The sequence below is a fragment of the Mesoplodon densirostris genome, chromosome 12, assembly GCF_025265405.1.
Source record: "Mesoplodon densirostris isolate mMesDen1 chromosome 12, mMesDen1 primary haplotype, whole genome shotgun sequence".
Classification (NCBI taxonomy): Eukaryota; Metazoa; Chordata; class Mammalia; order Artiodactyla; family Ziphiidae; genus Mesoplodon; species Mesoplodon densirostris.
In genome coordinates this window covers 67,473,254-67,727,084 of record NC_082672.1, presented here as the reverse complement: position 1 = coordinate 67,727,084, position 253,831 = coordinate 67,473,254, and the positions used below count along the sequence as shown (strand labels likewise).

At 43.0% G+C, this 253,831-nt stretch overlaps 1 protein-coding gene across 1 annotated transcript; it reads right to left on the bottom strand.

The window, feature by feature from the left end:
- Nucleotides 1–15,067: 15,067 nt before the first annotated feature.
- BACH2 (BTB domain and CNC homolog 2) lies at nt 15,068–173,067 on the bottom strand. The gene is made up of 5 exons (XM_060115393.1): nt 173,023–173,067; nt 97,870–98,124; nt 32,975–34,573; nt 20,747–20,953; nt 15,068–15,613 (listed from the first exon to the last, which is right to left on the bottom strand). Exons 2-5 carry the CDS (start codon nt 98,110–98,112, stop codon nt 15,131–15,133), a joined length of 2,532 nt encoding a protein of 843 aa, XP_059971376.1. The 5' UTR covers nt 98,113–98,124; nt 173,023–173,067; the 3' UTR covers nt 15,068–15,130.
- Nucleotides 173,068–253,831: the final 80,764 nt, after the last annotated feature.

Below are 253,831 nucleotides of genomic sequence, written 5' to 3'. Positions count from 1 at the left end.
ATTCTTTGTGTTAATAATGATTGAACCCTTCTACCCTAGATTCATATCTCCCATGAGATATTTTGTTACTGCGCTAATGCCATACCTTGAGGAGGAATCATCATACCTAGATTTTTCCTAAAATGCTTTTTTTCAAACTTATACTCATTTCTTGTCAGTGACCAGCTGTCTTCTCAGGAGATTACATGTAGGATTATTGTATGGCTGCTTGGAACCCTATGCCAAACTATAGCAGGGTTCTCAACTCTAGCTTGAGTTAGAGTCATCTGGAGCTTTAAAAAAATCTCCATGCCCAGGACCCATCCACTTCCAATCAAACTAGAATCTCTGGAGATAGGATGGAGGATTGGTATTTTTAAAATTCCCATGGTGATTGTAATGTACAGCCAGGGTTGAGATCCACTATTTTATTTAATTTTTTAATTTTTTAATTTTTTTACTTTTTGGACATGTCCTGCATCTTGCAGAATCATAGTTCCCTGACCAGAGATTGAACCTGGGCCACAGCAGTGAAAGTGCCAAGTCCTAACCACTGGACCACCAGGGAACTCCTGAGATCCACCATTTTAGAGTAACCTTGCCAGTGGCCTCTGCTTCTTATCTGCATTTGTGAAGTCAGCATGACCATTTTCATCATTTTCTCTCTCCTGTACCTCACTCCATGTGAGAGGAGCCTTTGTATTAACAGAAAATTGAGGAAGAAAAAGCAGTGTTTAGTTGAAGCAGATTTTCTTAATCTCAGATGATCTTTTGGGAGAGACCAGCCTCGCTGAGGGGAGAAAAGATGACGAAGGTGACAGGCCCTCTTTCTTTTTCCATCTTCCTCTTTCTTCCCTGTTTATGTTTCTAGGAATTATAAATAATGCCTTTGGCCACAGGGATTTCCTACTTATGGTCACTTTCCCCCAAGCCTCTTAGGGGGTTGACAGGCCACTTCACTCCCCAAATGGTGGAAGTCTTGGGGATTGAGGCCACAGCCGGCAGCTCCAGAGCACTGTAGCTGACACATCGTACTTACTGCAAACAGAGGGATCTTTCATTGGAAACTAGTGCAGCAGGCAAAGGATTGTTAGCATCCACTTTCAATATATGGACTGTAAACAGCTTCTTACACTGTATCAGGTCCCAGAGGGCCAAATTTTTAGGGCTCAATCAGATGTATTCTGATGGCAGCAGTTGGTGTTTCAGAATGAAACGACTTCTGGTAGGTACCACAGTTGCTTTGCCACTTGTTCCCCTTAGAGAGAACTGTCCTGCAAAAGAAATCCACGCGATTATAGGTCAGAAAAACCACCTGGAAGAGCCGTGATTTACACTCCAAGACATTTCCCTGGCCATCACCCAAACCCCGCAATTTTTTCAAGTCTAAGCTTGTTGATTACTAAATAAGTTTCTGTCAAGGTTGGTCCTTTGTGGAAAGGCTTAATTGGGCATGGAGAGCAGACTTTTAGTCTGGCCGAGTGAGCGTGGGGAAGAATGCTGGTTGAGTTTTAGGAACCCATGCTACCCTCTGTGATGAAGACTTTCCTCCTCGTTGAATGCCTTCACCTGTCAGAGGTGCTGTGGAGTAGTAATCCTCATGCCCAATTCTACTTTAATTTTTTTTTTTTTTTTTTTTTTTTTTTTTTTTGCGGTATGCGGGCCTCTCACTGTTGTGGCCTCCCCCGTTGCGGAGCACAGGCTCCGGACGCGCAGGCTCCGGACGCGCAGGCTCAGCGGCCATGGCTCACGGGCCCAGCCGCTCCGCGGCATATGGGATCCTCCCAGACCGGGGCACGAACCCGTATCCCCTGCATCGGCAGGCGGACTCTCAACCACTTGTGCCACCAGGGAGGCCCCCCAATTCTACTTTAAATCACCAGGGAAGCTTTGAAAAATGCCCTAATAAGAATCTCTGCAGATAGAGCCTGAGCACCAATACTATTTTTTAAATTTATTTATTATTTTTGGCTGCGTTGGGTCTTTGTTGCTGCGCGCAGGCTTTCTCTCTAGTTGCGGCAAGCGGGGGCTACTCTTCGTTGTGGTGCGAGGGCTTCTCATTGTGATGGCTTCTCTTGTTGCAGAGCACGGGCTCTAGAGCATGAGGGCTTCAGTAGATGCGGTGCGTGGGCTCAGTGGTCGTGGCTTGCGGGCTCTAGAGTGCAGGCTCAGTAGTTGTGGCACACGGGCTTCGTTGCTCTGCAGCCTGCAGGATCTTCCTGGACCAGGGCTCGAAGCCGTGTCCCCTGCACTGACAGGCAGATGCTTAACCACTGCACCACCAGGGAAGCCCGCAATACTCTTTTTTAAAACTCCCAGGTGATTCCAGTGTGCAACCAGAGCTCAGAACCACCACTGTAGAGGAGGAAGCTTTTGGCATTAGGAAGAAGGTTGCCCTGCGACTTCTTCCACTCTCTTGTGACAGTAAAGTGCTAACAAAGAGTGTTCTCCTCTAGCTCCACAGAGCGGAGGACCTTTGAACTTACTGGTCCCTCTGCCTGTGATGCCCCACCCACCCCAGGACCTTGGCACGGCTGATGGTGCCAGCTGTGCCAAGGTCCTGGGGAGCACTCTTGGGCCATGATCATGGAGGGGAGAGCTAGGAACAAGGTTGGAATGAATGGGCAAGGGCTGATCTGTCAGGCCTTATAGGCCATGGAAAGGAATTTGAGGTGGATGGTGCAGGAGTGGTGGTGGTCTGCTACGTATATTTTTAAAATCACTGTTTCTGATGAGTCTCTTGTAGAGATGCTATGGTCTGAATGTTTGTCCCCCCCCCCCCAGATTCATATGTGAAACCTTAATCCCCAGTGTGATGGTATTTGGAAGTGGGGCCTTTTGGAGGTGATTAGGTCATGAGGGTGGAGCCCTTATGAATGGGATTAGTGCCCTTATAAAAGGGGCATCAGAGAGCTCCTTTTCCCATCCACCATGTGAGGACACAGTGAAAAGATGAGTGTCTGTGAACCAGGAACTGAGCTCTCACCAGACACTGAATCTGCCAGTGCATTTGTCTTGGAATTCCCAGCCTCCAGAAATATGAGCAATAAATTTCTGTTCTTTATAATCCACCCAGTCTATGGTATTTTTTTATAATAGCCCGAATAGACCAAGACAATGGGTAAGAGTGCAGTCAGGGAGACCAGCTAGGAGGCTTGCACAGTGTCCAGGTGAGAGGGGAGTGTGGCTCAGACCAGGGGTACCACTATTAATCATTTGAAAGAAGGGTCTTTTTCTTATTTCTTGTTTTTCAAATTAAAGTTGTACATGCTCATTGAAAGACATTCAAGCAGTGTAAAAAAACATAAGAGTAAAATGTGAACCTGACCATGTGAGGGTTCATCTCTCACTCTCACCTGGACTCAATTCCCACTTCCCTCACCAAAGACAATCACTGTGAACAGAATGGGGTGTGTTCCCCTACCTTCCTCACTGCATTCACAATCTGTCTTTGAGGACAAATATATGTCCACACATATTTTTTATTTTTTTCAAAAATATAAATGTGATCCTGCTGTAGAGATGTCTCTGCAATTTGCTTTCACTTAATTAATGATATGTCTCAGGGACTCTCCATATCAGCACCCATGGAGATGCCTCGGTTTTATATGCCTCATGCTTTTCCATGAAATTGATGAACCATAAGATACTTGATGGCCATTTAGCCGTTCTAAGTTTTTTCTACTGCAGACAACGTTGCAGTGAATGTTTCATACATATATCTTTGATAGGTACCTAGAAGTGGAATTACTGGTTTTAATGGGCACGCAGATTGTACTTTTTGATAGCTGCTGCCACTTTTTGCTCAGGAAGGGCTATACCAATTGATCCTCTTTACCAGTGCATTAGCACTCTTTCCCCACGCTTGCCAATATCAGACGTTGTCTCCCCCCACCTCCAATTTGACAAACTAGAAATGTTTTGTAACATTTCCAAACATTTCTAAAATGTTTGTCTTAATTTACATTTCCATGATTACTAGTAAGGTTGTTCATATGTTTATTAGCCATCTGTATTTCTACCATGAATTATCCTTGTCTGTTTTTCTGTTATTTGTTTTTCTTCTGATTTCTAGGAGCTCTTTTATGATATTGTATTAACTCCTTGTCTATATATGTATTGAAAGATATTCTGTCAGTCTGCTTATTTCTTATCCCTGTGTATGGTGTCTTTAAAATTTTAATATTATATTAAATCTAAAATCTCTGTGACTTCTAGGTTCTTTGCCTCAGTTGGGAAGGTTTTTTTGACTCAACATTATTAACAGGGGCTATGAGATGGGTGTTTGAAGAGTTGTTATAATTTATTGAACTTTTTGGCAGAGGAGCTTTACATAATATATCAATTACCGAAGAGGAGGAAAGACTCCCACTTTACTGAGTCCCTGATTGTGGTCTGGACACTGCCATGGGCTTCTTCACTGTGACTCTGTGATTATTCCCATTTAAGGATAAGGAAATAGATGACTTGTCCAAAGTCATGCAGTTAGGATGTGGTAAAGCACAGTCTTTGGGACATAGCAGGGACATGAATTAATATTTACTGAGTGAGTGAATGGGCTGGAATTTTATCCCAAGCTTGTCTGACTCAACTCAAGTCCTTCTCCCATATCCCATTGCTGCTTCCTGCTCTCCCGGCACAAGGCAACCTAAGTGTAGCATATTTTTAAGAGAGATTATTACAAAATGGAACATCCACATCTGGATCAGTTTTCCCATTCTACATTACTGCAAAGTCAAAAATTCTGGTTAATTGTGGAGGGGACAAAGATGGAGCTTTGGAAAAGGTTGGCCTTTTAGTATTAGACCTGGATTTTGGACAAAACAACCACAATTGGATGAGGAGGAGGAGATGGCAGGTGGGATTCAGATCTTCTGCCGCAGTGCTGTTGGGGAACAGAACCTCTTACATGCACGTTCATCTCTGGGGCGATGTGGGGGGATTGTCTTCTGTAGGAGGTTTTTGTTTGGATTTGGGATATTTGTGACACACGAAGAGTCTCAAGTGGGTAGGCAGGACTGGCTTTTACAAGCCCTTTGAGTCTATTTTGTTTTGTTTCAGAACATGCTTCTAGAACTTTCATCCATTATGAAAAAATAATGCATCCTGGGACCAGAAAAAACAGACTCAGGAGCAGCTGGCATCTGCGAGATGAACGCTGTATGTTTGTCAGCTCAAACTGCAGGAGGAACTCTGAGAACCCTCCCCTCCAGAACCATGAATCAGGCAATGGCTGTGTATCGGGGGCTCCCAGCTGGGCTCCCTGACCGCTGGGGTCAGCCTCTCACTGCTCCGCTTGGCCGTGCTGCCTGAGGCCGGTCCAGTGCTCTCCATACACCAGGGAGGCACTCTACCCCATCAGAGAAAATCTAGGGGCAAGAGCCGCCATCCGAGGGAAGGAGGAGTGGGATGTGCTACCATCCCTGCCAGTAGCCGGCTCTGCAGCAGCAGCAGTTTGGACCCTTGAACGTGGTTCCAGAGCAGGCTGGGACCTCTGCCTGCAGCCTGGGCTCAACACGCTTCCTGTCTGTACACCAGAGGCTGGAGGGAAGCTTTTTGTTTTCTTCCTCTCATCAGCTCATTTCTTGGGGGCGAAGCAGCTGGATGTTCGTCCCTAGATGCCATTACATAAAATATTGATTACAGCCCCGGCAAACACTCGCATCGCATGACTTTATCCTTCTGCCGGGATCGTCGTCAGTAGTGATGCCATGACTGTGGGCCAGCAGGTGCTGGGGAATCTCATTCCCAACTTCCAGGGGAGTGACTGAAGCCGGCACCACTTCCTCACCCTCCCCACCCTCCCAGTGGTCCCGAGCCATCCAGGAGAGGTGCATCAAAAAAGCACTGAACACTTCTTATGAGCACAGAGGCAGGGATGGCTGTGTGATGTCCACTAACTATCCAATCGGTGAGGCTGGTTGGCTGGTCATTACGGTCTGAGTTCTGAGAATCACAAAGGTGGACTCAATTCCCATGGAAGGAGCCACTTAGCCCTGTCCTCTGTCCCGTGGCCAGACTCTCCTACCTTGTAACAAAGACTTCAAGTTATTGGGAGAATCACTTTGTTCCAAAGACACAAAGGTCTGCATTATCTATATCCTGCTGAGATAAAATCCATACTCCTTAGCCTGGCACATAAAGACTTCATGGGCTGACTCCTGCCTCATATTCATTCCCTACCTCCTGTGCCCTAACCTGGCTGCGCTATGAGTAAAGCAGATTGCCTTCCCATTGTGGGTGACCAGCAGCCAATCTGTTGAGGGCCTGCATAGAATAAAAAGGTAGAAAAAGAGTGAATTTGCTTTCTCTATTTCAGCTGGAACATCAGTCTCCCTTGGACTCGGACTTATATCATTGGCTCTATAGTTCTCAGAACTATGCCACCGGCTTTCCTGGGCCTCCAGCTTGCAAAAGGTAGATTGTGGAATTTCTTAGCCTCCATAATTGTGTGGGCCAATACGAACAAATCAACCAATCAACCTGTATCTATATCTGTATCTGTCTCTCTATAAAATCTCCTATTGGTTCCATCTCTCTGGAGAACCCTAATACCCTGGGTAACTGCCCAGGATTTTGCAGAACAGAGCCCAGTGCTGGCTGGGGCTGGTCTGTGCTTCTAGCCCGAATGAATGGCTCCTGAGTCTTCTCTGTTCCAATTTGCAGAGGAGGAAGTGAGGTGTGGAGATGTGAAGAGGAGTCTGATCTTTTCCACAATGAACTGGTAGAAGAGCCTGTGAAGACCAGGTGGGTGAAAACGATGCTGGGGCCAAGCCCAGATGGGTGCCATTTTAAGGGGCATGCCATATTCCAGGTGCTTAGGCCACATGATCTGTACCGCGTGCAACTGTGTAAAGTTGTTGTTTGTCCTCCTTTGATAGATCAGAGAAGGCTCAGAGAGATCAAGTGACTTGCCCCACAGCTAAATTCCAACTGAAGTGCCTGTTTTGCAGCTGGAACTCAAACCCAGCTCTAGTTGCTCTGAGGCCCATGCTCCTCCCAGGAAGCCCTGCCCTCTCTCTTGTCTGTGACCATCAGTAGCCCCCTGCACAGTGATTTGTTTGTACATCTGTCTACCCGACTAGCCTGTGAAAGCTTTCAGGATAAGGCTGTGCCTTTTAAATCTTGGATGCCCAGTATGTAGCCCAGTGTTGGTTGAGTGCATGCATGTTTATGTATAGATGCCAAAGGCCAGATGTTACCCATCACTTGCAACCCTCCAATCTGATCCTTATTCCCTGGTGTCTTGTCCTGCCTTGTCCGCAGGTTTATTACGAGAGACTCTTTCAAGAGCCTCTATGGCAGCGTTCCCCACCTCCCCCATAGCTTTTCTTGTAATTTAAATTTCCTTCACTCTCAAAAGCCTTTATAGGGTCATCAACTGTACAGCACAAATAGAGGTTAAAAAAAGAAGTTAAAAGGATGCAGTGTAAAATGTAATGCTTCTAGTAAATGTTGCTGTGTCTCTGAAGGTTTCCGTCCATTGCTTTAGGATGAGGGTCACTGCCTCGGGTACATTTGTCTTCAAGGAGAGGGAGTGAAAACTAGCCACGGAGAACCAGTCATGCCTCTTTCTGGTTGACAGAGTAGCCAGTAGCAAGTAGATGTTGGGATCTGTAGGAGCCAGGGGTGGGTATAGGCATAGAAGGGATCATGCTCTTGAGTCAAATGAAAGGAAATTTCATAAGGTGATGTGGGATGCGCGGCTTTCTCCACATCTCTGCACCTGGATTCTCTGATACCAGGAAGTATCGTATTCATTTATGCCAGGAAGGCAGGAGGTGCTCAGTGGGGAGAATTGGAAGCCCATCCCACTCTGGGCACCATCAGAAGCTGGCGTTAGACGTGGAGTATGGTCCTGCCGATGCCTCCTAACTGAGGAGGTGAGGGTGATGAGTTGGAGAAGAGTGGAAAGTTCTAGAACTATTTCAAAGAAGAGCTCAAATTTTTTTTCCATACAGCATACAACAGACCTGCTGGCAGGGAGTAGGCAGGCTGAGATTCCTCACTGTGCTCTGGAAGTAGATACAAGTCACACCTAAGGTGCACATCCAAAGTAGGAAAGAGAATGGCTGCCGCCCATTTGGGGCTGGGTGGTGTTTGAATGCTTCCCTTCTGCAGGACATAAGGGCCTTGTTCTCTATCAAACCGCAATTGTCATTCCTGCCACAGGCACTAAATGCTGGGGTCGAAGGTGCATATGACCATCAGTTCTAAGTGACCAGGTTTTCCTACAGAAAACTTTGGGACTATGACATACCGTTTTCCTAGAATGGATTGAAAAACTTCATGTCTTCAGGCAAAGGACTCTATTTTACCTCTGACACCTAAGATGTTTCACAACAGTGCACGTTTGCTAATCCCGTTACATGGTCCCTGAAGCCCTCGCCTCAGTGGGGAGCCCGTGGAGGGAGTGGAGTTCAGCAACTGGTAACTTCAGTTTTCCCACCTGGTAGGTGGGGTAAGGCCATGCACTTCTGGAGGCTCAGATCCCGGCAGCACTGCATTCTCCTGCCATCACGTGGATCCAGCCTCACCGCCAGCTTGGCCAGACCCCTTATGAGCCCCGCGTACTCAAGTTGTCTGGCCTGCCCACCATCCAATATCTTGTTTTCCCTTTACGTCAAAATCCAAGACTCAAATGATCAAATATTCTTTTCTGGCTTAGATGTATGTACACCCTAATCACAATTCTAAAATCCTTGCCCTGCAATTCACTGTATCTTGGCATTGGTTTTTCCTCTTCCCCATTTACTTTCATTACCTTTTTATTTTCAGTTAAGCCTATTATTTTCAGATAATTGTAGATTCACATGCCCTTAAGAAACAATATTCTTCCCCCAGCTTCCCCCAATGGTGACGTTTTGCATAGCTATAACACAATATCAAAACCAGGAAACCGGGCTTAATGCCTTTTGTTTACTCTCATAGGCACTAGGGATTTTTGTGGGGTGTTTTTGGCCGTGCCGTGTGGCATGTGGGGTCTTAGTTCCCCAACCAGGGATCGAACCCATGCCCCTTGCACTAGGAGCATGGAGTCTTAACCACTGGACCACCAGGGATGTCCCGGCACTAGGGATTTTTAAAATTGGGAGTTAAGGAATCGAATTCGTTATCACATTTTAAAGATTTCTAATCAGATTAATCAGGTAGCAGATAAGGATCCAAACAAGAGGAAGAGACGTGGCTTCTCTGGGAGGAGAGGGTTCCTAAGGCCTCCAGCTCTGTAATCTCTAACATAGGGATCAGAGAAAATCAGTTTACAATGTGTAATGATATGTCTTTATTTCATCAACAGAAATGGTGTCTAGACAAAATTCAGTTAACACTAGCAATTCAATTGAGTGAGTTTTTTTTTTTTTTTTGCACAATAGTATATTTACAATGAGTAAATGAAGTTTCAATTCATTAGTTCATAGCAATGCTTTTTTTTTCCCCCCAAAAGGTAAAAATTCTTAGTTACAGAGAATAAGCATCAACAGCCATTTCATTTTTTTACAATTAAAAACCACAAGAAAAACCACAATCACTTAGAAAATAAAGACAAGCCTAAGAACTAGTACAATAAAATGATGCATTGAATTAAGTTACATTAATCGCATAGAATCTGTGTAAAAAGTATGTAGAAAAACACCTGATGTAACCTGTTACAGTCGTTGACCAGTTATGAGAGGTACAGAGGGTTATACAGGTAGATATGTGTGAAAACTGTCCGTATTGTTTGACCTGGGGAGGAAGAGGAGAGGGGCTGCAGCCCCTTGCATACACTGAGAAGACCCTGTTTTGAATATGGCCTCTGGAGTTTGTAAGGCATAGATTAGAGGTGCACTTGCATCAGACTGGTTCTGGAACAAATTCTCACGGGCCCTTCGGGCCTCACAAGCAAAGGTGGTGTTTGCCTTGAATGGCTCACCGTGTCTAACCAGCGCCCGAAGCTCCTGCACGCCTGTGGAAGCTTCCCGATCACTCACTAGAAGTAGCAGGTCTTTTACCTCGGCGCATGAACGGGCATCCCAGCATTTACACGTGCGAAATGCATTGTTAGGACTCGTGTGGTCACCCCTGTGTCTCCAGACATGTTTTGGTAGAAGACTTAGCATCAAACTGTAGGAAAAACCCTTTTTGTCCAAGTCCCTTCACTCTTTCCTGTCCCCACGGGAACGTTTGGCACCGCAGGGGCGTCTACCTGAAATGAAGGCTCTGGGTGCACTTCTGTGGCTAAGGAGGCCACTGTGTTATCTGAGGTCAGTCCACTGGAATGGAAAGGAAAGTCAGAGCTGTTTGTCCATTGCTTGAGAGTGCAATGCACACACCACGTCACCACAGGCAATCAAAGCTATGAAAGTGGGCCTCTGCAACCAAGTGGGTTTTCTTCACAAAATGGCAGCATCCTTTTCATATTACAATGAAAATGCACTGATATCCATGTGATATAAATATTATCTCCCAGGGTGGAGTGTAGGAAAATACTATACACTTTTCTTTGCAAGAAATGTTTTTGCACCGTCGGTTGAATAATTTATCTTCCATCTGCCACAATAGGTCTTTTCTATGTACAAAGACTATTTGCACGCAGTTTTGTGTACAAATATATTCTATTCTACAGCATCCGTCTTTGATGCCGGGGTCAGGAGATGGCTCGGGCTGTATTCGGCCCACACAGCTTGAACACGATGCCCCCGTGCACACAGACTGCCCGCACGAATGCCAGCTCCACACAGGCGTTGATCTGAGGACTGACTCGCCAGGAACTGAACCTACAGCAAGATCCTCAATTTGGGGACGAAAGACCAACTCATGGTCCAGTGAGCAGCTTTATTCTTTTTTTTAAAAAATCTTTTGGCTGCGCTGTGTGGCATGTGGGATCTTAGTTCCCTGACCAGAGATTGAACCCGTGCCCCCTGCATTGACAGTGCAGAGTCTTAACCACTGGACTGCCAGGGAAGTCCCAGATTTAAAAAAAAAAAAAAAAAAAAAAAGAAGTATGTTTCTTTGCCTATTTACAGTGATTTGAGGACAAAACTTGATTCTGGCTGCCTTCTTGATCGGCAACTCCTCCAAACATTGCTAAGCACTAGTGGCACAGTTTGAAGTCATGTATTAAGCGGCTCCTAGTTGAAATGGGGTATAATGTATAGAACTAGGTAGCTAATAGCATTTCGAAAGAGCTTTGCAGGCTTTTACACATTTTGGGAGGATTATGCTCAACATAGCATGTGGATCAGCTTGAAGGGGCAGGATTCAGTGGTTTCTTAAAAGGCGGATCATTTTCACACCTTTGTTTGTTTCTTCTTTAATGGCAATCATAAAGCATTAAAAGAGAAAGTGTAGGTTTAGACCTCTTGATGGTAACACTGGACTTCACAGTGTGCCCACCTGGCTTTTAGCAGTCCCCTCATACAAGTCCTGTTGCTGGTTCCTGCCTTCCTTTTCAAGGAGAAGTGGCAGTTGACATACTAATCACCAGCCTTTTTTTTTTTTTTTTTTTTTTTTTTTTTACTTCCTTGGGAAAGCAACACAAGGATTAAATCCAAAATCATAGTGCATCTTAAAAGCAGCATACCTTTAGAAAGACAGTTAATAAATTACTTGTACACTATACAAAATAACATTTCCTAGTGCAGCATCACCTCTGACGCCTGAGTCATTGTTAGGGAACCCAGAAGAGAAGGAGCAGGTGGGCTAGTGACTTTGCCAGCTTTTTTGTTCGTTTTTGCAACAGTTTTGTTCCAGAATCAGTATGTCATGAAGTTCTTTTATTCAAGGCACCCCCAGGTAACGAAGAGAAACAGACACATACGGCAAAGCATGCACCTGCCCAAGCCTGACCAACCTGAACGAAGTGAGGTTGTCCGGAGACACAAGTAAAACAAAGGCAGATCCGAGGGGAGGACTAGTTTCAGGCGGATGGTAACTAGCCACAGGGCCACCTCCACTGTCCCCGTTCCAACAGCCCATGCCTGACCCAGCCACCTGGAGACACAACTCGCCTGTCGCAGGGACCCTCCTGAACATTCCGTAACTGGAAGAGTCCTTTATATCTGTAAGGATGGACCCTTAAAGATACCACTAAATGCCACCATGCCGTGCAGATGCTATTCCTTGCTGTTAACTTGCTTTTCTCTTTCAGAAAAGACACGAGTTGCACTAAGGGATCCCAGGTAAAGGAGACAGGCTGGTTTTTTAAATTCCACTTGAGGCAACTTGGACTCCGGTCCCCAGCTAGTCCTCCCTTTGAATCAACCTGGAAATAATCTTGACAAGCACATGGTTCAGAGCCGTAAGAGACACAGACGCATCACGTCAACAATTGCACAAAGCCAATTGCTTGTTCCTGGCGGACAGTGAACCAAATCCCAACAACTTGTTCGCATCTCTAAGAAATCGAAAGACAGTTTCTCCAGCAGTGTTTTTAACCAGTTCCCACGGCCAGGGTGGCAGGGGTGTGACCGGGGCAGAGGAAGAAACGCGAGGCAGGGGCTGGTAGGAGGAGGCCGTGGGCTGAGTTAGCAGAGAGGGGAATAGAGGCCACCCCTCCACCCCCCAGCGGGAGGCCTGCCGCGCAGGACAACAGAACGGGAACGGCACGAATGGGATCGAGATTACCAGATGCACACGTGTTGGTACCAGGGTCAGTCACGCCAACGAGCTGGTTTGGACCTTGTTACGATATGAGCAGAAAACATTCCTTTTTCCAAAGAGGAGGAGGTCACTTAAAAAAGGCAACAAGAGAGTTACAAAACCAAAAAAATACTGTTGGCCGACTCGTCTACCAGAACACACGCCTGTGATGGGTCACGTGATTCACACCGAGTTTAAATTCGAGCTGTCACCAGTTTTTCCCAAAGGCAAACCTCACGGTGAAGCACAGAACTCTTCTACTAGGCCAAGAAATCTCAACAGCCACAAGAAAAACGGTACCTCCAACTCAGAGCTGGATCATAGTCTGTCTCAGACAAGCACGCACCATACATACACACATGAGAAAAAACAAAAACCCAGAGGCAGGTTTTAAAAGTGGAACTATTTGCAAAGAAAAGCCTTTTTTTTTTTTTTAATCCTACCGCATGAACCAACAAATTTCTGGCATTCATACATATTTAAACATTTAGCACTAATATTTGTACAGAAAAAAGTTAATACTAAAACATATGTTACTATGATTTCACTTTTCGCCTACGTCATATACTAATTTCCCCTTTTACATGCAGCTTTAATATCGTCCAAACAATGGCACAAATAAAGAAACAAAATCAACCACCTAGTCCCCACTGCCCACCACCCCATCCCCACATCAGACTGTTCAGGACTTTTCCTGCAGCCGGCCCAGAGGAGGGAGGGAGCTGATCTCTCCCCTGCGCCAGCTGTGGTGTCCGGCACACCTTCCTGTAAACGTGGCCAGGGGCCAACATGCCCCCTGAGCCAAGGGAAGCTGCTCTCTGTGGGTTGCAAGCCAACTATTTTTGCAGCAAGAGAAGGAAACGATCATCAGGTGAGGGTAAGGTGTGTGCCTGGTGAGTGGGGGGCAGGGAGGGCTCCTGGCCATGTCGTGTCCAAAGCCTCAGAATGAAATCTGCCTTCGGACTAGAGAAGGGTGGAAGAACCTCAGAATTCAACTCAAAGCATTTGGAGAAAGAAGGGAGAAAGAAATGCTTTTGCCTGCGTCAGGGACAGACCTCAGGCTAACATCTGTCCTGCTCTCTCCTACTCTGGGCCAGCTGCGTTAACCCCAGGACGGCCACCTAAGGGTGGCACCCCCAGGGCTGTGATTCAGACCCCCTCAGGTGAGTCCCCGGGGGGAGGCAGGTCCTGGGCTGGGAAGCTGGCTTGCTGAGCAGCCAAGTCCTTCGACGGAGAAGTTCCTACTATCCTATGCTTCTAAGAGCAAGCAGAGGCCTGGGGAAGTGTTGAAATGAATGGGACTTACTCCCGGGCTGAGAAAACAGTTCTAACTTGCTATTTAGGAGCCAATGCCTGCTGAGTTCTGGTACAAAATCACGATTCCTGCTGTTTCGATGCGCTTTTGAGTGAGACGTCCAAACTCTTTCTCCACTCAGGAATCTGAACATCCAGCATCAACTCTGAACTCTCTGCGTTTAGACTTTGCTTAGGAAAAGGTGGGGAGGAGGTGAAATATAAAAATATTCAAGCAGATTATTGTCTACATCCTAGGATGAATTCATTATTTGGCAAGATTGTTTTTCCTACATAATTATCACCTGAGTGCTTTTTTAATTAGCTAACTTTTACTTTTTTAACTAAAAGCAAAGAATATACAGTTTACTTGAGTTATACTGAAGTGACAACTTCATTTAAGAAAATAGGTTTGACCCAAAACTCAGTGCAAGTGGCAAAGTTGACCTTGACTGTACAGTATCTGCAAGAAAAAAACCAAACCCACGATACTCAACTGGCACCATCTGACAGTGCCCAAACCAAACCAACCAAACAAAAAAAGGTCTGAAATAAAACCTCAAAGAAAGCTTCCAACATTGAATTCTGTCCATAAATAAGCACAACTTGAAAGTGAACTGTGAAGCAAGAAAAACGACCATCATCTTAACAGTTACAAACTAGTTCTAGCGTCAGAGACAAAAGAAGAGGAATGTTGGAACCTGTTTATAAACGAGAAACGAAGTTTCCAGTTTTAGGATGAGAAAACTGAGGCATGCAGGACTTTTGCATATGGAGAGATATATATTTTATATATATATTATATATAATATGTACAGTCTAGCTATAAAACTTTGATGTGTATAGAAGCTGTCTTCAATGAAAAAAATTGAACATTCAGAAGAAATTCCTGAGATAGGGTTTGTGACATGGGCCACTGAGAAAAAAAATCCGTGGTTGGGTCCTAGAGGTGTTATAGTCTATCCCTGTTAAGACTGAAATGAACCCACAGACAGACAGCATCATCACTGTCGTCTTTCCTTGCCTGAGCAAGGGGTAGCACCATCGTGAAGGTAACTATATATCGCTCCTGCTTGGAGGGAGGAGAGACTACTTGGAAACAGTATTGCTGCTAAGACTGCTGTAGTGTGCACCAAATTCCTTCTTGGTTCTTCCAGACGACAGACAAACGGCACCGCAGGCTGACCCATGGACACCTGGGTGGGAGAGGGCTGAGAACTAGGGAGGCAGGCCGTCACTAGGTGTAATCTTTCCTGGGCTGTTCATCGGTTGTACACTTATCAGTCATTTCCTGGCAGAAGTCCACGGTCACCGTTTGGCTCCTGGGTTCCAGAGGAGGTCCTCTGTCTGAGAAGGTTCCTGGGTCAGTGCCTTCCAGCCTCCGAGCAGAAGTACAGTTCTCTGAGGCGCTGCTGGGCGCCCAGGGGGGCCCGGGGGCCGCTGTGCCCTGCTCCAAGCAGCAGGGCACGCTTTCCTCCACTGCACACTGCGGGGCGGCAAGGTTCTGCTCCACGCCCAAGGGCACGGGGTTCATACCGGAGGCTGTGGGGAGACCCGTGGGTCTGAGGACAGGGCAGTACCGATGCAGGGCCTGGATCTGCTCGGGGCTCTGGATATCTCGGCAGACTTCCTGGGAGAGGCAGGAGAAGTTGTCCAGCAGTTCCCCCATGCACGCTTTCAGCTGATTCCTCTCTGACAACAGCTTCTCTTTCTCACACACCTGAACAACAGAAGAAAAAGAAAAGGCCTGATCCAGCCTGACTGGGAGGACCCAGCATCCTGTTTTCTGGGGCTTTTCTTTTCTTTTTAAAAAAATGTTAACAGGTTTATTGAGGTTTAATTTACATGCCATCAAATGCATTAATTTCAAGTGTGAAACAATCAATGATTTGTAGTAAATTTATAAAGTTGTGTAACCATCCCATGATACAATTTTAGAACAGTCCCATCACCCCAAGAACCTCTCTCACTGCGACTGCCGTCACTCCCCATGCCTACCCCCAGCCTCAGGCAACCACTCACCTGCATTCTATCTCTATAGATCTATGTTCTCTGGAATTTCATAGAAATGGAATCATACAAGCCCACATCATTATTTTTTTTTCTATTCTTTTTCAAATTCTTTTCCCATTTAGGTTATTACAGAATATTGAGCAGAGTTCCCTGTGCTGTACAGTAGGTTCCGGGGTTTTTCCAGCTTTGGTTTTCGCATCCTACATTATAGTGTAACTCATGAATGACTAGAAACTTAAAAGCTGAGAGCCTGGACACATACTTCTGCCAAGTCTCCCATCTGAGCAGCCCATCCAGATGTGCCACTGACCCTGACACCTCCCCTGTGCTAGCTTCTTTTCATGCCTCTCTGAGGCCCAGCCGAGTGACCAGCAAAATCACCACCAACCAGAAAACTGCAGAGAATCAAGGTTCCAGTTTCCTGGAATTTGGGGTTTGCAGAGAATCAACTGGAAAACTCTTAGTCCCAAACCTTGTAGTTGAAAATCTCCCCCGAATGCATTAGGTTGCGATTTCTGAAGGTCAAAAAACAGTCCATCAGTTCCAACTATATGACATTCTGTAAAAGGGCAAACCTATAGAGACAGTAAAAAGATCAGTGTTTGCTAAGGGGTGGGGTGGGGGAGGGAGGGATGAATAGCTGAAGCACAGAGGATTTTTAGATGAAGCTACTCTATGTCACTGTCATGGTGGATACATGCCATTCATTATACATTTGTCCAAACCCATAGAACATACACCACCAAGAGTGAACCCTAAGGTAAATTATGGACTTGGAGTGATTATGATGTGTCATTATAGCTTCATCAGTTGTAACAAACGTACCACTCTGGGGAGGCTGTGAGCGTGCTGAGGTAGAGGGCAGGTGGGAACTCCGTATTTTCCCTTCAATTTTGCTGTGAACCTAAAACTTCTCTGAAAAAAGCAAGTCTATTTAGAAAAAAAACAATGAAAATTGCAAAAAAAAAAATCAACCGCCAGCAGTTTCACATGATTCAATCCTATACTTCCCTGGTGGCGCAGTGGTTAAGAATCCATCCACCTGCCAATGCAGGAGACACGGGTTCGAGCCCTGGTCCAGGAAGATCCCACCTGCCGCGGAGCAACTAAGCCCGTGCACCACAACTACTGAGCCTGTTCTCTAGAGCCCATGCACCACAACCACTGAAGCCCGCGCGCCTAGAGCCCATGCTCCGCAACGAGAGAAGCCACCGCAACGAGAAGCCCACGCACCGCAACGAAGAGTAGCTCCCGCTCGCTGCAACTAGAGAAAGCCCGCGCGCAGCAACGAAGACCCAATGCAGCCAAAAATAAAAATAAATTTATTTAAAAAAATCCTATATCAGTAGGCTCTCTGGCCTCTGTAGCTGATGGACTGAACACAATGGCACAGATGGCTGGGGACTGTGCAGTGAGTCCCAGGACCAGTTCTCTCTGGACACAGGAAGCAGGGACAGAGGTGAGGAGGCTGAGCCCTAGAGTACCAGCCCAGGGTTCTGAGATATTCTCCTTCGAGAAAACCCCACATAAGCTCTTGTGTTACTAAAATTGATCACCCCATCAGAGAAGTGAATTTAGCCACCACAGGGGAGACTGATGAAGGTTTTCGCATAACTAGCTGTGTGAGGAGAGAAGAAGAGGACGCTCCGTGAGGCACACGCAGTGAAATGGATGGAGAAACGGGACATCTGAAGCGCTGTGAAGTGAGTCCTCACCCTTTGCAAGGGTGCGCAGGAGAGATGAGGAGAGGATTCAAGAGGATGGGAAAAAGGGGGGGGGGGGAGAGGGAGAGAGAGAGAGAAGCAAACATACCAGTGGGTCTCCTACATGGGAGGTGCACGTGCCGAAAGACGAATGCAATCTGGCAGGCGGTGTGGGCATGTGTGTCGGAGACAGAGATTTACACGGGGAAAGGGCACCTGCTAAAATATTTATAAATTTATCAAGAAAACATGTTTTAAAAATGAAAAATAAACAGATGTACAAGTGCAACTCGAGAGGAATACATTTCGCAAGTTTGCAAAAGCAGAGTAAGTGGCGTGCTGGAGACCGCATGGGTGCGGGCGGGGAGTGAGTGGGCGGGAGCCGGGCCTCGCGGGGCGGGACCAGATTGCCCCCGCCCACCGGGAAAGGGCGCCACTCCCCAGAGCGGGGGGCGGGTGTGGAGTAAAACACATCCGGAGGGCTCGCGAAGAGAAGAAATCTTACACTCGTGGCTGTGCAGCTTGGACCTCCTTACCTGGACCTGCAAGTCTGCAAAATGGGAGGCAACGGCAGCCCCAGGAGGGATCGCGGTCTCCATTCTGCCACATCATCCTGGCCAAGCCACCCACCCCTCCACGTCCACTGATCTACGAAAGGTCCTGGGCCACTTTCTAGGGGGAAGAAGATGAAATGCTGCACGTGACAGGGTTTTGGCTCTCTGCAGGAAAGGCAGTATAAATCAAGACCTCGGTTAAGAACAGGATGCTCTAAGTCACAGGTGTACATCGATGAGCACGCGACACTCTCGTTCTGCAGGGAAATGCAGCACATTACTCAAGGGGTTTCCGAAAAAGCAGGGGGAGAACTAGGAGATGCCTTCTTGGTTTCTCAACCGAACAGTATTAGCAAAGAGCTTTAGGTATCTGCCAGGGGTATGGCTTAGACTTTCCTGTTTGCTCAATATTACAAAATTACACAGAGAAGAGTGCTAATTACAAAAAATCAGGCGTTTCTCAAATATGGGTGATTAGAGTTATTCTCGTACCTGAAAAAGAGTGCAGGGCCGAATTACTATAGACGTGTGCTTAAAGCCCTGAAACCTTATACCCAGCAGGCTCAGCCTTGCTTGGGTCCCCACCTAAGCCCAGCAGGCTTTCCAAAGACCCACACTCATCAGCAGCAATAACTTGCTTCCTTATGTTGGCTTAAGTTAAACATTTTTGTGGTTGTTAAAACAACATTAAAGAAAAATTTCAAAGAAAGAAGGAATTTGTAATCTCATGACTCAGTCACAATTTCTAATACATTTTAGGGCAACAGACATTTCCTTATAGGCTTCTCAAGGCTTGTCTTGTTGTGAGGAACCTACAGTCTAGGGCCAGGGCTGAGGAGACAGACACATACGCAGATAATGCAAGACTCATGTATGAACTATGAAGCCAGAGGTCAGATCAGGGCCCTGAGGACAGGTGCTCAGCCTCAACAGGGACTCAGGAAAGGGCCTGATCGGAGAGGTGACAGTAACCTGACTCTTAATGAACAAAGGATGTAGTCAGAGAAAAAAACAGTCGAGGACTGTCCGAGGTAGAGGAGAAATAGCAGAGGCATGAGCACAGAGGTAGAAACAGCAGGAGATGGGGCTGAGGGGAAGTGCATCCACTTTGATTTTATTGGGGGTCCAGTTTCAAGGGAGAGGAAGGTGATGCTGGAGGGTAGACCGAATCACGGAGAACACAGTGCATCTCGCTAAGGAGCTTGGCCTTTATTTTGTAGGTGATGGCAGCCGCCGAACATGGGCACAGTTTCCCTGCTTGGTTGGTGTTAATTAAATTAAGAAAAAAAAAAAAGACCCCGAGGTCCAGGACTATCTTGATAACAGGTAACATTTACTTAGGCTTCTCAAATGTCTTATTTTGCTCTTAGGTTCTCGTTAGGACAACGGCTTACCAGGAGGCAAAGGACTGCCACGTATAGCCTGAGGACCCAAACTTAGATCATGACCGCAGTCCGTGGCCTCCCTCTTCTTCAGCCTGACACAGACAGGGCACCTGGGATGAGTTTCCAGGATTTGGCCGGCAGAAAGGCTGAGCTGAATGAAGTTGCGTTAATTGCCTTCAAGGGTACAGTCAGGAGCCAGAGGCCACCTGGATTTACTTCCTGTAGCTTAAGGTTGCTTATCAAGGAGACGGGAGTGCAGAGCTCTGAGTGAGGGGGAGGCGTGGGAGATGGGAGATTATTCCCTGAGACAAAATACTCTCAGGCACAGGGAGGAGGTGACAGCCACTTTGAGGCAGAATTCAGGACCCTGGGGCTGTGAAGGGCTTCAAGAGATCCCGTGGCTGAGCGACCCCTGGTGGTAGGCTGGTGTCCTGCCTCTAACCTACACTCCTCCATGGGAGGTGGGAGAAAGCAGTGCAAATAACAAGATTTGGAATCAGGCAGGTGGGTTTGCATTCAAGCTCTACCACATAGTGGGGAGTTACCTAACCTCTCTGCACTCTGGTTTCCTCCTTTGTAAATGGAGATAAAGTAGAACCTAAATCATAGGGTTGATGTGAGGATGACGTGATCACCTACAGAAAGAGATTAGAATAATATCTGGTCCACATATGCATGCAGTAAATGTTAGCTCTCAACACATGTTGAATGGAAAATAAAAGAGAAGCACCTCTAGGGGAGGGAAGGAATGGGAGTTTGGGATTAGCAGAGGCAAACTATTATATATAGAATGGATAAACAACAAGGTCCTACTGTAGAGCACAGGGAACTATATTCAATATGCTGTGACAAACCATAATGGAAAAGAATATGAAAAAGAATATATATATGTATAACTGAGTCACTTTGCTGTACAGAAGAAATTAACACAACATTGTAAATCAACTGTACGTCAATAAATTTAAAAAATATATACGAATGGCTAAAAGATATAAAATACTGACAAACAATCACACACCTGCACAGACACACGCATTACAGATATAAAGCTATTATTTTTGTTGAGAACGCGTTTAAAAATCCACTCGAACTTCCCTGAACGGTGGCTTTCTCTCTACCTCTCTGGCCTTAGCTACTGTAACTTTGCATCAGCCCCGGTCACTCCAGGTTGCTGACAGCAAAGGGCGGGCCAACTCACCAGTTTGCGGATTTCACATTCTAAGTTCTGAATACAGTCCAGCTTCCTCTTGCGGCAGCGCTGGGCCGCGATGCGGTTCTTGCTGCGCCGGCGGACGTCGTGAATGAACTCTAACTGCTCTGAGGTTAGCTTGTGCATCTTAATCATCATCTGGAAATCATTCCTTGGAAGATCTGTGATTTGATCTACAGGAAAGGGAAGTTTGACCTGGAACCAAGAATAACAACAGGATTATGGCAGCTGGATTTTTGTTTTCATTCTGGCAGGTGGAACATCAAAAATTGGAAAAACCTCCTTTTTACAATGACCAACTACTCTGAAAACTACTGAAGCAGGCAGGGTGATTGTTCTTTCCTGTATCAAAAATAAATACGATGTAATATTCAGATAATCAAACAGAATGTGAGTCCACACATTATAATGTGGTTATTATTCCTGAGATCTTTGAAGCAAACAGCATGGAAAATATTGGAAAATGTACACATTGTCATTGCTACAGCACTTGTGTAAGGGCGGCTCTGTAGTTAGTTGACACCTACTCCCATTGAGTCCTCAACTCAGTAAAATGATCATTTATAGACAGACATCAACTGAAGAATCATCTAAAACACTTGAATGAAGAGAGCACTGCACACCCTGAAGATGCTGGAAAGATGAAAGTCAGTGTAATTTGTAGTTACAACAGCATAAGGGAGACACAGGGGAAGAACCTGGAGAGGCTACACCAGTATGATCCAGGAGTCAGAACTGGGCTTCAGTCCTTCCTGCCAGACGTGAGACTGCAGGCTGGTTACTTGACTTCTCTGAGCCTCAATTTCCTCATCTGCAAAACGGGGGCACGCTTTTTGGTTGCACAGTGCTATATACACCCATTAGGGACTTGGTATTTTTGGAAAATACAATGGCCAACCCTTCTCACATTTTCTTTTACAACGTGATGTTGACCTTCCTCAGTCAAGAGGTGGGATGCGTGTTCCTGCCTCTTGATCACTACAAGGCAGTGGGATACAATGCAATGCAAACCGATACAATGCAATGGTGTGTAACTTCTGAGTCTGCATCATAAAAGCTGTGCAGCCTCCCCTTAGGCCTCTTAGATTGTGCTCTCTGGAGGACACCAGCTGCTGAGCCTCAAGGACACTCAAGCAGCCCTGTGGAGAGCCCCACGTGGAGAAGAACTGAGGCCTCCAGCCAACAACCAGCATCACCTCACCAGTCACATGAAGGAGCCACCTTGGACATGGATCCTCTGGGCCCAGGCAAACCTTCAGGGATTGGTCTCAGGCAACATCTGACTGACAACCCCATGAGATATTCTGAGCCAGGAGTGCTCAGATGGGCCACTCCTGAATTCCAGACCCATAGAAACAGCGAGAGATGTTAAATGATTATCACTGTTTGAAGCCACGAAGTTTTGGGGTGATCTGTTATGCAGCAACAGATAACCGATGCAGATACTATTATCAGGAAGAGTCCTACTTTCAAACTCTTGACAAATCAAGGCAGGTAAGCATCATCCAAAGAGAGGACACTAGTCTTTTAAGAGATGGATTTATGTCCTCCTTATATTCTGTTACATGCTTCTTTACAACCCTGTGGCAGTTTGAAATCTTTCTTAGGAAAAGAACCGCTGTTCTTGTGGGCTTCCTCAGCACCCACAAGGTAGAGAACACAGGCCTGCACCTTCCAGCAGTCTGACATCACCCTCTTCAAGACTACTGACGAGGACTTAGAGACTGAACTTATGGTTACCAGTGGAGAAGGGTGGAGGGGAGGGATAGTTAGGGAGTTTGGGATTGACATATACACTCTGCTATATTTATATATTTATTTATTTTTTAAAAAGAATTTTATTTACTTTGGCTGCGCCAGATCTCTTAGTTGCGGCATGCATGTGGGATCTAGTTCCCTGACCAGGGATCGAACCCAGGCCCTCTGCATTGGGAGCGCAGAGTCTTACTCACTGGACCACCAGGGAAATCCCTACATACCGCTATATTTAAAATGGATAACCAACAAGGACCTGCTGTATAGCACAGGGAACTCTGCTCAATATTCTGTAACAACCTAATTGAGAAAAGAATTTGAAAAAGAATAGATACATGTATAAGTGAATCACTTTGTTGTATACCTGAAACTAACACAACATTGTTAGTTAATCAACTATACTCCAGTATAAAATAAAAAGTTAAAAAAAAGACTCCTGACAAGGCAGAGACTTGAGGGGTCAGTTCTGGTCCTGCTCAGAAGCTCCTGGAAGAGGAAGATTGCATGTTGCTTGGCCAAGAGACAGTGTTTCCCTGCTCAGACAGCTGAACTCCCGCTTACACTAGCGTCTGCTTTAGGTGGACCAGCAGATGGCACTATAAACCTAAACTTCCTTCAGGAGCCGGGCCAGCGCTGTCCAATGCAAACAACGTGAGCTGCGTGTATGATTTTTACATCTTCTACTAGCCACGTTAAAGGAAGTGAAAAGAAACAGGTGAAATTAATTTTAATAATATATTTAATTGAACCCAATGGAGCTAAAATATTTTCAACATGTAATTAACATTAAAAATTATTGAGATATTTCACCTTTTGGGGGGTACTAAATTTTCAAAATCCAAGGTGTATTTTACACTTGGGGGTTCATTACAATTCAGATGAGCCTCGTTTCCAGGGCTCAGTAGCCACGTGTGACGTATGCCTCCTGTACTGGACAGCACAGCTCTAGAAGACGGAACAAGTGGACTCGAGTGAACTTCAGTAACCAGAGAATCAGACTGGCAGGTCTGGGCTTAACTGATCAAAATATTTTGGGGTGAAGAAACCAGGTCCTCACTACTATTCAGAAGCTGCAGCGTTATGCCTGGGTTGTTCAGGGGAGTGAGAGGGAGATATTTTATCCTAAGCTCAGGCTTTTGCTTTGGTTGCATCAGATGCAGGCAGACATGAGTCTGGATCCTGGCATTTGTGGCTCGTTAATCCCCAGGCACAAAGGCAATCCTACTAAAGATCTGCCTTCCTGTGGCTGGGTGCAATGGCTTAGTCAGGCTACTTCATAGCTCTGAGCCTGTTAGACGTGGCATTTGCTGAAGGCCCCCAGTGGGTGCTCTGACTGAACTTCCATAGAGCGAACTCTGTCCCATGACACCTGTCAAATTCTGGCCCAAGAGAGCAGAATCACAACAGTGCACATGGCACCATGCTCGGCTCAGTCCTGCTTTGGCCGCTAATGACGGGCAGTCAGGACAAACAGCTCCTTGTTTATGGACCCGGGAAAGGGCTTTGTCCATGGGCTGTGTTTGCACAGGGCTTATAATGATATGAAAGAATGTTTGATTTCCCTTTTATACCCTTTGGATAACAAACAGACACTCAGATCCTGGATGGTACCTAAATAACACAGAGATCTGTCTGTTGGGGACACGGATGTTTCCACACCAGGCAGGAGGCTTGTTTGCACAGCAGGGGTTACAGCACTTCGGGCTTCGTGGCGTCTCCCCCCTCTGCTGACAGCAAAGCAATTCTGCTTCTGCTCTACAGTGTGTTTACTTATTTTCAGACAGAATATATACCTATAGCTCAGGCCACAGGGAAAGTCAAAAGGCCTTCTATACCAAGAGCTACTGTATTTTAAATCCTCCAGACAGCAAACATAAAACACTATGGAAACAGGACCGAGGTTGACAGGAAAGAGGAAAAATCAACAATGCTGGTTTCAAAGTCCTTGAAGCAAAAGGCCATATAACATTTCAGCAGAGCTGTTGCAACTCAAGCTGCTTTGCAAAGAGGTCAAAGGAAAATCGTCAGCTATAGACTTTCTTCCACATGAAAAAAAAAAAAAAAAAGCCCAAACCCCAGCTACTCTTGTTTCTTTCGAAAAGGTGCTGATACCCTTCTAGCTAGGGAGGACTTACCCCAACTACCAAAGGGAAGCCCCTGACTGTTCTTGGAAAGGCACAGTGGAAACCTCACCACCAACCTATTTGTTGATTTCAGGGTAGTAAGTTCCAAGCTGAGGGGCATCTTCCCTGGAGATGAACGGCAGCCGCAGACCCACTATGGAGCTGGGAGAACATTCCTTTCCCAGGCTGGCAGGCACCCACCTAGTCCCCAGATGGGCTCAAAAGTCAGCTAATGTGACTTGGCCTTGAACCTTGAGAAGGCTGAGGCCCTCCTGCCTTTCTTCTGGCAAATTCTTAGAATCCAATGATTCCTCCAGGATTTTACTTCTCGGAGGTAGCTTAGTTTTCATTCCCCGGACCCTTGTAAACAATGAGGTGACAAGATGGAGAGTCCAGCCAATCACCATCACCACCATTCGGCAATCCCACGCGAGTGAGGCTCAGCGTAGAGGCACAGAAGGCTGGTCAGGCTGCTTAGAAGGGCAAGGGCCCGAGGGGTCCGGGGCGCCGATGTCTCTCTAGACGGGTGCTTGCCGCCGCTTGGGTTTTCAGTGGAGACTCACTCCCAGAGTCGGGCAGCCTCAGCTTGTCTGATCTGCTCTGTTGCTGTCATCCTGGCCCCAGCACGGTGCTCACTCTCCTCTCCCTGGGGCACAGCAGGAAGAACAGGGCAGAAGCTGTTTTCAGCCGGTACCCGTCCTGGCTGGCTCAGTAGTGACCAGAGGAGGGGCTTAGACCTCCTGGGAGCTCCCTGAAATGAGTGGTCCCTGCAGTGCCGAGGGATCTCTGGCCCTAGGGGCTGACAAAAGGTGGGAAGATGCTGTGACATCTGGACAGTGAAAGAAACCTAACTATTCCTCCTTGGGGGCCTGACCAGGGGATGCTGCTGGCTGGACCCCAGGTGCTGGTGCTTCTTTCTCACCAGATAGAAATAAGCTGCTCCCTTTCTCTCTCCTGCCAACAACTACCCTGTTTCTGCTGCCAAAACCACATCCCCTCTCTCCCAGTTAAACAAAAATACCATTTAAAAGTTGTACGAGGGCTTCCCTGGTGGCGCAGTGGTTGAGAGTCCGCCTGCCGATGCAGGGGACACGGGTTCGTGCCCCGATCCCGGAAGATCCCACATGCCGCGGAGCGGCTGGGCCCGCGAGCCATGGCCGCGGAGCCTGTGTGTCCGGAGCCTGTGCTCCGCAACGGGGGAGGCCACGGCAGTGAGAGGCCCGCGTACAGAAAAAAAAAAAAAAAAAAAAAAAGTTGTACGAGAAATAGAACTTCTAGCAGAAAATTCAATTATGAGACAAAGGAGGAGAATAAAATTTCCACACCCAAACAGTGACTCTCCTGCTCGGGTGGACGTCCCCGTGATCTCTGTTTCCTCTGTTACTTTTTACAGGCTTGTAATCAGACAGTACAATGGCTACCCCACCTCACCATGCCTCTCAACACACATCTCACTTGCCCGGTGTCTTTGGTGTGCTGGATGGGGGCTACTGGAGAAGCAGGACAGAGATGCAGGTGTTGTAGAAAAAGGCGAAAAAGAGCACCTCTTTCCTCTAGAAATCCCAGCGGAAGCTGGTTGGTCAATCTTCTTTCCTATCTCCTTTCTTGGTTTCACTATTAGATGTTGAGTAGAAGCTGCAGAAGTTGGATCCCCTGGCAGTACCCTGAGGACCTGATGGTGCTGTCACCTCTCCAAAGCCTTTAACATTTATGCTCTTACAAGCCCCTCAGATCCCTGTGAGTTGTCTTGGGGACAAAGCAAGATGCCCACTGGGCTGACAATTCTAGTGCTGTTGGAATGGCGACAGCCAGCTCTGTGCCGGGCAGATGCCAGTGACCAAATCTCCCCTGCCAAAGACACACTTCCTGCACAACTGTCTGTCTAACCTCTGTTCTTATGATCCAGTTTCTGAAACAAACACAGGACACCTGGAATTTAGTTGTGATGCTGCAATTACCTAGCTATGTGATCTCAGGCAACTCTTTCCTTCTCTGTCCTGAAGTTCTCTGAGGATCTGGGAGTCAGAGGGAGATAATATCTGCCCTACTTAGCTGACAGGATTGCTATGAAGAATAAAACTGGATAATAGATGGAGAAAGTGCTTTGAAAAGTTTGAACTGCCTTATGACTATGAAGTATTATTATTTTTTAAGCGAGAACTCTTTTTATTTATTTATTTTTAATATTTATTTATTTATTTGGTTGCGCTGGTTCCTTAGTTGTGGCATGCGAACTCTTAGTTGTGGCATGCAAGTGGGATCTAGTTCCCTGACCAGGGATTGAACCCAGGCCCCCTGCACTGGGAGTGCGGAGTCCTATCCACTGCACCACCAGGGAAGTCCCATTATTATTAGTAGTAGTACTAGTAGTCGTTGTGGAGTATTAGTATTTCTGTTTATCAGCCCTATCTTTCTTTGTCACATAGTTTCTTCTTTCAGTCCTACGATATGCTTTGCAGTTGCAGATGCTAAGAGTCTTTCTAGACAACGTAAAAACATTGTTTTAATTAGAAATATGGCTGACTTCTATGCTGCCCAGCAAGGTTTTCTTTCTAAATATTAAGCAGACCAACTACAGTTACTTGTAAAAAGATCCCTGATTCAACAAACCACAAAAACGACTGTAAACATTTTACATCCAACATATGTCTGGAAGCCAACATTTGGGTGGAAGACTTAGAGTTCAGACACGGCTCTTCTGTAACATTTCTGTGTTTGCTCTGGACATTATTTCTCCCTGCCCCAACACATACACCAACATACACGTACGCACATCACCCTCACATACTTTCCTCCCTCTTGACATGAAGCATGTTAATAAAGCAAGTCCAGGACTTCCCTGGTGGCACAGTGGTTAAGAATCCACCTGCCAATGCAGGGGACACGGGTTCAAGCCCTGGCCTGGGAAGATACCACGTGCCGCGGAGCAACTAAGCCCATGTGCCACAACTACTGAGCCTGCGCTCTAGAGCCCGCATGCCGCGACTACTGAGCCCACGAGCCGCAACTACTGAGCCCGTGCACTGCAACAAAAGAGTAGCCCCCGCTCACCGCAACCAGAGAAAGCGCACGCGCGGCAACCAAGACCCAACACAGCCAAAAAAATAAAATAAATAAAGCAAGTCCAACTAATCAATGCTTTTGACTATGCAAATAAACTGTCTTCCTAGTGCTTCTTTATTAAAATCTACAGTTAAGGCTTGTGGTACAAAACTGTGTCACTAAGATGCTTACTACTTGGCAAATGCTCATGACTCTTCTATGATTTTCAAAATTTAAAAACGAACCTGTAAACCACACAATGAGATATCACTTTACACCACTAGAATGGCTATAATAAAAAAGATGGACAGTAACAAATGCTGATGAGGATGCAGAGAAACTGGATCCCTCATACCTTGCTGGTAGGAATGTAAAATGGCTCAGTTACCTTGGAAAACAGTCTAGTAGTTCCTCAGAATGCTAATCACAGAGTTATCATATGATTTAGCAATTCCATTCCTTGGTATATAACGAAGAGAACTGAAACACGTGTCTACAAGAAACTTGTACACAAATGCTCATAGCAGATAATTGATAATGGCCTCAAAGTGGAAATAACCTAAATGTCCCTCAACTGATGAATGGATCAACAAAACTGGTATATCTACACAGTGGAATATTATTCAGCAATAAAAAGGAGTGAAGAACTGATACATGATAATGTACCTGGTGGGTACATCAATGGCAAGGAGGAACCTTGAAAACATGCTAAATGAAAGAAGCCAGACACCAATGGCCACATATTGTAAGATTCCTTTGAAATGAAATGTCTAGACTAGGCAATCTATAGAGACAGAAGATAGTTTAGTAATTTCATGGGGTAAGGGAAGAGGGCAATGAGAAGTGATTGCTGCTGGATATTATGGTTTTTTGGGGGGGTTATGAAAATATTCTGGGATTAGACACTGGTGATGGTCATACAACTTTGTGAATCATTGAAAACCACTGAACTGTTCATTTTAACAGAGTGAATTTTATGGTATATGAATTATATCTCAATTAAGAAAAGAATCTGTGTGAGAATACAGACTAAAGAATACAGACTAAAGAATCTGTTTGAATACAGAATTCAAACACTACAGAACTACATAGAAATTAACCTTTCCCTGTATTCCCTCTTGCCAACTTTGCCTCCCATTTTATCTTATTCTCTATACTGCTTTTAATATTTATGTTTCTTTATAAAGTAAACTGGGACCTTGTTATATATACTGTTTATGTTACCTTTTTCACTTAATATGACCTGTCCATTTTTTCATCATTGGAAGAAAAAAATTCCCAAGTTGGGGACTTCCCTGGTGGTTCAGTGGCTAGGACTTCATGCTTCCACTGCAGAGGGCATGGGTTTGATCCCTGGTTGGGCAACTAAGATCCCGCATGCCACGCTGTGCAGCCAAAAATAAATAAATAAATAAAAACTCCCAAGTTGACTTTTTAAGTAAAATAGCAAACCCAGAAGTCATAAAGAAAAAGATTGATAATTTGATTACATAAAACTTAAATTTTTTTTTAAATGGAAAAAGACACTATAAAAAGTAGACAAGGAGAAGATACAGGATTAATATAAGAAGGGATTAATAGTCCTATATTAAGGATTAAGGATCCTGTAAATTGACTAAAGTCAAACAACATACCCAAAAAGTGGACAAATGGCAAGTCCAGGAAAGGAAATACAAAATGGCGAATACACACAAGAAAGTTATCAACTTCACTAGAAGTCATCATATTTTGCCCATCAGATTGGCAAAGAACAAAAGGACTGGTGACCACTACTACTGGCAAGAACAGGGGGCAAAGGACACTCATAAGTTGCTGAAGGATATGTGAATTGCTACAACCTTTTGGGAAAGTAGGTAGGTAGTATTCAACAAATGAGTATAACCTTTAACCCATTTATGGGACTCTAACCCACAAAAATAAAAGCACCACCACTAAACATGTTCACAAGAATGTTTATTGCACCAATGTTTGTAAGAGGGAAAAAACTGGAAACCGGAATGTCTGTTGATAGGTGATTTATGAGTCAATTGTGATCTATGGGAACCATGGATGTTAAAGAACCATGTGTCAACCCTACACGATTGGCCTAGAGGCAGGTACACAGTAGACAGCTATGTGCAAAAAGCAAGTTGCTTAGTAATTACATGGCAAATGGTATTAAAATAAAACCCAAACCCCTAGAGATGCAAATGTGTGTTTGTATGTTGTTGTAGGCACAGAGAAAGCCTGCTAAATTTGGTATGTTAGGGGCTGGGTATGCTGTGATTGATTATTTTAAAAAAGGAACTTAAAAAAGCTGATTGTTGATAAAGAGACAATATTGTGCTTATTTAAACTTTCCTCAAAGCTGGGGAATAGTTAGGATGAGAAGTCAATGCTGGCGAGATAGGAGAGTTAGAGGGTGTAACTAGAAATCAGAATATAAGGTAGGTTAACACTTTTCTTTTGATCTAACATTTTGGCTCTTTACAGAGGAAGAGAGACTGGGAGGAAGCCAGGACCCGTCAGTCTGAAGTACTAAACAGGTGGCTGGCTGGCTGGAGGTGGAAACTCTTCTTTTTTGAATTTTATTTATTTTTTGGCCATGTCACACGGCATGCGGGATCTTAGTTCCCTGACCAGGGATCGAACCTGAGCCCCCTGCAGTGGAAGCGCAGAATCTTAACCACTGGACCGCCAGGGAAGTCCCCTGGAAACTCCTTTTTTTTTGGTTTCTGGCTCTGGCGTCTCTTTGGGGTTCACTTGGAAGAGAAGTCACCTGGAACCTTACACAAGAACAGATTGGGAAAGAATCAGCCCAGGAGATGTTGGCTTCTGGATCAGTTATGATTCACTTTGTGAAGGGTTTGCCTTCAGTGTTATTACACACTTCCACTGGGTCAGAGAAACTCCCCAAAGCAAAGTATTAACTCAAAGAGGAGCAGTCATGCTAAGTCCATTAGACAGTTCTTGCAAAAGCTAATCTCTACTTTAGGAAAACTAAAAGGTCAAATTGGGAAAAAACCTTAGCTCCACTATAACAATCCTACCCAACACGTACTCCCGAGAGGGGCTAAATGTGATTCCCGAAATGACACAGAAATTTGGAAAATGTCTCTTCTTTCGAGACTGTTTATAAATGCAAAGAACAGATCTATTTTTTAAAAGTGAAAATAAAAATATTTTTGAAAACAGCGGTATTTTTTGAGGGGAGACTAGTCCTGTTCATGACTATTTTATAGGTTGAATGGTTCTTCCTGTTCTTTTTTTTCCCTCCCCACCCACCCGAACCAGGGATCGAACCTGCGCCCCCTGCAGTGGACGCGCAGAGCCCTAAACACTGGACTGCCCAGGAAGCCCCGACTTTTCCTTTTCATCGATTCATTTAAAACTGAAAAGGTCTAAGGTAGACAAGTGATAAGGCCCGAACACAGGAAAGACACATGTGCTCTTGTTGGCAGCATTTAGTTCCAAGAAGTGACTTTAAGTTCTCTTTGGGGACATTAGAGAGACAAAAGGAGATTTATCTGAAACCGACAGGTCCTTACACATATGCAAATGTCATAAACGCACACTCCCTTCAGTTAACGGTGAGGCTCCTCTTAAGGGAGAGATATAAAGAAAACAAAGACTCAAAGGCATTTGTCCTTTTCTGGAGACATCCTTGGCAAGGGAAATCATTACCCCGATGGACCCAGCGACTGGGCTTCTGCATCAGGGGTGCCTATGAATAATTTCAGGGAAAAAAAGAAAACCTCCTAAACGTTGTGATCAGACGGAAAGAAATGAGTGAGGAAAGAGAACGCACAGCCTTTCACTGTTCTCACGAAACCTCAGTCCTCTCAGGTCAGGGACACAGATGTGAGTCTGGCTCGGGGCACGGAGCCCAACCCTCCATCCCAAACCTGAGGGGATATAGTGTATTCAAACAGCAATCGTTTCCCATTCAAATTTCCTTTTTAATGACTTTTAGCTAAATTAAATCCTTTTAGTAGGTTTCTTTTTCCATCTTTGCCAGGCAGTAACAGAAGAGCGGGGACCGGGCTAGCCAGAAAACGAGGAAGTGACCACAGGGCACTTCTGTAGTTGGCACAGGAAGTTTTGGAATCTATTTTCAAAACATGCCCGATCTACAATCTTCATGTGCTTCTCGCCAACCTCGCAGAGGCTGACTAAACCGCACGTGGCTCTGTGAAAACCCACCTCACCCTGGGTGGCATTTCTGCTGTCTGGTTGGGTTAACATCCCTGCTCCACTAGAGGCTAATAACCAGGGAGTGCAGACGCGGGCGGAGGGCACTGGCATAATAAGGACCACGCTTCACTTCCTCCTGTGTTTTTCGGAGAAGCAGCTCTGGGGAGGGACTTCTCACCGGAGGAAGGTCTGAGACACAGGTAGCGGTCTCAGGTTGGTTCCTTGTCGATCAGCAAGGCCGTGCCAGATCATGACATAGACACCCTCAGATCTCTCCGGGGGCCTCTCATGGTACAGGGGAAGGGGGAGCATCTGAGGGCGTCTATTCTTTCTCTCCTTGGCCACGTGAGTCTTGCTCACGATGTGGCTGGCGTAGCTCCTGCCTCCTCTCCCAGCATTGGGAAGACGCAGACAGAGCCTTTGGGAATTTTTATCTAGAAAGCACTTTGCTTTCAGGGTGGACAGAAACCGCTACTGAACCCCGCTGTTCCTTAAAATGACTCTCACCTTTTGTGGGGAGCTTGGGAAATGACATATGAGTGACTGACAAGGGTGCTTCTTCAGTGACACTGGGACTGGGACAGACGATGAGCTGTCCATCACCCGCATCGAAATGAATGGACAAGGGATGGCTCCAGAGTCCCATCTGACAAGGAAACTTAAAGGTGCTGGGAAAGCACCTGTTTAGTGTGGATCTCTCTAGTTTCAACCATCAGTTTTGAAAGCGATTCTATATTTTGCTTCACCCTGAAGAGGCGAGGGGCGAGGATGAGGGTGAGGGGTATGGCATCCTTTCAAAGCAGCCAGAGGAGAAGGAGAGGGGGGTGGGAATCGGAAGCACCTGCTTACGCTCTCAGGCATTAGACTTACTGTCTTCACTAAGCACTTTGCCTCTGCTTGTTGAGTACTGAAATCTCGATCAATTTCAAGTGCTTTCTAGGACAAAGTGGTCAATTTGGAATCGCCTGGAAGCCTCCTGCCTCTACGGATGAGGGAGACGGTCCCTTTACTGTAACCTTTAATCTTGACAAACAAGAACGATCTGGCAGTGGTGGGGGGCAGGGCGAGTCCAGATAAAGGACTGAGGGTGGATCACATGCTTGAATTTAGTCGGGTTCCCTACCTCCTGGCCCCTGTCCTGCACAGGACACGACTCACTGTCTGCTTCCGAGAACGATCCGGATTCGTCGCTGGAGTTGGTGCCGTAAGACTGCTCACATTTAATCTGGGGTCGGCCTTGGTTGTACATTCCATCTCCCATCAGGCCTGGTTCCTGATGTTCTGTGGCCAGGAATCTGGCTCCCTGGGAACAGGGCGAGGAAGAGAACTCGCAGAGAGGCAGGCTGCAGGGTGAGCCCCCGCTCCCGTCCTCGGCGTACGAGTAGGAGGAACACGAGCTCGAAGTCCTAGTCCTGGTCTCCAACGGGGGCGAGCGGGGACAGACTTTGATTGGCACCGGGCAGCTGGTGTTGGGCCGCATCCTTCCTGGCAAGTGTTCAGCCATCAGCCCACCGTGAGGGTAGGCCTGTGAGCTGGGGAGGGACTGGCCAGTCCCCACCCACAGGCCCTTTGGCACCGGCTCGGAGAGGTCTCTGTCCAAACCGCTGACCCCAGAGTACGAGGACACGGCGGTGCTCACTTGGTCACAAGCGCTGGAGGCGAAGATGACACTTCTCCGGTCCAGCTCTCCTTCCTGTTTACAGAGCGCCTCCAACCCAGGCCCCTTGAGGGGCGACCCCACTGTGAAGCTGGACGCGTCCTTCTGGCCCATGTGGGGCTGTCCGTAATTCCCCGGGAAAGGCGGGTAGTCACTTTTAAGGTCACCCTGAGTGATCCCCTTGTCAAAAGGGCACGCGGAACTCCTGGCAAAGTGCTGCTGAGAGGTACCGGGCAGGCCGGACAACTCCACACTTTTTGTTAGGCTGAACAGAGACCTTAAGCAGGAGGGGGAGGACGCGCCCCTGGACCTCTCCAGGCAGGCGGCCCCGGCAGGGGGGGCGGGGGCGGGCGCGGGGGCGGGGCGGGGCTGTTTCCGGTCCATTTCCACGTCCCCGGCTCTGTCTCTGACGTCAGGCTCATCTCCAGACAGGCAGAGCGTGATGCTCTCTTCCTCGTTCTCTTCGCTGGGCGGCTCGCTTTTGATCTGCCCCATGGCAAGCCCCGGCTTGAGGCTGTTGCCCGAGTTCTCTTCACTGAATGTGCTTGCAAAACCTGAGGTACTGTGTGATGATGCGTTATAGACATTCTTGGTACATGCAAGCTGGTATTTCTTGTATCTGGGGTACTGCGTTAACGCGTCCTTTGCCGCGCTCTCCTTGGTGTCCGCGGGCACGTCGGACTCCGGCAGCAAAACTTCTTCCTTCTCCGCTACTGGGATGGCAGTGGCCTCAAAGCTGATGGGGTCTGGAAGCATCTGGTCCCTGGGGCAAGCCATCTTGGCCGTCTCCGAATCCATCGTCTCCTCCTCTTCCTCCTCTTCCTCTCCGGCGCTGTTCTCACGGTCCTCGTGCGGGCGCTGGCACGCACCGTCCTTCCGGCACACAAACAGGCCATCCTCGCTGTTCAGGAGCTGGGTCTGCAGGAAGCTGAAGCAGGAGTCCTCCAGGTTGTGCATGCGCAGGAACTCGGCACAGCGGATGACCTCGCGGATGTTTTCTCTGCTGAGTAACAGCTTGGCGGTGTAGGCGAACTGCAACAGCGGCCCAAACCCCCTGGCCGTGACCTGCAAAACAAACAGGGGAATTGCCGACCGTTACCATCAGCACTGCTATTGTCCCGGATCCCTCAACTGAAGCAAGATAACCAGACAGCGCTAATGTCCCAGGATAAAGACTGCAAAGGAGCAATTAATCTCGTCCTGGGTCAGCAGTGATTCTGCTTCCAGTAATTAGGGCCTGCCTCGGGCATGCCAGTGCTGTACTCATCACGACACACAGAACTGAAAATCATCAGGGTCAAGTGGCTAAACAAGATGACAGTGGCTTCAGTGTTTACACTAATGAAATATCCTGGCAAAAATGCACGGTAACAATGGGAAGCCTATTAATTTCCCTCCCCATCCGTCCTGTTGAGAGCCACTGTACGTCAGGAGTGCTGTGATACTTCTTACAGCTCACTCGAGCCAAAGAAAGCATTATAGTTTTCTTGTCAACTTCAGAACTAGCAATATGGCCCTGTTAGAAACCGGAAAGTCCACGGGGTTTTGAAAATAGTTTTTCCCTCACAAAGTTAAAAAGAGACGTTGAGGGGGCTTCCCTGGTGGCGCAGTGGTTGAGAGTCCGCCTGCCGATGCAGGGGACACGGGTTCGTGCCCCGGTCCGGGAAGATCCCACATGCCGCGGAGCGGCTGGGCCCGTGAGCCATGGCCGCTGAGCCTGTGCGTCCGGAGCCTGTGCTCCGCAACGGGAGAGGCCACAACAGTGAGAGGCCCGTGTACAGCAAAAAAAAAAAAAAAAAAAAAAAAAAAAAGAGACGTTGAAAGCAACTCCTGTTGTTTGCTCATTCATCATGGTTGCTAGTTGAGATGCTCCAGTCATCACGTCATATCCCATCTTACAAGGATACGAGTGATGACAGTCCAAAGCAGCGTTCTCAAAAAGAAATTAACTCCTGGCCCCTAAAGAGGGTGGAGGGTGGTTAGAGCTAAACAAGCCGGCTGTCATTTAAATGGCTGAAGTTGCTGAATGGCACAGGACATGGGCAATTCCTTCCCTAATTATAAGCAGCAGCTTTGCCATGCAGCTGTCTTCTTTCCTGGTAAATCTTCAGGGGCTGAGCCTACTGTCATGTGCCGCTTGTCCATTACACATTTTCCGCAGATTGGAAACGTGCTATTTATGCACAGCTTGTGTACACGCGCATGCCTGCACGCGCACACACGCTGAATGACTTAGACCATTAGAAATATGTTGCCTAAGGCCAGTTGTTCTTTCGAATGAAAATGGATTAAACTCGCTGGTGTTCAGGGCAGGCTTCCTTACCCTATACACAAACCCACGCATCCTCTACGTTCTTGCAAGCACTGCTGACCCTATAAGAGAGGGAGGGGAGGCAGGTCCATGAATCATGTGGACAAAACACATGAAAGCAGAGGTCATGGGGTCCTTGCTGGGAGCTACAGTAGCAGTGACTAAAAAACATCTGCTAGGGGAATAAGTGCAGAGCAAGATGAACCCACAGGCTTTGGAGCTGACTGCCACGTGGACTGAATTCAGAACAGCACACAGAACCCGAACTCCTGTGAGGACCTATATCTGCTGTTCAAGATTCAACACAGACATCAACTCTTCTGGGAGCCCTCTGCAAAGTTCTTAGACAGCGAATGACACCATCCTCTCAGCCCCCATAGCCGAAGAAAGGAAACGCCCTGCCTTCCCCAAGGGAAGTGCTGATTTTATATCACTTCATTCTAAGGGAATGCCTAGTAAGGGAAATTTCTTAGATACATAGCTGAATGGAATTTTAATTGTTAATATTTTTGAAGTACTTTAAATACAATTCAAAAAAATTTCTCCATCAGATACTGAGTCCTGAGATGTTTGGTTTAAAAAAAAAAAAAAACCACAACAAAAACCCATGACTGCAAGACCCACATTATAGTTCTACAAGGGCAATCATTGCCATCTCCCATTTATTGTACTTAATTGTGTCAATTTCTACCAGTAGACAGCAAAGCTTCTTCAGATCAAGGATTGTTTCATTTCTCTTTGTAACCCTGCACCTAAGGAGGGTCTCTAAACATCTGATAAAAGCTTGTATATTACTGAATATGTCTGAAGTCTAACTGTGCCCCTAACATACAACCACAGTGTCCAGAAAGTGACAACACACTCTGCCTGGTGAGTGCTATCTCAAATTACTTTTGGAGCAAGGCATTGTGTAAACCAACAAACTACACCAATTAATCAGTGGCAGGCAGGGGTGCTTATTTGTCACGTCCCCTAGCACCTATACTGATAGGGAGTTCACCTGACCTACACTTTTGTTCTACTAAGCTGACATGGCAATAGATTCAGCAAATGTCTGTTTTATGTACTTTTCTCCCAGGAACCTATAAAAGGGAGTGTAAGGTAAGGAAGTGCATATTGATACGTAACCAAAGAAGGTTGATGAGAATGTCACAGGACCCATTTCTTCATTGTAACACGGCTCCACCACAAAGAGAAAATGACAGAATCAAGGCAGAGTTGACCCCTCCATCAGTAAGCATCTTCTCCGCTCCTAGGCAACCTGCCAATTGTAGAGTGGATAATACACATCTTGAGTTTTGGCAGATGCGCTCGTTATACGGGAAATCGGGGAAACTCATCTTGATGCTATTTATGTTTTTTTGATACAGTCCTCCTCACACTCTCATCCCCATTTCTTTTTTATTTTGATGTGGTCTCAGTAAGCGGTACCACTATCCCCCGCTATGGCTGCTTTTAAAGAAAATTGCTAAAGAAGCTAAGGGACACTCTTGAGGATCACTAGAGCAGTCCTGGGCATCACCACTTGCCTCATGGCAGCAAGGAGCTGCAGAAAGCTTCTCCACTCAGGGCCAAGCTAATACTTAAATGTATGAGTGGGTCCAAGGATGCCAATAATCACAGTCTCCACATCCCAAATCAGTTCATTGATCCTCTGGGGGCTCAGGAGACATGATGAGCTTGAAATGATCATCACATGGTCATGAACGAGTCATGAATAAAAACAGGGTTGTAAAATGTCATTCAATCCCAGGTCAGAGAAAACGGTGTCCCCACCATGAAATTTCAGGAGTCCATAATTACCTCTTCCCTCCTGCGAGCTTATTTATTTACTTATTTATTTTTTGCGGTACGCAGGCCTCTCGCTGTTGTGGCCTCTCCGGTTGCGGAGCACAGGCTCCGGACGCGCAGGCTCAGCGGCCATGGCTTACGGGCCCAGCTGCTCCGCGGCATGTGGGATCTTTCCGGACTGGGGCACGAACGCGTGTCCCCTGCATCGGCAGGTGGACTCTCAACCACTGCGCCACCAGGGAAGCCCCCTCCTGCGAGTTTAAACCATGCTTCGTCATATTTGATTCTGCTAAATTTTGCTCAGCTTCTGCACGCAGGGCTTTGTCTAGAGAGTCAGTTACTATTCACCAAGCTCCTGCTAGCGCCCAGCACCGTGCTAGCTGGTTCTCCTAACACACTGGAAGGCAGGCATGATTGCCACTATTTTGTAGACAAGGAAACTGAGAAGCAAGGAGGTGAAGGAGTGCGTCCAAGGTCCTAGAGCTAGTAAGTAGAGAGTTGGGATTCCAACCTAAGTGCTATGGAAAATGGTTAAGTACAAGACTCAGCCCTGTGCTCAAGAAACCTACAATTGAGCTTTGAAGAGGAGATAAGAACAATAAGTTAATTTTCAGGAACCACGTAAATCAACAATGGTAAAGCAAGATGACAGGTCACAAGATGACATGATTAGTTGTCAACTAAGAAATCCTGACCAGTTCAGAAGAGGAGACTGCTGAGGTCTGTGGGATCCCTTGATGCAGGGACTTGTAAGCAGGACACCTGGAGTGCACTGAATTGCCCCCGACTGGGTCCGATCGGGGTCAAGGGTTGCTTTGATACAACGGGTACCTTCTGAACTGCCACTGCTATCCCTTCCAGGAACCGATCTCTGGTGCATTTCAGCCCAGTTGCAATAGCTCCAAATACACAAAACAGAAAGTGGGTGCCCATAACACATGCAGGCCGGTGTTAAAATAGGCAGCGGCTTTCTAAATATTGGTTTAGCCTCCATCTTGAGGAGCTGTCTTTCCATTTTGAGGAATCATTTAGGCTCACGTACTCGGAAAGCAAAAATCCAGGTATCGGCGTGAACCTGCATGTTTATGAAACTGGGGCCACAAGCCTGCATTGTTACTGACTTTCTGTTTGTAACAAGTAAGGCTCTGATAATGGGAAAAATAAGAGGGGGTAGGAGGTGGAGAATCACCCACAAAACTAATGACCCATAACAATGTTATTTAAAAACGTAATGATCATCAAGTTACAGTGTAATGAAGTGATGAGAAATAGCAAGCCAGTCCCAGCTCACTGGTATTAATGGAGCTGTGTTCCACCGCTCTCAGGGAAGCAGACATACCTAGGCTAAAAAATTACCGGTCAGGAATGGCCTAAAGGAATGATAAACAAATGCAAAATACAGTATTAGGGGCACCTGGGATAACAGTCTTGCATTTTGAATGGCATCTTTTGGTTGGATCATTCTGAAGAGTGTTTTTTTCATCACATGATGGTTCCATAATATGCAATATACATTGTGCTACAGATGAGACTGGCTCACATACTGGGCAGAATGGAGGGTGCCCTGGGGGACTAAGACCCGTGAGAGGTCAGGAAGTAATCCCGCCTTGCTATCTGGTTGCTCCCAAGGAGGCGGTGACCTCATCCAGCAGTTGGCACACGCAAGGCGAGTGGCTCTGACCTTTGGGTTTAGGGCCTGAAGGAAACAAGGTCAGACTACCAGACTCGTGCACTGTGGTGTGAGTCCACATGCCTCTCATGGGTTGAAAATCTGACCCACTGAAACTATGACCCTCCACCCTTTTTTCCCTTGGGTTCTGATGTATCATCTCTCTGCTGTGGGAGAAAGGAAGATGAAGTGATGAGAACGCAGCTGGCAGAGGGCATGCTTGGGTGCTGTTTGCAGAGCTGGGGAGCTCATTCCCTCAGGACGTGGTCCGTGTGCTGCTGGACAAAGTTCGTGAGAGGAAACTTCTAACAGTTTTGTCACTCTGGATTATTACAGGGATCAGGCATCTGGGCTTCAGGCATAAATGGAAAATAGGGTTTGGGAATTTTTATAAGACTTGGAACAGCATTTTCTTCTCAAGCCATGGGATGAAGGTCTTCTCTGCTGGTTCTGGCAGTGTATATTCATGGCTGCAGCACTGAGGTCATCTACCCGAGCCTGATCTGACGGGTCAGGAGATCTGGGGACTGCGCCCCAGGAGAGGGGTGGCACGCTGCTCAAGGTCCCATAATCACAGCCTTACAAAACACAGAATCTTTTACTTTTAGCAACATCATGTCCCAATGGAGCTGGATCTCTCCTACACGTCTGGAGCAGGTGAGAGGAGGTAACAAAGCTATGCCGATGGGCTTCTGAAAACACTGACTTGGGTTGTATTTGCACAGCAAGGCACTTGTCAAATAAAGAAAACAGGGCCTCCCTGGTGGCGCAGTGGTTAAGAGTCCGCCTGCCGATGCAGGGGATACGGGTTTGTGCCCCGGTCTGGGAGGATCCCATATGCCGCGGAGCGGCTGGGCCCGTGAGCCATGGCCGCTGAGCCTGCGTGTCCGGAGCCTGCGCGTCCGGAGCCTGTGCTCCGCAACGGGGGAGGCCACAACAGTGAGAGGCCCGCATACCGCAAAAAGAAAAAAAAAAAAAAAAAAAAAAAAAAAGAAAACAGCACCAGTGACAACTCACTCCTCTCTTCCACCTCCACAGTGCCCTGCATCCCATTCTGCAGGCGGAAGACTGACTTGGCGATGAGGCATCGCTTCCAATCTTAATTTTCTATAATTAATGTCCATATTATCACTTGTTTCTCCCCAAAGCAGCATGCTCTATACGCATACTACATTCAGGATGTATTTGTTAAATTAACCTCACTATTTCAACAAAGCTTCTGGTTATTTTGGTACTAGTTTTAGTCAATGATAGAGCCAGACCAAACAACCTGTTTCCATTCCTAAAGGAACAATACAAAAACTAAAGCAAGTTGATTATATGTACAAGTATGTAATTTCATGCAGTGGATTTTAAAAAAATTTGTGTTAGTGAATGTGGCTTAAAAGCATGAACTTAAGTGTCTTTTCTCCACTGTGCAGGCTTGAATTTGGGTTTGCAGCCACAATACAAAGTTCCTCTCCTTTTTGTAAATCTGTCCCTGAGATTCTCTACGTGATCATTCAGTCATTACTATTTTTTGTTTACTCATTCATTCACTCATTCATTCACCAACCATGTTCTGGGCACTGACCGTGCACTGTGTGATATCTGAGGGCACCAGCTTTCTTGGATTCCAATTCCAGCTCTATGATGTACCAGCTGGGTAACTTGGGCTTCTTACTTAATCTTTCTGTGCTTCAGTTTCTCCAACTGTAAGGCCAACAGTGCCTGCCTTGTAGTAAAACCTATGGAATAGCTTCTAGCATTGAGGAACAGCTATTATTATTGCTGTTATTACAAAAATGAATAATATATAGTCTCCTTCTCCAAGGAACTAAGAGGGTGACCAGAGAGACAGATGTTCGACACAAATGTCTACAATGTAATCTAAGTATGTAACAGGTATTTGCAGGGTGCTAAGGCAGGACCAAGCTGGGGGTAGTAACTCCTAAGGGCGTCAGCAGCGTAGCCTTCCTAGAAATGGTAACCTTTGCCCCAAGTGTTGAAGGCTGAGTTGAAGTTCATCAGAATAAGTCAAAGAAGGGCCTGGCTCACTCCCTCATCTCCTTCAGGCTCTTCCTCAAATGCTACTTTCTCAGTGAGGCCTTTCCTGGGCCTCTAATCGCAACTGTCCTTCCAGCACCGGGACTGGCTACATGATTTGCAGGATCCAGTGCAAAGTGGAAAGGTGGTCCTCTTGCTCGGAGATGCAGAACTTGAAGATGATGACAGGGTCCTTCTGAGCAGGGGACCCTAGGCAATTGCATAGGTCATAAGCCCTTGAATCTGGCCCTGTCAACACACATTTGCTACCTATGCCCTGCAGTTGAAATGGGCTCTTCTCCCTGAGCTCAGTGGGGTGATGGCATCCTAGGGTAGAGCCAGTGAACTCCAACTGAGTGAAACTCCACAGGCTAGCTGGCACAGCTACTGGGACCAGCAGTGTAGGTCAGCGGTGACGGGCAGGATCATGAGTATCTTGGGCTGAAATACAGAGTCAGCCCACGAAGGTACTTTTTGGTTGGTGAAAAAAAAAGAAAATCATGTAGGTTAAGTGGACAAAGCCCTGCTTGAGTCTCTGTGATAGAGTCATCATCCCACACTTGAGTCAGTTCACAGATCCAGGAACTCTTGAGGAAGGGTCCTATAATAATCCAGGTTGCCGCTATGATTTCTTCTGTCACAAGGGTTTGCAGAAACATACATCTGGTAGTTTTCCTAAATCATGAACTAACACAAACTTTTTTTTTTTTCGTTACGCGGGCCTCTCACTGTTGTGGCCTCTCCCGTTGCGGGACACAGGCTCCGGACACGCAGGCTCAGTGGCCATGGCTCACGGGCCCAGCCGCTCCGCGGCATGTGGGATCTTCCCGGACCGGGGCACGAACCCGTGTCCCCTGCATCGGCAGGAGGACTCTCAACCACTGCGCAACCAGGGAAGCCCAATACAAACTTTTTTAACTAAAAAACTTTAACAAAAAAGTATTCAAAAACTGTTTAGATCAGAACCAAATCCATCTATATATCCTTCTCTACCTATCTATGAACTAAAGTAGCACTAGTTTAATACAAACGTAACAGGACAGTTTTGTCTCTTAGCCTCATGCCCCACTCTTCTTTTGTTTTTTCCCCACTTGTATTGAGAAATAATTGACATACATCCCTGTATACGTTTAAGGTGTACAGCATGATGGTTTGATTTACATATGATTACCACAACAGGTTCAGCTAACATCCATCTTCTCATATAGATACAATAAAAAGAAAAAAATTCCCCTTGGGATAAGCACCCCTAGGATTTACTTTCTCAGCAACTCTCCTGTATGTCATAGGTCATACCCACTCTCCTTATGTTCCCCTTTCTAATGATGAAACTGGGAGTTTTTATTTTTTTACTTATTAAATTTTTAAAAAAATATTTAATATTTATTTATTTATTTAGGCTATGCCAGGCCTTAGTTGTAGCATGTGGGATCTTCATTGTGGCATGCAGGATCTTTTAGTTGTAGCACGCAGACTTTTTAGTTGTGGCATGCATGCAGGATCTAGTTCCCTGACCAGGGATCGAACCCAGGTCCCCTGAACTGGGAGCTCAGAGTCTTACCCACTGGACCACCAGGGAAGCCCCTGAGGCTGGGAGTGTTTTTTTTTGTTTTTTTTTTTGCGGTACGCAGGCCTCTCACTGTTGTGGCCTCTCCCGTTGCGGGACACAGGCTCCGGACACACAGGCTCAGTGGCCATGACTCACGGGCCCAGCCACTCCACGGCATGTGGGATCTTCCCGGACCGGGGCACGAACCCGTGTCCCCTGCATCGGCAGGCGGACTCTCAACCACTGCGCCACCAGGGAAGCCCCGAGGCTGGGAATTTTTAAACTTTGTTACCCAGGTTCCTTTGTCAGGTGATTTACTCTGCCAACAGGGGGCACTGGTGGGAGATCAGAGGTAGGAGGAAAGAAGCTGTGGTTCCCATTTCTTGTTCTCTTTCTCTGTCCTTACCTGGTAGGGTGTCTGGAAGTGGTGGTCTTCTCCCCAGGTGCAGCCCCTCCTGCAGGCTCAGAGGTCCCTTTTATCCCTCCAGCCCCGGGAGTGAGAGCTGCTTCTGTCCATCATTAATCACTGGGTTAAGTCTCCTTCCACTTCCTATTCTTTCAGTTTTCCAGCACCTGTGTAACCAATTCGCTGTCTTACACCCCCTCTATTTGAAACACCTGTCATGGTTTCTGTTTCCCTGACTCAATCCTCATCCATTTTACAGACAAGGAAGCCAAATGAGGTGAAGCCCAGAAAGCTCGGAAAGGTGAAGGGAGCTTCCCAAAGTCACATGTCTGGTCAGCCAGGGCTTCAGCTCAAGCCTTCTGACTGCAGAGTTCAACTCTCCTGCTCCTTTCATACCAGTTGCTGTCTCTCTGAAGTAAACCAGAAAAGGAATGATATTTCATACTTCAAGTTTTACTGCACTCTCTAAAACATTCACTTTTATACAGCTCTATCCAAAGAAGTCTGGCCAACTGAATGTGGTACTTCCCGGGTAGGAAGAAGGGTGGATCTCACATTTGGTTCTATCGTTATTTACATTATTCAGATTCAGCGTCTAGATTTCTCCCAAAGAGTGAAGCTAAGTGCTAAGTCCCTTTCCTGCCTGGTGAAAGCTCGTAAATCTAGGGAGCTCTTCTATCGCCTAGGAATTTGATAAATCAGCAGGCTAAGCTCAGCTTCATTTCTTGGAATCTGGAAGGCATCAAAGCAGAGACGCCTTTCTGGCGGGGAGCCATGTGGGACCAAAGCTTTGTTCCAAATGAGAAAGGCAGCCTGATAAAGCTGATGTTTAGGGGGCAAGTCACGTGGCCCCTGCCTGTGTCAGCTGGCTCAGGATTATCATGAGGCTACGTAACAGCCGAAACTGCCCCTGAGGTATTTGGTTGTCTCAGGTTGAAGCATTCATTATCATCTTTCCTGGGAACAGGCAACACCTTGGCCCTGTGGGACCTTCATTTCACCGGGGTGATTTTACCCCTCATCTCACTGCTTCATGTGTGGCCTTAATTACTTTCTCATTCAGCTACAGACGGTTATATTTCCAGGTAAGCGATGTGGGCAAAAGTCATATGTGATTCAAATATAAGGTACTGTATTCATATTTACTCTAAAAGCATACAAGGAAAACAGAAAAATCTCTCTTCTGAAAGATTATATAATGAAGCTCATGGAGTAATTTTTAAAAACTCAATTTCAGTATAACTGTAGATCTTAAAATAGGTATACAATAGTAGTAACTTTTTACGTTTTTCAGTGTAAAATGAAAGTGAAAAGCATCCCACTCACTGGTAATGAAGTAGCAAAACCTGCATCTAGATTTACAGTTTCATTTGAAAAACCACCTCCAACAGAAAATTATTTTTTAAAAGATTTTTAAAATTACCTGTTTTCCACCTGAATGACCCTCTCCCCTCTTTCAGGAAATGAATGATCTTCGTAGACAAGAATTTTCTTGAGTCAAGGTTCGGTTTTACCTCCTAGACCCCTCTAGTCCTTTCAAACCAACCAGCAGCCGTTTGATGTTCAACCAGAAAACACAAACCATTTTTTAAAGCTTCTAGTCTTGAGGAGTTCAGTTCCTCATCAGAGCCTGCTAATGCTTCTTCCTATTAAGCCAAAATTCCCATCCCTGAAACCTAACCAGTTACAAGCCCCTCTCCCCTCTGAAACATCTTGAGTTTGACTACGTCCCCAGCAGATACCTAGACTGAGTAAATGCTCCAGTCACTAGAACAGAGGACAGAACCGTCACCTCCCTCCGTCTAGAGCCTATTTTCTATGAAGGCAATGATTTATTTCATTGCCACTTGTTACCTATGGTGCTACCAATGACCATCTCTGTGCTTTTTGTTTCTAGCATGTGCTACTGATAAGCCACGTGTCCATTTTAATCTTGCAAAATTGATTTCTTGACCCAAGAGTGTATACTTGTCTAGATAGTCAGAAACTGTTTTTTTATTATATAAACTGTTCTCCTTTTCATTTTTTTGGCTGTGCCACGCGGCATGCGGGATCTTAGTTCCCCTACCAGGGATCGAACCCGTACCCCCTGCAGTGGAAGTGTGGAGTCTTAACCACTGGACCGCCAGGGAAGTCCCTCTAGGCAAACTTTTTAAGATCCACTTTCTTCCTTTTTTTGAAAACTATAATGCCATTTCTTCATCTCCAGACTTCTGATGCTTTGCTGGGCTCCACAGTTTCTCAAAGATTTTGACCTTAACAAGTTGTACCATCATTATGTCTATTTTTTTTTTCTGTACTTTGGGAGCTTTACTTCCTCCAGACTGGGGGCTTAGGCGTTTTCTTCTACCTGGGGTTTCCATTTCTTTCTCCAAGTTTTTCTCAGTTTTCCATCTAATGAACATTCTCCATGACATACAATACAGAAGTAACTCAGGGCTCTTTGTCATCCTCAATACTAAATGCTCAGCCCCAAGGAGCAGCTGTTGGGTTTCCTCGTCTTCTTGCTCTACAGAGAACAATATACTTGTTTTCCTTATTTGTCCCTCTTTGAAAGGTCTCCACTCATTTTGGGTTTGGGTTTTCTTGATACTGTTTTTGTGGGTCCATATACCTTTTCATAGTCATTCATGTTTTTCTACCATTAAAAAAAAAAAAAAAGAAAATTGAGCTAAACAGAGAACTGCTGGCACCATTACCCTCCTTTGTTGAAACAAAAAAAGTCCTCATCTGAACTTTGTTTTGGGCATTCATAGACCTCCTGAGTCATCTTTCCCTGCATATGCGTAATTTCTACATTTCTCTCATTTAAAAAAATCTCTCAAAAGGTCATGAACCCCCAAACTAGAAAACTCCTAAAAGAAAACATAGGGGAAAAATTTCATAACACTGGATTTGGCAATGATTTCCTGGATATGACACCAAAAGCACAGGCAACAGAAGCAAATATAGACAAATGGGACTACATCAAGTTTAAAAACTTTTGTGCATCAAAGGACACAACAGAGTGAAAATGCAACTTACGGAATGGGAGAAAATATTTGTGCATCCTATATTTAATAAGGGGTTAATATCCAGAATATATAAAGAACTCCTATAACTCAACAACAACAAAATAATCAAATAATCTGATTTTTTAAAAAGGCAAAAGACTTGAATAGGTATTTTTCCAAAGGCGATATATAAATTGCCAACAAGCTTATGAAAGATGCTCAACATCACTAATCATCAGAGAAATACAAATCAAAACCACAATAAGATGTCACCTCATACCCACTAGGATGGCTACTATCAAAAAAGGAGAAAATAAGTATTGGCAAAGATGTGGAGAAATCTGGAAGCCTTGTGTGGAGTTGGTGGGATTGTAAAATGGTGCAATTGCTTTGGAAGAAGAGTACGAACATTCCTCAAAAGATTAAAAATAGAACTACCATTTGATCCAGCCATCCCACTTCTGGGTATATATCCAAAAGAATGAAAAGCAGGAGGTATTGTACACACCCATGTTCATAGCAGCACTGTTTACAGTAGCCAAGAAATGGAAGCAACCCACATGTCCATTAGTGGATGAATGGATAAACAAAACGTGGTATATACATACAATGGAATACTGTGCAGCCTTAAAAAGGAAGGAAATCCTATCACATGCTACAATATGGATAAACCTTGAGGTCATTATACTAAGTGAAGTAAGCCAGTCACAAAAAGACAAATACTGCATGATCCCACTTATATGAGGTACCTAAAGTAGTCAAATTCATAGATACAGAAAGTAGAATGGTGGTGACCAGGGGCTGGGGTCAGAGGGAAAGGGAGGTGGTCCTTTAATGGGTATAGAGTTTCAGATTTGCAGGGTTATGAGTTCTGGAGATCTGTTTCATAACAATGTGACTATGTTTAAAGTAAGATGAATGTTTGATGGACAATAGTATAGGACACTTAAAAACGGTTAAGATGGTAAATTCATGTTGTGCTTTTTTTTTTTTTTTTTTCTGCAGTACGCGGGCCTCTCACTGCTGTGGCCTCTCCCGTTGCGGAGCACAGGCTCCGGACGCGCAGGCTCAGTGGCCATGGCTCACGGGCCCAGCCACTCTGCGGCATGTGGGATCTTCCCGGACTGGGGCACCAACCCGCGTCCCCTGCATCGGCAGGCGGACTCTCAACCACTGCGCCACCAGAGAAGCCCCCATGTTGTGCTTTTTAAAATCACAATAAAAAGGTCTTGAAATATTTTGGACTGTGCAAAATCTCCTCTTTGATGGTCATGTTCTCTAAAATGATATGGTCTCTTCTAAGGTTTCTCTCATGTATACTCGTCAGTTCCTTTTAGTCAGTATTAGGACCAGAATAGCAATTCTAGTCTCAAACTCTCTACCCTCTTAAAGGTGAAACTGCCAATAAGGCACATCAATGATCACTCAGGTATTCTTTCTATTAGTTGAAGAGAATTCTGATAGCTATTTATATAGTTGAAGTTCTGTATCATGCCTCTCCTTTGCCCTAATCTTGTAAATGGGAATTGGAACATGGAGCTGGTAATTGCTCTGACTGTATAACCCATAAAGAACTCCTACTACACTATCAGTTTTGTTTCTCTCTTTTCTAATCTCTTCCTAGTACTCTTTTGAAGGCTCCTGCCCTCATGTTTCTTGACTTGCTTACAGAACTTCTGGATAGATCGTGCTGCTCTGCTTTTCTTCCCAGTTGGTGACATTTTTAATTTGAATATGGCATTCCTTCTCAGCCATATCTCGATGTGACGCCCTTTTGCTTGCCAGGTTACCTGGGTTACCTAAGAAATTCTATTTATCACCCTGGCAACAATCCCCAATTCAATTTAATTACTCCTGTTTCACCCACTGATAGATAGACATTGGAAACTGTAAATATTGCTTCTGTCTTCCCCTTCTCCTTGGTTTATCCAATGATTCACCAAATACTTCTCACTTTCACATCAATGTCAAACCTGCTTGCTTCTGTGAAAATTGGTGTCATGTCGTTTCCCTCCCCCTCCCCCCTTTCAGTTTAAAGCACGAGACTTCTGTGCTGTGGGTTCTCCATAACTATTGATTGAACTGAATTGAGCTAACCCTAGTCATGGCTGCCGGGGCAAGCAGAGGATTTGAGTCCTTCTTTCACATGACAATCCATCACATATTTGAAGATGTCTGTCGTGCCTGGTTAGGGAATCTTTTTTTCCTTCAAGAACTAAAGTCATATTTTCCATCTGAAATGAAAACTGAAGAACTGACAGATCACACATCTCTTATGGAAAATGTTATTTTCTTCTTGACCTCTGGAAGCAAGTGGGTTTATTTTTTATTTATTTATTTAAAATTTATTTTTGGCTGCATTGGGTCTTCGTTGCTGCGTGCGGGCTTTCTCTAGTTGCAGAGACCGGGGGCTACTCTTCTTGAGGTGCGGTGGCTTCTCACTCTGGTGGCTTCTCTTGTTGCGGAGCACGGGCTCTAGGCGCGCGGGCTTCACTAGTTGTGGCTTGCAGGCTCTAGAGCGCAGGCTCAGTAGTTGTGGCGCACGGGCTTAGCTGCTCTGCAGCGTGTGGGATCTTCCCAGACCAGGGCTCGAACTCGTGTTCCCTGCATTGGCAGGCAGATTCTCAACCACTGCGCCACCAGGGAAGTCCAGCAAGTGGGTTTACATTCCACTAATACCCCAATCGCCAAGAGGACTCTGTGCCACCAAGGGAGGATCACTGGTCTTTAGCGGGGAAAGTAATCTGGCCCTGACAACTTGGGCAACTCTGCTGCCATTTCCCCTTTCATTTGCAAAACAGGAATAAATAAATAGGAACATGCTGAAGAAATTCAGATAATACATTTGAAAGGCTTTAGAGACACAAACACTAAAAATTCTAAAAAGATGTGTATCATCCTTTCGAGCAGAGCTTTTCCATTTGCAGTGGAAGTGGGTGTTACCGTGGCTCACAGAAGGAACAAAGCTACAGATTTTGCCTTATGGGTATGGTATCCAACAGCAATAAAAGTATTTCTACCGTCTTTAGTTTCCTTCATCTCAGTCTTTTACTAACCACCCTAAAACAGAAGTCAAGGCGTGCTGACTGGGTTATCCAAGGCTGTACAGTAAGCCGGGGTAAATGCATATATGGAAACCAGACGTTTTGCCAAAGGGACTGTATACTTCTGATTTCCACTCCCCTCTCCTGTTTCCACAGTGGGCTCTGCCAATGGGGAAGAGTCAATGCTGATGCAATGCAGGCACCATCTGTGCTCTGTGAGGACTTAAACAACGGCCATCAACACAAAGCTTCCCTACATGAGCTGGACAATGGCTGCCCTGGAGCCGAAGGACTCACAGACGGAACACACAGCTCTGTAGAAATCAGGGCTGCAGGAATCGTTAGGACACAATACCCACGCTCCTGGATGGGAGCATGAAGTCAAGTTTGTCACTCAGCCACTTCCTCTCCTTTCCCCCTATTTCTCATCTTTTCTATGTGTGATTCCCGACGTCAAGGGAGGGAATGAAGAGCAAGCCGAGTCCATCCATCAGCGTGGCCAGGGCGGCCGTTTTTGCCTGGATCTGCTGGGCTCTGGCCCTGTAGCCTTCCACAGCCTTCCCTGGGACATTAGGGCGCCAGACTTGCAAATGACATCAAGGGGACAGGGAGCAAGCTTTGCTGAGAAGGGCGGCGTGCCGGGACTTGAGACTTCTGGGGCATGAAGGCAGGGGCCTGTTTTGGACAGTGGTGTAATCTCTGGTAGCACTGCTGATGCAGGTGAGACAGAATTTCCACCAATGACTGGGTGGCTGTGTCCAGTTTCTGTGGGGCTGAAACACACTTTTTATGGTAATTCAGGGGATGGTGAGAAAAGGAAATAAGTCACAGGTGCATCCAAAATGCACCTTGGAGGCTGTTCTGCGCCACCTATTTTGAATGTGGCTTGGAACTGTTACGAAAGATCTCTTTACTTACAGCTCCTAACGAGGGAAACACCTTTTCTGCTATAAATAAAGATAACCAAGCATCCTGAAAACAAACTTTTGATTTTTGACAAACACCAACTCTCAAGAACAAAACAAGGTGTTTTGTTTTGGGTGAATCAAAGTATTTCTGAATATACTTTTAAGGATGCGAGTTGGGGCTTCCCTGGTGGTGCAGTTGTTGAGAGTCCGCCTGCTGATGCAGGGGACACGGGTTCGTGCCCCGGTCCGGGAAGATCCCACATGCCGCGGAGTGGCTGGGCCCGTGCGCCATGGCTGCTGAGCCTGCGTGTCCGGAGCCTGTGCTCCACAACGGGAGAGGCCACAGCAGTGAGAGGCCCGCATACCACACACACAAAAAAAAAGGATGCGAGTTAAGGCACCAACAATACTTGGGGGTGTTCTAGTATTTTGATGGAATTTTAGTCATTGAAGTTGCAAATCAGAAACCTAACAAACCATAATGCAAAACAAGCCCTCCAGTTTCCTCGCACTATTATAGTAGGAAATACTTGGCTCCTGGCAGGGAGGACCCTCCACAGCAGATTAGCAGCAGCCTTCCAGAGCAGCGGAGCTTTGAAAACCTCACCCAAGCTAGCAGGTGTCTGGACAGCACTGTCATTTCTTTCTTTCTTTCTTTTTTATTTTTTTTTATTTATTTATTTGTTTTTTTGGTATGCGGGCCTCTCACTGTTGTGGCCTCCCCCGTTGCGGAGCACAGGCTCCGGACGCGCAGGCTCCGGACGCGCAGGCTCAGCGGCCATGGCTCACGGGCCCAGCCGCTCCGCGGCATATGGGATCCTCCCAGACCGGGGCACGAACCCGCATCCCCTGCATCGGCAGGCGGACTCTCAACCACTTGCGCCACCAGGGAGGCCCCTTTCTTTCTTTTTTAAAAAAAATTTATTTATTTTATTTATTTTTGGCTGCGTTGGGTCTTCGTTGCCGCGCGTGGGCTTTTTCTAGTTGCGACGAGCGGGGGCTACTCTTTGTTGCGGTGCGCGGGCTTCTCAAACTGGTGGCTTCTCTTTTTGCGGAGCATGGGCTCTAGGTGCACGGGCTTCAGTAGCTGTGGAACGCGGGCTCAGCAGTTGTGGCTCGCAGGCTCTAGAGCGCAGGCTCAGTAGTTGTGGCCACGGGCTTAGTTGCTCTATGGCATGTGGGGTCTTCCGGACCAGGGCTCGAACCCGTGTCCCCTGCATTGGCAAGTAGATTCTTAACCACTAGCACTGTCATTTCTTTAACAAGCATAGGATCCCAGGGCTTAAGAATCTCTAGGTAGAGTCATCATTGTGGTAAAAATAGTGATACTCAAAGCAAAAGGGAAAACTAACACCACTTCTCCGCTCATGACCTCTCTCCTCTCTGTTGATACCATCTTTCCTCTCTCTTGCACCTTGATGACCTTTCTGGATCCTCAATCCCAGGGAGGCTGGAGGGTCTTTGGGTAAATGTTCCCGACATGGACTTTGTTTCCAGCAGCAACACCCTGCTTTAGAAAGCAAACTATTTTTTTTTTTTTTGCCACGTGGCTTGTGGTATCTTAGTTCCCCAACCAGGGATCGAATCTGTACCCCCTGCATTGGAAGCATGGAGTTTTAACCACTGGACCACCAGTGAAGTCCCTACAGAGCAAACTTAATTCTCTTCCATCTGATCTTCCAGATTGACCCCCAACTGACCCCCCTTTCAGTCTCATCTCCAGTTATCCTCTTGAGCCAGGCCGCCAGCCTTTCTCTGGCCTTCTAGCATTCGCTCAAGCTGTGCTCACTGCCTGGATACATTCTTCACTTTGCTTTACCGATTCCAACTGTACCTGTGACATCTGTGGAGGACAGGGGAGGGGGGTGTCCATCAGCATGGAATGCAAGGCCAGGGGAAACCCTTGCAAAGGAGGTGGCAATTAAACTGGACACCTCCCACCCACCCACCTGGACAACAGCTACTGCCTATAGACCCCCAGACCTGGCATTCAATCTCATGAGTGCTGTTTTGCATTGTTATCTGAATGTGGTGCCTTTTTAAAAAAATTTATTTTATTTACAATGTTGTGTTAATTTCTCCTGTACAGAAAAGTGATTCAGTTATACATACATATATTCTTTTTCATATTCTTTCCCATTATGGTTTATCGTAAGATATTGAATATTGTTCCCTGTGCTATAGAGTAGGATAGTAGTCGTAATAGTTTGCATCTGCTAATCCCAAACCCCCACTCCTTCCTCAGCCCCACTTCCTCCCTCTTGGCACCCACAAGTCTGTTCTTTATGTCTGTGAGTCTGTTTCTGTTTTGTAGATAAGGTCATTTATATGTCATATTTTAGATTCCATATATAAGTGATATCATATGGTATTTGTCTTTCTCTTTCTGACTTTCTCTGCTTAGTATGATAATCTCTAGGTCCATCTATGTTGCTGCTAATGTGTTGTGCCTGTCCTGATGAGAAATTCCTGGAGGTCTACTTTTCATGTGCCACCTGCATGTATTCTAATAAAGTCTCGCAAATATCTGCATTGTCAGGAAGAGTTTGTTACTTCTTCTCAGAAGGCATTAGCATTACACATTTCAAAAGAATTAACAAAAGGTCACATTTTCATGTCAATTAGATGATACAGTATTCACAAAAGGTTAAATGATAGGAAATCATTAGATCACAGAGCAGTGCTGGGGCCATGAGGATTTCTGTGTACATCCTAGGTGTCCCGCATAAACAAGATGTGAGTCAATAATCAATCCAAAAATATTTACTCAGGCATTTGCTGTGTTGGGTGCTGAGGTGAATCTGAAAGAAGCAAAAAATAGTCTTACCCTGGAGGAACTCAGGATGTATTGCAGAGAATACAACTATCCCATAGTTGCAGAGAATAATTAAGTGTTAAACGATACACTGTTGAGACTCCTGGTACAACAGAAAGTGCGAGAAGAGGCATAGGTATGGGCTGTCTGATAGCACTAAGCTTGAATGCGAGCTGGCGGAGGACAGGAGAGCACACAACCCATACCCTCAAATACTGCGACCCTGACCTTGGCCAATGTCAAAAACGGCCTCATGGCTGTCTAGGAAAGAATCTCGGATTTAACACCCTTGTCTGTTTGAGAGAAACCAGTGTCCTCCGATCCATGTGAATGAAACTTCAACTGGACCTCGTAAAAGGGACGCCAAGGTAGAAACAGAAACTATCTGTTGGGAGAGGCTAATGGTGCTTAGAAAGCCACAGAGCACAACATTTGGGGTTTCAGAAGGGCACCCGTATACCATCGCTGTAGAAGCTGCAGGAGCTGGAAGCTGGTTTGAAAGTGAAGGCTGGGAGAGTTAAGTGGACGAGCAAAACTGTTTCTTCCTTAGCATACTAAGTGAGACTCACAGGATTTTACGGCTGCGGCACGGGGGCCCTTCTAGATCAGCTTGAGAAAAAGCACAATCAAAATCCACTTTTATCCTAAAGCAGGAAAAACGACATAGCAGGGAAGATATTTCAGAAAGTTAAACAGGAAAAAAAAGAATATAAGGTAACGAAGTAAAATGGTGAAATGTCTAAGAAGCAACTGCAATAAGAAAAAGGCGCTGGGCGGGGTCAGCGTTCACAGGTAGTTCCAGGGGACACTGAGAGCCACGGAGGCCATGTGTGAAGTCCAGTGTCCCCCTTGAGGGTGTGCTGTCCTGCCAGCTCTGGGATGGGGTCTTGCGTTGCCCTATTCCCAGCTGTGCTCCTGAAGCAAAGCACTGCCCCCAGCCAGCTCCAAAGACTGTTCTAAATCCTTACTCTTGGTGGAAAGAGAATCCAGTTTGCCCCTCACCACAGTCACAGAGCGGACACCAGAACACTTTATCTGGCATTTGGAAGGAAAAGAATGTTAAAGGGGCTTTTATTGCACCTGACCAGATAATTAGGTAATTAGCACTGATGACTGATAGGGTACATCTACATGCATCTGTATATCTCTAGGGAGGCATATTTTCAAAAATGTACTATCAAGTGCTTTTCATTATAAATTTTTTTTTTTTTTTCCTGGAGAGCATTTCATTTCTCAAAAAGGATGCCAGCCACGTTTCCTTTCACACCAGTATGGCCCTTTTTCGCTTTGTCAAGCTGGACCGCAAACAGAGAAGAAGCGAAGCTGTTTCTAATCCCCCATGGATCTTACAAAGGAGCCACGGGCTGGCTCCTTTCTCCCCGCCAGGCGCCCACCTTCGGGTCGGGGCGTTGGTGTCCGGGGAAGCACTGTTTAGGAACGTGGTCTTGCTGAAAAACAGAAAAGACCAGGAGAGGGAGCACAAGGACACAAGAGATGTACGGATTTGGGTCGCAGGGCAAGTCAGAGAAAGAGAACGCGGCAAGGGGAAGCCAGTTGCCTCAAAAAATGTACGTGGCATCTGAATGTTGTACTTTTTGGGCGGGAAAAGGGAATTTGGAACCTGTCACTTGTTCATCACACAGAAAACATTCTTAGCCGATCCTAATGAAAGAAAACTAAAAGGCCATTTAATTTGTTCTTCGTTCATCCTGGATGATAACATGACTTTATGCCACTGCTCCATCTGTAGTTGCTAGCCCATCACTAAGTCCGTGCGCAGGGCGGATTCATTCTGATTAGGCTTTTCCTCCTGCATGCTGAATTTCCTTCAGCTTTAAGAGGAAGAGTGGAGTAAATAGTCTAAGTGATTTGGTGCACTTTTACTTGTACAGTGTTCATAACACTTTAGAGCTGGCACCTCCCCGGTTGTTTTAATTCACCTTCGCCACTCAGTGATACGGGAGCATCTGCATCAATCTGGCCAGCGTGCAGCCTCACGTGGAGACCAGTGGGTCCCAGTTCCACCACAGTCTTAGGTGGAATAGGTGTGTGAGCTGAGGATTGTGTCACAAGACAAGGCAGTGAGACAAGGCAGTTCTCCCTACAGGGGTTCACAATATGGGAAGCTTCTGGTGACCACCTTGGCAACGTAGGGCACAGACCCCCTTATTCCTTTACCAAATGAATACTGACCACCTCCCATAGTTCCATAGAGTCTCAGGTGCTGCGGGGATCAAACAGTGAATAAGGAAGAAAGGGTGCCTGGTCTGAGAGGTCTAGGCTGATGAGACAGAGACAAGTCAGCAGCTGATAAGAGCTGGAATGGGTGGGGTACAGGTGCTGGCAGAAGGGGTTCTGGCTCTGAGGAAGTGGCACACAGGCTGAAGCCTGGGTGAGGGAGGGAACTGGTGGATCCTGCGGAAGAAAAGGAATGTGCAAAGACACAGGAGAGAACCCGGCCCACAGCGAGGGACTGCAGAAGTACAGCTGTGGTGGGTGCGAGGATGGTGGGATGGGGGGACGGGGTGTGTGGAAGAGAGATGTGAATAGATTAGAGAGACACCATAAGGAGGAAGAGCGGGCGGTGTGTGAGGACCCGATTCAAGACTGAGAAGGATTAAAAGAGGCTCACAGTGCTTCTAACTCACTAACCAAAGCCATAACCTGGATACCACATCAGTGACAGTAAGGTTCCAGTTGGAAGCCATTTGGGACATGCCTCATATTTCCCTGGGTGACGGTTTCAGCAGGAATTAACGTTCACAGGAGAAACCAAGGTACTTTAGGATTCAGAGTCATAAATTATTGAGGAGGATGTGGCTCAGAATTCTGTAGCCTAGAGCTTTCTTTAAGGGAAGACAACCATTGATGCCAGTTATTTTAGCTACTGCATGATGTAGGATTTTTTTTTTTTTTTTTTGCGGTACGCAGGCCTCTCACTGTTGTGGCCTCTCCCGCTGCGGAGCACAGGCTCCGGACGCGCAGGCTCAGCGGCCATGGCTCACGGGCCCAGCCGCTCCATGGCATGTGGGATCTTCCCGGACCAGGGCACGAACCCGTGTCCCCTGCATCGGCAGGCGGAGTCTCAACCGCTGTGCCACCAGGGAAGCCCATGATGTAGGATTTTTAAAACCAGCCAACTTGCCCAATAAATCATTCTGGTCTGGCAATGAGAAAGAGCTGAACGTTCTTATAGAATGTGAGGAGTCCATTTTTAAAAAAATTTAAATAAAGATGAATGGAAGAGAGACGAACTAGCATAACCTGAGATGGCTTGTTGAAAACGGCAAAGGTCACAGATAGAGGAAGGCAACCTTCCTCCTGTCCACTGAGTCTGGTGTTAACTGGGGAGCAGCTGACCAGTTCCGTGGCCATGGTCCATACAGTTTCTTCCATCATCACTTGAGTGGACTTCAAACTGAAAAGTGGACTTTCTGACTCTGACCCTCCTGCTTCCCTCTTGTAAGAACTCTTGTGATTACACTGAACCCAACTGGATAATCCAGGATCATCTCCCCATCTCAGGATCCTTAACTTAATCCCAGGCTTTGGGGATTAAGATGTAGACATCTTTTGTAGAGAACAACCTTATGGACACCAAGGGGGGAAAGCAGCGGGAGGGTGGGGTGGTGGTGGGATGAACTGGGAGATTGGGATTGACATGTATACACTGATGTGTATAAAATGGATAACGAATAAGAACCTGCTGTATAAAAAAATAAAATAAAATTCAAAAAATCCCCCCCCAAACCCAACAAACAACAACAACAACAACAAAAAGATGTAGACATCTTTGAGGGACCATTACTCTACCTACCACACTGTTTTTTTTTTTTGGCCGCGCCACGCATCTTGCGGGATGTCTTAGTTCCCCAACCAGGGATTGAACCCTGGACCATGGCAGCGAAAGTGCCGAATCCTAACCACTGGATCGCCAGGGAATTCCCCACACTGGGTTATTATAAAATCTACAGAGCTCGTTTCTCAGATGTGTCTTTTTTTTTAAATTTATGTATTTAATTAATTTATTTTTGGCTGTGTTGGGTCTTTGTTGCTGCGCGAGGGCTTTCTCTAGTTGCGGTGAGCGGGAGCTACTCCTCGTTGTGGTGGCTTCTCTTGTTGCAGAGCACGGGCACTAGGGCACGCGGGCTTCAGTAGTTGTGGCACGTGGGCTCTAGAGTTCAGGCTCAGTAGTTGTGGCACATGGGCTTAGTTGCTCCGCGGCATGTGGGATCTTCCCGGACCAGGGCTTGAACCCATGTCCCCTGCATTGGCAGGCAGATTCTTAACCACTGCACCACCAGGGAAGTCCTCAGATGTGTCTTATGCTTTCAGTGCTTCAAAATTGAGACTGCAGACAAAGGCAAGTCCTTATGTAAGCCAAGGTGACCTAGATATTCAGGTCTTTATGTGATCAAGTGGCGTGAATTGAGGAGTCATCAATGGGTAAAGTGAAGAAAAAGCACGAAAATTTCAGATCTCAGGTATTTTCTCTTTGCTTTCATTTTACATTTAGATTTTTTTCAGCATCTTTTTCATCATTAATTGTGTAAAGGCAAATTTCTAGTGCTGGGTTCACAGGGACTTCTGTGTGGCACAGGGAAACCTTGAACAAAGGCTGGAGAGACTTGTTGTCTCCACTCTTACAGCTGATACGTTTGTGACCCCAGGCCTTATTTTCCACCTGTTAAAAACCCAGCACTTACATCTTTAATGAGCATTCCTATTGTCATCACTGAGGCCAAGGGTTAAGAACATGGGCTCTGGAGTCAGGTTGCCTAGGCTCATATTTTGACTCCTTAATTTAGGAGCTGAACTTTGGGCAAGTTAATTAATCTCTCTTGCCTCAGTTTCCTCACCTGGCCTATGGGAGTAATAACAGTAGCAATCCTATAGCGACAATGAGTTAAACATGTAAAGTGCATGGAGCAGTGCCTGGCACATAGTGAATGCTCAATAAAGGTTTTTTTTGTTTGTTTGTTTGTTTTTTGCGGTACGCGGGCCTCTCACTGTTGTGGCCTCTCCCGTTGAGGAGCACAGGCTCCGGATGCGCAGGCTCAGTGGCCATGGCTCACGGGCCCAGCCGCTCCGCGGCATGTGGGATTTTCTCGGACCGGGGCACGAACCCGTGTCCCCTGCGTCGGCAGGCAGACTCTCAACCACTGCGCCACCAGGGAAGCCCTCAATAAAGGTTATTTTTAATCATCATCATCACTAGATTAGACCCAAGGGATGTACCAAAGAGAAAATATAGCCCTTTTCCTTAGAGCTGGGTCAGATGACTTTTAAGACCAAGGTTTTATGATTCCCAGTATATCATGGAAGAAAAGCACCCCCTTGACTTTCTCACTTCCCATGCATCATGCTGCACTCGCAAGATCTTTTAATATTTCTCCTTGTTGAGAAGTAAGGGCACCAAGTCAAAATTGATATGTAAAAATTACAGTCCCATTATCACCTGCTGGCCTTGCTAATAAATCTTAGCCTAATGAAGCATATGTATCCTTTCAGAAGAACAGGACATAACCAAAACTAGAGGGATATGGGCTCTAGCTTGCTTAAAACAGTACCTTAAAAAACCACACTGCATAACTGCATGCCCATAAATACAAATGCTATAATTTTCTTGGGTCAAAGATCATTTTCAAAAAGTAAGCACATATAGTGGAATCTTAAAAAAAAAAAAAAAAGATACAAATGAACTTATTTCCAAAACAGAAAGAGACTCACAAACATAGAAAACAAACTTATGGTACCAAAGGGGAAAATGGTGGGGGAGGGATAAGTCAGGAGTTTGGGATTAACAGACACATACTGCTTTATATAAAACAGATAACTAACAAGGACCTACTGTATAGTACAGGGAACTATACTCAATATTTTATAATAACCTATGAAGGAAAAGAATCTGAAAAAGAATATATATATATATATCTGAATCACTGTGCTGGACACCTGAAACTAACACAATATTGTAAATCAAGTATACTTCAATTAAAAAATCTAGAGTTAAAAGCTAAAAAAAAAACCCCAACATAAGCACATACACATCTATACTCGTGGCAACTTTTAAAGCAGGTTCTACAAGGTTCAACAAGTCATTTTTGAGAGTAGGCCTTCAAATAGCTCTCCTCCACTTGAAATCTGAAGTGTGGAAAGTGGAGTGGATGTATGTTCTACGGAAAGAGTCGGCAATAAAAAATAGAGGACACTTACAGCTGTAGTAAGCTAGGAGGAATTTATACAGTGAGTTTTAAATCAGACTCAGAATTGGCTGGTGTTATCCACTGAAAAAAATCCCATTGAGTTTGGCCTCCTGAGGATGTTTTCTGGGTGAGGCAGACCCTCAACCAGGCAAAGCTTCAGATGCAGACTTCTCTATTTTCAAAAGGATCTGAAGAGCCAGAAATTTTGCTAATGGAATACAGGAATGAAAATGAGTATTACATTTCTACTTGGCTAGCAGCTACCTTGGTATTAAAATCGGCTGATTTAGCTCTGTCCTAGTGGCTGAAATTCTTCCATCTTATTATTACCTCTTTAAAGAGACTTGAACAACTTCATTTATTCCTTCTCTGTCTCTCCCCCTTTTCTTTCTTCTATTCAAACACTTCTACAAAACATAGTGTTCCATTAAAAGAAAGCCAACCCTGTAAGTCCACTGAACTTCTTCTTTTGTTCCTCTGATACTAAAATCTTTGTTATTTTGCTCAAGTTATCGTCATATTCACTAGGCACACAACAGGTGCTCAAGAAAGTTGGTTTTTTCCTTCTTCTTTCTCTCCTTGGCTCCTATTTGGTAATGCATTTCTTCCTTTAGTCTTCACTTTACAAACCACTTGCTATATCATTGGCTCCAAGAGCCTCCTTCAGACTCTCCATCATTTATTGGGAAGCTTAGCCCAAACTGAGATAACTCTCATAAGACATCTTGGAAGTAAAAAGGTTCAGAAAAAAACAACGTCCCCCTTATCAAAAATGAAGTGCTTTTGCTCTCATTTCAGATCTGGTGGCAGAAGGGAAATATCAGCCTTCTGAGGTCCCCATGAAATATTCGACATGATATGTGAAATGTTTCTCTTCATTTGGGCTGCTTGTTTCATAATACAGTCGATGTGTTTCACGAGAAAAACAAGGTCAATTCAATTGATCCAACAACTGAATTGTCGGTTTTGGCGACAGACACACATACATATAAATGCTCACGCTCTCCCAGTTTTAACAACACTTTATCTAATTTAGAACCACAAGAGCTAGGAAACTAAGAGTTAATACTTAAACCCCATCCTTAATTCATTCTGTCATGTCTGAGTATCACTCTTCCCAGAGCAAGCAAGATCACCCCCTGTTCTGAGGCCACTAGACAGAGAATGAAATCAGCTGTAACATTACTGTATCACGATGGAGGGAATTAGGGATGAGCCTGGAGAACAAGCTTGGGTGCTCTTTGTATGAGAGTGGGAAGCAGGATGGGAGGGAAAGAAAGGAAGACAAGATAAAAAGAGTAAAAAAAGGCACCGTAGCCACAGGCAAGCTCCTGCTTGCCTTCCACCTATTCCGACAGAGGGCATCTTTAAGGCAGGGTGCGGACGGCTGCCCTAGTTACAGCAACGCAGCCTATTAGCAGTCTAAGCTCCCAAAGAAACTTGAAAGAACAGATGAAACAACAGACATCACAGCTGATGGAATGCTGTGGTCTTATGCTTTCTCCTGCAATTGTGCATGTGAGCAGGATAAAGGAGGCTTCTCTTACCCAGCTGAAATGCCCCTTGGTTTGCTTATTTCCAAGGGATAAGGAAACCCATTCCAAGGAATGGTTTGAATTACTGCTCTTTCAACAACATTATGGGTCATGTATCCACTAAAATGAATCTATTGCGTTGTACTTCTTTAGCATGAATCATTGTTTTAATTTTTAACCCAACCCAGCAGGAAATCATGTGTTTACCCCATGTAACTTTCATTCGATCATGGAATTAATAAAATCTGTTAGCTAACAGAAGAACCCACGGGACTGTTTCAGGGCAATGACAAATTAAAAGAGGGAATTGCCTTCTCTAATGGCTGCTTGGTCCTGCAGCAGGTAAAATCACACACAAAATAGCAAAAAGCAAATTTACTAATTTGCCTCCTACATTTACTATTTCATCAGGAGGAGGTCCGCTCTCTATCTATAAATTCATTTTTCCTAAGGCTTCCTCATCAGATGACTAGGTCCTGTCAATAAGTAATACTCTCAAATTGTCATCGGCCTATAAACTATTAAATGTTATTTTTTATTTTTGCAATTTGGAAAAGTGTATCATGCAGTGAGGAATGCCTAGCTTGATGCTATCTGTTAGTATGTACAACGAACTTCCTCCTCATCCTGTCTAAGGTACATCTTTCAATGAGAAGAATGACATTACAAAATAGTTCTTCTTGGGTGTTTTCAGAAAATCCATACATATATTCATTATTAGGACTCTTCCGATTTACTGAAAAATACCTACTTGAACCTAAAACATGCGCAGAAGGTTAGCTATTATCTCAATCCTAAACTCCGCTATTATATTTCTATCACAGATGTTCTGTGCTGATGGAAAGTCTAAGCTATTTGGATTTGCCAGCTTGGATTAATAACTATCCATCTCTAATCATTAATGATGCTGGTTCCAGTTCAGTGATTGAAATGGGTAAAAAAAATTTCATTTTATTCTTTCCTTATGAAAGAGCTGTTGGCTTGGCCATGCATTTCTTTCTGGAAAAAAGTCCTTTTGAAAAGGAGAATACTAAAAACGGTGTAGGAAGCACTAGAGAAGAATAGAAATTCATTTTAAAGCAGTGTACCATGTACAAATGCTGTCTTACAAATAGGATTATTTAATTTAAACCTTAGATCTGTCAAGCTCCATTACTTCAAATGGAGCCTGTCGTTTCTTGAGTTCATTATATACCGAGATTATATTACAATTTATGTTAGGTTCAGTCATTGCTGAGATACAAGGCAGTTAAAAAAAAAATTACACAGCAGTGTCAGTAAATAGAGCAAAGTCACTGCAGTGTTGGGAAAGGCAAAAAGTCATTTTGCTAAATGAGGATCCAAGCTGTCCTGTACTGAGACTGCTACTAATAAATAAAAGGCCTCTGGGAAAAGTGCTGAGCGTACGCTGGATCTATTTTCAGCTTGCATCAGCAGCTGCTGCCCCTGGGATCACATCTTTACGCATACTCTACACCATATGTAATCACTCCAGTGCTGCAACCAGTAAGATAATGAAAGAGCATGGCATAAATCTATACTTGAGTGGAATGCTAAATGAGAAAAATAATACAAAAAGGGGAAATAAACCGCATTTTCAAGTCATTAGGAAGAAAGACTTTGACATATGAAGTGCTGCAACCATTAATAGCACTTATCATATAGAGTGGAGACAAAGAGACAAATTAATCAAACTGACAGAACTGGGACATTTTATGCTAATGCAGGCTCCTGGGTTTTAGTCTGTATTCCTCTGTGTCTGGAAAACTGATACCATTACAGAGCAGGAAATTGCATGAATAACACGCAACAGATCATAAAAATTCACACACCGACTGCAGAAACACTGCCAAAAGCTCTGTAAAAACAAGGATGGAGACCTCAGCAGAGGAACTACCAGCAAGTAATTAATGCAAATAAGTCCAGGAATATCTCCCATTCATGCATTGTAATTAACTCTAGGCTTCTCGTTCATAATTATAGTGATGAAACCGAAGCCTAGAGAGTGAACTCTGCAGTTAGCCAGAGGAGGCTGCCCAGGCCCTGATTCCAGGCTGTTTGCCAGCAGCCGGGGTGACTGCTGCTCCAGCCTAAATTTACTGCCTGGGTTGGGTTAGCCTTAAAAAATATGAAATAAACATACAAACATTAACCTATAACTTTAAAAGGGAGGAGGGAGAGACATAAATTGCTACTGCAAAGAAAAGCCAAAATTTTCACATATGTTTGTGCGAGTGGTAGAGAGAGAGAGAATCTGACACTGAAAGCATTTTTATAAAACACATGCTGTCCCTGACTTATAAACAGCCCTCACTTTATGAATAAGCTGGACTTAAAAGTGAATGGCAGGCAAGACCTCAGGGAGGCTCAGCGAAGCGACTGCCCTTTGTTTTCCAATTGTGAATTCCCAGCGTGGCTGGTGTGGGTAGGTCCACTGGTTCATTTACACCCATCCATAGGGGTAAGTAACTGCTGTGCTAAGATCTCCATCCCTCCCCAGAGGAAGCTCCTGCATCCTTGGCACTGGGCCCCTTAGCTGGAACTCCAAAGAACTGTCCCATTAAAAAAAATGACAGTATGAATAGAAGTTAGGTGTGGCTTAAAAAAAAATGCATCAGACCTAGAATCCAATGAGATCGTCTTTGCTGGCATTCAGGCCTCTGGCTCTCAATGATTCTGTTCCAGTCTTTCCTCTCATTCTCACCTAATATACACTACACATTTCCCCACCTCTAGAACTTTCCTAAAGGAGACCCTTCATTTATTTGACGGACGTTAACCAAATGGCTACCATGTTGGCATTGTCCTAGATGGTGGATGTGCAGATCAAAATTAACATCACCACTCCCACCACTCAGCAATCTTGCATACGGACCTTACTGTCCAAATGAGGAGATGGACAAGCAATACTTCAATTACAATGCAGTGTACAAGCTGCAATGAAAGAGATATAGAAAGCTGTGACAGGCATATGATGGAGGGACACTAAACTCGAGAGGGCCTTTCCCCACTTATTGAAATCCCACTCTCACCTCCTCTCCTCCACGAGAACTTCTCTTATTCTCTCATTAGAATTATCTATTCCTCCTTTGTAATGTCATAGCCCTTCGCTTATTCCTAGACTACAGAATTAAATTCCTTCTCCCTTTGCATGATGATAAACATGTGTTCCCTGAATAAATTTCAGAAAATGAAAGGCGATACAGATAGGAGATTTGGGAGCTGATTTAAGAAAGTAGCTACTATTCATAACCTGTTTCCAGGATAAAAGACACTCTCAGCAGTTCAGACAACTAATTTCTCAACAAACTTTTGGAATGTAATGTATCTAAAATGCCTATCCTAGCCTTTGTTCCCTAGCCACTGGGCCACCAAAAATGTCACCTGGGGGGTTTCCCTGGTGGCGCAGTGGTTGAGAGTCCGCCTGCCGATGCAGGGGACACGGGTTCGTGCCCCGGTCTGGGAGGATCCCACATGCTGTGGAGCGGCTGGGCCCGTGAGCCATGGCCGCTAAGCCTGTGCGTCCGGAGCCTGTGCTCCGCAACGGGAGAGGCCACAACAGTGAGAGGCCCGCATACCGCAAAAAAAAAAAAAAAAAAAAAAGTCACCTGGGGAATTCCCTGGCGGTCCAGTGGTTAGGACTCCGTGCTTCCACTACAGGGGGCACGGGTTCAATCCCTGGTTGGGGAACTAAGACCCCGCATACCGTGCGGCGTGGCCCAAAAAATATAAATAAATAAATAAATAAAAAGATAATTATTGAGAATTTAAAAAAATGTAACCTGCTTTTGCATGGACCAATGCATGAAACAATGGAAATGTTTCAAGTAGTGCAACTGTGAACTGAAGATTCTTCTCACAGTTATGTAACTTGCATATTAGGAAAAAAACATCGTTTCAAGGGAGGACTCCTGCCTCGTATCAGCCTTGGTAAAATGAAAAGTGAAAAACACACCTGGCTTTCCATATGAAGATGGGACTAAGTTTGGCTGTATGCAGTACCGTATAGAAAAATGCTTTATAAGTCCTCTTATACTAGGTTGATTTATGACTATGATTAGAATCCAGGTTAGACTGTTTACAGTGGCAGATCTGGGAACAGAGGTAGACCACTGGGACTAACCCTCACTATCAGGTACGACGCCTGAGCGGCCACCCTTCAGAGGGAGCAGAAGTGCCAGGTGCGGGTTTTCTTTAATGCCTTTCAGCCCTGAGGACACTTGCTGAGAACCCAGACCTTAGGGAGGTAAATCACCTAACAGCGCATCTGCAGAACCCCACTGGCCTCCGCTGCAAGGTGTTGAACCTTTTGCTGCTTTCTCTTTTTTGTAAAGACTGTATAACTTTTATTTCTTTATATCATAGGATTTTAAAAGACTGGCTGTAAGCCCACTGATTTTCAGTATTTTTACCAATGACAGGGGTTAGAGGGGCCTTATTCTTTATGTGTTAAGCCTAAGGAGATGCCTGGATTCGAATTAAAGTTTAAAGATGACAAATGGTATAAATTCTGATTAGGCTCAATTAGATGGTAATATTTTGGGGAGAAAAAAGATACAACCCAAATGCAAGACAGAAAATAATTATTCAAGCTTATATATGATGAAAGCCAGTAAGATTTATAGTGATTCCTGTCTTTAAATACAATTAGAAAGAGAACATGTTCTCAATGAGGAAGAATATTGGGGAACATGATGGTGAAAACTGAAAACTGATGTTCAGGTTCCCTGAATTGATGAGCATTTTATTTAAATTGTTTATTGTTACGGCCCCTTATTATTATTTAATATAAGTATATTAAACTGAGAAAATGACAAAGAGACCAGAGAGAGGTCATATTTAAGAAAGCCTTTGAAGAAATGGGATGACGTACTATGAGACTTTCCTCTAAGTAGCTGTTACCTACAGGAAGCATGTGATTTGATTTGACAGGGTTAGACAGAGCTCCATGTCTGTGGTTGGTGAGTACAAGTGGAATGATAACAACTTTTGCTATAATCACGGAGAGTGAAGAAAGGCAGATGGGGGCGGGGCAGGAGGGAAAGCAGTGGATCTGTGGGACTCAGGTGGCTGGAGATATTTCTCAATAGAAGGCTACAGGTGCTGCCGAAGTTGTGAGTTTGGGGAGATCAGTTCATGGAGAAAAGAGCCTAAATTCACTGCTAGGACAGGGGGCCAAAGGCAGGGGATAAAAGTACAGAGCAGGGAAGATGAGGGAAGGAGGGTATGAAGGGCTACAGAGGGAAATGCGAGGTGGTCCTGGGCAAGTGGGGAGGGGGAGGTAGCCACTGGATCAGGAACTTCCTGGCAACAAGCACTATTGAATCATAAGCTACTAGAAGGAAGTTGTGGTATCAACTGGAGTTTTTAAAAATATTTTTAATATTTTAATTAATATTTTATTAATAAATATTTATTTATAGATTATAAATATTATATATAATGTATATAAATATATTTATAATAAATAAATATTTATTAATATTTTATTAAACTTTAATATTTTAATATTTAAAAAATATTTTCCTGGAGTTTTAAAAAATATTAATATTAAGAGAGATAAAAGTCTTTTTTTTTGGGATTGTTCAGTTCCTTTTTTGAATACAGTCGTCTAGAATTTGATGACTTCTTATTTCTCTTTTTCCGAAAGGCACGTATCAGGATTGTATTTTAATACAACTGTGCCTTTCAGACATACATTCAGCTATGAGTCCAGTGCGTGTGAATTATAATAAACATCTGAATGGAAATGTATGGATTATTTTGTCATTATATATTTTTATGTCACTTCTTCCTCCCAACAGCTTGGGAAGTGAAGTGTGATGATTCTTACTCTCATTTTCTATAAAACTGTGGTGCAGAGAGTTTAAGCAACCTGCCCACAGTCGTGGGGCTCGAGTCCTGAGCGCCTCACTCCAGATCATATGTGATCTCCCCCATCTCTACAGCCATTCTAACAAAGCAGCTCTAACACATTTTCTTTTTCTCATTCCTCCAAAAATTTGTTTTTCCATTTTGATTACTGCCCTTACATAATTTCAGGAAAACACTTGGGTGTTGTGCACCGTAAGAACTAGAAATGAAGACCAAGAAGGCAGGGACCGAATAGACCCTGACCTTAGATGTTCCCACCACTGTCTGACATTCACCTATGATTTGGCTCCACCTGCACATGCTGGGAGCTTCAGTTTAAACCTTTGGGAAATATCCTCAATGTCTATGGAAAATCTCCATCTTCCTCCTTCTTCTTTAAGTGGGAGCCAAAATTCCCCATAAAGAAGTCTACTGGTTTGAATAGGACATAATCCTTACTTCTGTTTTATAGGGTTTCTTTTCATTCATTCATCAAATATTTATTGAGTGCCTACTATGTGCTGGACACTGTGCTAGGCTCCAGGGACATAATGGCAAACAAGGCAGGCATGATGCTTGGAACTTGTACTCTTGTCCTGCACTGTCCAAATGGTGGCCACTAAGCCATGTGTCACTCTTTACGTTAAAATTAATTAAAATTAAAAATTCAGTTCCTTAGTTCCTCTAGCTACGTTTCAAGTGCTTGATCGTCACATGCAACTAGTGGCTACCATACTGGTCAGTGCAGAAGAACATTTCCATCATCATAGAAAATGCTATTGGACAACACTGATCTAGAGAAAGAAACAGATAATAAACAAGTAAGTCGACGAATGTATCATTGAAAACTATGATACAATTTTGGGTCTTTTCTGTTTCCCTTTGGTCTTTATAAATTTATTTATTTATTGGCTGCACGGGGTCTTGGTTGCTGCGCGCAGGCTTTCTCTAGTTGCGGCGAGTAGGGGCTACTCCTCATTGCGGTGTGTGGGCTTCTCATTGCGGTGGCTTTTCTTGTTGTGGAGCACGGGCTCTAGGTGGGCAGGTTTCACTAGTTGTGGCATGAGGGCTCAGTAGTTGTGCTCACAGGCTCTAGATCACAGGCTCAGTTGTTGTGGCACATGGGCTTAGTTGCTCCATGACGTGGGATCTTCCTGGACCAGGGCTTGAACCCGTGTCCCCTGCATTGGCAAGCAGATTCTTAACCACTGTGCCACCAGAGAAGCCCCTCCCTTTGCTCTTTAAAAGTCATCTATCTCTTTCTTTTCCAACAACCATGTCTAATTTCACGGCCTCATTACTTCTTGCTTAGGCCACTGCAACAACCTGGCCATTGTCTCTTTCTCCCTGAATCCTTCTGTTGTACTGCTGCCTGATTCATCTTCCTAATGATAATCGTTCTGTCAACCTGCTTCCTGTAGAATAAAACCCAAGCCCCTCAAGCACGGCATTCAAGGCTCTTTATAACTGGGCTCCAATGACCTGTCCTACCTCATATCTTGCCATGTCTTCTCCCTACCCTACACTTTGGCAATAAAAAATGGGGTTATTGATATCAAATCCACCACCCTCTGTATCCATTCTTGGGAAGTTATATTTAAGTTATGAGGATGTCCACAATAGCCAAACAAATAGACCTTCTTTAGAACTTCACTGAGTTGAAACATGAGAAGAGAAGGAGGGAGAGAGGCAGAGGTGGGTTCCAAAGAACTGAGTTAGGGTAAGTGTAAATCATCTAAGCGAGAGAGAGGAGAGCATCAAGGAGAGCATCATTCTCTACCCTCACCATGAGGAAGGGTATAGAAGCAGGTGAGGAGGTGGTATAGACGCTTAGGGACCCAAGCAGGAGAGCTAGACAATTTTGGAAGAAAAAACCAAATCAGATAACCAAGAAACACACATAAAAAGTATTTTCATCTAAATATACTTAATGTGGGACTTCCTTGGTGGTCCAGTGGCTAAGACTCTGTGCTCCCAATGTAGGGGGTCCAGGTTCGATCCCTCGTCGGGGAACTAGATCCCACATGCCACAACTAAAGATCCCTCACGACGCAACGAAGATCCCATGTGCCGCAACTAAGACCCAGTGCAGCCAAATAAATGAATAAACAAATAAATAAATAATTTTTTAAAATGTACTTAATGCAAAAAGCCTTATATTTCCTTATGCTTTATTACAAAACTTATGAAAATAGGCATGACCTGTATTCTCAATAAGCTGCCATTGTGGCTTTCTTTGGGGAGGAATCGCACAAAACAGACAGGACTAGTGGACAGAAAAATTACTGAATTATGGAGTGTCTCCCAAACTACAGACACTTATGACCTAATGTCACAATTTTTAATATATTCTCTAATGCAACTCACTTTGTTTACAAATTAAATTTAGCTTAGAACCTCCTCCTAAGCAACACTATCTGTGAAATCTCAGGTTTAACATGTGAGTTACACCTTTTCGAATACATATTAAGATAAACACAGTGATTCTGAAAACAAGTTCTTCATGTATCACTCAAAATCATTTCACTTCCAAGTTGTGCTACAAATATTCATATGATGGGAAATACTGGGATTAGGAGGCTGAATAATTATTCTGGCTAAGTGCTGAGGTGGGAGACATCTGGACATGGTCTCTCGTATTTTCCTGTCTGGAACAGGGGCAGAGGATGTGTCACTCCCCTGCGGTCGGGGGTGACTGCCCTAAAAAGTGAAGGGGTAAAAAGAGGCAAAGTATAGGTAGCCATGAAGCATTAATCCCTGATCAGCAACATCATCGGTATCCTTTCTGGAGCTAGTGTGAATTAATGGATTAACATCGACAAGGAGCACGGAACTTTCCAAACATCTACTGTAGTTCTCAATCCTTTGTAGGGAAGGAGCCACATGGGAGTCTCACTGGCAGCCATGGGTTCCTGGGTTTGGGTTTTGGGGTGGCCTCAGGGGGCCCTGGAGGCAGCTTCCAGCTTCCGTGGTGACAGGCCACCTCCCCCGTGTCTAGTCCAGAACTCCAGATGCTGCAGTGGGGTGGCTACAGCTCCGTGAGGGCAGGATGCTGAAATTCTCATACCAAGGATGCACAGACTTGATCATGGCCCTGAGAATGACCCAGGGCCGCCGCTGGGGCCGTCACATGACATCATCTGGATTCATCAGCCTGCACAAGACTCAGCTGGGCGGTGCCTTCACAGCTTCTGTCAGAGGCTTAGTTTTCCTGCACAAAAGAGAGAAAAACCAGACTCCCCAAACGAAGGGCATTTTATGTAACTCTTCTGGCATGTTTCTTTCACCTCTCCAGTGCGGCTGAGCTCATAGAAAACTGGTGTTAAAGCACTTCAGCAAGAAGCCAGGGATTTGAAAGCCCCTTCTAACAGCTGTTAATGGTTGTCGATGAGCAGCAGACTCCGGGGCTGGAGGGAAGGGAGCCAAAAATAACTCCGCGGCAGCGTTTTTCAGGATTCAGTCATTTCTGATGCTGGAACGGAGGGGCGTGAGGAGCTGAAGCACAGCTCTAGGAAAACAGGGCAGGGATTGGAAGACTGAGGGCCCTGGGCTGCTGCTTGCACGCCCCAGTTCTCTTACAGCAGGACTTGTAAGACCTTTCTCACAAACCCGGTATCCGAGGAAGACTCAAACAGGAAAACGGAAAGACAGGAAGGGAAACTGATGTTGGAGGTGAACTGAACTCAGGCTCCTGCATGGTGCGGGTGGGCTTCTAGTGCCTGGGGGAGCTTTGTGATGATGGTTCTTTTTGGTGTGTCTGTCTTTTTAATTTTATTTTTTAAAATTTATTTTATTGAAGTATAGTTGATTTATAATGTTGCATTAATTTCTGCTGTAGGGCAAAGTGAATCAGTTATCCGTATATATACATATATATACACATTCTTTTTCCTATTCTTTTCCATTATGGTTGATCACAGGATATTGAATATAGTTCCCTGTGCTATACTGTACGTCCTTGTTTATCCATTCTATACATAATAGTTTGCATCTGGCAAACTCCTGATTCATCCCTCTCGGCAACCACAAGTCTGTTTTCTAAGTCTGTGAGTCTGTTTCTATTTCATAGATAAGTTCATTTATGTCATATTTTAGATTCCACATATAAGTGATATCATGTGGTATTAGTCTTTCTCTGACTTACTACCCTTAGTGAGATAATCTCTAGGCGCATCCATGTTACTGCAAACAGCATTATTTCATTCTTTTTAGTGGCTGAGTAATACTCCATTGTATATATGTACCACATCTTCTTTCTCCATTCATCTGTCGATGGACATTTAAGTTGTTTCCATGTCTTGGCTATTGTGAACAGAGCTGCTAGGAGCACTGGGGTGCATTTATCTTTTTGAATTATAGTTTTGTCAGGATATATGCCCAGGAGTGGGATTGCTGGATCATATGGCAACTCTATTTTTAGTATTTTAAGGAACCTCCATACTGTTCTCCATAGTAGCTGCACCAATTTGTGTCCCCACCAACAGTGTAGGAGGGTTCCCTTTTCTCCACTTTGGTGTGTGTTTTTAATCTGCGTTCCATTCTGTGGGATTTACAAGCCCATTCCATGGTCAAGGAACCAGCTTAGGCATCTTTCTCCTAAGGAACCCCTCCCATTGACTCCTAGCCTTGCCTGATGGGGTTGCCTTCTACCATATTTCTGTTCATCTCACTTTCTCTCTAATAGAGATGTGTAACACCATGGGCTTCAGCGACTCAAAGTTTTTGTTCTGTCTGCTTTTTAAATAATATCCAGCCTCCATTTCTGTTTTTACATCATATCCCAGTTTTATCAGCCATTGCTCCAAGAATGACAGTGACTTACGTTTTTGTTTTCTTTTCATTTTTATAATGTATACACATAAGGGAGGATTTTTTTTCCTGACATTTTCCCTGTCACTCAATTCAGATGTGCATGAGGCACTTTTTTTTCCATGAGGCACTTTTAAATCTTCCCACCCACCCTCTGAAAGTTTTGATGCTCTTAGGGAGTAAAACTAAGTCTTGGAATTCCACATGAATTGTATACTTGTTCTTTCCTGGTCTGGCAAACAAACCATCACCCACTCAGAATGTAGACAGGAAAGTGGCAGATGATTCAAGCTTCATTAGGACCAAGTCATGCCAACAAAACTTCATTTCTGGTTTTGATGGGATCACTGCTCAGAGAATGCAGTAGAAATAGCATCCCAGGATTTCAGCAAGGCATCTGACATCTCTTAGCTCACTCTTTAAGTCATATGAAAAAATGGGGTCTAGAAGATGGTAAAATTAAGCAATCTGTGGCTGGGCGATGGATTACTGTCAGCTTCAACCTGAGGAAAATTGTCTGGTGATAAGACCCAGCTTTCTGCTTACTCTGTCCTGCTTAACTTCCATCTCTGACTTGGAAAAGATTTGGGCGGCACGCTGGTAAGATACTCTAGGAGACAGAAGCAAGACCCTAAATGATGACCATGGGCTGATATTATGGTGTAAATGTGTAAGGATGCAATTTAGCAAAGAGGTGTCAATTCCTGACCTGGAATTTAAAAAGTCAACTTTCCACAAAATTGTAAATCAACTATACTTTTCAAAAAAGGTCAATTTTGTAAAAACAGGATGGGAGAGTTCTGGCTTAATGAGGTGTGTCAGGACCGTGACACAGTTGCCAGGAAACTTAACACAACCTGGGCTATATCAAGAGATGTATAATGCAGAGATGGGGTTATAGCTTCTCTAGATTCCTTACTGTTTCGATCACACTGAGACTCTTGTATTTAGCCCTGGTGCTGTATGTTAAGAACAGGCCAGGCAAAAAGCACCATGATGAACACTGAACCCATGTCCCAGGTGGTGATGGAACCCGGGATGTTCAACCCAGAGAAAGGGAGACATATGGGGCCCATACAAGTGTTGTCTTTGGAGAGTTAATGTGCTATCATGGAAAGATGAGATGAGCTTTGTTCTCTTCCATTCCAGAGGGCATAAACAGGACCACAGATGAAAATTTCAGGGAGGTAGATTTCGATGAAAAATGAAGAATTTTTTAGTAATCACAGTTGTACAAAATGAAAGGGGCTCTTAAGCGGTGGTGTGCCCCCCACTGCTGGAGGTGTTCAGCAGAGGCTGGAGAGCTACCCATGTCATTATCACAAAAGGATTCCAAATTTGATGGGAGATCAGACTAAATGACTCCTAACATGCCTTATCTTTTTTTTTTTTTTTTTGTGGTACACGGGCCTTTCAGTGTTGTGGCCTCTTCTGTTGCGGAGCACAGGCTCCGGACGTGCAGGCTCAGCGGCCATGGCTCATGGGCCCAGCCGCTCCGCGGCACGTGGGATCCTCCCGGACCGGGGCACGAACCCGTGTCCCCTGCATCGGCAGGCGGACTCTCAACCACTGCGCCACCAGGGAAGCCCCATGCCTTATCTTTTAACTTTCAATCCTTTATATTCCTCACTTTCTACCACAATAATTGAGAGGAGTTATGCTTCTTAGTATTCCTTAAACACTTTATACAAAAATCGACAAGGAAGAAAGACAAGGTGGATAGTACTTTCATTTACTCTGGATACTGCTTGCAAAATATATGGACGCGTGAGTTGGCAAAACAAACAGAGCTTTCTTAAATTTCCCCAAGTCTCCTATAAGCCTGTGAACGACACATGCTTCAAGCTACTTTAGCTTGGAATTCTGACCTAGTCCAACCAGTCTGCTGAGATCACGAACACAGGAAGCCTTGACAGAATGTAATGAAAGGCAGCATTAAAAAAATAAAGAAGTCAGTGATTTCCTAAGTATGTACATTTTCAAAGGCCATCGTATCTACTCAACAAAAATTCAACTGTGTAGTTGCAGAACCTAGAAATTAAACAAATGCAAACTCAGCAGTCTGAGTTTCAAGACATTTACACAGGCATTATTTCCAGGCATGATTTCCCCTGCTGAACAAGTAAGCCCTTTCTATTTAGACCTGTCAGGAGAGCAAGTATAGCCTGTCACATGGAACCACAGTTTTGTTTGAATGGACAGCAGCATGCCCCATCTCGTATTATTCCTGGGCTTGACACAGTAACAGCCATTAAAAAATATCATGAAAGTTGTACACACCCTGCCATTCTGCACACTCTAAAATGGCAGGAGAAAATAGCCCAAAGCCTTTCCTCCTTAATAATCTCTTGGACAGGTTTTAGGACTGAACCAGGTAATCTCAACATGAGTAGAAAAGAAACAAGAAGAAATGACTCTAAGTAGAAGAGGTGAAAGACAAAAGGTAATGAAACAAGTGAGATGAGGTGGAGGATACCTCTAAAACATGGCAACATGTACTGTGATTTACTCATGGTTGATATTCAAGACATATCTATAATTTATCAAGAATGGTCACAACTTAGGAGAGAATATAGTTCTGTACCAGCAACCTGAGGCGAAGGCAAAAGAGATGTTCCTGCAATGATGATACCACATAGATTCCTGGAGGTCACCGTTCTAGCTCCTGTTTAGACATCCGTTTCCTGTTCTCATGGTTAGGACCTGACTCTGGGTTGGAATTTCTTGGATGGTTCTCCCAGGCCTGTGACCATCTAATTAGTGATCATCTAATTGGTGGTTCTAACTCAAATTCTAGACACAACGTCGAGGTGAACGATTGAACTGGGTCTCATGTTGTGAAGGTGGCATTGGAGGGACCTTCTCTTGACACTGGCCTCTGATCACAGATGGTCATGTTGGTGCAGAGGCGGCCTCTCCAGTTCTACAAGATGGAGCAAGGAAGAATTCCTTGGATGGTAAGACCATCATGCTCCTTCAGAATTCTTCTTCTGAAACATTTGTAACTTCAAAGCAAGTTACAATTACAAATAATGTCATGTATTTTATTTCCAAAAAAGGATTGAAGTGAATCCTAAGATTCAGAAATAACCTTCTAATACAGACAGAGCAGCCAATGGAGGCCAGACTCCATAGGACCCAGGGAATTATCCAATTCAACAACTGATTAGAAAAGGGGCTCACGTGCATAGGAAGCACAAAAGAAACCGAATTTCAGGAACTTTTGAACCAAAAGTAATAACAATATAAACTAGAGTAGCAATTTGCCCCCAAGTGGAGCCGAACTAGACTACTAACTACTTTGATATGAAACCTAGCAGAGGACTAACCAGTGGATGCTCTGGGTGACCTGGGGGGTGATTCTGAAACCTTTTTCTTATGCTGTAAGGATGATAATAACCACGTCTGGAAGACCCATACAAGTGTACAAATGCTGGAGTGCTTACACACAAACACACACACAATACATATGTGTATCCAGAAAAATCATGGGGAGATGGATGAAACATCTACAGTTATAACATAAAAACCTCACCCCATGGCCTCTGCTTGTTCTCTCTGTCTGAAAGCATTCCACTTTTTAGAACTTGTATATTTTTCCTTTCACGGAAGTAATGCCGTTAATGTGGCTTTTAAAAAGTTGTAGTAAAAAACATGTAACATAAAATCTACCATCTCAACCATTTTCAAGGGTATAGTTCAGCAGTGTTAAGTATATTCACATTGCTGTGAAACAGAGCTCTAGAACTTTTTCATCTTAAAAATCTGAAATTCTAGGACTTCCCTGGTGGTGCAGCGGTTAAGACTCCACGCTTCCAATGCAGGGGGCCTGAGTTCGAGCCCTGGTCAGGGAACTAGATACTCTAAGACCCGGCGCAGTCAAATAAATAAATAAAATAAACATTAAAAAAAATCTGAAATTCTGTAACCATTAAACCATTCCCTTTTACCACCTAGCACCCAGCCCCTGGTACCCATCATTCTATTTCCATTTCTATGAATTTGACTACTTTAGATACCTCATTTAAGTGGAATCATATAGTATTTGGCTTTTTGTGACTAGCTTTTTGTGACTGATATGGCTTTTAACTAAACACAGGGAGGTAAGAAGAGAAGGTATAAAGAAGGAGAGGGAGAGGGCAAGTCCACCCTGCTTCTTTTTCTGGTGTTGGCTAGAAAGGGAGGTCCCTGGAGTGTTGTCTTGGGCTGGACTGCAGTTGGCAGGATGTTGTTACAGCTGCAGAGAGAGGGTCCTCGCGACAGAGTGGGTTCAAGGTCCATTCTCTCCATCAATAAGCCTTACTGGGGGGCCTCACTGTCAGAGTCCCCATTTCAAGCACACTTTCTGAAGTCCATGGAACCTCAGCAACTCTTCAAGAATTTCCATGAAAAGCTCTCAGCATCTTTCTGGGGGGAGAAAGAATCTGCATAAATAAAGCCTCATTATTTTAAGCGCAGCCTCTGATGGAATCTTGGAGGGCGCACAGAAGAGGCAATGGAATGTGAATGAATAGTCTCTGAGCTGCCAGAGCCTGCTCCTGAGGAACGAAATATGCTCAGAATGTGCATCCCTCGCGGACGCAGGCGAGGGGCACAGAGGGAAGGGAAATTTGGGTTCAAAACTGAAAGGCTGCCTGTGAAATTCAGTCGCATGTCAAAGGGATCATTGGCAAAAAATGTCTGGGAATCACTATAACACTCGGCTGAACCTTACAGGGTCACTCCCACCAACGCCACCTCATAAGTCACTGTGAATAGAGCCACATCTTCAGCACAAATCCCCCTTTCTCACCAAAACTTCCACCCAGCGCCCAGAACAAGGGAGACCTCCTATAGCATCTCCACGTGGGAGCCAGACTCCTAGAGGCAGTTGACAGTGCAAACTGGGAGTTAACTTTTGCATCTGAGTGGATGGAGCTCAAATTACCAAAAGGTTAATTTGCAAACGAAAAAAATTCTATGAGAAGATTTATCCCAAGGCATTCCTAATTATCCTTGCACAAGCCTGCGGTGAAACTCTCAGTAGATCTTCAGGCTTTTGCCTTCCCTCTGGCTGCTGACTGCCCCCAGATCCTGCCGTCCACCCACCCCATCCCTCGCGTCCTTTCTCAAACCTGCTCCTTGGGCAGTTTTTCTTTCCCACCTCAGTTCAGGGTAACTCCCAGCCTTCCAGTTTTTAGGGCCAAAACCTCAGTCATCTTGGATTCTTTTCTTTTTCTCATATCCTACTTCTAATCAGCTAGTGGGAAGTCCTGGCAGTTCTGCATTCAAAATAGAGTCAGGTTCCAAGCCTTTGCATTTCTCCCCTGCCACCACCCTCCTACAAACTACCTCTTGCTTGAATTACTGCAGGAGATGCTTAGCTGGTATCCCTACTCCTGCCCTCGTCCCTTTGTAGCCTATTCTCAACCCAGCATCCAGAGCCATCTTGTAGAAAGATAGGTTGGATGATGTCACTGCTCTACCCAGAACCATCCAAAAGATCCCTTTTCACTGAGTAAAAGCCAACATCATTAATATGGCCCATCAGGCCCTTCACTATCTGTCTTCTCCCAACACCCCAGCTCTAGACCCGGTCTCTGTACGTTGTCTGCTCCACGAGCCCTTTCCGAACTGCCCTGTCTAAAATTTCAACTTAGAACTGAAATGTCCATCGACAGATGAATGGATAAAGAAGATAGATAAAGAAGATGAATGGAATATTACTCAGCCATTCAAAAGAATGAAATAATGCCATTTGTAGCAACATGGGTGGACCTAGAGATTATCATACTAAGTGAAGTAAGTCAGAGAAAGACAAACATCATATGATATCACTTATAGGTGGAATCTAAAAAATGATACAAATGAACTTATTTACAAAACAGAAATAGACTCACAGACATAGAAAACAAACTTATGGTTACCAAAGGGGAAAGGGGTTGGGAAGGTTAAACTGGGAATTTGAGATTAACAGACACATACTACTATATATAAAATAGATAAACAACAAGAACCTATTGTATAGCACAGGGAACTATATTCAATATCTTGTAATAATCTATAATGGAAAAGCATCTGTAAAAGAATGTGTATATGTATACACATACACACACGTATAACTGAATCACTTTGCTGTATACCTGAAGCACTGTAAATCAAGCATACTTCAAAAAAATTTTAAAAAACCTACAATGCCAAAACGAAACAAAACAAAATTTCAACTCCAGTCCTCACTAACTATTCCCCTCCCTGTTTTATTTTCCCCTGTAACATTGATCACCAGCTTACGTATTCTTGTTTACTGTATGTTGCCCCTAATGGGAATGTAAGCTCTGGGAAGGCAGAGGGTGTACCCATTTTGTTCCCCGCTACATCCGGTACCTAGCAGAGCACACACAGTTGGTGCTCAATGCAAATCTGGTCAATGAATGAATGGCTCCTTCTGGTCATTCAGGTCTCAGCCCCAAAGTCTCCTCCTTGGAGAACCCTTCCCTGGCCACCCTATCTAACGTTGCTTCTCCCTTGATGACTGTATCACATCACCTCGTTTTATTTTACTTTTAGCACTCATCACAATCTAAAGTTATCTATTTTCTTATTTGTCTTTCGCACTAAAATATAGGCCCATGAGAGCTCCAACTTTCTTTGCCTTTGTTCACGGCTACATCCCCAGCACTTAGAACAGGGCTTGGCACAGAGTAGGTACTTAGTAAATGCTTCTTGTGAATGGAGCACCTTCATGACAAAATCAATCCATATCTATTATTTTTTCCCCAATTTTTTATCTTGAAAATTCCAGCCTACAGAAAAGATGAAAGAAATGTACATCCATATACCTTTAATCTCAATACATCAACTGTTAAATTTTGCTAAATTTGTATGCTCCCCTTGATCAAACTGTGCCTGAAGCTGTCCCAATAAATACCTTCTAGTGGTTTAAGCAAAAAAGTGTGCTGTCTTCTCTATATCTTTATCTATCTATAGATAAACACACCCCCACCCCCTCCACATATACATTTCTTCCCAAAACCACTCGAAATTAAATCATGACATTTCATTCCTAAATACTTCAGCATATATATCTTGAGAACAAGAACATTCTATATAACCAAAATAATAATTTCCTACCCAAGAAAACTCATGTTGGCATAATGTTGTAAACTAATATACAGTCTATATTGAGTCTCTAAATTCCTCCAAGGATGTCCTTCATAGAATTTTTTTTTTTTAAATCTGGGAGCCAATCAAGATCACTTACTGCATTTGGTCCCACTTAATTTCCTTTGACCTAGGAGAGTCCCCCATCATTTTGTTTTTCATGGCAACGACACTTTTGAAACGTTCAGGCCAGCTGTATTGAAGAATATCCCACAGAGGATGTCTAGCCATAGAACCATGTTCAAAAGTTAATCTAATTTATCCTTTTATTCTGTGTGGTTAATTAACCAAGTTAATATACGGTGAGTTCATTTTTTTCTATTTGTTTTAAATTTTAGGGCTTGCTGCTTCTCATCTTTTTTGATTAAATTTTAATTTCCTGACTATGTAAAACATTTAAATGGTTCAAAAGTCAATACCAATTAAAATGATAGCAAGTCACTCCCATCTCAAATCATTTCATTCCGTTTTCACCCACTTCCCATAGGTCACCTTTTCATAATATTTTGTCTTTTCTGTGTTTCTTTTAATAAAATATGCAAATGTGTGTGTATACTTATAAATTATACATATGCATTACAAATACATACTCATATTTTCTCTTGTTTCTTTTTTTTTTTTTTTTTGCGGTATGCGGGCCTCTCACTGTTGTGGCCTCCCCCGTTGCGGAGCACAGGCTCCGGACGCGCAGGCTCCGGATGCGCAGGCTCAGCGGCCATGGCTCACGGGCCCAGCCGCTCCGCGGCATATGGGATCCTCCCAGACCGGGGCACGAACCCGTATCCCCTGCATCGGCAGGCGGACTCTCAACCACTTGCGCCACCAGGGAGGCCCTCTCTTGTTTCTTAAACAAAAGGAAGCATACCATACCTAGTGTATGTACTCTTCTGCATCTTGTTTTTGCCTTCTAAAATATATCTTGGAAATTACTCCATATCAGTCCATGGAGATCTTTTTTCTTCCATACGGTTACATAGTGAGTGGTTGTGTAGTTGTACATATGTGGATAATCTTGCACCTATGTTGTTTAGTTATTTGTATAAACCCATTATTTTTTAGTGGGTCATTATGGACTGAATTGTGTCTCCCCAAATTCGTATGTTGAAATCCTCACCCCATCTCCCCATATTTGGAGACAGGGCCTTTAAGGAGGTAATTAAGGTTAAATGTGGTCATAAGGGTGAGGCCTTGAGCTGATGGAACTAGTGTCCTTATAAGAAGAGGAAGAGACACCAGTGTTCTCTTTCTCTGTGCACAGAGGAAAGGCCATGTGAAGACACAGCGAGAAGGAGGCCATCAGCAAACCAAGGAGAGGGGCCTTAGGAGAAACCAGACCTGCAGACACCATCGTCTTGGACTTCTAGCCTCTAGAACTGTGAGAAAATAAATTTCTGTTGCTTATTCCACCCATTTTGTGGTATTTTGTTATGGCAGCCTGAGCATACTAATACATGGGTATTAGAAGAGTTAAATACTATAGATTTCCCATGAAAACAAGCTAAAGATCGATTTAAGAGAAAATCACTTATAAAAAAACTTTAAAAAAAAGATATTTCTGGAGGCTCCTGAGGAGGAAGTACGGAAGAACCAGCATTCTGCTGACCACAGAGTAGGAAGCAGTCTGCATTAAGTGGTTTTAAACACCAGTGTGAGACTTACAGGTGCAGGCCCACTAGAGCATCGCTTTCTATTTTGACTCACTCTTCTGAAATCTTAACCACACACGTGTCAGTTGTCTTCTTCCAGACTTTGGGCATGATGGAGGGAAACTACCTCATTACTGCAGGTCCCCCAGTGGTCCAGGCTTTCCAGGATCCAGGGACGACTTTATGGTTGTCCTTTTTTAACAAAGTCCAGTTGAGGATGGAAGCAGCATCTTTTACTCTTGGTTTTTGAAAATGTCATCATCCAACTGATTAATACAAAAACATGTCCTTCCTATTGAACATTCTGACACATCCTTGAAAGAGCAACTATCTGGAGATATTCAGTATATAACCTAAGCCTGAAGTAAGCTGATTGAGTAACTTCCAAAGCATGCATTTGTAGATATTTACATAGGTTTGAAAATATTCATGAAAGGACTCTCCTTGTCTTCAATTTCAGTACCTGTAGACCAGGGTAACATGAAAGGAGTGACACTCCCCACATCTGCTACTTCCTTCATAGTTGTACAAGATTTGACTAGATGGTGAGAATTTCCTTCTCTATCTGGGGGCACAGAGGGTCAGTCTTGGGAAACATCTGAGCTATTTTCACTGAAAATAACACTAGTAATTTCCAGAGATGCAACACTAGAGAACATATAGGAAGGAAGAGCATCTGTAGGTTTCAATGATCAAGGTAAATTTAAATATGAAAAAAGGTCTCACACTTTTAATAAGAAGGAACTAGAAGACAGCTATTCTCTTTATTGCTTTTTGGGTTAATTTTCGTTTAACCAATGAGACTGTGAGTGCAAGTTTGGTCCTAGTTAAGGACTCTAGTCTCTTAGTTAGGAGAATGGAGGGCCCGGAGCTGGAAGGAAGGGACCAGGGAGCACTGGTGCAGCATTGGTGCTTCTAGGAAGAAAATTGATGGGGCCACAGAAGTTTTGAAATCACATGTAATACCACACTGCAGAGTTGTACTTTTTCCAGTATTATGCTCCACACTCCACTCAGTCTTCATTCCCTCCTTCCCTTCTATCCACTGAACTGTTCAAATAACCTTTTTATTACAGAAATGTAATAATGTACACGGTAGGAAATTGGAAAATGCAGACAAGCAAAACAAATTGCATCACATTCCCACCATTCACAGGTCACCTCTCTTAACACTTCAGCACAGGTCCTTTGGCTCCTTTACACACACACACACACACACACACACACACACACACTCCAATTTGTATTTTTTAACCAAACCGAGATCATACAGGACCTACTGTTTCTCAGTCTTCCAATTATTACCACCTTTCCATTTCAGGAAAATTTCTCCTAATACCCAGACCACATTTGGATTTTTCCAATTCCCCCCCCCACCAAGTCCTTTATAACTGGTTTATCCAAATGAGTAACCACTCCAGGACCGCATAGTGCATCTAGTTTTTAAATCCCTTAACTCTTGTTTAATTTAGCATAGTCCATTTTTTATGACACTGACTTATTGAAGAAATCAGGCCATTTGTCCTGCAGAACAGCCCACCTTCTGGATTTGCCCTGTTGCTACCTCAAGGTGTTGTTAGGCTTGTTTTTGTAATCATTGGTTTTCCTCTAACTGGAAGTTACATCTAAAGGCTTTATGAGGTCAAGTTACTCACGGAACACATCACTGGGGAGAGTGTCTATTTCATGAATATCATCAGAAGATATCTAACACCTAGGTGACTCACCAGGAGTGATGCTCAGACTGACCCCTGCCTGGGTTTGTGGGTAGAGCGTGTGTGTGTTGTTACTTTGTGTCCGTGTGTGTTGCTTAGCTACTATAGTAATGTCCAGCAAACATTCATCATAATGGTTTTAACTGTAAGTGATCACCTTTGCCTGAATCTGCTCCTGGCACTTTAAAGTATGTGGCACTGGATTACCAATACCCTTGAGGTATTCTTTTTTTTTTTTTTTTTTTTTTGCGGTACGCGGGCCTCTCACTGTTGTGGCCTCTCCCGTTGCGGAGCACAGGCTCCGGACGTGCAGGCTCAGCGGCCATGGCTCACGGTCCCAGCCGCGCCGCGGCATGTGGGATCCTCCCGGACCAGGCCACGAACCCGCATCCCCTGCATTGGCAGGCGGACTCTCAACCACTGCGCCACCAGGGAAGCCCCCCTTGAGGTATTTTTAGAGGCTCTGTCCTCCAGAAATTTAGTATCTCCTTGAAGGTCCTTGTATCCATGTGTGCTAAGTAAGGCATGATGCTCACAGTATCACCTGGAAGGTATACTCCTTAAAAGGTAATTTAGGGAGCACCTCTATAGGTATCCTCAGTCTAATAAACTGTTGGGGCTTTAATATTTCCCAAATAAATGAAAGTGACCTTAAAACCAGCCATCCAGAGTAGACTTCATTCTTAGAGGAAACAGCAATGGGAGTTCAAGTATAGGAGCTCAATCTCAGCCCCCGACCATTTTTCTCTTCGCTTTTCTGAAAGGGATCGGCAATTCCTGGTGGTCTCAGCCACCACCTACGGGCCTGTGTTCCTCACATCTGTATCTCCAGCTTTGCACTCACGGTGCCTTGGGAACTTATAAAGCACTATAGATATATATCAAGGCTGGAAGGCCTCTTTTCCCACTGATGAGTCCCACACTCGGTCTTTGGCATCTCCCAGCTCTTCACCAGGCACATACCTTCATCAGCTCATGCTGGGAGCAGGGTGAGCTTCCTGGCTGTGCCCTCCGTCTGGAGCACTGTGTTGTCCCATCCGTCCAACATTCCATTGCCAGACAGTTATTCCTTAAATTCTTTTTCATTCTGTCACTTTTTGGCTCACAACGTTTCAGTGAATTCCTATTGCTTACTCCATCAAGATTAAATTCTTTGGTCTAAACCTTATTTTTTCCTAGGAAGGCTCCATGTAATCTGACCATATTTTGAATTATTTCTCCAAATCTACTCTTCGTGCAAATCAGAGCTGGCTCCTCAAGGCCCTGTGACTGCTTCTTTGTCGTGCCAGTGTCTTTTCCTGGAGGCTCTCTCCCCACTTGTTCCCTAAGGAAGTCTGATCGATCCTGTGAGTGTTCGTTTTAGGTGGTTTTAGGAGATGGAAGGAAAATCCTGTCCTCGCCCAGATCAGAACCTCTGTGGCACAAGCAACGGCTAACACACACATGGCACCTACAGCAAATGCTCTTGAATTGTTTACACCTTTGATTTCTATGGTTTGTCTTGATTTCTTTTTTTTTTTTTAAATATTAAGGGTGAGTAGTGCTTTTTTAAAATTTATTTATTTATTTAGGGCTGTGTTGGGTCTTCATTTCTGTGTGAGGGCTTTCTCTAGTTGTGGTAAGTGGGGGCCACTCTTCATCGCGGTGCATGGGCCTCTCACTATCGCGGCCTCTCTTGTTGCGGAGCACAGGCTCCAGACGCGCAGGCTCAGTAGTTGTGGCTCACGGGCTTAGTTGCTCCGCGGCATGTGGGATCCTCCCAGACCAGGGCTCGAACCCCTGTCCCCTGCATTGGCAGGCAGATTCTCAACCACTGCGCCACCAGGGAAGCCCCTGTCTTGATTCTTCAACTATATTGTAAGTTCCTTGGAGGAGATGGTTTTGTCTTATATTTCTAAGTTAACCCCCCAAAAGAAATGATCTAGAAAAGGGTCATGTGTTCCATTCCTCTGCTTCTATGAAGTGCTGTACTTAAGCCATCTTGTCCTTTTGACCCCTTTGTCTTTTTTTTTTTTTTTTAAGATTTTTTTGATGTGGACCATTTTTAAAGTCATTATTGAATTTGTTACAATATTGCTTCTGTTTTACAATATTGCTTCTGCTTGGTTTTTTTGGCTGTGAGGCATGTGGGATCTTAGCTCCCTGACCAGGGATTGATCCCGCACCCCCTGCATTGGAAGGCGAAGTCTTAACCACTGGACCGCCAGGGAAGTCCCTTGACCCCTTTGTCCTTTAAACACACACACACACCCCTCCTCTGAAGGTAATTCTGTGTTTGTTTCTACCCTACCGCAGTGTCTAGCATCTTGTACTGTTATCAAATTCTCCTTTAATAGACCTGAAATCCCCCCCCACGTAGCCAGGATACTATTTCTTCTGTTAGCAAGTGAGAATATCTGGTTGACATCTACTGTAACAGCCTCAAACAGGAGGCATGGAGAGACTTCGTTAAACAGAACTTTGAAAGGTCATCGCATTTCCGTGAATACCTTGCAAATCTGATGGATTTAAGTCACCCCCCCAAAATCCCCAGAGTTACAAAAGGTGTGCTTCAAACATCTTCTCTTTAGCATCCTGCATATTTCTTACCCCCAAATTTTGGTGGTCCACATTTTTAATCTTTCCACCTTCCTATTTGTAGGGTACAGTTTAATTCCTGGGCTACAACAGCTCTACCTGGCAGAAAGAATATTCGCACATAGTCTAAGGTGTTCGTTGGAAGGAAGAATGACATCAAATATGAAAATGTCTCCCGTGGTACGAGCGTGCTCATCTTTACATGGCAAGACCTTTGAGGATCCTATCTTTCAGCAGACATTTTCCTGGCCTTTTAGGAACTTTACCGTTTTTCCCACCCTTCTCTTTTAGTAACTAATAAAACAAGAATAATCGATAAGCTGTGAGGTGTCAGAGGGTCTCTCTGGACAGATCCTTGAGGTGATCTTCACACATAACGCGGTTGGGTTCCACTCCAACCCACATCACTCAACATGGCTTGGAACACATGCGTGTGGCTACTGCTCTCTGAGACCTGCCCCGTTCTATTCAATTCTGGTTGCTGATACTGCCTCTGCAAATAACATCGCCCATACACTACTTTTAGGAAGAATAATCTGTCATTTCATTTTGTATCTAGAGAATTAAAAAAATAAAGAAATCAAGAGAACAGAAATGAAGACTTAGAAATAAAGAATTGGGAAAAAATGAGTGGCAATGACAAGTAATACTATCCTTTATACAGCAGAGACAAAATGAAATAGTTGTGACTTCAACCAGCTGGAGGTCTGTCATGGTGACCTTCTGTAGCCTTCCTTTGATTTTCTTCTAGACGCAGGAATCTTCCGTTGGCTAAATCCCAGCATTTTTTTTTTCCATCCCCGGGCCAACTTTTTGGCTTGCTTGGGAACAGCTGCCAGTATTTCTCTCTGCTGCCAATCAGTCCAAAAATGTGCTCACATTGGAGGCCTGGCTCCATCCCACCCAGGGTGCTGAATGCACTCACTTTTTCACACACAGCCTTTGCCAGGCTGCACACAGAAGTCCAGCTCAGACAGTACAGCTCACTGCATCACCGACGAGCCTGGAAGAGGTGCCACTGTCAGTGAGAGCGACTGTCAACATATTTGAGGGGTCTAGGGCAAAGTGAAACATCTTACTATGTGCACCAAGTTAATGGGGAAAAGAACACTTCTGAAATATCAGGAAACCAAAAGTGCGGCTCTTTAATTGCCCCACTCCTGAAAGCAAAAGCAACCCAACCCTTTGTCTAGCCTGTGATTTGGTTAAGAAAACAAACAAACAAGAAAATAAACAGAGAGGTATTAACTGATGAGTGCCAACAACTATTTTACTTTCTTTGTGCTTCTCAGAACAGCCTTTCCTACAGACAACCACACACCACCCCGACGCCTGGATATGATCCCTTTTATTAAGGAATTCCTGAATCAGTTTCCTGGTTTACAGCTTGTTCAACCAAGATTCCAGGTGTTCTCACCAGAAGAAGGGTCCCTTTCAAAAGCTGTCTGCTTGTGTAGAACTGCACACCCACCAGAAATGTCACAGACACCTCAACAATAGAGCTGAAGCCTGAAGCAGTTTGGGGACATTCCAAGTTTTTGAATGGAATGCGAATCCATTAAGATGATTAGGTAACTCTACTGATATCCTCCCCCATTTGTGCTCAGTGTGAGAGCTGCCAAAGAAAAGACAGAATCAAAACTGACTCTTGGATTCCAACTCTTGAGTATTTTGGGGTGGAAACTGTATTTCTTGTAACTCATTAAAAAAAAACACCCCATGCTTTCACTGTGTAATTGCAATCTCAGTTTTCAGGAAGCAAAGAGAAATGAGATCTATAATCAATGTTTCTCTTCTGTTCGGCTTTCAGCCTAAATGGTCCTGCTCTTTTATTGGCAAGGTAGGGCAGGTAGTAGTGAACAACAAGAAACCTACTCTAAGAAGCACTGGCTCAAGGGAAGTACCACTCCATCACTAGTGACTCAACCATGAACTCAAGAGTGACTACTCTGCATCGATAAAGTCATGCTATTTGGACAATGGCTTGCTGCCAGCTCATGTCGGCATGACCTACAATACCCTTGGCTGACAGCCATTATGTCCATCATACCTTTTTTTTTTTTGTGGTACGTGGGCCTCTCACTGCTGTGGCCTCTCCCGTTGCGGAGCACAGGCTCCGGACGCACAGGCTCAGTGGCCATGGCTCACGGGCCCAGCCGTTCCACGGCATGTGGGATCCTCCCGGACCGGGGCACGAACCCGTGTCCCCTGCATTGGCGGGTGGACTCTCAACCACTGCGCCACCAGGGAAGCCCCATCATACCTTTTTTAAAAAAATTGTTTTGGTAATCTGGATGGGACGTGGAAATAATTTTTAAAAAACCTTCCCAATTGCTATTTAACTTCTTATCATGAATTAAAAGTTTAATTAAGTACCCTGTTAAAGGCCTGGATTCTATGATTAAATATGACAAAAATAATATGTATGATTCCTGATCAAGTGAGGAACTTTACAGCTCTGAACTCTGTCTTTAAATCTATTACTGATTTCAACTGAAATAGCTAAGTGCTTCCATAACAGAGCAAAGCAAGAAATGTAAGGGACATTTAATTCATATATAGAGAAGAGTCTTGAAATGAATAGATACACTGGTACCTACTTTTATAAAATTTAATGCAAACAACTTTACTGTCAAAGGCTTTGTTATGAATGCATTTAAAAATGTTGATGACGGTGGTCATCCTACATTATACAGGGTGAAACAGGTAAAGTGAAAGAAAGCCTTAAAACTACCTTTGAAATCAGGTCACTTAAAAATAATTCTTCGAAAGGTCTTAGTTTTTGTCCACTCAACTCCTACTATTCCAAAAGAGGAATGCACCTCTGCATAAAGCTCTTTAAATAGGACTTACTGGCCTCAGGATTTACAAATGTAAGAGGTTTGGAAATAGCTTATATATTTCAGTTTTAAAATCAGCTATTGCTGGGGCTATTTTCACACCAGATTCCCCTCCCTCTGTAGCAGCACCACTGAGCAGCCTTCAGAGATGGAATCACAATAGTATTAGCTCCCCTTTTCATGGCTTTGCTTTATTGCACCCCCATCTGAGGCGGAGGCCCAGATTTCAGGGCTGGAAGTCACCTTTGTGTTACTATAAATAAGTTCTGCCTTTAGGCAGTTCAGACTTATCAGCACGATTCTAGAACTTGAAAACTTCTTACTTGCTGGCAAGTAGTTACCTGGGATATTTTGACTTCTTTTGCTTTTTTTTTTTTTCATCTGCTACCAAGTCTCACCAGTGCAACTTGGAAACTTGCACCACAGCTTTTAATGAAGAGTCTGAGGTAAGAGCCATTTCATCAGAGAAGACTGTGCTTTCCTTTTATGGGAATAATAACACCTACTGTTTATATGGCACCATCCTTCCAAGAAGTTTAACTTATCACATTTCATTAATCTGAAGAGCAGCCCTGAAAGGCAAACTGGTGCCCTGTATCCCTGCACACTCATGTGGAAATTGAGGTCATTAAATAATAATAATTTTTTTCAAGATCCTTCTGAAATCGCAATGCAATGATCTGCATTTTCTACAATCTATGTTCTAGGTTATCAAATAGCCCAGTGGTTCTACAGGTCTTGAACTGTCATCTCCGATGAACTCTAAGACCGTATGGGAAAAGTCAGGGAGGATTTACAAACAAAGATAAGACAAGTGAGCTCACACCTCTTCTGAAGTCAGATGATTCTCTCCTTTCCAGACCAATCTGCCTCCCATCTCCCTGGTCTTTCCCTACCTCTCAATCCAAATATCTCTCCTCTCGTTCTGACCTGCGGGATTTTTTTTTCTCTCCCTCCAGCAGGAACCTAGAAAAATTCCAAGACCATCAACCTGTAGCACAGGCTAGGTCTCCAGAGATCATCCAGTTCAACTCCATCAACATCCAGAAGGATGAGCCTTGCTGAGTTGAGTTGGCCCACTTGCTCAGGAGATCCTATCCTCTCTCAAGTCCTCAAGACATTCTTTTAGCGATTGGCCTTCTGTCTGCCATGTCAGCAAGTTTTCTGTCACTTTTGGAACTTTCCCATCTGCCCAACTATGAGTCAGGATGGGCTCTGCTGTGCAAACAAATAAACACCAAGTCCTAATGGCCTAACATAAAGGTTAAGTCCTCATTCATGTCATAGTCTGATGCGAGTCAGATGGCTCTCTTCCAACAGTGGCTCAAGAATCTGGGCTGTACGATAAACTGACTCCTCCTTTTTTACTCATGTAGGCACTGTAAGTTCCTACAAACCCTTTTGATATTAATACAGAAGTATATAAGAGCAATAATGATATTCACACTTGAACTCAATGATCTTAAACTAGTTCCCACATTATTTCTTAAATAAATGATAAAACAGAAGCTAAAAACACTAAATAACTCTAAATGCTACAATACGTTCACTAGCTATGTTTAAAAGATAAATGTTTGACAAAGGGAATAAGGTAAATTATGGTATGGTTATGCAATTGAATAGTCTGATTATTAAAACTGCAATTGCAAAGATTATGCATGGAATGGAATATGAGTTGACACGGGAAGATTATATGATATTCTGATGTTAACTAATAAAAAGCAATATATAATCTTGCAATTCTATGACTGCAGCCATTTAAAGTGTGTATACATAAAGAGAATATTGGAAGGAAAGAGGCAAAAATGGAATTAATTGTGTTTCAGCTGGATTAGTGTTTAAGTTTTTTTTTAATTGATTGGTTTTTTTTAAATTTATTTTCGGAAAGTAAGGTGTAAAATAAAATAAAACATAAATCTCTAAAAAAAAAAAAAAAAAGAATCTGGGTTTTGGTTCCACCACCTAGGAGTTCTCTGATACCGGTTCAATGGATGTGAAAGAACACCAAGAACTCACACTTACTTTTAACTGCCTCGGGCTAGAAGTGACACATGACTCCCACTCACGTTTTATTGGTTAGATCTAGTTACCCAGCAAACCTGATTGTAAATATGGTCTTCCTGTGTGTGCAGGAAAGAGAGGAAAATTGGATATGAGTGAATATTGATCATCTTTACCATCGAGGGCAAGTGTGCTGGAATTTCTTCCTACTTAGAAAAGAAGCCCGAAGGAAAACTCTTTTGACTCTATTTCCCTCCAGTTACTGGCTCACCTCTTTGCTCCCTTTAACCCAAAAGGCCTCAAAAATGTAGCCTACATGAGCTTCTTCAAATCCTTCCCTTTCCCTTCTCTCTAGAACACAGCCCAATTGGTTTTTGCTCCTATTGCTTTCCCAAAGTGCTCAATGAAATCACGAATGGCTTCCAAATTGCTGGATGGTCAATTTTCAGCCTTCACCTTAGCTGCCTATCAGCATCATTTGACATTGTTGATTACTCTCTCCACCTTTCTTTACCTGGCTTCCAACATACTAAACTTTTTTTTGCTTTTCCTTCTACTTCAATAGTTACTCTTTCTTGGTTTACCATGCTGCCTCATCTTTTTCTCCCTGACCCCTTAGTTCTGAAAAGACCCAAGGATGAATCCTAAGACCTCTCTCTCTTTTTGTTTTTTCTGTCTACACTTATTCACTTGGTATTTGTATCTGGTCTTGGGGCTTTCAATATCCCCAATACTCTGGTATTAAAACTTCTATCTCCAGGCTAGATTTCTCCCATGAATTTTAGCCATGTATATCCTACTGTGTAGTAGACATCTCTACTTAGATGCTAACACGCTTCTCAAACTTAGTATGTACAAAATAGAACTCCTAATCCTGCCCCACTCCCACCACCTGAAACCTATTTCCCTCACTCTTCACCAATCCCAGGTAACGGCAACTCCATCCTTCCAACAGCTTAGGCCCTAAACCTTGGAGTTACCCTTAACTCTTCTCTTTCTCTTCCATCCTACATCCAATCTATAAGATAATCCTATAAGCTCTACCTTCAAAATATTACCAGAGGGACTTCCCTGGCGGTCCAGTGGTTAGGACCCAACGCTTCCACTGCAGGGGGCCCGGGTTTGATCCCTGGTCGGGGAATTAAGATCCCGCAAGCCTCACAGCCAAACAAACAAACAGAAGTTTGTAAACTTAAAAAAAAATATTACCAGAATCTGACACTGATCACCACTGCACTGCTATCACCCTGGTCCAGGCCATCAGATCATACATGGTTTGTTGCCTCAGCATCTTTTTTTTTTTTTTTGCAGTACGCGGGCCTCTCACTGTTGTGGCCTCTCCCGTTGTGGAGCACAGGCTCCGGACGCGCAGGCTCAGTGGCCATGGCTCACGGGCCCAGCCGCTCCGCGGCATGTGGGATCTTCCCGGACCGGGGCACGAACCCGTGTCCCCTGCATTGGCAGGCGGACTCTCAACCATTGCGCCACCAGGGAAGCCCTCAGCATCTTAACTGGTTTCCCTGCTTCTGCCCCTGCCCTCTTTCAATCTATTTTCACACAGTCAAAATCATCTTCTCCTGGGAAAACCTCCAGTGGCCTCCTAGCTCATTCCAAGGAAAGGTAATGTATCCAAAAGGTGCACAGCCGTGCCCCGATACTTCTCTGACGTGCTTCCTTCTATCGACCTTTTGCTCATGTTGCTACCGTGTGTCCAACAGGCCAGGTCCACTCCATCCCCAGGGCCTTTTCCTTGCTATTCCTTCCACTTAGATCACTCTTCCCCCGCATGTCAACATGGCTGTCTCCCTCACCTCCTTCAGGTCTTTCTACAAAAGTCATCCCCCAAACAGGCCTTTCTTGACCACCCTAGGTAAAACTGCCATACCTGAACCCTGACACTCCTTAACCCCCTTCCCTGTTCTATTTTCCTCAATGGCATCTAACAAAGTCCATGTTACATTTATTTATTTTCTGTCTCTCCTCCTCCTCTGGAATGTAAGGTCTGTTTTGCTCATTAGGTTCACCCAGCACCTAGAACAGCGCCTCCTGGTACAGCCTTTGATAAATATTTGCAGAATGAATGAATAAGTGAATGAATGAAGAAACAGAATCTCAAAGAGGTCGACCGGCTTGCTCAAGATCAGTTAGTGCCAAGGTCCTGATTATGGTTTACCCAGCCTCTCATGGCTGATGTTCCTCAGTTCCTAAAATTGACTTGTTCTTCTGAGTTTTGTCTAGGTGATAAATGAGGGGATGTTAAAGCGTTGGCTCTGTGCTTTGGGGTGGGGGAGTGCTTTGCACTTCTTATCCTTGGTCATGCCACTTCCCAGAGACCTCACCCCCTGCTTCCCACCAAACCTTCCCTCCCCCGAGAGTCACACGCAGGCTCAGAACACTCGGGGCACCCTGTGCTGTAGCATTGAGTACTTTCTGTAGTATGACATCCTGAAAAGACTGTCCAAAGACAGTCACGACTGTCTTATTGCTTCTTTAAAAAACTGGGCCTAAGCCATTCCAGAGACATTAACAGCTTTCATAGCCTCTAAAAACTTTCAGACAAGAAGATTCCATAATTTCCTTGCTGGCCTCTGTGCTCCACAGTACTACAGCAGTAACATTCTTTACTATACCCTGTGGTGGAGACTTCACAACAAATGCTGTGTTTCCAAAGTCCCTCTGGGTCAGTTTTCCCTTTTGTTTAGTACTGCAAAAACAAGATTTGTCACAAAATGTTGGGAGAGAGAGAGAAAGAGAAAGATAGAGGGGAAACAAAAGATAGAGATAGTGAGTGAGCAGAAGTCTGAAATATATTTTTACCTCCATAAGCATAAGTTCCGCCTAAGGGGCCATGCATACCTCTACCCTACAGCCATTCCCTGCGTGAACCCTTCCCCTTCTCTACAGAGTGAGAGGACCCGGGAAACAAGCGCAAAGAAAGGTGCCAGAGGCTTGGCAATAAGCTCTCCCTCTCGTTTCTTTACTTATTTATGACAAATAAAAATTGTATGTATTTAAGGTATACAATGCGATGTTTTGACATATGTGTACACTGTGAAATTATTACCATTATAAACAAAATAGCATATCCGTCACATCCCATAGTTATCCTTTGTGTGTATGGTGAGAACTCTTGAGATCTACTCTCTTAGCGAATTTCGAGTATATATTACATTATTATTATTTTTTAAAATATAAATTTATTTATTTTTGGCTGCGTTGCGTCTTCATTGTTGTGCGGGACTTTCTCTAGTTGTGGTGAGCGGGGGCTGCTCTTTGTTGCGGTGCGCGGGCTTCTCATTGCGGTGGCTTCTCTTGTTGCAGAGCACGGGCTCTAGGCACGCGGGCTTCAGTAGTTGTGGAGCGTGGGCTCAGTAGCTGTGGCTTGTGGGCTCTAGAGCGCAGGCTTAGTAGTTGTGGCACACGGGCTTAGTTGCTCCACGGCATGTGGAATCTTCCCGGACCAGGGCTCGAACCCGTGTCCCCTGCATTGGCAGGTGGATTCTTAACCACTGCACCACCAGGGAAGTCCCCATAATACGTTACTATTAACTACACTCACCATGCTGTACATTAGGTCTCCAGAACTTATTCATCTTATAACCGAAAGTTTGTACCCTTTGATCAATATTTCTCCTTTTGCACTACCCTCCAGCTTCTGGTAACCACCATTCTATTCTGTTACTATGAGTTTGACTTTTCTTCCTTAGATGCCACAAATAAGTGAGAAGATGCAATATTTGTCTTTCTCTGTCTGGTTTATTTGACTTAGCATAATTTCCTCCAGGTTTATCCGTGTTGCTGCAAATAGCAGGATTTCCTTCTTTTTTTAAAGGCTGAATAATTTACTTGTGTGTATGTATGTGTGTGTTTATATACAGACCACGTCTTCTTTATCCATTCATCTGCTGACAGACACTTAGGTTGTTTCCATGTCTTGGCGATTGTGAATAATGCTGCAATGAACATGGGAGTGCAGGTATCTCTTTGAGATAGTGATTTTATTTCCTTTGGATATAGACTCAGAAGTGGGATTGCTGGATCGTATGGCAGCTCTATTTTTAATTTTTTGAGGAACCTCCATATTGTTTTCCACAGTGGCTCTCCTGATTTACATTCCTACCACAGTGCACAAGGGTTCCCTTTTCTCCACATCCTGGCCAACACTTGTTATCTTTTGACTTTCTGATAATAGACCTTGGCAATAACCTCCTTTCAGCCGCTCTTCCCTAGCATTCTGGGTGGGAGTCGAGCCCATCAGAATGGGGTTGATGGGCAAAGCTGCACCCCTTTCCTGCCCTCTGTACTTGACACACCATAACCTTAACATCATGCTCGTGATGCCACTTCCAGCATGGCCGGCATCCAGCCTAAGTGGTCTCTATGACCATAGCTGAGGAGGTGTTCGTTGAGGCAGCTTGAATCCGAAGGAGCACTGCAAGAAGGGCCTTGCCACTCTTGGTACACGATCCACTTTCTCTTCATCTCTTAACATGATATACACTTGCTATTACAAACCAAATGACCTGTTTCATCACTGAACAGAAGTACTAAGGACAATGCTTATCTCCTGCTTTTTGCTGACACACATTCCTGGATGTGCTTTTCCACGAGGAAGCAACACTCAAGTCACAGGAATCCTAGGGGCAATCTGTCATGCCAGTTTAGGAAAAGGAAAAAAAAGCAAGACAGTTCCATGACTCCTTGCCTTCCAGGAGGAGGCCTCTACTTCTGTCTCTCCCGTGTTCAGCTGAGAGGCTACACCGGGACTCTGGTCGGCTCTACTTTGTGGGTAACGGCGCTGCCCACCGGGAGTCAGGGCATGGGGCTAGAACTGCACAAGTGGACAGCGGCTGCAGGCTGGAGCCGGGTTTGGCCTAAACTGACAGAGCAGCGGGGTGAGAGGGCAGTGGTTTGTATCTGGAAGTTTCCTAGTCCAAAGACAGAGCTTTCAGGGACTTTCCTGATGGTCCAGTGGCTAAGGCTCCATGCTCCCAATGCAGGGGGCCCGGGTTCGATCCCTAGTCAGGGAACTAGATCCCACATGCATGCTGCAACTATGAGTTTGTATGCCGCAACTGAGGAGCCCGTGTGCTGCAACAAAGATCCCGCACGCGCAACTAAGACTCAGCACAGCCAAATTAATAAATAAATATTAAAAAAAGAAACGTAACCCACAGACGGAGCTTTCAGACTCAGCCATGTCGGCCCCTGTGAAGCTCAGCAGTTGGCCGGGCAGGGAGCGCAGGGGTAAGCCAAGAGTGAGCAAGGCTGGGACCCGGACGGAAGGTGATTTGAATTCGTGATGGATTATGATGATGAAGTTTAAAGATTTCCAAGGAGCTAATCAAATGCTTTTTCTTACATCATATGAACCAAATGCCAGTGAGTTCTAAGCAGCTACTTTCCAAGGTAGTGTTTGGGATGTTTGTTTATTCACCACTTAATTCAAATTCTATGAAGTCATTCACTGAGCTAAGTGGGACAGCATCTGAGAGGCTGCAAGGACCTTTCAGTGTGCACATGGCAAGGAGAGAAAACAATGCCCAGCGCCTGGGGCCCCAGGAGGGGCCTCTGAGCAGAGGCAGAGGCTCCTGGAAGGAGGCCTCAGACACAATTACAGACTCACAAAGGAGAATGCCACATGGGGCTTGGCCTGCACGCCCATCAGCAGGATGACTGGAGCTGGGTTACTGACAATACAAATTCACGTTTCATAGGGAAAAAAAAAAAAGTGTCTCGTTATATCTGAAGGTTTCAGGTACATGAAGAACCAGAATGTTGTAATTATTTGGAAATGCAGATGATGTAGGAACAGAAATCATTTTACACAACTAGAAAGAAAATCAACACTTAGCCAATTCTCACTTAAACTGGAACACAAACAATCAAAAGGTCAAACAGCAGATTTTTGTGTGGCATCTACACACACTTACTTCAAAGAGTGCCCAGTGCCAAGGAAATAAGTGATTATCAGGGATTTGATCTAAAAAGAAATTTTTAGGTTAGGTTTTACTGCCTTGGTATCGTATTATGATAAATAATTTAAGGGCTTCAGCATTTTAGGGGTTTTTACAGGTAAGAACTGGGGCTCAGAGAGGTTAAGTGACTAGATCAGGATCACAGAGCTAACTGGGGGGCAGGCCAGGGTTTATGGCACAAGGTCCAGGGAGTCTCCAGATGGGGCCCGCAGTCACGGAAGAGAGTCTAAATTACATAAATTATGGTTTTCATTTGTAAATATATTTTAATGCAATCTATTTTTTTTGGAAATTAGTAAAAAACATATATGAGGTGACTCTCAAACAGACACAGATAATAAATTAACTGTAAACTCCACCCCCTTCCTAAAACCATTCTGGATAATTGGAAGTTTGTCAGATATTTTCAGAGAATTCTAGAGTTCAAGTAAGTTCAAAGGCACGCTTGCTGCCCCTCAAGAGAAGAAGAAAGAGTCTTATATTTGACAAACGCCAACCAGTTTAAACATAGTCTTTTAGATTTATCCTCTCACCTAATGACGGGTTAAGTATTTGCCCGTTAATGCAGCTCAGGATCACCAGTCACACCTCAGCTGCCATTTCTTGGCCTTCCCACATCACTTGGTACATAAGCATCCCTCCTCCTCCAGCCCCAATTACATTATCTTCAACTGATTTGTCCTTTTGTTTCTAGTATTAGAATCTTTCTAGTTATCTACTTGCCAGTGGTGTGAGGAGTAGTAATGGAGCCCTTCACTTGGGTACATAACAAAGAATATTCATGTGAAACTGCCTAGGTAGCCCTCACTTTGCCACTTTTCTGCTCTGCAGGGGTAACAGCAGACATTTCTTAACAAGGGACTGGATCTAGTGACCCCTCTGACCCCCCTGTCTATTTTTGTTTTTGTTTTTTTTTGGGGGGGTATAGATGGGATTTTTTAAAATTGAAGAATAGTTGATTTACAATGTTGCAGGTGAACAGCAAAGTGATTCAGTTATATTTATGAATATATATTGATATATATATATATTCTTTTTCAGATTTTTTTCCATTATAGGTTCAATACAAGATATTGAATCTAGTTCCCTCTGCAAATCTTAAAGTCTATTTTGACTGGTATCAATAAAGCTACCCTAGCTTCCTTGTTGTTTATTTTATATACAGTAGTGTGTATGTCTATTTGTTTTTTATGTTGAACTTGAATGTCTTTCTGTGGAGCAGCTGCTTGCCCCACCACGTCCTATTTCTTTTTTCTTTTTTTTTGTGGTACGCGGGCCTCTCACTGTTGTGGCCTCTCCCATTGCGGAGCACAGGCTCCAGACGCGCAGGCTCAGCGGCCATGGCTCACGGGCCCAGCCGCTCCGTGGCATGTGGGATCTTCCTGGATCGGGGCACGAACCCGTGTCCCCTGCATCAGCAGGCGGACTCTCAACCACTGCGCCACCAGAGAAGCCCCAACGTCCTACTTCTTATACACAACCTGCTTTACTCATTTATACGATTTGCCAGGCCTCTGGAGACACTGGATCTGTGACCCCTGAGACTTAATGCTAGTTGTGCCCGTTAGCACCTCCCTCAGGGTGACCGGGTCTTTGGTTTCTCCTAGGGGTGCTGTGAAGAGCTGCTCTGTGGATCACGGCACAACTCTGGGTCTCTCTTCACATAGACTATGAACATGAGTTGTACCCCTGAGAGTTGTGCAGTGCACAGCCTGCACAACTGTCAGCGGCAGCCCTGGTGTTGTAGACCATGCTGGTGCACAGCGAATGATTCTGGCCTTGAACACAAAGCCTAAGGCTGCTCAGTGTTACCCTTAGTCCCACAAAAATGAAGGGGAATCAGGACGATGGAAAAAGAGTAACTGTATAGACAATTCAAAGGGGTGGCCAATTTAATGGTTTGTCGGCATGAAGCCCATCCTTTGAGTTCTGGCAGCTCAAACCATCCAACTGTATGTCATCTCTGGACAGAACAAGTCCAGCTACTAGTGTCCCCAAAGTACAGAAGTGACTGGACTCCCTGAAGTAATTAAGAAACCCGAGTAGGGTATTTTCAACGATGGTGAGAAAAGCAAGTTTACACTTCTTAGAATCTTACTGTATTAACTGTGAAAACGACTGCCTGCTTTTACTCTTCCCCCTGGGCAAGGAAGGTGCTGTGAATACTTTCATTCTTTTACTCTCAAGGGAAATCAAGTGTTCCTTCAACCATTTGAAAGAGAAAAATCATAGCAACAGTCCCAGTGATTGAGATCCCACACGCAGGACTGTACTAAACTTTGGGCAAACTACTCAAAACCCGACGAGTAAGTGAACTAGAAACCAGGAGGGACTGTGAGGCACAGGTGAGGTTCAGATTCTTGCCTCTGAGACGTGAAATGCATCCAATAGAAACTGGCTCTGCCGCAAACCTAACGTGTGGGTGACTTGGTCATCAGCCCCCGAGCAGGGATGTGGCACAGGTCCTACCTTCCAGGTCCTCCTCAGCCAACTGTCTCCAAGTCAACAAACCTCTGTTAGCAACTGCACAAACAAACCAAACTACTGTACCTCCTCAGGCAAGCTGACCACCAAGTCATTTCTCGTCTGTCCAACCAGCGCCTGCCAGAAGTATTCACTGCATGCGGCCAGCACAGCTCGGTGGGCCCGGAACTCCTTCCTCTCCACGATCAGAGTCACGTCACAGAGAATATCCTTTTTGCGCTGGTCATTGAGGCCCAGGAGGATGTTGGTGCAGTGGACTGTGGACTCATACACATACATGGGGGAGTCAGGCTTCTCATCCACAGACATGCCGTTCACACCCTGAAAGAAAGCAAGCAAGCCTGGGTCATCACGGCTCCCTGAGTCAGAGAGACACGGTGAGAAAGGATGCTGAGCGCCTGGGAGTCACCGCCCTGAGCCAGGGCGAAAGAAGCAGAACCGCCCGTTAGCATCTTAGGCGCAGTTAGCATTGTGTGCTCAGAAAACATCTGGAAGGTTGTGTTCTGTGGCTGACTTCTCTCCTTTCCTTTTACTGAGTCCTTTAACCACGCAGAAACAAAGCCAGGTCTTTTTTTTTTTTTTTTTTTTTTTTTCCTTTTTGCGTTATGTGGGCCTCTCACTGTTGTGGCCTCTCCCGTTGCGGAGCACAGGCTCCGGATGCGCAGGCCCAGCGGCCATGGCTCACGGGCCCAGCCGCTCCGCGGCATATGGGATCCTCCCAGACCGGGGCACGAACCCGTATCCCCTGCATCGGCAGGCGGACTCTCAACCACTGCGCCACCAGGGAGGCCCCAAAGCCAGGTCTTTTAATGGAACACCCAAAACATTCAAAACGCATACCTACTTTAAAACTTGGTAGTTTTAATTTTGTTAGTGGACTGAAAGGGAACGTTCACACATACAGAGCCGCAGTTCAAGTATTAACTGAGCTTTGTGTTAAGAGGAAATGACTCATTCTGAAGTATTGGCAGTGCTGCTTGGATGAAGCACGTGTAAGTTCCTAGGCTGAAATTTGGCTAAGACGCCAAGCAGAGTAAATATCTAATCACAATACGTAATTTAACACGAGAACTAAACGGAATGTGTACGAAGGAGTGGATGCAGCCAGCTATCTATCGCAATTGCCCTCCGCCACTGCAAGATGAAGCATGGCCACCATGATGCCACTGCCGTCATGAAAGCCTCTTGAAACGAAGTGGAAATGTGCTTCTGTTATCCCAGCAGACTGGATGTACATCCTCTTTAAGGAAACACAATATATTGCATCAGGAGTCAAACAAACAGATGTATTCAACAGTGAAGATTACTTTTACGAAAGGGTTCTTTGCTTTAAAAAGTGTCCACTGATGTACTGATATTTAAAGAAAAAAATCTAATTAACTTACACAACAGTTTTCCAGTAGTATTTACACTAGTATGAATTCCAATAGTGAGTCTTACTTTCTTTTTGCTTTATTATTATTTATTTTTTTAAAGAGTCTTAACACACAATAAACTGCATATACTTACACTGTGCACCTTGATATGTTCTGGCATATATATGCAACCATCATCACAATCAAGACAATGAACATATCCTTCACCACCAAAAGTCTCTTTATGTCCCTTAACAATCTCTCTCGTGCACCTCTCCATTCATCTACTGATGGATATTTGGGTATTTCCCAGTTTTTGGTTATTACAAATAAAGCTGCTATGGATTAGTGTATAAACCTATGTATGAAGATATGCTTTCACTTGTCTTGTGTAAACACCTAGATATAGAATGGATGGATCATTTGGTATGTGTAAGTCTAACTTTTAAAGAAATGGCCCTGTTTTCTAAAGCAGTTGTGCCATTTCACATTTTCAGTGGCAGTGTATGAGAGTCCAGTTCCTGCCCATCCTTGTCACCATGTGGTATGGTCAATCTCTCTAATTTTGGCCATTCTAATGGGTATACTGTGGAATCTCTTTGTGTTTTCAACTTGCTTTTCCCTAGTGACTGAAGATATTGAGAATCTTTCATGTGCTTATTTGCCATCTATTTATCTTCTCTGGAGAGGTAGATTCTTTGCCCATTTTATACTGGTTTTTTCCCTTACTATTGAGTTTTGAAAGTTCCTTAATACACTTAATAGAAGTCCTTTATCAGATATGTGATTTGCAACTGTTTTCTCCAAGTCTGTAGCTTGTCATTTTATTCTCTTAGCAGTGTTTTTCAAAAAGCAGAAAGTCTTCATTTGATGAAGTCCAGTTGAGCAATTTTTTCTTTAATGGATCATGCTTTTGGTGTCATATCTAAAAAATCTTTGTACAAACCAAGGTCACATCTTTTGTCAGATTTATAACTAGATATAACTATTTTTAATGCAATTATAAATGGTTTTGTTTTTAACTTAAATTTCTGATTTTTCATTGCTAGCATATAGAAATATAACTGATTTTTGTATTGATCTTGTATCCTGCAACTTTGCCTAACTTGCTTATTCGTTCCCATAGCCTTTTTTTTTTTTTTTTTTGAGTGGGGTGGGAGGTAGATTCCACAGATTTTCTATATAGAAGATAATATTGTCTGTAAATGAAGACATTTTACTTCTTTTCCAATCTGGATGATTTCAATGTCTTTTTCTTGCCTTACTGCATTGTCTAGAACCTCCAGTACAATGTTGAGTATAAATGGTAAGAGCAAACATCCCCCCCTTGTTCCCAGAGTTATGGGGAACATATTGAGCTTTTCACTGTTATTTATGATGGTAACTATTGGTGTTTCATAGAAGCTCCTATCTAGTTGAGGAAGTTTCTTTGTATTCCTATTTTTCTGGGAGGTTTTTTTTATTTGTTTTTCAAATCAGGAATGGATGCTGAATTTTGCCAAGTGCTTTTTCTGCATCTATTGAGATAGTCACATAGTTTTTCTTTTTTAGTATGTTAATAATGTAAATAACATTGATTGATTTTTTAATGTTAAACCAACCTTGCATTTCTAGGATAAACTCCACTTGCTCATGATATATTTGCCCTGTTATACATTGCTGGACTCAGTTTGCTAGCATTTTGCTAAGAATTTTTATGTCTATGCTCATGAGGGAGATTAGTCTGTAGTTTTCTTTTTTAAATATATTTTAAACCTGGTTTTAGTATTAGGGTAATGCTGGTCTCACAAAATGAGTTTGGAAGGATTTCTTCCTTTTCCATTTTCTAGAAGAGTTTGGGTAGAAGGGGCTTCCTCATGATCTCATCTAAACCTAATTGCCTCCCAAAGGCCCCTCCTTCAAATAGCATCACATTAGGGGTTAGGGCTTCATATGACTTTTGGGCAGACATAAACATTCAGTCCATAACAGCTGGTAATGAATTCTTTCAGTGTTTGTTTCTCTTAAGAAGTCTATTGACTTCATTTTTGAAGTTATTTTTGTGGGCTATAGATTTTACATTGACAGTTTTTTTTTCCTTTCAGCACTTTAAAAGATGTCATTGCACTGTTTTTTCATGTGCATGGTTTCCAATGAAAAATCTGCCTCATCCTTCCTTACTTTGTTTCTCTCTGCATAATACATCTTCCCCGCTCTAGCTACTTTTCAGATTTTATCTTTATCACTTGTTTTGAGCAATTTGATTATGATGTGGCTTGGTATAGTTTTTTCATGATTCTTGAGCTTCTTAATGGGTGGTTTTATAGTTTTCATCAAATTTGGAAATATTTTAGCCATTATTTCTTCAAATATTTTTTGCCAAATGTTTTTCCTGTCTCCCCTCCTCTTCTCTTTTCGGGAGCTCAGTTACATATATATTAGACCACCTGAAATTGTCACACAGCTCACGAATGCTCTGTACATTTTCTATTTTTGCTAGTCTTTTTTTTTTTTTCTCTCTCTGTGATTCATTTTGGACAGTTTCTATTGCTAGGACTTTAAGTTCACTAATCTTTTCTTATGCAATATCTAATCTGCCATTAATTCCTCTCAATTAATTAATTTTCAACACACAAATTGTGGCTCTCACCTCTAAAAGTTCAATTTGGGTCTTTTTTGTATCTTTCATGACTCTACTTAAGATATTCAATCATTCATATAACTTCTTAAACATTTGGAATACAGTTATAATAACTATTTCTGTCTGTTAATTCTAACATCTGTATCAGTTCTGGTTCAGTTTCAATGGACTGATATTTCTCTTTATTCCAGCTTCTGTGTATGCCTGGAAATTTATGATTGGATGCCAGATATTGTGAATTTTACCTTGTTGGATGCTTGATATTTTTGTGTTCCTATAAATATTATTAAGCTTTGTACCAGGACTCAGTTGAGTTATATGGAAACAGTTCAATCCTTCAGGTTTCACCTTTGAGATCTTTTAAGTGGGAACAGCAGCATTTAATCTAGGGCTCCTTATTTCCCACGACTTCTAAGTATTTTACCCTACGCCCTTGAATTATGGGTTTTCTAGTCTGGCTGGTAGGAACAGGTGTTATTCCTGGCCCTCTGTGAGCTCTGAGTCCTGCTCCTTCTAATTGTTTTGGATAGTTCTTTCCCCATGTTTTTTTGTAGTCTCCTAACACACATGTGCTCATGTCTTGCTCTGCATGACACTGAAAGGAAATCTTCTTCAGGTATCTGGAGTTTTCTCTCTGTTCAGCTCTCCCTTCTCCGCTACCCTGCATCCTGAACTCCAGCCACCACAGTCTCTCCAGACTATCAGCTCTGTCTCCACAACTCAAGAGTCAGCCAGGCCCTCTTTGGTTCCTCCTTCCTGTGCCATGGCCTGGAAACATTCTCAAAACAGTAAGCTGGGCTCAGTTTGTTTTCCTTCTCTTGAGGATCAATGTCTTTTGTTGCTTGGTATCCAAAGTCCTGAAAACCACTGTTTCACATGTTTTATCTATGTTAATAGTTGTTTCAGGTGAGAGGATAAATCTAGTACCTGTTACGCCATCTTGGCTGGAAGCAAAAATCTTGGATTTATTCTTTATATTATAGTTACTGTATACACTTTACAAACAATAATTTATCACATTGCTAACCATATAGTATAAATTTTGCTCTACCATAAATGATGGTTTTTAATACCTAATTACAAAAATGTATCTGCAAAGAAGAATTTTCAGTTCTTTGGTATTCTAATAAAAGATAAAATATCTGTGAGCCTTATTAACTGGAGTCTTTTTTTTTTTGCAGTACATGGGCCTCTCACTGTTGTAGCTTCTCCCATTGCAGAGCAAGGCTCTGGACACGCAGGCTCAGTGGCCATGGCTCACGGGCCCAGCTGCTCCGCAGCATGTGGGATCCTCCCAGACCGGGGCACGAACCCGTGTCCCCTGCATCAGCAGGCGGACTCTCAACCACTGTGCCACCAGGGAAGTCCCCAACTGGAATCATTTTTAATGCAATAAGAATAGAGTTATAAATGACACAATTCAGTTGTAATGACCATAAGCCATGGGGTAAGATTGAGTTTACATGACGACTATCTATGACTAGTTAATTGTTAAATTCTTTACTATCTAGTAAGAAGACAAATCTTTTTCTATCCTGGTTTCTTTTCCATGGGATGTTTTCAGGATTTTCTTATCTCCCATACAGGTCTCCTGTCTGATTTATTTTCTCCATTCTTAGTTCTCAAATTATTACTCTTTCTCTTAACACATTTAATTTTCTCAGTCTGTGAAAATTTTTTTTTTTTTTTTTTTTTTTTTTTTTTTTTTTTTTGTGGTATGCGGGCCTCTCACTGTTGTGGCCTCCCCCGTTGCGGAGCACAGGCTCCGGACGCGCAGGCTCCGGACGCGCAGGCTCAGCGGCCATGGCTCACGGGCCCAGCCGCTCCGCGGCATATGGGATCCTCCCAGACCGGGGCACGAACCCGTATCCCCTGCATCGGCAGGCGGACTCTCAACCACTTGCGCCACCAGGGAGGCCCTGTTTTGTTTTTGAATCATGATAGCTTGCATATAGCTGACAGCACTCAAAACTGGGTGGGACAATTAAGGTTCCAGAATGTAAAAAAAAATCATAAAAAGCAGGAGATTTATAAGAGACATCTCATTTTTCCAATCCATTTATGAGTAATTCATATTAATGTACCTACATCAAGACGAGAGGAGCTTGCTATAATGGATACAAAGCCATAAACTCTTTAGTGAAACATGAAATGAAAGAAAATCAAAAGAGAAATGAAGTGAGGTGCAGTGGAAAGAAGAATGAACCAGGGCTCTAGGGCTTTCAGTCCAGCTCTGGCACTGACTGGCTTTGTGGAGTTTGGATAAATTGCCTAACTTTCTCTGGATCTGCTTCCATGTTGGTAAAATGAGAAGCCTGGACTAGAAGACTAGCAAAGTTCTTAACACATCTACAATTCTATGAGTCTAAGTCTATAAAAGAAATACCAACTTGATCACAGAGAATGGGGTACTGTCATTTTAGCTGACAGAAGCTAGCTTTCTTTGACCTTATAAAGACCATCTATGTACCCTCTTTTCATTGTTTTTTATGGCTTAAAAACTGCCTCTGTAGAGCTGGTTACAGGGAATGGGGTGGACAATATACAGGAAGAAACCAAAGCCTTCTGGAAGAGAAGGAACCAGGACCCCAGCCCCTGATCCCACAGGTTTCATGTTAGGAAGATCTCTCAGGATAGACCATGGTGTCCCTAAGTAAATAGAGGGGCACAAGTCCCTTGAAGTCAAGTTATCTGTAGTAAATGGGGAATCCAAATCTAGGAGGACATTTTGGCACAATACGTGGAACTGATGCCATTAGCTCCTTCAGTCCTGGATATCTTAGCCCAGAGGTTTGTTCCGGGAACCATGGCTAAGCAAGGGAGTATAAAGTAAAAGAATATGTCACCTGGGAAACCAGTGTGGAGTTCCAGTGAGGTCCGAGCGGGGCCTGACTGCTATATAGCAGCACTGGACAACAGTCCAGGCACTAATAGTGGTGAAGCCAAGGCAGTGGGTGGATTCTCAGATTCCAGTTCACAAGTAAGATGGTCTCTTTCTGGCTCTAGGACAGCTGGGAGGCTCAAGGAAAGACTCCATATCCCACTAATGGGGCAGGTTTGGGAAAACAAAGGACATGTGGCAATATATGCACCCTGAGTTGATGAAGCAGGCTATGACAGTCACATGAACATGGACACTTGCTTTTTGGGCTATACCTTCCAGAGAGTTTGAGAAGACATTTGAAACATATTACATCTGTTCATCAAATGGTATAATCTAAAATGTATCATTCCCTCAGTATCCATTTATGATAAAAACTCTCCAGAAAGTGGGCATAGAGGGAACATGCCTACATAATAAAGGCCATATATGATGAACCCACAGCTTACATCACACTCAACGGTAAAAAGCTGAAAGCATTTCCTTTTAGATCAGGAATAAGACAAGGATGCCCACTCTCACCACTTTTATTATTCAACATAGTTTTGGAAGTCCTAGTCACAGCAATCAGAGAAGAAAAAGAAATAAAAGGAATCCAAATTGGAAAGGAAGAAGTAAAACTGTCACTGTTTGCAGATGGCATGATACTATACATAGATAATCCTAAACACGCCATCAGAAAACTATTAGGGGTCATCAATGAATATGGTAAAGTTACAACATATAGAAATCTGTTGCATTTCTATACACTAACAATGAAATATCAGAAAGAGAAATTAAGGAAACAATCCCATTTACCATTGCATCAAAAGAATAAAATACCTAGGAATAAACCTACCTAAGGAGGTAAAAGACCTATACTGGGAAAACTATAAGACACTGATGAAAGAAATTGAAGATGGCACAAACAGCTAGAAACATATACAGTGTTCTAGGATTGGAAGAATTAATATTGTTAAAGTGACAATACTACCCAAGGCAATCCACAGATTCAATGCAATCCCTATCAAAATACAAAGGGCATTTTTCACAGAACTAGAACAAATAAATTTAAAACTTGTATGGAAACACAAGAGACCCTGAATGGCCAAAACAATCTTGAGATGAAAAACAGAGCTGGAGGAATCAGGCTCCCTAGCTTCAGACTATACTACGAAGCTACAGTAATCAAAACAGTATGATGCTGGCACAAAAACAGACACATAGATCAATGGAACAGAATAGAAAGCCCAGAAACAAACCCACACACTTATGGTCAATTAATTTATGACAAAGGAGGCAAGAATATACAATAGAGAAAAGACAGTCTCTTCAATAAGTGGTTCTGGGAAAACTGGACAGTTACATGTAAAAGAATTAAATTAGAACATTTTCTCACATCATATATAAAAATAAACTCAAAATGGATTAGGGATATAAATGTAAGACTGGAAACCATAAAATTCCTAGAAGAAAACATAGGCAGAACCCTCTCTGACATAAACCGTAGCAATAGTTTTTTTGGATCTGTCTCCTAAAGCAAAGGAAATAAAAGCAAAAATAAACAAATGGGACCTAATTAGACTTAAAAGCTTTTGCACAGCAAAGGATACCATTGACAAAAATGAAAAGACAACCTACAGAATGGAAGAAAATATTTCCAAGTGATGTGACTGACAAGGGGTTAATATCTAAAATATATAAACAGCTCATACGGCTCAATATCAGAAAAACAAACAACCCAATCATGAAGTGGGCAGAAGATCTACATAGACGTTTCTCCAAAGAAGACATACTGATACCCATCAGGCACATGAAAAGATGCTCAACATCACTAATTATTAGAGAAATGCAAAATAAAACTACAATGAGGTATCAACTCACACTGGTTGGAATGGCCATCGTCAAAAAGTCTACAAATAATACATGCTGGAGAGGGTGTAGAGAAAAGGGAACCCTCCTACACTGTTGGTGGGAACGTAAATTGGTGCAGCCACTATGGTGAACAGTATGGAGGTTCCTTAAAAACTAAAAATAGACTTACCGTATGATCCAGTAATCCCATTTCGCGGAGGAAACTCTAATTTGAAAAGATACATGCAATCCAATGTTCATAGCAGCACTATTTACAACAGCCAAGACATGGAAGCAACCTAAATGTCCATCAACAGATGAATGGATAAAGAAGATACGGTGTGTATACACACACACACACACACACACACACAAACACACACACACACACTGGAATACTACTCAGCTGTAAAAAGAATGAAATTTTGTTATTTGCAGTACCATGGATGGACTTGCAAGGTATTAGGCTAAGTGAGATAAGTCAGAGAAAGTCAAATACTGTATGATATCACTTACATGTGGAATCTAAAACAATACAACAAACTAGTGAATATAACAGTAAGGAAAAAATAATCTATCAATCCCATGAAGCAGTTGTTAGACTTTAATCTGTCTGAGGATTTTCTTGGTTTTTTTACATTATTCCTGGATAATCCTTCCTATGCCATGCCAACCCCACTCTGTGCCTTGGCTTTTACATTCTTACTGGAGCTTATCACACCCCTCCCTGTTGGCTGCTCTTCAAGCATAATGGAACTTACTGTTTTCCTTCTTTGAGAAATCAGTCAGCCCTTCCCATGCTCCAGTTATCATTAGTGCTCCTCTAGGAACTCTAATTTGTCTGTTTTTGACTAACCAATGCCAACCTGAATTCTGGTTCTCCTATCATTGCATTATGTCCTATTAAGTTTTCCTTTTTTCATTGGTTTTACTAATATCAAAAAAATTTCCCCCCCTCCCAATGCAGCAAATCCTGAAATCTGTAGCAGGACCCATGGGATCTAAGAATGAAATACCTTGTAGTGAGTAACAGCCCAGAATAGCATGGAGGAGTCTGACAGCCAGTCTTTACGCTAAGCATTAGACAATGTGTTAAAGTGTGCAGACATTAGCTGAAATCAGATTGTAAGGAAGCTTTCCAAAGGTTCTGATTTGGGTTTTGGCTGGATCTCATTCTTCTTTTTGTAGGCCAAAAAACCCCCAGCTGCACATGTACACACACATATACCCCAATCATCTTATCATATGGTTTGGCAGTAAAAGTTAATTACTATCATTTTATCATAGTATGCTCATCCCCTCAAAAAGCTACATGGACCACAACTCTTATCAGTCAAAGATGTAGTATTAATGAATACAGACTCACTTATTAACTCACTCATTCACTCTTTGTTCATTACTGGGTCATATTCAGAAATTAAAATGTCTAACACTTAGTTCTGAAGGCAAAAGAATAAATCAAAAAGCCAAAAAAAAAGAAAAAAAATCTACACTGGGAAATCTGAAAAGCTGCAATTCACAAAAAAGTAGAATGTTAAGTTTTCCAGACAACCTGTCATGTCTAGAATGTTTCAGAAGAGAAGAAATGAATACGCCTTGGAGGTAATGAAAAAGACCAAATTATAAACCATTTCACTTGAAATTCCAACCACACTTCTCCTAGAAACAGTGCATTAAGTAAACACTTCTGTGACTCAAACACTAAATTATTTAGTAATTGCTGAGTATATTTCTGCTCTTATCAAGCATGCTCTTTTTAAAAAATAGTTATTTACTATGAAACCATAAGGGTTAGTTTTTTATAAAAGAAAGTTATCGAGACTATAGAAATTTGGGGACTTCCCCGGTGGCACAGTGGTTAAGAATCCGCCTCCCAATGCAAGGAACACGGGTTCGAGCCCTGATCGGGGAGGATCCCACATGTCGCGGAGCAACTAAGCCTGTGCGCCACAGCTACTGAGCCCGCGTGCCACAACTACTGGAGCCCGCACACCTATAGCCCGTGCTCTGCAACAAGAGAAGCCACCGCAATGAGAAGCCTGGGCACCACAACGAAGAGCAGCCCCTGCTCACAGCGACCAGAGAAAGCCCGTGCATGCAGCAACAAAGACCCAGTGCAGCCAAAAATAAATAAATAAGTAAATAAATTTTTTAAAAAGAAAGACTATAGAAATTTTAGCGTGCACAGTGTCATTAACATTACGAAGTTACTACTTTTGGCTTGGAAACACTTTTCAATCGCATCAGGACTCAAACTTCTTAAAGTGGAAAGCAATCCAATTTTGGTATTTTCTAATAGAAAACTGCAGTGCCTGTCACTTAATGCCTCTAATGCCTTTAGGTAGCTAAAGTGACGGCCTGACGTGGGGCGCTAAAACGTTCCATGTTCTTTATTCACTCAAACACTCCATCTGTGTGTGTACTAGTTAGTGGCTGGGGAACTGAAATTTAAGGCTGTTGTTAGGAGGAAGCACTTAAAATTGTATCATCAAATCCTTAATAGCTCTGAGTGGTTCTTGTACTTCAATATAAACTTCCATTTTCCTTGACCTTTCAGGAGGAAGTTCAATTTACCGATACAGTTTGTGACAATGGTTTTTACTGCACAGTTGAAAAAAAAAATTAGGAACTGTCATAATAGACCCCAGTTTTTTGGGTAATTTTTCATGTTGATGTTGTTGTTTGACTTACAAACAGACCCAAATTAAAAAGAATCCAAACTTCCAAAATATCCAGTGATAAAATATTAGTGACAACGACTAGCATTTCCATATGTAAAAGTAAACTGTTTGGAGAGGCAGAGTATGATACAGAGGCTGCGCTAGAGGAACTATTAGAATGTTGGTAACAGGTGATACGTAATCATCTAAAGGTAATGAAGAATTAAAGATTTATTGGACTTCCCTGGTGCCGCAGTGGTTAAGAATCCGTCCGCCGATGCAGGGGACACGGGTTCGAGCCCTGGTCCGGGAAGATCCCACGTGCTGCGGAGCAACTAAGCCCGTGCGCCACAACTACTGAGCCTGCGAGCCACAACTACTGAGCCCACATGCTGCAACCACTGAAGACTGCGTGCCTAGAGCCCGTGCTTCACAACAAGAGAAGTCACCTCAATGAGAAGCCCGTGCACCGCAACGAAGAGTAGCCCCTGCTCACCGCAACCAGAGAAAGCCCGCGCGCAACAACGAAGATCCAACACAGCCAAAAAAAAAAAAAAAAAAAGATTTACTACTTATCCACCAAATTGGAAAGTTAAACAATATCAAGTGTTTGTGGAGATGTAAAGCATCAGGGACTCTCATACACTGATGGTTGGTTCAAATTCTTTGGGAACCAGTTTAACATTATCTAATGAAGTTGAAGATTACCACCCATCAATTCCATTCCGAGGTCTCACACAAGTGATGCTCCTGCATATCTGTAGCAGAACTTTGGACAACAGTGTTCACAGCAGCATTGTTCAACTCCCAGCTGGAAACAACGCAATGTCGGCCGGTAGCACAATGAATAAATACACTGAGGTATATTCATATATTCATTTAATGGAAGAATATAAAGCAAATTAGAACCACAGGCAACATGGACGAATCTCACAAACCTAAAAGTAACGTCGAGTGCTGAGCCAGAGAAGCAAGGCACAAAAGTGCAGCACAATCGGATTCCATGTACATCAAGTTCAAAAATGGGCAAAACTTCAGTATCTATAGATACATACATAGATGGTGAAACTATAAAGAAAAGACACAGAGTAGAGGTTCTGGCTGTGAGGAGGGAGTTATTGGTAAGTGGCACTGGGTAGGTCTCAGGCATGCTGTCACCAAGTTCTATCTCTTGACCTTGGTGATAGGGAGATGTGTGTTTGCTTTTCATTGAATTATACATTTGCTTATGCACTTTTCTTTTTCTGCATTGTATTTTATCAGTAAAAAATCCCATCTCACTCCAAATTGAAGATTTTAGGAAAGGATTTACAACTCTAGTTACCTGGCTCCAGTTCAATGACCTAATTACAAAGGTCCTGGTGTGGACTTCGGGTTTTAAAGGAAAACACACACCCACATCTTGCAACCTACAATTTAAGGTCTGAAGGGTCCTTAAATCTAGTTGGACCTTTTAAATAAGAATCTGCAAGAATGGGCAGAGTATAGGGACGAGGCCCCTCGGGAGGTGGTGAGACATCTGGGCCCAGGCTTCTGTTTCTGAACAAAACTCTTTTCAGAGATCTCATGTTTCATCTTCTCTCCTGTGAAAACCAAATCACTTCAGTGCACTTCCACTTCCTTATCTATAAAATGAGGAAATGGACTAGGTGACCAGCAAGGTATTTCTAGTTCTAATTTCGATGGTTCTGTGAAAGTACAGAAACTTTAGGAAAAACTTGAAACATGAGCTTTTCTAATTACAGTCTTGAGAAGGCTTTTTTTTTTTGGAAGTTAGAGATGCTCAAAATAACATAGCTGGCTGGAAGGGAGAAATGCCATCACATAACTTTTGGTAAAGATGAAGAAGAGAGGAAGACTTGCCCAAAAACAATCTGAACTTTTCCCCCTTAAAAACAAGTCAATCCAAAGGAAGGATGAATCAAGGGCCAATTTGCTCATATCAGTGGAACACAGTGTCCGTTGGGACTGAACAATAGTTCAACACCTTGCTCTTTTCCCACCCCGCTCCTCCCAAAGAGGGCTCTGGTGTGCAGGATGGGTTCTCAGAAGCCATCTTGGATATGTGGCTCTGGAATCAAGCAGGGTGTCCATCACCCCCTCCTGTCCGAGTCTCCACCCAGTGATGTCAGGTGATCCAACACTGTTCAGGGGCCCCAGGGATGCTATGGCTTGGATTTAACAATCACATAGTACATACACTGTCATCTCAAAAAGCAGATGAAAGAATTACATGCTTTGAAATCAATGGGGGAAAGGGACTCCACATCAGGCTGTCCAAGATACACGATTATTGTCAGTGGAGCTTGGATGATGGTGGGGAAGGCGTGTGGGGGAGGGAGGAGGGTGCACAAGGAGGAAGTGTGGCATTAGGGATGGGTAGATTTGGATATGCAGCCTTGCCATGATCTCCCCTGCTTGTCTTGGTTCTTTTGCGGTAACCCCTCAGCTAAGGGTGTAGCCGAAGCCCCCATTTATTCTGCTGGGGTAGTTCCTTTCCTACCCTTGGCAAGTTTTCTGTCTTGTCACTTCCAGTTTGTCTCCGGTACTGCTTCTTTGTATCTGTGTTCTCTGTTTATATTCATTTCTCATACACCAATCTCTGCTTCCTATTAGCATTTGCTTCTTGCACATTAGGAGTGAGAGGATAGAGAGCAGTCACTTCTTTTCTCCATTTTTCTTTATCAGGGCATCTGTGTGAAATGTTCCCTCCTGGTGTTTGTTCCCTTTCAGCCAGAGAAATATGACCCTAGAGCTTCACGATGCTAATGTGAGAAGAAATTATGAACAGTGATTAAGAGGCGAAATGAGGGTGGTGGAACCTATTTACTTCATTAAGGTTCCTTCAGGGAAAATGCAAGAACGGGAAACTGAGAGTTAAGGGTTCATACTAAAAGAATAAAAGATCCATTTGACTCAGAGCAATCTTCAGTCTGCCTGGATTCTATCAGACACCCTTCTCCATGGGGAAATCGTTACAGAGAAATGACATGCAAAGTGCACCATAAAGCATCTGAGTCAAACCAGAGGGAGGATGACTCAACGGATCATTTTACGTTTTAATAGAAGGCACTGCAGATCTGTACCCAGTGCACAGTTCAGCGTGAGGCGTGCATCCCCTCCCTAAAACTTCTCCGTCAGGTGGGAGGGGAGTTCCCAGAACCTGACAGAAATTATTCTGTCTTAGTGAAGAACCAAGTCAAAACTCACAGCAGAGAATCAAAGACTAAGAAAAGACAACTGATAGTCAAATGCGGAAAAAAAGGGGAGCCTGCAAGTCTGATTCCAACTTTAGCATTACTGTCAAACCTAAGACTGTCAAAAGCTGAACACAGTTAATTAGTGGACTTCAAATCTGATTAAGGGGGTGGGGGAAAGAGAGGGAAGGAGGAGAGGGAGGAGAGAGAGGGGGGAGAAAAAGAAAGAGAATATTTAAGTGCTATAATTTAAAAGCATTGCTCCTTGAATTCGTTTCAAAAGATACCGTGTCATTCATTTCAGGAGTTTACTCACCAGGTCAGTGACGATGCTGGGCTTGGGTGGCAATGTGAAGAAACCATATTAGCAAAAAGCCATCGTTTTCTGGGCTAGTTACTGCTTGTAGGTGCTAATATGTGTAACTTGCCAAAGGTAGATTCATCTGATCAGGAAGTATGATGCTAGCTAGAGACTGGATTATCAAACCTAACGCCTTCTCGGGGAGCGGGGGCAGGGGGTCACCTCCAGACGCACTTTTGACAGAAAGGTCTGTCTGTACATAAAGAATAGCTACAGTTACGTGGCTGTTCATCCCTGTGATCTCTAGCAATGGCTGTTCTACCTCCTTTGAGGGCGCGCTGCTTACAGGTGGGAAAGAAAACAGAAGTGAGTTTCTGTGGCTTGGCAGAAATACAGCTTTCACAGAAAAGGTTCTGAATAAAAGGAAACTTGCTTCTTTCATGCACTGGGGTCTTTTGGACAACACGATTCTGTTCTGAAATATTATCTTCTCTGCGGGGTTGCAAGCTGGGATGGATGAAGTTTAGACTGCAATATGGTTCAGCTGGTAACTAAAACAAGACTCAGCACCCATGTAGGCAGCGTCCAATCAGGGCGTCAAGGCAGAGGAGTCATCTGGCTCAAGGGTCACTTCGGGAAATGCTCTGGGAAAGGTGTGTGGATTTTCCACTGAAGCCTGGGCACCCTCACTCCTGTTTTTCCCTTTCAAGATAATTAAAACCGTGAAGCTAAGACCATTGCTTGGCAGTCTGTTAAATTGCACATCAGGTAACAAAAGCACTTGGACCATCTGTCACCAAGGAGGAGATCAAATGGAGCTGGCATATTAACACACAGGTGAAGTGTTCTCTTGGGAGGATGGGGAAAAGGCAGGAGGTCAATGAAGAGAGATGGGGGGAAAAGGATGTGCTAGGAGCCTTCCAAGTCCCTGTCCTGTCCTTGGTAGCTTCTCAGGGTGATGAGAAGGATATGCTTCAGATAAAACAAAGTATATTAAGAAGAGATTATTTTCTAACTCACTGATTGTAAAAAGTCAAATATGCACTGCCATGGAGGAGAAAATACCCTCTTTCCCAACGGTCAGGAAGGGGTATGACCAGGTGGTACCAGGGAATCACCCAAAAGCACCCAGAAGTACCAGGCAGGAAGAGACCACTCAATACTTTCTTTTCTTTCTTTCTTTTTTGTTTTGGGTTCTGGGTAAGTTCTTTTTTTAAATTTTTGTTTAAATTTTATTATTAGTTTTTATTTTTATTTTTATTTTTGGCTGTGCTGCGCAGCATGCGGGATCTTAGTTCCCTGACCAGGGATCGAACCCATGCCCCCTGCATTGGGAGTGCGGAGTCTTAACCACTGGATTGCCAGGGAAGTCCCAAGTTCTTTTTTTTTTAAAATTAAAGCATAGTTGATGTATGGTATTATATAAATTACGGGTGTACAATACAGTGATTCATAATTTTTAAAGGTTACACTCCATTCATAGTATTATAAAAGATTGGCTATATTCCCTGTGCTGTATAATATATCCTTGTAGCTTATTTTATACCTAATAGTTTGTACCTACCCTTATATTGCCCCTTCCCTCTCCCCACTGTTAACCACTAGTATGTCCTCTGTATCTGTGAGTCTGCTTTTTTGTTATAGTCACTAGGTTGTTGTATTTTGTAGATTCCACATATAAGTGATAGCAGACAGTATCTGTCTTTCTCTGTTTCAGTACTTTCTTGATTCTACAATGTACCTGATTCCTATTTCGCCTTCCATCCCCAGACAGAGGGCCCTCCACCTGAGTCCCTGCTCTCCCACCTCCTAGCTGGGTACATTAATTAGACTCTGTAATCCTTTGTTTTTCCATCTGCAAAATGGCTATGTGAAGACTAAATGAGACGAAGCAATAAAGTATTTAGGATGGTGTTTGTTTTACAGTAAACACCCCACAAATGGAGGCTATGATTATGAAAAGAAAATTAATTTCTTTGTATACTATATAAAATGTGTAATTCTATACATATTGAGAGTTTCTTATATTGAGGCAAACCTGAACTGCATGAAGCGTGAGGTGTGTCTTTGTTTGCCAGATTCTCCAGCTTAAACCTGGGGAAAGCCCAATTTGCTTGATCTCCATCCACGGCCTGTGAGAAAATGATGGGACAATGTGTGGGATCTGGTGCTTTCTGGTAACTTCAACCACGACACCACTGCAGGCTTCCCTCTCTAACACTGCATGATGACCAAGAAGGTCAAATCAGGCAGTAGATCTGAGAGCTGTCTGAGAAGTATAAAGTACTCTGTTTGCATCAGGAACTATCCTCACCTCTGTCTAATTCTACACACGATTATATCAAGAATGTCTGCTCTGATGGGCACTTAACCCTAATATATTTCTCTTTCATGCCAAGAGGAAGAGCCTGGCGGATGGGGGGCTTGTACTGATTCTCATCTAACAACGTTTCTGGAAGATTCTATCCCCTTATATTTGCTAGAAGGATGTGCCTTGAATAGTCTGCCTTCTATGACAGGCTTTCCCTGTTTTCTCTCTCTGCTATCTTTTGCGTGTTTCATACAAATCAGAACCTTCCTTCCTCTTGAGAGACAGTGGGTGTAGCGGTGGCCAGCCAGGCTCTGGAGCCAGCCTGCCGGCATCTGCATACTGACCTCAAGCTCTCTGTGAGGATCCCTCATCTGCAATCCAGTTGTCATGAGGAGTACGTAACCTAAAGCACAAACACGTGAAGCGCCTGGAACACTTCCCGGAGCGCAGTAAGCAGGCACTAAGTACTGTATCAGCAGGGTTAATAGAGGCAGGACTGTGTAATGGTTGAGGACACGGCCTCTACAGCCAGGCTGCCTGGCTTGGCATCGACTCTGCACTCATTTCTGGCCAAACCTTCAGCAAGACACAACTTTTCTGTGCCTCAGTCTTCTGATTTGTACAAAAAGGGTAAGATAAAGAGCACCTACCCTGTAGGGTCATAAGGATGAAAACATTTCACATGTTTATTTGTTCATTAATTCACTCATTCAATATGTACTACGTGATCAATAAAATTAGCTCTTCTCTGTCAACAAGCCAACGGTTTCCATTCACTTTTCATTCCCAGACTGATGATGGCGTGTCCTTTTTTTAAAAAAAATTATTGATTTACGCTGTTTCAGATGTACAGCAAAGTGATTCAGTTATACCTATACATATATATGTATATATATATACCTATTCTTTTCCTGACTCTTTTCCACCTTAGGTTATTACAAGGTACTGAATATAGTTCCCTGTGCTCTACAGTAGGTCCTTGTTGTTTACCTCTCATATATACTGTAGTGCGTATCTCGCTTGTCCTTCTTTCACACTGGCATCTCCTACCTTCAGTCCTGCCACCGTAACGCAGACTTGCCCAGCTGCTACCCTATCGCCTGGAATTACAACAGTTCTTTCACTGTATGGATTTAGGGTAACTGGAGTAAGGCTGGGTATCTGCATTTTACCCCCCAGGGAAGCTGATCCAAGGCAGCCCTACAAACCAAGGAGGTCCACCTGCTACTTCCTAGAGCTGGAAGGGGTAGGCACGTCTCCTTGTATGTAAAAGGAGGATAACATCTGCCTCCTAGGAGACTGTTTTGAGATCTGAATGTGTTGCCTCACTCCCTGGTGTCCTTCAAGTCTTTGCTCAGATGGCACCTTCTCAGGAAGGCCTTCCTGACCACCCTACTTAAAGCCAACCCCCCACCTCCTGCCTGCGCCTCCCATCCTCCTTCCCCACTTGGTGTTGCTTGTGTTTCTGGCAAGGCCACCTTCAAACCTGCTTCTTCTCAGATCCTCCTATGCTCTCTGGAGCTGTTTGTCTTCTCTGGGCCACCAGGCCGCCTTGCGGATCTCTATTTATCCACAGGAAACCCCGTCCCTTCTGAGCAATGAGAATGTTAGAGGAAACTAATGGTATAGCCTCCAAGATAGACACCAAGAGAATGGGAAGGTACAGAAGCTATAGGAAAAGGCTAGGCTGACACAGTAAAGGAAACGCTAACATTTGTAGAGTTTCTCAGCAGAAGGGTCTGAAGTGTGTTTTATTTCCAAGCTTTCTGGGCCCAGCTATTCACTAACAGTGAAACACATTCTTTGTCTGCTGGTTGTGCACAACATGGGTCCCCACAGAGTATAATTTAGCTCTTCTATCCTGGTAAAAGCATGATGGCTCTGATTCTTTCTCCCTAAGTTCATAGCCTTTAATCTTAAACTGCCAAACAGAGGACCAATTACGCCCTCCCTTTCAGTAGCACATGGGCCTCCAAACCCTCAAGAGATGATGGGCACACAGGACCCTCAACTGCATCCCCAGGACTATGTTTTCAGAGTGTGACTGAGCTAAGAAGGCCATTGCCTGGGCATCAGCTGCTCTGGGATCATACACGGCTCTGGGGGGCCTGGAACTGAGAGAAGATCATGAGAGGAAGGTTTCTGATATTCACTCCAACATCAGACAAAGGCCACTGAGCAACTTTCTCCCAGATGCTACAGGAATGCGCCTTAGTACCACTCATAGCAGTCTGATGACAAACTCTTCTTTAATAATTTATAATTTGGAATTAATTGTAAGACACTGGAGCCAACACAGCCGACGTTGATAATAAACCATTCATGATCTTTCTGGGAAGGTGGAAATGTATTTGCCCAGCAATCCCCAGGAACAAGCCCCAGTGGATACTTTTCTGATCAGTTTAGAAAGGATTGATTAAATAATAGCATACGCATTGCGGACATCCCTGGTGGCGCGGTGGTTAAGAATCCGCCTGCCAATACAGAGGACATGTGTTCGAGCCCTGGTCCGGGAAGATCCCACATGCCACGAGCAGCTAAGCCCGTGCACCACAACTACCGAAGCCCGCGTGCCTAGAGCCCATGATCCACAACAAGAGAAGCCACCGCAATGAGAAGCCCGCGCCCCACAACGAAGAGTAGCCGCCGTTCGCCGCAACTAGAGAAAAGCCCGCACGCAGCAACGAAGACCCAATGCAGCCAAAGATAAATAAATAAATTAATTAATTTTAAAAAGATTGGGCTTAATTCCTTTAAAAAAAATAGCATACACACTGTAAAGTTCCCTACCACAATGCCTTCAAAATTCTTTGAAAAGGAAAAAGATGTTCACCCGCTTTAAAAATAAAACTTGCATGTTTCTAAAGGAGACACTTGAAAACCAGGAAAAAGCATCACCTTCTTTTTTAAAAAAATCAAATAAAATGGCACAGCAGAGTTCACATAAAATGCCCAAAGATGTTTCTTTTCAATAGAACTCAGGCTGAGTGAAAGACATTCTTGGATTCTGAGCTTTGGCTGGTTATCTAGGTTGCAAAGTATACCGAAAGAGACTCACACCGGGAATTCTCACTTAGAACGCCAGTCAAGGAAAAGTTCATAATCCTTTCAGATTTTAAATTCTCTGTGTCTGTGCGGAGGAAAACCATTTAGTAGTTTGGACAACTGGAAAAGATTAGACCAGACTTTGTCTATAAAGATGTGGGTTATACTCTTCAAAGACAGAGGGAAATGGCTTTTTAGGCCACAGCGCTATTCTTTTTGAAAGTGTGGTTATACGAAGTCTGCTGGTTGTTTAATTAGAATGGAAATTGATACATAGAAAAGCACACCAACTGAATCTAGAGTATTAGCCTGATATTCATAATCAACATCTTTTTTTTTTTTAATTAATTAATTTATTTTTTTATTTTACAAATTTAATCAGTTATACATATACATATGTTCCCATATCCCCTCCCTTTTGCGTCTCCCTCCCACCCTCCCTATCCCACCCCTCCAGGCGGTCACAAAGAACCGAGCTGATCTCCCTGTGCTATGCGGCTGCTTCCCACTAGCTATCTACCTTACGTTTGGTAGTGTATATATGTCCATGCCGCTCTTTCACTTTGTCACAGCTTACCCTTCCCCCTCCCCATATCCTCAAGTCCATGCTCTAGTAGGTCTGTGTCTTTATTCCTGTCTTACCCCTATGTTCTTGATGACATTTTTTTCTTAAATTCCATATATATGTGTCAGCATACAGTATTTGTCTTTCTCTTTCTGACTTACTTCACTCTGTATGACAGACTCTAGGTCCATCCACCTCATTACAAATAGCTCAATTTCATTTCTTTTTATGGCTGAGTAATACTCCATTGTATATATGTGCCACATCTTCTTTATCCATTCATCCGATGATGGACACTTAGGTTGTTTCCATCTCCGGGCTATTGTAAATAGGGCTGCTATGAACATTTTGGTACATGTCTCTTTTTGAATTATGGTTTTCTCAGGGTATATGCCCAGTAGTGGGATTGCTGGGTCATATGGTAGTTCTATTTGTAGTTTTTTAAGGAACCTCCATACCGTTCTCCATAGTGGCTGTACCAATTCACATTCCCACCAGCAGTGCAAGAGTGTTCCCTTTTTTCCACACCCTCTCCAGCATTTATTGTTTCTAGATTTTTTGATGATGGCCATTCTGACTGGTGTGAGATGATATCTCATTGTAGTTTTGATTTGCATTTCTCTAATGAGTAAAGATGTTGAGCATCCTTTCATGTGTTTGTTGGCTGTCTGTATATCTTCTGTGGAGAAATGTCTATTTAGGTCTTCTGCCCATTTTTGGATTGGGTTGTTTGTTTTTTTGCTATTGAGCTGCATGAGCTGCTTATAAATTTTGGAGATTAATCCTTTGTCACTTGCTTCATTTGCAAATATTTTCTCCCATTCTGAGGGTTGTCTTTTCGTCTTGTTTATGGTTTCCTTTGCTGTGCAAAAGCTTTGAAGTTTCATTAGGTCCCATGTGTTTATTTTTGTCTTTATTTCCATTTCTCTAGGAGGTGGGTCAAAAAGGATCTTGCTGTGATTTATGTCATAGAGTGTTCTGCCTATGTTTTCCTCTAGGAGTTTGATAGTGTCTGGCCTTACATTTAGGTCTTTAATCCATTTTGAGCTAATTTTTGTGTATGGTGTTAGGGAGTGATCTAATCTCATACTTTTACATGTCCCTGTCCAGTTTTCCCAGCACCACTTATTGAAGAGACTGTCCTTTCTCCACTGTACATTCCTGCCTCCTTTATCAAAGATAAGGTGACCATATGTCCGTGGGTTTATCTCTGGGCTTTCTATCCTGTTCCATTGATCTATCTTTCTGTTTTTGTGCCAGTACCATACTGTCTTGATTACTGTAGCTTTGTAGTATAGTCTGAAGTCAGGGAGCCTGATTCCTCCAGCTCCGTTTTTCGTTCTCAAGATTGCTTTGGCTATTCGGGGTCTTTTGTGTTTCCATACAAATTGTGAAATTTTTTGTTCTAGTTCTGTGAAAAATGCCATTGGTAGTTTGATAGGTATTGCATTGAATCTGTAGATTGCTTTGGGTAGTAGAGTCATTTTCACAATGTTGATTCTTCCAATCCAAGAACATGGTACATCTCTCCATCTATTTGTATCATCTTTAATTTCTTTCATCAGTGTCTTATAATTTTCTGCATACAGGTCTTTTGTCTCCTTAGGTAGGTTTATTCCTAGATATTTTATTCTTTTTGTTGCAATGGTAAATGGGAGTGTTTCCTTGATTTCACTTTCAGATTTTTCATCATTAGTATATAGGAATGCCAGAGATTTCTGTGCATTAATTTTGTATCCTGCAACTTTACCAAATTCATTGATTAGCTCTAGCAGTTTTCTGGTAGCATCTTTAGGATTCTCTATGTATAGTATCATGTCATCTGCAAACAGTGACAGCTTTACTTCTTCTTTTCCCATTTGGATTCCTTTTATTTCCTTTTCTTCTCTGATTGCTGTGGCTAAAACTTCCAAAACTATGTTGAATAAGAGTGGTGAGAGTGGGCAACCTTGTCTTGTTCCTGATCTTAGTGGAAATGGTTTCAGTTTTTCACCATTGAGGACGATGCTGGCTGTGGGTTTGTCATATATGGCCTTTATTATGTTGAGGAAAGTTCCCTCTATGCCTACTTTCTGCAGGGTTTTTATCATAAATGGGTGTTGAATTTTGTCAAAAGCTTTCTCTGCATCTATTGAGATGATCATATGATTTTTCTCCTTCAGTTTGTTAATATGGTGTATCACATTGATTGATTTGCGTATATTGAAGAATCCTTGCATTCCTGGAATAAACCCCCCTTGATCATGGTGTATGATCCTTTTAATGTGCTGTTGGATTCTGTTTGCTAGTATTTTGTTGAGGATTTTTGCATCTATGTTCATCAGTGATATTGGCCTGTAGTTTTCTTTCTTTGTGACATCCTTGTCTGGTTTTGGTATCAAGGTGATGGTGGCCTCGTAGAATGAGTTTGGGAGTGTTCCTCCCTCTGCTATATTTTGGAAGAGTTTGAGAAGGATAGGTGTTAGCTCTTCTCTAAATGCTTGATAGAATTCGCCTGTGAAGCCATCTGGTCCTGGGCTTTTGTTTGTTGGAAGATTTTTAATCACAGTTTCAATTTCAGTGCTTGTGATTGGTCTGTTCATATTTTCTATTTCTTCCTGATTCAGTCTTGGCAGGTTGTGCATTTCTAAGAATTTGTCCATTTCTTCCAGGTTGTCCATTTTATTGGCATAGAGTTGCTTATAGTAATCTCTCATGATCTTTTGTATTTCTGCAGTGTCAGTTGTTACTTCTCCTTTTTCATTTCTAATTCTATTGATTTGAGTCTTCTCCCTTTTTTTCTTGATGAGTCTGGCTAATGGTTTATCAATTTTGTTTATCTTCTCAAAGAACCAGCTTTTAGTTTTATTGATCTTTGCTATCGTTTCCTTCATTTCTTTTTCATTTATTTCTGATCTGATTTTTATGATTTCTTTCCTTCTGCTAACTTTGGGATGTTTTTGTTCTTCTTTCTCTAATTGCTTTAGGTGCAAGGTTAGGTTGTTTATTCGAGATATTTCCTGTTTCTTAAGGTGGGATTGTATTGCCATAAACTTCCCTCTTAGAACTGCTTTTGCTGCATCCCATAGGTTTTGGGTCGTCGTGTCTCCATTGTCATTTGTTTCTAGGTATTTTTTAATTTCCTCTTTGATTTCTTCAGTGATCATTTCGTTATTAAGTAGTGTATTGTTTAGCCTCCATGTGTTTGTATGTTTTACAGCTCTTTTCCTGTAATTGATATCTAGTCTCATAGCATTGTGGTCGGAAAAGATACTTGATACAATTTCAATTTTCTTAAATTTACCAAGGCTTGATTTGTGACCCAAGATATGATCTATCCTGGAGAATGTTCCATGAGCACTTGAGAAAAATGTGTATTCTGTTGTTTTTGGATGGAATGTCCTATAAATATCAATTAAGTCCATCTTGTTTAATGTATCATTTAAAGCTTGTGTTTCCTTATTTATTTTCATTTTGGATGACCTGTCCATTGGTGAAAGTGGGGTGTTAAAGTCCCCTACTATGATTGTGTTACTGTCGATTTCTCCTTTTATGGCTGTTAATATTTCCCTTATGTATTGAGGTGCTCCTATGTTTGGTGCATAAATATTTACAATTGTTATATCTTCTTCTTGGATTGATCCCTTGATCATTATGTAGTGTCCTTCTTTGTCTCTTCTAGTAGTCTTTATTTTAAAGTCTATTTTGTCTGATATGAGAATTGCTACTCCAGCTTTCTTTTGGTTTCCATTTGCATGGAATATCTTTTTCCATCCCCTTACTTTCAGTCTGTATGTGTCTCTAGGTCTGAAGTGGGTCTCTTGTAGACAGCATACATATGGGTCTTGTTTTTGTATCCATTCAGCCAGTCTGTGTCTTTTGGTGGGAGCATTTAGTCCATTTACATTTAAGGTAATTATTGATATGTATGTTCCTATTCCCATTTTCTTAATTGTTTTGGGTTCGTTATTGTAGTTTTTTTCCTTCTGTTGTGTTTCTTGCCTAGAGAAGTTCCTTTAGCATTTGTTGTAAAGCTGGTTTGGTGGTGCTGAACTCTCTCAGCTTTTGCTTGTCTGTAAAGGTTTTAATTTCTCCATCAAATCTGAATGAGATCCTTGCTGGGTAGAGTAATCTTGGTTGCAGGTTTTTCTCCTTCATCACTTTAAGTATGTCCTGCCACTCCCTTCTGGCTTGTAGAGTTTCTGCTGAGAGATCAGCTGTTATCCTGATGGGGATTCCCTTGTGTGTTATTTGTTGTTTTTGCCTTGCTGCTTTTAATATGATTTCTTTGTGTTTAATTTTTGACAGTTTGATTAATATGTGTCTTGGTGTATTTCTCCTTGGATTTATTCTGTATGGGACTCTCTGTGCCTCCTGGACTTGATTAACTATTTCCTTTCCCATATTAGGGAAGTTTTCAACTATAATCTCTTCAAATATTTTCTCAGTCCCTTTCTTTTTCTCTTCTTCTTCTGGAACCCCTATAATTCGAATGTTGGTGCGTTTAATGTTGTCCCAGAGGTCTCTGAGACTGTCCTCTGTTCTTTTCATTCTTTTTTCTTTATTTTGCTGTGCAGCAGTTATTTCCACTATTTTATCTTCCACCTCACTTATCCGTTCTTCTGCCTCAGTTATTCTGCTATTGATCCCATCTAGAGTATTTTTTATTTCATTTATTGTGTTTTTAATCGAAGCTTGATTCGTCTTTAGTTCTTCTAGGTCCTTGTTAACTGTTTCTTGCATTTTGTCTATTCTATTTCCAAGATTTTGGATCATCTTTACCATCATTATTCTGAATTCTTTTTCAGATAGACTGCCTATTACCTCTTCATTTGTTAGGTCTGGTGGGTTTTTATCTTGCTCCTTCTCCTGCTGTGTGTTTTTCTGTCTTCTCATTTTGTTTATGTTACTGTGTTTGGGGTCTCTTTTTTGCAGGCTGCAGGTTCGTAGTTCCCGTTGTTTTTGGTGTCTGTCCCCAGTGGCTAAGGTTGGTTTAGTGGGTTGTGTAGGCTTCTTGGTGGAGGGGACTACTGCCTGTGTTCTGGTGGATGAGGCTGGATCTTGTCTTTCTGGTGGGCAGGTCCACGTCTGGTGGTGTGTTTTGGGGTGTCTGCGGACTTTTTATGATTTGAGGCAGCCTCTCTGCTAATGGGTTGCGTTGTGTTCCTGTCTTGCTAGTTGTTTGGCATAGGGTGTCCAGCACTGTAGCTTGCTGGTCGTTGAGTGAAGCTGGGTGCTGGTGTTGAGATGGAGATCTCTGGAAGATTTTCGCCGTTTGATATTATGTGGAGCTGGGAGGTCTCTTGTGGACCAGTGTCCTGAAGTTCGCTCTCCCACCTCAGAGGCACAGCACTGACTCCTGGCTCCTCAATTTGGGATGATTTGTTGTCTATTCATGTATTCCACAGATGCAGGGTACATGAAGTTGATTGTGGAGCTTTAATCCGCTGCTTCTGAGGCTGCTGGGAGAGGTTTCCCTTTCTCTTCTTTGTTCTCACAGCTCCTGGGTCTCAGCTTTGGATTTGGCCCCGCCTCTGCGTGTAGGTCGCCGGAGGGCGTCTGTTCTTCGCTCAGACAGGACAGGGTTAAAGGAGCAGCCTCTTCGGGGACTCCGGCTCACTCAGGCCGGGCGGGAGGGAGGGGCGCGGGAGGGAGGGGCACGGAGTGCGGGGCGAGCCTGCAGCGGCAGAGGTCGGCGTGACGTTGCACCAGCCCGAGGCGCGCCGTGCGTTCTCCCAGGGAAGCCGCCCCTGGATCCCGGGACCCCGGCAGTGGCAGGCTGCACAGGCTCCCGGAAGGGCGATGTGGACAGTGACCTGCACTCGCACACAGGCTTCTTGGCGGCGGCAGCAGCAGCCCCAAGCGTCCCACGCCCGTCTCTGGGCTCCGCGCTTTCAGCCACGACTCGCGCCCGTCTCTGGAGCTCCTTTACGCGGCGCTCTTAATCCCCTCTCCTCGCGCACCAGGAAACCAAGAGGGAAGAAAAAGTCTCCTGCCTCTTCGGCAGCTCCAGAGTTTTCCCGGACTCCCTCCCGGCTAGCTGTGGCACATTAGCCCCCTTCAGGCTGAGTTCTCGCCGCCAGCCCCAGTCCTCTCCCTGAGCTCTGACCGAAGCCCGAGCCTCAGCTCCAGCGCCGCCCGCCCCGGCGGGGGAGCAGACAAGCCTCTCGGGCTGGTGAGTGCCGCTCGGCACCGCTCCTCTGTGCGGGAATCTCTCTGCTTTGCCCTACCCAGGTATGTGGGGAGTTTCTTGCCTTTTGGGAGGTCTGGGGTCTTCTGCCAGCGTTCAGTAGGTGTTCTGTAGGAGTTGTTCCACGTGTAGCTGTATTTCTGGTGTATCTGTGGGGAGGAAGGTGATCTCCGCGTCTTACTCTTCCCCATAATCAACATCTGATTACTCAAAATTGACCAGATTTGAAATCTCTTAAGATTTCTTATTTATTAGTATGTGCTCACAGTTATTGCTTTATTTTAAGGAAACATGAAACGCTTAATGATGAATATAACAATTTCAAAAGATTTTTCATACAGATTGGACTAGACTCTGTGGTCTTTACAGAACGATCATTACTTAGTTAATGAAGTCGGCCCACTGAACATTTTCCAGCCACCTGAAACTCCCAAGTATTGGGTGAATTTTTTGCCAATTAATTATCAATTACAACATCAGAAAACATTAGCACAAAAATAGGAATAATGAAATTTAATTATACATTATTCTTCAAAGTTGCTGCAAATACTATACAAGACAGATTCTGATTAATAATTCATTCAGCAATAAAGTATCAGGAAAGATAATTATGCAGTGCCACAATCCTCACACTGATTTCTATAATTACAGATTATAACAGTGTTAGCAATTTAAAAGGTTAGAGAGCTGTGGTAATTTGCTATGTCATCCTCAGCTATATTAATGTCTCTCTTTGAGCACCAAAGATAATTGAAAATATAATAATGGACCAAATCAGATGGCTTGCCCATGCTCTCCTCACCAAAACATCTCCAACCTGAGTACATTGGTAAAGTCAAGTCCTTGATAATTAGCCTCTTTCATTATTTAAGTAGTCCCACTACTCATTCGGTTTACAGTTAACTGAAGAGAGAAAATACATACATAGATGTGCCAAAATATGCAAACACAGAAACATAAGCTATAGAAAAGCTACAACATGGAGACAACTACATTTGGTATATAATTTACATCTGGCATGACTATGAAAAAAATGTCTGTATAATTACCGCTCAGGTAGTTAGACCTACCAAGGAACCCACATAATGAAAGCTGAGTCTCTGTCTTTGGTAATATAGTTGAGTAAGCAGCACATGAAGACATACAAAGTTTATCAAATTATCCTCTCTGGGTTGTTTATATATCGTGACACACCAAACTGCTCTTGCCTTGTAGTTCTATTATACCCTGAGAATGAAAATAGACACATCCCACTAGGAATACTTACTGTGTCCTGCTTTCAGTCCTTGAGGAAAATACCTGGCTAGTAATTGATAGCCTCTTCCCATACACAATATTTAAATGAAATTTTCACCTGGGGAGAAGCCCAAGTAAACAAAACATACAGATCTACACATAGAAAAATCACTTTCTTCTCCGCTTTCCTTGATATTTTTGGAAGAGATGTACCGTAAGACATTGTGGCTTTCCTCTCCTGAATGCCTTAAATATTCGACTCATTTCAAGTCTGGCTCATACAGAGGAAGAGATGGAAAATTCGCTGGGACTAATATCTTCAGCATCATTTACATGAGCTCCCAGCAGAGTCTTCTGTGTGTCTTGTTGGGAAAGGGAGTTCCTCCTTCTAGAGAATGCCAGGGTCTGCATTCAAGATTTCGTTACAGCCAACCCCCCCCGCCCAAAAGATGCTACAAGGAGACACGGTAAAAAAAAAAAAAAAGCAAAGTTTCATTCTAGTGCTAGAAGGGACTTGTAGATCCTCTGATTGAATTTGCTCCTTTTACAATTGTGGAAATCTAGTAAGTCTTGAGTAAATCAAAGCGATTTACTCCAGGCCACAGAACCATTCAGGAACAGACACAGGAGAACCCACGTGTTTCTGCCTCCCAGGTTTCTACTGTATTGTATTAAAGAAAATTCAGGAGTTTTGATTTGCATTTCTCTAATGATTAATGATGTTGAGCATTCTTTCATGTGTTTGTTGGCAGCCTGTGTATCTTCTTTGGAGAAATGTCTATTTAGGTCTTCTGCCCATTTTTGGATTGGGTTGTTTGTTTTTTTGCTATTGAGCTGCATGAGCTGCTTATAAATTTTGGAGATTAATCCTTTGTCAGTTGCTTCATTTGCAAATATTTTCTCCCATTCTGAGGGTTGTCTTTTGGTCTTGTTTATGGTTTCCTTTGCTGTGCAAAAGCTTTGAAGGAGGAGGAGGGCCATGGGGAAGAATACGGAGACAATTTTTTTTTGTTCCAAAACTCAGCCCTTTTCTTTACAGTTAATTTCCACAAGGGTGAGAAGTATAAGATTGGGGGTGGGTAGAGGAAAGTGTTAAGAGTATAAAGAATTTTACACTGAACACCTATATACCCACATCTAGATGTGACAGTTAACATTTGATTATGCGCATTGCATTATATATCTACCCATCTATACCCATTCCTCTATCCGTCTATCAGTCCATCTGAGTGCATATCGAAGTAAATTGCAAACATCAGCACACCTTCCCCTAAATACTTTAACAGGCATATCACTTGCTGGAGTTCAAGATTTGTTTATAGTTTTTCTCTTCTGAGGTATAATTTACATACAACAAAATGTACAAATCATTTCACACTCCCTGAGTTTTGATGAATGTAGATAACTGTGTAATCTGAACCTTATCAAAGCTCCAGGACATACTCATAACCCCAGAAAGAGTCCGCATCCCAGTTAATCCCCCGCCACGTCTGCCAAAGGCAACCCGAGCTCTAATGTTTTTCTAACATAGACTAATTTTGCCTGTCCTAGAAGAGTTGAATTTTGAAACTATTAAAGGCCTCCTTTGACAGTTAAGTGGCTAAATGTTGTTCTGTTTTCCTTCTTTCGGTCAACAAACACTTCCTGAGCACTTACAACAAGCCACACGCACTGGAAGCCAGTAACAACAAAATAATCATTTCGTTAAATCTGGAAAATAACTTCAGTGGTGGTGAGAACTGTGGGATTAATTATATCTGAAGGGCAATTTGGACTTACAGCCCAAAGGGAAGCCACACACCACACCCTGGGTCTGTTACTCATTTGGAAACTTGCTGACTCTTCAACAGAAAAATAAAAGCCATACCCATGCCCAGCGAAAAAGGAGGGCTCTGTAGGATCCTTGGAGTAAATCTGAAAAATGAGGAGACTTTTTTAAAATGCCCATCTCCATCAGCTCGGTGCTTTGTGTCCACCTAGAGGGGTGGGATAGGGAGGGTGGGAGGGAGATGCAAGAGGGAGGAGATATGGGGACATATGTATATGTATAGCCGATTCACTTTGTTATACGGCAGAAACTAACACACCATTGTAAAGCAATTATACTCCAATAAAGATGTTAAAAAATATAAATAAATAAATAAATAAAATGCCCATCTCCAGACCGATGTTCCTGCTCTATGATGAAGATGGATGGTCACCGTGTGCCAAGCCCTAACCTATAAGGATATAGCCCCTCATTTTATAGAGCTGTAAAACCAGGAAGGAGGCTGCCAAAGGAGCCCCAAACCTCCTTGTTTATTTTCTTTTCATGTGACTGTGGGTAGTGAGTGGATTAGGCCTTTTTTCTTTTTTCCCTTCAGCAGCTGAGTGATTGCCAAGGAGAGACATCCTTAGCAGACAAAGCATTCGGTCACTTCTTTCTGCAAGAGCTCAACCATGGCACACTTCACAAATCAGTCACTAAGATGGAATTATAATATTTTATAGAAACTCCAATGCTCTTTAAAAATTCTTCATTAACTCTTGTTACGGATTGATTGTGTCCCCTCAAAAAAAAAAAAAGTTGATGCCCTAACCTCCAATACCTGAAAATGTAACCTTACTTGAAAATAGGGTCATTGCAGATGTAAATAGTTAAGATGAGGTCACACTGGGGTAGGGTGGGCCCATAAGTTAATATGACTGGTGTTTTTATAAAAGGAACTCCATGGGAAGGTAGAAGAGAACACCACGTGAAAACGGAGGCAGAGATTACAGTGGTGCTTCCACAAGCCAAGGAATGTCAAGGATTGCTGGCCACCAACAGAAACTAGGAAGAGGCAAGGGGGGATCCTTCTCTACAGGTTTCAGAGGGAACATGGCCCTGCAGACACCTTGATTTTGAACTTCTAGCAACTGGAACTGTAAGACAATAAATTTCTGTTGTTTTAAGCTAATCAATTTGTGGTATTTTGTTACAGCAGCCTTCAGAAACTAATACAATCCTAAAGATTTTTTTTCCTTTTCTGTAATTTTTAAAAAACGGAAGCATAATTCACAGGGAGAGAAGTGTATCAACCATAAGAGGACACGCCAATGAATTTTTTTCAAGTGAACAGACCTGGGTAAACACCACCCAGATCAAGAACATGACCACACCCAGAAGTCTCCTTCATGCCCCGTCCCATTCACTATCTCCACCAAGATGACTGCCATTTTAACTTCCTCCACCATAGATTAGTTTTGTCTCCTTCTTAACTTTAAATACTTGGGAAAATATACTACATTTTTTGGGGTGTGTGTGTCTGGCTTCTTTTCCTTCTTATGTTTGTGGGATTCATCTATGTTGTATGTAACACTGGTTTCTTCTGAAGACGATTTAAAAAATAGCATTAAATTAATTTTTTGGTTCGTTTTGGTTGGTTCAAATTTCAAAAGGTACAAATGATATACAGTTCAAGTTTTCAAAATCTCCCCTTCCCTGCTTCCCAATCACACAGTTCCATTTCTTAGAGGCAACTCATGTTAACTGTAGATCCTTCTAGAAGAATTTTATGCCTATTTAAGCAAAGATAAATACATTTATAGATACCCTCTTTCTCCTTTTTTACACAAAACCTAACGTATTATACCACTATTAGGTACCTTGCTCTTTCACTTAAAAAATATATCTTGGGCTTCATCCCATACGAACACATAAAAGCTTCCTCATCCTCGCTTTTTGCTTACATAGAATTCAACTATAAGAATATAGTATAATGTATATAACCAATTCTCTATTCATAGCCATTTGGCTTGTTGTCAGTCTTGTGTTATTACAAACAAGGCTGCAATGTGTAACCTTGTAATTTTGCACATCCATATATTTTCCCTATGGCTGATGGGAATATAAGCATTAAAAGGATATAAGCTTTCGGGCTTCCCTGGTGGCGCAGTGGTTGAGAGTCCGCCTGCCGATGCAGGGGACACGGGTTCGTGCCCCGATCCCGGAAGATCCCACATGCCGCGGAGCGGCTGGGCCCGCGAGCCATGGCCGCGGAGCCTGTGTGTCCGGAGCCTGTGCTCCGCAACGGGAGAGGCCACAGCAGTGAGAGGCCCGCGTACAGCAAAAAAAAAAAAAAAAAAAAAAGGATATAAGCTTTTGTAGTTTTTTTTTTAAGATTTACTTATTATTTATTTATTTATTTTATTTATTTTTGGCTGCATGGGGTCTTAGTTGCAGCATGCAGGATCTTTTTGTTGTTGTTGTTGTTGAGGCATGCGGGATCTTTCATTGTGGCACGTGGGCTCTTCATTGAGGCGTGCAGACTTCTCTCTAGTTGTGGCGTGTGGGTTATTCTCTTCTCTAGTTGTGATGTGCGGGCTCCAGGGTGCGTGGGCTCTGTAGTTTGCGGCACGTGAGCTCTAGTTGAAGCACGTGAGTTCAGTAGTTGTAGCTGGCAGGCTTAGGTGTCCCATGGCATGTGGGATCTTAGTTCCCTGACCAGGGATCAAACCCGTGTCCCCTGCATTGCAAGGCGGATTCTTTACCAGTGGACCATCAGAGAAGTCCCAGATTTTGTAGTTTTGATATTGCCAAATTGTTCTCCATTTAGATTGTACCAATTTAAACTCCTGCCAGCAATGTGCAAGAGTACCTCTTTCTCCATAGTCTTGCTAATAGACTGTGTTATCAAACTGTAAAAAAACAAAATCTGCCTGTTTGGTAGGTAAAATAGTATCTCATTATAGTTTTAATTTGCATTCATTTTTTATAAACAAAGCTGGATATATTTAATATGTTTATAAGCAGCTACTTATATGCCCTCTTCCGTAAATTCTCTGTTAATAACCTATTTTTTTCCTATTGCATTGCTGGTCTTTTTTTCTTAGTGTCTTGTAGAGGCTCTTTACAAGAGAAATCTGCCCTTTCTCTTATATGAGTTGCAAAGTATTTTTCCTAGTTTGTCACTGTCGTTCACCTTTGTATACAGTGGTGTTCACCCCTCAGAAATTTTTCATTTTAATGTAATTGGATTAATTTTATGGTTTTCTTTTTATGGCTTTTAGCTTTTATATCATATATCAAAAGGCTTTTTCCAGTTATGAATATAAATGATTTCCCCCTAAATTCTTTTAGTATTTTTAGGTTTGTTTTTTAAAAATAAATTTATTTATTTATTTATTTTTGGCTGCGTTGGGTCTTCGTTGCTGTGCGTGGGCTTTCTCTAGTTGCAGCTTGCAGGGGCTACTCTTTGTTGTTGTGTGTGGGCTTCTCATTGTGGTGGCTTCTCTTGTCGCGGAGTACAGGCTCTAGGTGTGTGGGCTTCAGTCACGCAGGCTCAGTAGTTGTGGCTCGCAGGCTCTAGAGCACAGGCTCAGTAGTTGTGGTGCATGGGCTTAGTTGCTCCGTGGCATGTGGGATCTTCCCAGACCAGGGATCAAACCCGTGTCCCCCACATTAGCAGGTGGATTCTTAACCACTGCACCACCAGGGAAGTCCTCTAGGTTTTTTTCTTAATGTAAGTCTTTGATTCATTTAGAATTCATCTTGGTATAAAATATTAGCTATCAATAAACTTCATTTTTTCCAGACAGCTATTATTGTCATCCCAGCACCATTTATTGGACGGTACAGTTTAACTGAACTGATCTGAGACGGTTTCTTTAATGTAAACTAAATTTTCATATATATTTGAGATTATTTCTGAACTCCATACACCACCATGGACCTATCTAATTAATGCCCTAACTCAAATATATAAATATATTTGTAATATATTTTAATATCGAAAAAGCAATTTTCTCTCATTGTTTTCTTTTTTTTAATTCTAGACTATTCCTAATTAAAAACATTTTTTCCCCACATGAACTTCAGCAACAGCTTGTTTGGTTACAAACAGTTTTGTTGTTATTTTTACTTGGATTGTGTTAAATCTGTGATGTTTAGATTTCCTATACAAGAACATGGATTGCCTTTCCACTTATTTACATCTTTTCTTTTATTCCTCTGCATCTTGGGGGAATTAAAAAAGTTTCACTTATTAATATGAATAAAGATTTATATCTTACAGATCCTTTGTGAAGCTCAATACCTGTGTTTATGTGCATAATGTATTTATGTGTATATTTACATTTATATTTGGATTTTTCTTTTTTTTTCTACCATTATATCTTCTAACTAGCTGTTGATCTTGTATATGAAGAATGTCATTTTTACATAATAAATTGGTACTCAGCCACCTTTACTGAGTTCTGTTATTGTTTATAACAATTTTCCAGTTGACTCATAGAAACAAGCATACAATCCAAGTATACAGGCATATCACCTGCAAATTACAAATACAGTTCGACCTCTTCCTTTTGACTTTCTATGTTTTTAATTTCTTTCTCTAGTACTGCATTGGCTGGTACATGCAGGACAGTGTATGATGTTGAGCACCCTTGTCTTCATTCTTTCTGACATGACATGGCTTCTAGTGTTTCCTTCTCAAGCACGATGCTCAACTTTTGATGTGATACATATATTTTATCATGTTAAGGAGATACCATCATTTCTTATTTTATAAAGTGGTTTTTAAAAACTTTTATTTATTTTTGGCTGCGTTGGGTCTTTGTTGCGGCATGCGGGCTTTCCCTAGCGGTGGTGAGCGGGAGCTACTCTTCATTGTGGTGCGTGTGCTTCTCATTGTGGTGGCTTCTCTTGTTGCAGAGCACAGGCTCTAGGCGCACGGGTTTCAGTAGTTGTGGAGCGTGGGCTCAGTAGTTGTGGTGCACGGGCTTAGTTGCTCCGTGGCATATGGGATCTTCCCAGACCAGGGATCAAACCCGTGTCCCCGGCATTGGCAGGTGGATTCTTAACCACTGTGCCACCAGAGAAGTCCCTATAAAGTGTTTTTTAAATGAAAAATGGATGTTGAATTACATCAATATCTTTGCAGCATCTATGAAGATGATCAAATGAGTTTTTATAAAGTTCTATTAATATGATAAATTGGGGGCTGGGATTGAAATAAATTATTGTTCCCTGGAAGCTCATGATCCAAACTCATCTCATACAACTCTCCCATCAGTTGGTCATATTCAAGATCTTTGTCCTATCGTAGCTCTACGCTGTTGTATGTGCAGTATCCACACAACACGTGCCCTTCCCGCTCTTCTCTGGCAAACACCTGCTCATCCTTCAAGAATAATCTCAAATGTCAGTTCCTCCGGTTACTTCCCGACTCCTGCAGGCACAGTTGAGAGACTCTTGGTCAAGCTTCCCCAGCTCCCCAGTCGTATCACTAACACAGAATCGCTCATGTGTCTGTCTGCCACGCAGAGCAAGTCCCTCAAGGGCAGAAACCATACTTTTTTTTTTTCCCGTAGCATAATGCCTGAAACAGAGTTGGCTACTCAGTATATGTTTTCACTCACTCAATCAATACTGAGCGTATAACCCCCCCCGACCCATGTACAGTACATGATGTCATGCATTGTTCTAGGTGCCTGAGGAGACAGCCAGGAGCCCAGCAAAGTCGTGCTGTCAAGGAGCTTATGTTCTATTGGGGGAGACAGCAATATACAGACAGATAAAGAGATTCCTGATCAAATGTGCTAAAGAGAAAAAAATAAGGCAAGGCAAGAGAACCGAAGGCTGACAACAGAGGTCCTGCGTTAGACAGTGTGGTCACGGAAGGTCTCACTGAAGCATATTCTAAATGAAGTGAGAGAGTAAACTATGCAGGTATCTGGGAGAAGAGCCTGCCTGACAGAGTAAACAGCTACCCAGAGCCTGGAAGATGTGGCCAGAAGGCTGCTGAGGGAGTCAGGGCACTGAAAGGTGTGCATTCAGGGCGGGAGTCTGGGTTTTGTTCTAAGTGCTATGGGAAGCCAAAGCAGGCAAGTGAGAGAATCTGATTTTTATTTTTAAAAGATGCCTTGGGCTTTTCTGTGGGAAGTGGGTTGTTGTGCGTCAGACTGGAAGCATGCTGGGGGGTCTTGCAGCAGCCGAGGTGAGCAAGGATGATGGATCAGTCTAGAGAGGGAGCAAGAGAAGCGGTGACAAGTGGCTGGACCTGGCGTATATTTGGAAGGTAGAGATGATGGGACTTACTAGTGGACTGATGTGGGATGTGAGAGAATGAGTTAAGGATGCTTTCAAGGATTTCAGCTTAAGTGACCAGATGAATGGGGGGGTGTCCTTTACTGAAATGGGAAACCTCAGGGGAGGATCAGGTGTGGCGGGTGAGTGGAGAACAAGGGTTGCTTTTGGATGTGCTAAGTATGAGGACGGCACTATTAGACAGCCCTTCGGAGATAGTATATAAGCAGCTGAACACAGAGGTTGAGATTCAGGGCAGGGTTGATTTTAGAGATATAAATTTGAGAGCCGTTAGGGTGGAGATGGTATTTAAAAGCCGCAGTACTGGGTGAGATCACCCAGGGAGTAAGCTCATATGGGTTGAATGAATGAATAAGTAAGTTTGTGTGCAGGAAGGCACCTGTTAATAGGGTCATCTAATCTGACTCTACAGAAATTGGACGAAGAAATAATACAGAGGGATGAGAGTGCACAGGTGAAATTTCCTCCCTGTCTAGGTGGCCAATTCGGATTTTTTTCCTTGCACTCTCAAGGAAATACAGCCTGTATCCCAAATTACTTGGGGACAAAGTGGATCACAGAACTCTCTGGAACAAGTTTCCATTGCTCAGCAGGTGGGTAAGGTGTGTCAACCTTCTACAGGCTGCTTGGGAACTAGGCACCTCTGTGGGTGAGCACCCTGTCATAGCATGAGGTACAGGCTAGAATTAATAAGAGTGAGTCCTTCTGGAAAGAAAATAGATTTAACAGATGTACAAAATGTATTACAAATTAGAAAGGGGAGAAAAGATCACAAATGCAACATCTGTAGACACCCTTTATGTGCAACGTGTCTCTACTGAAGAAACAGGCAGGCAACCTTCCACAACTAAGATACAGTAATCTTTGCCATAAACCCAGGATAAGTTTTGTAGAATTTGAGATAGTGAAGCTGTATTTCTCAGAAGTCAAAAGCAGGTCAGTGGGTCCACCAAACTCTTTCGGTTACCTCAAATATATTACCCCAAACCAATAGCTTCTCAGCTCATAGGAGTATAATCACATTTAAAAATATGAAAAAGGATGGTGATATAAGAGATATCCACTGTGAAAATTTCTTTTGCATACTTTCTAATATTTCTTTTTAAGTACGCAGAGTTTTGTCTATCTCTTGTTATTTTGCTTTTTAATCATGAGGCATTAAAAACTGGCATTTAGGGCTTCCCTGGTGGCGCACTGGTTGAGAATCCGCCTGCCGATGCAGGGGACACGGGTTCGTGACCCGGTCTGGGAAGATCCCACATGCCGCGGAGTGGCTGGGCCTATGAGCCATGGCCGCTGAGCCTGCGCTTCCGGAGCCTGTGCTCCACAACGGGAGAGGCCACAGCAGTGAGAGGCCCACGTACCACACAAAAAACAAACAAACGAACAAAAAAACAAAACTAAAAACTGGCATTTAAAGTCTGCAGCTTCTTTTGACTTTCTTGATCTCCATTCATTCCATCCTGTTCCAGGCTTTTTGCACTTAAAAATCATCAACACCTTGTTTATATCTGCTCCCCTGTCCCACTGTGATCATAAATATTCTTCCTATCTCTGTGTAATCCTTAAAATAGGAAATAAAGACCCAAAATAAAATCTCATTATCTTGTGCTTTCTCAAGTGTCCTATCTAGGTCCCAAAGAGATAAAGCTTTGTTCTAGAATTATTGTTAACTGCTGGCGAGAGCCAGTCTCCTCCACTCTTAGCTGCTCACACTACATAAATCACTGTGTTGATTTCTGGGTGCCTTGAAATAGACTCAAAGAAGAGCCAAGTTACTTTGAACTTTGGAAAGATGGGCAGATTCAGTCATCCATGCATCCAGGCAATGTTTAGTGAGTCTAACCAACGCCAGCCACTCAGCTAGGTGCTGGGTCACAGCACAAATAAGCCTTTGAACGTATAATATTGTGGATGACCAGGCAGATAGATACCATGCCAAAAGGCTGTTGCAGGGGGTACTTCAGCATGCCATCAAGCACAGATGGGACCCTTCCCAGCAATGACAATGCCAGAACTGAATTCTAAATGACAAAGTAGGAGTTATTTAAGAGAATGGGGAGAGGAAGATCAACTAAAATTTGCAAGGAAGAGTCAACTAATATTTGTAGATCCCTAACTATGTTTTCTTTCTTAAGCCTGATGCTAGGTATACAAAGATGAATCTGGTGTACCTCCTTCCAATAAGAAGACATAGGAGCTATTTTCAAATTTCTAAGGAGCAAAGTAGAAAAACACCAGACTTTACTGGGTGGCCCTGTGAATGATATCAACAGAGAAGGTACTGTAGAGGAGGCTGGAAAGTAGATTCAATAGGCTCTTTCAAATATTTTCTCCACTGACCTAGAGAGATGCCCTTGTGAAAAAGATCTACTTTATGGACATTCAGAAATGGACTGATCAGAAATACTAGAATCTTCCCAATTAGGACTACAAGTGAGCTTAGGCATGATTTTTAATGGCAGTCAAGAGAATGTGGGTATCAGGTAACTGAGCCTTTTAATATTAACATGAAAATATGACCCTGACCATTAGCATCTCCAAGCAAAGATGGTCTGTGCCATCACTTATATTCTGCCAGCCTGGAGGCAGCCCTACATTAAAATTTTTTTTTTAAGTTTTAGAATTATTTTTTACATTTAAACAATTGGAGTCTAGTTGATTTATTGATACAATATTATGTTAGTTGCAGGTGAATCACAGCAAAGTTATCCAGTTATATATATATGCTGCTCAAACTACAAAAATCACTGTGTTGATTTCTGGGTGCCTTGAAACAGACTCAAAGAAGAGCCAAGTTACGTGGAACTTTGGAAAGATGGGAAGATTCAGTCATTCACGAATCCAGGAAATGTTTTTATATATATATAAAACATTATTTTCCAGTATAGGTTATTACAAGATATTGAACATTGTTCCCTGTGCTATATAGTAGATTCTTGTTGCTTATCTATTTTATATATAGTACTGTGTATCTGTTAATCCCATACTCCTAATTTATCCACCTCCCCCCTCTCTTTCCCTTTTGGTAAGCATAAATTTGTTTTCTACGTCCGTGAGTCTGTTTCTGTTTTGTAAATAGATTCATCTGTATTATTTTTTAGATCCCACATATAAGTGATATCATGTAATATTTGTCTTTCTCTGTCTGACATACTTCATTTAGTATGATCATCTCTAGGTCCACCCAGCAGCCCTACATTTTTATGGCTTGGTGCTTCTGCTTCAGAAGCTAGAGACTCCTTAAACCCTGTCAGGAACTCAACAGATACTGAAGACCAAAAAAAAAAAAAGGTTAATAAGAACCCTATAATGGATCACAAACAGTCCCAAGGGCTTCCCTGGTGGCACAGTGGTTGGGAATCCGCCTGTCGATGCAGGGTACGTGGGTTCGTGTCCTGGTCTGGGAAGATCCCACGTGCCACAGAGCGGCTGGGCCCATGGGCCACGGCTGCTGAGCTTGCGCGTCTGGAGGCTGTGCTCCACAGAGGGAGAGGCCCGCGCAAAGAAACCCAAAAAAACAAAAAAATAAAACAGTCCCAAGATAAGTAGACAGTATGGAAAGGAGAAATTTATGTTAAACACACTAGAGTAGTGACTCTCCATGGCAGGCATGCACTGGGAGAGGGAGACACATGTCTGAAAGAGGCTTCCTGACCTACGTTAATCTTATATCACAAACTACAGCCATTGTGCTGCTGCTGGGGATGTACACAAGAAGAGTGAGTCATCCCTCTAGGGATTTGGATTAAAAAACTCAAGAAAACAACATATTAGAACATCCCTTTGTACACTTTGCAAATATTTCACCTATTGTGCTTTACCGGTGACAAGGTGATTGGTTTTTACACAATGATTATAAGAATGCAGGGAAGGGTAACCTCAAGACCAAGCAAGTCATTAGCATGAGGCCAAGCCCAGGCCTTGACAAACTAGTCTTGTTGTTTTTACAAATCTTTATTCTTTGGGTGCTTTGAGGGAGTTACTGGGGCTGGGGTAGTGGGAAGGGCCTGCAGTATAGACAGACAGGTTCCTCTCCCACTGCTGGTGAGAATCCAGCGTCAGCTAGAACTATACTGGCACATGTATATGGTCTACCCTAGGAATGCCTGAAGCAAGCAAAGGCTCTTCCAGAGAAGTCTCCCTTCCCTCCTTCTGTCTTCTGGATATCAGTGCTCTTCTGCTGGACAGAATCTCTTACTTTGCACCCCATTTTCACAAATCATTTCTCCCTTCCCTTCTAGTCTTCTCACCCTCCAGTTTCCTTGGTAAAGCTGAGCACCTTTGTGTGTTTAGAGCTCACATTAGTTTTCAGAAAGTTGTAACTGACTTATAACCTCTCCTGAGGTTCCTAGGAGTATTTATATTCTAATTGAGGGTGAATTAAGTTAATAGATAATTGTTGACTTTCACATGGGTGGAAAAGAAAGGCCCTGCCAGTGCCTACTATATTCACACCACTAACCCCTGCAGGTGAGCGGCCCTGAGTTCTCACAAGCAGCCTTTAAAACAGAACTTGGATAGAATGTTCGTACTCCACTTTATTTTAAAAAAGTTATAGCTCTCTGGGCTAGCAGACACAATCTTAGGGAATTGATTGTCATATCTCTTGGTATCTAATGGGCTAGTCTAGGAGCTCCCTTGAAAGATTCTTGGTAAGTCTCTCCTTGGTATTAAAGATTACACATAAAACCTGAAGCAAACAGAGCATCTCTCTAGACAACAGGAGGCTTGACTCATATTCCATTATCATTGCTGACTTCTGTGCGGCCCCTAAATATTCAGTCATAGCTTCTCTGTGGCATAATCTAGGAAGTAAAGATATAATAGCTGAGATTAGGTCCAGGCTTAAGTCTTCATGCTGACATGCATGTTATCACGTGTTATTGTACATTGGCTCCAGCCAGAAAGCAGGGCAAAGGAAAGACCTTTGGTACGAACGTAACACAAGAACTCCATGGTCATCTGCCATTGCTACGGTTCCTATGAAAGATCACGAACCTGGGGGTCCAAGACTGAAGAAACAATGGTTTCTTGGGAATTAAAGGTTGAGGTAAACATTTCTAAAATGTGCAAAGAAGTTAATTTTGAAAATTTGCTGCTCATCTGTTATAACTTCAGAGTTTCAATTTTAATTATTTTAAAAATTCCCTCTAACAAACACACTTTCTGAATGACTATTGCCTCATCATTAGCAGCCAGTTCTTGAAACCTTGGCCCTCTGAGCGATTCTTCTGAGTATGTCTTAATGGGCATCCATTGAGCTACTGTTTCACCTGGGAGGAAGCTGAAGGATACGAGTTCAATTTTTGGCTCTAATACTTATCAGACCTTTATATTTAAAACAGTTCTTGTTGACCTTCAAATGCTTTTTCTATAAAAAGTCATAAATAATACCTAGCTTTCAGGGTTCTTGTGAGGACTGAGTTAATACATGTAAAACTGCAGAACTCAGAAGTTCCTTCTGTTATTATCCACAGACTCCAGAGTGAGTGCAAAAGAGTTATTTACAGCTATGAGGCCATCTGAGTGAGAAATGATGAGAATCCCAATTCCCTGTGCCCCATCGCAATGGGATCCAATCACTCCTCAAACATCTATCGACTCCGTCCGTGCCAAATACTATTTTAGGTTTTGGAGGCACCGTTATTATATTGAACATGACAGACAAGGTCTCTACATTCTCAGGTCTTATATTCCAGTCAGGGGAGACAGATACTAAACACATAAATAAATAAACAGTACACTATCAAATAGTGATAAGTGCTACGATAAAAGCAAAATAGGGTGATATGTTAGGGAGCCACTGGGGGCTACATAGAACAGGGCTCTCTGAGGTCATGACATTTAAACTGAGGTCTGAGTGGTATGAAGGAGACAGCCACATGAAGGTCTATGGCAACTGATTCCACGGTGGTCTGCGGGAACCCCTGGGGAGCCTGAGACCGTTTCAGAAAGTCAATGAAGTCACTACTGTTTTCATAATCCTAAGATGCTATTTGTTTTTTTCACACGTTGACATTTGCATTGATGGTGCAAATGTAACAGCGGTAAAACTGCTGGTTCCTCAGCATGACACAGGCAGTGGCCCTGACTGTATTAGTTCTTCACCACCAGACATGCACAGTAAGACAAAATGCTAGTTTCACTTAAGAATGTACTTGATCAAGCAGTAAGAATTATTATTTGTATTAAATTTACATTAAATCTCAACATGTGAGTACACGTCATGATAACATTCTGTGTGACAAATATGCATAAAGAAGTTTTGTTGCACACTGAGGTACGATTGTCCTCTCAAGGAAAAATATCTGTGGTGTTGTCTGAGTTGCAAGTTGAATGACAACTTTCGGGGAACAACATTTTTACTCGAAAGAATGCCTGATGAACAATGGTTATTCAGATTTAGGCATCTGGCTGATATTTTCTTGAAAATGAAAAAGGTAAGCTGTGACTTCAAGGAAAACAACTGGCAGAATTTGTTGCCAATGATAAAATTCAAGCTTCTACAAAGCAGATTTTTTGAAAATGTGTATCTACTACTATGAGCTTCACAGCTTCCCCAAACTTAAAAACTTTTCTGATGCGATTGGTGGTAATTTTAACATGTGAACTTTTTGGACATTGTAAAATGAAATCTGTCACCATTCTGAAGATCTGTATAACTCAGTAAATCAATATTTTCCAAATAACTAGTCATGGACTTAAAAAATCATGCTTTGGTAACGGATCCATTCAATGTGCAAAGCAGACCAATGCATTTTAATGTAACAGAGTATGAAAAGTTCATTGATATGGTTTTAGATTCTGCATGGCAACTAACCTTTAGGAAATTACCATTTGTCAACTTTTGATGCAGTAAAAGAAGAGTATCCACAGTTGTTTGAAAAGACTACTAAAATGCTCCATCCTTTCCCAACTATGCGTCTGTGTGAGGTGTAACTTCATCTAATTTAACCAAAACATCATATAACAGCAGATTGGATACTGAAACATATATTAGAATCCAACTATCATATAGAAGTGTCTTCTATTATGCCAGACATTTAAGAGATTTGGAAAAATATAAAGCAACACCATTCTTCTCACTATTGTTTTTGTCTTGAAAGATTTAGTTTTTTCATAAAGATATGTTATTTATGTTAACATGTAAGTGGGCTAATTATTTTTATTTTTGTTAGATTTATTCTTAGGTACTTAAAATTTTTGTTGTTATTATAAACTATAACTTTTTAAAAGTTACTTTTCTGTGTTACTAGTGTATAAAAATGCAACTAACTTTTGTATATTGATCGCACATCCAGCCACTTTGCCAAACTTTGTCATTATTTTTAATAGTAAACTTTGTCATACCATTACATTAGTCCAGTGGTTGGTAAATTATGATCCGCAGGCCAAAACTGTGCCACCAGCTTTTGTAAATAAAATTTCATTGAGGGTTTCCCTGGTGGCGCAGTGGTTGAGAGTCCGCCTGCCAATGCAGGGGACACGGGTTCGTGCCCCAGTCCGGGAAGATCCCACATGCCGCGGAGCGGCTGGGCTTGTGAGCCATGAGACCACAGCAGTGAGAGGCCCGCGTACCACAAAAAAAAAAAAAAAAAAAATTCATTGAAACAGAACCACAATACTCATTTACATATCTGTAACTGCTTTCACACTACAATGACAGAGTTGAGTGATAGAGACTGTATTGCCAACAGAGTCAAAAATACTTACTATCTGCGTTCTTATAAAACTCTGTATTATGAACCTCATTCAAAGAAGCAACTTCGGCTCTGTTGATCCTTTATGTGGTATTTTTATTTTCAATTTAATTAACTTTTGTTCCCATCTTTATTCATCTTCCCTTGTTTTCTCTTTTTTCTACCTTCTCAAAGTTACCTTATTAATTTTTACTTTTTCTTTTCTGCTAAAAGCACTTGAGGCTATAAATTTTCCTCTAAGTACAAGTCTCACTGCATCCCACAAGTTTTGATATGTAATATTTTCATTATCATTCAATTCTAAGTATTCAAAAATTTCCATTATGATACTTTTGAGCAATGAGTTATTTAGAAATGTTTTTAAATTTCCAAATATAGGGGGGATTTTGTGTGTGGGGGGTGTCTTTTAGTTACTGACTTCTAATTTAATTGTATTATGATCAGAGAATATGGTCATTATTATAGTGATCCTTGGAAATTTGGTGAGACTTGTTTTGTGGCTTAGTATGAGGTCAATTTTATAACTCTTCCTTGTGAAGAATACATGTATTCTAGTTGTTTGGTACAAAGTCCTTATGTCCATGAGTCAAGCTATTTAATTGTGCTGCCTAAATTTTATATCTTTACTCATTATTTGCTGTCTGCTTCAAAGAACAATAACTTAGAGAAACATGAGAAATTTCTCTACAGTTTTATCAATTTTTGTTTTTTATATTTTGAGGCTATTTTAGAAATGTTATATCTTTTCCAATGAATTAAAACTCTCTATCCTTAATAATGTTGCCTTTTCTTACTTTCTTTTACTTTTTAAAAATTGAAGTGTAGTTGATTTACCATGTTGTGTTAGTTTCTGGTATAGAGCAAAGTGATTCAGTTACACATATATATTCTTTTTCATTATATGCCATTACAAGATACTGAATATAGTTCCCTGTGCAAATAATGTTGTCTTAAAGTCTATTTTTTTTAAAGTCTATTTTGACTGGTATCAATAAAGCTACCCTAGCTTCCTTTTGAGTAGCATTTGCTGGAATATATTTTTTCATCCATTTATTTTGTCCTTCCATGTTAGGTGTGTATTTTCTAAAACTGTAGAGCTGAATTATTATTATTTTAAAGAATCTTAATTTTACTATATCTGTCTTTTAGCCAGAAAGTTTACATACACTGTTATAGCTGATATACTTTTGCTTTCTATTTGTCCTACTTTTTCTATGCTTCATTTTTGTCTTTATCCTTGCTTGACTTTTGAAAAAACTGCCTTGGAAGCTATATACCATTTCTATTCTTTTAACAGTTACCCTTGAAATCTAAAATTAATATCGTAATCTCCTTCAGAACAATAAAAGGACCATATAATGCTAACTCTGATAGCTCTTTCTTGTATATGTGGAGTTTTACCCAGTATTTTAGTATATCTTTTCCCCTATATTAGACATTATTATTTCAAACCAACAATATTTGTTTAGGTTTACCTACATGTTAACCAATTTCTTTGCTTATCATTTCTTCCTGTATCTCAGACTTCTTTTGCTATCCCTGTCCTTCTTTCTGAGGTATATCTTTGAAATTTCTTCGATATACGTCTGCTACTGTTAAACTCTTGTAGGTTTTCCTCTTATGAAAACAGTATTTCAACTCTCGTTTCTGAAAGTTACTTTTGCTGAGTACACAATTTTAGGTTGAAAGTTATTTTCTCTCAGAACCTTGAAAATATTATTTCACCATCTCTGAGCTTCAATTATTGCTGTTGAGAAGTCTGCGGTCAGTATAAGTATTGTTCTTTGGTGGGTGTGATCTGTGTTTTCTCCTTTTAAGAGTAAAACTTTGTCTTCACTGATCCTCAGTCTTACTACATTGTAAAAGTTATGTATGGATCCACAGATCCTATATCTGTGGATCCATATTTCTCACCTTATTTGGAAAATTCTCAGCCATAAATTCTCCACTCTCATCTCCATCCTGCATATTCTTTCCTTTTGTGACTCTGAATTGTCTTATGTTAGTCCTTCTTATTCTGCCCTCCATGCTATTAGCCTCTCTTCCTTATATTTCCATCTCCTCATCTATTTGTGATCTATTGTATGAAACTACTTTAGTTCTATTTTCCAGTTCATGAATTCATCGATTACAAATGAGCATGTCCACTTATGTTTTTGCTAGTGAATTACTTTTTTCATTTCTAAAAGTTCTCTTTGTTTCTTTTTAAGAACCGCTTGGTGATTTTGATAGCCCATTGCTGCTTGCTAATTTTTGTATTCTATCTTTAACTTAAAAATTAAAAATTTTTGAATAGGGACTTCCCTGGTGGTCCAGTGGTTAAGAATCCACCTTCCAATGCAAGGGACGCAGGTTCGATCCCCAGTCGGGGAACTAGGATCACACATGCCGCAGGGCAACTAAGTCTGTGTGATGCAACTACTGAGCCCATGTGCTCTGGAGCCTGCATGCCACAACTAGAGAGAAGCCCGTGTGTTGCAACAAAAGATCCCAAATGCCGCAATGAAGATCCCGCGTGCTGCAACTAAGACCTGATGCAGCCAAATAAATAAATAAATAAATAAATAAATAAATAAATAAATAAAATATATAGAGGTAGTCCTTTTGTTTTTTTAATTTGATAATTTAAACATCCAAAGTCCTTGGTGGGGAAGGGGTAATCAAAGTATTATTTGTTGCTGGTGCTGATTTTCACTCGTGGTGGTTTATTTCCTTCTTTGACAATCTTTGTTTGAGAATTCATAAGATCTTAATACGTGAAAAAACTGGAAGCCTACGTTCTATTTTGGATATGTAAGTTTGAAATGATTATCAAGCATCCAAGTGGATATGCCAAGTACATCATTGGATATGTGAGCCTGATATTCAGGGGAGAGATCAGGGCTGGAGATATAAATTGGGGATTTAGTACCATGAAGTTTGGGGATCAGATGAGATATCAGTGACACTTTCACTTATCAGTGAAAGTGCAGAAAGAAAAGATGAGGCTTAGGACTGTGCCCCAGGACACACCAATTCAGATACGGGGTAGAGGAGAGGACAGCAGCAGTGACTGGGAAGAACGAAATCCAGAAAAAGGTGCTGTCATGCAGGCCCAGAGAAGAGTGGATTTTAGGAAGAAGGGAATGGTTGACTGTGTTGGATGCTGTTGAGAGGGTGAAGAAGGTGAGGCAACTAGGAGGTCATGGATAGGAACGGTGTTGGTGGAGTAGTAGAGTCAGATGAGGGAGTAGAAATAACACCTATAGACAAAAAGTTCAAGACATTTTGTGTGAAAGGGAGCAGTAAAGTCAGGTAGAAGCTAGAAGAGGGTGGGGCATAAGCAATTTTTTTTCCTCCCATTGGGCAATATTAAAGATTTTATATGTCCATGGGAAAGACTGAGCACAAAGGGAGAAACTAATCATACAGAAAAGAAAGGGGATATTTTCAGGAGCAACATTCTTGAAAAGGCCAAGTGCCCAAACGTCTTTTAAGATGTGACATGGAACATGTGTGTGACATGGAACATGAGTCACACACATGACCTACAGGACAGAAAGTCTAGTCCTCATATATATTATATAAGGACCTGGGGACTCTGTAATCTTAACTTCTCATGAGGGTGTGCTGCATCCTACATATCTGATAATCATCACCCAAAAGTTGTTTGGCACAGTCAAGAAAATAGGAGATTAACTCAATCACAGTGCTGAAGGGGCCTTAAGAGATTTTCTAATTTGGTCTCCTATCCACTTAGGCAAGTGAATCCTAAAGGTCTTAGAATAGACACCTCCTTCACTGTGGTATTCCTTGGGAACCACTTTTAGAACTTTGTCACCATGTAACGTGTCCAACACAAATTGAAGTCCATTTCCTCTTATTTTGTGCTTAGTGGTCATACGGTATAGCTAAACTGTTATTTTCTTCACCAAAAAAAACCCAAAACAACAAAATACCTTATATATTTGAAGGTAGCAATTAACTTCACTATTTCTTCTCCAAGCTAAACAACCTCTTTTAATTTTCTTGCACAGATCTTATTTTTTATCATTTGGCTAGTCTTCTGGACTTTTTTCCCTCTCTCCAACTGCTTTTTTAAAAAAATGCAGTGACAAGAAATCGACAAGCTACTCAAAGTCTGAGTAATCCTGAGAACAGTGCGGGGATTTCAACACATCTCCCTTGGACGGATGAAAGGCTGAATTGACTCTGCCAAGACCTGAACACTCTCCAGTTCCTGCTGATCTGGGGAGACGCTTCCTCTTGCATTTTCCTTATTTCGCCTAGCAATCTGAGTAAAATGAAAATACAACCAGACATACGTAGGAAACAGTTTTTAACGTCCCTATTCGGAAAATCAGTTTGATGTCTACATAAGTCAAAATCTGCACATACCAACTCCTTCTAAAGTGCCGCAACTACTTAAACTTACTAATAAAAAATGCTGTCTCTTAGATGTAAATTCGGGAGAGTGCTTCTAAAATCCAAAAGGAGGTAGTCAGATGAAGTAATTAATTAAGTGAAGTGTTGGGTTTCGAAAGCCTTCTACTATTTTGAGGCTAATGGATGGTTGAGAAACTCCTATGGGTGGGTGTGAGAGAGATTCTGCCTGCTAATTACTACTGAAGAAAATCTAAGCATCCAACAATCATTCTAATTTTTGCTAAGCAGCATGAAATATCACATACCATTACATTATGCTATGTCAAGTAACAGGATGTTCCTGGGGTAACATGACAAAACAATACAGCTGGGGAAAACAAACTGAAAGGCCAACTGATGTACATATAATTTGAAAAGAAAGAAAATGGCACATGTTGATCATGAGACCTAGAGCTGACTTAAGGGTTTTGATATCTGCAGGTGATTTTAGGAAGGTAGCTGTATCTCGGCCATAAGACTTGGCTCCCTTATTTACAGTATTTGTTTTACTCTGAATATGTATTGCAGTCTCTTTGAACTTTAACTTTTTCCTCTGTAAAATGGGAATAATACTACCCACCCTACCTTTCTTACATGGCTGTGTGAGATTCCAATGCCCAACACATTTAGGTGTTTTATAAATATCTAATTGGATACTTGTATCTATCTGAATTGGATTTACTATTACGTATTTTACTGATTCTAGGATGTACATTTTCCCACATAATAATATTGATATTTCAAAAATTAGGATATACCTTAAAATTGATAGCTTATTATACTTTGGTCTTTCTTCCTTTTTAAAAAATTGAAGTATAGTTGACACACAATATTATGTTAGTTTCAGGTGTACCACATAGTGATCCAACACTCAAAGACATTATTAAATGATCACCACAAGTCTGTCACTATATAGCATTATTACAGTATTACTGACTATATTCCTTATGCTATATATTACATCCTCTTGACTTATTTATTTTATAATTGGACGTTTGTATCTCTTAATCCCCTTCACCTCTTTTGCCTACACCACTGCCCCCCCCCCCCCAAAACTACCTATTTGCTCTCTGTATCTGTAAGTCCATCTCTGTTTTATTTTGCTCCTTTGGTGTTTTATACTCCACATATAAGTGAGATCATATGGACTTGTCTTTCTCTGACTTATTTCCTTTAGCATAATACTCCCTAGGTCCATCCATGTTGTCACAAATGGCACTATTTCATTCTTTTTTATGGTCCAGTAATATTCAGTGTGTGTGTGTGTGTGTGTGTGTGTGTGTGTGTGTGTGTGTGTGTGTGTATCTTCTTTATCCATTCATCTATTGATGAACATTCAGGCTGCTTCCGCACCTTGACTATTGTGACTAATGCTGCAGTGAAGGTAGGGATGCATATATTTTTTTGAATTAGTGTTTTGTTTTCTTCAGGTAAATGCCCAGAAGTAGAATTGCTGGATTGTATGGTAGCTTTATTTTTAATTCTTTGAGGAATCTCCATAGTGTTTTCCACAGTGACTGCATCAATGTACATTCCCACCAGCAGTGCACAGGGTTCCCTTTTCTCCATATCTTTGCCAATACTTGTTATCTGTCTTTTTGATGATAGCCATTCTGACAGGTGTAAGGTGATATCTCATTGTGGTTTTGATTTGCATTTCTCTAGTATGTTTTTTCTTCCTTGGTGGTACACAAAATATTATATTTAAATCAATGGCCTCTTAGAAATATGGCAGATAAAGTGTTTGGAAGTGGTAAAATGTCAGTTACTCATTTATTCATAAAACAAGCTTTCACTAAAAGTCTCCCTTGTGCAAGGCATTCAGAAAGAAATGAAAATCCATAAGACCTGATCCCTAATCTCGAGGAGGATACAATGCATGAGATGGATGAGGCAGGATCAAACGTCAAGCATTATGTGACATATGCCATTTGAGTTCCATTCCAAACTTGGCACCCTGTGAGTGCAGAAGAGGAAATAACTTTCAATAGGAGCAATCAGGAAGACAGCATGGAGGAGATGACACCTAGGCCTGGCCTTGGCAGATGGGTAGCGTCTCAAAAGGCACATTTGGGAATGGACATACAGATACACATATTCACAGAAGGGCAAGGAATCTAGACAAGGAGGAGTTTGGGACTCTGTTGAGGTGCTTGCTAAGGATATTAAAGAGTCTGAGCTCTAGTTGGTGGATAGATAAGGCTTTTGAGCAAGGAGTAGACTCATAAAAATGAGGCCTTAGGAGGAGCTGATGCTCAGAGGGAAGGGGGAGGAAGAGGCTAGAAGCAGGGCATCCTAAAGCAAGCCGTGTGTAGGCTGGAGAAGTCTAGATAATGCGGAGGTAGAGGGGGCAGAAAGGAGATAACAAATGGATGGAAGAGTCATAGTTAAATACCAAAGATCCTTAGCAGGAATCTTAAGAGTGAAGTCCACCTCACAGCTCGACAGGAAGGACACACAGAACTGAATTTGGCTACCTGCTCCCTGAGCACAGGAACTGTATGTTTTGTTCGTCACTAAATCCCAGGGCCTATGGGAGGGTTACAATAACTATTTGTCCTACTCTCTTCCACCAAAAAGTCAATTTGTGCTTTTAATTCGATTCTGCAAGCACGTATTGAGGACCCACCATATGCTCAGTGCTGAGCACTGGGGGCGGAGGCAAGGGGAATGGTGGTTGGGAGGGGATGGGCTGTTGGGTGGATTGCTTTCCCAACTGGCTGCAGTCATTCCCTTCTTGAACACAGGCTCCTGGGTAGTCCCCCCAGTACACTCTGGGTGTGGCCTTGGGACTTACTTTTACCAAAGGGACAACAGAAAAATGTGATGCTACCAGAGACTTGAAAAACGCTTACATATTGGGGCTTGCCCTCTCTTGCCACTTTTTGGAATCCTGACACCACCATATAAAGGATTCCAGGATAGCCTCCTGGAAAACAAGAGACCACAGAGAATAGAGCTGAGTCATCCCAGGTGAGGTCTCCCTGGACCAACCAGCCCGCCAACTGCTGGACATACAAATAAGTGAGGCTGTCTTAGAGCAGGGCTCAGCAAACTTTTTCTCAAAGAACCAAAGAGTAAATATTTAAAGCTGTGGGTCATATGATCTCCGTCACAACTACTCAACTCTTCTGTTGTGGAGTGAAAGCAGCTACAGATGACATGAGCAGGGCTGTGTTCCTATAAAACCTTATTTTAAAAAACAGGTGGCAGGCCTGTGGGTTGCAGTTTGCCTACTGCTATACTGGGTCATTTGGCCCCTATCAAGCCAGTCCAAACCAGAAGAACTGCCCAACCAACTGAAAAAATTGTGAGAAATAATGTTTGTTAAGCCACTATGTTTGGGGTATTTTGTTACACAGCAAGTTCAAACTGATAAAGCTGGTATAAAACATAGACAACATAGGCCTTGTTTCAAGACACTTAAAATACACCTGTGGAAGTAGGACACATGTGCAGGAGACGCTTATACAACAATATGAGTCCGTATGTGATTAAATGTCAAAATAAAGGTGTATAAAAGAGAAATATTAATTTGGACAAAAAATCGACTCCGATAGATCTTAATGGATGGGTAGAATGTGACAGCTACCCAAACAATTCTGTCTCTCCTTCATTGAATTTTTATGCCGTTGGCTTTTGTGACTATATACTTCCATAGACTGAGAGCCCCCGGAGGGCAGAGGATGCTTTATTTTCTATTTTCTGTGTTCCCAGAGCCCAGCAGAATGCTCAGCTCATAGCCAGGCTCAATGTACACTTACTGAACAAAGCAATAAACCCAGAGTGGAGAGAAGGAAGGGCATGTCTGTGGAAAAACCAAACCTCACAACTAAAGGGATTTAGACTCAGGGGAGGTAGAGACACAGCTGGGCACATGATTCTGGATCTGGGAGGACGGGTGAGAAGGCAGCATGAAGGACCCGAAAAGTCAGGCCTGAGTGTTTAAACCAAATGTTATTGGAGCAAAGGGCTAAGTTGATATATATGATTAGTTTGGTGGCAGAGATAGGGTAGATTCCAGGCACAGTCAGGACAACTTAGTAACCCAGGAGTGAGAAAACAGACTAGCCCAGGAGTCAGTGAGAAGAGAGTCTAAGGAATGAAGGGACCTACCAAAACTAGGATAAGTATAAGGGTGGTAGTTAAACCGCTGCACTTTCAGTCTTGAAAGACTATCTGGAGGGAGGTTAACTTAGAGGCCACTTCACAGAGAAGGTGGCCTGCCAGGTGTGACAGGTGGGTGATGGGGAGAGGGTCCAAGAGAACGGCAAGGGTGTGAAGCTGTGAAACCACAGGGTAATAGAGAAACCACAAATGGTTAAGTGTGGCCAGAGGGCAAGAGTGGCTTGTGTGTGTGTGTGTGTGTGTGTGTGTCCAGCTATATCTCCTACTCCCCAGCTCTGAGCTACTGGTCTCCTCTCTTGGACACATCACACAGATTCCTGCCTCTGCGTTTACTTGTTAGGTTTCCTATGTAAGTGCTCAGCTCTGGGTTTATTGGTTCCTTCAGTAAATACACATTGAACCCAGGCAATGTGGTAAAAGCCTGGGAATTTAGAAATAAAGATGGAGTGGCAGGAGATGAAACTAGAGAAATGTCCAAGGGTCAGACATGCAGGAGGTTGTAAGAGGTTACAGGCTGCCTCGAAGGGTTTTGAATGCATGGGTTCACAGCTGTGTTTTAGAAAGATCACTGGGTTGTGGACATCAGAGGAGAGGAGCGGGGAAAGGCTGCAGATGGGATGGTCAGCGGGTGAGGACTGAAGAGATGCCTGGATCAGAGAGGTTGCAAGTTGTGTTAACAGATCTGGAGACTCCTTGGATGGAGAGCACAAAGGGGAAGCATGACTCCTGGGCTTGTCTGATGGGTGGAAGTGAAGGGATTATTCTTGTCAGAGGGAATGGGAGGGTGACATAACGAGTTCCAGTCTGGACAGAGGGCATCTGAAATCCAGTAGGCAGTTTGCTATAAAGCACTGGAGAGAAGTTGGGCCTGCAGATAAGCTATAGTCAAGTTCTCAGTACTTAGGTGGTAGGTGAAATTCTTCAGGTAGCTATGGAACACCAACCTGTAAGAGGGAAGAGAGAGGAAGAGGGATTGCAAAGGGAAGTGGACTGGCAAGGATTCTGGAAAAAACAATGGCAAACCAGCCATGTCTGTGCTTACGAGGCCACTGGATTTGACCTTGGAAGTCTTGATGTTCACTTTGACTCCGTATGCAACCTTTAGCACGGATTGCAACTGGAGCTTATCATGACCCTCTATCACCCAGGAAACTTGACAATTTAGGATGAAGGTTAGTAAAACAAACGGACAGAACAGGTGATAAAAACTGACTGTTCTTTGATACTTCTTGTTTCAAGGCAATAACAACAACAATGATACAAATCACAGAGAATAACTGTTTGCCTAGCTTTGTCATTGCTTTTCCACGCTCTACAATAATTGTTGTCTTCATATGTTTGTCTTCCTTGTTAGATGATGGGGTTCCTGGGGCAAAGACTATACCTTACTCATCATTCTAGCCCCAGAGTTTACCACAGGACTTGACACATTCATTCATTCATTTGGCCAATACTTATTAAGCACCTACTACATGCCAAGGAGAATTATAGTCCCTGGAGATACATCAAAGGATTTGACAAATATTTCTGCACTAACAGAGCTTATGAGTTTTAGTAAAGAGTGGGGACATCTAGCAATAAGTATAATGTTAGTGGTGAAATCACCGTACTGTATAGATTGCTGGGTAAAAGGAGCTTCTGTTATCTAATTAAACCTGACAAAAGGGAAACCCGATTATACCTGGAAACAGGTCCTCTAGCAGCCAGTTTTCCTGTTGCAGGGACTTTCTGGAAATCTCTCTGCACTTGGTTTATACTTCAAGTGTAAACAAAATCACTTTCCTTATTCTGACTATGTTCTAGAATTCCTCCTGAAGTCAGCATTTGTTTGTTTTTTTCCCCAGTAGTTAAAAAATACTTATTCTGGAAAGGCCCCAAATGCCATACATATGTACAGAATTAAGTTACTGAGTTTTTTTTTAAACGGGGGTATTGATTTTGAGCTTGAAATTTTGTATGAGATGATACAGAAAATATTTGCTCAAGTGACCATTCCCTAAGACCTACTATTTGTAAGCTCACAGCAGGCATCACCAAATATAGTAGCGATGAATCACAGAGTCCCTGTCCTCAGGATCCTGTGATATATAATAAGAGGAATAAGACAAACGTAAGATATTATATGGTAAGACAATACTAAGGACACTCGAATTTGTCTTGCTTTTTCTTTTTCTCTTTATCCTGCTTAAAAGGCTAGTTTACCTCTCTCAGAGATGCCCTTATTCCCGACTCTACCTATCAGATAGATTGGCACCCGTCATCTGCTACCTATGTCACAGCTATTTGTGTATGTTGTACATCCTCTGCCTGACGGTGAACTCTGAGGGTGGGGACTGAGTTTTTACACAACGCTGCATAGCATGGTGGGCACTGAAAACAGAAACCAAGTGGTGTGGAAAACCAGGGGAGTGGAAGGTTAAAGCTCCAATATCTTTGCATTGGCTTATGAAAAAATATCATGTGCATATTTGCGAATAATACAAAGGTCCAGAGAATTTTCTGGAAAAAGGAAAAAAATGACTTCTCTTTTAGGGCACTGCAAGTTTCTTTGAAATGGAATTTGGCAGTTGACAAAATTGCAGACAGCAAATGACCTCAGGTGCTGTGCTAAGATTTTAGAAAGACATCAATGTCCTGTGAAAAATCAAGCTGACATCCGTTTCGCAATAAAATTCTTTACATATTTAACACCTGCATTTTCAAGGTGCTTTTGTATAAATCTCTTTTCGCGGGACTGTCGTGGGACAACCTGGGGTGCACACAGGCAGGCTCCTCCCGTCCCTCCCATGGCGGCGCTGAGATGCGGGGAAATGGGCACGTCCTTTGGCAGCTGTTGAGTCATAGGCTGACCCAGGACTAAGAGCCACACTCTTCCCACCAGGTCAATGGCCCCAAAGAAACACTACAGGGAAAATGTGGCTGGGCGCGGTGGGGGAGAAATAGATTGTTCTTTACTTTCCTTGGAAGGGAAAGAATTCAGTTTTCTGACTGTAAAACCAGAAATGACTGGAGGGGTAAAGTTGCAGTCTTCTGCTAAATAAAAAGCTACATCGCTTAGTGGGAGAAAAATCAGGAGAAATCCGTGTTCTAGGAGATGTACTCGGAGAATGCATGGCTTCCATTTTGACTTCTATGTAGCTGAGGATAATTAGCATCACTTCCCTGGAAATTTTATTCAAATCTCCATATGCAGCAATGCTTCCCTGGATTCTCGTTGCAATCATTAAACTGCACTTAGAGCGTGCACCCATTTACATGCCTGGCACCACACATAATACAAAGAGACTTCCTTTCTTCCTTTGATGATTTTCCTTCCTTCCTTCTTGCCCTCCCTCCATCGCACAGCTTTTACCATCACCCCTGCATTTACTGAACTAGACCTGTGAGGACTGCAGGAATACAGAAATACAGATGAAACGAGCCACTGTTCCACCTGCTCAAATAGCAGAGGAGACGGGAGGAAGGCTGAGGGCAGGGATCCTAGCACTCGCCTCATGTTTGCCCAGGGCCTTATGCTGGGTCTTAGATAAGGACCTGTTTCCTGAACATTTAGTGGGTGGAGGGAGGGAGGGAGGGATGGATGGATGGATGGATGGATGGATGGATGGATGGATGGATGGATAGATGGATGAGATGCCTGAATCTGGATGGCAGGGTTCCAATTTCTGAGTCAGTAAAATGGCTGAAACTACCCCCTCACCCCGACCCCTGCCTTCTCTTTTTCTGTTTCAGCAACCCCCTTTCCATGGGAAAGGATGGGACCAAGAAGATCAAGGTGGCACACTGGGGCTCTTTATTCAGCAGTTTGCTCTGTCTGAGTTAATAGATGGGTGAGGTTCCCCGTGAAGGACACTTTCCCAACTCCAGCCACGTCACAGAGACACTCAGCTGCTGTGTGTCTGGCAAGTTAACGACTATAAGCCCAAGGGAGGGGAGAACGGGAAAATGATAACATTAAAAAAAATAAATTTAAGCAAATTCAGAAGAAAATGAGAGAGGCCTCCCCCCCGTCCCCTGCAAAGCTACCTAACACCTCTTGCTTTCAGAAACAAAAAAATTACTGAAAATAGTACTTTAGAGTTTGTGCTCATCCAAATAATCCTACCCAGAATGCACAGAGCGAAGTTAGCTGGAGAAAAAGAAGATAAGAGGATTAGGAGAGAAGGAAATAGAGGAGGAAGAAAAAAGAAGAAGCAGAGAAGGTGGCTCGATGGTGAGATGGCAAGGTGACAGGAGACCGGTGAGTATCAGGCCAGGTCTCTGGGGAAGGTCAGAGAGCACCTGCCAAGGACCTGACCAGCAGAGGTGCGTGAGAGAGGACACCTTCTCCCAGTCTCCCCAGGTCTAGAGGGTGAAATTAAGCTGACAATGCCAGCATCTGCTCTGTAGCAGGCACTGTGCTGGGGACTTTTATATGCAGCATTTTATCTTTGTATGTGACATTTTATTCAGTCGTCCAGCTCACAACTACCCTGCAAGGAAGGCAGTTCTGTCCCTTGTACCGGTGACAACCCTGAGCTCAGAGGTCATCAGTGGTGGAGCAGGGGCTCTGGGCAAGCACCCACCTATGGACAGCACATTGCTTAAGCCTCACGGCAATTCCGTGAAGTGAACACTATTATTTCCATTTTGCATGGCAAGAAATGGAGGCTTCCAAGCTTTGAGGGAGCCAGTCACACAGTCACACAGCTAGCAAGAGGCCAGGATGCGTGGGAACTGGGATGCGATCCAGGGCTCCTTCTGTTTCACTGTATGGACTCCTGGGGGAAGTAGCCAGCTCTCTTCCCCCGACCCCATCTCCACTTTCCACCTGTAACTTGTGGGCAGATGAAGGCTGAGTATCAGACCAACCAGGAACCGCACAGAGATTGGGGCTAATGTCCCATGGTCATCCTGACTGTGACTCTTCAAAATAACACTAGGGTTATCTGGTTTGTGCTGCCAAGGAGTGCTGCAGTCTTGTCTATAACAGCTCCCAAACATGGCCCTAAAAGATAACGATTCTCATTCTAGTGATGGGGGGGTGGAAGGGGGTTCATTGTTCCAAATGAGACCACTGGTTCTATTGTGGGCTAGTGTTAGCTGCAAGAAAATTCTTGTTCTGAGCCCAAATTGCTTTCTCTTATACCTCCTGGTTCTGCTTTTTCTGGAATAACCAAGTCTTTCATGCATCGAAATACAGCTATTGTGTGTCTCCTTCTTTTTATCTTCTCCAGGCTCACCTTCCTTGGTTCCTTCAACCACTGCTTTTAAGACATACTCTCTGATGGCCTCTTCAATCCCGATCCCTGTTCATGGAGTCTATGTACCTCATCAAATTTACTGTCAAAAATTTGGTTCCTCCAGTATCAGAAGGCAGCCAAGGGTCCTTCAGAGCCATGAGCTGGACCATAGAACATCACAGAGGTGGAGGTCTTCACCCCTTTTTCAGCTGACCTAGTTTTCTCTTCAATGTCTCTAGCCAGTAGTGTTTGGAATAAGGCATTTCAGGATCTCCACATTCTTGTTTCTAAGGTTATTATTCACAAGCTCTTACAGAGGCAATTTTCTCAGTTTGGAGAGCAGTCAGGCTAGGAGCCTCACCTTTGCTGGGGAGACTGAGAAACTCACCACGTGATCACTCACACATCTGCTGTTTCCTTCCCTGTATCGCTTCTCTGCCTTCAGCCCCTTGGTCAATCCAACCTCCTCCTGTGTAAAAAGCGCACAATATCTCAAGGCTTCCCTGTAACCTCTGACAGGGGAACAGAAACACCTTTCACAAAGCCATGCTATCAAAGGATAGAAGAGAGAACAGAACCTTCAGTAAAGAACACCAAACATCCCACCAGAAAGTCCCAAACAACCCTGAAAAGTGAGAATAAAACTACCAAAAGCTGACAGAGGGTAACAAGCATTATTTCCAACCCACATTTGTCCTTCTAAAAAAGCCAACCAACTACAGAAAAAAAAAAAAAAAAAAACAACCCTGGAATGTACGAAATCTAACATCATTAACATATTTCCTGTCCTCACACAGCTTATAAAAAATGTTTCTGAGCTCTTCCCTGGCTCATTTACAATGATGAGAGGGAGCGAAAAGGAAATGCAACAGATGGGACCACCATCCTCTCTCGCAGCAATTTATCGCCACTTGAGGTAGCTTGGGCGAGATTTCAAACCTCTTTCAGTTGTACCAAGAGTTTATTCCTGCCCAAGAACAATGAAGACGAGGCTCCTTAAAAAAGCTGCAGGTTATAAGCCATGTTTACTACTCTGTATTTTTGTTGTTTCTAAAAGAGATCACCCCAGCCTGCCTCCAACCCTCCCCAAACTGACTCCACGAGGATTTAATCTGGTACTGATTTAGAGCTGACAGGTGGCACATGCATAATTAAAGATGACCTAACACAGAATGCTCTCATTCCTGGCATATTATCAGACACTTAAGCAAAGCAATTATCAGTAGGCAATCTTTTCTGTCAACAGAGATAGAGATGAAACATTTCTTCAATTAAGAGGATTCTGAAAGGATGCTGTATATATATCCATCTGCAAGTACTTGAAAATCTTTAGGGTTTAATCCTAAATCAGCTCAACAAGCACCTCTGGCCAGTTAAATTGTGTTTTTTTCTCCCCCCTACTTTTCCTGGAAGGTAACATTTTTTTTTTTTTTTTGCTTGATCGAAGTAGGAGGGTCACATTTTAAGCATCAGAATCTTCAAAACAAACAATCTAGGGGCATCATCAGAGACCTGATCCAAGCTGACAAGGAAATCTCTGCATTTTCCTGCCATTGCCTTGCTGGGGTTTACAAATATACCAAGCCTTCCTTACAGGTGTGAGGCAAAAAAGGGATAGGGTTTAAATAAAAGTAAATTTAATAAAAAATTTCCTTTAAAGCAGGATTATTCCCTCCCCGCGTTCCACCAGTGTCAGAGGATTTACAGAAGTACTGTCAAGCCTTAAAATTTCATCTTGAATCTAAGTGATTTAAAGGATTTTTTTTTTCATTTGAAGAAATAAATATCATTCAAGGGAAGAAGGGTCTTGACCAAATGATGGATTTCCCATTTCAGGCAGAGGAGGGAAGAGGCACTATATTCACTAATAGAGTACTGTACTTTTTATAAATTACAGTGCATGTACTTTATCTAAATGAATGCATTTTAGCTTTCTTTAGAACAGAAATTGCTTTAATGTTATAGCGAGACAAGTGATTTTCTTTTCTTTTTTAAAAGGTGCTTTATACGTTAATGGGTTTTTTGAAGCCCATGTAAAAACTGGCTTCCCTGAGACAGAGAACTTCACAACGTTTGTGGTGCATATTTTGCCACATTTCACAAGAGGTCTTATTGTTTAAATTCTTATATCCTTATGTCATCTGTGAACAAATGGCTTTATTGTTCATTTGAACGTGTCTTTATAGGATCTCTGGTGGTAGGGCTGATGTTGTTGTTTGCACTTTTTCCCTCATCAAGTCAGAACAAAAGTCCCTTTTTCTGTAGCACTGGGAACTCGGGAACACGGAGCGTGTGGCAGCTGTTTTCAGTTGGAAACACCATAATGATCATGTAAGTGAAGTGCTAACATTAATGGGCTGACTTCTGACAAGTAAATCAAGATCTATGGAAAAGTTTCTTCTACACCACAGACTTCAAGGTAATGCAACATAGAAGCATTTCATAGGACAATTAAGAATCATCCAGTAAATTTAGATGCTTGCCCTGCTGGGCAACAGGACTCAATTCCTTCCAAGATGAGTTTTCCTTGGAAGATACTCCATTCAGAATATTAGAGGAAAGATACCAGTAGTCTTTGGGGAAAGCATATTCAAGAGGAGACGTGGTGGTGATGGTGGAATCATTAATGGGAGATTCAGCAGGACTCAAAGCTCAAGTTCATTATATTTCTCAGAACTAAGAATAGCTTCTGAATGAATACTCACAATTCTCTATAGACCTATTTCTCCTAAGGAGCTCCCCCTTTCTCCCTTTCCAATTTTAATGTTAAAAAAAAAAAAGAGAGAGAGAGAATGTAGTCAAACATGGGTAGGTAGGCAGGAACAAAGGAGCCTCTACAGACTGGAGGAGCATCTAACCCAGCTCCATTTTCATTTTTTTTTTGTGTGGTACACGGGCCTCTCACTGTTGTGGCCTCTCCCATTGCGGAGCACAGGCTCCGGACGTGCAGGCTCAGCGGCCATGGCTCACGGGCCCAGCCGCTCCGCGGCATGTGGGATCTTCCCGGACCAGGGTACGAACCTGTGTCCCCTGCATCGGCAGGCGGACTCTCAACCACTGCGCCACCAGGGAAGCCCCCCAGCTCCATTTTAGATGCTGTTAAACACCTCCCATCAGGATTCAACTCAGAAAAACTCAAAAGATGTAGCTTGATAGTATGCGGCATCAAGAAGCCGGGACAAAGAAATATGTCCCATGTGTATTATTAGGGCCAATGGCAAAACACATGGGATCTCCCAATCGATGTCATGCATGAAATGAAATTATAAGATATAAGGTACATACTACCATCAAAATAACATAATACAAAGGCCAAAAATTCTAGTAAGTTTATTTAGGGAGAGACTCTCATTTCACATACAAACTAAGGGCCCCAGACTTTTTGTGTCACTTTAGTAAATAAGGCAATGACCAGAAGCACAGTCCTTGTATGCTGAGGATGGCACGTGATACTAAGACATTTTGCATCATGCCTCTTACACTTAGTTATCACTTTAGAATCATCAACTGACAGAATTTTTAAAAATGTCATTCAGGTGATGGTACCTAACATAATACAGAAATATCAACCACCTTATTGTGAGCCAAGGTTTCTCCTATCCACCCTCGACGCTAGTTTTCCAAGTATCTTGGTTTCACTAAGTTTTATGTTTGGATGAATAAAATAAGATTGTAACTATGGCTACAAAATAAAGACTAAATTACAATACCCTGATATGGATCAAGTATTATTTTGGAAAGAATAAAAAGTCAAATCCAAGATATTATTGTCACTGCTATCTGTGTCCCCTGTTTCAGAAAAGTTGCTCAAAATCTGCAGTTTGGAAGCCTTACAGAGACATTCTGCAGAATACCATGTATTCTCCTTGTTAACAGATGATCAGAGATGCTTATCAGGTTTGTTTCACTAAGGACAAAGTGTAACACGTATTTTAAAAAGTCCAAATGATGCAGTTTCAACTCTCTATCCATTCAGAGAGGACATCTGCTTTCTGGTTAAGGAGTGGCTGTGACTAATCCCAGAGCAGTTGGTATGGCTTTTTCAAGAACTGGAGGTCAAAGTGGACAAAGTGCCCAGAACACTTCCAGTGGCCAAGAAGGCAGGGGTCCAACTGATGCTCTTATTTTCTTCTCCTAATATTTCCCCCCAAAAGGTGGCCTCACTTCACTGCGGGGGGATAAAAGAAAATAGAAGAAGCGAAAAAACAGTTTTTCTCCACAAACGGCACTCTAGGAATCAACTGTTCTTAACTTGGAATTCTTTCAGGAAATGAAATGTTAGGCGCGGGTCAATTCGTTGCCCTTTGGGATGGAAGGTGATGAGAGGGAAAAAATGTTAGGACAGGATTAAAGAAACGTATGTTCTTATGAAGGCAGGGTGTTGGAAAAGAAACAATGTTACAGAGAGAAGGATGATTACATCCTCACAATGTCTGTAGGATTGTCACCAAAAGAAAATAAGACAAGGGCTAGGTTAGAAATGAACATCTAGTATCACCAGCTACAAATGACAAGAAAGGGAATCCAGCACTAACCAGTTTATACAAATCAACTTATATTTATTCCCTTGGGGTCAACTGAAACCTATACCCCAGGAGACATGAGGTGCTTTCACATGGACACATTTGTAACCTCTGAAAACTAATCAACAAAGGAGAATATAAAACCGCCAGGTATAATGGAAACAGGTGACGTCCACCCCTGCAGCCAGCTGTGATGTCGTATCTTCCGCTTGGTGCTGACAGCCTTCTCTTCTCTCCTCTCATTCCGACACAATGCCTTCAGGTCTGTCTAAGTAATGTAATCTACTGGAGTGGAACTCCCTGGATACCCTGGTGCAGCACTTGATGACAGTATCATTTATACTGCACAGTGTCGTGGCCTGACCCTGATCCACTGGTCTTCACGCCTCATTCAGAGCCGAGCGTGTAATTCCACCTTCCACGGTACCCTTCTGGGGTGTGCGTGGACAAATTTACTCCATCCAGCACTGATTACAAACCTCGGCTGAAATGCTCTCATTAGATTTCTATTTCTCACTCCAGATGTCAATCTTACTGAAAATGCCAATTTTCCCGAGGATTCATCCATTAGCAATAAACTCTAAAGCATTCCGTGACTGAATGCATTAAACCAGCAATGAGCACATGCACTTAAAATACATCATTAGAGTAAATCTCCATTGCAAATGCTTTACGTCATTCAACCAAAGGAATAATGAGCCCGGCCAGTACCCTCAAACTGCACATGAAGGATAGGTTAAAACTGGCGGTTACGCAGGAAGAAGTAGGCGGTACATCAACGAGATGAATTTCAGAATCTGTGTCATTCCTTAGGAGGGTGTGGTAGGAAATCACAGCCAGAGCTTAATGTATCACCTTCTTTTGCCTATGATTTTTTTTTTTTTTCTGTACGCGGGCCTCTCACTGTTGTGGCCTCTCCCGTTGCGGAGCACAGACTCCGGACGCGCAGGCTCAGCGGCCATGGCTCACGGGCCCAGCAGCTCCGCGGCATGTGGGATCCTCCCAGACCAGGACACGAACCCATGTCCCCTGCATCGGCAGGCGGACTCTCAACCACTGTGCCACCAGGGAAGCCCTTGCCTATGATTTTTACAGAAACTTCAGTCTGTGGCAAAGTGCAATAAGACAGGCAAAGATAACAGGGAGTAGGTGTGTTCATGGAAGGGACTGAGGCTGTATCTGCAATGCTAGGAACTTGTTAGTCACCTAGAATGATCTGCTCTGCCTGAAAAGCATTCTTCCATTTCTTTCAACAGGAAAAAAAAAAAAAAAGGAAAAAACAACACTCTCTGGATGCACTGAAAGAACCTGGGTACCATTCCAATGAAAGAAAGGCTTTACTGGTGTAGTTAACCTGAGAAATATCTGCACCCCACCGGACTAATGGGTCCTAACGTGAAAGATCCAGAAAATCCAATGATGATGTTAACATATACATTACAAATCAGAGATTGTATCTGTGACTGGGGTGGTAGGACAGACCATGAAAAGAAAAATTTGGAGAGAAAAAATTTAAAACTAGCAAAATACATCAACTGATAAAAGCAAGCCATCACTGCTTTATACCTGCACCATGTTTTAATTCCTTAGCTTATTGGTCTCATTTATCACTTCTGGCCAGGTCCCAAGTGAGGCCAAGTCAGGGTACAGTCATAATTTCTTTATTAATTTGATAAATGAAGAAACTGCATCCCAGAAAGGTCACGGAGGAGGCTGAAGAATCTGATGTGAGCTCCTTAGCATCTAATACTAAAGATTAACTGAAAAAGTTAAGTGATACCTACAATGATGACCTTCTTATGAAATATACAATGTATTTATTTAATGGAAAACTTTGGTGGGCAGAAAAAGACTCCTAGAAGGGCAGGTATACGTTACACTAAACAAAATGATTTGCAAAAAATAATAAAAAGGAGAAGAAACAGTAATTGTTTTCTTCTTGTGGCATCTGGTTATCTATAGGATTGATCAGATGTGATAACAGATGTGATACTGTCTATAGGGAATTAGACCACCATGGAAGCTAATTGCTCCTCAAGTTTTGCCCATTCCCACCTGAAATATTTAAAACCTTCCTTGATTATAACATTAGCGCTCTCTCTTTCATGATGTACATCAGCAGGTATTACAATTAACATGCACAGATGTCAGAACTGAAATATCCACGTTTAAATAAAAAACAAAGAGGGCTTCCCTGGTGGCGCAGTGGTTGAGAGTCCGCCTGCCGATGCAGGGGACACGGGTTCATGCCCCGGTCCGGGAAGATCCCACATGCCGCGGAGCGGCTGGGCCCGTGAGCCATGGCCACCGAGCCTGTGCGCCTGGAGCCTGTGCTCCACAATGGGAGAGGTCACAACAGTGAGAGGCCCGCGTAACGCAAAAAAAAAAAAAAAAAAAAAAAACAACAGTGAGAAGGTAAAAATAACTGAGCATGCTCAGCACAGTGCTCACCTTCAGAGGAAAGGGAGGCTTCCATGGTGCTAATTTAATGGCAAAATAAAAAACTGAGCCCCTGGAGAGCATCAGCAGCTGATGAAGAGCCAAACTACTTGCAAAATAACCTGTAGCCTTCTGATTGAGAAACGATGAGTAAGAGGCTGATCTTGTGTCCATTTAATTCCAAAATTTGTACTCTGAGCAGTGCGGGGAACCCCACAAATGCCTTGAAATTCTCCACCACATTTGTATGATGCAACAGCACGAAGAAGCATCACCATCACCCTTTTACTGAAGGCTGGCTTTGTGCTTCACGTACGTGATCTTATTGACTCCCCACCAGCACCCTATGAGGTAGGCACTACCCCGTTCCAGTTTTTAATGAAAGACATCCAGGCCTAGGAGAGGTTCAATAACTAGATCAAGGTCAACAGGTAGCTAAGCCAAGATTTGAGGCTGGGTCCTCTTTCTCCCAAAGCTCTTGTCTCACTTTAACTATCCTGCCTCACCATCTGCTGAGGTTGGAGACACCAGTGGGGAATGTGATCTGCAGTCATCAGTTTCCAGAAGCTTCTGGAATGACTGCTCTCTTGACTCATCTTATTTCCCAAATGACATCAAACTGCAAGGCTTCAGCACACTTGTAGACATTCTCGTTCTTTGGAAATGTCACAGCCACTCAGCCAGTAGAACAGGGACAGCACCATCGTTGGGATCACGGAGGTGCAAATTTCCCTGTGAACACCAACACCACCTCTCTTGGGTGTTTCTTGTAGCCACAAACCGACACGTTACCACTTACTGTGGTTGCAGGGGACTCGGCCGTCAGATGAAGGGAGTTTTTACTTGGTTAACTGCCCCTCTGACGTCTGTGTCCACAGCAGGCCTGTGCCCGCCGCTGTCCACCCCCCACCCCGTCCCTACGCGAACCAAAGGGTTCCAATCTCTCCGCAACACTGCTAAGAAATCCCTCCCTTGCTGTTCTATGAGTTGACAAGACACAACTTTCTAACAATGAGCCGAGAAGATGGATGCTGTAAAACAGCATTTCAAACAAGGCAATTACTCTTCAACAAAAGATTCAAGGATCCCATCACTACTTCTTGCGACACACCTTGTTTACGTATGAGTTGTGCCTTTCTTCCTTCAGAAAGGGAGAATGCTGATAAACTATCGCAGGTAGACACACAGCGCCCAAACCTGGCCGCCTTGCTGCTGCTGAAACAGAGACACATTTATTTCCCCAATGCACCACTTACCAGACAGATGCAAAGATGTGGGCAAGCCAGTCATCAGAATTAACAGAGTGATTGTGCTTGCACTACACATTCTGATTTGTATGAATCTTATTTTTAGCCACGCATAAAGGGCAATAAATGGAAAATCTTATTCTAACCACTACTCTTTCTGGGCCACCCACACTGCTCCACCTACCATACAAGTCCACAAATGTGAAAAAAAAAAAAAACACACACACACACACACAAAAAACACAAAAAAAACCCCAAGCCAGGGTTCGTCCTAACAAGGGATGCAAAGTGGCTAAAATGTGTGACATTTTTTCCAGTTTGTGTTTGTACTTGCAGCCTTTTTCTGTATCAGGACTTTCAGGGAAAAAAACGTTGACTTATCTCTGGGCATTTTCAAAGACTCCACGGTGGTGACCAGGCAGCGCAGTGGCACGCGCGATCCGCCAGGCACCGCCACCACCCCGTTGTGAGCTGCCTGTCAACCGGCTTCTAGCAAAGAAACGCACCCCAAACACATCTCTGTAACTTCGGGCAGATGATACTGACAACGTTTCCTTTTGCAACAAGCTCGGGGTTTTAAAAGTTCCTCTAATGAACAAAAGTGACATCAGAAACGTCAACATCTCTAGAACAGAGCAGGCTGTCAAGAATGATTTTGCCAAAGTTAGGGCAATGGCGCTTGTCCTAAATCTGCTCTCAGCGTGCCGTGGGCCAATGCTCACCAAGGCACAACACCCCCTTGCTGTCTCCCTTCCCTTCTCTGCATTTTCGTCTCTGTCTGTTCCATCCAGTCACTCCCCAGGCCTGCAGCTCACCAAGCACGAACGCATACACGCTGTCCCTGCCAAGCGGAGCCGCTGATGTGGAGAAACACCCGCCTTGAGAGCAAATAAAAAAAAAAAAATTGAGGAAGAGGATGTTTTCTGGGGGCATAGAGAGGAGAGAGATGAGAGTCTATTTTTTATTATCATCTCTTTAGACTTTTCATGAGAAGTTAAGTCATTAAGGTCCCTGGGTACCAATCTGAATGCATGTTCCTCTGAGCCCTCTGCAAAGCACGGCAGCAAACACACGCAGGTAAGGATTAATATTTAAAAGACACGAAACGAGTCAACGCTGAGAAAGTCATCTTTACCTGTGTGCTCGCTCATTATCCAGAAACTAGAGGAAATGCTGTCATCCCGGTAGCTGCACGCCCTGCAGAGCTCACACCTGCTTCTGAAGAGTAGCGCTGACGAGATGGATCAGAAAATCTTTCGGGGGTTAGAGTCCACTAGCATCAGAAGCTCTGACTAGTGTTGTAAAAACACGGGTAATTAAGTGTTACCAAAAAGTGGGTCACCCACGACTGAGGTAGAACCACACCTCCTCACGCTAGACTCCAAATGACTGTGCTGTGACAGGGTGGGAGGGGTCTGAACACAGCGAAAGCAAAACTTTTATGTGGTGAGAAGCGTTTTAGTTTTCACTGGTTTAGGTTAGAGAAAGTTAATCTCAATGTCAACTGCAAACCAGCTCAACTTCTTAGTGAGTTTTTGAAGTTTTACAACAAATGCTGGCTGTTCGTGTCACGGGAAATTCAGAGTCAGTGTCACAAACAGTCCAAGGGACAGTCTGAGGTTTCTGTGACAGGCCCGTCGCGACGAGCGAACGCCGTGACTCAGGGAAGCAAGGAGGTCAAACCAAAACTGAAGGCAAGGAACCGAGTTCTCACTATCCACATGAGCATCTCCTTCTCCAAGGGAGGCTCAAAGCACTGCAGACCGCTTCCCACACCAGTACCCAATCCGGGCATTCGATACAATGGCGGGCAGTTACCAAAGCATCTTTCGATGACTGTCTGAACCAGGCAGGATATATACCTGGACTGAGCACATTCGTTCATCGGTCCCTTAAGAGCTACAGAAATTTTAGTTCAGATCAGTACCCGCTGTGTCCCTATTATATACAAGGACACAAAGGATCAGAAGGGATGCAGAGGGAAGAATTTAGAAGGACCTGCTTTTAAAGAACCCAAGTCTTGTACAGAGGATGCTAAGACCACACCACACCCAATGCCTAATATGGATCATTCTTAAAACACAAAAGCTCTTCTAGCAGCTGTTTACTAAACACTTTCTATTCTACTGACGGAAGGTTTGTGGGTGGCATTCCTTCAACCTTTCTCAGATGACTCCTTTAACAATCCCCTTAATTTGAATCTGGGTTTGCTTTCAGCGTTCAAAGCCCTTCCTCACTTTGGCTAAGAGTCAGGCTTCATCCTGATCCAAAGTCGAGCTCTCTCCAAAGGGAAGCACAGAGATAATGCAGCACAACCCACGCCATAGCCCGAACACCGTACCAGAGGAATCTGAAGAGAAGCTTCTTTGAAGGGGGATAAAGCATGAAGAGTCGAAGGAAAACTCTCTGGTTCAGAGCACAAGGAGGGCTATATCTGAACGTAAAATTGGAATTTTACTGGAGTCCACGTTGTTTGGAGTATGGTTGGGGGATGGGGGGAATTTGGGTAATCAACCTCTCCCACTTCTGCCAAATTGTCTTAGAGTGTATCAACTGTGAATTTTTAAATACCTAGAACACAATCAGTTGATCTAACACTAAAACCATCTTGGTCCTCATTAAATCTTTCTTTTATGATTCCAGAGGCCCACTAGGATCTTGCAGGGCCATTCAAAAATCATTTTTATTGACAGAATACAGAAATGAAAAAAAACCCAGTTAATAGTGATTTTCACTCCATAAAGGCACTGGTGAGTCTACAGAGGTATCTGTCCTTGCAAGAGTTGATGACTGTAATTTGAAGGGAGAAAAATAAACGACTAGGCGATCACTGTCCTAGAAAATGATATCAAACACATCATTCCTGAACTCCACCAATTTGTGGGATGTCAGAAGGCCAGAGTACTGCTTGTAAATTGGGAATTAGTTAATAAAATGAAAAAAAGTCTGGAAAAACACACAAAAGTAGGAGTTAACAGGTAGGTTGTATCTGGGTAGCTGGATGAAAGGGAACTTATTTTCTTTATTCTCTTCTGTTATTTTATAAATTTTGTACAATAAACATGTATTACTTTTATAATCAGGAAAATAAAGCTACTTCTGTTTTGATAAAAGGAAACAATTCTCTGATTCTGATCTTTCTAGTCACTAAGGACACTTAATACATTGGATCTAGTATAGTAATCTGGGCTGGTGACAAAGCAGACATGAAATACAGGGAAAATCTGCTAGAAACAATAGATGATAGCTTCTAGTTAAGCATGACAAGGACGCTTAAGAATCCTGCTACACTACAGAGCTTTGCAGATACTTTTCTTCCTCACCATGACCATGGTCTGGGCACTCTCCAGTTGTACCAGAGCTCCACCCGCCAGGGGCCTCACAGTGATCAGTTTAACGGGGGTGTCCTTGGAAGAGGGTAGTTACCCCTTGGGTTAAATTACAGCTCAGAGAGAGAGTTGTCACTTCCTTAGTACAGGCACATCCAAAAAAGAGCACACAAATAATTTCGAAAAAGCAACAGATTGGAAATTAATTAGAATAAGGTGACAAACTATTCGTACTACAACTGACATCACTTGGTGACCAGCTCTGTCATATGCATGGCTGAGTTTATTTGGAGATTCACAGGGAATAATACCTTTTGAAATTTGGACCTGTATAATACTATGCTGGTCACATCACCCCTCTCTGTACCATGAGTGTATATGCAGAGAATGAAAATTAATTTTGATGATGCCTTCAGCAGAACATAATTGTGAAACAATATGTTATAAATAATCACACACATTCTTTAAAAAAAAACAGAATGGCTTCAAAAGTATGCCAATGGTTCCCCAATGACAATAAGAACTAAATATATATGTTCATGAAATTATTATCTTACCAATCTTATCATTAACATCACAACTTTTAGAGCGCTTCCAAACATAATAAACAGAGTAAATGTAAAGAGAGTATCTGAGATTTAAACTCTGGCACTGCAAAGGTGGTAAAAGCCAAAACTTGCACAGTTTCTCAAGAATAAAAATGAATTGTATATTTTTTCTATTCTAAGTCAACATTTTTAGATTTTTTTTTTTTTTTTGCGGTACACGGGCCTCTCACTACTGTGGCCTCTCCCGTTGCGGAGCACAGGCTCCAGATGCGCAGGCTTAGCGGCCATGGCTCACAGGCCCAGCCGCTCCGCGGCATGTGGGATCTTCCTGGACCGGGGCACGAACTCGTGTCCCCTGCATCGGCAGGTGGACTCTCAACCACTGCGCCACCAGGGAAGCCCTAGATTATTATTAAGACACAAAAATAGGTACAATAAAACCTCAGCTGATTAGACTATTTGAAGACAAGATGAGTTTTTGGTTTGTTTCAGTTTTCCCGTGACTTGACAGACAGTTAGAAAATGCTTTTTGTTGAAAACGTTTCCAAAGCAGTTTCTTCTCCTAATTTTAAAGGATTTAACCATTCTCAGTGATTCAGCAGGTCAGTGTCACCAACTACAAATATCCTCCAGGGTATATTCTCTACCTTTACTAAACCAAAGCTATCTTGTTTTCTGAATCTTTATCACTGAAAAAGGGAAGTGGGATGTGAGCGGTAGGGTGGGGTATGGGAGGGGGTGGGTAGGAAGTATGAAGGCTAGTTAATTCAGGGTTCTGGTAACTTGGGTCCCAGGTAGCTGAGCCATCGCTAAATACGAATTCAGTGCCTGTAACCAGGCACATCTGATCCTTGGGGCCATGAAAGCTGACCAGGAGAGCCCCCGAGGGTCGGTCTTTGTTCCTTTTCTCTACCTCATGTCTTTTCCTCTGGGTGACTGTTGTGGGGAATCTGTGTCAGGGTGTCCATCCAAAAATCATGGTCTCCAAACTCCTGGGGCTGAATTTGTTTTGATTAGAGTCTATATCCATGTCGTTTCCACTCACGCTTAGGGTGCCAGTAGCTACGTGTGATGTCAAAGCTGAATAAGCACCTACTTCTCCTCTCTCTTAGACCTTGCTCACCTGGATTTTCTTTTCTATAAAAACCTTTAATTCCAGTTTTTTGATATTTTAGCAGCTCCCTATGGCAACTGACTCCAAAACCTTTGTTGCTACGCCCTGTTGTCCATCACCTAAGTGAAAAGCATGGAGAGTGTATTTCTCAGCAGGTCTGGGAAGTCGGGGGTGGGAATGAGCGACTGATTTATATGTATTGTACTTCAGCTTTGATGACTTTATTTCACCTCTTTTTTGGTTGTACCTTTTCCTTGAGCCAAACGCATACATAGTCATGTATGTATGTACGTATATGTATACAATATGTATGTATGTATATGTATATAATGCACACACATGCACGCTCACATATCTAAGTGAAGGAGAAAGTGGAATAATTTAGGACAGAGGTTTTTGAGATCTTTGAAACTATGGATCCTTATGCACCACTCTTCAGGAATTACAATCCCTGGTCAGACCTAAGGGCAGGGCCTGAAAGGAGTAAAGTAAAATAGTAAAGTAGTAAAGTAAAGGAGACCTGAGGGAAACATGGCTACTAGCCCCGTGAGAATTCACTGATCATTCTGCAAGGCCAGCTTTCTAGAAACCTAGAATAAGAAGCAACCCCCCCCCCCCACAAAGTAGGACCCAAATGGACTCAGTGGGTTCAATCCTGCACGTTTCTCACAGGCCTGCAGGTCACTCATACAATTGTTTTATGATTTATGGGTACCATAATGCCCAACATTACAGAGATTTGGTGATGGGGGATGAACGGTCCTTCATCGGGAGAATGTCCAACAGGCATTATAATTAGAAGCCCTGTTGCAGGAGGACTATTTGCTACTAATTTTCTTTCCAAGTTTCCATTTTCTACTAGGCTTCAGTCTGTGGCAAGTCTATATCCCCTGGTTCCTGCTTCCACATCCGCCTCCACTGCTAAGACCTGTCACCTGCCGCCACTAGGCACGCATCCTGGGGTGCGGTACCTGGACTCATTTATGATGATACAACTCACATGAACTGCAGCAGCCCCATGACAGGAGCACAGGAGGCTACACGTCCCCTCCATCACAGTGAAGCAGCTTCCCTGCGTGTGTAAATGGCATTTTGAAAGAGATGATGGTCATCGATGGCAAATTTCCCTAGTGGTTTCTGACAAATATGTCCTTGTCCCGGTAGGAAACCTATTCCTAAGACTGAAGTCTAACATTCTGCAGGTCCCTTACATTTGCCGAAAGGGGGCCAGGGTAGTGTCAGGGCTGATGGAGGTGTGAGGGACACAGCCATCTGTGCTTCTCCCGCCCTCCCAAACTATAGCATCCCTGTCAAGCACTACTTAGTATTCTGCCCAGTATTCTTAGAAGGAAAGTAAGCTCTGGTGTTCAGGGTTTTTTGTGTGTGTGTGGTAAAATACACATAACATTTACCACGTAAATCATTTTTAAGAGTACAGGTCAGTTGCATTAAGTACATTCACATTATTGTGTAACTATCACCACCATCCATCTCCAGAACTTTTCCATCTTCCCAGAGTGAAACTCTGTACCCATTAAACACTGACTCCCCTTTCCCCTTTATTCTCAGCACCTGGCAACCACCCTTCTAAATACTTTCTGACTATGACTTTGATTAGTCTAGGTACCTCATATAAGTGGGAGCATATAATATTTGTCATTTTGTGTCTGGCTTATTTCACTTGGTATCTCCATGTTTCATCCACGTTGGAGCATGTGTCAGAATTTCATATTTTTAAGACTGAATAATATTCCATTGTATGTATATACCACATTTTCTTTATTCATTCATTGCTGATAGAAACTTGAGTTGCTTCCACCTTTGTGCAATTGTGAATAATGCCGTATGAACATGAGTGTACCAACACCCGTTCAAGACCCTGCTTTCACTTCTTTTATACCCAGAAGTGGAACTGCTGGATCATACGGTCGTTCTGTGTTTACATTTTCGAGGAATCATCATACCGTTTGGTATTCCGTTTTTAAAAATCAATAAACGTAATGTTTTAGTGCAGTTTCAGGTTGACTGCAAAACTGCAGGGAAAGCACCGTGGGGTCCCACATACCCCTCACCTCCACTTGCATGATATTTTTCTAGAGATGCGCTAGGCACTTGGTGCCTTGAGTGTTTCACCCAAGGCTGCAGGGAGAGCTTCAGGCAGGTGGCACCAGGGCCGGCAGGAGTCTGCAGCTCCAACTTGCCTGAGGTGTTACAGCAGCCTTCTACCCGTACTGGCTCGTAGTTATTCAACTGACTGACATCAAAGGTGATCTATCAGGAAAACCTGCAGTGTAAACGCGGACACTCCCAGATGCCAAAGCAGGAAAGCAGGGGGGAGATTAAGGAGCCTTCGATCCAACCCATTTCTTTTACTTCTTCATGAAGATGCTTCATGAACTGAAACTTCCCAGAATGCTGTACGGAATAGCCCATTAGTGCTTGAAGGAGACGTTACAGTTGGTAAAGGTAGTGATAATAGGTAATTACATCGCTCACAACTCTGTCAGCCCTAATTCCAACCCTGTTACCAGTCCTTTGGGCGGCTCCCAGAAGACAGCTCCAGATTCATTCCTTTTAGAACTCTTTCATCACCTCTTGCTTTTTTGGTCTTATTTGTCTGATGAACACACACACTTAAATCTATCTCCGGGATTTTTGGCTCTGTTAACGTTTAGTCAATAGATAATGCTCCTTCATTACATATCTGCTTGGGAGTTGCTTTATGAAAGGTGATTATTCTCAATTTCAGAGAGTTATCATAAAAGAACTGTAAGCCCTAAGTGCAACTTTGAATGATAACATTTACCACATTGAAGTAAAATGTTATAAATCACAATGCTTATCCACAGATTCAAAATGCCCAGAAATTTCTCAAACATTTCCTGGACAGCATCACTCAGACTATTTTTACACTCAACATTGACTCAATGAAACCAAAGAAAACATGTTGTGTAAAACTCCTACATTGAAAGCTTAGAAATATACAAACTGCATATAGGTTCACAGGCACATCTGTACATTTGCGTGTACACTCCCATATACCCTAGTGTGCATTTGTTGAGCCAAACTCTTCTACTTTATTCTTTTTTTTTTTTTTTTTTTAATTTCCAGTAGTCTTTTATTTATTTATTTATTTATTTATTTTTTGCGGTATGCGGGCCTCTCACTGTTGTGGCCTCTCCCGTTGCGGAGCACAGGCTCCGGATGCGCAGGCCCAGCGGCCATGGCTCACGGGCCCAGCCGCTCCGCGGCATATGGGATCCTCCCAGACCGGGGCACGAACCCGTATCCCCTGCATCGGCAGGCGGACTCTCAACCACTGCGCCACCAGGGAGGCCCTACTTTATTCTTTTAACATGGAATAAAGTGTTCTTGTCCTCGGCAGAGAGGTGACCGGCTTGTTCCAAAGCTAACACGGTAACATGCTGACCTTCCAAAGATGTCAGTCCTAAGAATTTAAAACCCCACAAAACCCTGGACTTGCTGGCTTGGACTGTTTATTAGAGGTGCACCTTCCTTCCCATATGTGATTTGTAAATCAAATCACATTTAAGTGTATGAGAGGAAGGATCATACTGGGATGATTCACTTTGAAAGGGAACAATATATTTCCCAGTCTAGGAGGAATAAGATTTTCTCTTTTGAGTGTATCTAAAAGCATGATGAGGACACCTGCAAAAGGACTGTAGCTGTCATTTTAGCCTGTTAACAGCACTGTTAGTCAACCCTGTTGAAAGCCAAGGGCAAAGAGTGGCTGGTACTCGCGCCTCTGGAGTCGAGTCTGGCACTCTGGAGTCGCCTCTGGCACAGAATAATGACATCTACTTGGCTGGACTTTCAAAGGTGACCGTGCTGAGAAGACCTTAACATTCTCTCTTCCGAGAGATGAGTCCATGTATTAAATAAAGCACCACTACCTTCATTTAGTGAAGTTTCATACACTTTTCTACCTTTATCATTCCTCTTTCAGTCACACTTGAGTTAAAGCAGTGATTCTCAAAGTGGGGTCCCTGGAGCAGCTGCATCAGCATTGCCTGGAAACTTGTTAGGAAAGCCAATTTCCAGACCTACCCCCCAACCCCACGTCTCCTGAGTCCGGTAGTCTGGGCACAAGGCCCAGCAAGCTGGACTTTAACAGGCCCTCCAGGTGATTCTGAAGCAAGCTTATGTGTAAGATCCACTGAGTTAGGGAACCACCAACATGCAGATTCTAACCCCGTTCCCTTCCTCAATTATAATTCTCAAGACACCTTGTTATTATCAACTCAGAAAATTCTTAGCCTTCTTTGGTTGGAGGAAAGAAACCTTAGTCAAAACTTACATGTAATTTTTCCAGGTCCCGTGCTGGCTTCAAGTCTTAGGATGCAGGGAACTGGGTGAAGGGAGAGAAGAGAAGGCTACGGCAATCCATTCAGACATGGACCCCAAAGCTCTGTGGGGCAACCTTGTGACAGGTCAGCGAGTGTCCACCTGATTGGGGAAGAAGACTGTCCATTAGCAGAGGAAACCTTGCATGTTAACGTCATCCCCTTTCCCCTGTTATCCCGCTATACCCCATCCCTTCCCCTGCTTTCATGACCTCTAACTTACTGTGCGCCTCTGGACTGGTCCACCTAAACAGAATACTATAAAATAATCCAGGTATCAATGCTGGGGCTCACCCCAGGGGGAAGCACAGCCCTCACCGGGTGCTCTCCTGAACCCCAAGGCAGCTTGGACATAGGTCAACGTCCAATCAGTTATCTCTCTATTGCATCTCATGAATGTTTTGTTTCAACAAATCACAACACCTTGATTTAAAAGACATACGTGCGGGACTTCCCTGGTGGCGCAGTGGTTAACAGTCTGCCTGCCAATGCAGGAGACACGGGTTCGAGCCCTGGTCCGGGAAGATCCCACATGCCGTGGACAACTAAGCCCGTGCACCACAACTACTGAAGCCCACGTACCCTAGAGCCTGAGTGCTGCAACTACTGAGCCCACGCACTGCAACTACTGAAGCCCACGCACCTAGAGCTCGTGCTCCACAACAATAGAAGCCACCACAATGAGAAGCCCGTGCACCACAACGAAGAGTAGCCCCCTCTCGCCACAACTAGAGAAAGTCCCCGTGCATCAACGAAGACCCAGTGCTGCCAAAAATAAAAAAAAAAAAAGTATATAAATAAATTTATATATTTAAAAAAAACACATGGTTGTATTAACAAGAAGATACAGGAAGCAAATGATAAATTCGAGAATTCTGATTGAAATGAGATGATTCTCTGATGCCTTGAATATGTTTTTTTAAAAAATTAATAGTACTTATTTTTTCCTGAGGATAAATTAATCCATGCTAATTACAGAACATCTGAAAAATTTACGGAAAAGAATAAAGAAAAAATAAACATCAACTGTAACCTTGACACTGATAAATCGTTCATGATATTTTGTTGTATAGGTCCACAACCCCTTAAATGAAACTCCTGGGCCAGATACACTTCAGAGTTCAGAACTGCTTGGATATTAAAGAGTATTACAATGCTAAACTACCATTTATTACATGATGCCCCATCGGAATCTGGAGCAGCACCCCATAATCAAACCCATTAAAAATCTCTGCAGCAAAATAGATGCATATTCTTATTTAGTCAGATAAAATAGAGCCTCACATGAGTTCAGATCAGGTTTTTCTACCAAAGAAGTCACCAAGAGACCTTTGTGATTTTTGAACCAAAAGGATTCAGAATTGGGGATAAGGGATAGTGCATCAGTATTCTTTTCAGATACACAAAAACAGTCCGAGTTTTGTTTCTACTTTTTAATTCAATATTTTATGAATGTGAGCATTTTCCCAAGTTATTAAAAATTCTTCAGAAACATGCTTTTCAATGCCTATGTAATATTACACCCTGTAGAAAAGGGTTTTGTTTATTTCATTATTTCTCTCATTTTTGGAATTACATATTGTTTTCTTTTTTTTGTTATTGCAAATAACACTTTGAAAGACATATCTGAATATCAGATTGTTTGAATTTCTGAGTATTTTCCTAGGTAGATTCCTAGAAAAAGAATTACGGGGTCAAATGAGCTTTAAGGGTCTTGATGACTTTTCAGAAAAGCTGCACCAACTTACACTCCTGCCTCAGCATGCGTGTTTGGTTAATTGATTTAACTACCCACTTTATCGTAGACACAGAAAAAATACACTTGCCCATCACACATCTTAACAGAGTTCTAATCAGGGACAACCAAACTTAGATTGTATTTTTGTTCTCCTTACGCAGAAGACAGTGAAGACCTCACTGTTTTCACATAAGAGAGAAATGGGAATAAGGTAAGTTTACCATCAAGTTGCCCTCATTAGACTAGACGGAGTCAGATCTGGGCAAGGGAGGAGTTGCCCCTTGTCCGTAGGGTCCTCACTTGGAAAAGGGTGAGCGGGAGTGTCGAAGTAATCCGCACATCATCGTGAGAAGAGAAACAATCATTTTTATTTGTGCGCTGATAAATTCTGTTTCTGGAAGACTGAGGCCTTGTGTTTCCCTTCCATTTGGTGTTTTCCTATTTTTTGGACATTTGGCTGCTCCTCAGCATGGCCATCAGAGACCAGAAAGAGATGTGAAGACCAAATCAGACGAATCCATAATAATGGCTAACCCTCCCGAGTGCTTCTTACGATGTGTCAACTCTGGTGCCGGGTGCCTTGCATGCATCATCTCATGTAATGCTGAGCGCATGGGTACAGAAACGGGTGGCGGTGAAGTTCGAAAGTATGTGCTTGCTCATCAATCCTCTTTCTACCCTAGTAAGTCTGGAGGAATTAAAGGTTTGCAATCTCAAAGATCTCTTCAAGCCTAGTGTCTTGAGCGACTCCAAGATAATCCTAAGACTCAGTGACTCTAAGTTTGGCTATATATCACAAATGTTACCCTTACGCTTTTTTTTTTTTTTTTTGTCAGCACCTCCAACAGTATCTTCAAGAAGCAGGGAAAATGGCATAAATAAAATCCAAGAAAATTCTAGATAATCGTAAACACTTCGAAGGTCCTATATGGACAGGAGGGAGGTTGTATCTCAGAATACAATGGAGAGTTGAGAGTCTGCTATATCTAACACAAAACAGGGTATACACGGAGAAGAATGAGGACACATACATAATATATATTTTAAAAACAACCAAACGTACGAACACATTCTTCCCAAATGTGACCACAAATTAGTAATGCTAAATCAGGGTTCACAAGCCCAAGTTCCTTTCCCTCTATAGCTTTTTCTAATAAATGTTCTTTCTCTCTTCCCTTTACATATTTAACCTTACAGGATAGTTGATGTAGAGAAGGCCACAATTTTCATACACTAATAAAAGAACATCGAAGAGAGATTTTTTGTTATATGGGATGAAATAACCCCACTCTTTCCCTTATGTAGAAACTCCCTTTCTGCATAGTTTGGTATATACTACACAATGGCAGAAGTTCACAGAGAGAAAAAGAGAGGGGAAACTTATTTTTATTTTGGGAGTGAGTTAAATTTATCTTCTCAACAATCTTCTCTAAAACTAAGGGGTGTTTCTATCAAATCTATCAAAAGACCAAGGGTGTATCAAGAAGTGGACCATTTCCTCCACTGTGGCTTCTCTTTATACTTAAAATAGCATTCTCCTGATAATTAGGTGTCAAGTGGGTGGAATGGCTTCTAGGTGATTTTTCTTTGCCACAATTGGATATATGGTTAATTTGTTCAGTACACCAGGCCTATAGGGTGTGAAAAATAAGGTGGTGATAGAGGAAATGACCACTCACCCTCAAAGAAAGAACATACTTTGTATTTTCCAAAGGGCCTAATTACTTGGGGAGGGGGGGAATAAAAAAACAAAATAAACCACCACTAATGACAGAAATGATTACCAGAAGCTCTTTAGCTACTCAAACTGCAAAACTAGCATTTTTAAAGCTAATTACAAATTTGGATTCTCTCATTTAAAAAAATATACTTTGAAGCAGCCCACTTCTGTTTTAATGCTGAACCAAAGTCTGTGCAATTGGCACATTATCAAAGTAAAAAAAAAAAAAAAAGCGTTGCTTGAACAAAATTACACTTTCAATGTCACTAAATCTTGAACTGCAAAATACCACAAGCTAAAAACTAGTAATGCCATGTGGTTATGTTATCTTACATTTACAAGAGAGTTTATAGTTTCCTAAGCCCTAAGAGACTCAGACCGCGGCCGCTCACAGGAGCTTTGCTATCAAGGTCAGGTCATTCACTGCCTCTGAGCTCGACACCTTTCACAGGTTCCTGTGAGGATCAAATGAGAATGCAATCAAGAGAGATTTTGCAAACTCTTAAGACATACATAACATGATGGGTATCATTATATTCTTTTTACTAACAGCTTTGTGGGGCATAGAGATACAAATCCCCATTTCACAGTTAAGGAAACTGACAACAGGAAGACAGAGCAAAAAAACAAAAAATACTGAGTTAGGAGAGTTTTATATCTGAAATGGCCACAAACTAGCTGAGTGACTCTCTGGACTTGATTTCTTCAGTAAAATGAGGGAGTTGGGTGAGATGCTTTTAAAAGGCTTCTTGAGACTAATGGTTCTGTGATCTGTGCCTTGGCCATGGTAGTGATGGGGCAGCTTTAACAACGACTCTTAGGAAGCAGTCTCTCCTGGAGGCCAAGGTCAGCACTTAACCAATCTGCAGTGCTGGGGCAGGGTCCTTGAGCAGCCACCCATCCCATGCATGGGCCATGCCTTAACTAACTCATTTTGCTGGATTAAGGGGAGGTTGGGGGCATCCTAGGCCAATAGCCAGGGCCTCTGGGGCATAGGAAGGAGGTCCCAGAAGAGCTTGAAACAGCAGTTCTTTAGTAACTGGTACAAATATTTCACAATTCTAACAACTAGTGTAGCCAAATAAGTGTAGACCACTGGAATGTCAGTCTGGCTCACAGTCCCACTGTTGTCAGGCTACCAGTTTCAAAGAGATGGCCACCTCTGTGGGCCACCCACCTTTCCTGACTGAGCTCCTACAGTGTTGGAGGAGAGATCTAAAAGGGTTACTTTTTGTCGTATGAGTGTACATCATGTCGCGTGGGAATCTCACTTCAAAAGGACTGGGGCCACTAACTTCTGCTTCTACTAATGATATTCTACCAGGCTGTCTAATACAACTTCCTGTAATGTGGAAAACGTTCAATATCTGTGCTGTCCAAAATGGTAGCCATCAGCCACATGTGGCTATGGAGAACTTAAAATCTTCCTAGTGAGACTGAAGAACTGAATTTTTAATTTTAATCAATTTAAATTAATGTACATTTAAATAGGCACACATGGTTAGTGGGTACCTTATTGAATGGTGCGGCTGTAGGCTGCTTCACATACTAGTTTTCGTGGCTGTATTTTGGACCCCAGAAGCTCAGAGGACAATACATAATCATCCCTTCAACAAGCACTTACTGACCTCCTGGGTGCTGGGCACCATTCAGGTATCTCAAAACAATGGTGCATACGACTGCCATGGGGCTTCCCTGGTGGCACAGTGGTTGAGAATCTGCCTGCTAATGCAGGGGACACGGGTTCGAGCCCTGGTCTGGGAAGATCCCACATGCCGCGGAGCGACTGGGCCCGTGAGCCAAAACTGCTGAGCTTTTGCGTCTGGAGCCTGTGCTCCGCAACAAGAGAGGCCACGATAGTGAGAGGCCCGCGCACCGCGATGAAGAGTGGCCCCCGCTTGCCACAATTAGAGAAAGCCCTCGCACAGAAACAAAGACCCAACACAGCCATACATACATACATACATACATACATACATACATACATAAATAGCCAAGCATTTGAAGCCCTTTAAAAAAAAAAAAAAAGATTCTCATGGACACTTCTGCTTTCATGGTGTTTCTCAGCTACACTGATTTCCGAAGACCTCACAAAATCTTGAAGTGGTTCACCAGACTGCGCTTAGGAAAAAGGTGGGTGAGGAGATATGGTAATGCTACACTAAGCATGAAAGCACTGCTTTTTCATTTCTTCATATTTACTGTTAGGAAAACTGGGGGAAAGTTTAAAAAAGAGATATCTGAATGGTTACTATTCATTCACTTACAAGTAAAGTAACATATCCCAGATAAGGGAAATCATTTGTAAGTAATTACCTCTTGCACAAACTTAAATTTATTTAAAAGAAAAAGTCAGTGGGGCCTGCATTCTTAAGCTAAGAAAAAGTAAATGGTATTTAATTACAGCAACAGTCATAAAAAATACAGGTGGGTCTCCATCTGCAAGCAGTGGGCAAGGGACGTTTATACCAATTAGCTGTGAAATGATCAGGTTTTCCATATCATCATCAGCCTTACTTACACTTCGTGTATAAGTAAGGCTGATTGCATTCTTTATCCCTACAACTCAACTCTTAGCTAAGATTTTCACAGTGGCTTGAATGGGATTTGATGAGCAAAGCCCCCTTTGCTTTTCCCCAGGAAACTACAGGTGGAGCTATTTTTATCTACATCACAAATCGAATACCAGCAACATTATTTCTAAGAAACAGAAAAGTGGTTTGGTTTATTGGTTTTCCGATTTCCAGTATTGCTTCCTGTATCCTGTTGTCAGTTCTCTCCTGTCCTGATCACCTTTTCCTACCTTACTTGGATTTAGACTGATAATAAGAAAAGACAAAATATTCAGAATTGTTTTATGCTTTTGTTTGAACCTGAATCCAGGTTTGCCAAAATTTAAGAGAACAGGGATATCACGTGCCGGGAAACAGTGTTTTTAAGCTAATTCTCTCCATTGTATTTATATTATTTCTCTTGAGGTGAAAGTATCACCAAGCAAAATAACCTGATTTTCTCAGCATCCCAATGGGGTTGTACTTGGATGACACCATTGGGCCAATCTGACTTTTGAGCTTTAAAATGCCACTCTGGTCCCTCTGTGCAAAGCCACACTATTGGTTTTTAGGGCTAACAAATAACTCTTGTACATATACACAGACATACACACATTCCATCAATTTTTCCCTCTGGGTTGAGTAGAAAGAGAAAGTACAGTGGTCAGAAAACAAGAGTTCAAAACTTGGTTCTAAAATTACAAATTGCATTTCGAGACTACCATCTGCTGGAAAAGGTCAAATCTCAAATGTTCTGCTGGTCTCATGCTGTATAAAAATATTACTAAAAACTTGGTGACAGCTTTCGCAATAAACATGCTAACTTGTAAGTGGCCTTGGAGTCCTTATTCATATTCAGAAGCACTAAATTGAGTAGCCACACACCATTTTATGACCAGAAGGGCTTTAAAAAGAAAAGGGTCCATTGACGTTAATTTTTTGGAAACTACAGAGATGAGGGTTTTTTTTTTTAATCTACATTTCAAACAGAATTTCAACAGTCAGTTGTATGAGGCAGAAGACCTTTGAATCATAGATCTTGTGGCTTTTGTGTTTTGTTCTGCTAGCATGGGAAGGTGATGTGAGGAAATGTGCTTTTTTTTGCTGCAACAGAGAAAGAACTGGGGAGCAGCCATTTCAGAAAGGATGGAGAAAATTAATTAAGATAAAACATTTCTGAAAGTTTCCACTTACACATTTCAGATGCTGGGACCAAGTTACTCTAGTTGGAGAACCCCAGCTAGAAAATTCACTTCTTTGATACTCAAGGTATTTACGTTCCCAAAATATAGTGGAGAGCTCGTTCAGATTCCTACCCCTCCCTAAGAGGATGGTGCAATCAGAACAACTTGCCATTGACAATTCTGAAAAGAAGCTAAAAAGAAACAAGTGTTGAAAACACACAACCCGATACCAAAGGGGAAAGGGAGGGAGGGATAAATTAGGAGTTTGGGATTAACATATACACACTACTGTATATAAAATAGATAACCAACCAGGACCCACTATAGCACAGGGAACTACACTCCATATTCTGTAATAACCTATAAGGGAAAAGAATCTGAAAAGAATATCGCTGAATCACTTTGCTGTACACTTGAAACTAACACAACATTATAAATCAACTATACTTCAATAAAAAAGAAAATACACAACCTGAAATAATTTGGGGGTTTCTGTAGGTTTTATAAGGTAAAAAATGGAATACTGGCTTGTATTTATGCATACTAATAATAATACCTTCCATTGACTCAAAACTTCCACGTGCCAGGAACTGTGCTAGGAATTTTTCGGGTATTATTAGCACACCTGGTGTATGAGAGAACCATGGCTCAGAGAGGCAACGTGCCTTGCCCAAGGTCACAGCGGAGGAGATGAGAGGGGATGATATCTAATCTTTATCCACGGCCATCTGACCCCAAAGGCCACCCCTATCCTATGCAACACTGCCATCCACTACACTTTGGGGAGACTACATCCCTCTCCCCAAAGGAAACATGATCGCTTTTCCACGTGCTACCACTAAAATGTCAAAGTAAAGTGACAAAGCTGCAGGTCCTTTAGCAATTTAATTATTTGTGTGTAAAGTTGACTAGCTTGTTAGCACTAAAATGGTTATATTTCATGAAGCATATTAGAATTAAAAATTTTTTTCTATTGCAGTTTCTTAAAAATACTATCAGGTATCTATTTAAAAATGACCCAGATCATTCTCTCCAGGTGAATTATAAGCATAGGATACCTGTCCTCTGTCATGAGACACAGCAGTGAAAACACTGTATCTGGTATCTCGCTCTGGGTTCCAGGGTGGTTCCAGCACCACCCTGGCAATGCCCAAATAGAAAATACCCAAAGCAGATTCTGATGTGGCATTTAGGGCTCATGTACCATATTTTCCATTCTTAGGTCAAAGACCATCTATGAAATCAGGCAGTCAGTGACTAAGTTCATCTGCAGGAGTGGAGATGGGCGTGTGTGTAGGGGCTGCCCGTCAATTAGTAAAGGGCAGTTTCTTGAGAACTCAGATGGGCATCAAGGAAACCACAAACAAAATGAAAAGACAACTCACAGAATGGGAGAAAATATTTGCAAATGATGTGACTGACAAGGGGTTAATCTCCAAAATATACAAACAGCTCATGCAGCTCAATATCAAAAAAACTAACAACCCAATCAAAAAATGGGCAGAAGACCTAAACAGACATTTTTCCAAAGAAGATATACAGATGGCCAAGAGGCACACGAAAAGATGCTCAACATTGTTAATTATCAGAGAAATGCAAATCAAAACTACAATGAGATATCACCTCACACCAGTCAGAACGGCCATCAATAAAAAGTCTACAAACAAAAAATGCTGGAGAGGGTGTAGAGAAAAGGGAACCCTTCTACACTGTTGATGGGAATGTAAATTGTGCAGCCACTATGGAGAACAGTATGGAGGTTCCTTAAAAAACTAAAAATAGAGCTACCATATGATCCAGCAATCCCACTCCTGGGCATGTATCCAGAGAAAACCATGGTTCGAAAGGATACATGCACCCCAATGTTCACTGCAGAGCTGTTTACAATAGCCAAGACATGGAAGCAACCTAAATGTCCATCGACAAAGAAATGGATAAAGAAGATGTGGTACATATATACAATGGAATATTACTCAGCCATTAAAAAGACTGAAATAATGCCATTTCCAGCGACATGGATGAACCTGGAGATTATGATAATCTCCTAAGTGAAGTAAGTCAGACAAAGACAAATGTCATATGCTATCACTTATATGCGGAATCTAAAAAAAAATTATACAAATGAACTTTTTACAGAACAGGAGCAGATATTGAAAACAAACTTACGGTTACCAAAGGGGAAAGGTGGGGCGGGGGGGATAAATTGGGAGTCTAGGATGGACACGTACACACTACTATATTTAAAGCAGATAACCAACAAGGACCTACTGTAGAGCACAGGAAACTCTGCTCAATATTCAGTAATAACCTAAATGGGAAAATAATTTGAAAAAGAATAGATACATGTATATGTATAACTGAAGCATTTTGCTGTACAGCTGAAACTAACACAACATTGTTAATCCACTATATTCCAATATAAAATAAAAATTTTTTTAAAAAGAAAAAAAAATAATGCCTTGACTCTTCCCAGATTCAACATTTGGTCTGGGCTTTTGAGGGATCTCTGCCTCTTTCACCCCATCTGAGAGTTTTGCTTCTGCCTGTGCTTCATCTATCAGCTAGCAAAACCTGCAAATTCCTCCCCGTGTGGGGAGCTGTGCACGCCTGCCATCCTCATCTGCAGGAGCAGGTGGCCCTTGACTTACAGGTCGCACAGGTATGGGTGCCAGGCGGGTCTCACGCAAGGCAAGGTGCTGCTGGGTCATCCCCATGCAAGGCTGGCGGGGTCCACACAGAGCTGATTGCCGCCTCAGGGGAGAGGGCTGCAAGTCTGGCCAAGTACCCTGAAGACAGGACATGCACGTGGTGTCTAAGAAGAGTGATGCACCCTTTCAGGAAAAGCCATTACCCTTGACCCACCTGTTCCAGCCAAAAACCTTTGATTTTCCTCTCTCCCCTCATTTCTAGCAACTATTCCATCGGCAAGCGCTTTGACTCTAACTTCAAACTATATCTCAAATCTGTCAACTCCTCTCCGTCTCTGCCGCCATCAGCATCACTTCTCACCTGGCCCACTGCTACTACCATGGTAACTGGTCTCTCTGTGTTCCATCCACCCCCACCCCCCCAACTCCCGGGCATCGAGGGTCCCCAGGATGATCCCAGGTCGTGTGATTCGCTAGGAGACTCACAGGACTCAGCATAGAGTCATTCCCATGGCAACGGTTTATGACAGCCGTCTGCTCCCAGCTCGAACCCTGACTGGGCTCTGGCCACACAGCCGCCCTCTCCCCACAAGACTCTCCTTCTCCCCCAGGCTCGGCTTCCTGCCCTTGTTCCTTACACGACAAACTCAGCTTCTCCCTCTGGATTTACAGGCTCCTATTCCTGCCACCATCTGCCTTGTATAAAAATCAATTGGGCTTAATCCTGCTGTGGTCACATACCCTTCGGAGGCTCCTGGGCCGTGGCCCTGAATCCCACTGTGCCGACAACCACGTGGCACCGTCCGGGCCGACTCCAGCCTTGCTCAGTCCCCAGCCCAGCCTGACATCCACCGCCCAGCTCTCCGTCCCAGCCCTCTGACTCGGGCCACCTCAGTCCTTCCCCCTTCTCTGCCCACTTCCCAGCTCAGGGCAGATTCTTGGCAGGATGAGGAAGAGAAAGAATGGGGAGTGGAGGAGAGTGAAAGTCAGAAGCAGCGGAAGCTGCTGTGTGTACAACAAGGGGACTACATTTGTCCATAGGGATTTTATACTCTTCTGCAGACCTTAAAAAAATTTTTTTTTCAGAAACCACAGATCAGCAAAACGGCAAGGGACCTTGGAGATCACCGAATCCAACCTCTTCATTTTACTGATTAGGAAACCGAAGTGTGAGGAGAGGAAGGAAAGAACGAGAAGGCAGCAGTTACTGAGGTCTCATCGTCGGCTCTGGATACACGGTCGCGGGTCGCACAGCCGGCGAGCGGCAGAGCTGGGACCACACAGCACTTGACTGAGCATTTTCATCCCACACAAGTTTTGCCTGTTACTTACATATTCATATCATATGCAGGAAAGGGCTTGACATTTAACATATAAAGATACTTGGAATTCCCATCTCAAAAGGCAAATGGTTTTTCCCTCTGTATTATCCAATACAGTTTTTTATTGTGGTAAAATATGCAAAACACAAAATGGACCATTTTAACCATCTTTAAGTGTACAGTTCAGTGGAATTAAGCACATTCATCTTGTGCAACCATCATCACTACCCATCCAATACATTTTTTGTTAATAAAATTTTATTTTTTTAAATATTCTTTAAAAAAAATTTTTTTATTGTAGTATAGTGGCTTTTCCAATACATTCTTTTTTTTTTTTTTTTTCTTTTTTTTGCGGTATGCGGGCCTCTCACTGTTGTGGCCTCTCCCGTTGCGGAGCACAGGCTCCGGACGCGCAGGCCCAGCGGCCATGGCTCACGGGCCCAGCCGCTCCGCGGCATATGGGATCCTCCCAGACCGGGGTACGAACCCGTATCCCCTGCATCGGCAGGCGGACTCTCAACCACTGCGCCACCAGGGAGGCCCTCCAATACATTCTTAAAGTGAGTATTTCCTGAATAGTAAATTCAAAGTAACATTGAAGGACACCAAAAAAAAAAAAAGTCTGAAGGAAGAGACAAGTGGAAAATAAACTTTTGGGGGTTACACTTCATCCAACAAAACCTTTCGTACACGAGGTCTCCCGTGACATATTTTTCATTATTCTCCTAGTCTTGAAATCAGAACTGTGAGAATGCTGGTCACCAGGTGAAAAGGCAGCTTCTGTCGCTTCTCTAGGATCTACACTAGTTATATGTGGTTACAAAAATGTTACACAACCCACGACATCAAGGCCTTCCACGCCTCCTCCCTAAAAAGACAAATAAAACAGTATTTCTTGGAAAGATAGGCATTTACCGATGCACTGTATCTAGATGGAGCTGTCTCTGCCACGGGAGTCTGCTTCTAAGGGTTCAAAAGTGTTGGCACAAAGCACAAAGAATGTCCCTTAGCTATTCAGCATTTAGTTTAACTCCACAATGTATTTACCAAGATTTCTTTTTTTTTTTCCGCCGTCCCTTCTTGGTTTAATGACTTCAAATATACCAACATCCTGTCTTACCTAATCCCCTAACAAGTTCCATCAAATGCCAGGACAGAATCACACAGCACTGCAGGCACTAAGATCATTCGCTAAGAATTCATTTTTATTCCAAAAACTAGGAGCGCCAGACCATTCAACACAATCTATCACACAGCCAGAAAATGAGCCTGGCCCTTTAAGAGAAACATCTAATTTTTTTAAACCTTTCTCCCATCACAGGCTCTTTAACGACCTAATAACTCTCTCCTCAGAAAAAGAGGCACAAATAAACACAAAGCCTTTCCACATAACGGGAAGGGTTCAAGGGCCCTTTGAAGCCTAAGACTCCATGGGGGGGACCCCAGGTTAAAATCCTTTGCTGTAAATGAACTCCAACAAGAGCTCCCTCTGCGCATAGGTTTCTGTACTGGATCCTGGTCCCTGGAGCACCCCAGGGTGACTTCCTCTGGTGACACTTTAGTCTCTGGATGAGGAATGACCTTTCTTGTTTTAGCTTCAGGAACATCCCCACCTGACTTCTGGTCGGAGCTGCTGCGAATGTGGCTGTGCTTCTCCCAAGCCAGCGGCCGCGCTGGGAACCCTCGAACTCTCCCCAGCCTCTCTCGTACTTGTCTTACCCAGAGGGTCCTGGGTTCTGCTCTTTGACTTGCTGTCATGGACCCTGCTGCCCCCTCTCTATCCCTGTCACTTTCCTTCTTGGCCCTTTGTGCACTCGTATAATTTAAAAAATTAAACTTGATTTTCTTTCTTTACCATCAAAGTAACAACCTCTATTTTGTATTTAATTTCTTTGCTTTCCCTCCAAAAGCACCCTTCTACCTTTCGTCCCTTTGCCCCTTGGGATTTATCTGCCCAACACTGTAAATCAACTAGACTTCAATTTAAAAAATTAGCCTGTCTGGGGCTTCCCTGGTGGCGCAGTAGTTGAGAGTCCGCCTGCCGATGCAGGGGACACGGGTTCGTGCCCCGGTCTGGGAAGATCCCACATGCCGCGGAGCGGCTGGGCCCGTGAGCCATGGCCGCTAAGCCTGCGCGTCCGGAGCCTGTGCTCCGCAAGGGGAGAGGCCACAACAGTGAGAGGCCCGCGTAACAAAAACAACAACAACAACCAAAAAAATTAGCCTGTCTATTGTAAATAGTGCTGCAGTGAACACTGGGGTGCATGTATCTTTTTGAATTATGGTTTCTCCGGGTATATGCCCAGGAGTGGATTGTTAGCATGGAAGCAACCTAAATGTCCATCAACAGAGGAATGGATCAAGAAGATGTGGTACATATACACAATGCAATATTACTCAGCCATAAAAAAGAACAAAATAATGCCAATGGGAGCAACATGGATGGACCTAGAGATTGCTAAACTGAGTGAAGTAAATCAGACAGAGAAAGACAAATATCATATGATATCAGTTATATGTGGAATCTAAAAAAAAGGGGGTACAAACGAACTTATTTACAAAACAGAAGTATAGTTACAGATGTAAAAAACAAACTTATGGTTACCAGGGGATAAGGAGGGGGGAGGGATAAATTGGGAGACTGGGACTGACATATACACACACACTACTATATATAAAAGAGATAACTAGTAAGAACCTGCTGTATAGCACAGGAAACTATACTCAATACTCGGTAATGGCCTATATGGGAAAAGAATCTAAAAAAAAGGAAGAGTGGATATATGTATATGTATAACTGATTCACTTTGCCGTACACCTGAAACTAATACAACATTGTAAATCAACTATACTCCAATAAAAATTTTAAAAAATGAGCCTGTCAACTTTTACAAAAAACTAGCTGGGATTTTGACAGGGCTTGTGCTGAATATGTATGTGTATCAGTTTGGTGGTATTCCCATCCTAACAATAGCAAGCCTTCTGATCTATGAACATTGGCTGTCTTTCCATTTCATTTAAGGTCTTCTTAATTTCTTTCTATAGTGTTCTGTAGTTTTCAGTGTATACGTCTTGCACTTCTTTTGTTAAATTTGAGTATTTCGTTCTCTTTGATGCTGTCGTGAATAGAGTTGTTTTCCTAATTTTATTTTCAGAGTGTTTCATGGCTAGTGTGTAGAAATAAAATTGATTTTTGTACATTGATCTTTTATCCTATAACCTTTTATCCTACAATCCTAAACTTGTTTGTTAGTTCTAATAATTGTTTGTGCGTTTTGGGGTGTGTGTGTGTGGATGCCAGTCTTAAGTATTTTTAAGCATTCTAAAGCACAGGTAGACCACAGCACATAAACCCAGCCCTGAAATTGCACTGCAAATACCAAGAGCCCACACTACTTGTCCCTCTCCCTAGGCACTGGGTGATGCTCCTGCTTTGGGGCCATAGTCTTAGTGGCATTCCTACTCTTGCTGACAGCCATATAATGATTTGGAGAGATATGTTTCTGGGACTCCAGGATGCACGGTGAAACATAAACCTATCTCCCACAGAAGTGGTGTTATAAAGACAAGTCAAGTCCTCAGCCTAACCTCTGGGGTCTATTTAAGTGGGCATCACCAGGTAAGGATGCCACCAGGTCTGGCTTCACCATTCCCAGAGCAACAGAATTTAAAGTTTCGTTTCTATAGGAAGCCACATCCTAAAGGAGTTCTGAATGAACCTTTACAAAAGAACCTTTCTATCAGCAGAGACTTCTTATGGGTTTTCACACAGACACATCTTATCTACACCTTTCCACTTCAGGACAGATTCCCAACGTACATTACTTTGAGGGACAGTGGTGGTTATATTCACAAAAAACTGCTAAACTTGACACAAATTATAATTTTATTCTTTACTAGACTATATTTTGCTTCAGGTTTAAAAACTGATTTCCAGCCAGCCAGCAGTCAGAGAACTACTTTGCATCTTGATCCGTGAGTCACTGATTTAAGCATGCATTTGCCCAGAATACCCAGGCATGTGAAAGGATCAAAATATCACACTTTGATTGATTCAGAAAGTTATTTCCTACCATCACACAGTCTGAGAGTTTCTATGCTGTGTCTGACTAATTGGGGAGGTTTAGGAGCTGAGAGCCAGGAGTCACTGTGCAGAAGACCTTGTTTCTTTTCTGGGCACCAAGATCCCAGGGAGTGAACCAGTTCTCCGTGGCAAAGCGTATCCGCACGATGCTCATCTGAGCATGATACGGGTATCATCTTTTGAAGGTATCCTGGTTATTTCGGTTTGACAAAAATCGAGAAACATTTTAGAAAGAAAATCGGATTTGCGTGTAAATGAAGAATATTCCTGAAAAGAAACTCTGTTATGAAACTGAAATCTGGAGACCGCGGTGGTGCTAAGTTGAGTCATCAGTTCCCTTTACACCCTAATAATTGACGGCACTTTGATCACAATGACTGCTCTGGGTGATGCTTTTGTGTTTGCTTTTTTAAGTACTTCCTTGTGTAAACAGGTTGTCTTACAATCATCTTGCAAACATGTTTACATTTGGGGGATCATGGAGAACATCTGTTAGAAACAGATTTCACGCTTTTCTGTCAACTCAGGGAAATCCGAATCATGTTTCTTGGTAATATAAAAAAGCTCTTGGAGAGTTAAATGAAGTTCTACGGGAGGGGGTGTTATGGAATATTTTGATTGCTCTTCGTATATGTACTTAGAAATTTGCCCTGAAAACAACCATTTGAAATAGTTCGAAACAGGTATTAATTATTATTCTGTGGTTGTAGAGGGGGACAAGGAGGTATGGAGAGGTTAAGTGGCTTAATCAGTGACTGAGAAAGTGGCCAAAGTGGAAACCACACACCTCGCAGGGCTTCTGATTTACAATCTTCAGGTATCAACGGGCCTGTGATTTTATTGCCATGAAGTGTTCCGACTCCTTGCAATTTTATTTAAGTCACTTATTCTGGAGAGGGTAAGAGGAGGGGCTGAGTGATGGGCTCTAAACAAGGGCAGTTTTTTTAAAAATTTATTTTATTGAAGTATAGTTGATTTACAATGTTGTGTTAATTTCTGCTGCACAGCAAAGTGATTCAGTTATACATATATATCCATTCTTTTGCATATTCTTTTCCATTCTGGTTTATCACAGGATATTGAATATAGTTCTCTGTGCTCTACAGTAGGACATTGTTGTTTATCCATCATTTATATAATAGTTTGCATCTGCTAATCCCAAACTCCCAATCCGTCCCTCCCCCTGCCCCTCCCCCTGGCAACCACAAGTCTGTTCTCTATGTCTGTGGGTCTGTTAACAAGAGCAGTTTTCAAATCCGGGTCCCGAGTTAGAGATCTAGGTGTGTGTGAAGAGGAGGGGCGTGCAGAAGGGAACAGGAACAAAGCTCAGAGGAGAAGCTGGACACACAAGACTTCAGGCAGAATCTTTACTGAAACCTCAGTCATGAGCCTGTGCCTGCCACGGCCGGAAGCGCGGTGCCCCTCTCGGCGGTACACCAACTTGCTCTGGCCCTAGGCAGGAGCCGCCTCCATGGGGAGGGAAATTACTGCCATCACGAGGGAACAGAGACGCAGCAGGTTCCACAGCGCTGCCCCATGGGCAGCACAACCCCAAAAGCCAGGCCAAGGAACCCCTGCCCTTGCCCCTGCCTCGAACTCATGACCCCCTCCGCCCGTTCAGTGCCTCAGAGGTTCCCACCCAAGTGAGCTCCCAGCGTCACTGCAGGACTTCTACCTCAGTCCATCCTCTTTAGAGTGGGCTACGCCACCTGCATGGTGACTAAACAGCCAAGTGGCAGCTGTTTATGGAGATGCGGCTGTACCTTGGCTGCATGGCCTGGGCGGGGAGGGGCCCTGTGCATGCATCCAGGTCCCTGCAGAGAGGGAGGAGCTGGGGGATGGGAGGACAAGGAGCAGCAGAGAAGGGCAGGGTGTCCACTGGCTCTCCCTGAGCCACCACGCTCCAGCCGGGCGCTCCAAGGAGCCTGTGAATTCTAAACTCAAAGCCAGCCTTCTGAAAGGTCACGGAGTCATGGCAGAGGATAGAACATGTTTCATACAACCAGTCTGTTAGCTTGATTGACAACGTTTTAATATTTAAACATATGGCACGTGAGCTTCAGTTGTGCCCTTGTCCCACGCCGTACAAAGGTTAGGGCCAGGCCTCCCGGGGGGTCATCAAGATCAGGGCTGTGTAGCCTGTAGACGGCCACTTGGGGATTAGGCACTCTGATGCTGCAGACCCTGACCCTCTGGGTGAGGAAGCGGAGGTGGATGTAAGGGGCTTTCAGAATATCAACGTGCTTACACAACAAAGGTTTTCCTTCACTGTTGTTTTGGGGAGACTATGTGCAAAGTGGGTAGCTAAATCTTTGCCCATCTAGCTGCTCTGCAGCCAAACACATCAGTGTCTTCCTACAGGCTAACTGAGAAAATTTTCATTTTTTTAAAAAAAATCACCCTATTCTTTCATCTCTTGTGGTTTCTTTTTTCCATACTTTGCAATACATTTACCAGCAGCTAGTTTATCAACTTGATGGTACCAGTGGGAACCAACCCAACAGCAGTTAGACACACCAAGGAAGGACCAAGTGTAGCCAGGCAAAGCAAAACACCAATGAATGTTAGGCTGAACTGTGAGAAATAATTCAGTAGCTGTACATCAAATGCATAAATATGATTCATTTTTAAAGGCCCATACATGTTACACCCACTTTCAGGAGTTTCCCAAAGTAATTTAAAACTATTTGATGTTGCTTCCTGTTTTTCAGTCCTTTCATCTGTCGATGGGGGTGGCAATTCTACTGTTACCAACTGAACGAGAAGAAAAGTGAAGGATGGAGCAAGTTTCCTAGTTTTAATCATCAAAATCTGCTTTAAAAGACCTCAGTTTTAGATTTTAAATTTCCAAATTTGGGGCTGTAAGCTTCGAAGTCTAAGACTTATCCTGTATTATAACCATAGATTGCACCAACATTTTCGCTTCATGAACTTCCATCAACTTTGGGCTTCCTGCTCTCTCCAGAGCTTCCTCCTAAAGCACCCAATCTTCAGAACAGGGAGAAGAAAACAGGGCTCATTGGCCTCTGTCTATAGTCAATACATTTCTCCCCTCTTCCCTGAGGTAAGGACTGACCAGAAAAAGACCTTTTTCATGTTTTGAAGCCAAAGTTTCAGAAACGTGAGAATATTTCATAGATATTTATTCCATCAAATTATCCTCAGGTACCTCTCTGGAGAAGTGGTCACCTCTTCTTATTTGGCCTGAATAGCTCATTATTTTAATCCAGTAGATGGTTAATGAAAAGCAAACCTACACGTGCCATGAAATAACCACCCATCAACACTATAGCAGGGTGAGAGGCGTTTTCAGGGTTGGGTGGCACAACTCACCTGCAAAGGCTTGACCACCAAGTGGTTGATTCTGATTAAACACCTCCAATGAGAAGAAAGGTACTGTCTCCTAAAAAGCCAAGTCCGTTTTGGGCAATTACATGCACAATATCACTGCATATATATTTAGAGAGTTCTCTCTCTGACGAATCTGCCTCCCTGTAACCTAAAGACACTGGTCTGCCCTCCAGGGTAACCAGAGCAAGGATAACACCTACACACGTGTTAGGGGAACAGTCACGGCTCCATCTTTTTTTACCCCATTTTTTTTTCTCCAGGTAATTGTTTCCGGTTCCTTCAAATGTCACTTAGGACATGGTTTCAAATGTTCTCACTACCATTGTCCTGGGCCATTGTCTTTTGAAATAAAAAAAGCTCTAAGTTAAAAACAATAACCATTTAAATTTAATACCATGCAATAGCCAACGATACATTTGTCAATATGTCCATCAAAATGAAATCTCAAATTCAGCCTCATTTTAACAGTGAGGAACAGACTATCTGTTCCCTGAACAGACTATCTATCCCCTTCCTAGTCCTACAATGCAATCACAATTTCGTTAATGTTTTGGGCAAAGCCTTCACCTCACTGACTGGGATTGAGCTTGTGGAAGTTAATTAATGAGGATTTTTCATATATTGCTACTGCATTTTATTTCCCACATTCTCTATTTGTGATTTCTTTTTTTGGATACAACTGTAGGTCTTGACACTGATTTGTATTATTAAATGTCAGCTCTCTCAGGTTGAGTTCCTCGTTTTTTTCTTCTTTCTTCTGTTTATCTGCTCAGTGGCAAAGGAACACATGAAAGAAAACTCTGCGCTCAAGAGATTTTTTTTTTTTTTTTTTGTAATCCTGAAATTGCAGTAGGCTTCCAAAGCAGTGGGAAGTCAGGGTGAAAACTAACTCAATACACAAAACCCTTTAGGAGCTGGCTCTGTGTGTATGCTGCGTTGACTTCTGCTTGGTCAATTCCGAGAGGAAGCTCGGAATAAATATTTACCATATTTCTTTAGTTCTCCTACTGAGAACTATCTAAGACAAGAGGGTGTTTAATGATGAAAGAGATTTCAAGATTTCTGCTCTGCGCTGTGTCCTGCCCATGGGCATGAGGACAGATACAGGTCCCAGCTTCATAATGAAACCAGACACAGTTCACTTCCTTTTTTTCTGAAACCACCCCCTCACCTGGGGGATGTCTTGAGATGACACAGAGTTAGTCAAGTGTCACTAACCTGAGATAATGAAGGGAATGATTGGTACTCATTATCAGTGACAATAATAATATTTAAAATATCCTCCTGGGAAGACAGACAGCACTTGCTTGGGATAGAATATAGCCCTGACTAAGCTGACCTGCGCCAGCGGCTGACCCCTACCACCCCAGAAGAAGAGAGGAGACATTTCAACTCCAGAGCTGTTTTCTCTTATAATTGGCATAAAAAGGAGAGGTCAACAAGTGTCCAATCAGATGAGTGGACAGGGGGCTACACCTCCATGGTTTATTTACTGAACATGAACTACCAAGAAATCACAAACACTCTTTGTCCAATCCTTCCTCTGCCCCTGGCTTTCGGGAGGCGGTCTGACTACCAGAGATCAGAGAGAGGAGGCCAGTGCAACACACAACCTGGTCATCAGGTGGGCTCTTCCCTTCCCGTAGCCTGGAGGGAGAGAACCAAAGGCTGGGGCAGTTGAGAACGTCCGCCACCTCTCCAGACAAGTGGAAAAAACCCCAAAACAAATGTAGAACCTAGACCCTTCTTGTCTCAGTGACCCCCAAGAAATGTCTTCAGTCTTGGCTGTTTTCTACTGTCCACCTTTTTATTGAGGACACAGAGGTGATGTGTCCCATCCTTGGGCTTCCTGTAGGCTCTTCCTCCTCCTACAAGGATTCAATGACCATTCTTGAGTGCTGGATCCTATGCCCGTGCTCTCACTTAAGGAATTTGTCCCTGCATTTATCCTTACTCTTCCTGTGACATCAATGTCTCTCTCTCCAGGACCACTGGCATCTAAGCACGTTTACTATCTCCCATCTTAAAATCCCTTCTTGATTCCGTAACTTCTCCAGGTACCACTCCCTTTCTCCGCCCTGGTTTCGAAGGCAGACCCTCAAAAGAGTTTTCTAGACTTGCTTGTTTTCAGATTTCTCATTCTCTCCTTAGCCTGTTGTAAGTAGGTTTTGTGTTCTTTCAGAGCAACTGCTTTGATCAAGGTCCCCAAGGATTCTACCTTCCCCATTCCATGCTTCACTTTCTCTTTTCCTCTTCCATGACGTTTTAGCATCACTTGACTCAGTGGTCCACTTCCTCCATGAAACGACTTCTTCCCGTGGCTTTAATGGCATCACATTGCCCTGGCTTCTCACCTGGCCTTCTCACCTCACCTGTGACCCATCCCCCCACAGCTCCTTGGCTGGCTCCCCTTCTAAATGTTAGCATGTTCCAGAGCTCCAACCTTGAAATTTTTCTCTTCTCTAACTACACTCACTCCCGGGTCTATGGCTTCTATTACCCATAGGCTGAGGGCTCCCAAATCTGTTATATGTTGCCCTGACCTCCTCCCCGATTTCCACATCCAATTACCCACTCAGCATCTGAACTGTATATCCAAAACATGCATCTCAAATATTACATGGCTGAAATGGAATTCTTGTTACCACTCTCCCTACGATTACTCTCCTGCTTGACACCTTTCCTTTAGACTTTGCGCTGCTCTTGGAATAGAATCCAAGGCCTGCAAAGCCCTGCTTGGCCCTCTCTTCTCAGTCATACCCGTCTTCCTCTTCTTCCCCCCCCTCCAGTTACTTCCGCCTGAGGGCCATTCCACCACCCCTGTCCTGTCTGCTCCAGTGCTTTTTGCATCTTCTTCTGCCTTGGCCTGGAAGGCCCTTCCCTTAGCATGGTAAGGGCCTTCTCTCCCATGTCAGGCATTACCTGACCTTCCTATACACACATCCCTTAGCATGGTAAGGGCCTTCTCTCCCATGTCAGGCATTACCTGACCTTCCTATACACACATCCCTACAACTGCCCTCCTCCTGATCACACTGCTCCATTTTATGACCTTTCTAGCACACATCACTCTCTGAAATTACCTTGTTGACGAACAGGATTGCTGGTTTATAGTTTGTATTCCTGAAACAGAATGTCAATCTCCACGAGAGCAGGAATCTTGTTTCTTACGAAATTGAGTTATTTGTAGTGAGGTGGATGGACCTAGAGTCTGTCATACAGAGTGAAGTAAGTCAGAAAGAGAAAAACAAATACCGTGTGCTAACATATATATATATGGAATCTAAAGAAAAAAAAATGGTCATGAAGAACCTAGGGGCAAGACGGGAATAAAGACGCAGACCTACTAGAGAATGGACTTGAGGATATGGGGAGGGGGAAGGGGAAGCTGGGACAAAGTGAGAGAGTGGCATGGACATATACACACTACCAAACGTAAAATATATAGCTAGTGGGAAGTAGCCGCATAGCACAGGGAGATCGGCTCGGTGCTTTGTGACCACCTAGAGGGGTGGGATAGGGAGGGTGGGTGGGAGGGAGATGCAAGAGGGAAGAGATATGGGAACATATGTATATGTATAACTGATTCACTTTGTTATAAAGCAGAAACTAACACACCATTGTAAAGCAATTATACTCCAATAAAAATGTTTAAAAAAAAAAGGAATCTTGTTTCTTGTGCTATGCTGTATTCCTACCATCTAGAACAGTACTTGGAATACAGCAGGTGACTAATATTTGCCGACTGGATGCAAGTATGTGAGTAACAATGGGTGGTATGATACCTCTCAGGAAAGACCTCTGCATATTGCAAAATAATCACATACAAGTAAGGTAAGAGAAGTAACGTGTTACAACTGGTCCAGACTCTGCCTTCTCAGACATCATCACTCTATGAACGTCTGCCATCTTGATTCCATTTCAGCAGGTTAAACAAGACAAAGAGTCCAAGCTCTCACTGCCTCTTGCCAGTCCCCAAACTGGTCTCCTCGCTGCCCATCGTTTTCTTCTCCAGGTCATCTTCTACAATGTAGGGAGTCATCTTTCAACACGGAAACCTCGTCATACCACTTCCCTGCATCCCACTGATTTTAGAATGAAGCCCGAATATGGCTTCCAACGTTGTTCAGGATGCTGCTCATTCTTAAGCCTCTTCTTTAGGCCACTGCTCCTGCCCTGCTCTACGTCCCAGCTGTCCTGAAATTCAGTTCTTTGAAAGCACCAGGTGTTGTCACCTCAGGATTCCCATAGTCATTCATTCGCCTCCCCCTGACCTGGCTAACTCATCCTTCAGGTGTCAGATTGGACAGCATTTCCTCTGGGAACTTTTCTGGACCCTCCCTGTCCGGGTTAGGTTTGCTTCTTTTGCAATTGACAGCATCCCGCACTTCAGCAGTAACAGCCGTTGTCATTCTCATGATGATCACTCACTTAAATGTCTCCCCCACTCCTTTGTAAGTTCCTTGAGGGCAAGGACTATGCTCTCCTGTCCATCTCTGAGCCCTAGCAAGAGGTGCTCAAGAATACTTACAGAATTAATGAACAAATGGACTAATGTGTGAATCCCACCAAAGACTAAAGAGATAATTCTAGAGGGTGTGTATGTGGTTAGCTTTGATTTTTCTATTTTCTTTAATCTCTTTGATTCTTCCTAATTCTTGCACTTCATTTTCAACATTCTTGATTTTAGCGTTCTAGTCTTTACTTGTATTTTGAATCAACATACACTTCTCCCTTATTTTGTTTTTCATACCAAGCAGAAATAAACAATTGTTTTTTGTTTTTTTTTTACAGATTTTTTTTTTGATGTGGACCTTTTTGTCTTTATTGAATTTGGTACAATATTGCTTCTGTTTTATGTTCTGGTTTTTTGGCCACAAGGCATGTGGGATCCTACCTCCACCACCAGGGATTGAACCCGCACCACCCATACTGGAAGGCGACGTCTCAACCACTGGACGGCCAGGGAAGTCCCAAACAATTGTTCTTTTTTTTTTTTGTATTTTATTTATTTTTTTATACAGCAAGTTCTTATTGGTTATCTATTTTATACATGTTGGTGTATACATGTCAATCCCAATCTCCCAGTTCATTCCACCCCCCCATCCCCGCCACCCCGCTTTCCCCACTTGGTGTCCATATGCTTGTTCTCTACATCTGTGTCTCTATTTCTGCCCTGCAAACCGGTTCATCTGTGCCATTTTTCTAGATTCCACATATATGTGTTAACATATGATATTTGTTTTTCTCTTTCTGACTTACTTCACTCTGTATGACAGTCTCTAGGTCCATCCACGTCTCTACAAATGACCCAGTTTCATTCCTTTTTATGGCTGAGTAATATTCCATTGTATATATGTACTACATCTTCTTTATCCATTCGTCTGTCGATGGGCATTTAGGTTGCTTCCATGACCTGGCTGTTGTAAATAGTGCTGCAATGAACATTGGGGTGCATGTGTCTTTTTGAATTACGGTTTTCTCTGGGTATATGCCCAGTAGTGGGATTGCTGGGTCATATGCTAATTCTATTTTTAGTTTTTTAAGGAACCTCCATACTGTTCTCCATAGTGGCTGTATCCATTTACATTCCCACCAACAGTGCAAGAGGGTTCCCTTTTCTCCACACCCTCTCCAGCATTTGTTGTTTGTAGATTTTCTGATGATGCCCATTCTAACTGGTGAGAGGTGATACCTCATTGTCGTTTTGATTTGCATTTCTCTAATAATTAGATTTTGAGCAGCTTTTCATGTGTCTCTTGGCCATCTGTATGTCTTCTTTGGAGAAATGTCTATTTAGGTCTTCTGCCCATTTTTTGATTGGGTTGTTTGTTTTTTTAGTATTGAGCTGCTTGAGCTGTTTATATATTTTGGAGGTTAACCCTTTGTCCGTTGATTTGTTTGCAAATATTTTCTCCTATTCTGAGGGTTGTCTTTTCATCTTGTTCATAGTTTCCTTTGCTGTGCAAAAGCTTTTAAGTTTCATTAGGTCCCATTTGTTTATTTTTCGTTTTATTTCCGTTACTCTAGGAGGTGGGTCAAAAAAGATCTTGCTGTGATTTATGTGATTTCTGTCAAAGAGTGTTCTTCCTATGTTTTCCTCTGAGACTTTTATAGTGTCTGCTCTTATATTTAGTGTTTATTTTTGTGTATGGTCTTAGGGAGTGTTCTAATTTCATTCTTTTACATGTAGCTGTCCAGTTTTCCCAGCACCACTTATTGAAGAGACTGTCTTTTCTCCATTGTATATCCTTGCCTCCTCTGTCATAGATTAGTTGACCATAGGTGCGTGGGTTTATCTCTGGGTTTTCAATCCTGTTTCATTGATCTGTATTTCTGTTTTTGTGCCAGTACCATATTGTCTTGATTACTTTAACTTTGTAGTATAGTCTGAAGTCAAGGAGTCTGATTCCTCCAGCTCCATTTTTTTCCCTCAGGATTGCTTTGGCTATTCGGGGTCTTTTGTGTCTCCATACAAATTTTAAGATTTCTTGTTCTAGTTCTATAAAAAACGCCACTGGTAATTTGATAGGGATCTCAATGACTCTGTAGATTGCTTTTGGTAGTGTAGTCATTTTCACAATATTGATTCTTCCAGTCCAAGAACATGGTATATCTCTCCATCTGTTTGTGTTATCTTTGATTTCTTTCATCAGTGTCTTTTACTTCTCTGAGTACAGGTCTTTTACCTCCTTAGGTAGGTTTATTCCTAGGTATTTTATTCTTTTGGTTGCAATGGTGAATGGGATTGTTTCCTTAATTTCTCTTTCTGAACTTTCGTTGTTAGTGTCTAGGAATGCAAGAGATTTCTGTGCATTTATTTTGTATCCTGCAACTTTACCAAATTCATTGATTAGCCTTGGCAGTTTTCTGGGGGCATCTTTAGGATTATCTGTGTATAGTGTCATGTCATCTTCAAACAGTGACAGTTTTACTTCTTTTCCAATTTATATTCCTTTTATTTCTTTTTCTTCTCTGACTGCCATGGCTAGGACTTCCAAAAGTATGTTGAATAATAGTGGCACGAGTGGACATCCTTGTCTTGTTCCTGATCTTAGAGGAAATGCTTTCAGTTTTTCACCATTGAGAACGATGTTGGCTGTGGGTCTGTCATATATGGCCTTTATTACGTTGAGGTAGGTTCCCTCTATGCCCACTTTCTGGAGAGTTTTTTTCATAAATGGGTGTTGAATTTTGTCAAAAGCTGTTCCTGCATCTATTGAGATGATCATATGGTTTTTCTTCTTCAATTTGTTAATATGGTGTATCACACTGATTAATTTGCATATATTGAAGAATCCTTGCATTCCTAGGATAAATCCCACTTGATCATGGCGTATGATCCTTTTAATGTGTTGTTGGATTCTGTTTGCTAGTATTTTGTTGAGGATTCTTGCATCTATACCCATCAGTGATATTGGTCTGTAATTTTCTTTTATTGTAGTATCTTTGTCTGGTTTTGGTATCAGGGTGATGGTGGCCTCATAGAATGAGTTTGGGAGTGTTCCTTCCTCTGCAATTTTTTGGAAGAGTTTGAGAAGGATGGGTGTTAGCTCTTCTCTAAATGTTTGATAGAATTCACCTGTGAAGCCATCTGGACCTGGACTTTTGTTTGTTGGAAGATTTTTTTTTAACATCTTTATTGGAGTATAATTGCTTTACAGTGTTGTGTTAGCTTCTGCTATATAACAAAGTGAATCCGTATATGTATACATATATCTCCATATCTCCTCCCTCTTGCGTCTCCCTCCCACCCTCCCTATCCCACCCTTCTAGGTGGTCACAAAGCACCGAGCTGATCTCCCTTTGCTATGCGGCTGCTTGTTGGAAGATTTTTAATCACAGTTTCAATTTCATTATTTGTGATTGGTCTGCCAAACAATTGTTCTTTATCTTACCTACGTTTAGGCTCTTTCTTCTAAAGTCTTTTCCACCTTCACTTTCTCCTAGTCCATCCCATGTTTACAAGCGTCTACATTTATACATTAAAGTACTCTGCAGTGTTTATTATTGACTATAATAGTTTTCTTTTATGATTCTTACAGTTTCATTTATTATATGGCTATGTTTAAGGATAGTTAAGTCTAATAGACAAAGTTCCTTAGAGCAATTAAAATTCAGGCTAATAGCTTTTCAAGTATTTTTGAAGACATTCTATGGACATTTTCCAGGAGTGTAATGCTAACCAAGAAACCTGAAGGAGAAGGAGAAGCATCTATCATTTAAAGGGAAGAGGGGCAGTGCCTTCACACAGCTGACTTTTCTTTGTTACTGACTGGCTTTTTCTGCTCTGTGAAGAATACAGACAAGACGAAAGGGCCATGAATAAATAACTCTTTTAAGTACTTGAATAGCAAGTTAGGAAAAAATTACTCTCCAGTGATTAAAACAGCTTTCTAGGAGCCTGTGTTATTGCATCCAAGTACATCCCTAATCCTAGTGGGGGAGTTTATTCCTTTCAAGGATTGAGCCACACAGCTGATAAGAGTTTTGATAAATAATTTCATTGTATCTGTATTTGACTTCTGTTAATACTGGCATTATCAATGATCAGTACCCAAGAGCTATAATGAACCCATTAATGTTAATACATTCTCATTAATTCAAAGATATGCATTTCATTGATTTGTCATGGAAAGACCAATATGTACTCTTAAGAAAAGCTGACAATGTTAAGCCAAGAGGGTCACTGTAAGTATCTAAAATAAAAGTGGAACAAACAACGGATCATTTGTTCTTCTTTGCAGGTATCCAAACAGGTAGCAGCACAGTACAGTGACTGAGAGTGTGGGCTCCGGGGCCTAAGCAGGCCTGGGTTTGGTTCCAAGCTTTGCCATTTACTGCCTATAAGGTATCCAGAAAAAGTTACTTAACTCCTCTAAATCCAATACTATAAACTGGGGGTGACAGTACTTACCAAATAGGGTTTTTGTGAAGATTAAAGGAGATAATACATATAAAGCAAAATTCGAGCCCAGTCCCAGGTACATAGCAAATGTCCAGAACATTTTACCTAAATTAACTATTTTCTTTTATCTTACATTAATTACCCTTTGTACAAACATGTGACATGTAAAAACATTATTTACATGTAAGGCTTTATGTGATACTTATAAGCCTCTATGTGCATATGACATTTAGGATATTTTACCTATTTATGCTGTAGGCACTGTTTGAATTTTTACCTGTCATGTACACGTAGCTACGTCTAGTGATGGTGATTAAGTCATGATCCTTCCAGGGTCTCCTGTGGGCCCAGTCCTTACTGCCCTTACTTAATTAGGTTTGTTTCAATCAACAACTAAAATGTGATGACTTAATGAAGAGCATACATATGATTAATTCACACATACCAAAAATAAACTTAAATACATTAATATAATGTCCAAAATTCATTATTTAAAATATTGTACACATTACAGAGAAATGCTTAATGATAGGTCAACCTATCACTTGATTTGTGATATAAGTTTACTGAGCTATCAATTTAAACTAAAAAAGCCTCCAATTTGGATATACAGAATAGACAAACAGCTGCAGAAACAACCTTCTGAAACTATATAACATTATCCAGCAGCTGGAAACCCAATTATTTATTGAAAATATTCAGAATTTGATATTACCCAATAACTGCAAAAGTTGCTAGAAAGATATCATTAACATTTACTGAAGATTCTTTGTGGGTTAAAATGTTTTAAATAACAAACGTTTAGTACTTTTAGCTACTGGCAAAAACAATCTCTTAAAATATGATGCCCATTCACCTTGAAAAGAAAACTACTAACTTGGACATTTCTAGATAATCATGAAGCCGCAGTTTAACACTCCCAGACATGTGTGTGAAAACATACATGATTTGCCTGTTATTGAAACACTGCGTCGGTCAAAACTGGGAGTTGCTTATCTTGCTTTATATTTTTTGTTACAGCCTGTCTGTGTCCAGGTAAATGGGTCTTGCTCAGGTCTCGGGAACATTAAAAACCCAGAAAAGCCAGCACAGCACTAGGAAATCCTGATGTAACAGAATAGGGTGAAGAGTCAGAAGACGCTGCTGTCAGCATAATTCGACCTTTTGCTAACTGTGTGACCTGTGTCATTCATTCATTCACCTACTCCAGATATCGCTGATATCAATGGACAAGACAGATATGCCCCTTGGAGAGCTCACTCAATAAGGCTTATTTACTAGCACCCTAAAAATGGGGAGGACCACAGAGATGGCAAGGAATTTAAACCAGGCATCATAATAGAAAGTTCATGATGAGGAACAGACAGCCTCTGGGTCTGTTTCTTTGTCCACAGAACACAATAGAAGCACCTGCTTTCTCTACCCCAGTAAGGATCAAACTCTGTGAGCACTTGTTATGGTGTACACATTTGAAATCAAAAGAAAAAAATACTACCTTATCAGAATAAACCATTAGGCAAACCAATTCTCTTAAGTTCAAGGTTCTCAGAACAAAGCTTGCCTACTTCACAATATCTGCATTGATACATTTATTGGCCCTTCAGAAGAAGCCAAATATTTGCATAACTATGAGCCTTCTTCAAATATCTTAAGTCCTGGTACTGAGCTTAATATCCCTAAGTGGGTCCCTATATTTGGCAGAGAACTCTTCAAACCATTTTAAGACTACTTGCTTTTTGAATAGGTTTTTACCTATGAGTTTCTTGGAGTGAGTCAGAATATATCCAGTAGAAAGTCTCTTAACGGATGGCCCTTAACTGACTGGATGGATTAATCGGACTTCATCTCCTCTATAAAATATACTGACTGACACTGCATGGTCAAATGAAGGCTGAAAGCTGCCCTCTGGCACCCTGGAGCACTCAGCTCCCTCCTTGGAACTTCAGGCTTAAACTGTTAATGCCACTATACTTGTTATTGTAATTATGGAATATATATGTATAGATATATTATGTATACGTAATATATATGTTAAAGTATCATGTTGGCTAATGAAATATGAGTGTGAAAATAAAGTTATTCTTCTGGAAGTTTAGTGAAATCAAATGAAAGAAGCAAGTTGCTGAAGGAAATCTGCTACTGAATTAGATATGAGTAAGATAACTTGAAGACTGGAGAAACAGTAAAAATTTACAATGATTTTGCACTCAGATTGCATGACGAGTGTCTTTAAAAATTCTTCCACTTTAAAGAGACTGAACATGAAAATCTTGCAATAACATGCATGGAAGATGACACAGAATTCCAATCAGTAGAGCCACTCTTCAAGAAAAGGCCTTGGGCTCACATCAGATTGGCAAATAACTGTTCACGTGTAGCTTTAAGTTAAATACATTCCTTAGGCTATGTAGTATCTTTTTTTTTTTTTTTAAATGATTCACCCTTTAACCTATTTTTCAACTAACTAGAAAACTTGTGGTCCCAATCAGGTTAGCTAACAGGGCTATGACTGTACAACCATCCCCAGGAATCTCTAGGAATATGGAGTTTCTTCTTTTTGCTCTTTCTCATTTTTTTTATTGTCTGACATTTATCAATGGTCATTCATCACTTATTTAATTAAAAATATTATTTTTTAATGGAAAATTATATATATAAATTTCAGGTATCCTGGAGCAAACAGAAAAGAAGGTCAAATATATTCACTCATGTGTTGTTTATTTAGTTAGTAATTTTAATTTTGCCTTTTGCATCTCTATTTCTGGTGTGAGGACACCAACTTATTTGTAAAATTGGTTTAATTGGGGTTCAATGAACATGAACCTCCCAGTAACAGAAGCTGGACCTTTCCAGTGTAAAGGTTGATTCTGGGGCAGCGGAACTCTCACATGTGTGAACAAGGTTTCCTTTTACTAATCTGGTTCTCCTCCTGTATATTTTGGGAAATGACACAAGTCCAGGAGTAGCACATCATGGGCAAAATGCACATCTCTGTCTGGGCCTTAAAGGGACTGTGACTCAAAGCACTTGGCTGGGAATGCCCAGGGGTCGTGCATGACCAGACACTGGCAAAGCATTTTTGAGAAACCTCCTCCTCAACTGAGAAATCCACTATGAGAAAGCTGTAGCTTGTACTGAACAAAGAAATCAAGTTAGTGAAACACCAAAAAAGACAGGTTTGTCTCAGTCTCAGTATCAAACACAGGTCACCCTCCTTTACCAGAATGATAACAACCAAAAAAAAGGTTTATAGGAAACGACCACTTGAAAGCAGTAAGATGGGATGTCTGGCTAAGACTCGTTTTAGCCTTTACTTTTATCTTTCTCCCTGTGGGTGGGGGTGGGGAAAACTGGCCCTGAACCTGTTCCAAGTCCAGTTCAACAGCCAAGAGACTTATGGTTATTCCTCAGTAAACATATCTTTAACTTCCACATGCCAGGATGAATGCTGGATCATGTCTCCACCACAGAGCAGGCAAGCAGTGTGGATGTGCTTAGAGAGACTGTGGATGTGCCTGGCTCTCCTAGGCCCTTTGATGGCTGGGGGACTGCTGGACAAGAAAGGGAACCACCCGGACACAACCCTGAGCTCTATAGGCAGCTGCATCGCTAGTGTAGACACTGCCCATGGCAACTGTTCAATTGTTTTCATGGAAGAACTTCCTATAGCTATACCTGAAAAAGGGAAATAAAACCAAAAACTCAACCTCAGAAAAAAATAAAGTGGTAAACCTTGAATGTTTTGCTTAATTTCAAAACTGCTGTTGATCCGCATAGAAGATGTAGTGGGTGGAACTGTGGCCCCCCCAAGAAGACACATCCATGTCCTAACTCCTGGAACTATGAATGTGACCTTATTTGGAAAAAGGGTCTTTGCAGATAGAATGAAGTTGAGGGTCTTGAGATGAAATCATTCCAGATTAACTGGGTGAGCCCTAAATCCAAGACAAGTGTCCTTATAAGAGACAAGAGAAGACACGGAGGAGAAGGCCATGTGAAGATGGAGGCCAGGGTTGGAGGTATGCAGTCACTTGCCTTGCAGCCTCCAGAGGTTCCCCGGAAGCTGGATGAGGAAAGGAAGGATTCTCCCCAAGGCCTTGGGAGAAAAGTGGGACACCTTGATTTCGGACTTCTGGCATTCAGAACCATGAGAGAATACAGTTCTGTTGTTTGAAGCCACCCAGTTTGTGACAGTTTGTTACAGTAGCCCTAGGAAAGTAATACAGAAGGCTAGTAAGATAGCCTATCAGGAGACTGGTGGGAAAACTTCAAGAAACAGCTCCTGAAATAGAAGTCTATGTGTCAATATCATCCCCCTACGCCCAAAGCACAACGATTCTGAAGGGAGAAGTAAGCAGGACAGAAGGTGGAAACCTCCTCTTAATGCATGCTTGAGCCCCAGATCTGATGTTTAAGAATCTGAAGGCCGGGGCTTCCCTGGTGGTACAGTGGTTAAGAATCTGCCTGCCAGTGCGGGGGACACGGGTTCGATCCCCAGCCCAGTTAGATCCCACATGCTGCAGAGCAACTAAGCCCGTGTGCCACAACTACTGAGCCTGTGCTCTAGAGTCCGTGAGCCACAACTACTGAAGCCCACATGTCACAACTACTGAGCCTGCACGCCTAGAGCCCGTGCTCTGCAACAAGAGAAGCCACCACAATGAGAAGCCCGCGCACCGCAACCAAGAGTAGCCCCCGCTCGCCGCAACTAGAGAAAGCCCATGCGCAGCAACGAAGACCCAACACAGACAAAAATAAAAACAAATAAATTAATTAATTAAAAGGGAAAAAATCATTAAAAAAAAAAAAGAATCTGAAGGCTGGATCAGTGGCCAAACCTGGTCTGTGTCAGAATCACCTGGAGAACTTTAAAAAATGTTGATTTCTCCACTTAAGGATGGTTGAATCAGAATTTCTGGGGGTCAGGTTTGAGAAACTGTGTTTCTGAAAAGTCTCCCATGTGATTCTGATAATCCAGCCTTCTTAAGAATGACTGGCCTATATGGTCTGCCCCTCCCTTAAATGTTTGAGAGGTAAATCTGAAGTCAACTTCTTTTAAATAGACATGTCTTTAACAGGCTAGTTTTTTTTTTTAATTGGAGTATAATTGCTTTACAATGTTGGCTTAGTTTCTGCTGTACAACGAAGTGAATCAGCTCTAAGTATACATATGTCCCCTCCCTCTTGGACCTCCCTCCCATCCCCCCCCGATCCCGCCCATCTAGGTCATCACAGAGCACCGAGCTGATCTCCCTGTGCCATACAGCAAGTTCCCACTAGCTAGCTATTTTACACATGGTAGTGTTTTCATGTCAAACCTAATCTCCCAATTCATCCCACACTCCCCTTCTCCCACTGTGTCCACACGTCCATTCTCTACATCTGCATCTCCATTCCTGCCCTGCAAATAGGTTTACCTGTACACATGTACCTCAGTGTTCACTGCAGCACTATTTACAACAGCCGGCACATGGAAGCAACAGACTAGTTCTTATTTTAAAAATCACTTCTATTGTTTATGTAAAGCCAATAGAGATGCATTATAAAGTATTAAGCAATACAGGGAAGCACAAAGATGAAAGTAAAAATCACCCAGATTCACCACCTTGTGGAATCTTCCACGCATTTATTCCCAGCATTTACTGGCACACAGATGGATCTGTACAGTTGAACCTTGTGACTCCAAGTGTGGTCCACAGGCCAGCAGCACTGGCGACAGTGGGGAATTGTTAATAGGCTCAGAAACTCAGATTCCAGAATTCAGAATCCAGTCCTTCTGAATCGGAATCTGCATTTGCATATACGTATTTGAGAAGCACTGGTTTCAGATAACTGAAAACATACTATGTTTCTTGTTCTGTAACTTGTTTTTTTCCACACATCAAGGTATTAACCTCTGTCCTCAGCAATAAATACAGACCTATATGATCTTTCTTAATGGATACATGGTATTCCTTTACGTACCAGAATTTATTTCATCTGTCTCCTTTTGATGAGTTCTATTTTCACATTTTTTTTCATACAACTGCAAACAGCACTGATATAAGAATCCTTGAGAATACATCTTTCCTGTCTTGCCAATATTATTTTTGGGCAAATCCCTAGAAGTGTGTTCGATAAGTCAAATGATAGGCACACTTCTCATTTGGACACGTCATGCCAGATGCCTTCCCCCTAAATACTACACCAGCCCACAGGCTGCATACACCAGCAACACAGGAGTTTTCATAATAATTTTAACCTCTGCCTATCTGATACTTAAACGTGACAGTTCATTGATATTTTTTCCTGCATTTTTCTAAAAACTATCAAAAAGCTGAATATCTTTTCATACATTTATTGGCCATCTGTACTACTCCCTTTGTGAACCGTCCAGAGTAATTTTGGTTATTTAAAATAGCAGTTACAGAAGAATCTGTGGAATTATAGAGTTGCGAAATACGGTTTAATCACAATGAAAAGACACGACGGAGAGAAAAAAGAAGGAAGGGAGCAGAAAACGTGCCATAAAAAAGGATAATCAAAAGATTAGTTTGTGTGTTTATTTATAGACACTGGTTACAGCATCCAGTGATTAGGCAAATTAATGCAGCTGTGCATGATGGCAGTTCTGGGATCAGCTCCCACATCCTTTTCAAATGATGCCACCTGTCACTTAAGTATTTTGCATTTGCCTTTTATGTTACATACATTTCATGATGATTCCCATTTTAAAAACATCATTAGTTAACCCTTTGGAGGCTGGCGTGATATAGACTTCTCCCTAATATCTCTCTGACAGTCCGGAACAGAGAGCAAACCTTCCCCCCTCCCCCTGGAGAGACAGTCAGGAGAAACAGGGTGTTTGCCTCTGAAAAAAGAACACTCCTCTCCAAATGGTCACTTTTTAAGAAAGAGAACAGTTGTATCCACATCACTGGGTGCCAGTTCCTAGCTCAGCACCAAGTGAAAAAAAAATGGGGGTCAGAGGTGGTGGACTGGCTGGGTGTGAGCAGGATGCGCAGACCAGGCTTCACCTGCGGGACCCATGGAGACCTCACGCTCCCCTGGTGACCTCAGGCCTGCGCTGTCACAGAGGTGTCCACCGAGGGATCTGCGCCTTATACGTAGACCCTCTTGCCCTAACAAACGGCAGGATCTTCTCACAGGGCCCCCGGAAATCTCTTTCGACCTGATGATGCCAAACGGGTGAAAACCCATCTCATTCGCCCCTACCACCCTCTGCTGGCCACAGCTTCACTTGTGGAATGAAAGGAGACAAATCAGCCACCTTCGATTACTGAGCATTTTCCACAAATAGCAAGAGCAGCGGGGGGGCCGGGCTCTGGGGAGGCAGGAACGCAGGGAAGCGGAGGGGAGAGAGAGCGTCCAGACCCCACTCTGCCATCTGAGGAATGTGAACAGGGGCTGATCGAGGTCTTAGTCAACACAGTTGAGGATGTGAGAGCAAGCGGGTCCCACTCTAAAGCCTGAAGAAAGGAATTTTCAGATAAAAAACGAAGCCTGACCTTCTACAGCAGGTCCTATGTAAACATATGAAGCACACAAACCTCCGGGGCTGTGCAACCTAAAATAGACTTCAGTAGCTGCTAGAATGGGAGTGTTATGCACAACAGAGTCTTCCAGGTTTTAAAGGGATGGGGAACTCTGGAACCCATCTCAGAAATGTGGGTCAGAGCAAGCCCAGCGCCCCTGTCAGAGAGACAGGGCAGCAGGAGGGCAGGCCTGGGGGCTCCCCGATGCAGACTTGACTATTTGGATAGGGGATGCGAAGAGCAGAAAGAATGAAGATCTTTTTTTTTTTTTTTTTTTCTTTTTTTTTTTTTTTTTGCGGTACACGGGCATCTCACTGTTGTGGCCTCTCCCGCTGCAGAGCACAGGCTCCGGACGCACAGGCTCAACGGCCATGGCTCACGGGCCCAGCCGCTCCGCGGTATGTGGGATCTTCCCGGACCGGGGCACGAACCCGTGTCCCCTGCATCGGCACGCGGAGTCTCAACCACTGCGCCACCAGGGAAGCCCAAGAATGAAGATCTTTAAACAAAGAGAAACAAAAGAGTAAAAATGAACATTTCATAAATATAAATATATATATATACGTGTGTGTGTGTGTGTTTGTGTGTGTATTGACCTGAGTGAAGTGAGTGGCTGTTCTACCTGTGTGAATAAGGTTCCATAGAATACGTTAAGTTCACAGTAATACAATGTAGAAGCTGAGAAGTATCTCTCAGTGTTTGGCACATGTGCTGCGTGCTTTATGTCCTGCTCTTAAACGGTGGTATCTTCTTTTGAACAATTTAGGGGCAAAAGTGATGCGGCCCATACATTCTAGAACCAATTCTAAAATAGTAACAGGTGGCCAGATGCCTGGTTTAGGAGAAATTGCAAGTTTGTGTCTGAAAAGGAATGCCGCTCTACTGCTGCTCACTTTTGAGGAAAGAGAAGAGTTGCATCCACCTCACTGAGGGTAAAACTGGTTCCCTGCTAAGAACCAAATGAAAAAAAAGCGGGGGGGGGGGGGGCGGTCAGACGACGTGCACTGCCTGGAACAGAACGTGCGGACCAGGCTTCATTCTGCAGATTCTCAACTCATACGTCAAGGCTGTCCTCCAGTCTGAAGATCTAACAGCCCACTGGTCAAAAGAGAGAAAAGTCACAAGGTGGGCGTGGATCCCATTTCTGCTCCTCCAGCCGCAGCCAACCTGACTGGCCAGGGGGGAGGCATCTTCTGTTCCCTTCCCCGCTGACGGTGGGGACAGCGAGCTGCTGGCACCTCCTCCCACACAAAGAGTTGTGCACGCTGCAAAAGTGTTTACTGCTCACAAGTGCCGCTCAAAATTAATTCACAGAGGCAACACCAAGCAGAAAGCTTTGACAGACTGTCTTACGTGTTGACACAGCTATAAGTTGTTAGATAAAAAAAGTAACACACTTTCCCTCTTTTTCAGCCCATACAACAACCAAAGCTGCTTCCAAGAGAAAACATGAACTGTGTCTGAGACGCTGAATTGCCATTCTGCAGGTGAGGATGGCCGGTTCTAGGGGTGATGGCCTCAGGCGTGAGAAGAAGGTGGACCCTGCTTTTGAGGGGAAGTGGGGTGGTGAGCCTCTCACCCAGCCTCAGTTACAACTGGTCATGGTGGCTGTCTTCCCTTCAAGAGCACGTCCCTTTAGGGCCAGCCTCAGGTGCCAGGGTGGGAAGCGGGCCAGGGCTGTTCCTGTACCTACTCAGGTTTCACAAGACACAAATAATTGATTTACCATGTTGTGTTAGATTCAGGTATACAGCAAAGTGATTCAGTTATACACACACATATATATCTTTTCTTTTTCAGATTCTTTTCCACTATAGGTTATTACAAGATATTGGATACAGTTCCCTGTGCTATACGGTAAGTCCTTGTTGTTTATCTCTTTTATATACAGTAGTGTGTATCTGCTAATCCCAAATTCCTAAATTATCCACCCCCCTTCCCCTTTGGTAACCATACAATTAAAAGAACACTCCGTTACTTACTAGGGCTTTGGGGAGGCTGGGGAGATACCATTCGTTAGTTCATGGATGATTTACATTCAAAAGTCATAAAGAATGCAGTGTTATTCAATGAGCTCCAGACACTTGAGATTATTAGAGTAACAAAAGAAGACGGGTGGGATAGCAAATATTTGGCCTTCTCTCCCCGATGTTTTACAGACCCTGGCTCGGCTCAGTGCTGTGCTGTGTGGTCAAGGTGTTGTGTTGGAAGATTTTTTTGGTCAGGCAGAATGTCCTCTCTGGGGAGTCACATGCCTTGGAAAATGAAGACTACTACAGTCAGCACTCCGGATCTGCGGGTTCACCATCTGTAGAGTCCAGCAACCGCGGACTGAATATATTTGGGAAAAAAATTCCAGAAACTTCCACAAAGCACAAAACTTGAATTTGCCATGCGCTAGCAACCACTTACACAGAATTGACATTGTACTAGGTATTATAAGTAATCTAGAGACGATTTAAAGTACTCAGTGCGTAGGTTAGATGCAAATACTATGCCACTTTCTCTAAGGGACTCTGAGGGATTCCTGGAACCAATCCCCCGTGGATACCGAGGGACAACAATAACTGTGCTTCCCGGGATAAGAAGTTGCCATTCACATAAAAACTGAGCGGCGCAGGAGCTGTCTTTAGGTAGGCTACATTTACGGAGCTATTGAAAATAAAGTTTGTATGGAGCTGACCCAAAACAAAGCTGTGAACCAGGAAAATTCTCTGACTCCCCACGGATTTTTTTCACCCAGCTCACCCATCTCTACTGCTCCAGCCACAGTCCACAGGTGCCCAGAGAGCTCTTCAGATTTTCTTCCTCACCCCCTCCCTGGCCCATCCTTCTCCCTCCCTCTCATTCTTCGTCATCACCAAACTCCCCTGTCGTTTGGTGCCAGGAGGAAGGCAGAGGAGAGAGTCCATATTAGTATACAAATGACTGGTGGTATAAGGTAGTCATCCCCCTAAGTCTTGGGGGGGAGGTTTCTTAGAATGCACCTTGAGTTGGTGGAGTTCCTGCTGGTGGACGAGATGCAGTGAGAAGTCTTAAAACACTGAGTCCAGAGGGATGGCAGGGTGCCTGGAAATCTAGTATAAAGCAGGTCTGCTTTACCTGAATAGCCCAGCCCAGTATTCAGGTGTTTAAATCCGTAGCCAGCAGGAGGGTCAACCTGACCATGAAAGCCATGTGTCAGAAGCACTGGTCCCACAAATGAAGTGGATGCTGACCCAGCACTAACACTGCCAAAGCATTTCCTCTGTGCCGGGCATTGCGCTATGTGCTTTTACGTATGTGGTCTCATTCAATATGGGCACACCTTGTTCTACTGCACTTCACTTTATTATACTTGGCAGATATTGCCTTTTTTACAAATTGAAGGTTTGTGGCAACTCTGTGTTGTCAGATGATGGTTAGCATTTTTCAGAAGCAGAGTAGTTTTTAATTAAAGTACATACATGGTTTTATTAGACATAATGCTATTGCACACTTAACAGGCTACATTATAGTGTAAACATAACTTATAGGCACTGGGAAACTAAAAAATTAGTGTGACTTGCTTTATTGTGTGCTATTCCCTTTGCTGTAGTGGTCTGGAACCGAACCCATAATACCTCTGTGGTCTGCCTCTACAGCCTTGAGAGCGTGTGCTTCTGTTATTCCCATTTCCCAAGGTGGATACCGAGGCTCAAAGAGGTTAGGTAACCTGCTTAAGGCTACAACAGCTACCAAAAATGGCAGAACTGGAATTGACAGCAACTGAGTCTGGAACCAGTGCCCTTCTATTGCCTCCAGTGGTTTCATCCCAGTGTCAACCATCTACTGTGAACAACCAGCTCCATCCAGCACCCTGATTTACCACAATGGAACACCCAGAGGCCCTACCCCAGACACAAAAGGCTTTTCTCATGTGAATGCGAAGGTGTAAGGACACGGAATTTGAATGCAGACAGATCTGGTTAGAATCCTGGCCCTCCAGCTGGCTAGCTTTATGACCTGGGGTAAATCTCTGAACTTTCGTTTTCTCACCTGTAGAGTTCACCTGATACTTCCTGGTTCATGGAGTTGTTTGTGAATGTTAAATAAGGTAATACACATGAAAAATGTTTTCAGACACACATACTGCTAGATGTTATTATTACTGTTAACAGAGTCTTCTGACGGGAAGAGCTGTTCCTTTGAGCAGAAGACTGACCTTCACGTAGATGCCAACTAGCCCAACCTGAGAAAATCCAGGAGAAGGTTCTCAGGATGACCACTGGGGAGAAGGGAGTGGAAGCAGCTGATTCTACTTGCATTTACCAGTAATAATGAAGTTTGACCCTGAAAGCCAACACATGAAGATGGATTCTGTGATACGTGGATGACAGACATGAATGTTAGAAGAATTCAGAGTAGGTGATCCTTTTCACATTCACAGGCTGCTTGGAGACCCACGTGTCAGCTGCTGAACTAGATGAGTATGAGGCGTCATTTTCTTTCTTTCCTTTTTTTTGGCTGCACTGGGTCTTCGTTGTTGCCAGCAGGCTTTCTCTAGTTGCGGCGAGCAGGGGCTACTCTTTGTTGCGGTGTGCAGGTTTCTCACTGCGGTGGCTTCTCTTGTTGCGGAGCGTGGGCTCTAGGCATGCAGGTTTCAGTAGTTGTGGTGTGTGGGCTCAGTAGTTGTAGCACTTGGGCTCTAGGGCACACGGGCTTCAGTAGTTGTGGCACGCGGGTTCAGGAGGTGTGGCGCACAGGCTTAGTTGCTCCGTGGCACGTGGGATCTTCCCGGACCAGGGCTCGAACCCGTGTCCCCTGCGTTGGCAGGCGGATTCTTAACTGCTGTGCCACCAGGGAAGCCCCTGAGGCGTCATTTTCTTCTTGGTGATTACACTCACGCCTCTGAACACTGCAGACTGGGTTCAAAAGAAAGGGTCACCTTTGTGCAGTCGACTCCTCATTTTGTAACAATTCCAAAATGCAGTAGCTTCTCCCAAAGTAGTTCAAAGACATGAACCTGCTGAGACCCAGGGGCAGCCATCAGGGTACTAAACCTTCTGCTTCTAATGGCCCAAATCTCAGCAAATACTTCTGAATAGATAGGTGAGCTCCAAAAGGACAGTCTGTGGTGATTCCTCTAACCCTTTAGTATGGAGAGTCTCCAACCTTTTTCCACCCATGAGCTCACCCTTCAAACCACCACATTTGTGGCCACTTTGAGAGGGATGAACTAGCGTGTAAAGCATTATGTCACTGTAAACAGACAATCACATGTAGGTCACTCTGTGGAAAATACAGCATTTCACTTTTGTGGTGTTGGTTCCGCTACAGGAACAGGGAATCCAAACGATGAGGTCAGTGGGCCAGCTGCCACGCCAAAGAGAATGCGAAGTCCACGCAAGCAGAGCAAGCTGCCTTCGCTAGCGACCAAAAAATGAAGCTGGCAATACTGTAATGCCAGCCAATGAAAGGGACTGCTTTCCTAAATTAAATGGAAACAGAGCTTCAGAGACTGCTTCTGGGGGCATGACAGTCACCCCAGGAGGTCAAGAGGGGTGTTATTCTTGCTGATGACAGACACGGTCACACCCAGGCTTGGTGACAACTAGGCACACTGCTGGCTACTAAAAAGTAAATGAAAACATGCTACTACGACCGAGCAGCAAGCATGGATATGATAGAGGGGTCAGTGGTTGAGAGAGGAAGTTATCTACATCCTAGACACCTCACCCAGTCAAAGAGGTAAAGTACACTCCTCTCCACGTGGCTATGAGTTCCAGCTACAAGCAATGGGTGAACAGGTATGTGCACTGTTACGGAGGTTAACCTGACTTGGTCTTCATCTGTTCCTTCCTAAGGCAGAATACTGTCCTTGTAGTATGCAATAAAGCTGGTCACAGCCCCTACACGGTTTTTTAACAAATCTAATGGAAGGGGGCTTCCCTGGTGGCGCAGTGGTTGAGAGTCCGCCTGCCGATTCAGGGGACACGGGTTCGTGCCCCGGTCTGGGAAGATCCCACATGCCGCGGAGTGGTTGGGCCCGTGAGCCATGGCCGTTGAGCCTGCGCGTCCGGAGCCTGTGCTCTGCAACGGGAGAGGCCACAACAGTGAGAGGCCCACGTACAGCAAAAAAAAAAAAAAAAAAAAAAAAATCTAATGGAAGGATGAGAACAAGCCTGCCTTATATACAGGCCACACATCTTACCTGCCTATGTTCACCAACCGTTCTTTCAGGAATCCAGACTTAGAGCCCCTAGGCCTTCTCTGATTTCTCTCTCTCTTGTTCCGTCCTGACTTCGCCAATATTTGTAGCCAGGATTCACCAAAGTCCCACTGATGACTCTTTGATACGTGCCTAGAGTTTATCTCCACGTTTCTACTCCTACTGTCACCATTTCTGTGCAAGGTCCTTCCCCCTCCTCTGGTCCCTCCGCCCGTGGCTACACCATCATAAGAACTTCCTGACTGGTCTTGAGCTTTGCTCCTGCCCCACCCATGTGTCAGGGACACCACCACCAAGTCATTGCAATGGCCTTCCAGGGCTTCCAGGGGCAACTCAAAACTCAGCTTGTATCCGTGGCTCTCAACAACTTGGTGGCCAACCTGTCCCTCCAATCTTATTTCTCACTTTCCCTCTGCCCTAACCTCCTCCCCTGCTCACATCCATGCCTTTGCCCACACAAATGCCCTCTTCTACCTGGCTACCCACCAAGGCCCAGTTCAGGCACGTTTCCTCCAGGATGACATGCTCTGGCCACTGCAGGAAAATGGGCAACCCTGATCGGTCCCTTGGTGATAAGCAGTACACCTCCTCATGACCCCTTTTACAATAGTTATTGCTTGTATGGCTATTCAAATGCAAATCCGTTAATTTCTCATCTCTTCAGCGGGATTTCTCAGGGCTCCCAGAAGACTCTATTTGCTCCTTCTTTGTATCACCTCTGCCTACCCCGTCCTCTGCCCTCTCCTCCTTCACGACCAGTGTGGCCACTGCGATAAATAAGGACTTGTCTTTCTTTATGTCCTTAGGGGAAATCGGGAAGGGAACCTAAATGCAATGCAAGAGTAAACCCAGGAGAGACGTAACCGGCCCGCTCGGGATGGATGACACAACAGAATTCAGTGAACCCAGAATTAAGCACTTCCGCTGTCAGCACACCTGCAACACTGCCAAACACCCTCACCGACGTTAAGTCTAGTAACAACTCTGGGGTTAAGATACAATTCAGTATGTAAGGTAGAGAGACGGGAGGAAATAAAAGAATTCCTCTACAGAAATGTAGTTTTCCCCAAACGCTTTAAACACGTGCCTTCATTTTTTAACCAGTTTTTTGTTTTGTTTTGTTTTGTTTGTGGTACGCGGGCCTCTCACTGTTGTGGCCTCTCCCGTTGCGGAGCACAGGCTCTGGACACGTGGCTCACAGGCCCAGCCGCTCTGTGGCATGTGGGATCCTCCCGGACGGGGGCACGAACCCGTGTCCCCTGCATCGGCAGGCGGACTCCCAACCACTGTGCCACCGGGGAAGCCCTTTAACCAGTTTTTGTTTAGAACCATTTCATATTATACAGTTTTCTTTTTTCTGATGATGCACATCACTGCCCTGTTTGGGGAAAGTATCCATCTGGGCATGGAGAGAGACAAGGGTAGTTCTTTTGTTACAAAAGCATGGACAGGCAGGAGTCCTCCCTGGTGGATGGGTTTCCGGGAGGCAGGAGTTTCCTGGAATGAACGGTGGAGCTGGGCTCACAGTTCAGGTGGTCGGGGGTCCGAGGTCACGTTTCGCTGGGAGAGCAATAATTATGCAGCACGACAGACAGTGCACAGGAGGATAATCTGAGTGGCAACCATCTCCAGAATGGCGGCCCCCAAAGTGAAGCTTTTGATATTACAGGGCTCAGATCTGCTTAACTGAAAGGAGAGGCGGCGGGGGGTTGCTAGAGGTGTTTATGTCTAAATTGAAAGTTGCGTGCTCTGGCTGAATGGAAGCCTTGTGCAAAGCACTGGTCAAGGCCTTTGAGGGAGAGGGGAAAAGCTGGGTCAATTCCTTCCTGTCAACTTAGTTAGGTGGGCTATGTGGAGACCTGGGGCCTTGGGTTTCTAACAGTCAATTGTTGGGATGTAGGACAGATGCAGACACAGAGCAGATAGTATGAAATGTGGAATACACAGGTCCTGAGACTGACACTTGTACAATAAGTTTAGCCGCACCCTTACTTCTGAATCATTTGTCTCCTCTCCCAGTGGAGTGATGCCCTTGTAACACCATCACCTCTCAGGCAGCATGCTGTGGCCACCTTTTTGCGAAAATGAGACTGAAATTAAGGAATGAAGGCTACGCAAGCAGCCCTGCCTTCCTTCAAAGTTTTCTCACTGTACAAAAATTTTCCGTATTGTTGCTGTCATTGTCCTCCAATGCAACACAGCCAACCGAAACGGTAGCTCTGGCTTGTTCATCCTCAACACAGTGAAGCTCTGTTTCCCCCTCATCCCCTCAACCCACCCATCTCTCTCTCACATCAGATCTTGAGAATCCGCACCAGGAGTTCAGAAAATGATGCCGCTTCTGCACCCATGACCTCAGGCTACAATTTTCCTCCAAGTTTTACTGAATGTTTGATGTTGATGAGAATTCTGGTCACAAACAACCTTTAAAATAGAGGGTGAAATGCTATGATCAAGAAGCCTCGTATTCTCTTACATTAACCCTCCTCCTGTCGATTCCCTCATTCACCAAACATTTATGCACCGACTCAGGTCTCCTGGCCAATGGGGCACTGATGATGCAGAGTCTCCATGATGCGCTCCCACCTATTCCACTGCCAGTGGGCCTGCGGCCCCCTCCTCCGGGGCTTCTTGTCTTGGCTGCAGCCAGCTGATCACCCCTACTTTTCATCTTGGCTGCTGCTTGCTTTCCAGTGCTCTGACCCTGCTCTTTTCTCTCTCCTCACGTCGCCCAAGCTTCCTGAATCCCTTTAAGACTAGTTACTCTTCCACAGACACCACCTGTAAAGAAGGCCGTCCTTTCCTGTGATCAGCCAGTCCTGCAGACACAGTCCCAAGGCTGTAAGTCTCACTACATTTTGCTGTCGCTATTGCTCAGGCTGTGTTTCTTCACTTCCAGAGGTATGTATCTTACTTTCTTATGCTTTTTTCTTTTCTTTTTTTTTTTTTGACACCTTCAGGATCAGTTCTACTATAGATAAATAGGACTGTTAACATAGGCAACCGTCATGTGAATGTGGCCATGTAGGAAACGCCTGGCTTTGGAGTCAGAGAGACCTGGTTTCAAATCCTGATCATTTGCAGTAGGAGATGAAAAGCCTTTGGCAAATCATTTAACTCTTCTTGGCCTCTACTGCCACATCTGCAAAATGGGGATGGCAATTCTTACCTCATATGTTTGTTTTGATAAGGGTTCAATCTATAAAATGCCTTACACATAGAAGGCACCCTAGAAGTAAATGTTCCTTCACTGACCCTCACCCACCCCCTTTTCCTGCCTCCTACACACGGGATAACAGAAGATGGCCACAGTAAATAGGAAGGCAAGGGGACATGGCTGGCCAAATTAAGCAAAGCTGATAGCAATGAACAGGGTGACTGCAAACGACACTTAATATTACCAGGACCGTTCTATTATAAAAATCTAAAGATTCAGAAGATTAAAAAGAAAAGTAACTCAACTAGCTCTACAGAAGCAGCAAAAAGCAGAAGAAAGAGGTCGCCAGGCCCTCCAACACAATGAGCACTAAGTCATGTTACTTTTTTTAAGTGTCCTACAAAGAAACAGGATATAAGGAAACTAGCGTGTGAGAAAGACTTGGCCTTAGGCACAGAGCTGATACATATGCAGAAACCTAGACCAGATTCCTATTTTAAACAGGAACTTGCAGAGCAACTGGACCCCTTCTGCAAATGAGGCAGTTCTTGTATGCCAAGTCATCCTGTGACCCCAGACCGTGACACACACACAACGCCCGCTTGAGTGAGGCCACGAGGAGAGCAACGTGCCACAGACAGACAGACGACCAGGCTGGTCTGGCTGCCACATGCCGTTTCAAACGCAAGACACACTACCACCTAAGGAATACGCACACCAACATTTTATTCAACTCCTCCTCGGCTGCCAGGAGAGTGAAGTAAATCACTCAGGGGCCGTGTTCTCCACACTTAGGTGCTGTCAGAGAGGTAAAGCAGCTCTCTCTCTCTCTCTCTGCGAATACCCAAGCAGAGCACTCAGATGCTCCTGCTGGACTGAGGAAAAGCACGTGTGTCTGAGTGAAATGGGATGGCTTTCAACTGTCTAAAGATGCCATAAATCTACCAGCTTGAACTTCAAAGGAACAAATTCTGAGAAAATTGAAAATGAAGGTGGGCCCAGGAGAACAGGATCCACACCATTTCTCGGCTCCTTCCCAGAAAGACAATGGGGACCAAACGGGACACTTCATCTCTTTCTTCTCATTTTTACTACTTGTCACACTTTTGAAAATACCTTCTACATAGTTCTCTCTCTGGACCAACAGATTTTTAGTCCAGTTTGTGGTTAAACACCACTCCTTGAGCTCATTTTTTCTATGATTTGTTGGACATTTTTATGCGGCTTTTACTGAGAACAGTTGAAAGTGAATTATCTTGGAGAAGCCTGTGGGATTCTATAATTCTCTGGTGCTCCTTCCCATCAGAATGATATATGCCAAGACAATTCTAAACCAGGAAGGACCTGATGCCCAGACTTCTAATAAGCTTTGGCTACTGTCTTGCAGAGCCAGGTGGGACAGTGGGAAGGACAAGGGGCTCGAGGCTTAAATCTACTCCGTGTCACGGGGACAAACGATCCCCCCTCTCCGGGAGGTGACTATGAAACGTAAGAGGTGGTGACGTCTTCTGAGAGTCCCTGAGCCTGACAGTCTATGATGCTATGACTTCTGCTCTAACTGCCCATATACAGATGCCATGAAGCCCAGGACACACATCTGCAGAACCAAAGGCTCATTCTAGATTTAATCGGAGAGACAAGTGGGAGAAACACAGAGATGAACTGGGCAGTGAAAGTCAGTTTAAATCATCAGGGACATACGGGCAAGGATAATAATGGGTAGAGACAAGGGATCTACTTAAGCCTTTCTCTTGAAAAATCCTTGAAAAATCACTACCATATCTTGGAGACTACATGCTAATATGAATAATTGAGGTGATTTCATTAAACGTACCAGAAGACACTTCCTAGGAGCTTAATCTAAGGAATCCTTTTCTAGGCTCACCCGTCCAGCTCCACCAACCCGTTGCTACTAAATAATAACCCTCAACAGTGCTATCAGGAAATGAAACACACCGAAGTAGGACATAAAACATGGTGCCCGTAACCCACTTCAATGCCTGTATTAATTCACCCACTGCATGATCTAGTAATAAGAAAGCAAGGGTGGGAAGACTGGTGGGGTGAAGTTAATCCTGCCGACTTCGAGTAGGCGGCACCAGAACAGGAGTGGGTTTGCATTTTTGAAGGAATACTCTATCGGCTCCGTCAGCTTCCCCTGCACACACACTTAAGAAGATGCATAAACAGGATATGCCTACTTGGCTTCCTTGTTTGCTTTCAAGGTGACTTCACTGAAAAAGAGGCATCAAAGGCCTTTCTTGCTACGTCACCAGATTTTAAAAAGTCTGTTTACTGCGCTAATGTACGTCCGTGGCTGAAATCTGGAATTTTTCTGATCTTCTCTCTTTTCTCCACCCTTTCTCGTCTTTCTATCTTCTTTTATTTATTCCTTGCCACGATTCTCACGATTCAGCTTTATAACAGTAATGTTCTGTGTAAACCACTGTGTGCCCTGAGCTGTTGGGTGAAACAGCTGCATAAACCTAACAAATACTCACAGATCATGTTAGTAAGAAAGGTGAAGGCAGAGGTAGACCCATGCTGCTCGCAGCTGGTTCACAGCCACGGTGACACGTCCCGTGAAGACACAGGCTCACGGCTCGGGGCTGTCAGTTTCAGCACACTGCCGCCTCATACTCCAGGTGGCCACTGCCCCTCCTATTTTCTGATAGAGTAGAGTTCTGGTGAGTTCTGCATATGGACTTCTCTCCCTGCTTTTCTTGGGGAAAAGGGGAGGAAGGGAGGGGACATTCAACAAACCAGCCAGCCTCAAATTGCACATGTAAATGAACATAGGAAAGATGATTGTGTAATGCAGTGTTCTGACGCCACCCTTATTTGCCATATGAACAATACCCATTGTACTTCCCCATGGGTGAAGGGCCTCTACATCTGCTAAGGAATCCCTTTTAGTTAATGAGACAAGAAAAAGGAAATGAATATAGGAAAGAGAATAGGAAGACAGAAGGCCATCCAATTGATAAGATCATTGTTTCGGACAGGATTAAGCCAGACTCCAGGTAAGAGACCCCCCCCACACACACACATAGGGGTTTAAATAACGGAGAAATTTATTTCTCTTTCATAGAAAAGAAGCCAGGGGCAGAAAGGACCGTATGGAGGTTCCTCATTCTTCAGGAGTCACCCTCTTTCCAGCTTTCCTTTCCATCAGTCCTATGATGTGGTCCTCCTCCTCTAAGTCCAAAATGGTGCTGGTGCTCCAGCCATCACACTTATGTTCCAAGGAAGAAGATGGAGGGAGGGGTGAATAAGGGTGTGGCCCATCCCCTTTAAGACTTCCTAAAACTCAAACACACACTTCTTACGTATCATTGGACATAACCTAGCCACATGGTCAGGGAGGCTGGGGAACATGCCTTTTAGCTAGCAGCAATGTGGTTTTCTGGCCAGCAGCTCAACTACAAAAGGGAATCAGTTAACTGGTGAGCAAGGAGAAGTAGACTCCCTGGTGGCCAACTAGCAGTCTCTCTCCGATATAATGAAGGCTTTGCAAGCTTCCTTATTTTCTGAAGCTGTATAATATAAAGATTAGCAACACATGCAAATGGAAACAAATAGAGCACCATTATGGTAAAGTACTGTAATAGTATTCTACAGAATTTAAGAAAAATCATATGGGTCCTCTATCTCATAAGACTCAGTGATGTTTTCTAATGATTTAACGTCATTCACAGGAAAGAGGTTATATATCACACAGTGCTGCCCAGACACCTCACTGAGCCCAGGGGGAGCAAACATTTTCAATCAATAGCTTTGGACAATGAAATAGACATGAAATCCTCTAACCTGTATTTAATACTAAACCAGTGGCACGAAGCAGTGAGGAAGGAAGGAGGGAGACGGAACAAACATTCTGGACAGCAAAAAAAAAAAAAAAAAAAAGATCTTGCTAAAGAGTTACTAAGAATTAATTAAGGCACTGTCACAAGGGGACAATAATTGAATAATTCTCTAAGATATAACGAAAGTATTACTGGTGGGTGCAACTCAGCAATTTATATTAAATACCTTAAAAATTTGTAAGGCCCTGACCCAGCAATTCTATTTCTAGAAATTTAATTTCATAAAAATAGCCATGGATATACTTAGAGACTTATCTATGCAGATATTCATCAAGATTATTTATACCAGTAAATAAGTGGGAAAAAACCCTTCCATATCTAGCAAGAAGGGATTGGTTGAATAAATGCTGATCCAACTATTCTAATGTAACCATTACAAATGAGCTGGTTAAGAAAATTAAGTCATGGAAAACGGTCATAATTATGTAAAGCATAAAAAATAATTATGAAACAAAACATGTAGTGTGACCCTATTTTTTGTTTAAAAATGGAAGTACACACATTACCGTATATACCTGAATATAAGGTAGCCTCAAATAAAAGATCTGCAGGACTTCCCTGGGTAAGACTCTGCACTCCCAATGCAGGGGGCCCGGGTTCGATCCCTGGTCAGGGAACTAGATCCCACATGCATGCCACAACTAAGAAGTCCGCAACCCCGTGTGCTGCAACTAAGACCCAGCGCAGCCAAAATAAATAAATAAATATTGAGGAAAAAAAAGAAGATCTCCCATTTTATCAATGAGAATACAAAAACAGTAAACAAAACAGTTTTGCTAACTTGAGTTTATAAGCTTTTAGGAATGTGATGAAATAATGATCTTATGATACTTCATATTCGTATTACAAACAGAATAATAGATTGATTTGTAAATTTTTTTGGAATCATATTTTATGCAAAAACGTTATCCAAATGTTTTGCACTCATCTTTAATGTCTCCATCATTGGTAGAATTCCTTTCTAATCATCCAACACTTCTCATTGTCAGAGAGAGAATCTTTGACTCAGTAGGCGATGCTGTCCCTGAAAATTTGATCCTGAGTGAGAAATATCCATGTGCATCCTATTAAGAAAGCTGGTGTTATCATTTCATCTGTAGGTGATCTCCACTACATAACCACTTACTGTATTGCTCTTAAAAGTGCTCTTTAAAAAGACTTGTTTTTAATGGCATCCAACCCAGGCTGTGAGGTCATGCTTTCAGGTAGGATGGCTAAATTTCTGTTGAATTTCATCACTTACTTTTAGAGCAATTCCATCAGGTGACTTCTACAAAGACCTAAGACTTACACTGACTGAGGTGATTTCAGGATAAGTCTTTGCCCAAATAGTACTTTGTTGTTCAAAATAAAATTATAGAGAGAATGTCCATTATCTGAGACATTTTGTATGAACTTGAACATAAGATGACACCCACTTTTATAAAGGATAATACCTGGCCAAACAAAACCCCCTTCTGGCCTTATATTCAGATATAGCTCATGTACATATAGAGAGTAAAAGATGAGAATCACAGTTTCTATAAAGTCTTCAGTGGTTACTGCTAGGTAGGGAGATTTATTCTGAGAGATTTAAGCTTCTTTCTGTTTGCTTCTCCTTATTTTCTAAAGTGTCTTCAATGAACTACAATGACTGTCATAAGTAGAAAAATAGTGTTATGAATAAAAAGGAAGCAAAGAAGAGGCATTTTATTTATGTTTGTTTGTTTGTTTATTTATTTTATTGGCCACGCCATGCGGCATGCAGGATCTTAGTTCCCGGACCAGGGATGGAACCGGCGCCCCCTGCAGTGGAAGCACGCAGTCTTAACCACTGGACCTCCGGGGAAGTCCCAGAAGAGATATTTTTATAAGTAACACTTGGGGCATGAGCAGAGGCAGGCTAAGTCAGCCAAAGAGTGTGATCTCAGCTCAACAATTCCCTCTTGGCTTGAAATTGGTCACTCGGCTAGTTGCAAGTTAGTTAAAATGTAGATGTGTTTTCTAGAAAGGTAACTCATTCATCTCTCCCCCTACCCACATTTATAGCAGATTCATTTATCCGATTCGTTTCCGTGCCTGGACAAGAGTCCTGAGGGAACCAGTCAGGGACAGGATAGGGACAGGTCAGTGGCATGCGAGGCGAGATGATTAGAAAGATAAGGCACCGGACACCCCATCACTCTTCCCCACAAAATCTCGGCAGCCAGGGAGCTGGGGAATAGGACTGAGACAGTTAAATAAAGGCTACTAATAACTGCTAACATCTAGAGGCAGCGAAGCCTGCACTGAAGCATCCAGCCTCTGGAGCCTGCCTGCCGGCTTCAAATCCTACCTCTGCCCATTACAAGGCAAGCTACCTTGGGCAAGTTACTTACCCTCTCTGTACCTCAGTTTCCTCCTCTGCGGGGTAAGGATGATAACCCTTTCTTCTTCATGAGGTTTTGTGAGGCCTAAGTAAGTACATGTAAAGCCTTGGTCTGAGTTCAGTAAATGCTGGTTATGACTGCAGGCTGGGACCACACTAAGTGCTTAGACCACCATTCTCTCAGTTAATTCTCACAACAATGCTACCAGGTATATACAACTGTGCCCGTTTTACAGATGCAGACACTGAGGCACCGGGGGATAAAGGGACTTGCCAGAGTCTGTACAGCTAGTTAGCAGGGGGGATGGGGTCCTTTAAAAGCCACAGTCACCCTTGCCCCCTCTCTGACATGGAACGTGCCTGCAGTTCCTCCCAAGTTTGCTTCCCTTTTTTCTATGCCAACTGCATGGCTGGACCCCTCTTCAACCCTCCCCCAGGCTTCCTCTCCCCAGTTTCTTCCCACTTAAGAGAACATCCTGGGCAGGGCAGGAGGGCCCCAGGGGGCTGGTTCTAAACCCAGAACTGGTGTAACTTCACTGCTCAAAAACCATCGAAGTCTCCCTGTCTTGCTGACCAAAAGGAAAATGGCCAAAGCTTTCAAATTGACTCACCCTTTCTGGAATCATCTCTCCAACTCCATCCTCTGGGGCACCCTGCGGCTCCTGTGAGCCCCCCAGTCACCTCCACACCTTCCACCTTTGCTCACCCTCTCTCTAGAATGTGCTCCTTCGGCTACACAATGTTTTCCTCATCTTTTCTGGAACAGCTGAAATGTCACCCCCTTTAATAGGCCCTGACTGAGGCCTCACCCGTTGTTTGGTCAACAAACACTTACAAAGAGCCTACTGGTCGTCAGGCACTGCCTCAGGCACTCTGAATATGGCCGAGGATGAAACCTCTGTCCCCACCTGGGTCTAGGCTCCTAATCTCAACCCCTAGCGTGCCCTGGTGGTCCGCTATGCCATTAACATACACTCTATAGCGCTCTCCCCTCGGTTACCACACGAGTCTTTGGAGAAAGGGATCACGTCTCACCTAGCTTTATATTTTCTTGTGTCTGGCACAGAACTCAGCACACTTAGCACTCAATAAATATTTGATGGATGAATGTTGTTCTGAAAAATCTACATGCTAGACCATACTCCCCCATAACTACTCTGTGGGCAGCCCTACCTAGAAATACGGAGCTGATTCAGCTAAAGATAACATTTTCCCCTTCATCTAAGAAAACTGATACCTATGGTTTGCCCCTGTTTGTCCCTTGTGAACAATACAAAGAAAGGTCTATTTATTTAGCTCTGGATTCCTGGGACTTTGTACAGTGCTAGGTATTCAGTAGGCACTCAACAAATGTTTACTGGAGGAATGGAAGGAAGAAGGAAGGGAGGGAGAGAGGGAAGAAGAAAGGAGAGAAAAATGAAAGTTTGGTGCCAAGAGAAGAGTGGAAATAAGACCATGACCCCTGAGGTTAAGTGAGGCACAGCAAACAGGGCCTGCCCCCAAAGGAGGAAGGTGGTGTCAGGCCAGGAGAGGGACATCGAGCTAGGCCTGCTGCAACTGGGCAGGTTTAACTCCTCGAGTTAGGGAAAGCACCTCCGGGAACACCAGCTGTTCTGGAATGACAGGCCTGAGGTATTTATACGCTGACTGGGTGAGTAAGCCCCACTGAGGAGAGCAATAAAACCAATTTCTTACAAATATTCGAGACACAGCCATAAATAAACCAGTAATCCTTCCTGGCACACTCCATGTGGCCAGTTGAGTCTCCCATTCACCTACAGTGCAGGTGAACAAACACAGATTTTGTAAAAGAAGCAGAAACAAACTCATGTTGAAACTTCCCAGAGCGCTAGCATCCTTGATTACAAAGCACTTCTGTCGGTAACCAACCAGGATTTTTACCAACCAGACACATCAAGATGGAAGAAGCAATGCCCCCTGCAGACCGAATCACCAATAAAAATGGCTGTACCACCCCGGGGATCATGACCTCTCCTCCTTCCTCCTGCAAACTGGCCCCCCCATCTGTACCTTAAATCTCTTACAGTGGAGATTCTAGGTGAAGATCCAAGGGAAGAAGAAATTAAGTTAGATAGTGTTTGTGGAAGTGGTGAGACCATGCTGCCTGACACACAGTGGGTCCTCTTTAAATGTTTAAAAAAATTTTAAAAACCAACAAAGGAAAGAACAGCTCATCTAATCTATACTTGGAATTTCTCAAATTACTCATAAGAGCACTTAAAAAAATTCCAGAAAGACAGAGCGCATGCAAGCCCTGTCAAAATAGTATTAAGTGCTGAAATGCAGACAAAGATAGGTAATTAACTGCTGCTAGCTTAGATGAAAATGTCTGCAATCTTGTTTAAGTGCTTGGGTGATATGAAGCATTTAGAGATAAACTTAGGAAGATGTGAGGGATAGGGAGAAAAGGGGTTTACAAAAGCAGCACGCAGTCAGCTTTTTATAAAACTGGTTCACACAGAAAACTTTTTAAGTGCAAGACACTTAAAATACAATCCAAGCTCCCTCAGAATGATGGGAAATGCCTGACAAGGTTCCCAGAAGGTCCCTAGAGGGTCTCCTTCTGCAAGTATATCCTCTCAGAAGTGCAGGGAGTGACATTCTCCTAAATATGACTGATGCGCCAGGACTTGAAATCAAATTCATATTGAAATATATGAATTCATCATTAAGTCTCCCTTTGACTAATTGGGACCCACCAAGTTACAAGGAATGATAACCCCAAGAAAAAAGAATGTAATCTTCCAAAAGGACATGAATGGATTTGCATATAGAGGGAAAACACCTAGGCTTAAGCAAGAAAATAGGGTGTGTGTAGAAGGCAGCTGGGGAGAAACGGATGGAAACTGACAATGTTCTTGAGTGACTGGCTGAGCCATTTTGTGACCTTTTCTCTTTGACTTCCAACAAATTTTCAACTGTGGAATTTCAATCATGGAATCAGGAACAAATGAAACTTAAATAAGAGTTTGACATTAAAACTTTGTTTTAAAATTTTTACATTAAATTCTATGTATATCATATGATATCACTTATACATGGAATCTTAAAAAATAGTACAAATGAACTTATTTACAAAACAGAAATAGAGTCACAGATGTAGAAAACAAATTTATGGTTACCAGTGGTGGGGGGGGGGGATAAATTGGGAGACTGGAAGTGACATACACACACTACTATACATAAAATAGGTAACTAATAAGGAGCTACTGTATAGCACAGGGAACTCTTCTCAATACTCTGCAATGACCTATATAGGATAAGAATCTTAAAAAGAGGTGATCTATGTATATGCAAAACTGATTCACTTTGCTGTGCAGCAGAAACTGACATATTTTAAATCAACTATACTCCAATAAAAATTAAAAAAAAGAAACTGAAAAAAAATTCTATGTATAGACTTAAGTGCACAGAAGGAGAATTCCAAAAAGTTAAAAGATGAAGGATTTTTTTAAAAAGATACATTTAGGGGTACTGAATTTGGGGTTAAATTCTGCTATGCTGAAAGCAATATTCTCATATTGCCACGTGTGACCAAAGAAGATTCCACAGAAACACAGAAGTGATGCAATAACACTGTGTTCAACTCTAAGTCATGGTGTACTGACCCAGTCATGACTCTGTGTGTGTGCATGACTGTGAGTAAGTGTGTGTGTGTGTGTGTGTGTATGTGTGTGTATGATAATCCTTGTTTTCCAGCAGTATCTGCCCTCAAGGACTGAAGTTGATTTTATACAGAGGGGTACTGATTCTGTCACACAGAATCAGTGCCTTCCTGGCACACTCCATGTGGCCAGTTGAGTCTCCCATTCACCTACAGTGCAGGTGAACAAACACAGATTTTGTAAAAGAAGCAGAAACAAACTCATGTTGAAACTTCCCAGAGCGCTAGCATCCTTGATTACAAAGCACTTCTGTCGGTAACCAACCAGGATTTTTACCAACCAGACACATCAAGATGGAAGAAGCAATGCCCCCTGCAGACCGAATCACCAATAAAAATGGCTGTACCACCCCGGGGATCATGACCTCTCCTCCTTCCTCCTGCAAACTGGCCCCCCCATCTGTACCTTAAATCTCTTACAGTGGAGATTCTAGGTGAAGATCCAAGGGAAGAAGAAATTAAGTTAGATAGTGTTTGTGGAAGTGGAAAATTTTCTAGATAAAATATAAAGACAGAAGGGTCTAAAATGGCTTTAACTGCTCCATGATCCAAAGCTGATGGGCAACACGTGCGAAACCTTGTTTTAAACTAGATGGCCATACTTAAATAGACAACTGGTCTCAACACAGAAAGAAATGGAAAACTGAAAAAATTAGTAGATGAATTATTTCAACGTGAATAATCAAATACCTTAATATTTGCAGGTAAACCATTTTTGAGTTCTGTTTGTTGTTTTTTAAGCACCCAGGAAGGATATTAGTGTTGAGATTTACTAAAAGCCTGGATCATGTTAAATAATGTGAATCAGAGCGTGACCAATAAGAAATGACGTATAAAATTAGCTCAAAAAAGTGGTTTGGGAATGAAGAGTTACAAATTTCAGAATTCAGAGCCAATGACAGTAGAAGAAATAAAAAGACCTTCAAAAGCCACCAAAAGATATAAGTCAAAGAGAACACACCATAGCTTGTCCTCAGTCTCACATTTCTACCGTTACTTTGAAAAAAAAAACAAAGAAAAGAAAATGACCAAAAAAGAATTTTTCCCAAAAGGGTAGAATATGGCAGAAATAGTAAATACCAAACCCAGAAAAATGAGGACGTTAGAAGAAATGGGTGGCTTGCTCTATGTGATATTAAAAATTGCCGTAACAAGAATGGGGCAGTAATAAAAATAAATTATTTCATTTTTTGCAAAGTATGTGAGGGTAGGAAATTGACCCAAGCTGCCAGAGAAATGAGGAAGCACGCTTTTCATGCTGTGTTCAGAACGCTATTTCATAATTTATCCCTTCCTCGGGTGCCCTTTTCTGCCACGTCCCTGCTCTCTGCTCTTCAGCTGTCCTCTTCCCAAGCTCCTCAATTAAATTATCGCACGTTTTTCTCTGATCTGCTGTTCACAGCTTGTCACATCACTCCACCATAAGCCTTCCCACAAGCTGCTGAAACACCGCACTAAGAGAGCCGCTGTTTCTCTCTCTAGCTGCTCCCCAGTGCCCCGGATCCCGGGCAGGAGGCGGGTGCGTTCTCTAACTGCAAGGCTCACCCCCAGAGTCTTCTTGTAAGGAACCTATGTATTCACAGCTTTAAAAAATTATGAAACGTGGTATGATCAACCTACTGAAGCCACAACCTAAGTCCCAGAGAGACATATTTTGTTTTTTAGAAAAAGATGATTTTTTTTTTAAGAAAAAAATCAAAATTGTGCTCATCCTTATGCTGTTGGAGAAGAGAACAGGCAGTTTCCTCCTGAGCCCTTGGAATCACAAGACTCAAGTTGTGTAGTTACCACAAGCGCTCAGCTTTTTCTCTTCGGTTCATCCTTTGAGTCTGTAAGACATCTTTCACAAAACAATATTTCACAAACATTTTTACAGAATATTCAATCTAGACTGGCATGAATTATCCAGAACGGTAATACAAAGAACCCACATGTCAAATTAAAGCAGTAAAACAAAAGGCCAATAACAGAGAAAAGGGAAAATATTGTTGCAAAATGAGATGAGATGAAAGAAAGAGGCTCCGATGAGATTCTCCAGTTTGATGAGACCGAGGTGAAGAAGAAAGAAAGGCTTTTCCCAGAGGGTTGGTGCTTCAAAGGAACAGCACGTTGATTTAAAGGTGGCAACTCAGAGGAAGCAGAGGAAGCTAGTGGGTGATAAATAAGAATCCCACGTGAGCCAGGGAGACGACCTATTCAAGGAGAGTTTAAAAACATAGGTGACTTGAGGAGGGAAAAGCATTATTTTTCTTTCTCTCTTCCTCTCATTTTTTTCCCCAAGTAGGACTACTGGTTCCATCAGGAACCAAGTGGTCCACGCCTCATGAGCCTTGATGGGAGGAGACAATAGATCCATCCTTTCAGCAGGGTAACTTGACAGTATGGTACCAAAACCCTTAAAAATGTGCATGCCGGGCCTCCCTGGTGGCGCAAGTGGTTGAGAGTCCGCCTGCCGATGCAGGGGATACGGGTTCGTGCCCCGGTCTGGGAGGATCCCATATGCCGCGGAGCGGCTGGGCCCTTGAGCCATGGCCGCTGAGCCTACGCGTCCGGAGCCTGTACGTCCGGAGCCTGTGCTCCACAACAGGGGAGGCCACAACAGTGAGAGGCCCGCATACCGCAAAAAAAAAAAAAAAAAAAAAATGTGCATGCCTTTTGATCTGGTAATTCCATTTCAAGGATATGTGAAAAGTTATATGCGTATGGATGCTATTTGCTGCTCTTTCTATAATGTTCTGCCTTGTTTATAATAGTGGGGAAAAATAGCAGAAACAACCTTAATGTCCAGGAATAAATCAGAATACATTCATACTTGGCATTCTAGACAGACATTTGAAGTGATGCTGTAGAGGAATATTTAGTGACCTGGAAAAAAATATTCAAGAAATTAGGATATTTAGGAAGGATGTTACCAAAAAGTGGGAATGATTAGGTTTTTGTCACACACACACACACACACACACACACACACACACACTCAGGACTGTAAGATACAGTCAGGACGCACACACAGGAGTTTCCAGGGACGGTAATATCATGAGTGCTTTAATTTCTTCCTTACTTGCTTCTTTTTGAAAATATCTTTTAAAAAATGTAGTGTTTTTTGATAAAGAGAAAAACAAGTAAATGTTTTTAAAAAGGAATAAAATCAGGTGGTGGTCTTGTGTACAGAAACCTATCAAATGCTGGGGCTGAGGGGCCTTCAGCTCCCCAAGTCATCCTCTTCATTTGATAGATGAGGAGCCCAAAGTGCTCAGAACAGGAAGGCTCTGACTTCAGAAACACTCAGGAAAGGAGTTACAGCAGTCACAGCAAGAGGGAGGAGGGGCTGTTAAAGGTCACTCCTGCAAGGCTGAGCGCGTGGGAATGATGAGCCTGTACGATTTGGGAGTCGGGGTTCAACAGAGTTGAGAGTCCCACGGGTTTTGGAACAATAACGAACGGGAACTTAGGAAAATGAGGAGACTAGAGATATGGGAGGGGGCACGGAATGAACATTTTTCCAGCACCTCCATGTAAAAGGCTCATGTAAACTCATGTAATCTTCTAAGTAACTCAGAAAATACCAGCACTCCCATTTTACAGATAAGGACACTGAGGTTAAAATAACTAGCACTGGTCACGGATCTAGCAAGGAACAGAGCTATGATCTGCTCTCTGGATGGTCTCCAAGTCCTTCCTCTTTCTACCGTGCTACACATTTGCCTCCTTCGTTTTGTCTCCTGAGAGAAAGAAAGACCTCGATTCATACAGGTTACTTATCAACCGAGGCATCTGGAGTTTTGATGGCATCAAAGATCTCAACTGGTGAGTCAACGACGTTGGGGCAGCCCACAGTGAGCCCAGCACAAACTCCCCATCCATCCAGTGATGTATTCCTGCAACTGGAAAGGCCGGCTCTCCCCAAGCAGGGCAAGGGGACACAGAGGAGGGAAACAGTGGTATTTCAAAAGTCTGTTTTCTGGATCTAGAGGCACACCAATGTCTTTTTATCCTGCCCTTACAAATATCAAGAAATCTGTGTGCCTTTCCTCCTTTTTTTTTTTTTTTTTTTTTTTTTTTTTTGCGGTACACGGGACTCTCACTGTTGTGGTCTCTCCCGTTGCGGAGCACAGGCTCCAGACGCGCAGGCTCAGCGGCCATGGCTCACGGGCCCAGCCGCTCCGCAGCATGTGGGATCCTCCCGGACTGGGGCACGAACCCGTGTCCCCTGCATCGACAGGCGGACCCTCAACCACTGCGCCACCAGGGAAGCCCCGCCTTTCCTTCTAATACGACCCTCAGAGTTCCAATTAGTGCTGTCCTTGAACTACCAGGAGTCCGCAGCTGTGACCTTATGTAGTAACAGCGCTATCCTGGCTAGTACTTGTAGGCAAGCATAATAGCAGGCAGTGCAATACCTCCTCTCTTTTGGCCTGGGAAAGGGACAGCGGACAGTCCAGATCCCGTTTAACGGGAGGTCTTAACCACCTATTAGCTACTTGCAGAAACCACGACACGATCGCTCTCCTTCAAGCCTACGGTGCTTTTCTCATTGCAGGGTTAGTGTAAACATTCCGTCTCTTCCTCTTTCCTTTCTCACTGCTCTGATCACCTCATCAGGGTCTGATTAGGATCACAGCCCTCTCTTTGGTTATCCCCGACTCTGGCCATCAGCAACCAAGCCCACCAGCTTCCGAACAAGTAAGTCATAGCAGTACAACAGGCATTTGTGAATAAAAGAGTCAACTCTCATTTTGCAATTACTATTAGTTACTTAGTACTTTGAGATGTAGGTGATACTTCTAAATGGTAGCCACTCGCCACATGTGACTATTCAAGTTTAAATTGAATGAAGTTAAAAATTCAGTTCCTCAATCACACTAGTCACATTTCACGTGCTCAAAACAGCCGCACGTGGTTAGTGGCTATTGTACTGGTCAGAAGAGACCGAAAACATTTCCACAATGGCAGAAAATTCTACTGGACAGTGCTGCAATGCGCAAACACAGGAACACTTACTGAACTCCTAAGTGCCAGCGCTGTTCTAAATTTTTTGAATGTATTAACTCATTTCATTTTTTTTTTTTTTTTTTTTTGGTCGGGCTGCACGGCTTGTGGGATCTTAGTTCCCTGACCAGGGATCGAACCCGGGCCCTCGGCAGTGAAAGCTTGGAGTCCTAACCACTGGACCACCAGGGAATTCCCTCATTCCATTCTCAATATGACTCTATGAGTGATGTAGGGCTTGGTACTGTTCCCATTTCACAGATGAGGAACTGAGGCACAGAGTGATTAAATAATCTGATTCCTCTCTCTGCCACTGTCTCCGAACCCACAGCCCTTGCCTCTGCAATGTCTCTCGTAGCCACGCCAGTGTTTGTCAGCACAGGCACTATTCTTATTTAGGCTCTTGTTGGATCATTGCTGGACCTTCCTAACGGATCTCCTTATTTCAGCAATCTTTCTCTTCATTAACAGCACCAAATACTTAATAATTAAGCCTCATAGTCCACTGAATTAAGGTCAAAGCGCTTTTCAAAGTTGCCTACAACATGGTCCCAATTTTTCTTTCTCATCTTATCTTCATGCAATAGCTAGTTCTTATCAATAACTAGGGCCGCTGCATGAGTTCAGGTCTGCTGAGGTCTGACACTAACATGGGATAAGACATGCAAGAGAGGGCAACAGGAGTTGGCACAGAAAGCTTGCAGACCGAGATGTCAGTGTGGCCCCTGTGCAGGAGAGAAGGGAGGGGAACTGTATGGAAGGCGTCTTAGAGTGCAGCACGGTTCCAAGAGAGGTTTAACCATGCCAATGGGGAGTCCTGAGCCAAAGCTGCTCAGTGGAGGACCCCCTGTCTTGCTGGAATGGGCATGCCTAGTGCTCCAACTCTGTACAGTCCTGGCTGGGAGCAGTCCCTGGGAAGCATGGTCGAGGGACCAAAGTGTGGTGGGTCCAGAGGGGCCACAGCTAGTGATGTTAGTCAGTTGTGCTCCCTTAAAGCAGGAAAGCAGAGTGGACATTCTCATGGCCACCTCGGTCACTATATAATTTACCATTTTACTGGGATACTCTTAAGAGTGAAAGAGGGCCCTATTAAGCATTCCACTAGGCAACACACAGACCCAGGGACCACCCTAAGCAAACTGGAATTTATGGTCACCCTGTAACAACTTAGGTAGCAGAGAGCCTACCAATGTCCATCAGGTCTTTCCACTTGTTGGCATCCCTTCAGTCTGGAACTGCTTCATAACCCAAACTGTGGCTACAGAAATCTTAGGCATCTGTTAAAACTGACCTCAGATTTCACCTTCTGAATGTCATCTTTTCCTTCTTGGAACCACTTCACGTGGTTGAAATACTGATATATTTGTATCAAATACTTGAAATATATTTGTATCAAATCAAAAAATTTGATTTGTATCAAATCAAAATCAAAAAATATATTTTGTATCAAATATATTTCAAATACTTGAAATACTGATCCTCTTCCGTAATATATTTTAATTAATTCTGAATTATCTTCTTCCTGCCATCAGTCAGTAAATCCCCAAGGGCAGGGACAATTTTTTTTTTCCATTTTGTCTTCCCTTTGATGACAAGCACTAGCACAGTGTCACCATGTAGTAGGCACCAACAGTAACACCTACAGAAGGCTGTACTCTTCACTGTGTAGAGCCCTCCTATGGCTTTTCTGTCTTAAACAAATACTTGCATCACCTTGTATTTCGTAAATGCAACATTTTCTATGTCTTGACAGTTCAGACGGAGAATTCAAATCTCAGCCAACCTTGGTGAATGAATTCTTTTACAGTTTGCTAATTACTTTGTCCTTTTTCTGCTGAAAGCCTACACTGAATTACTTCATCTTCGCCTCCAAAGGGGACTAACAAATTGCTGAATATAATTTGCACTTGAAACAATAAAGCTGTTAATGGCATTTGAGCAAGAACACCCATTATTTCCTTTGCAGCAATAAATCAGCATTTCGTCTGTTATAAATTGCTTGGTCAGCGTCAAATGGCTTCAGAATAAATCTCTTTCTCCTTTGTGCTTCTGCCGTCTATGATAAAAGAAGACGGCAGAAGGTAACCCCGTGTTCTGCATTCCCGGGCACATCATTTTCATGCTGCATGACTCTGTAATTTATTTCTAGTGATAAACCTCTTGTAGTCCTACACTGACTGATGCTCACATGTGTCCAAATATGCACAGGAAGACACAGGGACCTCTTCCACATTAACACTGAAATGAAGGGGCTGACCATGGAGAGCAGAAGTTTGATGCCTACTACAGATTTTATTTATTTATTATTATTATTTTTAAATTTATTTATTAATTCATTTATTTAATTTTTGGCTGCATTGGGTCTTCGCTGCTGCACGCGGGCTTTCTCTAGTTGCAGTGAGCGGGGGCTACTCTTTGTTGCGGGGCGCAGGCTTCTCATTGTGGTGGCTTCTCTTGTTGCAGAGCACAGGCTCTAGGCGGGCGAGCTTCAGTAGTTGTGGCACATGGGCTTCAGTAGTTGTGGCTCGTGGGCTCTAGAGCGCAGGCTCAGTAGTTGTGGCGCACGGGCTTAGTTGCTCCGCGGCATGTGGGATCTTCCCGGACCAGGGCTCGAACCCGTGTCCCCTGCATTGGAAGGCGGATTCTTAACCACTGCGCCACCAGGGAAGCCCCCCTACTACAGATTTTAATAAGTGGGTGGCTGTAAAAATAAACAGAAATGCTCTAATCATTATACTATTTTTTTTTCAGCCATGCCTCCAGATATGGCTGTAAATATCACAGGTTCATTAGACAGGACAGAGTTATCCTCTTAAGATTGGATTATTCTAGCTTCACATTTCGGAGAAATATACCTCATAAGTTCTACTTTTTAAAAATCCCTTGCCTTGAAATCATCTCAACTCTATGATTTATCTTTTCTTGGGTACTTCTGAACATAGCACAATATCATAAAGTAGGTGCCTAATAAAATATTTAAGTGAATGAGTTAATAGATGAATGCTTTTCATTTAGTCTAAGTCACATTAGTTAACGGTATTGTTCATTCATCAAAATTAAGTAATACTATGTCATCTACATTTATTACGAGCTGGTCTCTCTTCTCTATTTTAAAATTTACCGATATTTGGGAGTTATGCTTACTGTCAGTTATAGTGCTAACATTTCAAATATATGGAGGACTTTATGAATATTATTATGAATAATGGTGATTAGTTGCTTTTAATATCCTAGGGAGAGTGAGAGAAAATAGACTTGAGCTACAGCATGAGAGATTTAAGTTAGACAAGTGTTCTGGCATCAGATCTAATTAAACAGTAGAGTCGATTAATGAGAGAAGTTATAAAATCTTTAAAATAAGATGGACTCTCATCAATATGTACATTATTAAGTATGCCCCTATATAAAAGACAGAGGAATTGGTTCCACTCTTCTTTGAGAGACAGGTATATGAAGTGTATATCTATAATAATATAATTTTCCGGAGTATGAGCATTTCATATAAGATGACTGGTATCAATTTATAACATGAATCCTAAGGACATAAATTTAAGGACATGAATCATATACTAAAGAAGTGACTTCTAGTTCTAGTCTCTCATATGTTACGTGGCTTTGGACCATTTTACCTCTAAGATAAAGATTCTTTTCTAATTAAATAGGAATAATACTATTTCTAAGTATGTATTCTTCAAAATAAATTATATAAGACCTTGTTGGGTAATTTATATTCTGAATAAATAAGCAGTAGGAATATCTGATTCCTATTATTTAAAGTTATTTCAATACTACACCCTCATTTATTGTAAATTAGAATATATATATGTAGTACACATATACGTATAATTATATTATAAAGTAAATTATACTATACTATAAATATATATACTAAATTATACTATATATATAAAGAAGAAAGTTTATCACACTGGTAACAATTAGAAAAGAAATACTAAAAGATTAATTTTAGATTGTGGCAATTATGTGAATAGCAATCTGACACAGGATTCATCTTTAAAATCAAGTGATTTAATGTATTTATGCCAATCTCTCTCCATGTTGATATTCTTACTGTGGAGCTTTATTATTAGACCATGAATCTATCACTTCAAAATTTCCAGGCACGAGGCATTGAGAAAATGAAACACGCTCCCTCTACGGTAGGGGATTTAGAGAAAAAGAATGCTTTCTTAACCACTGGAGTACATTTTCCTCATCAAGGTTCGTATGACAAACTTTGAAAAACTCATGGAGTAGACTATGCAATGTATGTTTAAGTGTTGTAACTGCTTTTGTGTTAGGATTCGCTTTATGAGAGATTTCACACTTACTACCTTTCTATTGCTTGGATATGTATCTAGTTTGATTGTGGTCAATGGAGCCTGTACAGCCTAAAAAGAACATGTAATTCCATTCTCTTGTCTCTTTTGAAATAGAGACTTTGGGCTACAACATGTTTTTCTCAATAGTCCAACTCCCTACTCAGAGATACCAACACGAACGTAGTATTTCAGGTGAATCATGAGTAAAATGCATTCACGGGGAGAATTAGAGAAGGATAAAGAGTGAAGAAGTGGAGCATGTCAAGAAGGCCAGCTTTCAGAAGGGCAGTCAACAGTGTCCTTGAGAGCATGAGAAGTGGAGGCAATCTTGAAGTCATTTGAGAACGAATCTTCCCCTTTCACAGATGAGGAAACTGAGGCTTAGAGAGAGTATGCGACCTTCTCAAGGTCACTCTGTCCTAGGAGATGACAGAAGAGCACTGCACAATTCCGAATATGAGTGGCAGATTCAGACCTCGCCATGAGCCAGGGTAGCCGCCAGCCCCTCTGGAGGACCCGCTCTCTTAGTGCTCCAGCCTTGCTTCCACGCATCACCGCCCCCTCTGAATCTGGTGAGTGACCGGGAACAACAGGCGAGGGATGGAAGGACATCTGCCAATGCTCAGAATGCATTCACTCTGATGGCCCGAGCTCCAGTTTACCTTGTGAAGAGCACTGTCCTAGTTGGTACTGGACAGGAGGCAAAACAAGTCTTATCCTGACATGGTCCTGCCCTGGAGAGACTCAGACGATGGAGGAGCCACATGCCAGCCCCTCCCAAGGCTCAGCTGCTTCCAGGAGAAAACGAAGGCAGCATGAAGCCAAGGGGAGGCCAGACAAGGGAGAGGGTGCACATACACTAAACTCCGGAATGTGAAGGAGGCTCATCTACGCTTCAGGTCACACAGCAGGTCACGTGGGGAGAAGCAGCTCTGAGCAAGGAGATCATATATACAGTGCCATTCCGGGCGGGGTTGTCTGTGATCTGTAACTTGTATGGATGTAATAAGCACCATGCCTAAGACACAACAGCCCCAAACCACCACCACCAAAACACAAAACACATGTTTAAAGGGGAGAATTATCCACGACATTAGGTTTTGGTTTTTTTTTTTTCCTACATGGCTGATCCAGGAGCGGGTTGCAAAATCCATCATTGTTACAGGCTGGAAAGCCAACCAGGGGAGCCTTCTTAGAACTTTTAAAGGGAAACATTGTGGATGAGTCTTTTGGTCTTGCAGGAAAGATGGCTAGTTATGTTTAACTATAAACACATGGCAGTAGGTGTCAGAGATACGCTCCACTAGAAGACTATAGAAAATAAATACTGTTTTTGGCAAAGGACACTAAACTCAGAGAACCTGAGAATTCCAGACAAGGGCCAGTGCAGCTTCCCATGCTTTCTCAAGCATTTAGCAACCAGATTTAGTCTTCAGCTGAAAGGCTTTCATTTCAGGCAATATGTAACTCATGCAGATGATTCATTTGCAATATTAAATCATTACAACATTCTGTAAAAACTACAACAGCAAAAGACCAAAAACACAGGAGGTCTGCTTTGACTACCTAATGTAACACTGCAGCCCCACCCTGTCCCCAAACTGACACTCCTCTTACACTGCTCTACTTTTATCTTTTTTGTTCATAGCAATTATCATCTCCAAACATACTAGAATTTATTTGTTTCCTGATTATTTTCTGTTTTCCCCCAGTAGAACATAAGCTCCAAGAGGGCAGGAACGTTTGTCTGTTTTATTCGCATCTAGATCCATGAGTGGCACACAGCAGGTGTGCAAAAATGCCGGCTGACCGAATCAGAACAAGACGTGGATGAACTGTCAATATTGTATAAAGCCTTTTTCTCAGATAACAAGGAAGTTGCCCCATCACTAACTACGAGGATAGTTTTTTTCTTTTTTTGTGTGTGTAGAGAAATTTCTGTTGCTTTTGGTCTCACTTTTTAATGCACAATTCCATTAAAGTAACAATGATAGATCAATAGATATTATTGGAAGAGAGTTACGATGGCTAAGCAAAGTGCAGTGGTAGGAAGTAGGAGGTGGCAAAAATACTCAGAAAAAAGGAGATGAATAGCTGGTATTATATAAAGTCAGATGGAATTATAACCCAGAATTTCTTAACCGTATCCTCCTTTCACTTCATTATCTTATAAAATATATTATATAATATTCCTGCATTGGGAACCTTATGTACCACTTAATTCATAAGAGCTAATTCAGTTGCCCTTTTAATATTTTCAGTATAAATCACCAAGGTTTAAAAAAACCAAATTCAGAGGTCAGCAGGGGCATTCTGCTATCAGAAGAAGCAGGTGACTAAGGCTAATGGTTCCAGGGTGACTAACCCCCCCTTGTACGTGAAGCCACGATGATGACCTGCTTCTGTACATCTCTGGGGGTAGGGAGGGAAACTGAGGTAGGTACTGGGCAGTGTGAGAAGATATTTCACAAGGGTTTGTCTTTGTAGCCTTATAATATGAATACTTTTGTATGGCACCTCCCCAGGCATAAGAAACGCTCTCACCGTACACCTTGCTCCGCTCTCATAACAGCCTTTTGAAGTGGTTAGGCTTATTTTCTGAATCTTGGAGAGTGTGTTACTTGCCCAGGGTGGTGGGCCAAAGTGGATCATTCCTATCTTGGTTTAAGAAAGCAAGTACAATATATAAAATAGATAAACAACAAGGACCTATTGTATGGCACAGGGAACTATATTCCGTATCTTGTAATAACCTATAATGGAAAAGAACCTGAAAAGAATAGCCATATATGTGTGTGTGTGTGTGTGTGTGTGTGTGTGTGTGTGTGTGTGTGTGTGTGTGTGTGTGTGTGTGTGTGTGTGTGTGTGCGCGCGTATATATGTATATATATAAAACTGAATTGTTTTGCTGTGCACCTGAAACTAACACAACACTGTAAATCAACTATACTTCAATTAAAAAAAAGAAAGCAAGTACAAATTCAGTCCTTTTTTCGCATGGCATGGCCAAAAGTAATACTCTGAAAGATCAGTTACCTGGCTGTCCACCTCTCGTGGTTTATTACCAGGAACGCATTTTACAAAAGTGGATGATGGTCTCGTCTCCGTTGCCACAGTTCTAGGAGATCAAGTAGGCACTACAGGTGGTATTTATTTAAGACCCTGCATTTCTTAGGTTATGGTGGAGGTCTGTGAACAAGAAAGGCAGCGGACTTACAGGGATCATTTAAAGCTCTGCCTTACCACCACCAACAAAAATGCTAAGAAACAGAATTCCTCTCCTGTGTAGAAACGTTCCATAACAATGGAGAAGTGTGCGCGTGTGTCGGTGGGCGGGAGGGGGGGAGGGCAGGGGCTGGCAGCTAAAATGCAACTTGCCCAAACCCAGAAAAGACACAGCACGTACAGAATGGGCAGATCTTGAGAGCCTCATCCCCACGCAAAAAGAAACTGGGCAGTATCCAGAGAGAAGAGCTGGTCTGGTAGCTGGGGGAGAATTAACTACCAAAGGGGATGAATCAGCTCAGCATCTGAAAACATCTCCAGGTTCCGTCAAACCTGCCCGCACCCTTCAAGAGCTTCAAGGCTCACAAACAGGAAACCGCTGGGTATGACTTAACCTGACTCTCTACCTCCTCAGAGAAGAGCTTGCCCTGAAGAGTGATGAACAAAGTGTGGAGCCAAAGGGTGAAAGGTGAAGAAGAACATGAGTTCAAGTTCAGGGTACGGGGCATTTCGGGGAAGGAAACAGTTTTCTAAACATAGAGGAGTTAGTTGGGCTTCAGTACTGGTTGACATCTTCACTAGAGCAGCCTAACACTTCATAGAAACGAAGAGAGAGAAAACTGCATTACAAAGGGGCTTGTGAAGATGTGAGATTAAGCTGTTCATTATTCATGGGTTCATTCACTCATGACACTCTGTATCAGGATATTTTCAGATACAGAAAACTCTGAACTGACCTAAACAAATACGAGGGTCTTGCACAAAAGAGTTGCCTGGATAGGGTGGAGCTGTCCCAGGACTGATTTATTTAGCAGCCCTCCAACATCATCAAGGTTCTAGGTTCTTTCCCTCTTTCTGTCTATTTTGATTTGCTTAGATTAACTCAAAATTTGCTCCCCTACCCCGGATCCGGGACTGGGGCTGGGGCGGGGGCCAGGTGCCCTAAAGCAGCTGGAAGAGAGTAAACACTTCACCCAACTCAGGGTTATACTAGCAAGAAAGGGGCCACTGGGTGGGTCCCCAGAGATAGGTGTAGATGGTCACTCAGCAGTAGTCACTTAGTGCCTACTATGTGTCCACTCCTGTGCTGTCATGGAGACAAGGAATGGCCTCCCTGGAGGAGCTTAGAGATAATGGCAGAGACAGACATTAATGAAATAACCATGTAAATAAAGATAAAGCTGCAACTGTAATAAGTGCTCTGTTGGAAAGGCCCATGGGACTTAGGTACCATAACAGGGGACCTAGGTTAGAAAAGGAGAAGGTGAAGCCTCCCTGAAGAAGCGACGCTGAGCTTTGGGGATAAAGGGTGGAGAAACCTTTCAGACGGAGGGAACACGGGAGTGACAAAGTGGAAGGATGGAATATGACACGTTCAGAACTGTCCCCGGATGGAGAACAGACCAGGAAGGTGAGCCTGGAGCAAGATGAAGCTGAGGAGGTAACACAGGAGCCAGACCATCTGAGTTGTATGCAACAGAAGAAAATATGAACAAGTATATTTTTTAAAACTGTTAACATCTTAGAGCTTTTGTTCACATCAAGTTTGATACAAAACAGGGCTCTAAAATGCCTTGGTGCACAGATGCTCTGAGCATATTAAATGACCATTCCCTGTCCTTTCCAGGTGAATATTTTCTGGTCGCTTTGCTTAGAGTGGCCCCTAGGAAAAGAGCCGGGTGTAGCGGGTAAGGGGGCACGGCCTGGGCTGACCTGGAACCTGGGTTGAAAGGTGAAGCCACATGGTGGTAACTCATTGAGAACGGAAGGAAATAATTAAAGAGGGCAAGATAGGAAAAGGACAGTGGCCTTGAGACGGGGCTGCACAGGATCAGGGGCCTGAAGAGGGGTTCATGGTGTGTAGTAGCAGGAGACGGGTGGTTGGTCTGGGGGTGTGGGAAGACCCAGAAGCACAGTGAACGGAGGGACCCTGCTGAGGGGCAATCTTACCTCCATGCCCCACCTTCAGCGAAGAATCTAGCGTTTACTCTCTTTCCATATCCCAGGGAGGTAATAACAGGGAGACTGCGGCATTCAGTTTACCCTGTGCTCTCGGGGGGTGTGCTTGCTTACTTAGCAAGACATGATGAGAAAATTATTCAAGGTCAAGTGCCAGAGAGTCCTCTTTCAGCAAATGAAAATACGTAAATACACTTTAGGAATAAACAGCACTACCACTTCCTCACGGGACTGAAAAATATTATCTCTTACGTTGGTTTCTTATCGCTATAAACTAACTCATAATCCCTCAATAGCTGAGTACAAATGGTCTAATTAACCATCTTCTGCCTTTCAAATACTTCAGAATTTCCACGGTGCCTAACCATGCGTTTCTTCTACCACATGGATGAGCATGGAGCTAAATGGGCTCTCAAGCAGATATTTAAAGTGTGACAAAGTCATCTCAGAGAAGCTTGGTCCTTTTGAAATGAGATAACTAATTACCCAGTGAAAAGGCAGTCTTTTCCCCGTTGGGAAATCAACTCCATGGTCTAGCAGAATGAAAGGGAAGGACAATGGCGAATCAGGTCTGCAAAAACAGTAAACAAAACAAGCCGCAGAACAATGAGCACATGCAGAAAAGCAAAACAGCACCAGCCACAGAGCTGATTTGATTTTAACAAACTGAATCTGTGTTTCAGAAAGAAAGGCAAAAGAGTGAAAATACACAACAGTATAAAAAAAGAAACAAAACACCCTGAAAGCAAAGACAACTAAAAGCAAACTAAAGCTCACATACACAGAACTCACAGACTTCACAAATTACGTTGTCTGAATTATCCTACAAAATTAGGAAATGGTCGTTATATAGGTTTTTATCACTCAGGAAAACAGCCCACGTCTCTTCCAGAATCCCAACTGCTAACAAACACAAAGCATTGAACCATGCTTTTGAGAGGTCCTCCTCTCAAAAGAGGGACATAACCTATTTTCTCTAGATCAGATGTAGCCGGTGACTGAGAACCCATAGATACTGTAGCAACACGGAGAAAAGGAAATGGATGATGAAAGCAAATTTAATTCAATGTACGTTATAATGTACAAAACTGGGAAGGGGACAGACCCAATACACACACACAGCGCCTACTTGGCTCCATTTTAGTTTCATCAAATTTCATATCTCTTTGTGACTGTTACCCCTAAGAAGCATGAAAAATCGACAATAAAAGGTTATCCGAACGGAACGTTGGCCTTTGCTTAAGTGTCAAGCACAAAAAGAATCAAAATTTTTTTCAACAAGCTTTCAAACAAAGTGTGCGTGCTCTTGACATCTGCTGATGAGCTATAGTTTCCTCTTCTTCAAAACTCAAAGCGTCTCTAAATTAAACATAAGCTTGTTTTTGGTATCTGCAAAATATATGTGGATAAAATTCAAAGTTTTAGAGAGGGAGTTGCCATAGAAACACACAACTCCCTAAAAGAGCAATCCGTTGTCTCTTAAGGGGACCTGTCATCATAGAGATTTGTTCATTGTCTGTGTGCGCGTGAAGCTGCAGACAATGCATAAAGGACAGTCAGCATAGACACACTGGACAAATACACAAATGAAATAAGTTAAGTACTTTAAGTAAGGGGCCATGAGCCCTTTGTGTGTGTGTGTGTGTGTGTGTGTGTTGTGGGGGTGGAATCATGTGAGCTGAACCCTTTGGTACAGCTGAAATGCAGCCATCATAAAAAGATTTATTCAAAGCACAATTCTGCAACAATCTGCACATTGCACACAGTTCTGGACTGTCTTCTGTGAATTCTTTTAAAATGTGGATGTAAGTACTACAAGCAGCACTTACAAAAATAGCTTTATTTTTACTAGCAGAGTAGACTCAAGCTAAAAATAAACCAAATGGGAATTTGGTACTGCAGACTTTTCAAAAGCATAGTGTCAGTATACCTAAGACAAACACCCCCTCTGCACGAGAAACTTCTGTGCAGCATTCCAAAAAAGCCAACTTTTAGCCAGAGTACAGTTCTTCAGACTTGGTGTTTCTAGAGACAAAGGAACCCCATGGAGCAAACATCTAAGTTGGAGTCCTGAATCAAACCACTTACTGGTCCTTAGAGAAGGATTACTCCTCTCAGGTTTTCACCAGAAGCGGCCAAATTATCACACTGCCCTTTGACGATGGGATGATCTTAACTGGGAGGAATTAAAAGAGATATTTTTGAGGGGCTGTGACCCAAAAAACCCTGTAATGAAAGTTTGGGATTCAAAAAACTTAAAGCCATCTGAGTCATGATTTGTCTGAAAATGTGATTTTTCCGCGGCTGTCTTCATCTATGATTGGTACTAATGATTTGCAAACTGTATGATCGACCATAATCATGATATTTCTAATGAAACACAAGCATTCCATAAACATTAAATATTTAATCTGTTAGGTAAATACAGCTACTGTTAACCAAATCTGACAAATGGGAGAACTGATACCACCACTCATATCTGCCCCATATCACAGACGACTAACTTCTGAATTCATTTAGATAAATATAAACAATCAAATACACATGTGCTTATTTACATATGTGAATAAACAAAGTATCATTATTAGGCATAGTTACACGACTGATTAAAAAGTCATTCAAGGGCTGACTCAAAAAACGATCAAGTTACATGTAGGTAACATGGCCCTAGTATCATCAGTTGGCATTATTCTTAAAAAAGAAAAGAAACACCAGAATGTTTAAAATCTCACCTTTTTATTGCTAAGTGTAACAGATGAATATCCAATAGTGGTTAGTGGACCACAAGGTAGTGGTACCAACTAGCATCTGGGTGTCAGTTATAGGTCTGAAAATGTGCATTGGAAAAAGTGGAGCATCTGGCCAGACAAATGTACTCTACTTGGATTTCACAGTAGTAGTACTCTGACTTCTACTCACCCTTTAAGATTCAGACCAACCAAGAGCTCCTTAGGGAAGCTTCTCTGAGGCCAGGGACTCTAATCCAAAAGATTTCCTGAATCTCTGCAGCACTTCTTCATTGATATTCAGCCACTGGCTTTCTCAAAAGCTTCCGAATCAATCACAAACTTCTTAAGGGTAGTGACCATATCTATCTTGCTCATCTCTGGAGCCCAGAATTGGTGGAGCTCAATAAATGTTTGCTGAATGAATGAATGGGTGTTAAGGACTGGATTTATTTAAGTTACTAATGCTCTTGTCTATCAGATAATTTATTAATCTGGTAAAGATCTGATAAAAATGGTGCGGGGTTAAAAGAAATAATGTTCCTGGTTATCTCAAAAAATTCAGAGACCAGAGATCTGTCCCTTAACATGGATTTTCATTTCCTATGGACAAGAAAGCAAAGAATGATCGTGATATTCTGTACTAAAAACCTGGAGGGTTAAGGAACTATCCACACATCACTGATGTTGCCCATTCTTTTATCTTGAAGGAACCCTGCTCTGGGAATGACAGATGAGGTTTACATAATTACAGTACACTCTTTGACATGTGGCTCCTAAGTCTGTACACAAGTCCAGTGCTCTGGAAGCAGATCAGCAACTAGGTGCTTATTTTTCCTAACCATACCAGTCACAAATGCAGAAACTCACCTCTCTCTTAATACAATCAACTTCCCTAAAGCTGACACATACATACACACCAGACTTTGGGAGAATTCTCCAGTGGGGATTTAAAAGGAAATATCTTGTGGCAGTGGAGTCACATGGAGGCTTCCAACAGTTCAGATATTTGCCATCCACACAAAGAGGGAAAGGTCCTCCATGTTGTAATTGTTTGATAAACATGCCAAGGTGGGCTTTTTACTTCTGATATGAGTGAAAATAGCTTCTTGTTGGTATGTAGTGAAGGCATCAGGTAAAGGCAACGAAGTTGTAAGTATTTATAATACAGATTTAATTTTTCTCTATCAACATTTCTGCTTTAAGTAGGATCATCCTACTTAACATCTTGTCCCACTAATTTTTACTTCAAGTTGAAAAGAGTAAAGTGTGAATGCCTAAAAGAATCCACTCACCTTTTTAGAATCAGCAATCTAAGCACTAATCTTTCAAACAGCTTTAATCTAGAATGTTATTTTTATAGGAGTTTATAAAATTACCAAATTGAATTGTTTAAAACTTTTATAAATCAAGATCAAAGGTGGATAATGTCTTTATTTTAAAAAAAGTAATACACATGACCATCATGTGAAATTACAAAAATCTTAGCCATTCATGATGCTTGGGGAATGAGTCTTTCTATACAACACAGTTTCTCAGAAAGCTGAAGGACTCCAGGGTTTACTTAGAAGAGAAATACTTCCAAAATGTACCACATATTTTTGTACCTCATGATCAGAGCCTACATACATAATACACGTTTTTCCTTGGTAACTTACAATTGAAAATACTAGCTCATTTGTCTAAACTGAATGTAGTTCAAAATGTGATACACATGTGGCTGTAGGTGAAAATATATGTGCTATGATCCATGGAACAGGAAGCGTCCCATTTGACCCTCAAAATACTCTGAAATCTGTCCTCTCAAAAAAAAAAAATTCCTGATGTCAAGTTCTCTTTTGGCCATTTGCCTCCCTCCCCCGCCCAGAGGTAGGGTGAAAGCTATGCAGTGCAGTATGACTTTCTGGGGAGTACAGTGTCGTTTTGAAAAACTAGTTAGTGAACCTAAAGCTAAAGAAGCTTCTGGACAAATGGTTTTTCTGTTCTCTAAGTGGGTATCTGCTCGGATGTTGCGATCAGCTACCTCTGACTTTAGCTGGAACTTCAGCCTGTAGAGGCTCCCAAAAGCTCTGGACCAGAATGCACTTACCCAGCTTTTTCACTGGCACTAAGTTTATTTAACAGTTGGGGAAGAGGAACACCTTTGAACGATTCACAAATCTGAGTTCTGATGGTTAGGAGTTCTCCAATGCTTCACTTCTTTCAACTGAGGTATTCTTATAAACGGTTGGTAGAAAGAAACTGGCACAATCTCGTTGAAAGGGCAATTTCACTCTCTCTCTTTCTCTGGATATCAAAAGCATAAGAAAGTGCATATTCTTTGACCCAGCAAGTTCCTTTCTAGGAATCTAGCCTCAGGAAATCATTGGATATGTAAACAAAGAAGATGTGCAAAGGGGTTGACCACACCACTGATGATAAAACGAAAGTTCTGTTTAACTTCTAACCTTAGGGGATTGGTTAATAAAATAATGTAGTCAAACAACGGAAAACTATTATGCCATTCAATTTTGAAAATAATGATATAGACCCATATTAACTGAAATACAAAGATTTCTACTAGATATTGTTAAGTGAAAAAAAAAAGGTTTCTAAAATATGTATGGTATACATAGGAAAAAGTCTGGAAGGACATATATTAGAGGTTCCCCAATGATTCCGGAAGCTCTTAAGAGTATCAGTAATTTTTTAACAATGCCTCCAGGCCCAAACAGATATCTAACAGTGCTATTTGTTCAGTAGCTAGATCCAAACAACTTAGTGTTTATACTCTAATGACTTAGTAGCTATTCGGAAAAAAAACACATAAATTAAAAGACCTATTTTTTCTTTCTTAAATAACCTCCTAATAACTTATTAATAGAATGTATGCACCTGTTGGTCAAGCAAAACTTAAAATCTTGGAATCAGATGGGATACGACTATCCTCATTTCCTATCCCATGCTGGTTTTCACTTTTTGTCATTAAAAACTCAGCAATCTCTGAAAACCTACTTTTGCAAAGGTATGATGTCATCAGAAGGAATGTAGTATAATCTAATTTTGAAACTGTGAACTACCTTCAACACAGTGTTGGACAGATGTGTTTCCCTTGATGATGGAAAATATTCTGTGGCACCCCTGTGAATTTGCTGTGCTGTCCCAGTGCACCTTGGCACACAGCTTGGGAACTGCAGATACTTAACGGTATTAACAGCTGCTTTCTGGGACTTCCCTGGCGGTCCAGTGGTTAAGACTTCACCTTCCAATGCAGGGGGTGTGGGTTTTGATCCCTGATCGGGGAGCTAAGACCCCACATGCCTCACGGCCAAAAAACCAAAACACAAAACAGAAGCAATATTGCAACAAATTCAAAAAAGACTTTAAAAATGGTCTACATTAAAAAAAAAAAGTTGCTTTCTCTCTGGTATGGGTGATTTAAAAAAAAAAAGATTTTCTGGCTCTTTTTCCAATAAACATCTGTTACTTTTTACAATGAGAAAAACCATTAAACTGATTTACATGTTTTCAAAAGTTTTTTTTTTTCCTTTAGCTTTAACAACAAACATTGATTTCTCACTGATCTCAAGGCTGATAAGTCCAAGTTCAAAGCCCCAGCCAATTAGATGTCTGGTGAGGACTTCTTCCTGGTTCATACATGGCTCTTTTCTCGCTGTGAAAAGTTTTTTTGTTCTTAAAAGAAGATAGATATTCTGCTGTCCTCAATTTTATACTCCGCATAAACACTAAAAATTTAAAGTCTTACTAAATGTCCATCAACAGATGAATGAATAAAGAAGATGTGGTACCTATACACAATGGAATATTACTCAGCCATAAAAAAGAACGAAATAATGCCATTTGCAGCAACATGGATGGACCCAGAGATTATCATGTGAAGTGAAGTAAGTCAGAAAAAGACAAATACCATGTGATATCACTTACATGTGGAATATAAAATATGACACAAACGAATTCATCTATGACACAGAAGCAGACTCACAGACATAGAAAACAAACTTTTGTTTACCAAAGGGGAAAAGGGTCGGGGGAGGGATAAATTAGGAGTTTGGGATTAGAAGATACACATTACTGTACATAAAATAAACAACCAGGTCCTCCTGTATCGCACAAAGAACTATATTCAATATCCTGTGATAAACCATAATGGAAAAGAATATGAAAAAGAATATATAGAGAACTGAATCACTTTGTTGTACACCAGAAACTAACACAACATTGTAAATCAACTATACTTCAATAAACAAAAAGTTGAAAGTCTCAGATGATGCCCTAATGATAGAAAGCTCAGTCCTGAATAACGTTCTGCGATAACTCTTATTATTCTGAACCCTTCCTTGATACTTGCACAGATAGGACGGATGAAGTCACTGGTGCCAGGACACTAACCCAGACATTCATCCTACTTCCTGCGGGTAGCCACTACAATTGTTTGACAATAGACTCTGTCTCTCAGCTGATGTGCTTGTAGCAGAGCATGGTCATGCCCTCGTGGGAACTGAGCTGCAAATGGTCCTCTGCTCTTGGTCTCTTTTCAAACAATGCCTGCTGCTTCTCACCCTGGTGTCCACCGCTGCTGTCTTCAAAGGTCTCCACTGCTCTCTTTGTTCCCTTCTGGTTACTTCTGCCCTGTTTGTCAGTTTTCACACTAAAGAAATGAATGGCCTTTTATAACTTCACTAACTGGGGCTTTCAGAACCAACCAGAGTGAGTTAAGTATAACAGATATTTAGCCTCCTTTGGTATTTAGTTGTTGGTGAGTATTTTGTTTGTTTTATCCCTTGTAGGGGTTAATGGGTAGAAATGATCGTTTTCCCGTTTAAAGCTATTTTTAAAACCTGAGGTTTTAAAAAGTTTTGGTGTTGAAGTTTCCTTGTGGTTAATATTTTCTAATCATTTCCTTTCTTACTCAAGAAGTGCCCAAGGAATTATAAAAAACAACTTATTTTTCCAATATGGGAACATCTACAAATGTATACATCATTTTCAACTTAACATTTACAAATGTAAGTTAGAATTAACAATACTGCAGTAGTGGAATGTTTTAAGCAACTTCTTGTATAAACTTTAATTGAAATGGCCCCTCTTTAACCATCTTTAATATATTCTTTTAAAAATGAAGAAGAATAATAACACTTCCGAGTCCTCCTTTACCTGCCTAATTGTTCCCTACAGCACTTATCACATTGTAACATACTACAGTTGATCTTTGAACAACACGGGTTTGAACTGCGTGGGTCCACTTATACGCAGATTTTTCCCCATAAATATAGTACATATTTTCACTTTAGAGATCTTTGAATTAACTAAGTGTGGGGAAAAGTTTGTGTTCAATTAGAGATCACAGTATGTGGAATCAAAAGAACTAGGGTTTGAGTTCTGATTCTATCCAAACTGTTTCAGTTTCCTGCCTTTGAGTCAGCCACTTATCAATTCCTTTGTTTTCGAGGCAGAGATGGAGGTACACAGATTTTCAACTGTGGTGGGGGGAGCCCCTAACACCTGAGTTGTTCAGGGATCAACTGTATATACTTTACCTATTTATCTTGTTAATTGTCTGTCTCCTTCAATTGGAATGTAAGCTCAATGGGGGCATGCTTTTTGTCTATTTTAATCATTGATGTAGCCCCAGCACAGACAACAGCCCAGCAAAATGTAGGAGCTCGACAAGTATTTGCTGAAAGGTAAATGAATGAGTGGCAGATTCTTAAAATCTTTTATAATTCCATTTCAGAGGGAAATTTTTTTAAAATGAACATTAATGTTTATACAAACCAACTATTACTTTTTTGAAAATAAAAATCAAAGTCAACTTTTGATTTCAGTAAAATCCACAGATTTCAGGATCTAACTAATTTAGTATTGCTCCCCTTCTGGGAAACATTTCAACTTTCAAGTTAAGAGGACTTCTGATTGTCAAAGTATGGCAAATCCATGTAGAACACCTAAAAATGCTGGGGTGAGCATTAAAAACACTTTTAAAAATTCATGGCTAAACTGAAAGAAAGTAACAGCAACTGTTAAAGGTTGGAAATGACAAGGAGACAGAAACCAGGGAGGTAAGTAATCCCTGAGTTGGCATGTACCCTGGAGACATAAGCTAATCCCAAGGTGTTTGTGGGACAGGAGACAAGCCTAATGCATGCACAGGGTGTGAGGGTTGAAGCCCATACCCTTGAAAGGTCAAATCCTTGCTGGGTAAATTTAAAAAAATCTCCCCAGGAACAGAAGAAAGAAATGATAAGCAATAGTGATGGGAGAGGAGGGAAAAAAAGAAAAAGTTTCTTCAGAAAATTCCAAGCCCGCTCTTGCACTGTTTGGGATCAGAAATTACATATCCTCTCCCAAACACAAACATTTAGGGTAAAAAAAAGTCCTAGGGTGGCAGTGCCCCCAAACATACACCAGAAACAAATTCAAGGCCTCTCTAGAATAATGAACTTTAAATCTGAGTTTCAAAGGGTTTTCATACATGTTGTTCCAAGTAATTGAATTCACAGTAATTCCAAGTAATTGAATAGAATCAAAAATCTCAAAGCACAAAAAGAAGTAAGCTTCCAAGGACAAGAGAAAGAAAAAACAAACTGCAGAATCAAACCCTTAGAGGATGGAGATTCTGTATGTATCAGATACAGAATATAAAACAGATATGTTTAATGTGTTTAAAGAAAGAAAACAGGATCTTAAAATTTGGAAAAAGAATAAGATATGAAAAATGACTAGGCAGATTTGATAAAGAGCCAAAAATAACTTCTAAAAATGAGAATAACTATAATTAGAGATTCAGTGGGTGAGTCCAATGCCAAAGTAGACACAACTGAAAAGGGAATTAGTGATTTGGTAGCTAGATATAAAGAAATTACACATAATCTTGGACAGAGATGTGAAAAACAGATTAAAATATGAAAGAAAGATGAAAAGTTAGTGGAGTATGAAGGATAATACAGAGAATGAAGGGAAAGGCAGCATTAGAACTGATTATACTTGAGATCTTCCAGAACTATCAATCATCAAATTCAGAAAGCCAAATGAATGCCAAGGATGCTAAATAGAAGTCTTCACCCAGATAAAACCTGGCAAAACTGCAGAACACCATCATCAAAAAAGACCTTCAGGGCTTTCCTGGTGGCGCAGTGGTTGAGAGTCTGCCTGCCGATGCAGGGGACACAGGTTCGTGTCTCAGTCCGGGAGGATCCCACATGCCACGGAGCGGCTGGGCCCGTGAGCCATGGCCGCTGAGCCGGCGCGGCCGGAGCCTGTGCTCCGCAGCGGGAGAGGCCACAACAGTGAGAGGCCCTCGTACCGCAAAAAAGACCTTCAGGACAGCCTGAGGAAAAAAGCAGATTATCTACAAGTAAGTGATAACTAGATTGATAGTTGATTTCTCGAGAGAAGAAGAGAAATCTGGGGAAGATGTATTTAAAACATTAAGAGAAAATAATATTAAACATGGAACTGTATACTCAGCAAAACTACCTTTCATAAGCAAGAGCAAATAAAGGCATTTGCAGTCAAAAAAATAAGAAAGCTTATTTTCAAAAACATTTATTAAAAGAACTTCTAAAGGACATACTTCAGAAAAAAGCAAAGTGATCTGAGATGAAAGGGAATGGTGAGCCAAGGAAACAGTAAACATATGTCTAAATTTAAATAAACACAGACTATATAAAACAAATGCTGGGCTTCCCTGGTGGCGCAGTGGTTGAGAGTCTGCCTGCCGATGCAGGGGACATGGGTTCGTGCCCCGGTCTGGGAAAATTCCATGTGCCGTGGAGTGGCTGGGCCCGTGAGCTGTGGCTGCTGGGCCTGCGCATCCGGAGCCCGTGCTCCGCAACGGGAGAGGCCACAACAGTGAGAGGCCCGTGTACTGCAAAAAAAAAAAAAAAAAAAAAAAAAATGCTGACTATATACAAACTGTACTAATGTCTAATATAAAAAACTAAGATAAAAATGAAAGCTGGGCAACAATGGCATACTAGGTTGAAAAAGTATGATCGGAATTAAAGAATTCTAAGATTCCTGAACTGTTTGGGAGAAGAGGGAAGACACTATGTACAGTGAGACTTCATTAAGTTAAACAGAATGCTAACATCTCTAGGGTAAGCACTGAAAGAGAATAGTGTGTACAACTGCCAAACTAGTAGAAGAAAAAAGATGGAACTATAAAAATAAAAACAAAGCAAAACTCATTCAACCCAGACATAGGCAATAATGAAAAAAATAAAGCACAGAAAAAGTAGGACAAATAGAAAGCAAAAATGAGACAATCGAAATGAATACAAATACATTATAATTTTTTGTTTGACTAAAAATGCAAATGTAATCAATGCAATCTAGTAAACAATAGAAATTCACTACATATTCTGGTTAAAAGACGGACTGTCTGACTGAATTAAAAAACAGAAAACACAGAGGACTTTAAAGATGGCGGAAGAGTAAGACATGGAGATCGCCTTCCTCCCCACAAATACAACAGAAATACATCTACACGTGGAACAACTCCTACAGAACACCTACTGAACACTGGCAGAAGACCTCAGACCTCCCAAAAGGCAAGAAAATCCCCACATACCTGCGTAGGGCAAAAGAAAAAAGAAAAAACACAGATAAAAGAATAGGGACGGGACCAGCACCTCTGGGAGGGAGCTGTGAAGGAGGAACAGTTTCCACACACTAGGAAGGCCCTTCACTGGTAGAGACAGGGGGTGGGCAGGGGGGGAAGCTTTGGAGCCACAGAGGAGAGCGCAGCAACAGGTGTGCAGAGGGCAAAGCGGAGAGATTCCCACATGGAGGATTGGTACCGACCAGTGCTCACTGCCCGCCTGGGCGGGCTGGGGCTGGGAGCTGAGGTTTGGGCTTCGGAGGTCAGACCCCAGGGAGAGGACTGGGGTTGGTGCATGAACACAGCCTGAAGGGGGCTAGTGTGCCACAGCTAGCCAGGAGGGAGTCCAGGAAAAGGTCTGGACCTGCCGAAGAGGCAAGAGACCATTGTTTTGGGGTGCGCTAGGAGAGGGGATTCAGAGCACCACCAAAATGAGCTCCAGAGACGGGCGCGAGCCGCGGCTGTCAGCGCGGACCCCAGAGACGGGCATGAGATGCTAAGGCTGCTGCTGCAGCACCAAGAAGCCTGTGTGCGAGCACAGGTCACTATCCATACCTCCCTTCCGGGGAGCCTGTGCACCAGGCCACTGCCAGGGTTCCGGAATCCAGGGACAACTTCCCCGGGAGAACGCACGGCGCGCCTCAGGCTGGTGC

What these genes read in the sequence shown, in the direction of transcription:
- BACH2 (XM_060115393.1), bottom strand. Translation starts at nt 98,112, where the DNA reads ATGTCTGTGGATGAGAAGCCTGACTCCCCCATGTATGTGTATGAGTCC. An exon ending in TGGTCAGCTTGCCTGAGGAG is followed by an intron (nt 34,574 to 97,869) that starts GTACAGTAGTTT and finishes TTTGTTTTGCAG; the next exon opens with GTCACGGCCAGGGGGTTTGG. An exon ending in TGCAGGACAGGGGCCAGGAG is followed by an intron (nt 20,954 to 32,974) that starts GTAGGGAACCCG and finishes TCTTGGTTCCAG; the next exon opens with GTCAAACTTCCCTTTCCTGT.